The sequence below is a fragment of the Sorex araneus genome, chromosome 5, assembly GCF_027595985.1.
Source record: "Sorex araneus isolate mSorAra2 chromosome 5, mSorAra2.pri, whole genome shotgun sequence".
In the NCBI taxonomy this organism is placed as follows: Eukaryota; Metazoa; Chordata; class Mammalia; order Eulipotyphla; family Soricidae; genus Sorex; species Sorex araneus.
The window spans coordinates 118,994,423-119,251,852 of record NC_073306.1 but is presented as its reverse complement, the minus strand read 5'-3'; the positions used below and the strand labels follow the sequence as shown (position 1 = coordinate 119,251,852).

Genomic DNA, 257,430 nt, shown 5'->3' with positions numbered 1-257,430 from the left:
AGCATCCCATATGGTCCCCTGGTCCCCACCGCACTGATCTCTGAGCCAGGAGTAAGTCCTGAGCACTGCTAAGTGTGCACCCACCTCCCAAAAAAAAGGTTTGTTTTGTGGGGCTGGAGAGATAGTACAATAGGTAGGCTGCTTTCCTTGCATGTGGCTGACCCAGATCTGATCCCCAGCATTCAATATGATCCCCCTGAACCTGCCAGTAGTAATTCCTAAATGCAGAGCCAGTAACCCCCAAGCATTAATGGGTGTGGGTCTCTTTGAACACCTATTCTGTACTGGTACTGTTATAATAATATATTAACAGCAGTTAGGAAATCACATTAGAGCACAATAAAATGATTTAACTGGGCCAGAGCAGAAAGAGGAGTTAACTAATGTGTGAAAATGGGTAACATTGCCCCCTAGAGATTTTCTACATCTGCTTTCAAATACCCTACAAAGTGCCAGGAACATTTGGGACAAACAAATAGGTGTTCTTACACATAACTTGGATTGAGGCCTAAAAGCCCTATGGGAAAAGACTTGGACTAGCCACAGTAGACTGTGGTCATGTTCAAACCTGTCTGATGATCCAGATTAGGGGGATGGCCTTGAAAGAGGATTGGAGGGAGAATGGATCAGTCAAAAGACAATGCTTGGGGGCTGGAGTGACCGTATAGTGGGGAGGGCTTTTGTCTTGAGTCAGGAGTAAGCCCCTGAACACTGTTGGGTATGGCCCCCAAACCAACAAAACAACCCAGGAACAGAGAGAGAGCTCAATGGGCTAAGTGCATGCTTTATATCTAGGGGGTCCTGGTTAGATTCTCAGCTCTGCATGGTCCCCCATGCACCTCCAAGAGTGACCCTTGAGTACTGAGCACCACCAGGTATTGTTCAAAAACCACCCTCTCCCCTCCAGCGCGCACACACACACACACACACACACATATACACACACACATACATACACAACATACACACACAGAGGGAAAAAAATAAAGAAAAGCAAATCAAAGGCCAGGAAGATGGGTCAAATGGAATACAAGCTTTACACACAGGAGCCCTGGTTCCCTAGACCACAGAAAATGGCAGAGAACTTGAAGGAACAGCCCCCAGTACCTCTGTGAGGGACCAAAATCCCCACTCAACAGAAAGAAAACCAGCCTTGATCTCCTCCAAGAAAATTCGGCTCCTTCCTTTCTCCCTTTAATGCTCTTGCTCTCTTGCTCTTTCTCTTTCTTCTTTTTTGAAGTAGAATAATTTTATTTGGGGAGAGAGGAGAGAGAGAGAGACAGAGACAGAGAGAGACAGAGACAGAGACAGAGAATATGTGGATTTCTTCAGAAGGGAGATAAAGGGTACCTAATAAAATAAACAAATTACACATCTCAAGTAGAGATGTGTACAAATCCCTTTGTGTGTCTCTCTATATGCAGAATTCCATCTCTAGGAGCAGGCTTCCTTGCATGCCAAGAAGCTGCCTGCCTGGATGGTCTCCCTCTCCCTCTCCCCCTCTCCCGCCCCCTTTCGCTCCCCTTCTTCCTGTCCCTCTCTCTCCCCCTCTCCCTCTCCCTCCTCCCTTCTTCCCATCTTTTTCTTTCTTTCTCCCTCCCTTCCTTCCTCCCTCCCTCCCTCCCTTCCTCCCTTCCTTCCTTCCTTCCTTCCTTCCTTCCTTCCTTCCTTCCTTTCTTTCTTTCTTTCTTTCTTTCTTTCTTTCTTTCTTTCTTTCTTTCTTTCTTTCTTTCTTTCTTTCTTTCTTTCTTTCTTTCTTTCTTTCTTTCTTTCTTTCTTTCTTTCTTTCTTCCTTTCTTTCTTCCTTTATTTCCCCCTTGGGGATTTTTGGTCACACCTGGTGATGCTCAAGTGTTACTCCTGGCTCTGCACTCAGGAATCTTTCTTGGCTGGCTCAGGGACCATATGGGATGTGGGGATTGAACTCAGGTCAGTCACATGCAAGGCAAGTGTCCTCCCACTGTACTATCTTTCTGGGTCCTGGTCTTTCTTTTTAAACCAATGCATGTGCAGTTCAGAGTAAGATTTTCTGTCACCAAATATGCTTTTTTCTAATAGCATAAAGTCTGTTTAAACTGAAAATAGCATTTGGGTGCTTTGAACCAAAGTGCTTAGTTGATGGACAGAAATAAACACTTGTCTGACCAAGAAACTTGTAAAGGATGTGAGGCTGTGAGTTTGATCCCCAGGATTGCTAGGTGTGTCACCTATGATAACAATAACACACAAAATACTGCTTCAAAGAAGACTTTCCTGGTCCTTTCCCCTCCATCCCCTCTCCCTGTCAATACTTGAAGGGTGAAGTGAGCAGAGGATGACAGATAAAAACTGGGACAAAACCCAGTGATTCCTTCTTCAGTGACAGCTCATCCCCAAAAGACAGTCTCTGCAGTATGTTGTGAACTGCTGTTCTCCCTTGGGGTTCATTTATTCCTCACTGAGCATTGTTTGAGCACTGACTGTGTGTCAGGGCCTCTACTGGTCCCTGGCAGAGCGCCATAACTCATGAATCCTGTTAGAGTCTCTGTCCACAAACTCTGTGGAAGGCAGACAAGTAAACAGAGTGTGCTAAGTTCTATTACAAGGGTGTGGCCGGCTTCATGGAGGAGGTGGCATGAAAAGTTAATGGTGAAGGGCAGAGTTGCTGAGCAGACAGGGGCAGATGAGCATTTCAAGCAGTTTGCCTGGCACAGCAGTGTGCAAGAGCGTGGGATGCCCAGGAAATGCGTGCCAGGAATGTCCTCCAGGCTCTCCCACTGCTGATTCTGGGTTGGCTAATTAGTCTATATAATTCTTTTCATCAATTGAACAATTTATCCCTGTTCTGTCCACGTGTCAATACACAGGTCTTATTCCAATCCTAGCCTTGATCAATTCAGCCCTAAGTGACCAGCTCAGCCAGGTCTGGCAATTTTCTATTTGCTTGTTTGTTCTGTGTAGGGTGTGTGTGTGCAGAAATGGTGTCACACGTGACTGATCTCAGAGCTTACTCCTGGATATGTGCTCAGAAATAACTACTGGCATTGCTCAAGGGATTTTATGTGGTGCTGTGGAATGACCTGGATCAGCTGCATGCAAAGCAAGGACCCAATGCACTGTGCCATCTCTCCTGTCACAGGCCTGACATTTCGTGTGGGCGAGGGGGGCATTTCTCCTGACCATGAAGGACTTGAACAATGATGGATGTTGAGTCACAGGGCCCACAGCTTCAGGTCTTTTCCTTCCTCGAAAATAGGTCCCTAAGGGGCTGGAGTGATAGCACAGCGGGTAGGGCATTTGCCTTGCATGCAACCAACCTGGGTTCGAATCCCAGCATCCCATATGGTCCCCCCCCCCCCAGCACCGCCAGGGGTAATTCCTGAGTACAGAGCCAGGAAAAAGCCCTGTGCATCACTGGGTGTGACCCAAAAAACAAACAAACAAAACAAACAAACAAAAAGGCCCCTAAGGTATAAGAGATGGGCCTGGTTCTTCTCTTCCCCCTGTTCCCATGGGACCCTGGAGGTCACACCCACATAATGCCTTTGGCTGCTACTTAAGTTCCTTGGTGGCCATGATCCAGAGACACACAAAAGAATCTCCGAACCGGGCAGCTTGCTACAGAGATTTCTCCAGACCCTAATTATCTGGAATTTTGGAGTTCCAGGAGCACATGGCCACTCTTGCAGCAGTGTGACATCTTATACTATTCATAATAAGCAATGCAAAAGAGAGTATGGGGGAGATTGTCTGCCATAGATGCAGAGGGAGGGGCGGAATGGGGGGATACTGGGGTTCCTGATGGTGGGAGATGTGAGCTAGTGGAGAGTTGGGTGATCGATCATTGTATGACTGAAACTCAGGAAAGCTTTGTAACTGTATCTCACAGTGATTAAAATAATAATAGTAGTAGTAAAATAATAAAATAAAATTAATATTGAATTAAAAAAATAATGTGGAGTTCATGCCCAATTCAAGCAGCTTAATCAATGACTGAATAAATAGCAGTACTTCAACATTAAAAAAAATAATAGGTCCCTAATTATATTCTAAATTTTCTGTTGCTTCCTGTGACTCAGCAACTAAACTCTCAGGTTCTAGACAGGAGCCAGTTAGAGAAACGTGATGGGAGGTCATTGGGCCTGAAGACGCTACCTGGTTGGTTGGTTTCGGTGCTGGGGTTGAGGCCTCTCACATATGCAGACAATGCACTCCACCATGGAGCCCCAGCACCAGCTCCCTCGCCTGACCATGAGCAAGCCACCTTCTCTATCAATTGCTTCAGTCGCAGAGTGGAGGTGAGCTCACTGATCTACGAGGGTTTTCCTCTGCACAATGGGGGGGGAGTTAGATAGAGGGAGAGACGGTGGAAGGAATCCATAGAGAAGATCTTTTTTTTTTAATTAATTAATTTTATTTTTGGGTCACACCCAGCAGTTCTCAGGGGCTACTCCTGGTTTTGCACTCAGGAATTAGTCCTGGTGGTACTCGGGGATCATATGGGATGCCGGGAATCGAACCAGGGTCTGCTGTGTGCAAAGCAAACGCCCTACCCGCTGTGCTATCGCTCCAGCCTGAGAAGATCTTTCTGAGTTCAAGATTACATTAAGTTGGCTGGATCCCTAAAATTTAGCAATGATTTCCTTAGACTAGACTAGGGAGACATATTGGGCTGGAGAGATCGTAGAGCAGGTACTTGCAGCACTTGCCTCGCACATGGCTGACCTGGGTTTGATCCCCAGAACCACATATGGTTCCCTGATCCCTAAGCACATGATTCCTGAGCACAGATCCAGGAATAATCACTGAACACCACCCGGCGTGGGCCAAAAGCAGCGTACAAGCAAAATGAGTGGGAAGTGGAGAGAAGAGACTTTTCTTTTTGTTTTATAAACTTGGCATGGTTTACAATAGTTTTCAATGAGAATTATTTAGTTTTGTCATTAAAATAAGTTTAGTACAGGGGCCAGAGCAATGGTACAGTGGGTATGGTGTTTGCCTTCCACGAGGCTGACCTGGGTTCAATTCCTGATATCCCACATGGTCCCCTGAACCTGCCAGGAGTGATCCCTGAATGCAAAGCCAGGAATAATCCCTGAGCACCACCAAGTATGCCCCCCAAAAAGAATAATAATAATAAATAATAATAAGTTCAGTACAAATGATATACTTCTATTAAAACTTTTTTTTTTTGCTTTTTGGGTCACACCCAGCGATGCATAGGGGTCACTCCTGGCTCAGGAATTACCCCTGGCGGTGCTCAGGGGACCATATGGGATGCTAGGATTCGAACCTAGGTCTGCCGCGTGCAAGGCAAACGCCCCACCCGCTGTGCTATCACTCCAGCCCCTCTATTAAAACTTTTTATCTTATGTTTATCTTGCATGAAAAGTCATCCAGGAATCTTGGAAGAGTAGTTGGTTCCAAGAAGTTCTGGAGGACCTGTGATCTGGGGTGGGAAACAGACTTCCTATGTATTCTTTTGGCTTTGGGGTTGTTTTGTTTTGTTTTGTTTTTGTCTTTTTGGGTCACACCCAGTGATGCTCAGGGGTTATTCCCGGCTCTGCACTCAGGAATTACTCCTGGTGGTGCTTAGGAGACAATATGGGGTGCTGGGGATCGAACCGAGGTCGGCCATGGGCAAAGCAAATGTCCTATTTGCTGTATTATTGCTCCGGCCCTGCTTTTGGATTTTTTGTGGGTTCATTACCCTCCAGTATTCAGGGACCACTCCTAGTAGTGCTTGGGAGACTATGAGATGCCAAAAAATGAAATCTCCGTGACCCTTACACAAAGCATACTCCAGTCCTTTGAGCTACTTCCCTGGTCCTTCTTGCGCATTGTTTTATTTTGTGGTTGGTTTTGGGGTCATACCCAGTGGTGTTCAGGGATTACTCTTGGCTCTGCACTGAGGAATTACTCCTGGTCAGGTCAGCTGCGTGTATTATCTGCTGTAGTCTCTCTCTCTCTCTCTCTCTCTCTCTCTCTCTCTCTCTCTCTCTCTCTCTCTCTCTCTCTCTCTCAAAAATTGATTGTAGTTCTATAATACAATACTGTAATAAAACTTCCATATGGAGATAATTCCAAAACAACCCGCATCACCAGTATAACCCCGCTTCCTCAGGACCCCAACCTCCTCCCTTTCAGACCCCACCTCCCCTTCCTGTGTATTTTTTCATACTTTTGGAATAGTTTTTGATTTTTGTGTTTGGGCCATACCTAGTTATGGGTAGAATACATAAAAAATTAATATATATATATATATATATTTATACATTGGCTTTTTCGGTCACACCTGGTGATGCTCAGGGGTTACTCCTAGCTCTGCACTCAGGAATTACACCTGACTTTGCTTGGGGGACCATATGGGATGTGGGGAATTGAACCCATGTTGGCTGCTTACACGGCAAACATCCTACCTGCTGTACTATCTCTGACCCCTAGGGGATGGGATTTTTTTTTCATCACAAATTTGTATTATTCATTCCCCAAGCACGATCAGGAGTGACCCTTAAGCACAGAGTCAAAAGTAAGCCCTAAACATAGTTGGTGTGGCCCAACCCCCCCCATTACAATTTTCTAATATTTCTTTTGGTTTTGTTTTTTTTGACATATCTGGTAGTGCTTGGGGGCTACTCCTGGCTTGCCATTCTCAGAAGAGCTCAAGGATTACGTGGTGCCAGTGATCAAACCTGGAACTTCCACAAGCAAAGCCTGTGATCCAAGCCTTTGAATCATTTCCCCAGCCCCAAATATGAAAGAATTTTATAACTGGGAAGGAGAGATAGCACAGAGGACTGCAGGCAGGACCCTGGAGTCCAATCCCTAGCACCATATGGTCCCGAAGCAGTAAGCCAGAGATCATCTCTAAGCACCTCTAGGTGTAGCTCAAAACTCAAACAGAAAAAAAGTGTTTTTCTAAGGACTGCTCCCTGTTCAGTGCTCAGGGGTAAGTGCAGTGCAAGGGATCAAACACAGGACTCCAGCATGCAGAGCATGTGCTCTAATCCTTAAACTTTCTTGGGGCTGGAGCAATAGCACAGTGGGTAGGGTGTTTGCCTTGCATGTGGTCGACCCAGGTTCGATTCCCAGCATCCCATATGGTCCCCTGAGCACTGCCAGGAGTGATTCCTGAGTGCAGAGGGAGGAGTAACCCCTGAGCATCGCCGGATGTGACCCAAAAGTCGAAAAAAACCCAAACAAACCTTTCTCCCCAGCGCCTCTGACCCAGGCCCCAGATACACTAAAAGAGCTTGGCTATTATTTTCAAAATAAAAGATTTGGAGGCCAAATAGCCCAGGGGTAGAGTATTTGCCTTGCACACGGCTGACCTGGGTTTGATCTCCAGTACCCCCTGGTGCCCAATCCCTGCCAGGAGTAATTCCTGAGTGCAAAGCCAGTAGAAAGCCCTGAGCACTGTTGGTGTGGTTCCCCCACCTCCCAAACGAAAAGGTACTGGGAGAAGTAGTACGGTGGGAGACAGTACGGTGGTTAGGACACGTTTCCCCTAGCACTGCTGGGTGTGGCCCTCCGTCCCCAGCACTGCAGCACCTGAGCACCACATCCTTCAGTCCTTGCTTTGAACCTCTGGCTCAGCTGACTCAGAATCCCTGGGCCTCCTGAGTACTGCTAGGAAGCATGCAAAATAATCAAATCAATAAAATAAATAATAAAATAAAAGATACTTAGGGCCTGAGAGATGAGTCAATGGCTGTAGGCAGGAGGCCCAGACTCAACCCCTGGAACCACATCGCTTCCCAGCATGGTTGGGTGCAGCCTGGTGCCAGGTCAAAGCACCTGACCATCAAGCCCACGGGCACCCCAGACAGAGCAGCACCAGGAGTCCCCATCAGCCCTGTGGGCACTGCCAGGTGTAGCACTCTATTTAAGTGAAAAATGTTTTGTTTTTTAATTCATGCCCCACACCTGGACACACACACACACACACACACACACACTCCCCTCTTCTCTAGTTTCCAGAGAGTATGGGCTGACTCAGGACTCACATGTTCTGACAGAGAGCAATTCGGGGGTGGGGGGAGCTAAGCTGGGGGAGCCATTGAGAACCCCCTGGAGGAAAACCCAGAGCAGAGACAGCTCTCGGGGGGACTTCAACCCTAAAACCAGGGGGCCCCTGAGGAAGATCCAGCAACTCTTTTCTGCATGTGTTCTGGGCTCCTCGGATGGGAATCGGCCCAGCCTCACAGACAAGAAGAGAGAATCTGGCTCTGGACCCTTCTCGGCTAATCTGGAGACTCATCCGTAGATTGAGACTGAGAAAGAGGGAAAGTAAACAGGCTCAGAGAAGTAATTTGGGTTTTCACATTTGCATTTTGTATTGTGGGGTCCTCCCCATAAGTCCACATGGGGCTGGAGAAATAGCTCAGTTGGGGCAAAGTGTGTGCTCTGTATGCAGAAGTCCTGGGTGTGATCGCCAACACTGCCCAGAGTCCCCTGAGCACCACTGGAACTCATCCTCAAGCACTGATCCAGGAGAATCTCTGAGCACTGCTGGGTGTGACCCTAAAACAAAAATAAACAAAAAGCGTTTAGGTGCCCAGGGACTCACTGGAGAAACTTAGCCCAGCAACGTAGTGCTGCTCAGGACCAGGGGTGCTGGGGACCATCAGGGCTATGCCCAGTGGGGTTTGGAGGCCCTGAGTGCCAGGGATCATGACGGCCACCACTGTAAGCTATTGCCCAGTTTCAAGAAGGATCTTATTTAACTACAAATAATAGGTAACATTTATGGAATGCTGATGATGCACGGAACAGTTCTAAGAATTTACAACCACAACTTATAGTGTCTCTATGAAGCAGGTGTGTTGTTATGATCCTCATTTTTCTACAGGAGGAAATTGAGCCAATGATTAAATAATTAGCCACATATTACATACAGTAGGTGAATCTGAAAGGCAGACTCTGAAGCTGAAAGCCCTGCTCCTACTCAGACAATTCTCCTGCTTGAAGCCCTCTATGCAATTTCCCAAAGCAATAAAAATAATAGGCAAGGGGCTGGGATAACATCAGGTAGGGCATTTGCCTTGCACACGGCCGATCCGGGTTTGAATCCCAGCATCCCATATGGCCCCCTGAGCACCGCCAGAGTAATTCCTGAGTGTAGAACCAGGAGTAACCCCTGTGCATCGCTGGGTGTGACCCCAAAAGAAAAAAAAATAATAGGCAAGATGCCAGAGAGATAGCACAGAGGTTCAGGTACTTGCCTTCCACACAGCCAACCCAGGTTCGATCCCTGGCACTGTACATAATCCTCTGAGCACTACTGGGAGTGATCCCTAATGGAGCACAGAGCCAGGAGTCAGCCCTGAGCACCGTAGGGTGTGATCCCTCTCAAACAAACAAACAAACAAACAAACAAACAAAATGTCGATTTCTTTTTCCTGGATTTTGAGCAAGGCCATACTCGGCGTGGCCCTGCTGTGATCCTACTTTCTCTCCTCCATCTGCCCCTCACTCCAGTGATTTCAGCTGCGCCACCTTCTTGCTGCTCCCTGGACCAAGCACTTCCCTGCATCAGGGCCTTTGCATTTGCTGCTCCTGCCATCAGGAATGGTCATTCTTCACAGCTGTGTTTGGCTCTTTTTCTAAGGACAGTCACCTCTCTGCTCTGCTGGCCCCCCTCAAAGAGATGCTCCTATGGAGAACATCTGTCCCTTTGACCCTGCTCCACATTTCTGCCCAGGACTTGGAATTCTTGAAATGCTGTTTTTGTTCACTTGTGTGCGTGTCGCCTCATGAGCACAGACCTGTTTGCCTCAGGCACCTTTTCTCCAGTGCTTAGGCCTGTGATGTGGCACACAGTGGGCAGCCGGGAGCTTGTGGCGTGCACCTGTGAATGAATATCCAAGGTTGCCACGAGTGGCTCGTGGATCAGCCAGGACACTTAATCGAGTCATCAGCTCCTGGCCTCTGGCTTCGTTGAGCCGACTCCAAGGGTTCTCAGGAGGTTCAGAAAGCTTGATGAATGGGAACCACTTTGCAAATGGCTACGTGCCTGTAAAAAGCTGAGGGCAACCTGATCCCCTTCACCATTTGCTGGCCTGTGAAGTGGGGTCTGATCCGGTTCGGGAGGATGGCGTGGCCAGGAGATAGTGGCTGAGGACTCGCGTCGAAATGTTGCAGCTCTATGTGGTCGCGGGGACTGTAAAGATGATTTCCACGCCAGCGGGGTCCCCAGGCTCCCATCCTCTACTTCGAGTTTGACGTTAATATTGCTGACAGGAGAGGGGGAGGCAGGGGGAGGTGGGGGACCGGGGAACTCTGCATCCCAGTAATTAAACATGTTGGGACTGAAGCGCTGCCAGCAACGGCATCTGGTTGCAATTACCAGAGGGGACCGAAGTGATTAGTCACCTTTATAGTGAGCGCCAGCCTGGTCCCCTGGGCTCCTCCCTGGAGAGAACCTTCGAAGCCAGTGCTGAGCCCCCTTGCCTTGCTCCCATCCCACTGCTGGAGTACCCAGATTTGTAAACAATAGCCTCTGCTCTGAAACACCTCTGTGTTCCCCACGTACCAGATGACTGGATGAGGCTGAACTGAAATCCGCCCCCCCCCTGCACCAGCCGTCCTGACTACCCCACCTCTTCTTTCTTATTTTGCTTTTCTAGAATTCTGGTGAGGATTCTGTAATATAAAATGTGGCCAAGCAGAAATTAGACTTCAAAAGACCTTTTAGCCATTTTTCTTTTCTGAACTTGCATCTATTTGTCTGTAAAATGGGAGTTGCCAGGAGCCTATACTGTAAGGCTGCAGAGTGGAGGAATAAGACAAAAAAGCAACGAGAGTGAGGCTGGAGTCTAGCTTCCCAGAGCAAGTACTCAATACATAGTAGCTATTGTTAATATTTTCCAGCTGCTAGGCTAATCACTTTTTGTGGTTCATTTCATTCCACCGCCCCCCCCTCCCCACCAATCTTCTGTAAGGTAGATACTGTCACAATCCCCACTCAGGGTTTCAGAGAGGTTTAGGGCCTTCCAAAGATTATACAAAGCTCTAAATCACGTAGCAGAAGCAGGATTCAAAACCAGGTCTGTTGGACTTCAGCGTCTTTGTTCTTGATTAAACCTCATTGCAAGGACATCTTGCTTGGCTGATCCCTTCCTGATTCATGTGGGCTCACCCACTGGCAGGGGAGAATCTCTCCCTTTACTCAGCTCCGAGAGCAGCAAGAAGGCACAATATGTCCACAATTAGAGGTGAAAGTCGAAACTGATGGCTTCTGTATTGAAAGACCAGCTTGAGATGTATTCATTCATACCGCACATGCTGAGAATATGCTGGGTGCTGGGCCCGGTGCCAGCCCTGAGAATAATTGAAAGATAAATATGTACAGTCTAGTCAGATCTAACAGGGGAGACAGATACATAAATAAATTATTGCAGTTATAAAGACTTAAGTTAGAATTTTTTTTAATATGGAAGAAGTGCATGGAGCAGAAGAAATGAATGGGGATGGAGGTGCAATTCTGCAGAGACTGAACAGTCATCTTGAAGTTGTTGACATGGGAAGAGACCCAGAACCTGGGAGACGAGAGGCAGCATCTTCTGGGTGCTGAGGGAAGGCTGCATGGCAGAGAGGAGCCTGGAATTTAGTTTCAGGGGGTTGGTTTTAGAGAGGAGGGTTGGAGCAGCCTCAATAATGATAATCAGTGCCAGAGAGATAATACAGGGGATAAGGTGTTTGCCTTACATGCGGTTTGATGTAGCACTGTAGCACTGTCATCCCATTGTTCATCAGTTTGCTCGAGCGGGCACTAGTAACGTGTCCACTGTGAGACTTGTTGTTACTGTTTTTGGCATGTTGAATACACCACGGGTAACTTGTCAGGCTTTGCCGTGCAGGTGGGATACTCTCTGTAGCTTGCCGGGCTCTCTGAGAGGGATGGGGGAATCGAACCCAAGTCGGCCGTGTGCAAGGCAAACGACCAACCCGCTGCGCTATCGCTCCAGTCTATGCGGTTTGATACCTGACACTATATGTAGTCCCCAGAGTGCAGGAGCAGTTACTTCTGAGAACAGAACCAGGAGTAAGGCCTGAGCACCTCAGATTTGATTTAACACCCACCAGCATCCCCCCCCAAAACAAACAAACAAAAAAGAATGATAGCAGGTCAGAAGATGAGGAAGAATGAGATAGTGAGGTGGTAGGAGGGAGAGGAGGGACACGTCAAAATGGAAGCCAAGTGGTGTGACCCTGGCAGCTGGAGGGATAATAAAGAACTTGCTTTCATGGTGCTCGCTTTGCACATGCTTCTCTGACACGGACAGGTGGAATCTTACTCAGTCTTCGGAACTGAGACAACCTCATGAAGCAAGGGAGACTGCTGTCACCTGAAGCCCAGCCCAGGTGACAGTGTCACCATGGGAAGGTTGGCCGGGCTCCTGGGCACCCTAGCTGTGACCCTCACCTTTCATTGTTCTCTTCCATGCCCAAGCTGTGCTGGGCAACCAACCTGCCCCCCTGGAGTGTGACCAAACCTCTCCAAGACGGGCTCCACTACCTGGCGACTGCGTCCCCTGCTCCGAGTCCTCTTGTTTGGTTTATTGGTTGGTTTTGGGTCACACCCGGAAATGTGGTGCTCAGCATCTACTCTAAACTCTGTGCTCAGGGGTTGCCCCCAGCCGTGCTCAGGGAACCATGTGGTTCCAAGGGTTGGGCTTCAGTCTCCTGCATGAAAAACACGGACTCAGTCCATTGAGCTATCTCTGCCCTGAGGTGTGCTTTCATGTTTGTTTGATTTTGATTTTGTAGCGCTAGGGATCAAACCTAGTGCCACACGCATGTAAGGTATGTGAAGCAGCTTTGAACTAATACGTTAAAACACACCTAAGTCCCTAGTCACACTGCAATACCTCTTAGAGTGTGACAATGGCAGCAGTGAACTGTTAAAAAAAAAGGGGGTTCTGATCATCATGGAAGGCTTCTCAGAAGAGGTGGCTTTTCCACTGACATCAGGAAGAGTCGGATTTCCTCCCAGCGTGAGTGAGGGAAGGATATTCCAGGTGAAGGAAGTGTGTGATATTCCTGTGATCCTATGTTGAGTTGCCTGGGAGATCAATGTGGCAGCTCATAGGAACTCAGAAACCCAAAGAAGGGGGGCGGGGTGGGGGCTTCAGTACTTCAAAGAGGCCTTTGGAGGGGTGGGGGGAGAGTGTCTGAATCCTGGAGGAACTAAGACTAGCAAAGTGGCCTGCAAAGCATCCCATTGGACGTCATTTTACTAGCCTCCTGCAGGGGGCGCTGCTGCCCCAGGCTGGTGTTTCCTCTTCTGGATCCAGGCGATCTTTTCCAAGCACGCTTTTAAATCTGCCTTTGCTGAGGTGGTTGTGAGGTACACCCTGGAACTGTCTCCATCCGAGGGGTGAGCTCAAGGCTAGCAGTGCCCCCCACCCCTCAAATCCTGAAGAAACAAACTATCTGAGCGTGGGCAATGGCACAGGATGGGTGGGGAGGAGGTGTAGGGGGTACTGATATTTTTCTGTCTCTGGGTCACCATAAGTTTATTAAAATAAAAGAAACTGTGGGTAAATGCTGCCATCTGTGCCCCCCCTCAACAAATCAGACCCCAGACTAGACACAGGCATTGAAACTGCTTTAAAAACACCCCAAGGACTTCACTGGAAACCCACACTCCACTGGCTTCTGGGGCTTAAGATCCTTGAGCTCATTCCTCAGCGTCTGTGCTCGGGAAGGTGGGGAGGGCTGCCCCAGAAGGTGGAGGTGAAGACCCCTGAGTCTGTTCCATGGGCCAAGAGGCCCCCTAAGCTGGATCCCCACTGCGAGGCTCTGTGCCAAGAGCCCCCATGAGCCGTGGCCTCGAAAGGGCAGCGGTGATTTTTTCACATAAATATATTGCACTTAAATGAGTTTAGACAGCATGACATCAGAGAGTAATTAAATTGGTTTGGGTTGGAATTCCGTTTCCAATTCCTGAGTTCAGGTTTGTAAAAGATTTTTCTGAGCACCTGCAGGCGTGTGTGTGTGTGTGTGTGTGTGTGTGTGTGTGTGTATGCGCGCACGCGCTCGCGTGTGTGTATGTGTGTGTGTGAAGTATTTTCACTGGAAAGGATTCAAAACTTAAAAAAAAAAAAACTGGAGCACGCAGGCAGCATTACGCCATTCTTCCTTCTTGGAAAAATCCCTCAGCCTTATACAAGCCTCCTTCAAGCCCTCAGTCAGTTGTGCAGGAGAAAGGGGGCGGTCGGCTTTCTCCTTTCAAGAACGAGTTATTTTCAGCTGCTGACTGGAGACGGTGCACGTCTGGATCCGCGAGCATTTCCACTATGGGACTGGATACAAACACACACCCGGCAGACTTCGGCAGCCCCAGACCGAGGAGAAGGCCTTCCCCGCTGCTGCTGCCGCTGCTTGTGAGGGTCCCCGCCGTTCATGGTTCTTCCTGCCAACCCCGAGGCACCTTCGCTGCGGCCGCCTTTCTCTTTGGTGTCATTCAACGGCTGGCCAGAGGATGAGACTCCCCAAACTCCTCTTTTTCTTGCTTTGGCACCTGGCTTGGCTGGACCTGGAATTCATCTGCCCTGTGTGGGGTGCCCCTGACCTGGGCCAGAGACCCCAGGGGGCCAGGCCAGTACTGACCAAAGCAGAAGGCAAGGAGAGGACCCCTTTGGGCCGGAACATCTTCAGGCCGGGGGGTCACAGCTATGGTGGGGCGTCCACGCATGCCAGGGCCAAAGGGGGCACTGGGCAGGCAGGAGGCCTGACACAGCCCAAGAAGGATGAGCCCAAAAAGCTGCCCGCCAGATCGGGTGGCCCGGAGCCCAAGCCAGGGCACCCTCCTCAGACCAGGCAGGCGGCCACGCGGACGGTGACTGCCAAAGGACAGCTTTCTGGGGGGAAGGCTCCCCTCAAGGCAGGATCTGTCCCCAGCCCCTTCCTGCTGAAGAAGGCCAGGGAGCCTGGGCCCCCTCGAGAACCCAAGGAGCCATCCCGCCCGCCCCCCATCACGCCCCACGAGTACATGCTCTCGCTGTACAGGACGCTGTCTGATGCTGACAGGAAGGGCGGCAACAGCAGTGTGAAGTCGGAGGCCGGCCTGGCCAACACCATCACCAGCTTTATTGACAAAGGGCAAGGTGAGGGGGGGCGAGGCATGCTTGGGGGGGCTCTCCGATCCCTGGCATGGCGCTGGTGGGAGCTGGTGTGTGCGGCTGGCAGAGGGCTGGGGGTCATCTGGGACGCTCCTCTCACTGACCAGGTCTCCAGCTGTGCGGGGGCAACTGGGGTCACCACCTCCCAGACTCCGAGGGGCTCCGAAAGCCCAGACAGGAGGCGGGACTGCTCGGCTGTGGCAGAGGGGGGCCCCAGTGCTGAGAGCAGGGACTGCCAGAGCCTGCTCTGCACCCCTGGCAGACGGGAACAGGGTGAGACGGTCCCTGCAGAGTTGCAGGGGTCCCTGCAAGAGGGGGCTGTCTAGATGCCCATACCTTGCCTTGCTGGGGGGTGCTCGAGAAGGTGGGGGGTTGAGGGCAGTACTGAGGCACCTTGAAGTTCAGGAATGAGGCTCAGTCTTTTGGGGGGAGATGATGGGGCAGCAGATCCCTGGTCTAACTCACAGTGCGACCTTGGGAAGGCTCCTCTCCCCTTAGGCCCTCCCTCCGCGCCCCGGGGGGACTGTGGGGACTCCTTCACACAGGGAGACTCTGACCTGTCCTGCACACCTGGCTACTTCTGTTTCCACTGCGGCGGGGCCTCAGTTTCCCCAGAAACTTGGTGCTTAGGCTGGCAGGCTGGGGGAGGGGTCAGAGTGGGAGAGTCCCCTCATTAGAGCTGGCCTGGGGAGTGAGGGAGGACAGCACAGAGGCAGCAGGCCTGGCTGGGGTGGGGGAGGTGGCCTGGCTGGCTGCCCAGCCAGGGAAAGCTGTGACCCCTTGGGGGCTCGTAAAAGAAGTCCTGTGCCCCCCAGCACTAAGGGGACTTGGAAGAGGGGGAGATAGGGAATTTAAGGGCATAATTAGTCACCTTCTAGAGCAATATATGAAGGTTTCCTGATGGCAACTCGGTATTTAAGGGGGAGGGTTTGCTGGCTGGCACATATGACGGAGCTTCTTGTATACACACATATCATTACACATACACAAGGCTGTGTATTTATACACACATGCTAAATCACACACATACACATATGTCCATGTGCCTTCTGGCGCACACAAATATTCTTATCCAGATACACATGCTAATACGTACCCTCAGTCACATAAACCCAACCAAAAAGCAAGGAAGTAGTCACCTGCTTACACACTTTCTTACCTCGCAAAACTTACCCGTTAGTACCAGTCATACACACAGATTCACACACACTCACAGACCCCGCAAGGTCAGATCTATCCGTAAGATTCTGTGACAGGGAAACCAAGGAAGCAGGGACTGTAGACCAGTGTGGTCATGAGCTCTCTGTAGGAGCTTAGGCAAGTCACGCCTCCTCTCTGTGACAGGCTGAACGGGAGCATGAAAATCTCCTTTCAGAGGCCAGAGCCATAGCATAGTGGTTAGGACACTTGTCTTACACTCAGCTGACCCAGATTTGGTCTCTGACATCCCATACAGTTCCCAAGCATCACCAGGAGTAATTTCTGAGTGCAGAGTCAGGAGTAGTTGCTGAACATCTCTGGGTGTAGCCCCCAGACAAATTATAAAGGGGAGAAAGAAAGAAAGAAAGAATGAAAAAAAGAAAGAAAGAAAGAAAGAAAGAAAGAAAGAAAGAAAGAAAGAAAGAAAGAAGGAAAGAAGAAAAGAAAGAAGGAAAAGAGAGAGAGAGAGAGAGAGAGAGAGAGAGAGAGGAGTCTCTTCAGGTACAGTGGAGCAACTTAGGGTCAGGTCCAAAAAATTCTAGGCTAGAGTTACAGCTGCATTTTACCCTACTTGGGTGACCCCAAACAAGTCTTCTCTCAGTATGTTTCCTCCTCTATAAAAACTTCACCTACCTCACCATTGAGTCACCTGTCAGCATCTCTGATATGACACAACACCCGGAACCACTCTCTGTTAGAGGCTCTCGGTGGTTTGGGGTATTGGCCTCTATTGGCATAGGAAGCACTTAGAGAAAGTTCTTCAGAGAGAAAGCTGGGCCCTTCCACGGCTCTGTGGTGAGTGTGCAGGGAATGACTTCTGGATGTTCTCTTTAGATGACCGAGGTCCTGTGGTCAGGAAGCAGAGGTACATGTTTGACATCAGTGCCCTGGAGAAGGATGGGCTGCTAGGGGCTGAGCTGCGGATCCTGCGGAAGAAGCCCTCAGACACAGCCAAGCCGGTGGCCCCTGGCAGTGGGCGGACTGCCCAGCTAAAGCTGTCCAGCTGCCCCAGTGGCCGGCAGCCGGCAGCTCTGCTGGATGTGCGCTCTGTGCCAGGCCTGGACAGCTCTGGCTGGGAGGTGTTTGACATCTGGAAGCTCTTCCGAAACTTTAAGAACTCGGCCCAGCTGTGCCTTGAGCTGGAGGCCTGGGAACGGGGCCGGGCCGTGGACCTTCGTGGCCTGGGCTTCGACCGAGCCACCCGACAGGTCCACGAGAAGGCCCTGTTCCTGGTGTTTGGCCGCACCAAGAAACGGGACCTGTTCTTTAACGAGATCAAGGCCCGCTCGGGCCAGGATGATAAGACCGTGTATGAGTACCTGTTCAGCCAGCGGCGGAAACGGCGGGCACCCTTGGCGACGCGGCACGGCAAGCGGCCCAGCAAGAACCCCAAGGCCCGCTGTAGTCGCAAGGCACTGCACGTCAACTTCAAGGACATGGGCTGGGATGACTGGATCATCGCCCCCCTTGAGTATGAGGCCTTCCACTGCGAGGGGCTGTGCGAGTTCCCCTTGCGCTCCCATCTGGAGCCCACAAACCATGCTGTCATCCAGACCCTGATGAACTCCATGGACCCTGAGTCTACACCGCCCACCTGCTGTGTGCCCACCAGGCTGAGTCCCATCAGCATCCTCTTCATTGACTCAGCCAACAATGTGGTTTATAAGCAGTATGAGGACATGGTCGTGGAGTCTTGTGGCTGCAGGTAGCACACTGGCCCTCTGCCTCCAGAGTCGGGTTGCAAGGGCCCCTCCTGGCTCTTCTAGAATCATCGTGGGGTGGGGGTGGGGGTTGGGAAGCTGCAACCCCAGGGCATCTACACGACCTGCATGAAAGGAGTGTCCCAACGGCTCAGCAAACTCTCTGAATGGGACTTGGGTTGATAGCCCCTTCGTGGCCACGAGTCTTCCTGTCCTTTCTGCTGTGTCAGGCCCAGGGAGATTAACTCGGAACGGACCGAGCTCCAGGAGACCTTTGAGTCCAACGACACTCAGCCACAACCTCGCCTTCCCTGGACCTCTTGGGCTTCAGGACTCTTGGGGAGAACTGGCCTTGGGAAAGCCAAAGGTGCCACCTCCGCCCTGAATCACCGCTGTGCCTGGTGCCCCTGTACCCATGGGGCAGACGACATGCCCATTGGACAGGGGTGGGGAGAGGGGTTGGGCAAGGGTGACGAGTATGAGGCTGTTTAGACTGGTAGATGGAAATATACATGGATGAGATAAAAGGAAAAAAAAAAGCAAAACTGCTGCAAATCGTGGCAAATTTCTTATTTGCTCCAGGGGGTTCAGTGGTCCCCTCAAGGAATGATACACTCAGGGCGGGGAGGATGGTTGTGTCGAAGCTGGCTTCCGGGGCCCAGTGCCCACTCCCTGTTCTGGAATAGGAAGGAGCACGGAATGGAAGGGAGGAGATGGGCTGGGTCGGGGCTGACCTCTCACTCCATTCCCACCCTTTCCAAAGGCCAGCTCCACTGCCCTGGACCTTGAGCCGCTCCTCTGGGGCCTGGCAGCAGAATTTGATTTTGTCTTTTGACATTCCTTGGTCACGTTTGTTGTGTCTGAAATGGGTCCCTAGGTGGGAGGCGGGTGGGGTATCTTATTTTCTTTAAAATCATTCCCGCTTCGGGGATGGAGCGATAGCACAGCGGGTAGGGCGTTTGCCTTGTGCGAGGCGAACCCGGGTTCGATTCCCAGCATCCCATATGGTCCCCCGAGCACTGCCAGGAGTCATTCCTGAGTGCAGAGCCAGGAGTAACCCCTGTGCATCGCCAGGTGTGACCCAAAAAGCAAAATAATAATAATAATAATAATAAAATCATTCCCGCTTCTTGGGGCTAGAGATAGTATAGAGATAGTACTATCTCTACTACTAGAGATAGTACAGGAGTTAGGATGTTTGCTTTTCATGTGGCTGACCCTGGTTCAATCCCTAGCACTGATATGGTCCTTTAAGTGCCACTGGAGTGACCCCTCCCCCCATCTCCACCTCCGCAAGAGCTGAGAGTAGCTCCTGAGCAATGTTGGGTGTGCCCCAAACTACCAGAGAAAAGATTACCACCAGTATCTGCCTTCTCCTCACAGGACAAACTGAACTGATCTGCCTCTTAAGCCCACTCCTCCTACCCCTAACTTGGGCAGTTGGGTCATGGGGATCTTTTCTGCCCCCTTTGGGGGCAGCTGCTTTTGGCTACTGTCCCCATCCCTGTGTAATCTTGTATGTGGCTCTGCCACCTTCCTGCTCAGCACCAGTGCGGGTTCCCGCTGCTTACTCCCCGACATCCCAGCTTCAGAAATCACGTGGGAGAACCTCCCCTTTACAGTACTGCACTGTAGCACTGTGGTCCTGTTGTTCATCAATTTGCACGAGTGGGCACCAGTAACGTCTCCATTGTGAGACTTGTTGTTACTGTTTTTGGTATATCGAATACGCCATGGGTAGCTTGCCAGGCTCTGCTGTGCGGGCAGGATACTCTCGGTAGTTTGCCAGGCTCCCTTTGTAGTACACATTATATAAACAAATGAATCTACGTCAGATTGACAAGCCTCCCATCAACCTAGACAGAATCCTGCCAGGCACATGCTGCAGTGTCCCTGCACGCCGCCTGGCCTAGGGGAAAGGCACACTTCCCTGGCCCCCTACAATCTTTGAAGCACTCAAGGATGAACAAATGGATTCTCGGGAGGGAGGATAGGCCCTCTGGTGGGGAAAGCCAGTCACCTTTTAGTTTAGTATAGTTTTGGGACCACAATGACAGTGCTCAAGGCTGATTCCCAGCTCAGAGCAGGGATCCCTCCTGGCGGAACTGTATGTGATGCCGGGGATCCAACCCAGGTTAGTCGCATACAAGGCAAGTGTTCTACCTGCTGTACTATCTCTCTGGCTCCTGCTGGCCACTGTCTGAAGCCTTGTGTTATAGACCCAGGGCCAGCATCTGCCTGACTAGGAGGAGAACCTGAGGAAAGGAGTTTAGGCCTCTGGTTCCACCCTTGCCTCCCTCCAGCTGGGTCGTTGCTTCCTAGAGATCCTAGCCAGAGCTGTTTCAGCAATAGGGACTCCTGCTCTACGCCAGGCGGGCCTTCCGTCCCCTCTGGGTTGTCATGACCTGAAGCTGGAGCCTTGGAGCTGAGGACAGACTATCTTCAAGCCGACTCCCTGGCTCAGAGGCCGCTACCTGTCCCTGAGGGCCAGCCCGATCCTGGAACCCGGCCCTCCTGGCTGCGCTCCCGTTGTGTTTGGCTCAAGGCAGACCTGGAGAGCTCGGGAAATAAACAAAAGACCCACAGTGGCCGACAGAATTCTGAGAGGTGTGTGTGTGTGTGTGTGTGTGTGTGTGTGTGTGTGTGTGTGTGTGTGTAGAAAGCCTGGGCAGGCAGTACCTGAAATCCAAGCAGCGGGCTGTGGAGACAGGAGGGCATTGCAGGAGCTGGTGGAAACCAAAAGGGTTGCAGGTGGGGCTGGTTCCTGCCGACACTGGTTTTCTGGGCCATGTGGTGCTCATTTCTTGGAAAGTCAAAGAGAACCAAAGCAGCGCTCATAGCTGTCTCCTCTGCGGGGCTCTACCCACTGACGGCCTCATCGGGGACTCCAGTTTCGACTCCACTGCAACCTGCCCTAGAACCTTCTTTCACCAAAGAGCCTCTCAGAAGATATTACCCTTCCCCCTGACTTTCCCACTCAAACTGGGGGGATCCAATCAGGTGATTATGGTTAGTAACCGCTATTCGGCCCTAGTCTGGCATGTTCACTCTCTTACTTGGAATATTCTCCCCACCAGTATGCACGGCCAGTCCTCACAGCTGCCCACAAGCACTGCACACTTGCGCACAGAAGGTTCAAGGCTTATCTCATTCTTTTTTGGGTTGGGGACCACACCCAGTGGGGCTACTCTTGGCTCCCTGCCGAGAGATTGGTTTGGCATGGCTCAGGGGACCATTTCAGAGATTATACCTAGAGCTCCTGCATGCAAAACATGTATGCTAGCCCATTGAGCTATCTTCCAGGCTCAAAAATTTTAATTATCATTGTTTGTGGTGCCAGGGATTGGACATGCAAGGTGCATGCTCTACCACGGAGCTCCTCTGCAGCCACTAATCTCATTCTTAACTATTCACAGACACTCTCCCAGGCATGGTCCCCAGCTCAGAAGTTTCAAACTTCAGACCTGTCACTAAGTGTTATAAATTGGGCTATAACTTAATTCCATAACTTAATAATTATAACTTAATAATTCCATAACATAATGCCTATAATTCAATTCCATAAGTACTATAAGATAGTTTGCTGGAGAGATAGTACAGTGGGTATAGTGCATGCCTTGTGGATGACCTGGGTTCAATCCCCAGCACCCCATATGGTTCTCCAGCAATGCCAGGAATCATCCTGAGCACAGAGCCAGAAGTGAGCCCTGGGCACCACCAGGTGTGGCCCAAGGAGTGATCAACACACCTATTTTGCCCTGGAGTTGGTTTAGTGGCAAAAAGCAGTCCTGAGTTTGGTTCCCAGTGCAGCCCACACACACCCAGCACAGAGTCTCAGCAGCTTGATTGTCTGGGACCATTGCACTGCAATAGAACATGTCATTTCTGCCCCAGAGCCAGATATGTTTGAGCACCATGACTAAAAGTGTGTGATTCTTGAAAAGTGCCAGATCTAAAGATGTGTCTGCACTGTGCCCAGGGTGTACACATGAGTGGGAGCACCATGGCCAGTCCTGGCAAACACTACAACCAGAATGTGCTTGAGTTTAATCCTCAGCATCACATGGTCCTCTTAATACTACTAGGAGTGATCCCTGAGCAGACAGTCTGGCATAGTGGAGGAGAAGGAAGAATAGGAGGAAGAAGAAGGGGAAGGAGAAGGGGAGGAGGAAGAAGAGGAAGAGGAGGAAGAAGAGGAAGAAGAAGAGGAAGAAGAGGAAGAAGATAAGAAGGAGGAGGAGAAGGAGGGGGAGAAGAAGGAGGAAGAGGAAGAAGAAGAGGAAGAAGATTAGAAGGAGGAGGAGAAGGAGGGGGAGAAGAAGGAGGAAGAGAAGAAGGAGGAGGAGGAGGAGAAGAAGGAGGAGGAGAAGAAGAAGAAGAAGAAGAAGAAGAAGAAGAAGAAGAAGAAGAAGAAGAAGAAGAAGAAGAAGAAGAAGAAGAAGAAGAAGAAGAAGAAGAAGAAGAAGAAGAAGAAGAAGAAGAAGAAGAAGAAGAAGAAGAAGAAGAAGAAGAAGAAGAAGAAAGGAAGAAGAAAGAAGAAGAAGAAGAAGAAGAAGAAGAAGAAAGGAAGAAGAAAGAAGAAGAGGAAGAAGAAGAAAGAAGAAGAGAGAGAAGAAGAAAGAAGAAATAGAAGCTCCTTGCATGTGACCAATCCTGGATTTATCCTTGGTGTCACCAATGGTCCTGAGCATTGCTACCAGTGAACCCTGAGAACATAACCAGGAGTAGCTTCTGAGCATTGCCAATTTTACTCAATCCTCCTACTTCCAAAACAACAAAGAAACTACAGGTGCAAGTACAATAACCAAGTATAAAAGACTAGTCATCACAAAAACAACAAAGGAGAAATTTCAAAAAATAAAGTGTGTAAGGTAATGTCTTAAGAAACAGGGGCTGGACTGATAGCACAGCAGGTAGGGCGTTTGCCTTGCATGCGGCTGACCTAGGTTCAATTCCCAGCATCCTATATTGTTCCTTGAGCACCGCCAGGAGTAATTCCTGAGTGCAGAGCCAGGAGTAACCCTGTGCATCACCGGGTGTGACCCAAAACGCAAAAAAGCAAAAAAAAAAAAAAAAGAAACAGTTTAACTGTTGCATAGGACTAACTGGGAGGACATGACAGACACTTCAGAGCAGCTGGTACCCAGGGGGCAGTCAGTGACTGCCAGGGTCTAGATCAATACCGTGGACAAGAATATCTGATTTGCACGTGGCCAACTTGGGTTTGATCCCCAGCACCCTATGTTGTCTCCTGAGTGTGCCAGGAGTGATCCCTAAGTGCAGAGCCAAAGAAAGGCCTGAGCACTGCTGTGTTTGGCCCTCAAGCAAAACAAACAAAATCACAACCATGTTCTTTGGGCCAGAGTAATAGTACAGTTAGTACAGCTCTTGCCTTACATGTAGTCAACCTAGGTTTGATTCCTTGCATCGCATATGGTTCCCCGAGCCCTCCAGGAGTGATCCCTGAGTGTAAATTCAAGAGTAAGCCCTCAACACAGCCAGGTATACCCCCTCATATAAATGAAAAAAAAAACACTATTATCTTTATTGTGACTCTAGAGGTCCTAAGACACAGGCATGACAAACAGGGGTAGCCCTTATTTTTGCAAATAAAGGAGCTGACACCCAGAGAGGTAACTACAGACCTTCCCTGGACTGTTTGTGCTAAGACGCTTGACGTGGGCCCCAGTCCTGGCCAAATCACTTTCCTGGTCTGGACAGTATCTCTGTTGGGGACATACAGTGCTGTTAGCTCCTGAGGAGGAATTGCCAAGCATGCAGCTCTGGGAAGGGAAAAGCGAAGGCCCACTTGGGAGGAAAGAGGTGAGGTTCTCAGTGCTCCTATGCAGATCTTCACCCTGTTTTCCAGTGTCTCGGGGTCATAGACCAGACAATTAGCTTTTCCAGTGCATGAGACACACAATCCTGAAAAGCTTTGGTGTCCGGAACTCATTCATCTGTTCTGTAGTCAGAAAGAAAGTGCCGAGCAGGGAAGGCTGAGTCTGACATGCTTGGGAGCAGGCAGACTTGCAAGACTAAGAGTTGTCAGGTGGGGTGCCATGCCTGATGCCAGGCATGTGAAGGATGCTTCCATTTTTATCTCATTTATTCCTTGTAACCACTTATTCTTTGTAACCATTTGGGAGGTAGCTACAATAACCCCTATTTCATGGATGAGCTGCTATAAAGCTCCTCAAGCCAATTGCGGATGAATTTCTGGTTTGCTTTTGGACCACACCCTACAATGCTTTCTCCTGTCTCTATGCTCAAGGATCATTCTTGGTGAAGCTTAAGAAGAGAAGGAGGAAGAGGGTAGAGAGGAAGAAGAAAAAGAGGAATAAGAGGAATAGGAGGAAGAGGAGAAGAAGAGAAGTGGAAGAGGAAGAGGATCAATTGATTTAATTGATTACAATCAATTAAAATTTAAGGGAAACAGCATATAGGTTGCCAGGAATTGAACCTTGCTTGGCTGTATGCAAGATATCAGAAAGGCTTCTTCAACTGAAGGTCATATGAATGACTGGTTTTCATGCAAATGCCATATTAAGAAAAAAACTATTTTTCATTTTTTGGATTCACCTAGTAAGTGAAGCTACTCTCAGTTCAGTGCTCAGGGTTTGCTCCTAGTGGTGTTTGGGAGAGCAAACATTGCTGGGGATTGAACCCAGGTCTTCTGTGTGCAAAAATATGTGCTCCACCCCATTAAACTATACCCTGGTCCAAAATGTTTATCCCTTTTTTGTTGTTATTTGTTTTTGAGTCATACCCAGTGGTGTTCAGGGTTTACTCCTGGATCTGTGCTCAGAAATTTCTCCTAGGATTAACATTATCAAAATGGCAATACTCCCCAAAGCACTATACAGATTTAATGTGGTCCAAATCAGGAAACCCATGACATCTTTCAAAGAAATAGACAAAACACTCCTGAAATTCATATGGAACAATAAGCCCCCACGCATAGTTAAAGCAATCCTTGGGGAAAAGAAGATGGATGGCATCACCTTCCCCAATTCAAACTGTACTACAAAGCAGTAGTAATTAAAACAGCATAGCATTGGGCTAGAAACAGACCCACAGACTAGTGGAACAGAGTTAAATATTCCGTTAGAGACTCTCAAATATATGACCACTTAATCTTTGACAAAGGAGCAAGAAATGTGAAGTGTCACAAGGAAAGCCTCTTCAACAAGTGGTGTGGGAAAACTGGATAGCTACCTGCAAAAAAAATGAACTCTGACCTCTGTCTAATGCCAGGTGGAAAAATCAGATCAAAGTGGATTAAAGACCTCAATATCAGACATGAATCCATAAGGTACATGGAGGAAAATGTAGGAAGAACCCTTTATGACTTTGAAGCTAAAAGCGTCTTTAAGGATGAAATACCACTGACCAAGCAAGTGGAAACAAACAAACAAATGGGACTACATCAAACTAGGAAGCTTCTGCACTTCAAAAGAAACAGTGACCAAAATACAGAGAGAACCCACATAGTGGGAAAGAATACTTACTCAATACCTGTCTGATAAGGGATTAATATCCAGGATATAAAATACACTAGTAGAATTGTACAAGAAAAAAACCTTCAACCCCATAAAAAAATGGGGAGAAGAAATGAGCAGAAGCAGAAGCTTCTTTAAATAAAATAAATACAAATGGTCAAAAGGCACATGAAAAAATGCTCCACATCGCTAATCATCAGGGAGATGTAAATCAAAACAACAATGTGATATCATCTCACACCACAGAGACTGGCACACATTCAAAAGAACAAAAGCAACCAGTGCTGGCGTGGATGTGGGGACAGAGGGGCACTTTTTCACTGTTGGTAGGAATGCCGACTGGTCCAGCCTTTCTGGATAAACAATATGGACATTCCTTCAAAAACTAGAAATTGAGCTTCCATATGACCCTGCAATGGAAGGGTCAATTGGAAATATATCCTATGTAATTGGGAATATATCCTAAGGATTCAAAAAAGCACAGTATAAATGACATCTGCACCTGTATGTTCATTGCAGCACTGTTCACAATAGCCAGAATCTGGAAACAACCCAAGTGCCTGAGAATAGACGACTGGTTAAAGAAACTTTGGTACATCTACACAATGGAATACTATGAAGCTGTTAGGAGAGATGAAGTAATAAAATTTGCTTATAAGTGAATGGACATGAAGAGTATCATGCTAAGTGAAATGAGTCAGAAAGAGAGGGACAGACATAGAAGGACTGCACTCATTTGTGTAACATAAAATAATATAATATGAGATGGTCACCCAAGGACAGTAGACACAAGGACCAGGAATATTGCCCCATAGTTGGAAGTCTGTCTCATGAGCTGGGGGAGAAGGCAGCTGGAATAAAGAAGGGATCATTAAGTCAATGATGGTTGGAGGAGTCATTTAGATGGGAGATGTGTGCTGAAGGTAGATAAAGGACCAAGCATGGGGGCCTGGAGTGATAGTACAGTGGGTAGGGAGTCTGCCTTGCACGTGGCCGATTTGGGTTTGATCCCCGGCATCCCATATGGTCCCCTGAGCACCGCCAGGAGTAATTCCTGAGTGCAAAGTCACACCCTATGCATCGCTGGGTGTGATCCAAAAAGAAAAAAAAAGGACCAAGCATGATAGCCTCTCAGTATCTGTATTGCAAACCATAGTGCCCAAAAGTAGAGAGAGTATGGGGGAAATTGTCTACCATGAAGGCAGGGGGAGGGTTGGAAAGGTGGGGTATACTGGGGACATTGGTAGTGGAGATTGTGCACTGGTAGAAGGATGGGTGTCTGATCATTGTATGATTGAAACTCAAACATGAAAGCTTGTAACTGTATCTTATGGTGATTCGATAATAAAAAATTAAAAAAAGAGAAATATCTCCTAGTGGGCTTGGGGGATATATGGGTTGCTGGGAATTGGAACCAGGTTGGCTGTGTGGATGGCAAGAGTCCTGCCTGCTGTACTATTGTTCTAACCCAAAAATATTTGTCCTTAAAAAAGAGAATCCCACCACTCTGGTGAAATATATGTACTAAAAGAAGGAGAAGGGCTAGAGATATTGCTCAGTAGGTTTAATGCATGGTTTTCATGTTGAGAACTGGGGTTTCCAACCATATTACCTGGTCCCCCAAGAACTACCAGAAAACCCAGGAACATTGACCCAGTTCTAGCCACTGAACACTACTGGCTGTGGCTCCAATCACTCCCTCAAAAAAAAAAAAAAAGAAGAGAGAGAGCTTCAGTTGTATACTGAAAGATAGAATTGGATTTTTATTGAACGCAATGTAGTAGACATACATATTGTTTTGGGGATAGAGGTTGGACCATACCCAATGTTGTTCAGGGGCAATTCCTGATGGGGCAATTTGTCATGAGAACAAAAAGTTGGCGACAACTCGAAGAACTGACTATATACTTTACATGTTGTAAACTGGGGCTTTAGCACAGATACCACGTGGTTTCCCAATTACCACCAGGAGTAACCCTTGAGCACAAAGCTAGGAACAGCCTTTGAGCACTTCCATAAATGGCCCAACCTTTTATATCCCCTGCAGAAAAGAACAAAAACACGAAAGAAACTGTCTTTCAACTATTTCCTATGATATAAAAACTATTAAAAGAAAAATCCACTGAAGTTACATATACATATAATTTGGATTGGGGCTTGGGTCATGCCCAGCAGTGCTTCAGGGATTATTTTTGATGGCTGTGTTCAGAAGTTCCTCCTGGAAATGCCAAGACCATACATAGTACCAAGATTAAATCCAAGTCAGCTGCATGCATGCAAGTGCCTTAACCCTTGATATATATATATATATATATATATATAAAGACCTCAGTTCTCCAACCACAGATGACTATACCATAAGTCTATTGCATTCAAGGTAAGTGCCTTACCCACTGTACTCTCTCCAGCCCACTCCTGTACTATCTTTCCTGTCCCCGAACATAGAATTTTTAAAAGACTATAGGTTCTCAGATATGGCTCAGGGTAGAACACCTGCTTTATAGGTAGGTGGTCAAGAGTTTAATCCCTGCAGACCTGGGAGATGGCTCAATGGACTAAACACATAATTTGAATGTATGGGGCCCTGGTTTGATCCTTGGCACCCCACAGTTCCCTGAGCACTGCCAAGAGTGACCCTGACCCAGCTGAGAGTGGCCCCTAAGCACCACTAAGTGTGGCCAAAAAATGAAAACTGAAAGTAAAACCACAAAACCCTAATGATTAGAAATGTGTGATCCTGGTCAGTGTCCCCATGCCTAGTGTAAGCCTAACAACCTGGCAGCTTGACACACAGCGTGCACTCCGGTAAGTAGCACTGTAGCACTGTAGTCCCATTGTTCATCAATTTGCTCGAGTGGGAACCAGTAACGTCTCCATTGTGAGACTTGTTGTTAGTTTTTGGCATATCGAATATGCCACGGGTAGCTTGCCAGGCTTTGCCGTGCAGGCGGGATACCCTCTGTAGCTTGCTGGGCTCTCTGAGAGGGATGGAGAATTCAAACCCGGGTCTGCCACGTGCAAGGCAAACGCACTACCCACTGTGCTATTGTGTCAGTCCATTCTGATAAGTACCACATCCAAATGTACACCTTCTGTGAGCATTGCAGCTAAAAAGTGAAAAACCTTCACTTGGATGCAACCAACTATCCAAGGATCACAACCAAGCATCTGGGTTTAGAACACCCCTTCCCAGCAACACCAAGAGAAGGGAAGCTGGAAGGGACTGTTGAGTGAAAACAAGGAAGCAACAAAATACAATCAGCTTGTCAATGAATTGAAAAGAAAAGAAAACCCACACTAACCAAAATGTCACATTTTCTTTTTTATTGAGGTAAAAATCTTAAAAAATTATCTGGAAGGATATTCAATTTCAGAGAGAAGGGTCTGGGATTCAAGGTGCTAATTTTTAGAAAAGAAAATGTACAGCTATATCACTGTTAATTTAAAATTTATTAATCAATTAAAATTTAATAAGCAAGGGACTCAAGTTCAACTACATTGTTTAATTTTGTCTTTCATTCTGTTCAACTTGAAACTTTGCCTTTTCTGATAATTTCATAGTGTCTGCAGTCTTCTGCAGAGATGCTCTTCTTCTAGTTCACAGAGAAAAAAAATCAGAAAAAATATCTGTCTTCTCTATAGATGCCAAGTTCTTATCATCTTTTTTTTTTTTTTTTTGCTTTTTGGGTCATACTCGGCGATGCACAGGGGTTACTCCTGGCTTTGCACTCAGGAATTACTCCTGGCGGTGCTCAGGGGACCATATGGGATGCTGGGATTGGAACCCGGGTCGGCCGCGTGCAAGGCAAATGCCCTACCCGCTATGCTATCGCTCCACCCCCTCTTATCATCTCTTGTGTGAATTATTTATTTGGTCTCATATGCAGTGTCTTTGTATCACATTTGCTTTTTGAATCTGATTAAAACTGATCTAATTCTATTTTATTTTTTGGTGGGGGGCTTTTTTGGTCACACTAGGTGATGTTCAGGGGTTACTCCTGGTTCTGCACTTAGGAATTACTCCTGACTGGCAGTACTTAGGGGAACATATAGGATATCCACTGGGGATTGAGCCCAGGTCAACCGCATGTGAGGCAGATGCCCTGACTGCTGTACTATTACTCTGGCCCCTGATTTAAGATGCATATCTGAATCTGATTAAGAATGATTCCCATTCCTCTTTAATCTGTGATACCACCTACTTTTGTGTAGGTAAACTACCCACCTGTGTGCAGAAAGCACCTTCATTTTAGCTTGTAAAATCCTTTATCTGGGTGACTGAGGAAGGAAATCTTAATTTTTTTTTAAACCAAAACTAGATTTATTTATTTATTTATTATTAGGGGGTTACACCCTGTGGTTCTTGGACTATTCCAGGCTCTGTACTCAGGGGTTAACACTGATAATACTTGGGGGACCATATATCATACTGGGGATGGAATCAGGATCAGCACATGCCTTATGTCCTGTTTTATTCCTCCAGCTCCCCTCCCCCAAACCAAATTTATCTACAATTATTACTTGTAGCAAAACTTTAGCACTAATTGGCCTGCCATTTTTATTTAACTTTCTGATTAATTCTACATGTAGCAATCAAAATAAACTTTTATTTTTGTTTTCTGGCCATACCCAGTTGTACTCAGGGACTGCTCCTGGCTGTGCTTTGGGGACTATGTGGTTCTAGGGACTGAACGCCAGGCTCCTGCATGCAAAGCATGCACTTCAGATCTTTAAGCCAACTTTCCCATTTCCAAAGTCAACTTCTTACAACTAGAATCAGCTAGTTCTTCCAGCATAATATTCTCTAATGGCTTCCTACTATATTTAGAATAAAATTCAGACTTCACCTATAACTTCTTGAATAATTTAACCTCTGCTTAGCTCTCCAAATTATCTCTTTAAATAATTAAGATTTAATTTCAAGACTACTGGAAATTGGTCTCTGGATTTTTGAAATAAACCTCCTTTCTTTTCCAGTTCAGGATTCTTGTCCTGGAATTCACCCACCTCATATGTGTTGATGGATTAGCAAGTGTGATGTCACTTTTCAAGTCTTGTTCCTCTTCTTTGCAGTTCAACTAACAAGCCACTTTATTTTTACCTGACAGCAGTCTACAGTCTTCATGCCTGATCTTTAGTAGGAAGCTTACCACAGAGAGGAAAATGGGGGAAGACAGGGTCAGCAGGTGCTGGGACAACGGTGAAGGGAAGTAGACATTCTGGTAGAGGGTGTGGTGCTGAAATGTGTTATGCATGAAAGCTCATCATTAATGGTATTATAAACCACAGTGCCTACCCTATTTTTTTTTTTTTTTTTTGCTTTTTGGGTCACACCCAGAGGTGCTCAGGGGTTACTCCTAGCTCTGCACTCAGGAATTACCCCTGGTGGTGCTTGGGGGACCATATGGGATGCCAGGGATTGAACCCAGCTAGGCAAAGTGCAAGGCAACCGCCCCACCCAGCCTATCCTTTTTTAAGTTTTTTTTTTTTTTGTCACTGTCATTCTGCTTCCTTCGCAGCACTCACCACTGTTTCACATACTTCGCCCATGCCATCCATGTTCTAGACTTTTCCATGCCTCCCCTACCAGCCTATGAATGAACTTAAGAAAGCCAATATCCACAGCTCTTTTTTTTGGGTCACACCCGGCGATGCACAGGGCGTACTCCTGGTTCTGCACGCAGGAATTACTCCTGGTGGTGCTTAGGGGACCGTAAGGGATGCTGGGAATCGAACCCGGGTTGGTTTGGTGCAAAGCAAATGCCCTACCCGCTGTGCTATCGCTCCAGCCACCCCACAGCTGTCTTGTGTGGAGTCCACAGAGAACATTCTAGAAGGTATTTATCGGCCGAATGACAAGTGCAGAGCCCTGTCTCCAGTTCATCCCAGGAACGTCAGCTCCGTCACTCTACTGGAACAGAGTTCTCTGGTGGGGGCCATTCTCTCCACCACCTCAGGAAAACAGCTCGTGTCCTCCATCCTTCCTCTTCAGAGTTATTTTCTACCAATACAGAGAAGTTCCAGTTGAGCATCCTTCAGCCAGGCACCCTAACCGTCGCTCTCCTCAGGCCTCCCGTGGGCGTGTGACTCCACTCCCTTCTTCCCCTGGGTTGTCTCTCCTGTTCCTCTTCTCTCAGGATTTTCTGAGGGAGCCTTTCAATGGTTGCCCCAAGGTCTGGCGCTTTTCAGTGGGGATCCTCTTGGGGCAGGGTTGGGGATGGAGGGGTTCTGACGGGAGGCCCGTCAGGGGTCGGGCGAGGTTAAGGAAGGCGCAGGGTCTGCTGTGGCCGGGCAACTCAGTGCCCTGTGACGTGGTGGAGGAGAGCGGGAGCGGCGAGGCGCGCGCCCGCGGCCGGCAGGCTCGTGCACGTAAGGGAAGGCTTGCTGCGCGCCCGCGCGCTGTGGCCTCAGTGCGCCTGCGTTGCCGTTGCCGGGCACCCGCCGGGCGAAGAGACACGCCGGGGAAAGGTCGGGGCCGCGGAGAATCCGGAAATCCACCTTTCACCCGGAAATGGTTCTTGGGAAACATGGCGTTGCTGGTGCGAGTCCTTGTGAGTGAAGGAGTTACTTCCTAACGGCCGCCCCCGGCGCCCGGGCTTGGAGTCACGGAGCGGGGGGAACTGCAGGGAGGTCGCGGAGGGGGGGATCTGTGCCTTCGCGTGGCTGTCAGCTGCCTGCCTGCTGGGAGGAGTGTGTGAGAGGGCTGGAGGGGGGAAACTGAGGTAAAGTCCTCAGACTTTCATTCCCCTCCAGCCCCCCCCCCCCGCTTTTCCCTTCCCCCCGCACCCCGGTTTAGCTGTTCTTCCCTCCGCTTCCGGGGACAGTGAGAGTGATGAGTGATGCTGGACACAGTAGAGGCCAGTTTGCTTGTCCTCGGCCATCACCTGCTACCCGACCACCTGGTGGGGCACTGATTTAATTTTCTGAGATCTGGATTCTAGTTCTTGTTCTGTCGCGGGTCCCTGTGTGGGACGCTAGGATGTTCATTGTCAGTCCCTTTGGATCCGGAGATTCTCTGGGCTGATTCTTGACTCTACGGTTTAGTAGATTACTCTGCTAGATCATCATAGTGAATAGGGGAATGGCCATCGTTTCCACGTTGCCTGCCACGTCACAGGGGTTCCACGCAGTTTGAATGAGGGAAGGAAGGAAAGAAGCCACCCACAGCAAGCATTCAGCAGAGTCTTGATCCTTTTAGCAGATGCTGACCTCTAGGAATTAAAGGGGAAAGCGAATGGCAGCAGAATAAAGGTTAGGAGGACATAGAATTTAGCTTCTAATCTTAGAATGATGCGAGAGTCTATAATTTTAGCAAGCCTTCAGAAAACTGGGTCAAGGACTTTGCTTTACAGAGCTGACGGATCTATTCCTGCCTCTGGCGACCTTTTGAGTTGTAATTTTGCACTTGTGTTTCTCACTTTTATTTTTGTTTGTGATCACTCCCGTGGTGCTCGGGATTGAACCAGAACCCGGGACTCCTGTATGCAAAGCTTGTCCACTAGCCCTTTTAGCCATCTTACTGGCCATTTCATTTCTAGGTTCTTAATATATGGGGTACCAGGACTGCAGTTTTACTTTTTGTAATTTTTATTGGGGGTGTGGTGTTTGGGACACACCCCGCTGTATTCCTGGCTCTGTATTCCCTGGTGGTGTGCAAGGAGCCATACGTGGTTCCCAGGATTGGAATCATGGTCAGCCTTATCCAAGGCAAGCAAGCATTGTAATTCCTGTCCGTCCCCACTTTTTGATTTTTTGCCATCCTGGCAAAGTTCAGTGATCTCTGTTGCTCTAAATAAATATTTGTTTGAAGAATAGCACCATTTGCCTACAGAAAGATTTGTTTGGTGAAGTAATTGTTGATGTCAGGGCCAAAATTGATTCAGATTTGATGACTGCTGGAAAAATGGCAAGTGAAATTTCCCCAATCCCATCCCCCCTTTTTAATTTTATTTTTAAGGCGGTTTATTTGAGAATAGACCTGAAATGAACACTTTGATTTCTTTTTTGCTCCTTACCATGTGGACTGTTGTAAAGTAATTTCTTGTTACTCTTCTATAGTAGTTGAATATTTCTCTGCCTATTCCTTCCTATTCCTCTTTTTAGGTAAACATCAAGATTAGAGGAGGATCACTTTATATTGTGATTCTTTAGTGACTTCTTTTTTTGTTATATTTTGTTTCAGTTATCGTGATTTACAATTTTGTAATACCATCAGTGGTAGGGTTTCATCCATACAACATTCCAACACTACACCCACCACCAGAGTACCCTTTCCCCTCCACATTGGTTTCAGGTTCCCTCCCTCCTTCCCATCTCACCATCCCACTCCAACCCCCACATTTCACTGCTCAAGTAAGCTCAGTTCCTTAGCTTCTGTTGCTTTTGGCAACTTGTCGTTCTTTTACTCTGTGTGTATGTGCGCGTGTGTGTGGTGTGTGTGTGTGTGTGTGTGTGTGTGTGTGTGTGTGTGTGTGTGTGTGTGTGTGTTGGGTCACATGCAGCAGTACTTGGGGGCTACCTAGGCTTGGTGCTAGGGATCTCTGGGAGACAATGCATGGTACTAGGGATTGAACTCTGGGTTTATGCATGCAAAGTAAGTATTCCTGTCCTTTGTGCATTCTCTAGTCCTTAAAGGCTGAATAAAACTTCACTGCTACTTTATATATAAAACACTGTATATTGCTTTAGTTTATCCATATGTCTGCTGATGGGTCACTTGCAGCTTTTAGCCGTTCTGTAATAAGGCTGGAAATATTAGGTGTTAGAAATATTTGAGTCTCTTTGAGTATATATACCCATAACTGGAATTACTGGATCATAGGCCAACACAACAATTGTATTATTTTATATTCTCATCAACGAAACATAGCAGTTCTGATTTTTCTATATCTTTGCCAATTTTGCTTTTCATAATTTGTGTGTATTGGCCATCGAATCCAGGGCCAAACACATGTGAGATAGGCACTCTACTTGGCCACATCCTTGCCCCAGAGTGGTCAGTTTATTGGTAGTTTTGACTTGCATTATTATCATTGGTTGTTGGTGTTGAACATCTCATGTGCTTTTTGACCATTTTTATGTCTTTGGAAAAGCATCTGAGTACTATGCTCGTTTTTTAATCAAATTGGGTTTTCGTGAGTTTTTTTTTTTTGTAGAAACTTCTATATATTCTAGATATGATTTTTAAATTATTTTATCCATTCTATCAGTTTCCTTTTCACTTGTTGATAATATTCTTTTTTCTTTTTCTTTTTGGTTTGTGGGCCACACCAGTGCTGCTTGAGCATTCTTGGGGGACCATAGGTTCAGGGATTGAACCTGGTGCCTCCCACATGCACAGCATCTGCTCCAGTCCTTTGAGATATCTCCCTGGCAAAACTATCATTCAAAAGTGGAAGGAAAATGAAAACTTTCTAGATAAACAAAAACTCAATGTCAAAGTAAATCAACTTTACAGCAAATACTAAGAGAAGATTTTCAGGAAGAAATGAGACCTGTGACAGTACAGTAACTTAGAAATTAAGCACACTGATAGACACCTATGTAAATAAACTAACACCTATGTAAATTTACTAACAAGATAAATTAATAAAACAGTCTAAATGTGTCTTTGTAACTTTGTATTCTTTATAACTATAGTATTCTTTGATGTATTGATGTTTTCATGGTCCAACTTGTGTTATATGTGCTTTTGGTTGTTACAGCCAAGAAGTCATTGTCAAATTTGGATGAAACTTTTCCTTATAATTTTGTCTAAGAAGATTCATGGCTTTAGGTCTTATAAAGTCTTTGCTCCATTTTGAATTAATTTTTGTGTATTATTTAAGATTTAATTTTAATTTTAGCATTTTCCTTGGAAGATTATAATATTAACATTTTCTCTTTTTTTTTTTTTCCTTTTGGGTCACACCTGGCGATGCTCAGGGGTTACTCCTGGCTCTGCACTCAGGAATCACTCCTGGCGGTGTTCGGGGGACCATATGGGATGCTCAGAATCGAACCCGGGTTTGCCCGGTGCAAGGCAAAGGCCCTACCCGCTGTGCTATTGCTCCAACCCCAATATTAACATTTTCATAATCTAGATTGGATTAACACCACCTTGATTTCAATATTATGGAAAAATATTTATTTTTTATAGCTTTATTTCTTCTTTATGCTTTTATTGTTATTCACATTGCATATTGATATTGTGTGTCCATCAACAGACATATGATTGCTTTATGTAGTTGTCATTTAAAAATAAAAATAAAGCTACAAAGACACATTTAGACTGTTTTATTAATTTATCTTGTTAGTAAGTTTATTTACATAGGTGTCTATCAATGTGCTTAATTTCTAAGTTATTGTACTGTCACAGGTCTCATTTCTTCCTGAAAATCTTCTCTTAGTATTTGCTGTAAAGTTGATTTACTTTGACATTGAGTTTTTGTTTATCTAGAAAGTTTTCATTTTCCTTCCACTTTTGAATGATAGTTTTGCTTTTTGACAGATTTCTTTTCCCACAGCATTTTGAATATTTTGTCAGCTAGCTCCTTTGAATGAATATTGCTATTTAGAAACCAAGTCTGGGAACTATCTGGAGTCATTGCTACAGGGATTTCATTGCTTTAGGTCCTATCAGGACATTAGGAAATATATGTATGTGTACAGATAAACATAAACACATGCTGTCAGCCTGCCATCTCCATATTTAGGCATTCATTTAACTGTGGCAAATGGGAAATAGTGGAAAATGTGTAGTGTAGTTAGACTTAATGGTGATTATGTCTGTGCTGAATATTTTATAGACTTGTCATTATTCTCCAAGCAGTATGGCAAGTTATTTATATGCCATTTACATTTTACTGAGCATCATAAGTTATCTAGAGAGGTATTGAAATAGTATGTGTAGGTTATCTACAAATAATACACCAGTGGGACTGGAGCGATAGCACAGCAGGGAGGGCATTTGCCTTGGACGCGGCCGACCTGGTTCGATTACAGGAGTAATCCCTGTGCATTGCCAGGTGTGATCCAAAAAGCAAAATAATAATAATAATAATAATAATACGCCAGTAAAGGAGTTGAGTATCTATAGATTTTGCTCTTTGTTGCTCTAAAAGGAATCTCTTTTATATGCTGAGGGGGGACTTTATATCTATTTATTTACTTCAATATTATTCAAAACCTGTATGAGAAGACAGGGAGATAGCTCAGTGGGCTGAGTGCACATGCATGCAGGAAATCTGGGTTTGATCTCCAGCACTACATGGTCTCCTGAGCCAGGTGTGGCCCCCCAAACCAAGACAACAACTCCCCCCAATCTGTCACTTTAAATTCCATCTGCTGCCACAGGGAATATGAATATTTCTGCTTTTTTATATTAACTAATTGCTTGGATAAGAACCTGACTTCTCATCAGTTTGAGCGCTGATGTGCATGTTCCCAGCCTAGGTGAAACAAGTGCTACTGAGAACAAATATCTTTTCACCATCTATTGAGTGCCTCTCCTCCCCAAATATTTGCGTTTTGTTTTGGGTGATTTCTGTGTTTTTTTTTTTTTTTTTTTGGTCACACCCAGCGATGCTCAGGGGTTACTCCTGGCTTTGCACTCAGGAATTACTCCTGGCGGTGCTTGGGGGACCATATGGGATGCTGGGAATCGAACCCAGGTCGGCCGAGTGCAAGGCAAACGCCTTACCCGCTGTGCTATTGCTCCGGCCCGTTTTCTTTTAAAATGACTTTTTTTGTGGGGAAGAGTTGTTTTGTTTTTGGGCCACAACCAGCAGTGCCCAAGGCTTACTTCTGGCTCAGTGCTCAGGAATCACTACTGGCAGTGGTGCTTGGGGACCATATGGGTACTATGGATGAAACCCTGGTATGCTGCATGCAAAACAAGCACCTTACCCACTGTACTCTCTTTCCTGCTCCTAAAATGGCTTTTCATTGTGGTGCTAAAAGCTCTGTCATGTTCCTTAGTAAGAGAATTTGTTACAAGTTTCATTCATGAGTGACTTGTGGTGCCTGTTAGTTCAATATGAATGGATCAACAGCATATGTTAAATAAGGTGTTACTATGACCAGAGTCTAGCAGGAACCTAACCTTATATTTTCTGTAAGAGCAAATATTAGTATCTACAAGAGGGAGATCAACACTTTCACAGATATTTAATAATAAACATATATAATGGATAGATAGGTACATAAATATATGAAGTTCTGGGAGAAGCAGAAAGGAAAAAGAACCAAATAGAATAAAATATATATATATATTACATATATACATATATATCACTTGTATCAGTTTTATCACTTGTCATCCGTTGCTCATCGATTTTCTCAAGTGGGCGTTAGTAACGTCTCCACCCTGTCGCGTGCTCGTGTAGCCCAATGGCGTCTGCTCGCTCCAGGAACACGAAGAGCATCAAACCACTTGTTCAGGGTCTTTATGAAGAAGTCTGACCATCTCATAGGTGGGCGGCTGGGCGTCCTACAGAATCCAGTCGGTAACAGCTCTAGTCCAGCGGTTGTCTCCAAATGCAGATGGGCCGGGCACATTTGGAGCGGTTGTCTCCAAATGTGTCCAGCCCATCTGATTTTTGATGCCTTGGCAAACGATGTATTATATATAATACATATTATATATAATGGATAGGTAGGTATATAAATATATGAAGTTTTGGGAGAAGCAGGAAGGAAAAAGGGCCAAGTAGAGTCATTAGAGTCAGAACCTAAAGTTGAGTCTTTCCTTTCCTTTGCCCGTTCCCCTTCCTTCTCCCCATTTTCCCCTCCCCTCTCCTTTCTTCCCCTATCCCTTTTCCCATTCTCCTTTCCCCTCACCTGTGAGGCAAGTGCTCCACTGCAGAGTTACATCATACGCCTGAGAGATTTCTTAAAGCAGATGAGCTCTGATATGGATAGGAATGAAGGGGATTAGCTCTTGCGGAAAGGAATGGTGACTCCCAGACCAGCAGCACTGACTCAGCTTGTGAGTTTTCTGAATGAAGACTGCAGAGAGGATATAAAAGTGTACTGTGGAGTCTAGAGGAAATTTCCGTTAGTAAAGACCAGTTGTTGAAGTTTGACTAACTGGGTACTTGGTGCCATTATAAGCTTTTGAGAAAGAGAATTGCAGGTTCCAAACAATATTTTAAGAAAATGTTTTGTGCTGCTGTGACTATTTGTCAGGAAATGAGAATATGAAGATCTTACATAGATTTTAAAAAATACCTATTAATTTTTTGGGTGGTATACCCAATGGTGCTTAGGGACCATTCTGTAGTACATAGGGTACCACTGGTCCCCTGAAGGATTGAATCTAGGATTTCTATACGCAAAGCATATGCTCCCAGGCCCTTTGAAACATTTCCCGGAACCTAGGCTCTCCCTGATCATTTAGTAACAATGATGTCTTCATATGTTGTTTTCTTTTGTTGGCTTTTGGGCCATACCTGGTGGTTTCAGGACTTAATCTCCCTACTCTGCTCTCAGGGGTGACTCCTGGTGGGGCTCAGGGGACCATGTAGGATGTCTGGGATTGGACCTAGGTCAGCTACATGCAAGACAAGTGCCCTTCCTGCCATACTTTGCTCCAGCCGTGGAAGACATAATCTTCCTGCTAAAGCAGGAAGGTACATCAAGATGCCTTTACGTTTTTTGCTCTGGTGAGAAGTCACAAAGGAATTGACATTCATTTTGGCTGTTACCACTTACCACTTCAGCGATGGCCACAGAAGAAAAGAGAGCCACATGCTACTTCATTTCTGTAAATTTACATATATTTGGCACATCTGCTTCCTGAGCCCATGTGCTGCTTGTACCCACGTGGCTGAGCACATGTGTGACCCTTTCTGCCATAAATCAGCATGGATCCTGTAGTTGGGTGTAAATTCAAATAGTAGCCCTATTGTTTATTAACTTTGCGACCTTGGGTAATTGTTACTTAATTTAACCATACTTCAGCTGCTGCTTCTTCTTCTTCTTTTTTCTTTTTGGTGGTGGTGGTTGTCTTAGGTCACACATGGAGATGCTCAGGGGCTACCCCCAGATCAGTTGAACCCAAGGCTCCTGCCTGCAACAAATACTCTCTAGCCCTTGGAGCTCTCTTCATGGCTCCCTCAGTTTCTTCCTTTCTTTCTTTGTTCTTTGGGTGGGCCACACGTGGTAGTGCTCAGGGACTCTTCCTAATATGTGGCGCTAGGGATGAAGCTGGCTTGGCTGCATGCAAGGCAAGCTCCTACCCGCGATCCTGCTGCTCGGGTCCCTCTTTTTCCATGTCAGTGGAATAGTGGAACAATGGTAATATACCTTGATCATTCACAGATTCTCTTTTTGTTTATTTGTTTGTTTGGGAGGTGGCAATCTCCCAGGCAGTGCTCAGAGAGCTGGGGGGCCCTCATGGTGATACTTTTCTAAATGGGTTAGTGGTGGTTCTGTGTCAGGGCCCCAGGCTGCGCTGCTGCTCGTCCTTGTCAGGGACCACCAGAGCCACCTTGGCAGTGCTTGAGGGCCTTTAGGGCTAAGGCAGTGGTGAGAAGGATAGGTTAGGGGAATAGACCAGGGTTTGAACTTGGTTCTCCTGATAGGTCCCTAGCCCTGATTGTAAAGTTCCATTGAGTCACACAGTTTCTGGAAAAGTGCAGGCACGTAATAAGTGCTCATAACTATTACTGGTGTTTGCCTTGAGGACTTTTGCCCGGAGTCCTTTTTTCCTTTTCTGGGGAGGCTGGGGATGGGGGTGGGGGGAGGCCGGAGGCATGGGTAGCCTCTTACTCAGTTCAGGGGCCCCAGGGTCTGTGGACAGGGCCACATTGTGTTGCTGCTTGAACCACGTAGTGCTGGGGGCCACCAGGGCTACTCCCAGTGGTGACCATGGGGCCGAGCAGTGCTGGGATCAGACTAGGACTCTGTGCGAGGCACGGTCCAGTCCATTGAGCTCTCTCCTGCCCCTAGTCCTGGCCGAGTTCAGTCCCGTCAAAGGGAAGCACCAGCTATAAATTCAGCAGCTATTCCATCCTTTTTTGGGGGGTGGGCTAGAGGGGAGTCTCCTGCTGATGGTCATCCTGGCTCTGGGCTGGTGATGAGATACTGCTGGGTGCCACCTGGGAGTGTTCATATTTTAGTTCTATTTTATTTTTATAAAGTTGTTCACAATAATTTATTAAACTCAGTATTCCAACACCAATCCCACCACCGTTACACCTTCCCACCACCAATATTTTGAATTTTCCCAGCCACCACTGGCTGTTTTCTGGGGGTCACAAGCACCAGGGATCAAACTTAGGACTTCCTGTAGGTGAGGCATTTACTCTAGTCCTTTGCGCGATCTCCGCAGTTCCTATTTAATCTCTTCCCATCTCAAAAATCTCGTTACCCAAGTGTTTCCCTGACCTAAAATTTTTTTCTAGAGTGCCCGAATTCTTTTCTTTCCTTTCTTGCTTTCTGTTACTGCTGTTGAGTTCTCTGATGGTCACTTGACCGTGGTGCTGGCCAAAGGCTGCACATTTTGGTCGCAGTGCTTGCACCTATGTTTATGGGGTTGCCTTTCATTTTAGTGGTCACACAGGTACTTAGAGCTTCTTGCACACATGGCTGTACCTCAGAGCCACTGCGAAGGACAGTGGGGATTAAATTTATGACCTCCCACTGGTAAGGCAGGTGCCTTTTAGCCACTGAGCCATTGTCTGGGCCCTTGGCCCTAGTCACTCCAAGGCCTGGACTGTAATTCCAGCCCCAGTAACTATAAAGAAAGTCAGTGTAGCACAGATAAGTCTGCGTTTATGGAAAAAGCATAATTGGCTCTAATGATAAAATGCTTCAAGTGTGCCTAGTCGGCCCTCTCTGGGCCCCGGGCACCTTTGTGCATGTCACGGTTACTGTAGTTTTATCTGGGTCAGGAGTCACCCATGCTTGCATCGTAGTGAGAGAGCTGATGCAAGGAAGCTGGATCCGGGACCTTATTTTGGAAGTTATGTGTCTAGTTCTGGGGGTATTTCTAAAGTTAAGTGTGCTCATTGATGCCTACATGTGGGGGCTGATATGGATTCTTCACAGATTATTAATTTTCTTTCTTTAGAGGAATGGAACAAGCATCTCCCAGTGGTTTCCAGTATGCAGCCGATTGGTCCCCGCGTCTCCCACACAAGGGCAGTGGGGCCGGGCTCTGTCTGCCACTCCTCAGGTAAGGTTTGTTGTTCCTTTGCTTGGTATGAAAATCTCAGTGTTTATGTGCAAATGTCAGGTATTTATAGATTAGCCACCCAAACTGTGTGATGGAAAAACCTCCTGAGACTACTTCTGGGTCTTGTGGTGCCAGCTCAGAGCTGATTCCTGCATTATGGTGTCTAGGGCGTTGCTTCTAAATACCCTCCTGTGGCGCTTAGCCGAGGTGACCAGGCTACAGTCTGATGGTTTTTACTGTTGGGAGTGTTTCCACTTACTCATCTCGGAGGTAACTTCTTTTTTTTTTTCATAACCACTTCATGCCGCTAACTTTGGATTTTGGGCCACACCCGCTGGTGCTCAGGGTCTACTCCTGACTCTGTACTCATGAATGACCCTTGGCAGAACCTAGGGGATCATATGTAGTGCTGGGGATTGAACTGGGGTTGACTGAGTGCAGTCTAGTGTTGGGATCCCAGTGATGTTACCTCCCAGTATTGACCTTGAATGTAGGGTATTGGTGGGCTTCCAACTTTTGCCCCTCCCTCTCCTCTTTCCCTGCCTCCCTTCCTCCCTCCCTCCCTTCTTCCTCCTCTTCCTCCCTCCCTTCCTCCCTTCCTCCCTTCCTCCCTCCCTTCCTCCCTTCCTTCTTCCCTTTCTTCCTCCTTCCTTCCCTCCCTCTACCCCTTCCTCCCTCCCTTCCTTCCCATGCATAACAGTCATTATTTTTTTTTTAATGCTCCTTCTGTCCTAGCACCCATAAGTTATATCACGTTTGTACTATATTTTCTTTGTTCTGGTCCTACCTTAAACGGTTACTCTTAGGAGCCCTGGTCCCCTTTATCGAAGAATGACTGGGGATATAACTCAGTGGTAGTGTGCATGCTCTGTGTATAAAATCCAGGGTGTTATTCCCAGCACTTAAATTTTTTTTTTGTTTTTGTTTTTTTTTTTTGCTTTTTGGGTCACACCTGGCGATGCACAGGGGTTACTCCTGGCTCTGCACTCAGGAATTACCCCTGGCGGTGCTCAGGGGACCATATGGGATGCTGGGATTCGAACCCGGGTTGGCCGCATGCAAGGCAAACGCCCTACCCGCTGTGCTATCACTCCAGCCCCTCTGCTCAGGTTTTTGAAAGCACCTTGAAAGAGTTAAAATTTTTTTTTTAATTAAGTTTTTGCTTTTTGAGCCATGCCTGGTTGTGCTCATGGCTTACTCCTGGGTGTTTAGGATTCATTCTTGGCAGTGCTCACTGTATGCAGTGCTGGGGGTTGAATTTGGGTTGGCCACCTGCTAGCCTAGTGCTCTAACATGCTGTATACTGTCTCTCCAGCCTTGTAGTATAGGTAACATGGTTACAATAGTGTTAATATTTATTATTTCTTTTAGTCCTTGTTTATAAAAAATGACCCTATGTAAAAACAAGAGAAAGTGAGATCATGATTTTATTTAATTTTGGTTTTTGGACCACACCTGAGTGTGTTCAGGGCTTTATTGCTGGTTCTGTGCTCAGGGATCACTCCTGCTGGGGCTCAGGGGACAATATGCCATGTCGGGAATTGAACACACATCAAGTTCATGCGAAGCAAACCTGCTGTACTCTCTCTTCAACCCTGATCATGTCATTTTTAAAATTTTCTTTCTTCCAATTTGATCACTTTCAAGAGTTATGTATAAGAAATAAAAACTGATTTTTAATCAGAAAAAAAGCAATAAATCCTTTGTTTAACTAAAAAAAATATTTATTATTTCTTTAAAATTTTAATTCTTTGGAGGTTTTTGGGTCATATCTAGAGGTAGGGTACCAGGGACCAGACCAGGGTCAGCCTTATGCAGCTATATGCAAGATAAATGCATTACTCCTGTATTGTCTGTCCAGTACATATATACGATTTTGATGTACAAAGTTACTGCACCTTCACTAGCACCAAAGTGCTCAAGACCCTCCACCACTGTCCTTACGTTACCTCTACTCTGCTTCTTCTTTGTCCCCTAGATAATCTGTTACTAATAACAGTTCAAGCATTTGTCACCATTTGAATACCATCTCCACCCCGAGCCCCCCCCACCCCCACCTTTTTGGTTTTTGCTCTGTATACCACTGATGAGAGAAAGCATCTGGAATTTATCCTTCTTAAGGGGATAGAATATTACTCTGAATTTCATTTTGATTGTATAATGAATTTGAATCTTAGCGTCCTCATTTCTAAGATGGGACAAAATAGTATCAAACTTTGTAAGGTTGTTGGGAGATAAAACGACTAGATTAAATACTGAGCATATAGGAGATTTTAATATGTTGTAATTGCTTTTTGTCTTGTTTTGTTTTGGGGGGATATTATTCTTGGGAGGGTCTACATTTGGGATCATCTCTGGCAGTGCTTGGGGTCCGGGCTCAACCTCAAGTTTGCTGTGTGCAAGGCAAGCACCCTACCTGCTGTACTGTTGCTTCAGCCCTTGTAATTGCTATTTTGTTGTTGTTGTTGCTATTTGTGTTCATTCTGCTTGGGTAAAATTTTTTCTTATGATATAAAGTTAGACTTCAAAAAGAAAATTTTTGTCCTAAAACTACCTTAAGCAAGTTGCAACCTCTCCCTGAATCTTAGTTTCCTCATCTGTGGAATGAAACATTTGGACTTAGAAGGTCTCTGAGATTTCTTCCAGCTCAAGTGTTGTTATTCTAAGTTACTCCTTAGTTTTTCAGTTGCCTTTGCTCCAAGCTAAACAGTCTCGATTAAGTTTAACCTTTTCACTAGGACCTTTTATTCATCTCTTTGATCATTCTTGTGGTTCTTTTTTGGACCTTCTCCAAATTGTCCTATTGAAAAAAAAAAGAGAGAGAGAGAAACATAAAAAGGAAATCCACCTAGTTTTTATTGAGTGCTGACTCCATGCCCAGAATAGTGTTGAACATTGGGACAGAAAATGAAAGAAATTATAATACAAATTGTGCCCTGGTAGAGCTTATAGTTTTGCTAAAATAACCAGGACTAGATACTTGCATCCATGGTATTTAAAAAATTATTTGTGTCCTTCCCTCCTTTTTTAATTAAAATTTTTTTTTTCCTGTTGTGGTTCCTCTTCTTTCTTCCCCTTTCCCCTTCTCACTTTTCCTTCTTTCAAACTAAGGACATCTCCTCACTCTCAGAACCTATTTGTAAATAATAGATAAGTAAATAAATAAGAAATCATATCTTTCTTTTAAGGTGATGCTGACTGTTAAAGAATTTATTCTTAATGTTGTCTAGATGGATCGTTACATTTGTATTATGCATTGTATTTTACACATCTCTCCACTTACATTATTCTATTTGGTTCTTAAAAAACAAATTTATAAGATAGAACTGCAGCGTTAATTCATTTCTGGCTGATACTCTTCTTCTCTTTCCACTGCCAATGTTTCTTAACCTTTTTCCAACTGTGGCCCCCTTCTGACCTCATTTCCTTCCTATAGTCCCACCTGTCCTACCTGGCCTTAGTCTGTTGAGGCTCCTTAGTCCCCTCATTTATGTCATTTTCATCTGTGACTCCCTTGGAGTATCCTGGGGATATACCTCGAGGCCTGTATGCCTCATTGGGTGTAACACACTTCTATATCATCATTCCCTACCTCTGTCTTCTTACTTTTTCTATCCTGCCTACTGTTGTTTTTTTTTTCTTGGTGGTGGTGGTCAAATTCAGAGACTCATTATACACAAGGCACACGCTTTACCACTGAACCCTGAGACATATCCCCAGTCCCAAAGTTTATTTTCTTTTTCTTGGTTTTTTTTTTTTATTTTTTAAAAATTTTTATGATGCTCAGTGGTGCTTGGGGGTCACTTCTGTCAGTGGTTGGGGAATCGTGTAGTACTAGGGAGTGAACCTGGGCACCCTGGATGCAAAGCTTGTGTTTAGCCTATTGCATGATCTCGCTGGTGCTCTTTTTTTAAGCCCTACAGATAGAACCCAGAATCTCACACGTGCAGGGGAAGTACTCTACAACTGAGCCACATCCCCTACAGACTTCTTAAGGATTCTCTATGAAGTATTTTTTCCCCCTTCTCAGTGAAGCAAAACGTTTTTCTTGAAAGAAATTTACCTAGAAAAAATGTAAGGGGCAAGGAGAAAGAGATATGCACTTAAGAGAGAACATGGGCTTCTCCAGAGTGGAAAAAACTTCTGTGGAATTTTTTTCTGATGACTTATTTTTAATTTCCAGGTTTTTTTTTCTTAATTTTTTGGGTCACACTGTGATACTCAGGGATTACTCTTGACTCTGTCCTCAGAAATTACACCATATGGGATGCCAGGGATCAAACCCCGGTCAGCTGCATGCAAGGCAAGTGCCCTTCCTGCTGGACTATCTCTCCAGCCCAAATTTCCACATTTTTGATGCTTTTACATTTTAAAGCATTTTATACTTTTTATTGAAGTATAGTAAAAATAATACAAAAGCCGTTAGCCATAGCATGTAGCCCAAGAATGGTTACATAGTGAAGGTAACCGAGATCAAGAAATAGACCCGCAGAAACCAGCTCAATCTCCTCTTAGTCTTGCCTCTCACTATGATTAAGCACTTCACTTTGAATACTCTCGCATATTTGGTCTTCTAGGAATTTTTTTCATTATTGGGTTTATAATTCAGGTTTCTTTAAGAAATTTGCTCATGTTCCATGTTTTAATAGTTAATTCATTCTCATTATTACATGAAGATAACATGATTCATTCATTTATCCATTTTCTGTTAATAAGTATTTGAACTGCTTATAGTTTAGGTTTTTATTAATAGTGGTTCTGGAAACATTCTTGTACTTTCATTATTATTATTATTATTATTTTTGGTGGGCCACACCTGGCAGTGCTCAGCGGCTGCTCCTGGTGGTGCTCAGGGGAATCTTATGCAGTGCTAGGGATCAGTCTAAGGTTGGGTACATGCAAAACATGTGCCTTAACCTCTATCCTGTCTCTCTGTCTCTGTATCTTAAAAAAAAAATTAATGCAAAAGATAAGTTTGCAGGCAACACCAAGAGTGCTCAGGGGACCATGTATCAAACCTTACTCTGCCACTTGAGCCATATTCCCAACCCTCTGGTACATGATTTTTGGTGAACATAAATGCATATTTCTTTGCTGAGTCTTCTAGAATGGGCATACTTTTATCTCTAGGAGATACTGACAATTTTTCAAAGTGTACAGTTTTACACTTTACCAGCAACGTATGAGAATTCTAGTTGTTCCACATTCTTGCTAACAATTTTTGGGTCTCTGGTAGTAAATGGTCTTTAAGCATTTACTTATTTAATTTGTTTTGGGGCCATACCAACAATGCTCAGGGCTACCCATGGGTCTGTATTTAGGGATCACTCCTGGTAGTGCTCAGGGGATCATATGAAGTGATGGAAATTGAACCCTGATTGGCCTCATGTCTCACCTGCTGTACTATCTTTCCAATTCCCTTTATTTTATTTATTTATTTTTTTGCTTTTCGGGTCACAGCCAGTGATGCACAGGGGTTACTCCTGGCTCTACACTCAGGAATTACTCCTGGTGGTGCTGGGGGGCCATATGGGATGCTGGGAATCGAACCCGGGTCGGCTGCGTCCAAGGCAAGCACCCTACCCGCTGTGCTATCACTCCAGCCCCCACTCTCCAACTCCCTTTAGACATTTTATTTTGTTTTCATTTGGTTTTGGGGCCACACCTGGCAGTGTTTAAGACTTACTTAAGTAATTTTTGGGGGGTTGTTTTGGGTCATACTCAGAGATGCCCAGAGGTTACTTCGGGTTCTGCGCTCAGGAATTGCTCTTAGCAATACTCAGGGTACCATATGGACTGCCAGGAATCAAACCCGGGTCGGCTGTGTACAAGGCAAGTACCTTATTTGCTGTATTATCTCTCTGCCCTCCCCCCTTAAGCATTTAATTAATTGTTTTTTTGGATCACACCTAGCTGTGCTCAGGGCTTCCTCTTGGCTCTGGACTCAGGGATCACTCCTGGCAGTCTCGGGACCACAGGCAGCGCTGGGGCTCAAACCCAGGTGGCTATGAGCAAGGCAAGCACCTTAACCACTATACTATCTCTCCAGCCACCTCCCCCCCTTTTAAGCATTTTAGCCTGTTATATTTGGTCCTGTTCCTTGTTCAGTGAGTTTTCTTACTCCTCCATAAATTATGAACTACTGAATCTTAAAATGCTGACATCATAGCAGGTATATTGTGGCCATTTATTATAGGTTGGATGAAGTATGTGAATATGGTATTTGTGTGAATGAGGACAGAAAGGAAATAATAAGAAATAACCACACAGGTGCCTGAGTTTGTTCACTCAACAAATATTTGAATTTCTTTTTTTGGGGGGGTAGGTTGTTGTCCCACAGCCTGCTGTGCTCAGGGGCTGTTTCTAGCTCTGCTCAGGAGTGATCCTCAGGAGACATTATTAATACCCAGGATTTGAACCAGGGTTGGCTAATCCTCCTTTACTATATCTCTGGATCAGATATTTGTTTTTCCCTGTGTATAAATCACTACATTAGATTCTTTTTTTTTTTTTTTTGCTTTTTGGGTCACACCCAGCGATGCTCAGGGGTTACTCCTGGCTTTGCACTCAGGAATTACTCCTGGCGGTGCTTGAGGGAACCATATGGGATGCCAGGGATCAAACCCGAGTCGACCGCGTGCAAGGCGAACGCCCTACCCGCTGTGATATCGCTCCGGCCCCTACATTAGATTCTTACAATACACACAGTTCCATACCTCATGGGTGTTTTTGTTAATGGTGATAGAAAATAATCAAGTATGTAAATTTACATTTAATGAATAGTATAATGACTGAAGTTGTCAGGCCACTGCTATATTAAAGAATAATGGGATAAAGCTCTGAAGCACTGTCGTCCCGTTGTTCATCGATTTGCTTGAGTGGGCACCAGTAACGTCTCCATTGTGAGACTTTTAACTGTTTTTGGCATATCCAATATGCCACGGGTAGCTTGCCAGGCTCTGTCGTGTGGGCGGGATACTCTCGGTAGCTTGCTGGACTCTCCAAGAGGGACGGAGGAGTCAACCCGGTTCGGCTGTGTGCAAGGCAAACACCCTACCTGCTGTGCTATCGCTCTAGTCCAATGCGACAATAAATTTTTTAATTTGTTTGTGTTGGGGGCCACACCTGGCTGTACTCAGGGTGTACGTGTCACTCAGGAATCACTCCTGACAGGACTTGGAAAACCATATGGGGTGCTGGGGATCGAACTTGGGCCAACTATATGTAAGGCAAGGGTCTTACTTGCTATACTATTTTTAGACAAAATGGCTAGAGAAGGCATTTTTGAAATCAGATTTCAATTACAAAGGTATTTATTGATACATATTTAAAGAAAGGAAACACTGCTCTTTTTGAAAAACCATATGAAGCAGTGCTGAGGATCCCTAGGAATTGCTCGTGGTGTTACTGAAGGGAATATACAGCACTGAGGAGACCTGAGCCTCCTGCCTCGAAGCAGGTACTCAGCCCATCTCTTTGGCCTCAAGAGAAAAAAAAAAGATGTCTTTTGGGATGAAGGGAATCTTTTCTAGGGCATCAAGGGCAAAAGTGGATAATCCAGAAAGGCAAATGTTGTGTTTATAGACAAATATAAGAATGAGGAAACTAGGGGGCTGGAGCAATAGCACAGCCGGTAGGGCATTTGCCTTGCACGAGACCGACACGGGTTCGATTCCCAGCATCCCATATGGTCCCCTGAGCACCGCCAGGGGTAATTCCTGAGTGCATGAGCCAGGAGTAACCCCTTTGCATTGCTGGGTGTGACCCAAAAAGAAAAAAAAAAGAATGAGGAAACTAGTTTCATGTCCTTGGTCCCTAGGTGTTTCATTTCAATATAGTGTTAAATGTTAGCTCATAAATAATGGTCAGACACAAATTTGCAAGTAATAAGACAGTCGCAGAAGAGATCCATTGCTTACATCTGCAGCTATGGGCAAGTGAAAGATCACGTAACCTAGTGGAAGAACTTTACCCAAACTTAACCAAAGCACAAGTCTTTGATAGTGCTTCCTGGCTAGAGACATAGCTCAGAGGGTGGAGTGTGTGCTGTACTTGCAGAGGCCCACATTTAATCCGTTGGATCTCATCGTCACTTAAGCACTGTTAGGCATATCCCCTGAGCACAGACCTGGGAGTAGCCCCTGAACATCACCAGGTGTGACCCTCAAACCATAAACCAAAAAAAAAAAGAGTTCTTGGTTATGTTCTGGATGGGCCATTACACTGATATATGTGATGTAATGGGAAGGTGTTCTGTGTTTAGTCTGTGTTTTACAAAGCCTGCTTGATACCTATGAATTGAAGTATTCGTGTCCTTGGGACTGACCACAATTCTGACTAATGTTTAAGTATCCTTGTGTGGGAAGAAGAGTAAACAGTAACTTAGCACAATTAGAAATTCTATTTTTCCTTCCTTAGGATTAAAGGAAAACATGATTATTTTGTTTCATGTTTTGCCTCTTTTAGAAAAAAAGCAGCATTGCTCTCCACCTCCCTTTTATTGGAATGGTACTGTGAGATTACTGAGTTTGGAATCTAATCCTTTTGTTTTTATATGTGCAAAACATGTACTCAGCCCTTTGAGCTATCTTTCTGGCCTGGGCATTAGATTCTTAAAACTCATCCATAAATCTACTAATCTAGCCAAATAACTTTGATTTTATTTCTGGGTTGCACCTGCTGGTACTTGAAGGTGACTCTGGCAGTATGGTAGGGGGCTGCTTGTGGCAGTACCTGAGAGACCATGCCAAGTGCCAGGGATTTAATCCTGGCTTCCTGAGTGCAAAATGTGCTCTAGCCCTTTAAGCTTACTCTCCTGTCTGAGAATATTTTTATATAATACTTTCATATAATATGATAAAAATAATTTAAAAAATTTCTTTCTGGAGTGGCTGTATGCATTTATGTTTTTATAAGGAATCATACATATTTAAGTATTTATTCATGTCGGTAAAAGAATAATCTCTAATGTAAATAAGGATTTTGGGTGCTGATGATGTGTCCAGATAGACTCCTTGGCGGTTGCACTTGTGCCATCCTGGTTGGGAGTGTTTATCATCGGGATGGTTGTGTCTGTTGGGTGGGGCTAAATGGACTTCCTGCACACTTTCTGGGATCTAAAACTATTCTTTTTGGAGGGAATGGGATGGAAGGTGGGTCACACTGCTGTGCTCAGGGATTATTCCTGGCTGTGTTCTCAGGGATCACTTCTGGTGGTGCTTGGGGGACCATATGGGTGCCAGTGGTTAACTGTGTGCAGAATAAGCACCTTCCATGCTATACTATAGCTTAGACCCTGTGGACACTATTCTTGGTGCCCATCTTGGATCTTCTTGGTGAGTACATAACTAGTAACAGTTAAATAAGGTCAGCAAGATTTTATAGTTTTATTTTGAAGAAATTCTCAGCAGCTATTCAATATTGCTCACACACACACACACACACACACACACACACACACACACACATATATACACTTTTTTTTTTTTAATTTCCTAGTGGCCCCAGATGAGCCTGTCCTTAGCATGTGTTGGACCAGAACAGATTCCTGGACTAGACATGAAGACTAGTAGGAAGTATCATACCACGAAGAAGGTGAGGATTACTAGTGATTTCTATGTGTTTATAGCATGCTTTCTAAAGGCATTCTTTTTTTTCTTTTTTGCCTTGGTGTAGGGGGTGAGGATGGGGGTGTTTGGGCCACACCTGGCAGTGCTCAGGAGTTATTCCTTGCTTTTTGCTCAGGGGTCACTCCTGGTGGGGCTTGGGGGACCATACGAGGTGCAAGGGATTGACCTCTGGTTGGTTGCATGCAAGGCAAGTGCCCTGCCCACTGTTCTATCTCCCTGGCCCTTAAAACTTGTTTTAAGTTTTGTGAGTTCTTTATAACTCTTGGATATTAGCCCTCTGTCAGATGTGTAGTGAGCAAATAGTTCTCCTAGTCAGTAGGGTGTCTTTTAATTTTAGCCATTATTTCTTTTGCAATATAAAAGCTTTTAAATTCAGTGTGGTTCCTGGCTGGAGAGCTAGTTCTGCGGTTAATGCATAGGGCTGCTCCTGGCATCCTGGGAACTAGGGAGCTATAGACCTTTGGGCTCTCCCCAAGCCTCCAGTGTTAGTTGTTATTGCTGTTGCTGGGGCCGGAACCCATGGCCTCCTAGACAGGAGTGTGTATTCTACTGCTGAGCCGCATCCCTAGTCCCACACATTTGCTTTGGAGTTTTATTATACTGTTATTTGATTTAACTTACTGGGGTAACATTGGTTTATAAGATTGTAAATGTTTATTTTGTTCTAGGGGTACAGTGTTACCACACATATCACCAAAGTGCCAATATTTCTCTACCACTGTCTCTAGGACCTTTCTCGTCCACTTCCCCCTACCTTAGGTAACCTCAGTTCTGTTGTTAGAGTCTGAGGGTTTGTTTTCATGGCTCTTTGTTCCCGCTCTTTGTTTCTTTCTGTACCACATCTGGTGAGATCATCTATTATTAGTAATTTTTCTACTGACTTATTTACTCAGCATGACACCTCCAGTTTCAACCATAGTTCAGTGAAAAGAATGATCGCATTTTTTCTTGTAGCTGAGTAATATTCCATTGAGTAGATATAGCAGAATTTCTTTATCCATTCATCTGTTGTTGGGTTGTTTCTCGATTTTCACCTAGCAGTGCTCAGGAGCCACTCCCTGAGTGGCTGGGAGGGTCCCTCTTGGTATGGGGGAATCAGGCAGCCATGCAGTGCAGGAACATGTGCCAGCCTGTTGAGCTGTCTGCGACCTCCGTGTCTAGATCTTGGCTTTTGTAAATAGCGCTGCACTGAACATAAGTGTGTATAATCTTTTTGGGTTTGTATTTTTGTGTTCTTTGGAGCAGAATTGCTCCGTCTCATGTAGTAGTTTTATTTTTTTAAATATTTGAGGAATCATATTGTTTTTCCATAGAGTCTAAACCATTGTTTTACATTCCCACAAGTAGTCACGATGGTTCTTCCCCCCCCCCCCCACATATCCTCACCAATCATACTGTTTTTATAGTGGAAATATTTTTTTTTATGCTTTTTTGGGTCACACCTGGCGATACACAGGGGTTACTCCTGACTCTGCACTCAGGAATTACCCCTGGCCGTGCTCAGGGGACCATATGGGATGCTGGGATTTGAACCCGGGTCAGCTGCGTGCAAGGCAAACGCCCTACCCGCTGTGCTATTTCTCCAGCCCTATAGTGGAAATATTTTAAAACAATTTGTTTTGTTTTATGGGCGCCACGCCCAGCACTGGGGATGGGAGGAAGGGAGTGTGGGTAGTGTGCTCAGACCCTGCAGGGTGGTACTCAGGCCTGGCAGCAGGTGGGCTTGGGTGGAGAGACACTGTTCTCTCTTCTCCCTGAGGGGTGGCTAAAACCGTGGGTGGGGGAGTTACCACCAGAGTCACACCCTTCACCCCTCATGTGAGGGGCTTGCATACAGTCCAGGGATCTAACTCGGGGTGTCTTACATGTTGCATATGTATTCTACCACTTGAGCCATATTCTCTGCAAGCATATCCTTAAATTTTCTTCTCTTTTGCAACTAATTTGAGTGTTCTCCTTTTTGATAAATAGCTTTCTTCCACCAAGGATTCGAGACAACCTGCTGAGGAGAAGGTTGGCACCCTCACGAGGATAATAGAAGCCATGGGATTCACAGGACCTTTGAAGTACAGCAAATGGGTAAGATCTTTAAGTTCTTCTCATCTCTTTTTTTTTTTCAATCGATGCTTTCTGATCATAGGGGATTTTTAAAAGCTTTTCTTTTGCTTTTGTGACGTGCACACATTGTTTTGAGAGCTTCAATATAGTATACTTTATTTTGAGAGGTTCGGGTGTTGTCTCTGCTTCCTCTTTCCAATCCAGATCTGTACATTATGTGAGATTGAATTGTGTTCTCTCTTCCTTTAAAGTGATTCTTTTTTTTTTTCAAATATTATGTTTTTTTTTTTTTATTTTTTAAAAAATTTTATCACCATGTGGAAAGTTACAGAGTTCTCAGGTTTATGTCTCAGTTATACCATATTCAAACACCATCCCTTCACCAGTGCCCATATTCCACCACCCAAATCCCCGGTATACCCCCCGCCCCCCACCTCAACTGTATAACTGATGAATTTCACTTCATTTTCTCTTCACCTTGATTACGTTCCATATTTCAACACAAAACTCACTATTGTTGTGGGAGTTATATCCCCAAACAAGATAACCCTAATAAGGAGGCAATTTATAATTAGTTTTCCATTCAAAGATTGTATGTTTTCAGGTTTTAGAAAAGGTCGCGTGGCCGCGTTAGCGGCCGGGCGGCTCGGATGTATCTGTGGAAACCCCTGCTCCACAGATAGTGCCGCTCCAGTCCCGAATCCTGGAGCCGTGTTAGTTGCTGCTCAGTGTCTCCAGGGTTCCATCTGGAGAAGGTGTGCTGGCGGCACCTCCTCCTTCCGGCCCCCCGGTGTTGCTGGCCCCGATTCGGGTCCGGAGCATTGTCCGGGCCACGTTGCTCACCAGAATGCCTGCCGCTTCTCTGTCTAAAGTGATTCTTTAGAAGTATCTTGGTAGCAGGCAAGCCAGTTAAGCACTTTCTAGTCTCTTGGTAGTCTTTCTAGTCTCTGTTCTGTCCTATAGATGAATTCTTTGGAATTAAGTGGGCAGATGTTCTGATGGGCAGTTTTTTTGTGGAAATACTACTTGGTTCCCCAAGTCCCCCCAGAAGTGATCCCTGAGCACAGAGCCAGGAGTGAGTCCTGAACACTACAGCAGGGTGTGGCCCCCAAACAAAAAAACAAACAAAAAATGGAAGTATTACTCTGATTAATTTATGGGTTTTTTACTAAGTCTTTTTAGTGACTCTGAAGTTTTACTCATATTTTAGAACAGCTAATCAACTCTGTGACTTGTTGTAGTTTCTATCATGGAGGAATAGCTGTTGTCATTTCTTTTTTTTTTTTTTTTTGCTTTTTGGGTCACACCCAGCGATGCTCAGGGGTTACTCCTGGCTTTGCACTCAGGAATTACTCCTGGGGGTGCTTGGGGGACCATATGGGATGCCGGGGATCGAACCCGGGTGGGCCGCGTGCAAGGCAAACGCCCTACCCCCTGTGCTATCGCTCCGGCCCCCAGCTGTTGTCATTTCTAGTCAACTAGTGGCTTGTCACATTATATGCTATTTGGTAGCTGTGCTAAGTGAATGAAGGTCTTCCTTGCATCAAGTGCATTCTGCTCCTAGGTTTTTAAAACAGTGCTGCTAGGAGCCGGAGAGATAGTACAGTGGGTAGGGTGCTTGCCTTGCACGTGACTGACCTGGGTTTGATCCCTGGCACCCAACACAGTCCCTCGAACCCCACCAGAAGTGATTCCTGAGCATGGAGCCAGGAGTTACCCTTGAGCATTGCTGGGTGTGGGCAAAAACAAAACAAAACATAGAAACCCCCGCTCCACAGACAGTGCCGCTAATCACTTGAACTAATAAAACACTAGCTGTTTCTCAGCCAAGTTATCTCCTAGTACAACCATTTCTACCATATGACAGAAATGCCTTTTAGTGTTTAGGGTTACTATAAAGTTGGATGAGACTAAATACATATTAGTCACAGCAAGCTAATAGAAAAGCAGTAGAGAAACTTTCCTAGACTTGTATCATAAAATGAGCAAAGTAATACCAGTCACACCATTTTAGCAAGTTAAATTCAGATTTCAATTTCAGTTTCTTTTGTTCTATTTACCTGGCAGCGCTCATTACTCCTGTCTTTGTATTCGGAATTACTCCCAGCAGTGCACAGGAGACGCTGTGGTGCTGGGTTTGAACTCAGGTCTCCGGCATGCAAAACATGTGCACTAAGCCTTTGAGCTATCTCTTCAAGCCCTTTCAATTTTTTTTTATAATAATAGTTCTCTTTGTAACAATTTTCGTTTTTCCATTTCAGCAAGGAGGCTTCTCAATAAACTCTGAGTTTTTTTCCTCCTTTGGTGTGTGTGATGCCAGGGATTTAATCTATAATCTCTCTTTTACATGAATTCTGAAAAGTGAATTCTGTAAACTTTTTTTTTTTGGCTTTTTGGGTCACACCTGGCTATGCACAGGGGTTACTCCTGGCTCTGCACTCAGGAATAACTCCTGGCAGTGCTCAGGGGACCATGTGGGATGCTGGGAATCAAACCGGGGTCGGCCCTGTGCAAGGCAAATGCCCTACCCTCTGTGCTATCAGTCCAGCCCCGAATTCTATAAACATTTTGCTTGCAAGACGGTACTGAAGATATACATGCTAGATAATGATGTTTTTGAGATCTTAAGGTTATGTAGTCCCTCTGAATGATCAAATAATTACTAGTTATATCGTTCAAGTTTCTTTTGCCTCTTTTTTTGGTGAGAATAATAAATATATTTCTATTTCTTGCAAAAGTCTTCTCCTTTTAATGAGTTACTTTTTCCCCTCTCAAGTAAGAATAACAACAAAAAGGGAACGGGATTTTAGGAACTGGGGTGGCGGAGTGGGGGATGGGTTTGGGGTGCGGGGATCTTGAGATAATGGTGGATGGAAACGGATACTGTGGTGGGGATTGTGGTGTTGGAACTATGAAACCCTATCACTGACAGTGTTTTAAATCATGGTAACTCCAACTTAAGGAAGAAAAGGATAATACGGAGCTGTGACTTCAGTGATGAATCTCTGTTTAAAACTTTAATTTTCCTTTTTCTCTATCAGTTCAGATTTGATGGTTTGTTGATATCAGTACTTGAAATATTAAAAAAGATGAACATATTTTAATAGGATTTATTTTAGTTTCAGGTGTGCGGTATATTGATTTGGGGTTTGTGAACATTGCAAAGTGAATATTTTACATCGTAATTCTTTATTTTGGGGACCTCCCAAGCAGTGTTTGGGAGACTGTGGAGTGTTGGGGATCAAAATTGGGTCTTCTACATGTCTGGCATAGGAGAGGGCCAGAGGGAGACAGGAGGTAAGGTGCTTGCCTTGCATGCAGCTGACTCTGGTTTGAATCTCCAGTACCTCATATAATCCAAGCACTGCCAGGTGTAGCCCTGAGAACTGCCAAGTATGGCACAAAAACCCAGGGGTAGAGGGAAAAAAAAGTGGAGGGCCCAAGAGATAGCTCTAGGATTTAGCCATTGTTTTGCTTGATGTCAATCCCAAACTCTATATCTTTACTCAGTACTGCCAGGAGAGATCCCCAAGCAGAGAGCTGGGTTGAGCCCCAGACGCAGTCACACAACAAAAAAAATTGGTAGATTTGATTTTCTAATATCTTGTTAGAGTTGTATCTATGACATGTTCATGAAAGTTGTGTGTGGTCATATAGGCTTTCCCCCCCTCCTCTTCTAAAGAGTTTGTTGTTTTGGTTTTGTTTGGGGGCCATACCCAGCAATGCTCAGAGGTTACTCCTGACTCTGAACTAAGGAATCACTCCAGGAGGTGCTTAGGGGACTCTATGGGGTACTAAGGATTGAACCCAAGTAGTTCTTGTGCAAGAAGTATGACATGGCCCTTAAAGACTTTTGTTTTAATAATAGGATAATATTGTCCTGGGAAGTGTTTTTCTTCTTTTGTTTTCTGGAAGAAGTTGTGTAGATTTAGATGTTTGGTAGAATTCTACAGTGATGCTATTGTGTCTGGAGTTTTGTTTTGTTTTTGTGGGAAATTTGATAAGCAACGAGATGACAGTGATACAGTGGTTGATCCGATTATAGTTTCTGTAAATTTTATTGATACTCCAAAGAACCGACTTTGGATTCTTAGATTTTCTGTTTTAATTTTTATTGGTTTCTGCTCTTACCTTTATCATTCTTTCTCCTTGGTTTTAGATTTAATTTGCTCTTTCCTAGTGTGTGTGTGTGTGTGTGTGTGTGTGTGTGTGTGTGTGTGTGTGTGTGTGTGTGTGTAGGGGGACTCCCAAGCAGTGCTCAGAGGACCACCAAGGCCGCACACAGGGCTATTTGCAGATCCTTCAGGATTCTTATCTGGTAGTGTTGGGTGGTGGCATAGAATGCTGAGACCCCTTCATGTGAAGCATGTGCCTGTGACCCAGCCCTTTTTCTAGTGCCTAATCATGAATTTTGTTTAAATTTGGGCTTTTAACAAATGCCCAAAGGCAATAGAAATTGAGAACTGGTTTTCAGAAGGAATCTTCCCAATAGGGTGGGGTTAAGTGGGAGGGACACTGGGAAACTGGTGGAGGGAATCGGAAACTCTGGTGGAGGTCCAACGACAGATGACTGGATAAAGGATCTTGGCGCGCAAGTGGGGAATGTTTTACGTTTGAAACCCTACTAATAACAGCTTTTGTGTACCATGGTTCCTGAAATAAAACAAATTTAAAAAAAATTTTATTTATGGACCACTGCCAGGAGAAATTTCTGTGTGCAGAGCTAGGAGTAACCTGTGATTATCTCAGGGTGTGCCCCCCGAACAAGACAAAACACAATAAAAATATGGACTTCTATTGTTAAATTATTCTCCATATAAGAATATCTGATTTCCATTTGTTAAGTATTTGATTTTGTAGACTTAAAGTCTTGAACACATATGAGGTCTCAAATTAGCAAGTTAAAAAAAAAAATATATATATACATATATAAAATCAGACATAATCCTTCCTTAATTCATTATGAGTATTTCTGCCCATCAGAGACAGTTTTATTTAAAAAAAGAATAGTTGGGGCTGGAGCGATAGATAGGGTAAGGCATTTGCCTTGCATGCAGCCAACACAGGTTCGATTCCCACATTTCATATGGCCCACTGAGCACTGCCAGGAGTAATTCCTGAGCTAGGAGTAACCCCTGAGCATTGCCAGGTATAACCCAAAATGACAAAAAAGAAAAAATAAAATATACATACAATTATTGAATCATTGTGAATTGCAAAGTTACAAAGATGTTAAAATTGTGTTTCTAGCATACAGTATTCTAGCACCAATGAGATACTTTTTTTGACACTGGAGAGAATTGAAAAATATGAACATTTTGTGGTATTGAATATCCTGGTGACCCTTAAAAACATAGCTCAACTATAGTTCTATATTGATTATCCTTCAAATGCTTTTTTTGGGGGGGGGAGGTGATGGTCACAACAGCAATGTTCAGGGGCACTCCTGGCTCTGCACTCAGGAATAACTCCTGGTGGTGCTTGAGGGACCATATGGGATGCCAGGGATCGAACCTAGGTCGGCCAAATGCAAAGCAAATGCCCTCCCCACTGTGCTATCACTCTGGCCCCTTCAGTTGCTATTTAATTCTCAGTCTCTGCCTATATTTTTAGTCTGTATTTGAATTTGTATTTTTTAGTCTGTATTCTGTTCATATTTGAACCTGCCATTAAAAAAAGTTTCTAAAAGCCTTATTTTAATGTATTACTTTATTTCATTGTGTTCTTCAGAAAATTTATAAAAAATCATTAAGATCTTAAGATCTACAATTCATGTTTTTAATTATATATATTTTTATTAACATATAGTACAGTAAAATATACAAATCTTAAATATATCTCTAGTAAGTAAATTAAACGACTACTCAGATTAAGATTCTAAGAATTCGTATAAGTTTGGGGGATAATAAAGGGCGGATCCTTCTATATTTAAATTTTTTAGAATTCTGATGGGAATGATAGTATTACTGGTAGGGTGCTTGCCTTGCACACAGCTGACCCAAGTTTGATCCCTGCACCTTAAGTACTGCTAGGAGTGATCCCTGAGCACAGGTGATTGTGACCACCAAATTAAAAAAACACCCAAAAACCACACACATAAAAATTTTTAGAAGTTTTATTTTACAACTGTTTCCTGGGGCTGGAGCGACAGATCAGCAGAGCACAGGCTTTGTGTGCAGGAGGCCTGGGGGTTGATCCTTGGCACTGCATACCCCTTAGCACTGTGAGGGTATTCCCTGAGAATTACCTGTTATGACCCCAAACCTAAATAATAGCCTTGTATTAATCAAGCTATAAAATTTAGAAAGTACAGGAAAAAATTGCCTCTCCCTTAGTGGGAGGGGTAAAATGATACAATTGAGCTGTGGAGGTAGCTGGGAGGACTTGTGTGCAGGCTTTGCATGCCAGAGACCCTGGTCTGATCGCCAGCGCTGCACAGTTCCTGCGTCCTGCCGGAGCAAACCCTGACCTGGAGTGGGAGCAGCCTCTGCGCTCCACTGGGCTTATCACAAAACAAAACAAAATACAAAAACAAGGACTGCTTTTTGATTGATTGTTTGATTTTGGTCAGAAGAATTAATGATTTTTAATACAAGGGGTTTGGGATGGCAGAGTTTAATGGAGATAATACTAAACTGTGGTACAGAGGCTCACATGTGGTGAAATGGGTTTGGATTAAAGGAGAGGTATTATTGGGAAATGTCTTTTGAAGGTTTATGTTGAAATCCTGAAATAGGAAAATTGTGTTATCTGAATTGCTAGCTTTTTAAACTTTTTATTTTATTTATTTCTTTTTGGGTCACACCCGGCAGTGCACAGGGATTACTCCTGGCTCTGCACTCAGGAATTGCCCCGGCGATGCTCAGGGGACCATATGGGATGCTGGGAACTGAACCCGGGTTGGCCACATGCAAGGCAAACGCTCGACCTGCTGTGCTATTGTTCCAGCCCCAAATTTTTAATTTTTTAAAATTTAATTAAAAAAATTTTTTGGTAACACCCAGCATTGTTCAGGGTTTACTCCTGACTCTGTGCTCAGGGATCACTCCTGGCAGGCTTGGGGGAATCATATGTGGTGTAAGGGATGGAGCCCCAGTATATACTACATACTAAGCAAGCTCCCTACCCAGTGTACTGTCACTCCAGGCCCCCAATTTTTAATTTTTTTTTCTTTTTTGGCTCACACCTGGTGATGTATAAGGGTTATTCCTGGCTCTGCACTTAGGAATTACTCCTGGCAGTGCTCAGGTGACCATATGGGAGCTGGGAATCGAACCTGGGTTGGCTATGTGCAAGGCAAATGCCCTACCCGTTGTACTATCACTGAACCCCTAAATTTTTAATTTTTAAAATTAAAAAATTTTTGGCACCATGATTTATAATATGATAAAGAGGATTTCATAACAATATTCCTATGCAACGTTCTCCACCAAAGTGTTCCCCGTCCTCCCATCCTCCCCTCCTCCATGGTAAGCTCAGGAGGAATCACTAGCGTTAGAAATCTGTGTGTTTGACAGGTAACAAATTATATTAGAAAGAGTTTGTACCCTTCCTTCTTCTAATTGAAATATGAGGTCCTACATCTACATCGAATGGCATCAGAACATTCACTTGGTCATATCCTGAGTTTTTTATTTCTTTGTCTTAGAAGATTAAAATCGCCGCCTTGCGCATGTATACTAGCTGTGTGGAGAAAACCGACTTCGAGGAATTCTTTTTAAGTAAGTTACTGATTTTTTTTTCTTTTGGTTTTGGTTTTGATTTATTTATTCACCTTCTTTCACTTTTTTTGTTGTTAATGTTGCATGGAACAGAGATTGTATACAGGGTTTGCACCCTTTAGTTGTGGTTATGGTCATACATGGTTTTTGTGTGTCTGGAAATCAGTCAGAGCATCCTGCATCACTAAAGGTGGAGCTGCCAGGCTTACATGGCAGAGCTATCAGGATCATTTTGTGGGGGGCCTTGGGGATTAAACTTTTGATTTCCTACCTGAAGAGCAGGCACTTCAGCTAATGACCTATTTCCTGACTCTGAGATTGATAGTTTTTCCTTTTGGGGCCATACTTGAAGATGCTAATGAATTACTCCTAGCTTTGTGCTCAGGAATTACTCCTTCCAGTGCTCAGGGGACCATGTGGGATGCTGGGGATTGATGCTGGTCACTCAGGATGGTGCTTAGGGAAGTCCTGTGGTGACAGAATAACCCCCCGCATCCTGCATGCACCACATGCACTCAGCATGTTAAGTTTTCTTTCTAGCCCCAACATTTGATATTTTCAATTTTTGGTTTTAGGACTTAGTCCTAAGAGTAGTTTTATAAAGTATGGAGAGTTCAGGTCTCTGACCAGCGTCATTCTTAGTTCCTCCCCCAGCAAAAAGTGCAGCCTTTTTCACGTGCTAGGGCAGATAATGTGACCACAAGTGGCTCCCCTGGGTAAGGCTTCTTCGTTACACTCCAGATGCCCTGGCCTCTGTGACTTCCCTAAATGTAGAGAATTTTACTGTGTTTTCCCCAGATGTGGAAATCAACTGTAATTTGGAGGTAGTGGGGGACTGCATTCATGCTTTCCCCCTTGAAAAATAAAAAAGACCTTATTTTGTGAAGTTTATATGAACTTTCTCACAACAGTATTTATCAGCCTCTTGAACAGTCACCATTATGAAATATCAAAGTTATAGAAATTCATTTCAGAGTCCAAAATGTTCAGAGGCCTAAGACAAACATACTGGGGATTCAAACTGGTTAGATGCCTCAGCAGTCTGCTATTATATCCAGGATGTTCTGATATCATTTGTGGCATAAATTTGTGTCATTTGTGTACCTTCCTGGAGTACTGGTTAGCTACCAGAATATTTTAGGTATTTTATATATATATGTATATATATAAATGCATATATATACACATATTGATATTTTGAGGTATATATACACAAATATATATGTAATATATCATACATATGTAATTTTAAAATATATATATTAGGTAATATGGTTTGCAAAAGTATTAATATTCCTCTTTTCACCTTATAGTGTTAACTACACTGTACTGAGTACCGGTGTGTTAATGCCCCTCCCCCACTGTCTCTAAGTCCATTCTAGTCCACACTCTCCTTCCCAACTCTCCCTTTACCTGGCTTCCCAAGCATGCTCTCCGTAAACTCAGTTCTATTAACAGAGTCTAAGAGTATATTTTCATTGATCATTTTCTATTTCCTTGCTTTGCTTCTTGATATGCCACATATGAGTAAGGTCTATCTGGTATTAGTCCTCACTTTGAATAATTTCACTCAAGATGAACATTCTTTATATATTTTTTAAAAACTTTTATTTACTAATTTTTAAATTTAATCATTGTGAGATACAGTTACAAGCTTTTGTGCTTGAGTTTCAATCATACAATGATCAAATACCCATCCCTCCACCAGTGCACATTCTCCACTACCAGTGTCCCCAGTTTCCCTCCCTCTCCAACCCTCCCCTTGCCTCTATGGTAGACAATTTCCCCCATATTCTCTCTCTACTTTTGGGCATTATGGTTTGCAATACAGATACTGAGAGGTTATCATGTTTGGTCCTTTATCTATTTTCAGCACACACCTCCCATCCCTAACGATTTCTCTAACCATCATTGTCTTAGTGATCCCTTCTCTATTCCAGCTGCCTTCTCCCCCAGCTTATGAGACAGGCTTTCAGCTATGGGGCAATATTCCTGGTCCTTGTGAACAGAACATTCTTTAGTTATATCCAAGTTGTAGCAAAAGATCTTTCATCTTTTCTTATAGCTGACTGACTAGTATTCCATTATGTAAATATATTGCATCTTTTGTTTTTTCCCTACATCTGTCTTTTGGGGAGAGGACCCACACTTGGTGGTGCCTTGGCGCTACCCTAAGTGTAATGCTCTGAGAGGAGTCTGGTGCTGGGATGGAGATTGAACACGATTTCACACATGCAAGGCCAGTGCCATTGAGCTACATCTCCAATCTTATCACAATTCTTTGGGTTTTTAAAAATTTTTTTTATCCCACTTTCTATATTCTCTTCTATTTATTCTCTTCAAAGTTTGGAAATTTAAAAACCAGTATTTTAAATAGCAATGTTATAGACATGGGTGTGCATACAACTTTTTGAATATTTTTGTGTTCTTGGGATAGATAACAAGGAGTGTTTATTATTGAATCAGAATGTAGTTCTCATTCAAGTTTTTTTGAGTGGGCAGTTTGCGCTACACCACTCTTGGCCTTGGACTCAGGGATCACACTTGGTAGTGCTATGGAGACCATATGGGGTGCCAAGGATCAAACCCGGGTTAGCTGTGTGCAAGGCAAACACCTTACCTACTGAACTATCTCTCTGGACCCTTAGCCCCTCTTATCTCTTGCCTCCTCACCCCATCTTTACAGAAAAGAAAACCAAGACACCGAGAAGCTCAGTAACTTTATCCAGAATCACATAGCGATAAGAGGTGGATTCAAAGTTCTGAATCAGGCAACCTACCCCAGAGCCTGCATTAAAATGAATAGCCTTGTGAATACTGATATTCTCTAACAGTAGTGAATTATTAAATTTTATCCAGCTTTATGTCAAGGAAGTGCTAGTCTTAGAAAATAATACAATGAGTGTATATTTGAGCACAAATAAACTTGAAAGTGTTCAAACACATTTCACTGATGTAAACAAGAAATTGCATTTGTGGGGTTTGTTTTTGTTTTGGGGCCACATCTGGCGGTGCCTTTGGCTTACTCCTGGCTCTATACTCAGACATCACTCCTGATGATGCTTGGGTAATTAGGTAATCTGTTCAGCCCCATAAGCTACTGCGTTTTTGCTTTTCTTGCCGTCAGATATTCAGTGGTCTTCTGACCCCAGGAGGTATTGGGAATCAGTCATCTGCTAGCTCTTTCCCCAACCTCAGCCCCAAACCGACCCCCGGAAGGGAAAATTGTGACCTTAGTCCAGCTGCTGGCCTGTCTGTGCTTCCCAGCCCAAGAACTGATTCCCTTTTTGAGAAAATTGGAAAGGCTCCTAGAGGCTGCTGAGAAGCTTTGATGTAGAGGTAGCAACTGAACAGATTGTCCTTTAGAAGCAGCCAATGTTCATTTTCCAGATTGAAAGACGGACTTCCAAGAAAACCTTTCTTTTTAATGTTTTGTTCTAGCATCCAAAAAAGACCCAACTTCAGATCTGGGCTTGCAGTTTCTCATGGCTATTCTTGTTTTAGGTGGAGGGTGGTTGGCCCACACTCAGATGGCATGTGATTTAATAGCTTCAGAGCTGGCCAGACCAGCCTTCACCTCCCTCCTGCTGGACTCCAAGAGGAAGTCCATTTGACAGCTGCTGGGCACCTCCCAGTAAGCTCACCGGAGTATTTTGGTGTCACTTCATGACAGACCTGGACTCGAACCCCAGCCCTGCTACTAGCTTACTAACGTTGTGACTGCCCACAAGTTACTTGGCCTTTTTTTAGCCTGTTTACTCAACTCTGGAATCAAGATTATAGTTCCTCCCTTTAGTATCAAAGTGAGATTAAGTGAGATAATGTATTAACATGACTAGCAGTAAACCTGGTATGAATTAGTGTTCTGGTCTAATATTAGTATTAGAGAGGCAGTTACACTAATGATTAAGAACAGTGTGTTCAGGACTGGGGACATAGCGGTAGAGCACTTGCCCTGACTCTGTGAGGCCCTGGGTTCAATCTTGGCACCGAACAGATTGTTAAATCGAGTTGATCTGAATTTGATTCCAGACATCTCATTTCCTTAGTCAGCTGTCTTCATCTAAAAAGTTAGTTTTTCCACCTGTCACATGGAGATAGTATCTATTCCTACTCGTAGGCCTGTTGGAAGAATTCACTGAGTTAATGTCTGTCAAGTACCTGTTACAATGCCTGCTGCATAGTAAGCTCAAAGTGAAGCACATGGATGCTGGTGTAAGCATTCCTCATCGGGGTCCTGCCTGGCCTTTTTTTCCTAGTGCCACCTGATTGCTGCCACTTAGTACATTATGCACTCCATTGATTGCACAAAGACAGAAAATACCTCGACTCTAAGGGTTCAAATTTCCCTCTGATTTTCTTTCTTTTTGGGGGCCACACCTGGCCGTGCTTAAGGATCACTCACTTTTGGTGGTGCTTAGGGGACCAGTGGGGTACCACGGACTGAACCAGGGTTGGCTATATGCAAGGCAAACACCTTAAGCCCTGCTCCCATTGCCTATCTCTTCGGCCCCTGCTTTTCTTATTTTGTTCATCATGTTGCTTCACCTTTTTCCCTTGTCCTATTAGAAGGAGGGCACATTCGATGAGGAACCCCCTCATTCAATCAGAGGTATATTTTAGTGATCTAAGAATGGAAAGATTTGGATGACTTAAACAATGAAGTCATTTTTGTTACCTTAAACCAACGAGAAGCCTGGCTGATTTTTGTCATTCCTTGGGGTGACGAATGACCTTTTACAAGCTTTGGTCTGTTTTATTTAGTCTCAGCTCCCTTGAGCCTCACTGCTTTCTCCTGAACGTTTCTTTTTTTTTTTTTTCTGAACATTTCTTTTGGATGAATCAGTCCGCACACCTCTGTTGGTTACACACTGGATCATCTTAAAGAAAGAAGATGGGAAGGTCTAGGCTTATCTCAGTTGGGATAGTGCTTGCTTTATGGACATGAGGCATAAATTAGATTCCCAACACTGTTCCCGTCTACTGAATCCAGTTCCAGTGACACTGCTATTTGGGATCCCTAGTGCCACAACCAAGTGTCCAGTCTAGCCCACCACACCAAGTACGCATTCCAGTTAATGGAAAGTGTGCAGGAGGGGCCAGAGTAATAGTACATCAGGTAGGGCACTTGCCTTGCATGTGGCTGACCTGGGTTTGATTCCTGGTATCCCATATGGTCCCCTAAGCACTGCCAGGAATGATTCCTGAGTGCAGAGCCAGGAGTAACCCCCGAGCATCGTCACATGTAGTCCCCTCCCCCAAAAAACAACCTCACTTCCCCCTCTCCCCCCCAAATAGTGTGTAGGAGCCTGAAGGAATAGCACAGGGGCTAAAGAGTCTCTGCCTTGCAAGTGTTTGATCATGAGTTCAATCCCCAGTGCCCCATATACACCAGACACGACCCTGGTGATTGCTGTTTGAGTCTGGCAGCTCTGCAGTGCTATAGGCCGTTTTTGGCTGCACCACAGCCAGGTCTGTGTGTGTACCATGTACAGGGGTGTGACCCCTAGTGATCACCAAAACTAAAAAGGTTGTGGAAGTGTGCCAGGAAGTTCGACTTCTGGCAGGCACACATGTGAGCATCGCTGCAATACACAGCAAGTGCCACAACCCAAACTTGTGTGTCTCAACTAGAGTGCAACCCCTGATGGCACCCAGCCACTCACCCCATCAGATGAAGAGGTATGCGAGCATCTCAGCCAGCCAAGTCTGTGTGCAGCCCCTGGACATCGTAACATAACAATGACGGAGTGAGGATTTGAAAAAAGGGCAGCTTCCAGTGAAGCTGGAAGCATGAGCACCCTGACTAAAGTGTGCAATCCCTGGTGAGCACTGTAAAGCGTGTGAGCATCAACACCCATGTGTATTTATTGAACAATAGAAATGGGGGAGAGGAAATACAAAATGAAAAAGGACCAATAAAAGATTAGATGGAGTTACGCTTCTCCACAGGGCTTAGGTGAAAGTAGCTTATACTTAAGCAAGTGGGCAAAGTGTTGTTTGCTCCAATTTCAGAAGAAATTGAGAACAAAAAATTGAACAAAGAATCACAAAGAAATTGGGAGGAACCAAAGAGATCATTTATGCCCGAACTTCTTCTATTCCTTTTTTCTTTTCTTTCCTTTTTTTTTCTGTTTAAAAAAATGTTGGCCACATCTGGCAATAATCAGGGGTTACTCCTGACTTTGCACTCAGGAATCACTCCTGGCGGTACTCGGGGGCCCATATAGATGCTGAAGATTGAAGTCGGGTTGGCCGTGTGCAAGGCAAGCCCCTTTTCCCCCATGGTATCTTTTTAGCAGCCTGAGCTTCTTAAACTGGATTGCAATCCCACTGTGGGCTTGTATTAACTGTGTGTGTGTGTGTGTGTGTGTGTGTGTTGGGTTTCCCAACAATTTTAAGATAAGTTTATAGTTAATTATCAGTAAACAATTAATTTTATATATCTGGGGTAATGTGAAAATTTCTCAAGCAACAAGGAGTCACAAGTAGAAAAAGTTTAAGCAGCCTCTATCTAGGCTATGCTATATGAAGCGAGAAAATTGAGGCTCAGAGAGAAGTGATTTGCCCAAGCCACAAGACAGTGTTAACAGGGCTGAGCTGGAAGGCTATTGTTGGGCTGTGCTCTTTCAGTCATGATCTTGCCCACTCACCAGTGCTCTCTCTCTCTCTCTCTCTCTCTCTCTGATGGCATCATAAAAGCATATGAATGGACATTTCTTAGTTGAATAAATTTCTACCAATTTCTTTATTGAATATTTTTGTGCTAAACCTTCACATATTTATACGTGATTATTATTTTTCTAGGGTGTCAGATGCCTGATACATTTAATTCATGGTTTCTTATAACTCTACTTCATGTCTGGTAAGTGAGCAATGTAAGTGAGGTCATCATCGTTTTTACTTTAACAGTGCCTACTTGTTAAGATACTGCCTTTAGTAAAGCTGATTATATGCAGTGGTAGCTGTTCAGACATAAAATTGTTCCTTTCATTTTAATAACCAGTGTCTTGAAGTACAGTTTTATTAAAGGTCAAAGTATAGTCCCAGAAGGAAACTAGTATTTGTAAAATGTTCTCAAAGTACACCTAACCCAGCGAACAATGCTATCAGTATCTCTAGGAGACTCTGTGAGGTTGGATGGAAAGTTCTCTCCCTTGGCTGTTTTAGGAAAGTTCACATTTACGTAAAAGTGGTTTGAATTGTGAGAATCCGTGGTCATTTTCATTGCTGGTCATCAGAAACCTATAACAAATTATAGCACTGACATTTACCTCGAAAATGTGCATACAGGTTAGATTCATGCCAGGTTTGCTTCATGTAAAAATATTTAACACCTTAAACAGTATATTTTTTCTTCAGCTGCAAAATAAGTAGCCAAAAAAAATCCATTTTTCATCTAATGTTACCCAGTATTAAAGGTCACAAGGATATAGGAGAGACGTTGAGGTGGGGGCTGGTTGAACTGCCAGATCTTGGGAAAGTAAATTCCGGAGAACTAAGTTTACTACTTTAACCATACGGAGTATCTGAGGAACCGGGGGAATGGTTGCCCTGTCAAAAGAACCCTTGTTTGAGACTGCCTTTAGCTGAGCTTTGCATCACACGACTGACTGCTCTATAAAGACTTTGGTTTTGATCGCCTCTGAAATATTTCTTCTTCTGAACTCACATGGTCACCGAGGTTGGCTAAGGGGCCGACGGTATCCATATATCTTGTTACTTGTTTCTAAGCTAGTCGATTCTTTTTTTTTTTTTTCTTTTTGGGTCACACCTGGCGATGCACAGGGGTTAAGCCTGACTTTGCACTCAGGAGTTACTCCTGGCGGTGCTCAGGGGTCCATATAGGATGTTGGGAATTGAACCCGGGTTGGCTGCGTGCAAGGCAAATGCCCTGCCCGATGTGCTATCATTCCAGCCCCTAATCAAGTCGATTTTTTTTTTTTGCTTTTTGGGTCACACCTGGTGTTGCATATGGGTTACTCCTGACTCTGCACTCAGGAATTACCCCTGGCGGTGCTCAGGGGACCATATGGGATGCTGGGAATCGAACTTGGTTAGGCTGCGTGCAAGGCAAACACCCTACCCATTGTGCTATCGTTCCAGCCCCTAAGTGAGTCGATTCTTGAATTCACACATCCTGGGAGGTTTGCTGGGAGTCAGGGAGAATGCTCAAGGTGCTCACAGTCTAGTCGGGAAGATGAGACATGGGAAATGGTTCTCTAATATGCATGACCGGTGCTTAGGGGATCACAGAGGTAGCACGACTCTCAGGACCCATGCTCACTCTTCCTGCTTGTTGAAATGTGCCGTATCCTCCATTCAGGCAGCTGGGAGGGCAGACTGCCTTCTGCCTGGATGGGAAAGGATAGGAACGGTTCAGGAAGGGGAGCTGGGGAGTTGGGTCTACAGAGAGGAAAACTACTTTTTCAAAAGGAGAGGACTGCAGATGTACTGTAGAATTACTCATTGGCAAGGTGGGAGGGTCAGAGGAGGCTAGACTGTTCCCCGAGGAGCTCAAAGATAATATTCAGAGCCTGTATGAAAGACTCCTTATTGCCCGTGGAACTCAAGGTATCAGAGTGTTAGAGGGAGTGGATGGCAAAATAAAATATATAATCCCTGTGACCACATCTCAAGGTCAGTACCTGACTAATAGCAGCTGGGCGAACCTTGAAACTACTTATAGTTCTTTTAAGTTAGCCACTGTTTCCAAACGTGCCTGCTGAGTCTTCTTTTCCAAGGTTGGTTTAATTTCTCAGAGGTGTAATGAGTACCACCATCAGTAAAGTGGTGGGGGGGGTGGCAGGGAGCCGCAGAGGTCTGCATCAGATCTGCTCTTGCTCTCCCCTCCCCCTTGCTCCCTTAGTTCTCGTGATCCGCAGGCTTTGATGGAATGAGTCAGTTGGCCTTTGAGTTTGAATTTGCAAACTTACTGAAAATGTACTGAGTGTTATAGATGGAGAGGATGACGTGGGCATTGGAGGGAACACTATAGTTTATGAAACCTTCAAGAAACTCTAGTGGGAAGCAGATATAAAATATAGTTGCATATAATGCGTGGCAGCGAAGTGCTCTGCTCAAGGCACAAAGAGATACTGTGGTTGTGAGGAGGCATGACCTCATCCAGATTTGGTGGAGGGGGAGCATGCGGGCAAGCGGTGGATAAATTGGGGCTCTGTGGGGAAGGTGTCATCGAGGTACACAGTGAAGGATGAGCAAATTTCTGTCTGCAAAAGGAGGAACATCTTAAGTTTGGGGGGGATATCAGGAGCAAAACAAAAAACCTGTAGAACATGGAGGATTTGGCAGCAGTCAGCTGTCTGAAGCACTTGGGCAGGTCTGTGGAGGACTGTGGGGGAAGCGCTCTGGGAAAGCGGGTTAGTGCCTAGTGATGCTGGGATTTCCAGAAAGTATTGGGTGGGCTGGAGTGACAGTACAGCGGGTAGGGCACTTGCCTTGCAAGTGGCCGCCGACCTGGGTTCAATCCTGGGCACTCCATATGGTCCCCTGAGCACTTTCAGGAGTGATCCCCAAGTATAGAACCGGGAGTAAGCCTTGAACACCACTGGGTGTGGCCCAAAAATGGGGGCAGGGTGGGGGAAGGGATAAGAAAGAAAGAAAAGCATTGGTGAACCTGTTTTCTAAGGGGTAGAAAGTATTGGGAGAAGAATGGATCCACTTCAAGTCAGTGAAAAACTCTACTGATTTTGGTTTTTTGGTTTGTTGTTGTGTGGCTGGTTTAAAAAAAAATTATTTTTTCTCTTGGTTTTGGGGCTCTGGTATTTAGGGCCTACTCCTGCTCCTGGCTTGGTGCTTTGGGGATCTGTCCCAATGGTGCTCAGGTTACTGGTTGGTGATCAGGCCTGGGCTGCCTCATGTAAAGCATGCTTGTCGGCTCTTTGAGCCATCTCCATAACTCCCTCCGTCTTTTTTTTTTTTTCTTTTTGGTGGCCCATGAAATTGAACCCAGAGCCTTGTAATTGAAGGATAACCAAATTCAATAATAAGGACCTTCATTGAACTTTCTAGAGATATAGAGATTGAAATACTTCCTGTTGGTGGTTGTGAGGAGAGGTGGAAGGCTTAGAAACAGTCATGAAAGTACAGCTCACCCCCGCCCCTCCCCAAACTAACCAAAATCCTAATAAACAGAATACTCTGACAGTGGGTTTTCTTGAAAGCTTGTTGGAGTTCCCCCAGGGTGATGGCTGTCTGCTAAGTCTCAGAATAGGGGCAGGATTTCTTTCATCCCTCTAGTTCCCTGGAGAGGTGTTTATATTTCTCTAATCCGCTCTGCTTTTTCTAGTTCCACAATTTTTCTGTATTGTTAGGACTTAGGACTGGGAGCCCCCACCCCCCAGTCCCTGGAGGTCCCCTCTCAGTGGTTTCCATGTGGGCCGGCAGGTGCTCTGACTGTATTCTTTGTCCGCTGAGTGAGATTAGTGTTGACTGTGGCCACTGTCTGGGCTTTCTGGCATTCCCTCAAGGACTTGATAGACATGGCCCCTCCTCTCGGCCTTGTCATGGGCGACACATAATCCATGCAGGTGCATCCACAGGAAACCAGGGGTGCTCTGACTTTGCCCTCACTCCCTCCATCACCAGGTACCAGGCACCTCCATCACTCAAACTTGATTTTTAGTAACAAGTGCATTTTTCATGTTGTGACCTGGAATACATCCACCAGTCTGATTTTTCCCAAAAATTTGTTGTTATGAGGTCACACCTGGCGATGTTCAGGAGTTACTCCTGGCTCTTCGCTCAGGTATTACTCCTGGGGACCATATGGGATGCCAGGAGACAAACCTGGGTCCACAATGTGCAAGGCAAATGCCCTACCCACTGTACTATCTCTCCAGCCCCTATCTAATGCTTTTAAAATATAATAACCTTATTACCAAAGGAATGATTTCTATTCCATTCAAATTTTATTTTAAGCAAACATTCCAACTGTCACCTGTGCAGTTAATTCCTCTGTGTTGCAAGCAGCAATGCTGAACAAACCGGTCCTGAGCTTTCAGCTTCCCCGTTCCTGTGCTTTAGACTTCTCAGTACAGGTTGGATCAGCACACACATAAACTCCTTTGCATCCTCCGCTGCTCTCAAGATCAAGTGGGTTTCAGAGCAACATATTCATATCCCATCAAATATGCTGCCTTTACTCATCTTACCTGCTGCCATTCTAGATCTGTGACACCACCATACCCTCTCTAAGACACAACATGGGGCTGGAGCGATAGGTAGGGCACTTGCCTTACATGCGACAAACCTGGATTTGATCCCTGGGACCCCATATGGTCCCTCAAGCACCACCAGAAGTAATTCCTGAGCGTAGAGCCAAGAGTTACCCCTGATCATCAGCGAGTTGGGTCTTTCTCCCAGAAAAAGACAAAACTATATGCTAGAAATACCAAGTTTTTTTTACACAGTATTTGCTGAGGTAAAGTCTCATTTCCCATTCCCTGTCCACCTTGATCTCATCTCTTCTTTAAAGCCTTCTCTTCCCCGCAGTAGAGTTAGTTCCTCTCCTGTGTTACCTGAGTATTTTGGACATCTCATGGCGGCACTCATTCCACAATGTTTTTTTCTTTTTTAACTATTTTATCATATATGTGTCAGTCTTTTTTGCGAATTGTGAGTTTACTCTAAGAATGTTGACTAGCATTTTTTCCTGGCATTGGGGGTAGGGGTGGCAGGAGGCGGGGGGAAGGGTGGGGGAGGGGCTCTCTCCCATGCCTGGAGGGCCCAGGGACCTCTCCTGGTGACACTCAGCTACCCTGGAGGGATCATTGCTATTCTCTGCAGTGCTGGGGCTTGAACTCAAGACTCTGAGAACAGTAGACAGTGCTTCTACCCTCTGAGCTGAGTTCTCTTCTCGAAGAAAATGAGCTAACTACTACTCCTTCTCAGCCACATCTTACTGTTAATACATATTTCTTTCTTTCTTTTTTTAATTTTTTTGGAGGACAGGGGCATACTCAGCAGTATTCAGGGATTACTCCTGGCTCTATGCTCAGGGATCATTCGTGGAGGAGGTGCTCAGGGGACCCTCTCAGGTGTTGGGAATTGAATCTGGGTCGGCCACGTGCAAGGCAAGCACTTTACCCATTGTACTATCTCTCTGGTCCATCAATAGATATTTCTTAAGTAAGTGTAGCCATCAGATTTGACTTGGCCACTGTGACAGTTTGGAAGGGCTCTGGCCATTACCCATTGATCAGGTGATAGGGCCGAAACTCCGCTCCTGCTTAAAAGTTTCTGTGCAAGGTGAGATGTTGGTAGTTGAGATTTATGTTGTTGTTATTAGTGCCAGTAGGTTCGTAGGACTCTCCATTTAAAATTACATGAAACATTAGTACTCTGTAGATGCAAAAATTAATTTTAGAAAATGGAATGGAACAAGTAAAATGACTGACAGTGTTGGAGTAAAGAAAGGAATAAAATGTAGTTTGTATTTAAACTTTTTTAAAAAAAATTCTTTCCTGTCCCCTAGAAAGAGCAACAAGTAAGTTTGGAAATAGTCCAGGGTGATAAGTGCCGTGTTATGCAAACAGGCAGGTCCTATGGGAACATGGAAAGGGACTGTCTGGGTTGACCAAGGAAAGTGGAGGCCGGAACCAGAGGATTTGGGGTTTTGAGCTGTTACTAGCAAGGAAAAAATACTTGCAAATGACCTTTTTTTAATGTGGGGGACCTCCCGAGAAGTGCTCAGGGGCCCTGGGGCCCACTTCCAAGTGACACTTAGCTTGGCTCATCTGTGCTGGTGGGTATCTAGTGCTCCCCATTAGGACTGAACTCAGGGCTGCATGCCTGAAGATACACACCCCAGCTTTGAAGCTATCTCCCTGGCCCTGGGAAGTACTTATTTTGTTGTTCCAAGTGGGAAAGGCGAATGCCTGATCATCAGGGGAGAAACTGCATGAAGGGAAGCATTTTGTTACTTGTTTTTATTTGTTTGTGGTTTTTTTGTTTGTTTGTTTTGCCTTACCTGGTGGTGTCCAGAGCTTATTCCTGATTCTGTGTTCAGGGGACAATGTACAGAGCCACCAAATACAACCAGTGTCGGGAATCAAACCGGTGTCAACAGCATGCAAGGCAAGCGTCTTGATGCTGTACTCGCTCTCCTCTCTTATTCTCGGGGTTGATTTGGCAGGGCCAGGAGTGGAACTCTTTATCACGGAGCCACATTGTTTTTTCAGGATGGAGAAACAAAGGAACAGGCTAGGGCAGAGGTTCCCAAATGCTTTTGATTTATCACCCTTCTGTCAGTTAAGAAAATCACTTATTGCCACCCTGGAAAATCTACTTTCTTTACATGAATAAAGAAAAAGTATCCCCCGGTCCCCAGAAGGAGGGGGCCGGTATCTCCCACTTTGGGAGATGCTGGCTTAGGGCAAGAAGTCTCTGGAAAAGAAGAGAAGGAAGTCAAGTGTGGATGTGGGAAGGGGTTGGCAAACTGGCTGCTTCCCCTTTGAGCCCAGAGAACTGGCCGACAGACACTCGCAGTCTGGGCCGGAGCCCGTGCAAACCTCACAACAGTTTGGGAATAGCCAGAGGGCTTTCGAGCTCTCACCGGATTCCAGCAACTCAGACCTCCTGTCTGTGGTGAGCTCGGCGTGTGTACATCCTTCCTCCCTCCTCCTGCCACGCACACATGGAGCTTTATTGTGTGCAGCATATCACCAACAGCATAACCCCACCATCTGCGACTCGGGAGCGGCTTCCTGATAGCACACCAGGCAGGCAACAGGGCCCATTGCAGCTCTTGGGAGACACATAGTGTCAGGTGAGACGGCTTCAGGAAGTGCCTCACTCCACTTGTCTGTTGCCCACAGACAGTTCTGTGGCCCTCATGCTCTCCACATGAAGGCCGAGCTGCATGGGGAAAGAGTTCAGGAAACCACTTACAGATAGCCATGTCCATAGCCTCAGGAAAGGGTCAGCTTGCCAGCTCCCAAGTAAATAAACTCATTCATCTGCACACTGCTGAGGCTCGGCTGTGGCCACGGAGCTGCTGCTTTCTTGGCCTCGGCTGGTGGCCGAGTACGGGAAATCAGGAGGTGCAAGTTCCCTGTGGGGTTCCTTCCTATCAGGGAGAGTGACAAACCTGTACAAGTGCCCACGAGTCTTGCCTGCATTAAAACTCAGATCCCCTCTGCATAGCTAATAAACTCCCATGAGGGAGGAAACAAAGCCAGAACACAATTGGCATTGTTGTATAGGCTCAGAACAAGCGAGACAGGATGCTGAGAGCTGCCAAGGCATGGCAGGAGGGAGGTACCAGGAATAACCAGACTTCTACAACCCCCGTGCCCCACTTTAGGCCCAGGAGAGCAAGCGCTGCCAGGAAACTCTTGTTCCTTTGAACTCTGAGGACACTGTCATTGAATCTCTTCTAGGCCAGAAGGAAGAGGCTTTTGGGTGTCTTCCTCTCCCAGAATGGTGGAGACAGCCCACAGTGACATTGCCAGGGAGACACTATAGCTTGGGGGACAAACGGGGTGGACACCTCAGGCTTCCTTTCAGCACCTCTCCACCACCGTGCAACCTCAGGTTATACGTCTCCTCAGAGTGACGGTTACTTTTCTGTGAAACAGGGACACTTAGACCAGCTTGTAGTGAATACAGTGACAAATTTCATGAAAAGTCTCAGTAAATGACAGGAATCTTTATTCTTGTTTGACTTAGGTAGAATTTGCATCCGAGCCCTTTCTTTTATGAGACTCTTAGTCAATGAATGAATCTTCCCTTTCCTCTTGAATCCGTGCTTGCCTTTTAGAGGTATCGGAGCTCTCAGACTCGGACTGAACACTCCTTTTTTCCCTTTTACTTTGCGAGCTGGATTATGTGGCTTTCCTTATATGTAAACGAGATCAGTATTATTTACGAGCCACTGGAAGTGCTATGAAATTTTAAAACCACAATAATAAATTGTGGGTTTAAGAACATCATTAAACTTGGGAGGAATGACTGAAATTGCTCCTAAACAGATGGATTATACTTAGTAAATACTAAGTATAGGTGCTTAGTAAATAACTATTCATCGATGGCTAATAAATTTAATCCAAGAAACTTTTGAAACATTTTCTTTCCCTGCTTCTCCTTCCTTTGTTGATGCTGTTGAACGCGGGCTTGGTTTTGGCGCTTGCACGTCTGGTTGTGGAGCTCATCGGGACTGTATGTCAGGTTGCGGTGCTCACATACTTGGCCAGGCTGCTCACTGGGAGTCTCCCTTTCCCTTGGGGATGCTGGTACACGTGCTCTCTGAGGGTTGCACTCTTAGTCCTGCAGCTCCTCCACATTCTGGGCTGCTCTCTTCTGGCAGTCACTCCTGGCTGCCTCTTTGTAGTTGGAATGCTGGCCAGGGATCGCACCTTTTAGTTACGGTGCTCACACATATTTGGCTATGGTTAGCCCAAAATCTCCTGTGGCACCAGGGATGACAGGCAGGAGAGTTGCCAGGTTCAGGCAGCAGAGTTGCCAGGATCTCACTCAGTTAATGTAGGTGGCACCAGAGAGTGATATCAAGGCGTCATGTTAGCAAGGCGGGTACTTTAGGCCTTCAGCTGTCTCCCGGCTCCCAAGAACCATTGTTACTACTAGATCATCTATTTTATTTCATTTTCTTCAAACACGTTTTTTTTTTTTTTATTACGATAACATTGGTTTATAAGTAAACGTTTATAAATTTTATGGGTACAATGTTACAACACCCACCACCCAAGTACCACCAGTATTCGGCCATCACTGTTGAAAATTTACTTTATCACCCATCACCATTCCCATCTGCTCCACTGCCCTCCTTGGTAACCTCAGTTCTCTCCTTAGAGTTCACACTGAACTTTTTTTTTCTTTTTGTGTCACACTCGGTGATGTGCAGGGGTTACTCCTGGCTCATGCACTCAGGAATTACTCCTGGCGATGCTTGGGGGACCATATGGGATGCTGGGGATTGAACTTGGGTCGGCCATGTACAAGGCAAATGGCCTACCCTCTGTGCTATCGCTCCAGTTCCCACACTGAACTTTGTTCCCTTGCTTTGTTTCTTTATATACCACCTATGAGTATTTGTCTTTTTTCCTTCTGACTTATTTTGCCCAGCCTGACATCCTCTACCTCCATTTATGTTTCAGCCAAAAGCAAGATCTCATCTTTTCTTGTAACTGTTCCATGTTGTGTGTGTATGTGTTTTGTATATACCAGAATTTCTTTATATAGAGAGGTGCCTCTCCAGTGCTGCTAGGAGCTATCAGGACTATACCTGACAGTTCTTGGGAGGCCATGATGTGTTGGTGATCAAATCTGGGGCCCTGTGCATGCCAAATATTTGCTCTAGCCTTCTGAGCTCTCTCCCTGGTCCTGTTCCACAGCTTCTGTTTTTGATTACTTAGATTTTGTCTAGATCTTGGCTATTAGATTTTTTTGTTTGTTTATTTTTGCCACACCTGGAGATACTCAAGGGTTATTCCTGGGTCTGTACTCAGGAATCACTCAGCGGTCTTAGGGAACCATTACGGATAGGATGCTGAGGATTGAACTTGGGTCAGCTGCGTGCAAGGCAATTGCCTTACCCACTGTACTGTCACTCCAGCTCCTAGATTTTGATTATTGTAAACTTTGCTATATGAACATAGAACATAGATTATATGTATGTATACATATATATGCGTATGTATACATATGCTTATGGTTTTTTTCTTAGTGCTTTTGTGTTTTTTGAATAGGTATGGAGTTGCTAGATTGTCTAGGTCTTTTTGTTTTTAATATTTGGATATCCCTTCACATTTTTCTATAGATACTGAATGAGTTTGGGCTGTAGTGATAGCATAGCAGGTAGGGCATTTGCCTTGCACGCAGCCAACCTGGGTTTGATTCCTTTGTCCCTCTTGGAGAGCCTGGCAAGCTACCGAGAGTATTCTGCCCACACGGCAGAGCCTGGCAAGCTACCCATGGAGTATTCAATATGCCAAAAACAGTAACAACAAGTTTCACAATGGAGATGTTACTGATGCCCACTCAGCAAATCGATGAACAATGGGATGACAGTGCTTCAGTGCTACTGAATGAGTTTACATTCCCATCCACAGTCATTGAGAGTTCTTTTTTTTCTCACATCCCATCTGTACTTGTTTCTAGTCTGTTGATATAGGCCATTCTTGAAAATGGAGGGTGATATCTTACTATCATTTGTATTTGCATTTCACTGATAATCAGTGGTGGGGAGCAGTTTTTCATGTGCCTGTAAACCATCTGTGTGTCTTCTCTGAAGAAGTATTTATTCAGCTCTTCCTATTTTTTTAAAGTCCAGTTTATTTTTAAATAAAATTTTTGTTTGGATGGTTGGGGCTTTTGTTTATTTTGGCTTTTTAGGTCATACCCAGCAACACTCAGGTCATTCAGGTTACTCCTGGCTCTCCACTCAGGAATTATTCCTGGTGGTGCTTGGGAGACCATATGGGATGCCAGGGATCAAACCCAGGTCAGCTGCATGCAAGGCAAACACCCTACTTGCTGTACTGTAGCTCTAGCGCAAAAATTTTACATGTGTTTGTGTGTTGCAGTGCTGGGGATTGAACCCAGGACCCTATACATACAAGGCAAATTCTCTGCCAGAGAGCTACACTGCTCTACTAGTGAGCTTGAGTCATACTGGCAGTGCTCAAGGGGTTACTCCTGGCTCTGCACTCAGGAGTTACTCCTGGTGGTGTTTGGGGGACCATATGGGATGCCAGGGATGAACCCAGGTTGTCCACATGCAAGGCAAGTGCCCTACGTGCTACTATTGATCCAGCTCCGCTTCGTATTTTTTGATGGGATTGTTTTGTTGTTGTTTTCCTTATATGTCTTGGATATTAACCTTATGTCAGATGTATGGTATTGTATGTGAATATTTTTTCACATTCAGGTAGGATTTTGTTTTGTTTTGTTGATAGCTTCTTTCACTGCGTAGTTTTAGTTTGATGTAATCCCAGTTGTTTATTTTGGCTTTTGTTTTCCTTGCTAATGAAGTTGTATTAATAATAACACCGCTGAAACTAGTATCATGAATGTAGCCTAAGTTTTCTTAGATACTTTTCTGGATCTGCATTTTACTTCTAAGTCTAATTTAATCCTTATTTATCAATTTTTTTTTGAGGAGGTGGTCACACTTGGTGGTGCTCAGGGTGTCCTCATGACTCTTGCTCAGGAATCATTCCTGGTGAGCTCAGAGGCTATATGGGGTGTCAGATCAGCACCATACTCACTGTACTATCATAGGCCCCATGTCTAATCCATTTTTTCTTTTTTTCTTTTTGGGTCGGAGTTACTCCTGGCTGTGCTCAGGGGACCATATGGGATACTGGGAATCGAACCCAGGTCAACCACGTGCAAGGCAAACGCCCTACCTGCTATGCTATTGCTCCAGCCCTGAATCCATTTTGAGTTAACTTTTGGCATTTTGTTATATTATTATTATTATTTTTGCTTTTTGGGTCACACCTAGTGTTGCACAGGGGCTACTCCTGGTTCATGCTGACTCGTGCTGTCAGAAATTACTCCTGGAGGTGCTCAGTGGACCATATGGGATGTTGGGAATCAAACCCAGGTTGGCCGCATGCAAGGCAAATGCCATACCAGCTGTACTATCGCTCCAGCCCCATGTTGTTTTATTCTTTTGCATGTGCCTAACCAGTTTTTTTCATGCCATTTGTTGAAGAAGCATTTCTTATATTAGTTTTATCCTTTATCCCCTTGACTCCTTGTTGTAATTAATTGTCCCTATACTTGCGGGTTTATTTCTGGGCTCTCAGTTTCATTCCATTGGTCTGGTTTGAGTTCCTACTCTTATGCCAGTACCATATTGCTTTGACATCTCCGGAAATACTTATTGACCCGGTCTGGATTGGTGTTTGGTCCTGTCAGTGCAGTGCCTGGGGACCGCCAGAGCCTCACCTAACAGTCTTCGGAGGCCACGTGGTGCCAGAGACCTAACCTTAAGCCTCCCCCATGCAAATTACTTTACTCCTTCCATGAGGAGCTATTCTGCCCACTCCTGAAGTGTATTTTGTATTCTGAAGAGCAATTTTCTTTATGTTTTAGCATGGAATTTGATTCCTCCCAGAAAAGAACCCTGAGCAAATTTTGACTGTGGGAGGTGAGCGGTTTGTCCATACCAATGGTGCTCAGGGGCAGTTCATGCTCTGTGCTCCTGACGGATGCTGGCAGTGCTCATGGGACCTTGTCTGGGCCAGGGATTCTAACTGGGTTTGACAACATGCAAGGCAGACACATTATTTTCCATACTATCTCCCCGAAATTTGAAGGTAATTTTTTTTTTTAAATTCTTTTATTGATTCACCATGTGGAAACTTACAAAGCTTTCAGGTTTAAGTCTCAGTTATACATTGCTCAAACACCCATCCCTTGAAGGTAAATTAATAGCAAAATGTAATTTGATTTTCACCTTTAGGCATTTTTCATACACATTGAAGATTTAGTCTTTTATTTAAATGTATTTGTGGGGCTGGAAACAAAGTACAGTAGATAAGGTATTTGCACACAGTGAACCCTAGTTTGATCCCTGGCACCACATACGATCCCCTGAACACTGCTAGGAATGAGCCTTGAGCACAGCCTGGTATGGCCCCAAAATGAACAAAAAATTTGATTGTTATGGAATCAATCAATTTACATACCAAATTCAGAACGTTGCTGTGTAGTCAAAACTTATGACTACTATAGGTTTGCAGTGGGTACCAAAACTCTTAAATCTATGTTTTAATTATGCTTTTGGGGGGGTTTGTTTTGATGCTAGGCCTGACGGTGCTCAGGGGTTATTCCTGGCTCTGCAGTCAGAAATCACTCCTGATCATATGAGGTGCTGAGGACTGAACCTGTGTTGGCCATGTGGGTACGGAGGGTATATGCCCTACCCTCTGTACTGTTGCTCCAGCCCCCTTGTTTGCCTTTTTGAACTTGTTTCACTCTTTTTCCTTTAACCATCTGTCATGCTAGAAACATTTCTGGATGATTCAGAAGTTCTAATCATTTTGCTTATTTTTTTGTTTTGGGGCCATGCCAGACCATGCTCAAGGACTGCTTCCAGGTCTGTGCTTGGAAAGTAAATAAAAATAAAAGAGCAGACTGAAGGTGTAGGCATCAAGATGAGAGGGCTAAGAATGTTCCTTCAGCTACAGTCTAGATATTCCAGGTGACTTAGATGTGGACAGCAGTTTCCAACTGAGTTTTTCCAGATGAGGACAAACACAACAGTTTTTCACAGCAGGGCTACTTTTCTCTCCTTAGCTACCTAGAGAATTCGATTCATACATTCAGAGTAAAACTTACTTTCGTTCAGGGGGGCCTCTAGCAGTGATGGGAGTGGAGACTGAGGGGTCACTTCGGTGATACTCCGCCAACCCAGCTGGTTGATTGAATGTGGTGTGCTGCTCAGGTCCAGGAGTGATCAGGGACCACCAGGAGTATCCCTGGTAGTGTTAGGAAAGATGTGGATTCAGGATCAAATGGAATTTCACACATGCAAGACTCAAGCTCTTTGAGCTGTCTTTGCCTCCCCTCTACTTAAGTTTTACTTTTTAACTGGGGGTGCTCCCAAGTGGTGCTCTGGGGGCCCAGTGGTCAGTCACTTTGGGGAATTCTTAGCCAGCCAGGCTGATGGTCAGTTTGAGGTTCGAGGATGTCCTGCCGAAAGAGCCCCATATTGCCGCAGGGAGCCAGCCCAGCTGTGTTCAGGGGCCTGCGGGGCTGCACCCAGTGATTCTCAGGGGACCACGTAGTGCTAGTGAGCTGCTTGTTAGTATCCCTGAACTACTTTCTGTTCCTCTTTTAGTGGAGTTTTTGGTTGGCTGAATGTGGTGCTGAAGAAATCCTGTGGAATTTTTTTTTTTTTTTAAATTTGGAGCCACACCTGCCGGTATTTAAGGCATAATCTTGACTTTGTGTTCAGGGATCACTCCTAGAAAGATTTGGGGGACCATATGACATGCTGGGGATTGAACCTAGCTTGGCTCTACCCATTGTACTAAAGCTCCGACTCCCAGACTCTTTTTCTTTTTTTTTTTTTGGTCTTGGGGGGGCGGGGGGGCGAAATTCGGACCACAACCTAGCTGTACTCCAGGGCTTACTCCTAGCTCTGTGCTCAGGGCTTATTCCTGGTGCTGCTCATGAGGTGCTGCTAGTGGAACCTGGGTAAGCTGCATGCAAGACAGTTGCCCTACCCATTTTGCTATCTCTCTAGCCTCCAAGCCACCAGAATCTTTCCCCAGAGAACTTATGGAACTCTGCAGTGTACTTCATGTAAACGGGAAAGAAGACTGAGGCTTCGTTTTGATTTTGTATCTTTTGCTATGTGTGATGAAATGAACTGTAAAGCTTTGTGTTCCAAAGTGGTTTTTATATAAATGTTCTATTAAGTTGAATAGGTACAGTGTCTTAGAGGTAATTAGAAATTACCCTGCCTTAAATTCAGAGGTTTAATTCCATATTTTCTAAAAATTGTTAATATCAGCAGAATTAGATACAGGTTATGACACACCTCTCTCAAAAGGCAGGTGCACACTTTAGTTTTTATTTCTGAATCAGACTATCTTGAGCATTGTATTTTTGCTAAAATAAATTCACCCAAATTTTCATTTCCAGCCCTGGTGATACTGAATTTTTGGCCAGCCCCGGAAGTCCCTGGGGATTACTGGAGGGGTGGGGGGTGTCATTCCTGTTGGTACTCTAGGGACCATGCAGTGCAGGGAATTGGGTCCCGGCCTTCTCCATGGAAGACATGCATTCAGCCCCTTGAGCTATCCTTTGGCCAGTGACAATATTTTGTTTTTGTTTTGAGGTGATGCACAAAGGTTACCTCAGCTCTGTGTTTGAGGGTCACTCCTAGAGCTGCTTGGGGGGTTGGGGGGGCACAATATTATGTCTGGGATCAAACCTGTACCTTCTTCTATATGTTAAGGTTCCACTCAGCCAATTTAGCTGTCTCTCTGATCTAGTGGTGTTAATTTTTGTTGTTGTCATTAATGTTTTTGTTTTTTGGCCACACCTGGCTGTGCTCAGGAGTCACCCCTGGAGGGCTTGAGGGACCATATGGAGTGCTAGGGATCAACCCCTGGTTGGCTGTACCAGCTATAATATCTCCCTAGCCCCAGTGACATTATTTTTAATTGCAGGCTTGAGAAGAAAGGGTTAACTTCTCGGGGCTCACCAGCTCTCAATACCAAGGTGCTAACCTTCCTTTAATTTTTTTTACTTTTCCTTTTGTTTCATGAATAAAGATCCAACTTTTTATATGGTATTTCAAAGCTCTTTTGGCCTTAATTTCTTCTTTGTCCAGCTTTCAGCTCATCTTTCCAATGTGCAGGTACAGTGTTTCATTTCTATGAAGCTTTCTCTGATCCCACTCAGCCATAAGTAATGAATTCCATTCATTTTGTGCTTTTCTTGGGATACCTAACCACATTTTCTCTTAGGGCTATTTCCTTTATTGTTTTGTTTTTGGGGCCATACCTGGCAGTGCTCAGGGCTTACTCCTGGCTCTGCGTCCAGGGGCCACTCATGACAATGTTTCGGAGACCATATGGGGTACTGGGGGTTGAACCTCAGTGGGTCAACCTCATATGTGGGAAGCACCCTACCTGCTGTACACTCTCCAGCCCTTCTTAGAGCTGTTTCTATATGGCATTGTTCATTTTCCCTGAGAGAGACTAACTGCTCCTTGGAAACTAGGTTCTTTTTTGCCATCTCTCTACTCTCCATAGCATTCAACTGTACATCCTTAGATAATTGGAATTCCATGTATGCTCATTAAGTGGATCAGGTGTTCTTCAGCATTTTGAAAGTCTTTCCGTTTGCTTCAGTGGTTGTCATTTCTGCTGAGGTGACCATTTGAACCAACTGTTATCTGTAAGGGCTGTAAAACAAACTGTGTTATAAAACAAAAAACACTTCACCCTACGTTCATATAGTTAGTAAGTTTATGGTCTGAGAAAAATCTGTGCCTTTTAAACCTCAGAGGGCAGGTGTATTAACAAACTACAGAATTTTCAAATAAATGGAGAATTCCATGACCTCACTTTTGCTGTTGATGAATTGGCCTTGGACAACACTTAGGCATCAAAACACACCGCTACTTTTCAGGTGAGACTGGCCTGAGTGATTTGATTAACTAAGAAAAATGGTGTGGGGGGGAAAAGGACTGCTAAACATTTTCCCCCAATTTGTTTCTGTCTTGGAATATGCCCTGTATATCTTTTTCCATGACCTGTTTTTATAACAAAGTGTTGTTTTGTTTTGGACCATGCCCAGCTGTTCTCAGGGCTTCTTCCTGGCTCTGTGCTTAGGGATCACTTTTGACAGTGCTCGGGGGACCATATGTGGAACTGGGTTTTGATCCCAGGGTTGCCATGTACAAGGCCACCATACTATCACTCTCGCTCCTAATGTGTTATTTAGGAGCTCTGAGTTCAGAGGTTACAGATTTAGAATCACAGCATCAGCAAATCCCAAGATTCAAACATTAGCGATTAGATAGTTAACTGTTAGATAGCTGAGTTTACACATTATTCATCCTTTAAAATTGGTACATTCTCTATGTTTTGACAATATCCATTCTATCACTTAAATCTTTGGGTGTCCCTGTTAGAAAGTTTTTGCTTTATATATTTAATGTTGAGCAATTTTCTTCCTTGCTGGTTCTGATTCTGGTTTGGTTTTGTTTTTTATAGGGGTGGGGGCAGTGTGGTGGGCCCAATTAGTGGTGCTCAGGGATTACTCCTAGCTCTGTGCTCAGGGATCATTCCATGGGGGTTGGAGCACCATCTGGGATGCTGGCAGATCAATCACAAACAAGTCAAAGCACCGTGCCTGCTGTGCTATCTCTCTGCAACCTCCTACCCCCAACTCTAAGTCATGAATGGTTAATCAATTTTCTATAATGTTTAAAGCAATTATTTTATTTTCTCCTGATTCAGAATTGTCTGCTCTCTTCTTTTGTCCTTTTGTCTTTTAAAAAATAATGTTGATAAACTATGGATAGTATTTCTTTTTTTTTTTTTTTTTTGCTTTTTGGGTCACACCTGGCGATGCACAGGGGTTACTCCTGGCTCTGCACTCAGGAATTACCCCTGGCGGTGCTCAGGGGACCATATGGGATGCTGGGATTCGAACCTGGGTTGGCCGCGTGCAAGGCAAACGCCCTACCCGCTGTGCTATCACTCCAGCCCCTGGATAGTATTTCAAGTACAGTCTGGTCTATGCTGATTAGAACAAAACTATGAATAGTATTTCAAGTACAGTCTGGTCTATACTGATTAGAACAAACCATTCACTTTGCACATTGAAGATACAATATTTTTGCTGCAGTATTTGGCATAACATTAACTGGTGTGGGGGCAACTTTGTCTTCCTTTACCTTTGAAGGAACATGTACAACTTAAACCTGTAAGGCTTTATCACAGATGTGTCTCACCCATTTCACCTACAGTTATTCTTTCAACGCAAGGGCCTTAGACTTAACCTTATTCAAATTCATTGTTAGATTCAGCCATTGAAACTACTTGTTGAAGTATTTTCAGTTCATTGTTAGGTCATCCAGCATATTTCTCTTCCTGCCCAGCTTCTTGTCATCTGCAAGTTTGAAAACTGTTTTCTTTTCTCTTTCCTAGTCATTAACAGAGATGTTGAGACAGGTCGTGCTGGAATCATTCCATTGTGCCATGCCATTCTTAATAGATTTTAATAGGTAGGATTACTTGTGTGTGGAGCAAGGCTTATCATTTGTTTGTTTGTTTGTTTGTTTGTTTTTAATTTTGGGGTCACACCCGGCAATACACAGGACTTCCTCCTGGCTCTGCACTCAGGAATTACTCCTGGCGGTGCTCAGGGAACCATATGGAATGCTGGGATTCGAACCTGGCTTGGCCATGTGCAAGGCAAACTCCCTACCCGCTGTGCTGTCACTCCAGCCCCTTATCAGTTTATTTTTAATGTTTTTAAATTTTAGTCACCCTGATTCATAATTTTACAACACTGTCAATGATAGCATTCGTGAATACAACTTTCCAACACCATGTCCCCCCTAGTGTCTTCTTTTCGCTCTGCCGTTGTCTCAGCATCCCCCCACACAGACTGCCTCCTCCCTCCCCACCTCCCTCATCACACCCCCACAGTTACGGTAAGCTCAGTTTTATAGACTAGTTCTTAGATTCTGTTGCTTTTGGCCTTTTGTTATCCTCTTAGTTTTCTTTATATCCCACATATGAGAGAGATCATTCTATATCTGTCTCCTTCTGGCCGACTTCACTCAGCATGATACCCTCTAATTCAGTCCACATAGCAGCAAATTGCATGATTTCATCTTTTCTTATAGCCAGGGAGTAGTATTCCACAGTGGAAATGTACCATAGTTTCTCTATCCAGTCATCTGTTTTTGACACTTGGGTGGTTTTCAGATTTTGGCTATTGTAAAGAGTGCTGCAGTGAACATAGGAATGCAAATGTCTTTTCTGATTAGAGTTTTTGGGTACTGGGGTATATGCCGAGAAACTTGTCAGCGTAGATCAGTTTTGATCAATTTTAGCAGAAATTGACTTGTAGGTGAGCAGGTCTGTGGTAACTGCTTATAGCTGATTAATTAGAGATTAGGAATAAATAAGGTCATCACTGTACCACTGTCATCCTGTTGCTCATAGATTTGCTCAAGCAGACACCAGTAACGTTTCTATTGTGAGATATGTAGTTACTGTTTTTGGCATATTGAATACACCACGGGTAGCTTGCCAGGCTCTGCCCTGCAGGCAGGATACTCTTGGTAACTTGCCAGGCTCTCCGAGAGGGACAGAGTAATCGAACGCGGGTCGTCCACGCTACCCACTGTGCTATCATTCTAGCCCAAATAAGGCCATAAGAAAGAGATTATGAACTAGCTTGGAAAGTTGGTGTTTATATTGCTATATAAAGTAAGATATCTTGTATCACTTGTCATCCCATTGCTCATCAGTTTGCTCGAACGGGCACCAGTAACATCTCCATTCATCTCTGTCGCGCATGCTGGTATGGCCCAATGGCATCTGCTCACTCCAGAAACACAAAGAGCATCAAATATAAATTAATTAAATATAATATATTACTATATTCTTATGCAAAATCTTTTGTGTTTGTTTTGGAGCTATACCCAGCTGTGCTCATGACTTACTTCTCACTGTGCTCAGGGGTCACTCCTAGTAGGGTTTGGGAGACCATATGTGATGCCAGGGATTAAATTTGTGTCAGCTAAGTGCAAGGCAAGCACTTTACCTCTGTACAGCCTCTCTGGACCCTGGGCCCCTTATGTGAGGTTGTAAGCAGAGAACCTCTGAACTGATTAGAGGCAATGTGGTATAGCTGAAAGATCCTTGAACTTGGTTTGGGGATTCTTTATTCATTTAGCAGATGTATATGAATTGCCTACCAAAACCCTGGTGAGTTAAAAAAAAAAAAAGACATGGGGCTGGAGAGATAGTATAGTAGGTAGGACTCTTGCCTTGCATGTGCCCAACATGGGTTTGGGCCCCAGAACCATATATGGTCCCTACCAGAAATGATCCCTGAATAAAAAGCCCTGAGCACAGCCTGGTGTGTCTCCAAACCTTGAGCTACCCCTTGCAAAAAAAAAAAAAAAAGTCAGTGCTTTAATCTTTATCCTAATCCAAGTCATGCTTTAAATGGTTGTGTGCACTATGTAAGAAATGTTATTAATTCGGACAATTAAGACTTGTAATCTTTACTACATCTATTGTTATTCCCCAATTTTTTTTTTAAGGCCACTTCCCCAGTTTGATTCTGTGCCTCTTACTAAAGTCATTTAGATGACTGAAATTTGAGCGAAAATGTGTCATGGGCTATGTGGAAAATGCAAACAGTATTGACTCAGTTGTGTTCTCCCCACCAGGATGTGTCTAGTCCGAATGAAGCAGGAAGGCCGGAGTGGGAAGTACATGTGTCGGATCATAGTTCATTTTATGTGGGAGGATGTTGAGCAGCGTGGCAGAGTCATGGGGGTAAGTGAATGATTTCCACTGGTCTTTGGAAATGCTGGTTACCAAAATGGGATTGGAAATGGGATTGCTTGACTTGGGTTTTTCTGTTAAGAATGGGCTTGTTTTCTTACTTTTGTGAAATGTGCATATGTCAAATATAATTTAGATTAAATCACCCTGTCCAGGAAAATTGCTCAGTAATAATAGATCACTTGCCTTTTCATGTATGAGGACCTGGGTTCTGCCCCCCCAAAAAAAGGAAAAACAGTTTCTGGGGACAAGAGAGATAATATAGGGATTAAGATACTTGCCTTGCATGCAGCTGACCTTGCTTTGAGTCCCTGTGCCATATGTGGTCCCCCGAGCCCCAGTAGGAGTTATTCCTGAGCACACAACCAGGAGTAACCGTTGCATACTGTTGGGTGTGGCCCAAATCTTTACCTTCTAATTGTTTCTATATAAATGCAAATGTATAGATGGATATTCTTTTGAGCTAACCAAAATGGTTTATACTATACATACCATTTTGCAATCTTGGCCCTTTTTTACTGGATATTTTAATTTTATATTTTAAATTATGGACTGGAGCAATAGCACAGCCAATAGGGCGTTTGCCTTGCATGAGGCAGACCCGGGTTTGATTCCTCTGTCCCTCTTGGAGAGCCTGGCAAGCTGCTGAGAGTATCCTGCCCGCATGGCAGAGGCTGGCAAGCCACCCGTGGCATATTCGATATGCCAAAAACAGTAACAACAAGTCTTACAATGGAGATGTTACTGGTGCCCGCTCGAGCAAACCAATGAACAACAGGATGACAGTGCTACAGTGCTATTTTAAATTAAAAATACCCAGTGATGCTTAGGGGTCACTCCTGGTCCTGACTTAGAAATAATTCCTGGCAGTGCTCAGGGTACCAAATGGGGTTCTAGGATTTGAACCCAGGTTGACTGCTTGCAAGGCAAATGCCCTACCCACTCTGTAACTATGGCTCCAGTCCCTCTTATGTTTTTGTTATTTTGTGACACCTGGAGTGGAACCCAGGGTCTCACCAGTGTAAGGCAAACACTCTATTGCTGAACCACATCCCCAGGCCTTACTACGTTTTTCTGTTACTACTGTTATTTTAAAAAAATTTTAAATGTTTTAATTATGATTGAAGTTAATCATCAATTTCAATCTAGGTCACTTAATTCTTTCTAAGAAGCAATCACTATTATCACTTTGGTATATCTTTTAGGACTTTTCTATAGAAAAAATGTGTGTTAATTTCTGGCTTATTGTTTATAGCATGTGTTTATGTGTAGAATTTTAGCCTTTGAAACTAAATTATTGAAAGTATGGCTTCAGATCAATGTTGATTTATTAGCTTGTGATCCAGCTGCATAACTGTGCAGTCCCGCAGAAATTAGTTAACGAACGCCTCCCCTAGCTACCGAAAGCCTCCCCACTCACCATTTTGTCTCAATATCACACTGTCCTGTAGGGAAGTGTTAGATCAGTGTTTCTCAAATATTAATGTGCCTCCAGTTCACTTGGGATTCTTGTTAAAATATACATTCTGATTTAGTATATTTGGGGCGGGGCCTGAGTGTGTGTGTGTGTGTGTGTGTGTGTGTGTGTGTGTGTGTGTGTGTGTCTGTCTGTCTGTCTGTCTGTCTGTCTGTCTTGGTTTTGAGCACACCTGGTTGTGCTCAGGCATCACTCCTGTAGGGCTCAGGTGTCACCTCTATGTGGTGCCAGGGATCTAACCCAAATCAGCTGCGTGCAAAGCAAGCACCCTACGCGCTATACACTTTCTAGCCCCAGAGTGTGCATTTCTAAAAAATTTCCAGGTAATGTCAAACAGCCCTAGTAGGGCAGAGTGGACTATGGGGTAGTTATACTTTAATAGTAGGAACTTAAATGGTTCATAATGTTCACCAAGTACAGACCCTTCAATTTGCCATTGTGAAGAGAAAGTTCAAGCTCCAGTTTGGTCATAAAGACTAAATTAAAGGTGATGACTTAATGTAATAATGTTATTATCATCATATAATCATAATAATGAGATTTGGAGGAATTGGGAAGTTGATATAACTTTTTTAAATAAGCGACATGATTATTCTCTCTTTACAAACTCATTGTACAAACTAATACTCTATTACAAGCAATAAATTAAAAACCACTTCTGGGATTCTCAGTCTTCTGTGAGTGGACAGCCTAAGGAAATAGGAAAGTTAAGGACAGGTGACTGAAGAAAAGTAGCAGGAAGCAGAGCACTGTCTGTTCTGGCAGGTTGTTACATGGTTTCTAGGTTTCTTTTCTGCTTTGAATATCTTAGGTGTGTTTTGGTAATTTGTATATCTATGTTACTTGGCATCCCCTCTGCACATCTTTAGGAAACCACATTTAAAAGAATTTAGAGCCAGACAATTCAATCAGCTTAATCAATGGCTGAATAAATAGCAGTGCTCCTACATTAGTAAAAAAAAAAATTAGGGCCAGAGAGATCACTCAAAGAGCTAAGCACATGCTTTGCATGTGGGAGATCTAGGTTCAATCCTCAGCAAAAGAAAGAGGGGGAAAGTAGTTTTTTTTTAATCAGCTTTTTAGGAGCCCAACTATTGTGAAAGACAAAAGCCTGACTGATGTATCATCAGTGAAATTGGTGTAAAAAGTGAGTATTGAATTTGAGGTTACAAAAGACACCAGTAATTGAGAGTGTTCTGAGCAAAATAAATAAAATAGCAAAACATGGAGATTTAAATAAAGTTCATTATATCACCTCATCTGGTCTTGTTTTGTTTCATTAACTAGTTTTCAAACCCTTTGTGAGTTGCAGCTAAAGAGATTGGAGACCATTTTTCCTTGGGCCCTTGCCTCACTGAGTGTGAGGGAACTAAGCCTTGACACAGCTGTGAAAACAGACAGAGGCCTCTGGCCTCAGCACTTTCTCCCGGTGCAGGCCAGTTCAGATGTAAATTTCACTCTCCGCCTACTAATGAAGTCAGTTTCTTTTGCTGGGTTTGCAACCAGGTGTGTCCAGTCTTGTGGCTGGACAGGGGGGCTTTACTTAATTTTTCCATTTGTGGCATTTCAACCAAACTTAAAAAACAAAACATAAAAATTAGCTCAAGGCAGTGACTCAAAGTGTTAATGGTAACTTTAAACTGGCCCAGCGACTTCCTCTTGGTTCTGCCCTGCCAGACATCTCCACCTTGTGGCTTGCAATGAGCAGGTTTAAGCTTTCCAAGGCCGAAGGGGAGGTCTGACAAGGTTATCTTTATCAGTGGGGCATGCCCGGCTGCCTCTACTGGCTTCCAGATCACTTTTTGATTGCAGTTCCTGAAGAGGAACGAACGCCTGCCACCTTATTTCTTGTATCAGAGCTGCCTGATGGGATGGCACAGAGGCCGGGAAAAGGAGGAAGAGCTGCGGGCTAACCTGGACTTCTTTGTAAAATTCGACTTTGCTTTCCAGAACCAACATTTTCTTTTACAAGGTCCTCTGTGATCACACCCCAGGCTACTCTTCCTAATTCATTTCCCCTACTACTTCTTGAGCCTTAAATATGTGAATGCTCTGTGCATATGTGCCTGGCAGCAACCCTCACTGAGCATCACGTTCCATCCTTGCTTCACATACCCTTCGCTCCAGCCAGACCAAATGTCTTGCTTTTCCTGTCTTGGGTCTTTCCTCCTGCTGTCCACATACTTAGGCTGCCCTGATGTCTCAGCCCCGTGGAGGGACACCTTCATTTCCCTCTATGTCTCACTAAAAAATGCAAGTTCCTCCTTGTTGGAATTACTATGATAAATTTATATGTTCTCTCCTCCTCCCGGCTTGCATTGTGTTCTCTGTCTCATCATCATTTATTTATGTTTACTGCCTTCCAGGTAAAACCCTGGTGGGGCGGGGATAGGATCACACGTATTCATTCCTCTTTATTGGTCGATTCGAGAACCCTGTCCAGTGCAGACAGGGGGACAGAGATGAATAAAGTGAAGGAAATAGGATAAGTTTACTGGGGTGCGCTCCTGAATGGAATTCTATGAACCTCAGGTGAGGCTGGGGTAGAACCATGCCCTGGGAGAGACGAAGAGGACTTTGCAATTGTCTCGGGCAGGAAAAGGGAGAAGACCAGTGGAAGACCAGTGGAACTGGTGTGCGTGGTCTGGCCTGTTATCTGTAGTGGATGGATGTGAGGGAGCATGAAATGCAGCCTGGTGGCTTCCTGTCACCAGGTGGGTCATAAGTCCTGTCTTCCTGGGGGCAGGGTGATCTCTGATCCTGGAAATGTCACTGTTTCATCTGGCTGCCACTGTTCTATCCCGAGCAGACCTTACATTTATATTCTCCAGAGTGTCACGGTGGCTGAATGGGTACCCATAAGTAATTGAACAATAAGACAGTCCTAGAAACTCAGAGTAAGTAATGGGGAAAGTGGGTGAGAAGGTAGCCTTTTCACCTGAGAATATTTGTTTTCTATTGAGGAACACTTGTAAGAAAACTTGCCAATGCTACCCTCAGTTTTCCTTTTTCTTTTTTCCATTTTCTAAGGGAATTGTTTTATTAAAAGATAATATATGTTTTTTTTTCTTTTTTTTCTTCTTTTGGTTTTTGGGTCACACCCAATGGTGCTCAAGACTTATCCTGACTCTATACTCAGGGATCCCTTCTGGTGATATTCAGGAGACCATATGGGATGCTAGGGATTGAACCTGGGTTAGCTACATGCCAGGCAAGCACCCTGTACACTGTACTTACTATTGCTCCGGCCCCAAGTATTTTATTTTTCTAAGCTAACAATCACTTTTTTTTTATTAAATTTATTTATTTTTAATTAGAGAATCACCGTGAGGGTACAGTTACAGATTTATACACTTTTGTGCTTATACTTCCCTCATACAAAGTTTGGAACCCATCCCTTCACCAGTGCCCATTCTCCACCACCCGTAAACCCAGTGTCCCTCCCACCCTCCCCAATCCCATCTCCCCCCCGCCCCACCCTGCCACTGTGGCAAGGCATTCCCTTCTGTTTTCTCTCTCTAATTAGCTGTTGTGGTTTGCAATAAAGGTGTTGAGTGGCCGCTGTGCTCAGTCTCTAGCCCTCATTCAGCCCGCAACTCCCTTCCCCCACATGGCCTTCGACTACAATGTAGTTGGTGATCGCTTCTCTGAGTTGACCTTTCCCCGGAACGTGAGGCCAGCCTCGAAGCCATGGAGTCAACCTCCTGGTACTTATTTCTACAGTTCTTGGGTGTTAGTCTCCCACTCTGTTATTCTATATACCATAGATGAGTGCAATCCTTCTATGTCTGTCTCTCTCTTTCTGACTCATTTCACTCAGCATGAAACTTTTCATGCCCATCCACTTGACTACAAAATTCTTGACCTCCTTTTTTCTAACAGCTGCATAGTATTCCATTGTATAGATGTACCAAAGTTTCCTCAACCAGTCATCCGTTCTGGGGCATTCGGGTTTTTTCCAGATTCTGGCTATTGTAAACAGTGCTGCGATGAACATACATGTGCAGATGTTGTTTCGATTGTACTTTTTTGCCTCTCTGGGATATATTCCCAGCAGTGGTATTGCTGGGTCAAATGGGAATTCAATATCTAATTTTTTGAGAGTCGTCCAAATTGTTTTCCAGAAGGGCTGAACCAGTCGGCATTCCCACCAGCAGTGAAGAAGGGTCCCTTTCTCCCCACATCCTCTCCAACAGCGGTTGCTTTTGTTCTTTTGGATGTGTGCTAGTCTCTGTGGTGTGAGGTGGTATCTCAAAGTTGTTTTGATCTGCATCTCTCTGATGATTAGTGATGCAGAACACTTTTTCATGTGCCTTTTGGCCATTCGTATTTCTTCCTTGGTAAAGTTTCTGTTCATTTCTTCGCCCCATTTTTTGATGGGGTTGGATGTTTTCTTCTTGTAGAGTTCAACCAGTGCTTTATATACCATTGATATCAACCCCTTATCTGATGGGTATTGTGTAAATATCCTTTCCCATTCTGTGGATAGTCTTTGTATTCTGGTCACTGTATCTCTTGCGGTGCAGAAGCTTTTTAGTTTAATGTAGTCCCATTTGTTGATCTCTGTTTTTACTAGATTGCTTAGTTCCGTGTCACCTTTGAAGATACCTTTATCTTCAATATCGTGGAGGGTTTCGCCGACCTTGTCTTCAATGTACCTTATGGTTTGTGGTCTAATGTTGAGGTCTTTAATCCATTTTGATCTGACTTTTGTACATGGTGTCAGGTCAAGGTCTAAACCCATTTTTTTGCATGTGGTTGTCCAGTTGTGCCAGCACCATTTGTTAAAGAGGCTTTCCTTGCTCCACTTCACATCTCTTGCTCCCTTATCAAAGATTAGATGGTCATACATTTGGGGTTGTGTGTAGGGATATTCCACCCTGTTCCATTGGTCTACGGCTCTGCCTTTGTTCCAGTACCATGCTGTTTTAATTGTTACTGCTTTGTAGTAAAGTTTGAGGTTGGGGATGGTGATGCCTCCCATCATCTTTTTCCCAAGAATTGTTTTAGCTATCCTTGGACGTTTGTTATTCCATATGAATTTTAGGATTGCTTGATCCATTTCTTTGAAGAATGTCATGGGTATACTTATAGGGATCGCATTGAATCTGTATAATGCTTTAGGGAGTATTGCCATTTTGACAACATTGATTCTCCCTATCCACGAGCAGGGTATATGTTTCCATTTCCTCATGTCCTCTTTGATTTCATGGAGTATAAGCTAACAATCACTTTTTTAAAAAAAAATTATTGTATTTTTATAAAGTTGTTCACAATATTTGATTACATTTAATATTCAGACACCAATCTCAGCACCATTACACCTTCTCACCACTGTATTTCAGATACAGAACCCCAATCCCTGCCCCAGAGCAGAACCGAAATAGTTTACTTTGTATTACTTAACAAACACTTTAGATCTGCAAAAAGTGTTAGAAAAAAATGTAAGAGTTATAGCGACTTTGATTTTTCTGACATTTCTCTTTTGGTCTCTGGAACCCATTCCCATCTCTGTCCCCTCCCCCCAACCTTCACTCCAGCTCCTCAGGGTCTTCCTCATTTAGTGGCTCACACATGCGGTTGCACTGTGCTGCTTGCACTTTTAGCAGTCATCCCTCATCTCCTGATCCCTTTTTGTTACTTTCAGTTTTCCTTGTAGGATTTCTGTAGGAGAAAGAGAGTCGGTGCCAGAGAGCTGGTTCAGTAGGCTGAGCACATGCATGCGAGACCTGGGTTCAGTCCCCAACATTGCATGGTTCCCCAGGCACTACTGGGTTTGACCCCCACGCACAGAGCCAGGAAAAGTCCCTGAGCACTGCTGAGGATAGCCCAAACACAAATAAGAAAGAAGGAAAGATAGTAGCTAATTTTTTCAAAGCCCTGACTTGCCTCAGTGCACTTTCTGCCTTCCCATGATACCTTTCTGTAAGTGCACCTGCGAGGCAGCCCAGCATTTCAGGTCTGTTTACCTCTTCGACTCACCACAGTTCTTTTTGCCTCTTATGTCTCTGAGTGCCTTGTCCCCTTTGACATCCTTTGCCTATTGGTAATAATAGTGCTCAGAGCAGTGTTTCTCCGCCTTCCTCTCACCAGGGCCCTGTGTCCTTAGTTTGCACGCCCACTCCACTTATGCCTTGGCCTACCCACTTACATGATTTTTACCTACAGCCCTCTTGGGAGTATCCTGGGGGCCCAGAAGGGGCTGTGTGGCCCCTAGCTGAGAAACAAATGCTGGCTTAGAGCATCGTGCACCTGCACATTTTCCACACCTGCCTTCTTGGGGGGTCATTAATACTCCTCCTACATAAATCTCAGGCAAAGACAGGATAAATAGCACCATGAACCTGTTCTTCCTGTGTCCTGTCTACCTTCTGATATCATCACCAACAATTCAGTTGCCCAAACTAGAATTCTCAGAGTCATCCTCAGTTCCTGCCTTATCCCTGGCAGCCCTGCCAGTTTTCTGCCCAGACTACCACTTGCTTTTTTCTCAGCTCCTCTGTGCCCGGGTCTCATGTCTATTCTCATCTTTCTTGTTTCTCTTGCTTCTTTCTTGCCCAGGGCCTCCTAACCAGATCTTAAACTTTCCCCACCACATAACTAACTGCCTGAGGTTTTCTTTTTAAATCCTGCCTGATGATTATATCCCTCCTCTCTCTAGAAACCTTTGAGAGCTCTCAAATACAGGACAAAACTCAAACAGCTTTGCAGTGGCAGAAGAGAACCCTTTGTAATTAGGAGAGTGCCTTTATCCTTAGAAGACACATGCCTGAAGTACTTAGGAGTGGAACATTTTGAGATCTGCACCTCCAGATAATTTAGTAAAAAGAAAAAGAGGGCGTGTGTCTTCATATAGAGATTAAAGCAGGTGTCACAAAATATTAACAATTGGGCTGGAGCAATAGCTCAGCTGGTAGGGCGTTTGCCTTGCATGTGGCCAACCCGGGTTCGATTCCCAGCATCCCATATGGTCCCCTGAGCACCACCAGGGTAGCCAGGAGTAACCCCCGTGCATCGCTGGGTGTGACCCAAAAAGAAAAAAAAAAACCTGAAAAAACAAAGTATTAACAGTTGTGTATTTGAAGATCGTGCATATTTTCTGTTGTATAACCACTCTTTCAGTGATTGGGCGGGGTGGGGGGAGATTGTGTTTGCGATTATTGGAAATGAAAAATTGGGAGGAAAGAATTTCCCACTCTGACTTTAGCCTGCATTTCAAATGTAATTTCTAACAAACTCCATACAAACACTTCCGGGTGTGCTCATCTGCCCAGACACAGGGCTTCTTGCAAGACTTTGTTGTCAAGCCATGCCATGCTCTTTTATGTTCCTGAGCTTTTGTGTCTGTTCCCGCCATCTGAAGCAATCTTCCCTCCATCTCCTCTGCTCCTGGCACCATCAGACACAGCTGGAAACTCCCTCCTCCAAGGAGCTGTTGCCAGCTTTCCCCTAAGTATGTGTGGATATTTGGCCACGCCCTTCTCTTTCTCTTAAGAACTTGGCATGAGTTTTTGGGTTAGGACTTGCTGTGGGTTCATGGAGATAATGCCCATTAAATGGGATAAGGGACCCAGGTGCTCCATCACCCTACCCAGACCTTCGATATTTATTGGGTGAATCTCAGTACTTGCTGCTGTTGATTATCTGGTCAACATTCCCAAATCATATTCAGTTAATGAATATCTTGCTACACCTGGATTCAATTTTTCTAAATACCACTCCCTCAAAAAAAAAAAAGGTTTTTTTTCCTCTCCGCCCTGCCTTACTTGGCTCTCTCATTTTCACTTTCAGTCAGCTTTATAGAACAGATGAACTTCATCATGTTAGATCTGAATGCTACAGGATCCCACCATTTGGTAGTTTTCCATCTGAAGGGGATCAGGTGTGTATTATTTTGAAAACTCTTCCCTCAGAATCTTTTTGATAACTGCAGAGTGGGGCTGAAAAGGAGGATATGCTGATTCCCCGTTCCATGTAGGATATGGCAGCTTCCTTTCCTAACTTAGTAACAAGACTTGCACAGTTCAAGAAAATAGCTTTTCTGGAATCTAGAGGCATTCCACTTCTTCAGGCAGTCCCATGCCTGAGGCTCCTTTTACTGAGAATTTCTAATCCAGTCCGGCAGAGGTTTCCTATTCAACTGATCTAATTGAGATTTAAGGTGTGGGAAGACAGATGAGAATGCTAACAATGTTCTGAATTTGTTTCTTTTTCCAGCATTTAGAGTCTGAATGTCTCCACAATCCCCTGAATTGGCCGCTTTACAATGATTTTTCAGGGTCCTTGGTTGTGTGTATGTGTGTGTGTTAAGAGTGTAGGAACACGGAGACTGAAGGCTCTGTGTGTGTGTGTGTGTGTGTGTGTGTGTTAAGAGTGTAGGAACACAGAGACTGAAGGCTGTGTGTGTGTGTGTGTGTGTGTGTGTTAAGAGTGTAGGAACACGGAGACTGAAGGCTGTGTGTGTGTGTGTCTGTGTGTGTGTGTTAAGAGTATAGGAACACGGAGACTGAAGGCTATGCTCAGAGGGCCTGGGTCCAGACCCCGACAAAGGCACTATTATACCATACGTGGCAAAGCCAATAAGTGAATTCAAGAGACACCTAGATGCCTTTCTAGAGGAGAGCACGAGGGGGAGAGGGCTGATGAAAAGGCAGAAAGCTGAGATTAAGTTGAATTAAAATGGGACCAGCATGTTGGCTAAAGGACAGCCTCTTCCTGTTCCCCCTCTGCTTTAGATTTTTCATTCTGCCTAGTTCAGAGTTACCAGTCTTGACCTCATAGTCGCCCTCACACACGCCCACATCCCCTGCCTTAGGAAAAGAACTTCATTTTAAGGTGATGTTAACCTAATAAAGCAGTGGGTATTACCTGAGCACTACCTATTTTTGGTTCCTGGGGAATCAGACTTTCAAAAACTGGAAAGGAACCTTGAAATAACCCAATCCAGAGATTCTCAAAATGTGGTCCTTTGCTAGCAGCCTAAACATCGCCTGGGACAGAGCCAGAGTTAGCACAGGGGTTAAGGCTCATGCCTTGCCTGTGATCAGTCCCCTGGTCCCATTACCCGGCACCACCCGCTTCCCGAAAATTGCCATCTACAGCCCTCAGAGCCCCCAAATATCCCCATAGTAGCTTGGGTATAACCCTGTGGTACAGTGGTCTCCTGAGCACTGCTGAGGAGTTCTCTCCCTTGTCCCATGCCTTTCCCCTCTCCCCCCACCTTCCCACCCCTTGCCAAATAAAAAGCACCAAGCCACTTGGAAATGTGTTAGAAATGCAGGGTTAGGACCCCACCCTGGATCTGCTGAATCAGCAATATGGAGGTGGGGCCCAGCTGTCTCTTCAACAAACCCACCCTTTGGAGAGATGCTGCCCTAGTCTGACCCTGTCATGTAACTGGCAGGGAATCCAGTTGTGGGAAAGCTGGGGGCCTTTAAATTAGAAACCAGCTGAAGAGCTCAAGTCTCCTGATGAGCTTCTCTCCGTGCTCTCAGGAGCAGGGCCAGGCATTGGCCAGTGAAAGGTAAATGGGGAGGAAACTCAGCCCGATTCCAAAATAGACCTCGCCAGTATTAGTAGTTAACATTTATTGAACGCTTTTTCTTTACCTTGTCTTATTTTAAGCACTGTTTGGATTTTACATCTTATAGCAGCCTTCCCTGTTAGCTGTTTTTTATTTTACAGATGAAAAAGTTAAGACTTAGAGGTTAGTGGATTAGTTTTTGGGCGCTGCTATAGCAGTTTACCATGAACTTGGTGGCTTAAAATAACAGACATTTTCTCTCTCGTAGTTCAGGAGGCTCTAACTCAGCCTCACTGGGAAATCAAGAGGTGAGGAAGGCCTTCTTTTGTGCTCTATCTGTTCCTTCCCCTTCTGGTTTTGATGGCCTTTGGCATTCCTTGGTTTGTGGCCATTTCCCTCCCTTTGGTCATTTTGCCATTACCCCTCCTTTCTAGGTCTAACTGACCTCTGCCTCTCTCTTCAAAGAATATATGTGAAAGCCACCAGATAATCTTCACATCTGGAGATCTGTAACTAAACACAGCTGCAAAGGCCTTCTTTGACATTTTTTGCATTCGCAAGTTATAGGAATTAGGACGTGGATACCTCTGGGAGACCATCATTCAGCCCTGATAGAACCCAAACTTATCATACGCTAAGGGCCCATGCTCTTTTAAAAAAAAGATTTTGGGGGGGCTGGAGTGATAGCACAGCGGGTAGGGCGTTTGCCTTGCACGCGGCGGACCCGGGTTCGATTCCCAGCATCCCATATGGTCCCCTGAGCACCGCCAGGGGTAATTCCTGAGTGCAGAGCCAGGAGTGACCCTTGTGCATCGCCAGGTGTGACCCAAAAAGCAAAAAAAAAAAAAAAAAAAGATTTTGGCTTTTTGGGTCACACCCAGCAATGCTCAGAGGTTACTTCTGGCTCTGCACTCAGGAATTACTACTGGACAGTGCTTGGGGAACCACACTGGATGCCAGGGATCAAACCAACAAGCAAATGCCCAAGTACTATTGCTCTGGCCCCTCAGGGCCACACTCTTGATCACTACTCTATCCTGCATGAAAAGAAGTACAGCAAGTAGGGCTTTTGCCTTGCACGTGGCTGACCCGAGTTCAATCCCCGGCATCCCATATGATCCTTCAAGTACCACCAGAGTAGTTCCAAGTGCAGAGCCAGGAGTAACCCCTGAGCATCGCTGGGGGTGACCTAAAAAGCAAAACAAAAAAGGTCATTACTAAAAGCCTAAACTAGCATTACTGCTGAGATTTTTAATTAAAATATTGTTTCATTCTAAAACAACATTGCAACTTCAGACCCTACGTTGAACATCTGGCCCTTCTTTCCTTGTCTTTTGCTTTGGGTGGCCACACTCAGCTGTGCTCAGGACTTACTCCTGTCTCTGTGCTCAGGGATCACTCCTGGCAGGGCTGTGGGACCATCTGAGTAGGATGCAAGGCAGGCATCTTACCCACTGTACTGTTTCTCTGGCCTCCCAATTAGCATGTTTCCAGGGACCATCCATGCATGTTTCAATAGTTGCACATATACTCTTTACAGATACTCTGTTGTATTTTATTATCCACTCATCAGTTGATGGACATTTTGATTATTTTCCCTTGGGGGGGGGTTATGATAATACCACTGTGAACTTCCATTTCCAAATGTTTCATTTTATATATTGAGATAGTGTTGGTTTATAAGAGTGTAAATGTTTGTTAGTTTTAGGGGTACAACGTTAATCTCACCATACCCTCCACTGAAGTGCTGCACATCCTTCCACATGTGTCCGTAGGATCCTGCCTATTCACTCCACCACATGTACAAGTTTTTGTGTGAACATAGTGGACACACGTTTGTTTATCTCTTGGGGCTGTGCCTCTGAGTAGGATGCTGGGTCATCTGGTTACTTTCAAGGTTTTTTTCTCTCTGTGCTTAGTTTCTTTTGTTGTTGATTTCTTTTCTTTTATTGTTTTTATTTTAGCAGTGTAGATATATTTATTGTTATTTAAATTCTATTTTTTTAAGTTGTTTTTACTGAATCACCATGATATAGTTTCAAGTTGCTCATGGTTGGGTTCCAGTCATTATTTGAATTCTTTGTGTGAAGTTCATTGTTTATTTATAATGAAATGATATTCTCACAATATGTCGTCTTAATCACATCTCCAACCTTGCTGCCAAATAAAAGTTTACCCCCATCATTTTTAGCGGCAAAGAGAAGGGATGGTGTGTGGTATAATGGAAGGAGTCTGGCCAGCAAGGCCATCTTTGGGTGAGCTTGAGTGAAATCACCTCACCTCTCTGGGGAGGAGAGCTAGATGATTTCTAAATTTTCTTCCAGACTTAACATTCTGTAACTCTGTGAATGTCTGAAAAGCTAGCCTTGTGTTAATTCCCAGAGCTTGTGTTCTGTTGTTTTAGCAGTTCATCATTCTCTGTCTGATTTCTATTCCCAGACACAAACAAGGTTTTACCCTTCTACCCATCCATTTTGTCGAGGCCTACTAGCGTCCGGGTTCTCTGTTAGGCACTGGAGCTACAAAGATGACAAAGGGGTTTCCCAGACTCTTCTATCTGGAAGGAGATGAGACAGGTATACATAGGTGCATAAACACACTATTTTATACACTAGGCATTAATGTATAGTTAAGGATCTGTAGGGAGAGTTCAATGAATAAGGCACTTGCCATACATGGGACCAACGTGGATTCAACCCCCAGCACCCTGAGTAGAGTGATCCCAGAGTGAAGAGCCAGAAGTAAATTCTAAGCACAGCCCAAAACAAAAACAAAAATTATTAAAGATCTTAGTATTAAAAATAATAATATAATAATAATAATTATTATTATTTTTTTATGTTTGGGCCATAGCTGGCTATGCTAAGGTGTTATGCTCTGCACTCAAGAATCAGTCCTGGAAATGCTCAAGGGACCATATGGGATGCAGGGCTGGGGCAATAGCACAGCGGATAGGGCGTTTGCCTTACACACCGCCAACCCAGGTTGGATTTCCAGCATCCGTATGGTCCCCTGAGCACTGCCAGGAGTAATTCCTGAGTGCAAAGCCAGGAGTAACCCCTGTGCATCACCAGATGTGACCCAAAAAGCAAAAAGAAAAAAAAGAACCTGGGTCAGCCGCAGGCAAGGCAAAGGTTCTACCTGCTATGCTATGGCTCTGCCCCCAGATTGTATTATTTTTAAATGACTAGAAAATCCATAGGAGAAAATGTTGGAGTAGATGGTATTTAGGCTTATTGGAAAAGGAGAACATTCTAGGCAGAGGTAGAATGTGGGTAAAGTTAGAGTGGTTTGAGAGGACAGAGCACGTTTGCCTTCATTTGGTAACTTCATTCTTTCTCTACAATTCTGAAGACAGACTGTACCAAGAGTTCCTCCATTCGGGGATCCTCTGTGATAGTTACAGGCTTCGGACTCTGCATAGTAGCCTTGTGTGGGTTATGTTTCTTCCAAGTCCAGAGCCCTGTTGGATCACTCGCCTGCCATTCCCGGTGGTGCTCCAGAGGCTCATGGAACTCGGAGCCTTGCACATCCTAGGCAAATGTTTTGCCCCCTGAGCCGTATTCCTGGCCTCTTCTCATTTTTTAAAAGGCTACTTAAGACTCTGTTTCTGCATAAGGAGGGTCACTGAATGGTTAAGAAATCTGGGTTGAGATTTGGGTTTTCCCCAGAGCACCAACTTAACCTGGGCTCTTGCAAATGCTCTGTCTTCTCCCTAAGGGTTTATTTACATACAAAATTAAGAACCTAAACTTTTACAGTATGATCAGCATGGCACCAAACTAAATTTTTAGCCTTGACTAGAAACTTACATGGAAGGCTTTGTGTTTTCAACTGCTCCTTTCCAGCCTCCTAGCCTGCCTGAGAGGTCATTGTACAGCTCTTTCCATGGTCACTGTTCTCTCCCCTTTTACTGGAGGGCAAAACTAGGGCAGAGAAATAATTTTTATTCACTTCTGAAAGGTTACAGTAATAAAGAAACTCTTGTTAACATCAGAGAACGTTGCAGCCAAGAGTTTTCACAGTCTGGCATTGTTTATTTTACATGTAATTTGGAACCTTCTGCACTCTTAAAATATTGGCACAAAAATCTTTTAACTGTTGGAGTCCTTCATTGCATGCAGCCAGAGTGTGGTGTCGGGGCAGCAGGCTTGGGAGGACTGTTTGCCCTGTTCCTGCTGGAGGGAAAGAAAAGTGGGGTGTGCATGTGTGTGTGTGTGTGTGTGTGTGTTCTCGAGTGCTCATGCTCACTTGTGTGTTTATGAGTCTCTTTCTGCATTTAGAATTAAGAAACTTCTCTTCTCTGTCTTGACGAGTTTACGCTTCCCTTATTTAACAAGGAAATGGTCTAACAATTTTGCCTCCCCTGGCGAAGGCTGCCAGATAGTACAGAGCTTTCCTTATTTAGATATTTTGATATTATTATTTATCGGCCCCTTTTCTTTTGTTTCCATAGAGGTACAGAGGACAGGCCAGACTGTGCTGGCCTCTTACAGATCCCGTCTCATGTAATCCTCGCAGTTTCTCTGCAGTAGAGATGAGGATGTCTCCACTCGCAGCCAGGGAGAACTGAGTGGCAGAAAAGTTAAGGACTTGGGCTGTAGCCACCGAAGGAAATCATAAGCCCAGAGATGACAGACTTGAAATCTTGCTTTTTTGGCCATACTACATGCCTTTTGTTGTAAGCCAACTTGAACCTTTTTGGGGGAAGTCTAGGGAAGTCGGTAGAACAAACAAACTTCTTGATAGGAACAAAGTCACTTATGTTAAACGAGTTAATAATACACAGAACTACCTGCCTCTCCAAGGGTTTTTGTTGTTTTTGTGGTTTTGGGTTGAAATGAAGAGTTGAAAACAGTTGCAGAAAGACGCCATGTGCTAAGTGGGAGAAGGGTAACCTGTGACGAGGTTTCTGTCGACCAGGCTTAGCTTTGCCCCCAGAGTTTCGAGGGCCTTCTCCTGCCCCCATTTTGCCTTAGGTGTTGTGGCTTTAAAGTAGAGATGTTTCGGGATTGGAGAGAGATAGTACGGAGAGTAAGGCATTTATTTGCCTTGCATGTGACTGACCGTGCTTCAGTTTCCGACACCCCATATGGAGCCCTGCTGGCAATGATCCCTGAGTGTGGAGCCAGGATGGAGTAAACCCTGAGCACTTCAGGGTATGACCCCCCCCAAAAAAATTGTATAAAATGGAGCCATTTATTAACCTGGCCCTTGTGAAGACCCAGGGATTCTCCAGATTGACTGTGCTTTCTTAGCCTGTCTTGTCGGGGCATGGCAGCCTGCTTCACTTTGAGCTCTCTTTCCAAGTCTGACACTTCTCTCTGTGGCCTCCACAGCTGGATCTTGGCCAGAGAGGCAGAGTTAGGCCCCATCAGGTAAGCTCTGCATGGCTGTCCCCGAGCCAGGCCCTTCCCCCTCTCACAGGAAGTGGCATCCTCTGCAGGAGATGCTCTCCAGCTCCGGGAGAGCTCTGCGGGCACATACGAGGAGCACCATGACTGTTAGAGCCAGCTGGGGCGCCCCCCCACCCGTCACCCTGCACTCTCAGCACCCACCAACAGTACCAGAGTGCTGAGAATGTGTCAGCTCTCTCCATGTTACCTCTTGAAAGGTGCTTGCCTTTGGCTTCTTCACCCATGGAGTCGCCCTCTGATGGAAACAGGCATACATGCATATTCAAATTGATGCAAATTGATACGGGGGCAACAGACCGTTCCCCTCAATGTAGTGAGGGCCCAGGCTCCGCCGTCCAACTTTAAGGTGTGGGTATTTTATGCTAAAATGTCCAATGGCCAACACCCATTTTCCCAGACCTTCTGTCACATGCGCTGGGAGTGAGGCAGCTGTGGGTTCTAATCCCTGATCTGTCATAGCATGGCCTCAAGACCCTGGGAAAACCTTGATCCTCCTCACTGTCTCCTTTTTATTCCTTCCAAAGCCAAGCCACACAGTGTGTGACTCAAACAATGAGATGCTAGTTAAGACTTGGTCTTGCCCGGCTCATTGTATTTTATTTTTATTATTTTTTGGGGGGGGCCACCCCCAGAAGGGCACAGGGCCTACTCCTGGCTCTCCTGGTGGGCTCAGGGAACTATATGGGGTACTGGGGATCGAACCCAAGTGAGTTGCATGCAAGGCAAATGCCTTACCCATGATACTGTCTCTTTGGCTCAGGCCTGGCACATCTTAGCCTCTGATGAAACAGGTGCCGTGTTTGGAACTTGTCCGTGCATCATGCCTGTCTGCATTTCAGTGGATTTATGTTCATATCTGTCATGCTCCACTGGCCTCTGACTTTCTAGAGCACGAGGATCCAGTCTTTCTTTCATCGTCATTTCTTGTGTTCCAGCGCTTTGGTCACATGTACCCCTTCAAGATGGGTTGAGCTGCTAGGAAGCCCCGGCAGAGCAGGCGTGAGTGTTCAGCTTTGCCACCTGAACCTTGGGAAATAGTAACCCCTTATTTTGGAGCCTTGGAAGACAATTTAAACACCACATCTGAAGTGTTTGGAGCTCTTTGAAAGGAGGGGCCTGAGAAATTAATGTTGTTTTTGCTGTTCTTGGGAAAGCCCTTTGTGGTTCCCAGCAAATAAATTACTTGGAGTGAGTTTTCTAACACTTCCTTCTCTGCTCTGTTCACTAAGGCTTTTCTTGTTTGTTTGTTTTAAATAACCATGTGCTGTAATGCTTCTTTACTCTCACTTACAAAGACATACGTTTGGTTTTGAACTTTTGACCCTTTCAGGCTCCCAAGAGAGAAATTTCTACCCAAATAATAGAAGGTATATAAACTCTGTGTTGCCCCTTTCCTGGGCCTTGGGCAGTTCAGCTGCTAGGTTTAAGAATTAGAAGACTGGCTAGTGCATACTTTGCAGGGAGGGAGATAATTCCCTGTAAGCATTCGTGGCTCTAAGTATCTCCCACTCTAGTTCTTTCATTCCAAGTACATGCCCTCCCCCGCCCACCGCCTTTTTAAAAAAAAAATCATTTTGGCGCCATACCTGGCAGTACTCAGGGACCATAGGGAATGCCAGGGTTAAACCCAAGTCATCTGTGTTCAAGGAAAGTGCCCTTCATGCTGTACTATCACTCCAGTCCCTCTGCTGCACGCCCTTTTGCTAACATTTTCCAGATATCAAATGAACTCCTCTGTCTTTGGCATTTTGGGTGCAGATGCTTATGGCTATGCCTCCTCTTCTCTCTCAAAACCTAATGTTTATCATCTGCTCTGCACCTCAGCCGAGTCACCTGCCAGACAAGAGAGAGATGGGAGGATACAAACTTCTCCCTGAAGAACAAGGGCTTATACTTGGTTGCCATTAACCAGAAGGAGGGGTGTGTGTGTGTGTGTGTGTGTGTGTGTGTGTGTGTGTGTGTGTGTGTGTGTGTGTGTGTGTGTGTGTGTGTGTGTGATCCTTGATGGTGCTCAGGGGTTACTCAGGAATCAGTCCTGGACATGCTTGAGGGACCATATTGGGTACTGTGATTGAACCCGGCTTGGATGCGTGCAGGGCAAACACCCTAACCGCTGTACTATCTGGCCCCTGAGATGATTTGAATCACTGTGAGATAGACCCTTACAAAGCTGTTTTATGATTAGGTTTCAGTCATACTGTGTTCCATCCCTCCAGCAGTGTTCATTTCCCAGCACCAGTGTCCCCAGTTTCCCTCCCATCACCCACCCCCCCAGCCTGCCTCTATAGCAGTCACTTTTTTTTTTTTTTTTTGCTTTTTGGGTCATGCCTGGCAATGCACAGGGATTACTCCTGGCTTTGCACTCAGGAATTTCTTCTGCTGGTGCTCAGGGGACCATATGGGATGCTGGGAATCAAACCCAGGTCGGCCGCATGCAAGGCAAACACCCTGCCCGCTGTGCTATCACTCCAGCCCCAGCAGTCACTTTTCTTCTCTCTCTCTCTCTCTCTCTCTCTCTCTCTCTCTCTCTCTCTCTCTCTCTCTCTCTCTCTCTCTCCCCCCCCCCACCCACCCACCCCTTTGGGCATTGTGATTTGCAATACAGATCCTGAAAGGTCTTTTTTTTTTTTTAACACTCAGTTCTTGTCCAGCATGATAATTTCCAGCTATTATTGTCATACTGGCCCCTTCTCTATATTACCTACCCTGAGATGATTTTCAAGGGCCATTTCTCAGTTGTCCTACTGATGCTCAGCTCCAGTTCTTACCTCTCTCCAAAATTAATTCCCAGTTGCTTCTTAGTTCTCCTACTTCTCAACCCTTCATCTCAAATTTATCCTGTAAGTTTACAACAGTCTGGCTTATCTATCTAAACTGTATATGGCAAACACTCATTATAGAAATCCACAACAGCTTCCTGGTGCCTGTGAGCATTTGATGTTTATCATTCCTTATAACCTGACCTCAGGGATACTGATTCACCATCAGTTTGTTTTGTTGATTTGGGGGCCACACCTGGTGAATTATGAGAGTCACTTCCAGTGGTACTGGGTGGTGGTGGTGTGGAGGGGGGTGGCAGTGCATGTGGTATGGGAATCAAACCCAGAGCTCCTACATGTTAAATATGTGATCTTGCCCTTTGAGCTAAGTCCCCAGCTCCTCCACTGTGTGTGTGTGTGTGAGAGAGAGAGAGAGAGACAGAGACAGAGACAGAGAGACAGAGAGACAGGGACAGAGAGACAGAGAGAGAGACAGAGAAAGACTTGTTACAGGGGCCTCACCTAATAGAGCTGGGGGAGGGCTGTTGTGCTAGAGATCGAAGCCAGGACATCATACATGCAAGGCCTGTGATTTACACTTAAACTATATCCTTGATCTTTCAATATCATTTTATTATCTTTTTTGCCTGCACAACTTTTCTTTCTATTGCTATCCATATTCTACTGACTTCCTTTCAGTTCCCCTAACCTACAGATTTGCATTTGTGTCTTATACTGCCTGTATCATTAATAATTTTTTTGGAGGGGTGTCATAGCCAGAGATATTCAGGGGGCTATACATTGCCAGGGAGTGAATCCAGGGCTCCTACAAACAAAGCAGGTGCTCCTGGCCTTTGTATCTTCTCCCTGACCTCTCCATTGTAAATTTCTAAAGTGCCATGGTCAAGGGTACCCTTGAATAAGCTTTTCAGAGCCTAAGCACAGAACAAGGAACATTACTCGTACATAGGAAATGCTTCTTGATTTGCTCTCTCAAGCAGTTTTGTTGCATTGCAAGAGGTTCCAAAAGAAGGGGAGAGTGAAGAGAACCTTTTAGAAACTTGGCATGGGGTGGCCTGCTCTTCAAAACCGGCTTCCCCCTTGACTGTGTATCTTGCTTGCTTGTCTTTATGTTTCTTTGCTTGCCTGTTTCCTCTCTGGAGAAGCCTGTGTTATCTCTTGAACACATACTTGTTCTTTCTTACCCTCACAGCTTTCTAATTAAATTTCAATAAAAATTATCTTCTTTACCAAAAATCGACATGGAGCAAAGAGATAGTCTAAGAGGTAAGACACTTGCTTTGCTTGTATCTTCCGTCAGGCCCCTGCTTTGATCTCTAGTACTGCATAGTCCCCCAAGCCAAGAGCCAGGAATAGCCCCTTGAGCACCACTGGGTGTGGCTCAACCCCACCTCACCCCGCAAAAAAAAGTTGGCCTAAGTATGGGGGCATATGTGCTGGGTATATGGGCAAGGCATATTTGCATGGTAATATTTTCTTGGTGGCTTTTCTCAGCTCTCCCATAACCCCCTCTCAGCTTGCAGTGAGTGACGCAGAACAGAGCAATGTATACGGAGGCACCAGGCCTCCGTCTGCCTTGCACACCGACCCAGACACTCCACAGGGGCATAAAGTATTTGCTTTGGTGCTTGCCGTGTGCCAGGCACTTTGTGGGGACTACAGTGTACCCAAACATGGCCCTGACTTCCAGGGATTTATGGTGACGCCTCTAGAAATGGCTCTGGCCCTGAGCACTTCTCCTACCCTCCCCTGGAGGCTGGCCAGCTTTTAGCCCCTGCAGACTCCCAACCTCTCCATCTATCTGCAGTACTGCTGGGCTCAGCTTTGGGATCTGGGATGGTGGGATTAGGGCCACAGCACTAAGTTGCCACTTAACATTCTACGGATATTATTTTGCGCCTGGCGTTCCCTTCACTCTTCCTAGAATGTAAACAGCCGTTCAGGAACTGTTGTTCAGTGCTGCGGCCTTGCTCCTGGAGCAGGGCTTGGTGCATGCTTCACACTAAATATTTGAAGGATGAAGGCATCATTGATTTTTTTCGCCCTCTGGTTCCAGCAGCACTATTCATTTGTGTGGCTCTGTCAAGGATTCATTTATATATTCACAGAACGTTTTTTCCCGCCCAGTGTGCTAATCCCTAGCTGCTGCTGTTGGAGCGTGTGCTAGAGAGGAGTGATTTGATGGGACTTAGCGTCTAGTTTTTGCCAAGCAGATACATGAAGTTAAGTCTTTTTTAGGTTAAGTTCCAAACTAAATAGATAAGCACAAAAGATAGGTGTTCACCTGGGTTTTGTTTGTGGCTACAAGCTTACTAGAGAAACTGGCTCTGGGCAGCCCTGCCCCCGTAGTGGCAGGACGGGAAGGAGCTGGAAGTGCCCATTGCTGAGGGTGGGCACAGAATCTGCCAGGCCCTGTTCTCAGTTGGAGGAGGGGGCTGGGTGGATAGCCCCCCCCCTTTTTTTTCAGTCTCACAGAGCCTTTGATTACTTGGGCACTAAAGCCAACTATTTGGGCTCTGTTATCATCCTGGCCTTGTGACACGAGCATGGTCCTTAATCTCTGTGCCTCGGTTTCCTCCCTGAAAATTAAATAGTTATAGTACTCATCTGACTTCCTTGGATCTCGAGGGTTTAAATCTAAGACTCTGAATAAACCATACCTGGAAGGTAGGTTTATCAATGGATATTTGCAGGTACTAATTTTAGTACTGATTTTAATTTTAATTTTGCAGAATAATGCATGAAGGAAAAAGGCAATTCTTCAAAGTATTTTTGGGGTTTTTGTTGTTGTTGTTGTTATTGTTGTTTTGAGATTTTTTTTTATTGTTGGGGTTTTTTGTTGTTGTTGTTGTTGTTCCTTCCTTGCAGGAGGGAAACTGGGGACATCAGTGGTGGGAAATTTACGCTGGTGAAGGGACCGGTGTTGGAATGTTGTATGACTGAAACTCAATCATGAACACCTTTCAACTGTATTTCACCATGAGTCAATTAAAAAATATTTTTTAAACTTTCGAAAAAGATATATTGGAATAGGAGTCAGATTTTGATCATCTAAGGACTGAATGACAATTGAACAAGTCACCTGACCTTTCTGAAACTTTGTTGTGAGCCGTCTCTACAGTAGGAAATATTCTCTTTCTTAGATGATCACAGGGGCCGTATCTGGGAAATTGTGTGGTTCTGAATAGTGAGCAATGAGGAAGGAGGAGTGAGAGGCAAGCATCCTCTGACCGGAGGAGGGCAGTTGAAGTGTCTGCCTTACACTGTGTTGTGTACAGACTTTGGTTTCTCCTTTGCCCACTGGAGGTCCCAGTGGACATGTGTGATTCAGGTCATTCGAGTGACTCACCTCTTTTGCTGTCTGTTATCGAAGAGGGTGAGGCAGGACTGCTGAAATTGCAAGGTGGGTCAGGTGCTAGATTTTGGATGTGCACTCCGGACAAGTGACTGCCCAGGCTCAGTTAGCACAGAATTTACTAACTCATTAATCATCCATTTCCATCAGTCTGGCATTTATCCCATGTATGCATTTGAAATGTCTGGTACTGATGGAATAAAATATCATGCAGTTTTCCACTGTTCCCAGTTTGGAGAGCCCACATTTAATGTAAAATTATTTAAAAGATAGAATTCTGCCTGTAGCTTTGCTGACTTCATTAATGTACTCCTGAGGTCCAGGGTATAATGGGGACTGGCAAGTGTCTGGGTACCCATGGTGATGTTAGCATCTCCTTGCTCTCAGGAATCACGTCTCCAGGCTGCAGGTAGAATGCAGAGTCCCAGAGGAACGCCCTCCACTGACATAGTGACTACATGACTGGAAAAGGGGCTTAAGGCCCCTGGGCCCGGTGTGCTGTCCTCTTGCTCCACGAGACGCCTGCTGGGCTCAAGCTAAATACACATCTTGCTCATATTACATCTTGTCCAAGTAAGATTTTCCATTACCACAACATAGGAGACATTGAGGGCACAGTGATTGCTGAAATCCTACAAGGCTGGCTGTCTATGCTTAGTGCTGCCAGGGTCAGAAAGTCATCAGATTACGATTACATGTCACTGTTGTGTTCCTCAGCTGGCCTCAGGGATGTCTGATCTGCGAGTCACTCTCCTCCACCTCCATTTGCCAGTCCAGCCCTCTTGAGACTGCTGTCAGCATCTCACTTGAAAGCATCCTTTCCTCTATTTTCCTTTTGTCCCATAATATGAACCCGGCCTCTCACCAGCTCTCACATCGGCAGTGTCTGGTGTTCTTGCTGCTGTCTCTCCCTGTAACAATGTGGTCTTTAATTCGCTCTGTGTGTTTGTTTTTGGGGCTCGCACACTCTGCGGTGCTCAGGGCTTACTCCTGACTCTGTGCTCAGGAATCTGGCAGAGTTCAGGGGACCATGTGTAGTGCTAGGCATAGAAGCCGGGGTCGACTTCACTCATGGCAAGCACCCGACCCACTGCACTATCGCTCTGGCTCTGGTCTTTGCTTCCAGGGTGATTTGAAAATGTATCTGTCTGTATGACTCAGGGTTAGACCCTTTCTAGACTCTCCTTCATGCCGTGTTGGGAGCCCTTTAAAGGTGAACACAGCCTTCAGCTCTGCTCTTCTCACCATGAGCTCTAGGTTATATGTTACATATTTTTTTTGGACTAGACTTGTTCATCCTCTCTAGGTTCATATTTATCATACTTTCTGTCTGAAAAGTCCTAGTCTCTGCTACCCTTTAATACCAAGCATAGTGTCATCTTATCTCTGATGCTTTGAAGGCCCCAGTCTTATCACTGCTATTCTTACAGTGTGCTCAGCATTATAATGCTTTTTTTTTTCCTTTTTGGGTCACACCCAGCGATGCTCAGGGATTACTCCTGGCTATGCACTCAGGAACTAGTCCTGGCAGTGCTTGGGGGGACCATATGGGATGCGGGGATCAAACCTAGGCCCGCTGCTTGCAAGCAGGTTACTACCTGCTGCTGCTTACTACCTGCTTTACTATCACTCCAGCCCCTGTAATGATTATTTTTAACTTTATTTAAACGTTATGGTTTACAAAGTTGTTCCTATTACAGCTGTTTCAGGCATTTAATATTCTAGCACCAGTCCCACCATCATTGTGACCTTGCATCCACCATTGTCCTCAGATCCCTCCTCACCCCCTCCCCACCCCCAACACACACAAGTCTGCCCCCTTGCAGGCACTAAATAATTTTGGCATGATTAAAGTCGTTGTCTGAGGATGTACTGAGCTGTTTGTTGCTAGGTGGAGCCTTCTGTGTTATAGTTTTCACGTACTGAACTTAGTGGGCTTCTATGCTACTTTCTATGCTACTATCTAATTTGTTGTGCTCCTGCTGAGCTGTTGGGATTATGGAATTTGAAGATGTCGTGCTCCAGGAGCCCCAGGATCTATGGAACTGGGAAGATTCTTGGTTCTTGGCCTGCAGCCCCACTCAGGAGGAGGCCCCAGAGTTTTCAGTTCCAAGACCAGTGTACTTGTGAGTTTCATCGGCTTGGCATCTCTTCTGAGATTAGTCGTGAGGCCATTTACATGGTATTTACATCAGCATAATAATTATTTGTAAGAGCTGTATCTTTTACACAAGATGATGAACTTTTATTTATAATCTTTTGGCATGTACAGCAAGGCTAGGAATACATTAGGCACTCAACATATGCTTTCTGAACATGTACAATATAGAATGTTGTACATAGATAGCTTTTGACTTAGTGAGGACATAAATTATTTTATGATGCTGCTATTCAGAATGGGATAAGTATCATATGCGAAGCTTTAAATATATGCACTTGGTTGAGTCATAGATTGAAATACCTGTTCGAGAAGAACCATTTGTAATGGCAATTATCTTTTATTTTATTGTAGAAAAATAGACATTATATGATATTAAGTACAATTAAATGGTATTAAATACATTCAAAGGGGCCAGAGAGTACTCGGTGAGTAGGACACTTGCCTTGGATGCAGCTAATCTGGGTTCAGTCCCACCCAGGCACCCAAGATGATCCTCTGAACCCTACCAAGAATGATCCCTGAGCTCTGCTAGGTGTGGCCCAGAAACAAAAACAGACGAAATAAATATAATTAGTAGTATTCAATCCACCACCACTTACCTGTACTCATCAACAGTTTCTCATCATCCTCAATAAATTACATAACAACTCCCCGACTTTCTCTCTCCCCAGCCCCCAGTCACTTGTCTTCTACTCTCATCCTCTATGAATTTGCTTTTCTTTTTTTGTTTTTCTTTTTGGGTCATACCTGGCGATGCTCAGGGGTTACTCCTGGCTTTGCACTCAGGAATTACTCCTGGCGGTGCTCAGGAGACCATATGGGATGCTGGGATCGAACCCAGATTGGCTGTGTGCAAGGCAAATGCCCTACCCGCTGTGCTATCACTCCAGCCCCTGAATTTGCTTTTCCAAGGCACTTCACAGAGGAGCCAGAAAGATTACCAAGCAGGGTAGAGCCCGTATTCTGCCTGCAGGAAGCCAGAGTCCATCCCTTGAGCACGCCCAGGAGTAACCCCTGAACGCTGAGCCGAGAATAGCTCCTGAGTACCACTAGGTTTGGCCCCAAACCAAAAAGCATCACCACCACACCCAAGATATCTCATAGGAGTAAAATATACAATATTTATCATTAGGAATAATTACTTTCCAGGTTCAGCATTATTGTAGCATAAAAATTTCATTCCTTGGGACCAGAACAATAGTACAGTGAGAAGGGCATTTGCCTTGCGTGTGGCTGACCCAGTTTCAATCCCTGGCATCCAATATGACTCCCTGAGCACCGCTAGCAGTAATTTCAGAGTGCAGAGCTAGGAGTAACCCCTGAGCATTGCCGGTGTGATCCAAAAAACCAAAATAAAAAATTCCTTTTTGTGTCTGAACTTTTCTTTGTATATCATGTATACACACTATATATTCATCACATAGATTATTACCATCTTTTGGCTAGTGTGAAGAGTATCATCATACACATTGGTATACAAACAATTGATTCCAATCCAGCTTCAATTTGGGGGGATATATACTTAGGAGTGTATTTACCAGGTCACGGGCTGTTCTATGTTTAGCCTTTTGAGAAATCTCCAAACTATTTCCATGGTGGCTGTACCATTTTACATTCCTATCAGTAATGCATAAGTGTTCTAATGTTTCTACAACCTCTCCAATGCTGGGCTGTTTTGCCCTTTTTTAAAATGTAGCCATACTAATTGATGTGAATGGAATTATTCTTTGCTTTCACTTCAGGTAGTTGTCTTACTCGTTGGTTCTACCTTGATTATTGGCTGTTAGTGAACACTAATAAACTGTTTTCAGGCTGGAGAGATAGCTCAAAGGGCTCTGCGTCCTTTGCATGCTGGAGGCTTAGGTTTGATCCCTGGAACTGCTGAGCAATGCCCAAAACCAAAAATTAAAAACAAAAATGAACTGTTTTCACCTTCCAGTTTTTGTGTCTGACAACAAATAAGACATAGTCTGGCCAAAATTTATGTGCACTGGCAGTTAGGTTAATGCTAACCTGTTTACTTAAGAGATTTTTATGGCTGTTACCATCTTAGAATGACCAGTGAGATAGAAACTCAATTGGCCACTTTGTATTTTCATTAAAGATTAGAGAGAGAATCATTTCCAGTTTACTTTTGTTTGCCAGTTTCAGAAATGAGCAGTTATAACTTTCTGCATGTATGATGATTTTTTTCTCTCTGACTTATCAGCATCAGAAAGACCTGATAAAAGATGCCCCTTGAGCACTGCAGCAGGTATATTCCCTGAGGAATGGCAGAAAAATTAATAATTCCTAGTACTGTCGCTTAGAAGCTGAGTGTGACCTTAGGGCCAGTCCCTTAATTTTGAGCTTCTATTTTCTTGTTTATAGAATTATGGCAATGGGAGCAGTTATCCTGTGAAAGCCTGTAGGGTAAGGTTATGGTTTCACACCAAAATAAAATGATACACATGAGACATCATGTGTATCTGCTTTCAAATCAGACATAATGTGTGGTCACTGTTACGGTCACCACTACCATAATAATTATTAGTAGGCATTTTAAGTATTATTGTTTTCTTTAGGATTTTGTCCCATCAGTGCTGTTGTTAAGATAGCATCTTTTTCAAACCAATATTGATCTAACTGGACTAAGCATGAGACTTTCGAAGTGCAATAAGTGAAAAACAGTTTCAGAAATGCGGAGAGAGGGGCTGGAGCAATAGCACAGCCGGTAGGGCATTTGCCTTGCACGCGGCCGACCCGGGTTCGATTCCCAGCATCCCATATGGTCCCCTGAGCACTGCCAGGGGTAATTCCTGAGTGCATAGCCAGGAGTAACCCCTGTGCATCGCCAGGTATGACCCAAAAAGAAAAAAAAAAAAGAAATGCGGAGAGATAGTACAATGGTGAATGTACTTGCCTTGCATGCGGCTGACCCCTTTTTGTTCACCAGCCCCATATGGTCCCGTGTACCACCCGAAGTTATTCCTAAGCACAGAGCCAGGAGTATCTCCTGAGTACCACAAGGTATGGCCCAACCCCTCTCCCAACCAAAAAAGAAAAGTACATGTGCTTAAATCAGAAATGAGAGTATATTATAGTTATTATGATGTTGCTCTTATCAGTATGTGCTGACGGAGAAGAAACATTAGGTTGGCATGGGAGTCGGGTCTTCTCGTGACCTTATAGCATCTTCCCGGCTTCTTTCCAAGGTGATTTTCACACAGACTGATGCATTCCCTATGCCTGATCAAATGGGTAAATGATTGTAGTTTTCCAGGATAGCTGTTTCTTGCTTTGCTGTTTTCTAAACCAGAGGAGTCAGGCTCTTGGACTTGACTGTGACAAAGCAAGTCTGGCTTCCGCTGTCCTGCCAGGAAGGGGCCTGCTTTTCTAGACACTTCAGGCCATGCACATTTGGAATATGAAGATCCCAAGCAGCAAAATGGGATTTTTCAAAATAAATAAGGTGCTAAGTTTGGGGTTTTTTATTTTTATTGTTTTTAGACATTTCAACATAGCAAACATCTCATGCGCATTGGAAGTTTGAGGTGATTTACTAACATGAGATGCAGGGATTATCTCATGCTTTCCCCAGGTCAGCCTTTCATCACAGCTGAACTTGCTCTACTCAAGTGTCCACATCATTTTCTTAAAAAGGAAAAAGAAACTTCCCAACATTTTTTGGTTTTGTTTTTAGGCCACACCCAGCAATATTCAGTAATTACTCCTGGTTCTGCACTCAGGAATTGCTCCTTGGTGCTCAGGGGACCGTAGGAGATGCTGGGGATTAAACCCTGAACAGCCTCATCTAAGACAAGCATCCTACCTATTGTGCTATATCTCTGGCCCCGAAACTGCCCAACTTTTTGTTTGTTTTATTCATTTTGCCTTTCTCTGTTCTTGTCATTACACAGTTTTCTCTGGACCTCTCTCATATATATGCATGTGTGTGACCACACACCAACATGTAGGGTTAGAAAGATTTTTGTGTTATTTTGTGACCATTGCTGAAAGATCCAGAGATCTTTACATGCATAGTCTTGAGGCTGGATCGACAGTACAATAGGTAGAGGGCTTACCATGCACACGGCCAACCCAGGGTTGATCACCAGTATCCCATACCATTCCCTGAGCACCACCAGGGGTAATTCCTGGGTGCAGAGCCAGGAGTAACCCCTGAGCATTGCTGAGTGTGGTCCCCAAAAAAACAAACAAAAAAGCAAAAGTGCATTTGCGCGCTCTCTGTCTCTCCCTTCCTCACTCTCTCCCTCCCTTTCTCTCTCTTTTTTTCTCTCTCTCTCCCTCCCTCCCTCTCTTTCCCCTCCTTCCCCTCCCCCCCATTTCAATATATCTCATAATATTCCACAGTAAGCAGTGAGCACATTTCTAACATTAAATACGCTGGCAGTGTTCAGTGCTCATGAGCCTGTTCCAGCACAGTAACTGTCACCCTTGGTGTTAATACTGCAAAAATCTGGCTAGTGACATTACTGACTACTTGAAACGCAATTAGATGTGACCTGTAATCTTTTGTACTGCATTGCAGCCTTATAATGAATTTGATATATTCCTTCATGCTTCAGTTCTCAAAATGTCCAAAAAAATTTTCCATTCTCCCTTCCCATACCAGAGTTGCCCCCCACCCCTAGTGTCCTCCCTGAGTGGGGCTTAGTTGTACCAGGGATGTCTGATATATTAGCAACTGGTCACTCTTGACTCATGTGGCAACCCGTCTCTAGCTACCCTCGGAATTGGGCAGCTCTTGGTGATATTTGCTCTGGGTCTTGTTAGCACTTCTCAGCCCCGGCTCTACAATAACCTGACGTGGAGGAATGTGAAGAGACAATCACATTATCTGTGGTCTTTGTTGCAGTATAGATAAGCACCAGCCACACTGCTCTGTATTGAATGAACAACCGTTCCTGCCCTCATCTCCCCAGACACTAGTTTCTTTTACTGAACTGGGGGGAGGACCAATACCCATCTTCATCGAGTCTTTGGGAAAGGTGAAGTGAACTCATACGGTAAAGTTCCGAGCATAGATGTTGGCATATGGTCAACTGTGAATGATGAGATCGCTCCTGGACCCGAGGCCCCACGGTGGCACCTGGAGGCAGGGGAGAGAGGAGGCTTTAAAGCCAATCTCATCTGTAAGGATAAGGAGTCCGAATCCTAGCAGATAAAGAAGGGAGGAGAATTCCCAGCGGTGTTGTGCTCGAGAACTTCAGCAGAACTTGACATATGGATGAAATTCGAACATAGTTTCCTCTGGCTGAAGAGTAGATCAAAGTAGGGCAGTGGGAAGAAGGTGAGGCAGGAAAAACTACCAAGAGTTAGTCGCAAAGAACTTCAACATGCTTGGAACGGAAACTTGGTCGCATGCTGGTCCCTCCATCCTCATAATCTGGTTTCTTTATTAGGCATTCAGATAGGAGTCTTTAAGAGCAGCCCCAGTGAGAAAGGGAAAGAAGGCTGTGAATCGGCCTCAAATAAATGGGCATCTTTCTAAAGCTAATGTTCCTCCTCCAGAATATATTAATTACACATGTGCCCTGCAAGATTCATTATCACTTGGTGTTCCCTGGTGGTTGTCTCATTCATTAATCTGCTTATTAGTACCCCTGAACTCTTGTCCCCCACACTGTTTCTTGGGTTCTCTTTTTAATATACTCTGCTGTTCCCCCAGGACATAAACTCCAAGACCCGTCCCTGGCCTGCTCGTGTTTGTTTTCTTTGCCCCTTGTGCCTGCCTCTGCTATAACATTTGTAGCATGTGTTAAGTAACCCTTAAGGTAACATTTTTATTATGTCATAAAAAGTGCATGGCAAATATATTATAACTCATGCACTTTGTTTAAAAATGAAGGGATAATTTATTGAGTGTGTTCCATGAGCCTTGCTCCCTTCCCGTTTCAGCTGAAACTTGCTGTTCATTTAGCCTCGCCTCCTTCCCAGTGCTCCCACCCTGTGGCATGCTGGGACAGCAGGTATATGGTTGGCTAGAAATGACATCATAGTTTATGTACTCAATAAAAATTTAATTAAGTCATTACAGGAATTGCAGTCATCATTTAACCCTCTGATTTCTTCTGTTTAGTTTATTATTAAACATTCAGTAATACCAGTCACCAAATCCTGATGGCTTATAAAATATCTGCATGAATTTTAATAGCTTAAATAAATGGGAAAATATGAGTAACTGATATAAAGGAACCTTTTCCGAGGTGGTGGCTGGTGTGTTTGGGTTTTTTTTTTTTTTTAAGAAGCAAAGCATTATGGAGAGGAGAAGAGTTTAATAAGGGACTAGCCCAGTGCTTCCCGGGACGGGTTTCGAATCTGGTATGTCCATTTGTGTATTCATGGGCAGGGTGCGTGGCCTAGAGAATGATTAGGCAGGAGACACGGAATCTGCAAACCAGCATACGAAAGCTCAAGTGACGCAATGACATCCCACCAGAGGCTCACCAGAGGGAATATCCAGCTCCCTCTGACTGACTAGAAGGGCCGAGTGGGCTGAGTCCTGTAGTTCGGGAAGCTGTTCTCAGTTACCCTCACCTGTTGCTTGAGGATCATGTGTCTTCGCTGATTGAGCGTCCACCCTGTTCCAGGAAGGGCCCTTTGCTTGATCTAATCCAGCCTGGGTGATGATATCTGAAAGCCATTCCTCGCTGTGGCACTTTGCCCTCTCTCCACCAGAGGTGAGGGGAGAAGCAGCATATGGGTCACTCAAGTCAGACTATAAGTAGAAGGAGCCTGGCTAAAAGGTTCTAGGGGTCGGAGAGATAGTACAGTGGGTAGAGCCCTTGCCTTGTAGGCAGCTGACCCAGGTTTGATCCCCAGTATCCCATATGGTCCCCTGAGCCCACAAGCAGTGATCCCTGAGTGCAGAGCCAGGAGTCAGTCCTGAGCACAGACCTGAGTGATGAAAGAAGGAAGGATGGAAGAAAGGAAGGAAAGAAAGATGGATGGAAAGAAGGAAGGAGGGAGGGAAGGAAGGAGGAGAAAGAGGAAATTCCAACACCTGCTCTGCATTCTTTCTGGGCAACTGCGGGCCAGAATATAGGTGTACCCTAAGAGGAGAAAGTATGTTTGTGCATATAAAGACATGCTAGAAAGCACAAACTGAGATTTGCCAGTTAATTTGTCAGTGATCTCTGGAAATGCCCAACTCATGGAGATAGCACTAACATTCCTCTTTCAGAAATCAGCTTGTTTCCAGCCTCTGGCACTAACTACATGTATGATCTTGGACAAGTCTTTTTCAGAAACTCAGTTTTCTGTTTTCTCAAAGGGACTGAGATAGGTGATCTCTGAGAACCCCTCCAGCTTTAAAGCTTACTGGTTTGCGGCAACAAATAAACTCACTCTGCTGGTTGGGGGACATGGATCAAGGGTGCTTTGCATGCTGGAGGCCTAGGTTTGATCCCCAGCATCCAAGCACTGCCTGGTCCTGTGAGCATCACCAGGAAGAAGCTCAAAGCACTGACAGATGTGGCCTGAAACAAAACAAAATGCCCTGTCTGCCCAGCAGGCTACTGCCTTTGACACCCGACTTTGAATGTTTATGGCTCTGATTTTTCTTGGTTAATTTAGAGAACAGTTAGATTGAAGGGAGAGCCCTGGAGCAGGTAAGAGCACGTCTGGCTAGTTAGACCCGTCGTGCATCAAGGCAGGAATTAGCTCTTCTCTGTTTTCTTTGTTTGCACAGCCATGACCACCTCACATCGACTCCTCTCAGCGGGGTATGGGTGATGTCCAAGTACCTGACCCATAACAGGCTCCGTCAATGGTGTCCACGACAGTGGGCACGGTCATGACTGAGCACGTCAGGCACGAATCTTACCCTCCACCAAAAGTTTCAAATGACTTTTGTTTGTACTCAAACCTGTTTATTTAAATATTAAAGCCAGGGCTGGAGCAATTATGTTGTGGGTGGGGTGTTTGCCTTGCATGCGGCAGATCCCCGTCATCCCTATGGTCACCCCGAGCACCACCAGGAGTAAGTCCTGAGTGCAGAGCCTGAAGTGCAGAGTGTTGGCGTAACCTAAAAAGCAAAATAAATAAATAAATAAATATTAAAGTCATCACTACCTAATACACATTATAAGCCTCCAGACTTTTTTTTTCTTTTTTTGGGTCACACCCGGCGATGCACAGGGGTTACTCCTGGCTCTGCACTCAGGAATTACCTCTGGCAGTGCTCAGGGGACCATATGGGATACTGGGAATTGAACCCGGGTCGGCCACGTGCAAGGCAAACGCCCTACCCACTGTGCTATCACTCCAGCTCCCAGCCTCCAGACTTTCTGTTGGAGTTCCAGAAGGAAATAAACTGTGGCCCCTGCCCTCAGCCATATTCCTGGAGGTCATATTCCTGGCGACCAAAATTTTGTCTTACTGAAGATTTATCATGTTGAAGGTCCTCCGGACCTTTCCCTGAGAGAGGTTCTAGCTGTTGTAGTGGTTTCACTGGACATTTTAAAATGCCCTTTTGGGGCTAGGTAGGTAGCTCAAGGGACTTCATGTGTGATTTATACACACGAGGCCCCAGATTTGGTCCCTTGAACATAGAGCTAGGAGTAGCCCCTGAGCACTGCCAGGTGTGGTCCCAAAACAAAAAGATAAGCCTTTTAATGTTCAGGGACTCACTGTCAACCTAGTCTGCACTCCCCTCCAGGGCTCCCACTGCCCTCCCGGGGCAGATTCTTTTCCCAGTCCAGTCCCCGCGGCTGTTCTGCCCTGCTCCCCGCCCTAGTGTGTCTTCGCAGTGTTCTGACATTTTCTCCCTTTGCCCTGCCTATCGCCCTCTCCACACTTCTCCTTCCTGTCTCACTCCTCTGAGAGTGCCTCCCCACCTTCCCAAACAGGTACCATCCATCTTCTAACTCCTTTGTTACTTAACACTTTGAAGGTGTTTTGGTTTTTTTTTTTGTTTGTTTTTGGGTCACACCCGGCGATGCACAGGGGTTACTCCTGGCTCTTCACTTAGGAATTACCCCTGGCAGTGCTCAGGGGACCATATGGGATGCTGGGATTAGAACCCGGGTTGGCCATGTGCAAGGCAAACACCCTACCCGCTGTGCTATCGCTCCAGCCCCGGTGTTTTGGTTTGGTTTTGTTCACTTGGTCTTTCTTCTGCGGTGCCTGGGGTGACCCCCCCCCCCCCCGCCTCCACATCACCAGCACTGCTCGCCAGTGTAAACCGAGGCAGCACGCTGCGGTGTAATGAGTTACCCGGCTCTTTGCCCACACGAGATTGTGCATCTTCTATTTTGTGTTCATTGGATCTAACACAAAGTCATTTCCGTAAATGCAATTAACTGCTTCATGGCATTTGAGATCAACACCTCAAAGCACCGCTCACGTTGTGGGGCGTCTTGACAGATCAGGGAAGTGTGGGGATGGCCTGGCGGTTTGATCCCCTGGCACCTTCTCTTGGGACCATTATAAGATTAATACAATGGGTCAGACCCAAAAATCAAAACTCGGGTTTTTTTTTTTTTCTTTCATACTTTTGTTTCTGCCATTTTGTTTTTCTAGGTTAATTCCTATGTCCTGAAGAAGAACATGATCCTTATGACAAATAATTTCTATGCAGCAATCTTGGGATATGATGAGGTAAGAGCACCTTTATCAAGCCTTAGGTGGAGTAGTGTTCCCCCCCCCCCAAATAATAAAGGTTTTCCATGAGAGCCTCAGGGGAAGCCGTGGGGGCTATCATGCTCCTGCCACCGGGGCTGAGTGTTTATTTCCTTGTCTTTATTGCCTTGGCAACTCCAGAGAGTGTGCCCAGCAGTTTGCCTATAGCCTGGGGAAGAGAGCAGTGTGTAAGTAATACGGCTAAATCATACAATTAACTCGCGTTTATTGAGTGCCTGTGGGGTGCTGGCAGATCAGTCACTGTCTCACCTCGGGTACCCAAGAGAGACACACAACACATGTGTCAACAGCGTGGTCTTCCCGAAAAATCACACTTTGGGAGCTTAATCGTAATATAAGACATACTCACTTTGTCGGGACAGGGGCTGCACCCAGCAATGGTGCCAGGACCTGGCCATGCTGAGGAGAAAGATGACACCCAGGCCCGTGCCCACACCCCCTGGGCACAATAGGCAGTCACTTTCAAAATTCATGGAACTGTCCCCAGGGAGCCCGTGAGGTGTGAGCTCTGACTGGCCCAGTGGGTGGTTTTGATGTACAAGGTCACTGCACCTTCCCCACCACCGAAGCACCCTTCACTGATGCTTATTCAGAGCCTACTTCTCTACGGGAAGTACATTGTTGGGTGAAACCCATGTGGTCTGCTGTTCGCCCCCCTCCGCCCCCCCCCCCCCCAGCTCTCACTCTCTCCTGGAGACAGCCTGTGTACCAGGGAGCAGACGGATCTCTCGTTAGAGCGACACTTCCAGACAGGGAGAGGTCGCAGAAGCTGAGACTGGAGAGAGGGGCCCGCTGTGCACCGAGCACGCCCGCTGTCTCCCGTGCAGCTTGTCCTGGTACATCCTGCAGTACGTGCCACTGTGTCTGTGCACTGCTTTGACTGGCCTGGCTCCTCTGAGCTCAGATTGCGTGGCCACACAGCCCTGGGTTCGGCACACAAGCACCCCATGGTGCCCGGTCTGAGTCCAACCTAGACTGGATCCCTCGAGGGCCGGCCAGACCGCAGCCCCTTTGGCTCCCTCACAGTCACTTTACACCAGATGTCATAACTTCCTACAGGAAGCTTGTTGGTGTGGCGGGAGAGGGGATGGGTGTTGGTTTTGTTTGTTTGTTTTTCGTATAATGAGCAGAAACAAACACAGCCCTTCAGAGATTGGGGAGATGTTTATGCGCCTGGGATTTAGGTCCCGGGCACCTTTGTTCCCTTTCTTGGCTTCCTTCCTTCGAAGCGTTTTGCTCTTTTGGACCAGTCTCTTGGTTTTGGTTTTTTTCTTGACTTGCGACAGTTGAGTGGAAGGCAGCTGGAATGGGGCGCACTGATTCGGTCGCCGTCCCTTCTTACAGCTGGAATGGGGTGCTCTGGTTCAGTTGCCGTCCCTCTTGCTCTCCTGCTCTCACTCTGGTCAGTGGGGCACCATCCCCTGGCCTCCCCCGTGCATTGTAGCCCCAGTCCCACTACCAATTAGTGAGATAACCTCTGAGCTCAGCGTCCTTATCTTTCAGATGGGGCGGGTGATCTCTGCTCTCTTGGCACCTGCAGTCCTTGGACACCCACTGTGGGAGGCCGCCGAGAGGCTGGGGCCGTGGCAGGTTATCTTGCTCGGCACGGCCAGCGTCGGCCTTTCTGTTTACGGAGTTGCCCTGTCCCAGCCTCTCACCCGCTGCCGGCGCTCCCTTCCCTGTGCCCCTGCCGCCCGCTCCCACTCCCTCCTCTTCCCAGGTAGCCCATGTGGGTGGCTGCCAGCAGCACTGGAGCGTGCGCCCAGGGCACTTCCCAGGCAGGCTGTTGTGTTAGCAAGGAGCTGGGAGAGTGGTGATGTGCCCGAGCTTGTCCTTGGCTTTCTGTGCCATGTGCCGGAAGAAACTGGTTTTCCTGACTCAGCCATGGTGCCAGGATGCTCTCATAGCTGTGGAGTTGTGAGGGGGTTAACGGGGAGCATTTAGAACAGGTGAAATGTTTTTCCATCACACGGTCAGCACCCTATCCTGGACATGGCCCTTCCTGGCAGGAGGCCTGAGGCCAAGGCCTCATGTACTACAGTGCCCACAGGCCAGCGCACAGCATCACGGCTGAGAAATGATCCTGGACCTTTGTGTGAGGATCTGCCGCTCACAGGGGCTTTCATGCTCTTGTCTCTTCGTTCTCACAACTCTGCAGGACAGAGAGCATTATTCTCGCTTGTCTTGTGAGAAACTGGGCCTTTCCAAAGGCTGCACAGCCACAAGATGCTTGAGCTGCCCTCCGTGAGCTTGAGTGTGTGTGGGGCGGAGAGGAGTGGGGGGGTCCAACAGGCAGCCCCGGCGGAGAAGGATCTCTGGGCAGGGCTCTCCTCTTCCCACCTTCCCACAAGCGTGCTGTTTCCAGAGGGACACACAGAACAGTGAGAGAGGGAGGGAGCCCCTTCCCCACTGAGACTCATGGACCAATGAGGAGGAACGGGACCCCCAGCCAGATCAGCCCTGTCAACCCGAGTCCTCAGTGAGATGACAGGTGTGACCGCCAAATCGCCCTCACAGCCAATCGGCCTGCCTTGGGAACTCCGGACCCGCTCTTGTTTCGCCTCTGGTCACAGGTGCCTTCCCAAGCAAGCTCCTCATCTCTAGCTGACAGTGTTTTCCCCAAAGGAGAAGGTTAAGAGGCAGGCAGAGGGGACTGACCGCCTCTGTCCCCCAGTTGGCGGTGGCATTTACTCTAAGCCCCAACTCTGGCTCCTGAACACAGCAGCTTCTCAGGGGTTCCCTTTCACTCACCCCCACCCCTTAGAGTTGCCAGCCGGAAAGCGGCCCCAGCTCCCTAGCCCAGGCACCAGTTAGCCTCTGGGGGGTCTTAGCTGCCTAGCAGAGCCCTCCTTGGTGCCGGGAGGGATGCCAGCGTGTGCACACACAGGCTTGGGACATCCTGCTGTGGCCCGACCGGCCCACCTGTGACAGTGAGGTCAAGGACCCTTGGTCCAGGAGTGATGGTCGCCCACCTGCACTTCTGTGCCTGGGAAGTGTGTTCACAACTAGGGAGCCAGCCGGGTACGGGGTGGAGCTGGGTGACCAGACTCTGCATCAGCCCCGCCCCTCTGGGCCCAGGCTCTTGCCTTAGACGAAATGAAGGGATTAAGCCAAGGGCTCTCCGAAGACCCCTTCCAGCAGCACCCTGCATTGGTGGCTCCGTTTCTCACTCACTCTCTGTAAGGTTCTTCTTTTTCTTCTCATTGTTTCTGGCTCGGGGGCCACACCTGGTGGTGCTTAGGGGCTATTTCCGGCTTGGTGCTGAGGGGTCCTTCCTGGCCATGCCGTGAGGTAGGGGGGCAGAGCCCGGGCTCCTGCATGCAGTGCATGAGCTCAGTCCTTTGCCGCCTCCCTGACCTGAGGAAGGTTCTTCTGAGCTGATTGTGTGGCTGCAGATGCGTTCGTCATACCCCAGCTCGGGTCAGGCCCTCAAAGACCGAAGGGCTCGTGCTTTGTTCCAGGGGCTCCTCTCGGATGATCACGGGCTGGCCGCTGCGCTCTGGAGAACCTTCTTCAACCAGAAATGTGAAGACCCCCGCCAGCTGGAGTTGTTGGTGGAGTATGTGAGGAAGCAGGTGAGCTGCCCGCTCCTGCCCCCAAGGCCTGACAGAAAGGGGATGCCGGGTCAGAGCGTTCAACTGGGTCAATCCCAAGCACTCCCTATATTCCCCTGAGTGCTACCAGTATGACCCCTGAGAGCAGAGCCACGAGTAAGCCTTGAGCATGGCCAGGTGTTGCCCCCCCTCCAAAAAAAAAAAAAAAGAAAAGAGAAAGGAGAAAGACAGGACATCCTTCCTGAGGTCCAGAATCCCAGAAGTGGGGTATCAGATCGGGTCAGCAGCGGGGTCGGCCTGGGACCAGAGGAGAAAAGGCACCGAGTTGCCTCGCGCTTTCAGAACCTTTCACTGCACGTGCCAGGCGCTGTGCTTGATCCTAAACACATGCAGCCCTGTAAGGTATGAGTTTGGGGGACAGTGTCACTACTCACCACAGCCCCCCTCTGCATCCACTATAAGCCGCACAGTTCCTGTTTGCTGCTCTGACTTGGAGCCATTCCGCACCCTAGGCAGCATTGCCTGACCCTTCTGCAGCCTCTCCACTCGTGCCTTCCGGTCGTTCGGGCCTTTTCCTCCCTCCAACTGGTCAGTCCTCACCCCTCAGGCTCCTTCCTGGTGTTTCCCTGATGCCAAAGATTCTAGAAGAAAATTTCAAGCCTATGGAGAATTCAGACCACTCTGCTGCCTCTGAACCCTGCCCCTGTATTAGAGGGAAATGCTAATGGGAGCCGAGTGAGCGGCGTGACAGTGACAAGGAAGAGGGTCTCGTGGGGAGCAGGACTGCATAGCTGGCCGAGAGTCCCAAGCTGGGTGATTCATGAAGTCACCAGTGGCCTCAGCTGCCCCCGCCAGCTCATCAGATCAGGCTGTCCTATGAGTCACACCTTTGCTTCATGGGCCTGGCCCCTGGTGCTGAGGGGGCCTCACTGCCCAGTCACTCTCAGTCACCTGTAACCATGACCTTCAAGCCACTACCAGCCGGGAGAGGGAAAGCCAAACCCCAGCTTTTGAGGAAAGGACGGGAGCGATAGGACGGGCGCATGTGCTGGCGGGCAGCGGGGAGAGAGCGCTGGAAGCCAGAGCCGCTGTTTGACCACTCTTCAGATGTGCCAGGGCTGCGAAGAGGGCATTGTGGCCAGGGCCCCACCCATGGAATTCTGAGACTCACTGTTGACTGGTCTTACCCTCAGACCGGAGTGGCACTTGGCACAGCGAATGCCCTGTCTTCTGGGAGACAGCCCGGTGTTTCCATTTGCCATGGTGGGCTTATGCCAGGGACCTCCACAGACTTTCCTTCTCGGGAGGGAAGGAGCTGCTACCCCCGGTGCCCCCATAGGAAGACGCAGGGAGAGGCAGGCAATAGGCACATGGCGATGGGGCGCTCTGGGAAGTCGGGAGCCTTGGTGGGGACCCAGTTTTGTCAGCAGGCCTTTGGGCAGGCGCTCTGGGTCAGGCGCTCTGTTGAGAAAGCGGAGATGAATAAGACCCAGTTCTGTCCTCAGGAAGCCAATTGGGGACAAGGCGAACTCTGGAATAGTTCGTGTGTGAGGTGATACCGGGAAGCAGAGTGCTGGGGGGTCCTGAGAAAGGAGAGACTGGCAGGTGGCAGCCTTAGGGACCAGGGCCGACATTGAAGAGGGGCGGGTTCAGGGGCGTTGGACATGCTCGGAAGGCTGTGGAAATACAGACAGGCTGAGCTCAAGGGTCTGCGGCCCCAGTGGGAACAACGGGAGAGAAAGAATTCTTGGAAGAGGCCGATGACCCTGTGGATTCTCATCCTTTCTCACTCCTCAGATGCAGTTCTCCTCCACTTACTGAAGTGCTCCTTATTCTGCTCTCCCAGTGCTACTTGCAGGCACTCGGGGTAGTGCCCGCCACCCTCCCCCCGCATGGCTGCTCCCCGGCACAGACGTCCCCTCTCTGGTCCTGGGTGCCCAGGGGAGTGGCATCCACCCTGCCATGGATGGTCGTTAGACCAGTCTTACTGGAGCCAGAGCCCGGGGGTGCAGTGCTGACAGGCTGGAGGCAGAGGGAGCAAGCCCAGGAGCCATGCTGTGTCGGTTGGGGAGGCAGAGGATTCAGCGTTTGGTGAATCTCTCCAGTTCCGGGCGGGAAGCAAGGATGGTGGGAAAGAGCAGGAGAGATCGCTTGGGAGGAGGCCACTGTAGCGGCCATCAAGAGGGCTGAGGCTGGGGAGCATGTATCAGTCAGCAACCATGAACCGTGTGCCCTGGAGGACAGGGGAGGCCCCTTCATTGCTCCCGGAGTCCCTTGGGGAACAGTCACTATCGCCCCTCTCTGCCGTCAGGGGCAGAGGGAACTGCTTCACTGTGGCAGCATCTCCCCTCAGCGGCCCTGGGCGGGGGCAGGCAGGGCTGTCTCACGCTCCCGAGCTCACGAGCTTTCTCGGGAAGATGTGAGGGGAAGGAACATTCTTGGACAGAAAGAGTGAGAGTGAGAGTGTGTATGCGTGTGTGTGTGTGTCTGTGTGTCTGTGTCTAGGCATAGTCAGAGGCGTGATGGGGAATTCCCAGCGTCTTCCTGTGTGCTTCATGACAGCTCCTCTCAACCACTGATCTGAAGTAACCTGGGAGACCAGGGACTCCTGCTGGCGGGCAGCTGGGATGGCCCAAAGCCCCTTTGTGCCCTCTCAGAGTGGATTCTTTGACCCGTGTCACCGCTGCCCTGGCGCTTTCCTTCTTGCAGATACAGTACCTGGACTCCATGGACGGGGAGGACCTGCTGCTGACTGGGGAAGTGAGATGGCGCCCTCTAGTGGAGAAGAATCCCCAGAGCATCCTGAAGCCCAGTTGCCCAACTTACAACGACGAGGGTCTCTGATGGGCCGGTCCCTCCCAGTGGCCGGCCAGCTAGCTCTGAAGGAACACCGGGGAAGCAGTGACTGTTTGGCTCAGGACCCTGCAGAAAGTGGTCTGAACTGACCTGTGAACAGCTTCTGGCAAATCCCTGGCCCCATTTGTGTTGATTTTTTTCCTCTCAGTATGTCCAAGAGTCTGATCTTACGGGGCTTAGAGCTGGGAGCCTCCTAGCTCATCTGGGGCCTCCTCCCTCAAGAATCCCCGAGCAGGAGCTCCCTGACACAGACGTGCCCTTCCCCAGCCACGCAGTCGACAGCTTTCCCCACGAGCCAAAGAAGGGGTGGGGGCGGAAGGGGCAGCCCCCCTCCCAGCCCCCCCTGCAGCTCGGGAGCAGTTTGTGGTGCTCCCGAGCAAGACAGGTGACCAGGCTCCATCTCCCGACCCTGAGCTATGGGGCTGACATGGCCATTAAAAGAAACAGAGACTGAACTCTGCATGGCTCCTTTTCATTCCAGGGGCTTCTAGAAGCTTCGAGGAGGTAGCCGTTGCCATCCGCTGAGGCGCAGAGCCAGGGAGTGGGAGTGGGTCAGGGGGTCTCTGCTGCTCCTCATGGCCTGTCTGCGGAGACAGCACTGATCTGGCCCAGACCCTGTCGTCCGAGACCAGAAGGTGGGGACGGGCCTCGGGAACAAAGGCCCCTTTGTCATCTCGCCCACTGAGCTAGGGTGGGAACACGCTGTCTTCTGTTCCTCGGCTCCCCCTTAGGCGAGATTTTGGGGGGGAAGAGAACGTTGTCCCGCACGCCCCAGGCCCACTGGCTTTCTGAGCCTGCCCAGCTTCTGCTGAGCACTGGCGCGTCGCCCCTCCTCCCGTGAGCACCAGCACGGGCCATCTCTGGGGCGGGGGTGGGGGCGACGTTAAATTGAAGAAAAGAGGTGGGGAACCACACTGCCCCCCCCAAGAAAACTTCCTTCATTTAACTTGCTATAAAATGACTCATATAAAGAAACCCTATATGGGTGAGGTATATCCCACTTCTGTGAAAACATTACAAATCAAACCGCCTTCTCTGCGTTTCTTTAAGATGCTTTTGTTGCGAGCAGAGCCCCAGAGTGAAGCCTCCTCTGTGTGTGTGAGATAATAACACCTTGTAACTCATTACAGCTGGGCACTATTTACATAAACCAGAGCTGAGCCAGGCAGGAATTTGCTGATTAATTTATTTTTAATGGAGTGAAGTATACCATGCACCAAAATAAACTTTACTGTGTGTACCTAACTGCTCCTGGAATGGATGGAAAAATTAATGGAACAGATTTTGGCTCCCAACTCTACACATTAATTCATATATAAAAGTTATTTGAGCCTTAACCCATTTACTGCCCCGGGCAGCAACCCTGCCCCAGCTCCCAGCCCAGAGCCCCAGACCAGCTACCGGGCTTGCTTGAGAATCACAGGCTCTGATGGGACCGAATCTGAGATGCCAGCCCTGGTCCAGCCCTGGTCTAGAGTTTGATGCCCCTTCTCAATGTCCCCATTGGGCTGTGTGGCACGGGCCCTAAATCAATCCCTCTGGCCACAGAGCCAAGTCCTGTGTCCAAAAGACAAGTCGTCTTTGAACCCGCGTCCCCTAATAGCTAGCTTTGCTTCCAACGCCCCATCTGTGCTGTCCTGCAACTTCTGCTTCCTCGCCATCGGTGTCCTTCCCTGTCCACTCTCCCTCACCTGCAGGCTAAACCCCAGACGCTGCAGATGCCACAACGGCTCCTGCCTCCGGGCCCAGCATGGTGTGTGAGCATGGGAGTGGGAGTGGGTCCCCTCCCAGCAAGTGAGCTGTGTGCGGGCACCTGCAGAGTGCGCTGTGTTTCTGTCCCTCCTCGGACTAGAGAGGGCCCCTGTGCACAGATCCCCACCCTTCTGCTGCCATAGGCCCTGTCCCGGTGCATGGCTTCCACATACCCGGCATGCTCCTGGCACGGGGGCTTGGATTACTCAACTTTCGTTTGTTTCTCCAGTGCCCCGCAGAGGCCTGGCTCCCGGGAGGCAGCTCTACAGGAAGGAAAGGAGGAGGGAAGGCCCACATCAGGAGGAATGGTTTAATGCTTATCTATACGCTATTATTCCAGAGAGGATCACAGCCAATTAAAGAGTCACAGTAAAATTGCAGAATGATTAAAACACTTACAGCGGGTAGGGCATTGCACGTGGCCAACCCAGACCTTCAATCCCCAGCATCCCATAGGCCCCACCAGGAGTGATTCCTGAGCTAAGAGCCAGGAGTAAACCCCTTGCACCACCAATGGCCCCAAAACAAAGATCAGCTGCAAGTTGGGGAGGGAAGGAAAGGAAAACAACCATGTTCAAAAGACTAGACTGTGGGGCTGGAGCGATAGCACAGAGGGTAGGGCGTTTGCCTTGCATGCAGCTAACCTGGGTTCAATTCCCAGCATCCCATATGGTCCCCCGAGTACTACCAGAAGTAATTCCTGAGTGTATGAGCCAGGAGTAATCCCTGTGCATTGCTGGGTGTGACCCAAAAAGAAAAAAAAAAACAAAAAACTGGACTGCTAATGACCAGTTTTCATTTGACTTACTGGGTTTTGGGTGAGGTTGAGCACACCCAACAGTGCCTGAGGCCAGATCCTACTCCCAACTGGGTGCTCAGAGGTTGCCCCCACTGCTGTGTAGGGGCCGGGATCAGACCCTGAGCACTGTGCCCACTGAGCACTCTGCGACCACTTTGTTCTATTTTTTTTTTCTTTTTGGGTCACACCCAGCGATGCTCAGGGGTTACTCCTGGCTCTGCACTCAGGAATTACTCCTGGCGGTGCTCAGGGGACCATATGGGATGCTGGGAATCGAACCCGGGCCGGCCACGTGCAAGGCAAATGCCCTCCCCGCTGTGCTATCGCTCCAGCCCCCGACCCCTTTGTTCTCAGTCATCAGCTCACAGCAGTTCTGTAGAGATTAGATATATTTGAGGGTCTCTCTAGCAGTCCTCGGAGGTCCCAGGAGCCACTCCTGTAACACTCTGCCAAACCAGCCAGTGGTTCATTGCTTAGGCCCATGGAGGCAGTGCTGGGCGCCATACCCAGTGATGCTCGGGGAACTGTGGTGCCAGGGACCAATCCCGGGTGGCATGTCAGACATGAGCCCAACTCCTGTATTATCTCCCTGCCCCCTCCTCGCACTTACCTCCGCCCTTTACAGAGAGAGCATGAGGACTCACCTGGAGAGTTATGCAGCCTCAGAAGGGGCCAAGAGCGCCCTTGCTCTCTTCCTGTCCCATGATGCCTCCTGCAGGTCAGTGACAAGGTTTGCAGTTGAATATAAAAACTTGCTCTGAGCTTTCTGGCTGCCAAAGGTAGAAGCAGAAAAGACAAGGTGATGTTCATGGTTCCTCTTGTTTGAAGAAACAAATGTTCTCCATACTGGAGAAGTATTATAGAAATTATAAATGAGAAGCACTATTTTGGTGAACAATATCCTTCAGATTTCAGTTTTGCCTAAGAAGTTTGAAATACATTGTTAAGTGCGACCTCGAGCTGGATTAAAGCCCAGGCCACAATTCAGCAATTCGGAGGTGGGCGGGGTTGTTTGGGTGACCCTGGCAGTCTGCAGCAGCTACTCCTGGCTTGGGCCTCGGCGATTACTCCCAGCGGTGCTGGGGGCCTGGACGGTGCCAGGGCTTTACAGATTCAGTGCAAGTACCCTATCTCAGGCTCCCATTGCTGGCCCTGCTTTGTGCCAGGTACTTATTGGCATTTCTACCATCTTCTCCCATCCTCAGGGCAGTCCCAGGAAGGAGGTGTTACTAAGTTCATTCAGCATCCACAGCTGCAGGAAGCTCCGTGTTAAGCTCCATACAGACACAGGTGGTTCTGCGACCCCAGCTCAGTGCCTTTAATTTGGAGGGCGTGAGGGGCATACCCAGCAGTGCTCAGGGCTATCTCCTGGCATTGAGCCCAGGGATCACGTCCAGTGGTCCTCAGGAGACCTACAGGGTGCCAGGGATGGAACCAGGGTCAGCCACAACCAGGGTCAGCCACATACAAGGCAAACACCTTCCCCGCTGTATCACTCCGGTGCAAGTCCAGTGCCTTTAATTCTAGGGGGGAAAAAAAGTTCTAGGTGGAGAATAAGATGCCTTGAAATATAAAAGAAGGGCCAGGGAAGTATCTCTGTGGTAGACGGACCATGTGTGTAGCTGGGGTTCTGTCCCTAACTCTCAACACACGTTAAGGGACACCAAAAAGTCTTCCAGTCACATGTGCCCAGATACATTTCTTGGGGTTGGGGGAGGCCATGCCCACCAGTGCTGGAGTGGGGTCAGGCATTCTCCCAGCAGTGCTCAGGGGAGCACGTGTGCTGGAGAGAGACTCACACTGGCCGCATGCAAGGCAGGCACCGGAACCTCTGCTCTAGACCCATTCTCTTTTTTATTTAAATGTTGCTGGGGATGGGGATCGGCCAGACACCTCAGACACAAGCTTATCAGGTTATAAGTTAGAAAGGAAGACAGCCTCGAAGGAAGTCGGGGCTGAATATGTGGCCAGCTGTAGGTGGTGGAAAGAAAAGTCCGAGTGTGCAGCTGCCCGGGAGATGCCCTTCCGGCCCAGCTGCCCGCTGAGGGGAGAGAGGTTGGGGAGATGCAGGGGCACAGGGGTGGGGTGCCCTAGCCCAGCTGCGTTGTCTTGACGAGCAAGCACTAGCCACCAGCAGGAAGAGACAGCCTTAGACAGCGGATGGGCCTTGGGGTGGTTGGCGCTCTCCAGGCTTGAGGTCAGCGGGCAGGAAGGGAGGGCGACTGAGACTTTCTGGGAAGTGCAAACCCAGAGATGTACATTTTTTTCTTTTATTTTCTTTTCCTTTTATTTATTTATTTATTGGTTGTCTTGGGGGCCACACCCAGCGATGCTTAGTTTACTCCTGGCTCTGCACTCAGGAATTACTCCTGGCGGGGCTCAGGGAACCCTATGGGATGCCGGGGATTGGACCCCAGTCAGCCGCGTGCTAACAAGTGCCCGACCCGCTGTACTATCCCTCTGGCCCTTGGGGTAGAAACTATTGGGATTAGGAATTACTCGGTCCTTCTGCAGATTGAAAAGCGTGGTCCTGAGATCCAGGAAAGAGAGGGGCCTTTGGGGGCTGGAGCGATAGCACAGTGGGTAGGAAGTTTGCCTTTACACGCGGCCGACCCGGGTTTGATTCCCAGCATCCCACATGGTCCCCCAAGTATAGACAGTAGTTATTCCTGAGTAGAGAGCTAGGAGTTAACTCCTGTGCATGCTGGATGTGATCCAAAAAAGAGAGAGAGAGGGGGGCTTTTTCCTGAGACTGGAGATTGGGGACAAGGGATATCCAAGGTAAGGACTGAGAGGAAGAAAACTGACCTCAGAGTGCAGGGAATCTGGGATTTGTCAGCCACTGTGACCCGCCTCCACCAGGGCTGGCCTTAGGGAGGTGTCGGGCAGGCCTCAGGCCCCCGTCCTCCGTCCTGCCCACTCTCCCTGCTCTGGCGCTCACCACCCATCACAAAGTCTCCCTTACTTCAGGGGGGACTTCCTCGAGCCCTCCTGGAGTGCTCAACCCCCAAACCCAGGTCTGACGAGAGGAGAAAAGGGCAACGGTCCCCGAGAGCCTGACTGGGCAACTGCCAAGAAAGGAATCTCCAGGCACTGACCTGTCATCTCAAAAGCCATCATGGACCGGAGGGACAGTAAAGCGGGGAGGGCATGCGCCAACCCGGGTTCAATCTGCAGTTCCTCCTGTGGTCTCCTGAGCCCGCCAGGACTGGTCCCGGAGCACAGAGCCAGGAGGAGGTACTGAGCGCTGCTGGGTGTGGCCCCAAAACAAAACCAAAAAAAGTGATTGGATTCAGGGTGAGCATGATAAACTATGTGAAGCCCTTTTAGCCCTGCCCTCCACTCACCGAAGGGCCTGTGAGGCTCGCCCGGGTTCAGACCAGGGGCCCAGAGAAAAGTGCAGGGACTTGGCACGCCTGCTTGTCACTGAATAGTCACAAGTTCAAGCCCGCCAAGGTCCCCCCAAAGCGATCCTGGAAGCTCTGTTGTCTGTGCTCCCCAGCACCCCCGTAATTTGGGGCTGCACAGCGGCCAAGTGTGTGTGAACACAGTAAAAGGGTGCGATCCCCGAAAGGGTGCGAGCGCCACAGCTAAGACAACGTGGGAGAGCCACGGGCCGGAGGGGAGGCCCAGCGAGCAGCGCCACCAGCATCTGAGCCTCAACTCCGGGTGTGAGCCCCAGCGAGCAGGAGTTTGAGCACCACAGCAGCGCGGTGCTGCCTGGGCCCAGCAGAGAAGGCGCTTGCCTTGCACACAGTGACCTGGGCTTGATCCCTGACATCCCATACGGTTCCCGGATCCCTGAGTGCAGAGGCAGGCATAAGTCCTGAGCAGAGCCAGTATGCACCCCCTGCCATCAAAAAAATAAAAGTAAAGGGCTGGAGCAATAGTACAGCAGGTACAGAGCTTGCCTGGCATGCAGCTGACCTGGACTCTATCCTCAGCATCCCATAGGGTCACCCCGGGCACTGTCAGGAGTGACTCAGTACAGAGTCAGGAGTAACACTTGAGCATATTGCTGGGTGGGTAAACCCAAAAAAACTAAAAAAATAAAAGGAGTGCAAACCTCAGTGAGCACCATAACTGGCTGTGCGAGCACTCAACCTGATGTGAGCCTTGGGGAGCACCACAGGGTGTGGGTGTGACACCCCCTCGCACATGCCACCTCAGTCACATGACTACGTTGGAGGGTGGGGGGATTGGTAGGGGATTTCTTTAAGGCTTTCCAGCAGGAACCAGACCCCGGGAACTGGACCAGAAACAGCATCTTCCCCTCCCAACATTTAGGAAAAAGCTACCAGCCACTGGACTGGACCCTGCTTGGGGACGGAGAGTGGGGACATGGTTCCTCCAGAGTTCCAGAAGAGTTCTGAACCCCAAGACTTCAGCCATGGTTTATAATTACTTTGAGTCAGCCTTTCCCACTAAACGGGTCCTCCAGGGCAAAGACTGGGTCTTACTCATGTCTGAGGCCACACTGTTGTCCCAAGTAGGCATTAAATATGAGAATGACTGCAATGATCAGGGCAGAGGGGCAGGAGAGCTGGCTGGATCCATGATGGAAGGGGCACCAGCACCACTGTATACCTCCCCCCTCCCCAAGTTTGGAGCAAATGAATAAGGGGACAGACCCATCAAACAGTGATTGTGCCAGTATTGCCGACAAAGCTGACTGGAGGATGGCGCCTTTCTACTCTGGCCAACTAAACATGCCCACCCACCCTTCCAGAGCCTTCTCTGAAAGCTTAGCATGTAGCACAGAGGTTCCCAACTTGGGGGGGCCTACCACCCCCACCCCTTTTTAGAAAAAAGAATCACTCAGTGCTCCCCTGGAAATCTACCCATCTTTTCTTGGGGCAGTGCTTAGGGGACCGTGGTCTTAGGCCTCCACACACAGTGGTCTTAGTCTGATCTTAGGGATCAGACCATGGTCTCTCGCAATGCAGAGCATTGAACTCTTCTCCAGCCCCCAAACTTGCTTCCTTTAAGAGAACTTAGTGCCCCAATTCCACACATGACTCCAGTTGGCCCCTGTGGTTCTAGCACCCCCACTATGACCATTTGGGGAAATGCTGGGATCAAGCCGCTTTCCTCTAACAGCAGAGAGAATAGAGGCACACAGCAAGCTTTCCCCACCAGCTGGCGCACCACGTAGGGGAGCATGGGGGATGGGACAGGACTATGGGGGCAGAGGAGACCCCATCACCAGGGTGTACAGAGCTGCCTTTCTGCCCAAATTCACATTCCCTGTGGACCCTTAGGCGGGTGTAAGAACACGTGTATGCATGTGTGCGCATATGGGTCTATATACGTTGTGAGTATGTGTGCATGTATACCTGGGGGGGGGGGTTCTATGCATGTATATGAGAGTTTATGTCTGCATTTGTGTCTATGTGTGCTTGTGGGTGTATGTATGCATGTAGATCTGTGGGGGGGTCTGCACGTGTGCTGATCTATGTGGGGGGGTCTATATGTACATATAGGTCTGTGGGGGGAGTCTGCATGTGTGCAGATCTGTGGGAGGGTTATGTATGCATGTGGGTCTGTGTGCACATAGGTCTGGGGGGTTGTCTATGTGCATGTGTGGGGCTGTGTACATGGGGTATATGTATGTGGGTCTGTGCATGTGTGGTTCTACGTACATGCGTGTATGTGTTATGTGTGCACATGTGGGTCTGTGCATGTGTGGGGCTATGTGCATATGTTTGTCCATATGTGTGTGATGTGTGGGTCTGTGTGTCTGGGGGCAGGGTTGGCGCATATGCTGCATGCCCCCTTGATTCTGGAGGCCGGAGCTGACCATGTGAAGCCCCCTCACTGCCCTCAAGGAAGCCCAGTGTTCTTCCTGGCCGGGGAATCTCTGCAACCAGTGAGGATGTGGCAGTGGTGCCATTTTTTCCGCCACCTAGTAAAGGTGGTGTCGCTCCCATTTATAGCCGAGCCCCTGTGACTCAGTGGTGCCGCGGCTTCCCTGGCAGTTGGCCAGAGCAGTGTGACCTCCTTGAGGCCCAAGAAGGGCCCAGAAACAAGCAATACGGCCACTGCAGCGATTCTGGGTGCTTGGGTTCCTCCTTCCTCTGGACGCCATTGCTGGGGCTTCCTCCCCACCCAGAGGGGCTTGAGAGGGGTGGGACAGTGTGGATCAGCTTGTAACCGCTCTCAGTACCTCCACACCGCCACCTGCCCAGGTGCCGCTGGCATGGTAGACGACAGGCAAAGCTAAGTAGCCCCCAGATGGCAGAATGATGCCAGCCAGGCGCCCGACATACCTGGTCAGGAAAATGTAGTTCTTGCTCTTAATAACAGTCATTAAAGGGGCGGTGCCCAGCCCTCTGTGCCCAGGGTCTGGGTGAGCAATCTCTCTGACTCCCGCCTCCTGTGCCCCCAACCCTAGTGCGCCCCAAGGCCAGCACACCCCATTTGCCTTTTGCCTGCCCAGCCCACAGAGGTACAGCCAGTTCCACGCCTTCAGGGACTGGATTTGCTCTACATGCTTTTATTCGGATGTCACGGACCCTCCCCCACTCCTGTTTCCCTTTAAATCAGGCTTACCACCCACTGATCCGCACAGCCAGACCACAATCCAGAGTTAGGGTCAAAGGCCAGATGCCCAGACTCCCAAAATGCACACAAGTACACATGCACACTCAAACATGCAGACACAAAGCAGATGGATACACGTGGATCAAGTCAAGCCGACCCACAGCAGATGTGCATGTTTACTGTAACGCTGAGTACACAGAACTGACATGCGCAGGTACTGTTATGCTAAATGCACAGAGCTGAGATGTGAAATGACTAATATTAAGCAGTTTATTTTTTTTCCTTGAAAAGTAGAGACTGGGGGCAGGAGCAGTAGGACAGCAGGTAGGGCATTTGCCTTGCATGCAGCCGATGCAATTCAATCCCTGTCATCCCATATGGTCCCCCAAGCACCACCAGGAATGATTACTAAGTGCAGAGCCTGGAATAAGCTCTGAGCATTGCTAGATGTGGCCCCCAAAATAAAAATAAGTAAAAATAGAGTCTAGGGGTGCTGAGAGCTCCCTTGACTGGAGCACACGTTTTGCCTACAGGAGCCCCAGACTCCAGCCCTGGCCCAAGTGGTCTGAGCACCACCAGGAGGATTCCCTGAGCATGGTGTTGACCCCAATCCAAAAGGTAAATGAAAGTAAACAGGATTATGATGCAAATGTGAGCATCGAAAAATATGCCACTATTTTGTATGTGAGGTATGCTATATTATATATGGAGAACCAAATTTGTACAACCGTATTTAAATGTCATGTTTAAAAGCTGGAAACAATTCACATCAGGGGGTAAGTGAATAAACCATGTAGTCTGCTATAGTGGACTCTTTCACCTTGAGAATGAAGTAAGTGTCCAAAGAGAGAGTGAAGGGCCTCACATGCGGCCAGCCCTTGCTCCACTCCCAAGCACCAGAGGGTCCCCCAAGCATAGCCAGGTGCAATAACCCTGGAGGTCTCAAGGCCACCCTGGGCCACCCTGGGCCACCCTGGTCATTCTCATACCATGGGACCTGAGCAGCACGGCATCCTTGGGTCCTCTCACTGAACCTTTGGCAGGATGGCACAGGATGGCTAAGCGCCCATTGGGAGACCCAAATATAAAGTAACATTAAAAAATGAAACTATTGTACAAAGTTTGGTCACAGGTTACCAGGACGGTCCTGAGGTAAGTGGAATCAGCTGTCACAGACCTAGATGAAGATTCTACGTGCAGGCTGGGTGATCAGACCCTCAGAAGGTGGAATGGAGGTTACCAACACTGGGGACAGTGAAGGAAGGGGAGCTGTTTAATGAAGAGAGTTCAGAGGGCCCCAAACCACCCCCTTCTCAGGGGAAACAGACTGATCAGGGCTCTCCATCGTCTCTAAGCCAACAAGTGGCCCCAGCTGCATCTGAGGTTAGTGTCAGCCCCCAAATCAGTACAGTAGCGGGGGCCGGGGGGTGTTAATATCACCACTTTGGGAAACACTGGTATTTCAGTTTTGTGTGTGTATGGTGGGTGATGGGTGGGGCAGCCAGTGGTGGGGTGGGCACCCAGTATGCTCAGAGCTACTTCTGGCTCTGTTCTTGGGGGTCACTCTGATGGTGCTTGGAGGACGGCGAGTTGCCGGGATCAAACCCAGCTGGGCCTCCTGCACACGAAGGGTGTTGTCCCACGCTTTAAGCTGCAGCTCCAGGCCTAGCTGTGGATGTTCACATCACTGAGGCCTTGCTCCAAAGGCTGGAACACGGACTTTGCATGCGGGAGGCCTGGGTTTGATCCCCAGTGCCACATGGTTCCCTGAGTGGCCTTTGAGCACTGAGCTAGGAGTAACCCCAAAGTGTTACTAGGTGTGGCCCAAACCTCCCTCCACCTCACCTCCCCACACACCACACATTGAAATGGAGGCAAGAACATGTATCTTAGGAGAAATGACACGGAGGGACAAACAGGGCCTCAGCCACGCAGGCACCGGGCTGCCTGTGTTCCGGGAGCACTTGGTCGAGCAGGAGCGCTCCTGACTCCCCATAAACCCATCTGGAGATAAGGCCCTAATGAAGGCCCGGCTCCCACTGCCCACGGAGCTCATTACCCTCCTACGCCTGGCTCTGCTTACTCACCCCTGCCCGGCATGAACCCCCCACCCAGGGGGCCTCTTCACAGCGCTCATGCCCCAGGGTCCACGGGCCTACCCTCCCCGCCCCCAGCATTTGCCCTCTGCTCTCCCTCGCCTCCCCCCCCAGCTTGGCTCAGTGAGCTGAAACATGTGCCCTGCAAACACAGGCCCCTAGCTTGCTCCCTGGCACCGCAGGGCTCCTCAAACACTGCAGAGTGCCTGTAGCTTTGGTGTCCCCCCCTCAGTGCTGTTGCATGTGGCCATGATGGCCCCCAATTTTGTTGGGCCCACTTAGCCCCACACCAACCCCTCCCAAGCACTGTCCGGGAGCCCTCGCCATCAAAAGACAATGTCCCATTCATCTTCAGTGTCAGGACCCAAGAGACTTCCTGAGTGCCACCCAAGGGTGCAAATATTCAGCAAAGGGAGCCCCTCAATACCACCCCACCGCACCACACATTCCCTGCTGTGTGGACACGGATAAGGCCTGAGTGGGAGTTGTGGCCTTAGATCTGCTGGCCAGCCAGCCTCATTGGCCTTTGTCCCTGTGTCAACAGGTGACCTTGGCTAGCACTGTGTCCGGTGACCACCCAGCTGCCCAGGGTCAGCCTGACCTCCACCGAGCCAAGGGGCCCTGGAGCCGAGACAGTGGAGGACACAACTCTGTGGAATGGCCGTCCTTGGGGGGGTGGGCCTTGGTCCACTGCGCCAGTGCACCAGGAGCCCCCGTTAGGAAGATTCTAGAAACCTACTGGAGAGTGGCTCAGCCCGCATGTGGGTGGAGCCTAGAGAGGGGCATTTGGACACTTCCTGGTGGTTCTTGGGGTTTGGGGCCCGGGCCACTGCCCTAGGCCTGTGAAGGTAGCGCTCAGGACTTGGGTGGGGCGGGAGGGGGTGCTCTGGAGGTGGAGGGGCAGATTTGAGGGGAGCAGACGGGGGCCTGGGTCCAGGTGCTGCGCTAGTCAGTTCTTACCCTGGTCGTGGACGGTGCCTGGCGTGCGGTCCCCGTCGTGGTCTGCTGGGGCTGTGTGGCCAGCGTCTGAGTGAGTGTGGGGTCAACTGTCTATTTGTTCTCCCAGTGTGGTCGGCCTCGCGTGCCCGTAATCTGTGTGCGTGCGTCTGTAACTTTCGGGACGGCCATCAGCCTTGCATGTGTGTTCCTGTCTCCATCTCCACATCTTGAGTCATGCAGCCATCCCCCGGTGCAAGCATGCGTGCATGCGAGTGCATGTGATGTGTGTGGTGTCTTCTGGAGCGGATCCCTAACTCTGGAAGGTGAGAGAAAGTTCCAGGAGGCAGGTGGAGACGGGCTGGGATGCAGGATGCAGCGGGCGAGGTGGGAGGCTGGGGGAAGGGGGTGCGGCCTGGCCCTGCCGCTTACCTGGGCGAGTCCGGACAGCCGCAGACAGGTGAGGCTGACCCGACAGGTTCCCAAGGCCAGGGGCGATGGGGCGGGGCCAGGCTCAGGATTAGGGTGGCAACGGACTGGGGGCCTTGCCACACTGCAGGGCAGGCGGGCAGGAGGCGGCTCTGTTAGCTCCTCTCCCTGTGTCGGCAGCCTGGGGGGACCTGCCATGGATCCCCTGGGAGGGTGAGGAAGCCGGGCACGGAGGCATGTTCGCAGGCCTGGGGGCGGGGGGCATGGCGGGCCCCCTGCGGGGCCGGGTGGAGGAGCTGAAGCGGCCCTGGTGGCGGGAGAGCTCACCCCTGGTGCTGCAGCACAGCGAGGCGGCCCGGCTAGCGGCCGATGCCCTCCTGGAGCGGGGCGAGGCTGCCTACCTGCGGGTCATCTCCGAGGAGCGCGAGCTGCCCTTCCTCAGTGCCCTGGACGTGGAGTACATGAGCAGCCATGGACGGGGCGGCCCGGAGGTCAGCGATGGCCAGGGGCCAGAGGCCTCGGGCCCTGACCGGCTCAGCCTGCTCTCCGAAGTCACCTCAGGCACTTACTTCCCCATGGTCTCCGACGTAGACCCCCCGGACCTGGACCTGGGCTGGCCCGAGGTCCCGCAGGCCACAGGCTTCAGCCCCACCCAGGCTGTGGTCCACTTCCAGCGGGATAAAGCCAAGAACATCAAGGACCTTCTGCGCTTCCTCTTCAGCCAGGCCCGCACGGTAAGGGCCTCGCCCGCACCCCTCCTCCCACGGACGGGGAGGAGGCCCGGGAGGGAAGGGTGCCCACCTGAGGCCACACGGCCGCTTGAGGCTGTCTTGGGAGTGAACTCTCTGGCTTCTAGCAGGACACAAACTTTGAGTGGGTGGACATGTGCTTTGGTCATTCCTTGGATTTCCAGAACCTTCTGGAGAAGCCTAGACTCGGGGATGGGTCTCGGGGACTACGCACACACTCTGCTTGGTTCTGGTTTGGTTTTGGCTTCTGGGCCACACGTGGCTGTGCTCGGGGCTTACTCCTGGCTCTCTGCTCAGGAATCACTCCTGGTGGGCTCAGCGGACCATGTGGGATGCTGCGGATGGAATCCTGGGTCAGCTGGGTGCAAGGAAAACGCCGGCCCCACTATGCGCACACTCTGAAAAAGTGTGTTGTGTATAGTGCAGAGGGGGAAGCTGCTTCCTTCTCTGATCCGGGGCCGTGGCCTTTTCAGCGCGTCTCTCAGGTGTCTGCTGCAGAGATGGTACAGGGGTAAGGCGCTTGCCTTGCATGCAGCTGACCCCAGTCTGGTCCCCAGCACCCCAGGCTGGCCGTCCCCAAACTGTACCAGGAGTAGCCCCTGAGTACCACTGAATGTGACCCAAACTCGTTTGCCCCCAAAGAAGGCTTATGCCCCCTCTAACTCGAACATCTGGGTCATCCCCACAACAGAGGAAACAGGGCAGAGGTGGCCTGCGGCTTGCTCAGCAAAGATCAGTCTGTGGTTGAAGTAGCGCAGGGCTCCAGGCTCCAGAAAGGGGTCCCTGCCTCTGGCCTGGGGGGCGGGCCTGGGCTTCTAGCTGTGAATCCCAAGCACAAGAGCGGAGGCTGTGAGGCTCAGGAGTGGGGGCGTGGACTCACGAGAAAGCAAAGGAGGGGGGCTGGGGGGGTTGGGGATACCTATGCAGGCTCCTGTGAGGAGCCCTGACCTTGGCGTCAGGGACGGTAGGGTGAGTCAGAGGACCCCAGGGAGCATGGCAGGCCCAGGGGGTGTCCTTCCTGGTCTGGGGGAGCAGAGATCAGGAGCCAGATGCTGGCAGAGCCTCCCTGACTGGCCTGCCTGTGCCCCGGGCAGGGGAGGGCCAGGCCTGACCAGCACAGGAACGGGGTCATTAGTGAGGTGGAACCTGCGGCTGCTGTCGTCACCCCGGCCCCTTTGATCCCTCCCTACCAGACCTTGCTCCCCTCAGCCCTGAAAGCTGTGCCCTCAGGAAGACCCCAGCACCCCACGGTCTCGACTCCCCATCGGGACCCCTTCCCCCGCCGGCTGTGAGCTGGGGGCGCCCAAGTTGGCTGGCCGGGGAGGCAGCAGGAAAGGCGTGTTTATGGAGAAGCTGCTGCGTGGAGGGAGGCCCCATAATTCGGAGACGGAGCTATCATTAGCCCGTGTCACGCCTGAGGAAGCCACTCGCCCCGCCAGATAGGGAGGAAGCTGCAGGGGGTGGGGTCCCCCCCTCCTGGCTCCAGTGCTGCGTGTGGGGCCATGCAGTGGCTCAGAGGTGGAGCACAGACCTTGCATGGAGGAGACCTGGGTTCAGTCCTGGCCACACACACACACACACACACACACACACACACACACACACAGATAGCTCAACAGGCTGAGCACACACTTTGCTCATAGGATGCCCAGGGGATTCAATCCCTGGCACCGCACCGTCTCCTGAGCAATACTGAGAGAGATTCCTGAGCACAGACCACACAATGACATAGTAGGGGCTGGAGCGATAGCACAGCGGGTAGGGCGTTTGCCTTGCACGCAGCCGACCCGGGTTCAATTCCCAGCATCTCATATGGTCCCCTGAGCACCGCCAGGAGTAATTAATTCCTGAGTGCCTGAGCCAGGAGTAACCCCTGTGACCCAAAAAGGAAAACAAAACAAAAACATAGTAGAGCGGGTAGGGCATTTTCCTTGCATGCAGCCAAATGGAGTTTGATCGCTGACACCCCATATGATCCTGTAATCCCCGCCAGGAGTGACCCCTGAGCACAGAGTCAGGAGTCATCCCTGAGCACTGCTGGCCTGCCCCCAAAAACAGGCCAAACAAAGCTGAGGGCTCCACTCTGCCCCACAGCCTAGACTGGCAGAGCTGCCGGCAGCTGGGGCCGCCGTGGGGTGTCACAGCACAGGATTCAGGGTCTCTCTGAGGAAGCCCATCGCGTGACAGGGAGACACAAGCCCTCAGATTAGCAGAAAACTGGGCTCCCCTGGCATGGCTTGGGGGGATGCATGGTGGAGGGCACTGCCGCGGAGCCCTGCAGCCTCTCTGGGCTACAGAAGCCACTGTGGCCCCTCCAGCCCCAGGAACTGGCTGGCAGCCCCGAGCCTTGAGGAGGCAGAGTGTGAGCCCTCAGGCAGGGGCTTGGGGTCTGCCTCCTCCCACTGGCCTTAGTTTCCCCACATGCCGAAGTCTCAGGCCGGCACAGGGACGGTCTTGAGAATCTGATGATAAACGCTGCCCTCGTGGGGGCTGGAGCATAGCACAGCAGGTAGGCACTGGCCTTGGCTGAGCCAGGTGCAATCCCTTGAGCGCCACCAGGAGTGATCTCTGAGCCCCCAGATGGTCCCCTGAGCCCCACCAGGAGTAAGTCCTGACACAGCCAAGAACAAGACAAAGAAACGCTGTCCTCAGGAAGAGGTACATGATTTTCGGGTGTTCTGGGGCTGGAGCAATAGTACAGTGGGTAGGGCGTTTGCCTTGCACGCAGCCAGCCCCGGTTCGATTCCCAGCATCCCATATGGTCCCCTGAGCACCACCAGGGGTGATTCCTGAGTGCAGAGCCAGGAGTAACCTCTGTGCATTGCCGGCTGTGACCCAAAAAGAAAAAAAAAAGATTTTCGGGTGTTCAGGCTTCGAAGCCTCTCTGCGGCTCCATCCAGAGCTCAGGGCGAGGTCACCACTAACGGCCTTTCTGGCTCGGATATTCTCATGGGCTCTGAAGTGCAGGCCAGTGCCTCCCCCTGCTTTCTTTATAACCTCTCACAAACTGGCCAATGTTCGGGGTTACCATGCAGGGCTGGGGATCCAACTAATGACCTCGTGCACATGATACTCTCGGGGAGGGGGGGGGCGGCCACTGCCCTTTCCTTCCACATCAGCCCCTGTCCCTGGGCCCTGGGTAGGACTGAACACACCTCCCCCCCATGCCCCCAGGTGGTGGCCGTGGTGATGGATGTGTTCACCGACATGGACCTGCTGTGTGACCTCATGGAGGCCTCGGGCCGGCGCGGGGTCCCTGTCTACCTGCTCCTGGCGCAGGAGCACCTGAGACACTTCCTGGAGATGTGCTACAAGATGGACCTCAATGGGGGCCACCTGCCGGTCAGCACGGGCCGGGGGGCAGGGAGTGGAGAAATCTGCGGTGGCCGGGGCGGGGGGCGGGCTGAGGCTCTGTGGGGCGAGGGCACCCCTTTCCTTTGACTGTTTTGGGGTGCGCACGGGGCCAGAGCCCCCCTCTCCTCTGTCTCCCCTCACCTGGCTTCTGTCTCGGTCTAGAACATGAGGGTGCGGAGCACGTGCGGCGACACCTACTGCAGCAAGGCCGGCCGCCGCTTCACAGGGCAGGCCCTGGAGAAGTTCATCCTCATCGACTGCGAGCAGGTGGTGGCCGGCAGCTACAGGTGAGGCCCCGGGGCAGGTCAGGAGGCTGGCTGCCTGCTGTGAACTCGCCTCTTTCCTCCTTCCCTTCAGCAGGGACAGGGCGCCGGGTTTGGGGACAAGGTGGGGAGCAAGAGAACCCGAGCTGGGGCTGCAGCCATAGTATGGCGAGGAAGGGCATTTGCCTGGCTCATGGCCCACCCAGGTTTGATGCCTGGCATCCCCTATGGTTCCCCTGGGCACTGCCAGGATTAATTCCTGAGTGCAGAGCCAGGAGGAAGCCCTGAGCATCTTCGGATGTGACCCAAAATAAATAAATAAAAAAAAAGAAACCGGAAAACAACAACAACAAACCACTCTAGGCTGGGTGCTGAGGAGACAGTACAGCGGGTAGGGTGTTTGCCTTGCATGTGGCTGATCTGGGTTTGATCCCTCGCATCCCATATGGTCCCCTGAGCCCACCAGGAGTGATTCCTGAGTGCAGGGCCAGGAGTAACCCCTGTGCAGCACTGGCCCAAAAGGAGAGAGAGAGGGTTGGGGGAGAGAGAGAGAGAGAGAGAGAGAGAGAGAGAGAGGAGAGAGAGGAGAGAGGAGAGAGAAGAGAGAGAGAAGAGAGAGAGGAGAGAGGAGAGAGAAGAGAGGAAAGAGAGAAGAGAGAGAAGAGAGGAGAGAGAAGAGAGAGAGGAGAGAAGAGAGAGAGGAGAGAGAGAGGAGAGAAAAGAGCGGAGAGAGAAGAGAAAGAGAGAGAGAGGAGAGAAAAGAGAGGAGAGAGGAGAGAGAAGACAGGGGAGAGGAGAGAGAAGAGAGAAGAGAGGAGAGAGAGTGAGAGAGAGAGAGAGAGAGAGAGAGAGAGAGAGAGAGAGAGAGAGAGAGAGAACACAGGAGGACAGGCTGGGATGACAGGCACTTGCTCTGTGGAAGGATTAATGTCCTTAACACCGGAAGGAACAGTTGCACCTCAGAATTGGTGGGACTGGAGGGAGCCTTGGCCCTGCCCATTCTGCAGATGGGCAAATGGAGGCGCTGAGAGAGCAACCCCCAGACCCAACTCCCCAAACCGAGCTGGGCCTGACCAAAGGGATTCCAGCCCTGCCCGCTCCCTAGCGCCCCCGTGTGGCCGAGCGGAGCCAGCGTCGCGGCAGGTTCCAGGCGCTGACCCCGCCCAACCCTCTGCCCAGCTTCACGTGGCTCTGCAGCCAGGCGCACACCAGCATGATGCTGCAGCTGCGGGGCCGCATCGTGGAGGACTTCGACCGCGAGTTCCGCTGTCTGTACGCCGAGTCACGTCCCGTGGAAGGCTTCTGCGGCGGGGAGGACCCGCTGACTCCCCCTGCGCCCTGCCCGCCCCCCGTGGCGCTGCCCTTCGGACCGGGCATCCCCAGCCCTACATCCTCACCGCCCTCCAGCACCAGCCTCAGCAGCGTCAAGCGCTCCCCGTTCATGGGCCGCTCCTCCTACCTGGCTCTCCCGGGAGGCGGCGGCTGCAGTGACGGGGCCCCCGGGTCTTCAGCCCGGGGTCCTGCCCGCCGAGAGGCCAACGGCCAGCCCTCCTTGCAGCGACAGCTGTCAGACCCCCCAGGGCCCTACCGGGCCAACCTGGGTAAGCTGGGGGCATCCCCCTGGTCTCAGTCCTCCCCGGCCCTCAACCAGAGCAGTGCCAGCCCCCTGACCCTGGCCCTGGGGACACCTCTGCTCCCTCGCTCCCGCCCCCTCCTCCCCTTCTCCCGGGGCATGCCGGTCCTGTCCCGGCTCCCGGAAAACGGGCTCCCTGGAAGCCAGGGCCCCAGCCCGCCCCGGAGTCGCTGGGTACCTGGCCCAGCCCTGGAGACAGTGGACGAGAAGGTGTGTCTGAGCCAGAGCCATGGCCAGCTCGATCTCCTTGTGCCCTTCCCCAGAGCCCAAGAGGCAGGAGGCCCCGATTCTGGGGTTTCCCCTAACCTGGGCTCCTTCCGGCCTGGTGAGCAGGCCTCAGAGGAGAAGAGGGGATGCCCCGGGCAGAGGTACAGCCAGCTGGACCTACTGCCCCTGGCCCAGGGTGCTGGAGAAAGCCCCGAGTCAGGTTCCTCCCAAGCTGGAGACCAGACCCCCGAGGACAAGAGGCTGTCCCCAAAGCTCAGCCACGGCCACCTGGATCTTCTGGCACCATACCCCAAGGTGGCGGGCTCCAGAGTGCCCCCTGAAGCCAACAACTCCTCCTCTGCCAGGGCCGGCAAGCAGGGCCCAGATGAGCGCCGGCAGACCCTGGGCCACAGCCAGCTGGACCTGATCACCAAGTTTGGCCCTTTCCGGGGTGAGGGTCCGGGGCCCAACGCTCTCCCCAGGCAAAGCCCCGCGCGCCAGGCCAGAGCAGGCTCCGCGGATGAGAAGCGGATGACTCTGGGTCACAGCAAGCTGGACCTCATCACTAAATATCACCAGCTGCAGGGGGCCAGGGTGGGGCCTGAGCCCGGCCTCCCTGCGGGGGCCCCAGGGGGCCATCGCAATGGCAGTAGCAATGGCCTGTATGGGGATGAGAAGCGGCTGACGCTGGGCCACAGCAAGCTGGACCTCATCACTAAGTACAACAAATCCAAGTTCAAGCTGCTCCGGAGCCGTTTTGAGTCCTGAGCCTGGCCCAGGGCGGCCAGTCCCGCTCTGTCCAAAGTGACGCTACCCTCGGACTCTGCCTCGGCTCTGGGCACACGTGTGTGAGCACATGAGACTCCCGTGCTGGGCTCTTGTCACGTCACTGGTTCTGCCTGCTCTTTCATCCTCACAGCATCCTGGGGGAGAGGTCTTCTGTCTCTTCCTTGTAGGGGTGGTGCTGGGCATCGAACCTAGGGCCTCATCCATGCCAGGCAAGGGCTCTACTGCGGAGTAACACCCCATGCCTTCATTTTACTCGATCATAAAGCCCCAAGGTCCTGGGGCCAAAGAGACAGTACAGCAGGCAGGAGAGGACGGTTGCCTTGCTTGTGGTTTATGTGGGTTCGATTCCTGGCATCCCGTATGGTTCCCGGAACCCCACCAGGAATGATCCCTGAGCACAGAGCCAGGAGTAAGCCCTGAGCATCGCTGGGTGTGGCCCCCAAACAAACAAACAACAGTGACAACAAAAGGACAAGGCCCAGGAAAGTCAGAGGACTATTGTGGAGTATGTACAAGTACAGGCAGTGTAGTGGCTCACTGTGTTTGTCTCATGAGAGGGTTTTCTGCAGTGACACAATGCACAATATTCAACATTATGTGTCTGTGTTCACGTACCCCTGTGCACATGTTGCAGATATGCCCTGATACCTGCACAGTATCCCTTACACCCCCAAAATGCCTCTCCCCCCACAAAAAAAAAATTTGCACAGATAAACCCAGGCTGAGAATCCCAGGGATGGTGCTCACTGGCATTTGGCTCCACCACACACCAGAAGCCCTCGGGATCCGGGACCACACAGATCCCAAAGCATACACGCCCTGATGTGAGTCTCAACCACGAAGGCATCAGGCTGAGGCTGAGTCAGGACCTGGAGATCTGGGGTCAATGCGGCAAGGACTGGAGGGCAGGCAAGGCAGGACACGGGTGGGAAGAAACGCAGGGTTAGGAGTGGAAAGGAAAGTTTCTTAAAGCAGGAGGCCTTCGAATCAGACCTACAAGGACAGGGAGGATTTGGAGAGAGGGACTCCAGGAAGAGAAGGGCAGGAAGCGGAGGGAAGATGAGGACCCCAGTGAAAGGAGTAGAGGCAGTGGACACGCGTGCACGCGCACACACAGAGAGTGTGTCCCTAGAATCACAGGCTCTGAGATGTTGGGGTCCTTTCTGAGCTCACGTGGCACAGATAACTGTACAAATCAATAAAGGCGGTGGTGCTATGACCCAGTAGCAGCCTGGTTTCTCCTGGAGGTAGGCCAGGAAGGGTGCTTTGGGGGCAGAGGGATACCCTCCTTTATTAAGAAGGAGAGTTGGACGTGGAGCTAAGGGTGGGGGAGGAAAAGGGCTCTTGATTCCCCCTGCCCTCATTCTGTGACACTCCCCCTTCCTGGGTCTTGGCAGATCTGTCAGAACACGGGGCACAGCTCACCCCATCCAAAGACCAGGTCCCTATCTGTCCCGGGAACACAAAGGCGGTTCCTATTCAGTGAGCAGGCACCTACCTGCAAAGACGCTAAGTGGGCGCTGGGCAGTGCCCACCCCCTCGCCCACTCTGGGTGCTCCCATTTCGGTTCTTTGCCCAGACCCTGCTTCGTGCCTTCTCGTAGCTCTCCAGCACCTGCGGGGACCTCATCCTCTCCAGGCTTCAGCCCAGACACTTTCTCCTTGGTTCTCGCACTCTCCTCGGGACTCCGGGGTGGAGGGGGGGTGGGGAAGGGGGGCCCTGCAGGTGTCAGCCCTGCCCACACCTCCCCAGGCTTTCCTTTCCTTCGGTAAATGTCTCCCTTAGCCACCCCTTCTCGGGCGAGACGTCCCTGGCTCCTCCTCAGCTCCCACCTCAAATCCAGCCGGTCCCAGATCCAGAAGAACAGGTGCGAGAAGGCAGGACGAAAGGTGTTACCGGGGTGGGGCGGTGGGGGGGTGGGGGGGGCGAGGCCTCCGGAGCATAGAGTCGGCCCCCGGCCTGAAGCTAGAGCGGCGGGGCGCGTGCGGGCGTGGCCCGCCCTCCCGGAAATCCCCCTGGGCGGAGGCGGAAACGGAAACGGAGCCCGACTCGGGTCGGAGCCGCGGCCCGTGCCGCGTGTGGAGGGTGCGCTTCCGTGGCGAAACTGTGTGACGAGAGACTAGAAGGGTGAGTAGCGGAGGCCCCGTGTGTGTGTGTGTGTGGGGGGGGAGTTCCGGGGGACAGCGGGTTGGGGGCGCAGGGGCACGCCGGCGGGGGCGGGGGCGGGGCCCGGAGGGGCGGGGTCCGTGGGGGGCCGAGCGCGGTTCCGGCTCCCAGACCCTCCGCCGCGCAGCCCCCCAGGTGCCATGGCGGTGCGGGCGTCGTTCGAGAACAACTGTGAGATCGGCTGCTTCGCCAAGCTCACCAACACCTACTGCCTGGTGGCCATCGGAGGCTCCGAGAACTTCTACAGGTGCGGCGGGAGTCGCGGGGTGCCGCGGCAGTTGGGGCGGGGGGCGGGGCCGGGTGGGGAGCCGCGCCGTGACCCCGACCCCTGCCCCCGCAGCGTGTTCGAGGGCGAGCTCTCCGACACCATCCCCGTGGTGCACGCGTCCATCGCCGGCTGCCGGATCATCGGGCGCATGTGTGTGGGTAAGCGCGGCCCAGGGGAGAGTGGGGGTGCGCGCGCGAGTGGGGCGGGGGTCTCCCGGCGGCCTCGCGGAGTGGACCCCGGCATTTCCCGGCCTTGGACCCTGAGGCCCCGGGGCCGGCAGGTGAAGTGGTGGCGGTGGAGATCTCCGGCCGAGTCTGGGGCGGGGGTCGCAGTGTGTAGGTCCGGTCCGGGACGTCCCGACCCACCGGGACCCCCACGTCCCGTCGGGGAGACTCTGGGAGGGGAGCCAGCTCCTCCCGGCTGTTGCTCGGTGACTCACCGGGCTCCACACCCAGAGCCCGCCGTCCACGGGCCGGACTGCTTGTCCCCGACATTCGTTTCCGCACGCCCCCAAAGCCACGGGGCTCTGGGTCTCCCTGGCCGTGGCCTGTCAGCTTTCGGGCCCCGACTCCTCGGTCAGTGCTTCCTGACCGTCGCGCCCGATCCTTCCCTCCTTCATGTTCTGCTGGCCTTTCTGGATTTCTTTGGGTCACATCAGAGCATGTTTCATTTTTTCTATCTGAAGCCTGGGTGACCTTGGCTTAAGTGCTTTTATATAAAAAAAAAATCTTTTATTTTTGATAACGTTCAAAAATACTGTGTGAGAGTGAGAGACAGTGAGAGAGAGATACAGTGAGAAACAGTGAGAGACAAAGAGAGACAGAGACAGTGAGAGGCTATGTGAGAGACTGAGAGAGACAGTGAGAGGCGGACAATAAGAGTGAGAAAGGTAGTCTGAGGTAGAAAGAGAAAGAGAAAGAGGAAGAGAAAGAGAAAGAACACAGAGACAAGAGACTTGGTCCTGGGGAAGGGGGTGACTCCCTGGTAGTGCTCCGAGAGGTCCAACTTGAGCCATTTCCTCAGCCCCCAGGAAACATCTTTATTAAGACTTTTTAAAATCTTTTCACTAGAGTGTTCTGCCCTGGAGTTGCCTGTATCCCACCTAGGGCTGTACGATTCTTTTACCTTATGAGGCTCTCTCCTCTCTCCCCTTTCTCATTTTCTAAACAAAACTAGTTAAAAAAATTTTTTTTAAAGCACCCTGCTTTTCTCCCTGAATTACAGAATGGGAACTCACTACATTCAAACACTTTTGTTGAACATTTTCTTATTTGGGTAAATAATCTGACAGATCATAACTTCAGGACTTAAAGTAAAATTCTGGTGTAACAAGAGAGTAGCTTGCCCTTCTCTTTTCTTTTTTTTTTTTTTTACTCTTTACTTTTTTTGGTTTTGGGGCCGCACTGGTGGTGCTCAGAACTTAGTTGTAGCTCTGCTCAGGGGTCACTTCTGGTGGACATTGGGGGGATGATCTGGGGTGCTAGGGATTGAACTGGGTCTGCTGTGTGAAAGGCAAATGCTCTACCTGCTGTTTTATTGCTCTGGCTTTCCCTCTGCCTCCACCCCCCACATTTATAAAAACAAACCAAAAAAACTGATGAAAGTTACTTTGAATTTGGGAGTCCAGAGGTAGGCCTTGCTGAGATGGCCAGGTTAGCTTTTAAGATATAGGTAGGGGCTGGAGACAGTATAGCATGTAAGGCTTGTATGTCACCAACCCAGGTTCGATCCTTAGAACTGCATATGGTCCCCTGAGTACTGCCAGGTGTGGCCCAAAAACCAGAACTAATCAGTTGATTTTTCTTTTTGAGTCACACCCAAAGCCAGGACTGAACTTTGCTCAGGGCTTACTCTTGGCTCTGTGCTTAGGAAAAGCTCCGGGCAGGCCTCCGGGAGACTGTATGGGGCACCTGGGATCAAATCCGGGTAGGCCACGTGCAATGCAAGTGCCCTGCCCACTGTACTATCTCTAAGGCTCACTCTGATAATATTTCTTATTGTATACTGTGTTGTATAGTTGTATAAGTTGTATAAGGGGGGTGTTCATCCAACTCTTGATAGTAGGCAGTTTTCAGTTTTTTTCTATTGCAGACAGTACTGTGTTTTCCGGTGACCACATAGTTTTTTTTTTTTTTTTTTTTTTTGCTTTTTTTTTTTGGGTCACACCCGGCGATGCACAAGGGTTATTCCTGGCTCTGCACTCAGGAATTACCCCTAGCAGTCCTCAGGGGACCATATGGGATGCTGGGAATCGAACCCGGGTCGGCCGCGTGCAAGGCAAACGCCCTACCCGCTGTACTATCGCTCCAGCCCCGACCACATAGTTTTTTGATAGGGTATGTGAATATTTAATGTAGCAAACCATACCACGTAATTATCTGATGTGCTTATTAACCAGTTTACTATTAAAGAATATATCAGAGGGGCACTGGAGAGTTAGTACAGTAGGTAGACCATTTATTTGCCTTACATGCAGCTAACCCGGGTTCGATGCCTAGTACCACATATGGTCCTTTGAGCACCACCAGGAGTGAATCTTTAGCCCAGAGCCAGTAGCAAGCCCTGATCATCACTGGGTGTGATTCCCCTCTGCCGCCCCCCAAAATGCATGAGTCAGTGAGCTAGTTATACAGGCTGAGCACATGCTTTGCATGCAAGAAACCAGGATCTTATCCCTGTCACTAAATGTCCCCTGAGCACTGCTAGGTGTGGCTCAGAAGAATACGTGAGAATTTCTGTTGCTTCATCTGTCTTTCCCAACACTTGGCGTGGATTTTTGTTTAATAATTGTTGCCATTCTGGCAGGTTTTTGGGGTAGCACACTTCTCTGTGCAGAAGGGGGTGGTTCATTCCACGTGGTGCTTGGGGTCCATGTGGTATTGAAATTGAACCCAGGGCTCCTGCATGTAAAGCAAGTACTTCAGCCCTGAGACTCCGCTCCCTCCTCCTGTTAGCTTAAATTTCTAAGTATAATTTGTGACTAATGCCAGAGTGCTTCTGCTAGCGCCACTCTGTTCTGTTGATAACAGCAAGGTGAGTGGGATGTTGGGACTTCTTGTGGGTGTTGCTGGTTGGTGGGTTAGAAAACTGGGATCTGGGCTTGAAGTTTTCCTGGGAGTGCCAAGCCCCTAGGGCTCACGTGTATTCATGGTGCGTCTTTGTCGTCCCTAATTTGTGTGTGTCCAGGGAACAGACATGGTCTGCTTGTACCCAACAACACAACTGACCAGGAGCTGCAGCACATTCGAAACTCCCTCCCAGACTCAGTGCAGATCCGGCGGGTAGAGGAGCGTCTTTCAGCCCTGGGCAATGTCACCACCTGCAATGACTATGTGGCACTAGTCCATCCAGACCTGGACAGGGTGAGCTAGCCCAGTTTGACCCAGAGTCACGGGCACAACCTCGTCAGTGGTTAATCATTGTTCCTGCCTCTCGAGTGGCTCATGTCTCCTGTAGTTCTCTTTATACACCTGAGTTCTCACATTTCAGGGACGCATTGGAATAGTGACAGGAAAGACCTTCCATGGTGGTCAATGTCTGAAGCTATTAATCTTGTCCTATAACCTGGGCCAGGAGAGAGGAGTAACAGGATTAACAGTTTAACCCCTTCCCCCCCCTATTTTTTTGCTTTTGGGTCACACCTGGCGAAGCTCAGGCTTAGGTGATGTCCCAGTTACTCCTGGCTCTGCACTCAGTAATTGTTCCTGGTGGTGCATGGGGGTACTGTATGGGATGCTGGGGATTGAACCTGGGTCAGACATATGCAAGGCAAATGCCCTACCTGCAGGTCATAGCTGACCTTTCTTTACTTTATAGCTTTATAGCTCCAGGCTATATCCCCACCTTTTTCTGCGTTCGGCTTTCATATGCAACTGCATAACAGCAGTGAGGGGTGTAGGGAGCCTCACTTTGGGTGGTTCTGGGCATGAAGAGCTCCTGTGTTTTGGTCTGCAAGTTCTCGACCCTGTGGCTAACAGGAGACAGAAGAAATCCTGGCTGATGTGCTCAAGGTGGAAGTCTTCAGACAGACAGTGGCTGACCAGGTGCTAGTAGGAAGCTATTCTGTTTTCAGCAACCAGGGTGGCTTGGTCCATCCCAAGACTTCAATTGAGGACCAGGATGAGCTGTCTTCTCTTCTTCAGGTCCCCCTGGTGGTAAGTATTCCTGCTCTGCTGACTGACTCTGACCACGATGCCTGGAATTCAGGAATCCGAGCTGTTAGCTGCATGTGTGGACTTGGGATTTGGGGGTTAGGCAGCAGGGTCTGGGTAGAATCTTCTTTTGGGAGAGACAAGTAATGGCTGATCTGTGTTGAATTCATCCCTTGACAGGCAGGCACTGTCAACCGAGGCAGCGAGGTGATTGCTGCCGGGATGGTGGTGAATGACTGGTGTGCCTTTTGTGGCTTGGACACAACCAGCACAGAGCTATCAGTTGTGGAAAGTGTCTTCAAGCTGAATGAAGCCCAGCCCAGCACCATTGCTACCAGCATGCGGGATTCCCTTATTGACAGGTATCTTTCCCCTTTTCTGCCTTTGAAAGGTCTGGGACACATGCAGCATTCCAACCAGAACCACACATTGTACATGTTGGTAGGCTGTCCTCAGCTGCAAGCCTTTGCTGAGCCTCTGTTCGCTCATTTCTGTCTTTGAAAACTCATTATCCCCTCAGCAGAGCTCTCCCTCTAATCTATCTTTTGGGGAGTCAATGGAAAAATTCGGCTTTGGGGACACATAATGGTGCTCAGGGGCTATTCCCAGCTCCATGCTGTTGATTTTTCTGGCGTTGCTGGGGAACCGTGTGGTGCCAGGATTGAGCCTGGATCTCCCACAGGCAAAACAGGTGCTCAGCCTTTTGAGCTGTTTCTCCAGCTCTCTCTCATTCAGTGTTTCTTGGCTTTTTATTGACCATGGCTGTCTTTTGACCTTATTTTCTTCCTACGGCCCTGAGCACTCCTTGCTTCTCCCTGCCTCAACCCCCCCCCCCACCACCAAGTTTATGCAGTTTATGTCTTTGGCCTCTTTGGAATATCCTGGAAGCCCGCAGTGGATCATATGACCCTAGTTGAGAAGCACTGCTCTGTCTTTTCATTGGCTACGTTGATTTGTAGTTTATATCTGTCCAGGTTAGTGCCACTGTCCCAGCCAGCTTGAGATGGAAAAGAACTTTGTACTGTGGGAAGACAGAGGAGAGACTCTGATTACCCAAGGAGGGACTGGAGCCATAGTACAGCTAATATGGCACTTGCCTTGCATGTGGCTGACCCAGGTTCCATCCCCAGAATTCTGTATGTTTCCCTGAGCACTGGCAGGAGTAATCCCTGAGCACTGGTTGTTGTGGCCCCCAAATCAAGAATAAACAAAAACCAAAACCACCAGATTATCCTAGGAATTTACTGGAAGGTTGAGGATAGCGTTAAAGTTTCAGGTAAGGACTGTAGAATGGAATCAGTGAGCTGAGGACATGTATGGTAAGCAGAAGACCTGGATTTGATCCTGGGCACCATATGGTCTCCTAAACACCACTGGATATAGTTTTTTTTTTTTTTTTTTAATTGATCCCACAAAGTCACAGTTAACTGACTTTGTGAGCTTTTGTTTTGGGATCAACACCGACAGTGTTGAGAACAGCTTTCAGTGTTCAAGCAACCATTCCGTTCAGGGTATTGAACCCAGGCCTCCAGCGTGCAGAGCATGTGCTCAACCATTGGACTATTTTCTCAGCCCACTTTTATGGCTTTTTTTGTTTGGGGGCTATACCTGACTGAGCCCAGGGCTCACTCCTGGCTCTGCACTCAGGGATTACACTTGGAAGTGCTCTAGAATCCATAGAGGGCCGGAGATTGAACCCTGGCCCAACATTTGCAAGTTATGTGCTCTGCCTGCTGTACTGTTTTTCCAGACCTTAAGGGTTTTTTAAAAAGTGAGTTCTTAGGGGCCTGAGTGATAGTATAATGGGTAAATTGTTTGCCTTGCACACAGCTAACCCAGGTTCTAATCCTGGCACCTGATATGGTCCCCTGAGGCCACTAGGAGTGATTCCTGAGCTCAGAGCCAGGAGTAAGCCCTGAACACTGCTGGGTGTGGACCAAAACCAATAAAATAAATAAAACTGTGTTCTTAGACCCTAACTCCAGAGATTCTGGGATGTAATCTTTTGGAAGAGTAACAAGTGCTGGTCTTCCCCATTGAGGGCCCTTGTCAAAGCATACTAATTTCAGCTAGTGCAGGAGTTTTAAGAATAGGAACCCCCAAATAGAAGACATCTAAGAAATAGACCCTGACTAACATGTGCGTAATTTTTTTCCATACTCTCATCTTCATTTATTCATAAACCTGATACTTACTGACTTTGTTATAAGTCTAAGGTTTTGTTATAAGTCTAAGTGGGGTAGTCAGATAACTTAGTGCTATGTCCTGCCTCTAAATTTTATATACATAGCAGGGGAAAGAAGATGACCACACATTGTTTTTTTTTTGGGGGGGGGGCGGGGGTTCCTTTTGTTTTTTTTTTTTAGCTCACTGAGTGTTGCTTGGCTTTCTCCTGTTCTGTGCTCAGGGATCACTCATGGCATACGTGAGGGACAGTATGGGTGCTGGGAATTGAACCCAGGTCAGCTGTGTGCAGGGCAAGCATCCTACCCCTGTACTACCTATTGGATTCCCCCGCATAATTCCTTTGCAGCTTGCAAAGGTGGCTTAAGTTGTGTACAGATCTGTGGGTTCCTAATAGCTTCACCTTCTGAGTTCAACCAAGGTTTCATAAAAATCATTTAATCTGGGGGCTGGAGAGGACAGCGGGTAAGTGCTTGCCTGCATGCGGCTGATGATTTCCTGCCAGGAATAAGCCCTGAACATTGCTGGATATGGCACCAAAACAATAATAAAAAAAAAAATGTAGTGGCTTCTGGAAATGAGTGTGTATTTGCATATGCAGACATGGAGTAGGAAAGCTCTGCAGATTTGGGAAGTATGGAAGATGTAAAGAGGAAAGGGAATATTTTTAGTTTTGAGAACTTTACCTATAAATTAAATTTTAGGTCTGTGGGCTTTTGTGTTTTGTTTTGGGACCACACTTGGTGCTCAGGGCTACTTGGACTTTTTCTTGGGGTCTCTATTGCCGGGGAACAAATCCAAGCCCCCCAGGCAAAGCATCCAGTCAGCCCTTTGACTGAAAGCATGTACTGATCCCTGGCTCAGGAGTTAAATCTAAAAGCAGAGGCCTGAAAAGGACTGAATTTGTGACTCAGGACAGTGAAATCCTGGGAGGGGTGAGAAACAAAAATCCAAGGGTAGGGCTGAGGGAAGGACCTTGAGAGTGGAGGGTGGAGGAACACCTGCTGATTGCCTTTTCCTTTCTCCATGCAGCCTCACCTGAGTCACCTTTGATGCCGTTCTTGGTCTCCTGGCTTTGGACTTTGACTCGGCTTTCCATGCCCCACCCAGTCTTTACTGGGTGCTGGCTGGAAGCAGTGGAGTCACCGGAACTGGGTGGCTAGAGGCCCAGCCCTTATTCACCTGACCCCGTCACCTGATTCTGTATACCTGCTGCAAAAATCTGCCACTGTGCTGACTGTCAGACTTAGTGGCTCTTGCTGAGGGCCCTATTGTCCTGTGCCACTTCATTAAAGAGCAGCTGCTTTTGGCCATTCTGGATGTGTTATTTGGAGGGTTCAGCCTGACCCAGCACCCCCTGCTCCCCAATGTTCTAGGGAAAGGTGGTGAGAATGCACACTGACACCCGAGTTCGGTTTCACTCCTGCCCCTCTGCCCTTGTTGGGGCTCCGTCCTGGGGCAGGGTGAAGCAATAGTCACCACAGTGCTTACAGGTCTTCCCAGCGGAGCCTCAAGCTTAGGGCTTTTGGGGTAAGAACCTGTTCCAGGTCTCCCTTGGGCTGGTGTAGGGTCTTCTGGGACCAGCGATCGAACTGGGGCCCCTCCATGCAAATTAATTGCTTAGCCCTTAGAGCGGCCCTCCTGTCATAGGCTCTGTCTGACCCATCCTGTTTGCTTGGTTGCCTGGCCACATGGAAGGCCGCCTGAGAACCCTTCCCTAGGGCGCTGGGCGATGGGGGTCCGCCTGCCGTGGGGGGGGCTTGGCGGCACGGGCCGCGACTGGGATTGGGCTGCTGTGTGCCGGAGGGCGTGGTCTTCTTGGCCCCGCCCTGGGCCGGGCCGGAGTCTGCGCTGTGACGCCGCGCGTCCTGCGGAAGCGGAGCAGGGGTGGTGGGCGCCGGGGTTCCCAGATATCTGCGGTCCCGGTGCTCCAGGTGAGGGGCTGGGGCGGCCGGGGACCCGGGGGGTGGGCGCCGAGAATCCCGCTGACTGGTCTCTACCCCTGCAGACCATGGGCGCTGGGCTGAGCGGCGGCCAGGCCGCCCCGGAACCAGCGCAGCCCCCGCCCCAGCCCGTGGCTCCCGAGCGGCCGCGGCCGGATCCTGGGCCCTGGGGGCCGCTGGATGACGTGCGATTCCTCATCGCCTGCACCTCCTGGTACTGACCCACCGCGCCCCCAACTAGCGGGGCCGCGTTGCTCCCTTTCCCCGCCCGCCCCCCGGGCCGCCATCCTATCGTTCCCTGCACCAGCGGGCTCTGGCCTCGGTTTGCTTCTCAGTCTGCCGCCCTCCAGCCCGCGGCAGCCCTCCTCCTCTGGTCAGCGGCGTCCAGAACCAGACCAGCGCCCCTGGAAGGCCCGTGGCTGCAGACAAGACCTCGTCTCGTCTCTCCCTGCCGAGAACTGGGCTCCTGCCTGCGACCTTGGTCAGGGTGTCCTGGCTGCGGAGATAAGTGACCTTACTGCCACAGTGACCCCCCCATCCCCGCCCCCACCCTCCGAGGGGCGTTGGCGCCCTCTCTTGGAGCCCAATGCGATGTTACCGAACTGTGGCCCTGGCATTCCAGTAACACTGTGTCTCGGGGGTCAGCCTTTTGGGGAGAAGAGATGGCTGGTTGCTGGGATGGCTGATGAGATGCGGGGGTGTAGCCCCACACACCCCGAAACCTCTTGTCCTCCCCCGTCTGCCTCTAAGATCTAAGGCCAGTTTTAGGCCCTGATGCTTGTTCCCTTCCCCCCCGGGGAAATGACACACTCTGTATTTTTTGTTTTATTTAGAAATGATTTAAAAAACATACAAAGGCTGATCAGTTTAAAATGTGACCGACAGTGAAATGTTGTGATAATCCCCAGGCTGAGGGGATGTGAGGCTCTGGCGCCCCGGTGCTTGGCCCCTGCCTGCCCTGTTTCGGGGTGGTGGACAAGTAGACAACCACAAGGCAGGAGAACAGAGACGAAGCCCCCGGGCCGAGCCTTCTCTGGTGGGCCTTGCCCTGCATCCTTCACCTCCGCAGCCAGGGCTGCCTGCCTCATCTCCTGCTCTGTCTCAGCTGGCCTTGGTGGTCCCAGGAGCCAGGGGGGAGACTGGGGGTCTAGAGCTTTCAAGAAGTGAGAGCACCAACCTGAGGAAGTGGAGAGGGACCAGGAAGGGGGGAAGAGAGGCCAGGAAAAGACGGATAAAAGAGATACTTCTGATCTCATCCTGGATCCTAGAGGGGCCCTTGGGTGGGGACCCATGGCCCAGTGAACCCCTGGAGAGCTAAGGTCAGTAACGGCCTCTCTGTGCATTGTTTGAGGGCACAGCGAGAGTTACCCCCAGCCTCCCCGGGCCTCTGTGAGTTGATGTGAGCGGACAGGTGTGAGCTAATAAAGTGCTTTGCAAAGTATAAAACACTGTACAAACCTACGAATCACTAAGATCTCCGCAGTTGTTCTCCTCCACCTGCCCCAGGGAGCCCGCCCTTGGCCAAAATGAGAAAGAAACAAGAATGATGACAAGGAACACGGAGGGCCCACTAGGTCCCTCTGGGACGAGAGAGGGTCTGCTGGAGACAGTTCCTAGGGCAGCTGGAGTCCCTGTCTGCGATGGATTAAGCCAACCCAAAGCCTGGAGGTGACAGGGTCGGGGCAAGGCCCACGGAGGCTCAGAGGATCTGGGTGGCATCCAAGGCCCAGGATGGACCCTGAAGTTCGCCACCTCCCCTGGGCTTTGGCAGAGAGCCCGTGGGCATTGCTTAGCCCACACATCTGGCCTCGGGGTCCTCAGTGGCCGGAAGGACCCCTTATGGGGTTAGCATGAGGCAGACGGAGCCTTAGGAATTCTTTGCAGAGTGAGCGTGGGCCAGGGAAGAATCAGGAAGGGCCCACTTGGGGCTGCTGCCCGTTGTGGGGGTGCCCTTGCCCAAAGAGCAATGCAGGAACATGGGCCCAGAGAGCCTCAACATGGCTTCCAGGCCGGGAGCCGGGCTGGGCTGTGCTCAGCCTTCAGGAGGTGCCCTGGGTTCCCACAAGGCCCCACTCGTCAGGCTGCGCTCCCCGCCGCAGACACAGGTCTGCAGAGGTGGGAAGAGGGGCAGGGCTAATGGCGGCTAGTGGGGGACGCCCACAGACCCAGCTCGGCCTCTGGAAATGAGGTTCGCCTCTACTCCGGCCCTTTAGCTGCACTGAAGCAAGCCCAGCTCCTGGGCTGGGGGCACGGGAATAGCCTTAGCAGCACCGTGGTCCTTGTCGCCTGGGGGAGGGCCGGCCTTGTCACTAAGACAGTCACCTCTAATTGACCTAAAGCCTCAAGCAGCCTTTGCAGAATGGGACTTTAAAACAGTAGTGACAGGACATTTAAATATTCATACGTGACAGCTGGATCCTCATTAGACCCAGTTGGGCCACAGCCCTGCCTGCAGCATATGACCCGGAATTGGGGTCTCACGTGAGACCCGGAATTGGGGTCTCAGTGTGTGCTGTGGGTTTCCTGAGGGAGCTGCCATCAGCCAGCAGGGGAAACCCAGCTCTGTGGCCCACCGTGTTGGCAACGGGGGTCCTGTCGCCTTGGGAGACGGTGGGGGTGGGGGTAGGGGGGGGACATCTGACCAGCAGGTGTTTGCAGAAAGGGACCAGGCCTGTGGGCTCTCCCAGATGAGGCTGGGAGCGCATGTGCTGGCTTCCCACGGAGACGCTGGGCCCAGCGTCACCACAGGGCGCCTCCCAGCATGCTCGCCGCCTCCTGCGGACAGGCCTGACTGCTCCTGAGTAGGGACAGTTGGCCAGGGACAGAGGGCTGGCAGCTGGGTGCCAGCCACCCACCCTGGGATGCAGCGCCATCACTCCCGGCCCCAGGCCTGGGTCAGAGCACCCGCCACTTCCGCTGCATCACCCCTGGCCCAGGGCCCTGCCGGCCCCGGTGGGCGGTGGCCAGCGCTGCCCTCAGACCCTGAGGAGGAAGGGCCTGGCTGGCCGGACCGAGTGCACAGAGGCTCGGGCTGCTCACACCCACTCCTGGACCGGCCGCTTATAGTAGGTGACGGGCTGTGGGCCCGCCTTGTTCTTGAACTGGAAGATGGTGTAGACCAGCACCAGGATGCAGAGGGACAGGATGCAGGGGATGACCACGGCCACCGCATTCACAGAGCCCGGCACATCGTTGATGGTCACCATGATGTCCACATCGTCCTGGGGCAGCCGCCGCTCCTTGCGCCGCTCCACCTCCTTCTGGTTGCAGCCCATCCAGTCCCGCAGGATGCTGCGCGGGTAGCCCGGCTCCACGCTCAGCTTCTGGTTGTCGAACTTCCAGTAGTCCCGGCCCTTGTAGAAGTAGGTGTAATCTGCGGAGACAAGCGGGTCACCCTCAGGGCAGGGTCCAGGGTGGGATGTGGGGGGGGGGGGCGTGAGGAGCGGGGAGCAGTGTGCATGGGGGGACAGGGCCCGCACGCCAGACAGGGCTGGGGCAGGGGCTGCTGGGTCTTCACGCAGGGCTGCTAAGTGGGGGTGGCCCTATCCTGCCAACACTCTCAAATCCAGGCTCTTGTTCTGTCACTGTACACACACCCCATCACCTGGGGGTCGGCTTAGGTCCCCTGCCGAGGGCCTGGCAGCTCGGGGTCCCCAGTGCCGCTCCTGCCTGAACCGAGTGGGGAGGTATGGAGTTTGCTGATCCTTTCCCCCCCTTGTTGCTGCCGTCTGGGGTCATCCTTGTGACTTGGGACACATCAGCAGCCAGCATAGATCAGATGGCTGGGACCTGTTGGCCAGGGGTTGGGCAGCATCCCAAGGTGTCCAGCAATCGTCATTTTCTTTTTTGGGGGAAGGGATGGTCATGCCAACATTGCTCTGTCCTCTGCTATGTGGTGGAGGGACCAACCCGGGTGTCCTGTGTGGACACACTCAGCTCAGCCAGGACCCTCTCGCTGGCCCTGGCATGTCTCCTGGGCAGCGTGCTCAGACTCCCACCACCACCTCGGCACCCTCACTGCGACTTTCACTGGCCCAAGGCCTTGAAGTTGTCTCCGAGACCCCCCCCCTGGAGAACGGGGGTGCGTGTGAAGGTTCTCAGAAGAGTCACCGCGTGTTGCAGCAGGCGGCACCTCCTTGGAGAGCCCCTGCCGCTCCTCCCGTGGCGCCAGGCACTGCCTTCCGTTTCTTTCCTGCCTAGGGCCTGGGGTGCGGTGCAAGACTCAGTCCCTGCCCCCTCCCAGCTGCACAGCCAGCTGTGAGTGACGGTGATGCATTCCAACCGAGTGAAATCAAGGGGATGACACGGAGAGTGCCAGCGCGGGGGCGGGCACCGAGTGGGGTCTGTGCCCATGGGTCACTCCCCTGAGCTCCAGGACAGCGGGACCATCCCAGAGGAGGAAATTGGGAAAACTCATGGTAAGGGGCCAAGGTGGGCTTGTGTCTTTTCAAGCAGCAGTCACGGGGCCCGGCCTGCACCCAGCAGGAGGTCCTCCAGCACGCTGGGAAGCCCTAGGAGGGCAGTGAGGGTCTCTGGGAGCAGCTTAGGGAATGTCAGTAGGGTTCTCTCCCCTCTGCCCCGGCTTACCCAGTGACCCGCCTGTACCCACCTCTGCTCTCAGGATTGGCCACTGAGGGGCCGCACAGGTGAGGGAGGCCCACGGATGTCAGGGCAAATGCAGCTTGGTGGCTGATGAGAGAATTCACTTTCGGTGGGGACAGGGTTGGTAGGAGGTGTCAGTCTTGCCACCAGGTGGTGTGGCTCGCACCTGGATACCCTGAGCACAGGGAACCCCATCCCCCCACCCCCCACAGCCCAGCTCTCACGCACATCCCTCCTTGCTGATGAAGGCGCCCTGCGGGGCCTGCGGGATGCCCTTCCACACGGTGATGGGCTTGGGGTAGCCGGGGTCCGTGGCCCGCCGCTCCTCGCTGTAGCGCCAGTACCGCTCGCCCTTGAAAAAGTAGGTCTTGCCCACCGGCTCCCAGCGCAGCGCTGTGTCAATGCCTTCTCGGGGCAGACAGCTGCCCAGCTCCCCCAGGCTGTGGGGGTACCCGGGCTCCACCGTCACCTCCTTGAATACCCAGTACTTGTCACCTGTAGCCGAGAGGAGCCAGGATCAGCCTTTCCCCGTCACTGGGTGCCAGGCAGGAGTGGAGGCAGGTGCCACTCACACACCTTCTACAGGGACTGATGACATGGGGGCTGGGGGGCAGGTGACTGTTGAGCAAACAGAACTCTGGGCTGGCACTGCTGCCCCCTGTGAGACTGACACCCAGGCAGGGCTCAGGGGGCCAGACCGGAAGCCACAACAACAGCCCGGGGCCCTGTTCTCTTTCTCTTTTTCCTGTCACCCTGCTGGCCTCTTAGGACACCCCCAACTCCTCAACTGTGCGGCTGCAGCCCACCTGCCTCCCCCTGAACCCAGCTCCCGGGACCCAGGGACCCTTCAGCCTGCTCTGCAATCCAGGGGATTTCCTTCCCCATCAGCTTCTACTTTCTGAGGGGCCCCAACAAGAAGCCTTGGACCCCTCTTTCCTCCCCTCAGTAGTGTCTCTCATGAACCCTTGTTTTATGTTTTTACTGTGGGACCACACCAGGTGGTGCTCAGGGGTCACTCCTGACTCTGCTCAGGAGTCACTCCTGGTGGGGCCTAGGGGACCATATGGGTGCTGAGGATCGAACTCAGACTGGCGAGGCAAGTGTCACCAGTCTGCCTGCTGTCCCATCTCTCCCACTGGACATGCCTGTCCCTGCATAACTCTGGACCGAGCCCAGCCTGCCCGGGAGACCCCATCGTGCATCTTCCCACCTGGGCCCAAGTCCAATCACTGATAGGAAGCCCCCTTGTGGTCAGGCCCTGTGCCCTCACCACTCCGGCTTTTGTGACCGCTTCCCTCTGGGGCTCCTGCCTAGCCCTGCCGAGTGGCTTTGCACCCCGGAGAGCCCTGGACAGAGTCCTCTTTTCTCACCTTTCACATGAGGGCGGGGTGCACCCCCCACCCCCACAATCTGGGCACTGCTCTTGATCCAGATGGCAGCGCCCACCTGCAGCCCCCCACCCCGGCCCCTGCCGTCCTGCCTGATGTCAGGGTCTTGGTGAGAATTGATGGGGCCTGGGTGAGCATCTGTGCCCACCCGAAGGGACCATGGGGGTGGGTGTCTGCAGAGGGCAGGGATCCCTCCCTGCAGGCCACATTACCTTTGAAGAAGACGAATCTCCCATCAGCCCTTTCATAGGCGGCGTCTATGCGGGCAGGCAGGCCCTTCCAGAACTGCTCGATCTGCATGGGGTAGCCTTCCTGCACCCGGTTATTGCGCAAGCGCCAGAACCAGCGATCCTGAGGGTGGGTGCAGAGCAGGGAGATGAGAGAACACAGCAAGCCCCTGCCTCTGGACGCAGTGATCTCAATCCTGGGACTCAGCGCCCAACCACAGAACCTCTCCCCCCGGCCTGCCCTGCAACCCGCAACCTTCAAAAAGTCTCTCCAACCTCTGCTTCTGACTTTCACAGAAGCCACTTTCACAGAAGCTGCCGGTCCTGGCTTGCCCCAGGGACCTTAAAGCCGCACCACCAGGTTTGGGGAGGTGAGGCGGGTGTGGAGCCAAAGGGATGGTGTTAGGCCAGGAGTGGCCACATGGGGGCAGCAGAGGATTGCTGACATCTGGCTCTGGGGCAGGGTGGGAGGAGGTTCCTGAGCCCTGCAGAGGCCCGTCCTCCAGGCTTGCACCATCCAGTAGGCAGGGACCCTGGGAAGCAAACTGTGGGGGTCCCCTGGAGACTCGGGTGTGACTTCACTCCACTGACACCCGTGCAGCCTCGGGCACGGTACTTAGAGTCTCACCCACAAACACAGTTCAGGGGAGTGATGCCAGGGGAAGTGTCTTAGCAGTACCGGCTTGACTGAAGGCAGCCCTGTAGGCCGAGTCTGGCTCTGCACAGATGCCGCAGCTTGGCCAGCGCTGGGGCCAGGCCCTGCTACCCTCTGTGCAGCGCTGATGTTAGACCCACAGTTGCCGGGGAGGCCGGGAGGGCCCAGGGTGAGTGCACTTTGTGAAAGATGAGGCCTTCAGGGGCCGGAGTGATAGCACAGCGGGTAGGGTGTTTGCCTTGCACATGGCCGATCAGGTTCGATCCCCGGCATCCCATATGGTCCCCCAAGCACCGCCAGGAGTAATTCCTGAGTGCAAAGCCAGGAGTAACCCCTGAGCATCGCTGGGTGTGACCCAGAAAGAAAAAAAAGATGAGGCCTTCGTGTTTTGTTGCGATTTTGGTTTTGAGGCCACACTTGACTGTGCTCAGGGTTTACTCCTGTCAGGGCTGGGGGCACCAGATAGGGTGGCAGGGATCAAATGGGGGTCAGCTGGCATGCAAAGAAAGCACACTCTCTACTGTACTATCTCTCCGGCCCCCAGATAAAGGGGGTTTTACCAGCACTTTCACATCTGCGGCAGAAAGTCATAGAGAAGGGCCAGTCACTGTCTCAGTGGGTGGCACAGCCTTGCCACCTGCTTCTCACGCCATACTCAGTCTGTGGGGTGAGTGGGGCACTCCACAGGGTGGTGGGCGGTGACCCTGGGGCCCTCAGTGTGTCCAATCCTGTGGAGGGTGGGTGGCAGGGAGAAGGTGTGGGGTCACCGGCCTTTCCTCTTCCTTTTCAGCACACACTCATTCGCCAGCAGAGGAAGGAGGCTCCCCCGGTGCAGGCGGGCTGGGGCAGCGGTGGGGGAGTGGTGGTGGCCTGGGCCGGCTCACTGCAGGCCCCAGGGCGGCCTGAACCCCAAGCCACATTCCTCTGGGCCTGTCAGTACTGGAGGGGGCGGGAAGGGCACACAGGGGGCTGGAGGGGTGCCAGGAAGCCGGTCTTACCTTAAACACAAACATCTCGCCCCGGAACAGTGCCACCGTGTTGAAGTTGCCATCACAGATGTTGGGTTTGGCGCCTGGCATGGAGGGGCGGTCCCCGAGGGGCGGCCGAGGGGGCCGGGGCTGGCGCTCGTGCTTCCGCTCGGAAGGCGAGTGGATCCTGCGGACGGGGAGCGTGGGGAGGGGTCTGGTGGGCTCCAGGGGCTCAGCTGGGGGTCCTGGAGAGAGGGCTGGGTCTTAGGAGGGGGGCCAGCCATTTCCAGTCCACCACCTCATCATCCCCCTCCTGACCGTGCCGCCTCTCCCCATTCTTGATTCCCTCCCCTTCGAGAAAACGGCCCTTAACCTGCTGGCTAAGTAAGAACATGTCCATTCTTGGGGTGTCCCCCACATTCTTCCTCTGCTCCCCTCTGCCGTGCCAGCCCCCTTGTGCACAGCTCAGAGTCTGGGCCAGGTCTGCCCGTGTGCATTTCTTCCAGCCCATGGGGGCCACAGTTGCCGGCCCGAGGCCCATGGTTGGGGAGGTCGGGCCTAAACCCTCCTCCGAACTCTCATCTCTTCCAGCTGCTCCTTCATAACCTCTGTGTGGATAGTCCCTCCCTGTCCACCTCATTCTCAAGGCTGGGGTTCCCCTGGGTCCTCTCTTTACCTGGGGGTCCCTGTGTTAGCCCTTCCCATTCATGCTACTTTTTAGGGTGATATGGGAACCTTTTGCAACACTTGGTGCATAGACTATAGCACCGCAGGTTTGGAATTAAAACTAAATCTCGGGGTGAGCACTGGATGCGTGCTGTTTCATTACAAAGTGGTTGTGCTGGGCAGCAAGCTGAGAACCACCCTCTCAGTGGCCCCATTCAAGCTCTGACACCCTCATTCAAACCTTCTGCTTTGGGGCTGCTCCTGGGGCAGGTGTGGGACAGCAGGAAGTGTGGACCTAGAGTGTCCGTACAGAGCGGCTACACTGTCCACACAGCTGACATGAGCCATGAGTGGCCACAGAGTACTTGAAATAAAGGACTAGTTATAATATGATGCAAGAACTCAAAATCTAATTTTGTGGTTTTTGGGCCATACCCGACAGCGCTCAGGGTTTACACCTGACTCCGCTCTCCGGCATCACTCCTGGTGGTGCTTAGGGGACCACATGTGGTGCTTGAGATCAAACCTGGGTGAGCATCATGCAAGGCAAGTGCCCGACCCACTGTAGTACTACTCAGGACCTTCCCTGAAAATTTAACTTTGTTTATTTAATTTTTTTTTTGGGGGGGGGGAGTTGGGCCACACCAGGCAGTGCTCAGGGCTTACTCCTGGCTCTGAACTCAGTGATCACTCCTGGCAGTACTCAGGGCTTACTCCTGGCTCTGAACTTGGTGATCACTCGTGGTAGTACTCAGGGCTTACTCCTGGCTCTGTGCTCAGTGATCACTCCTGGCAATGCTTGGGGGATCATATGTGGATTGAACTTGGGTTAGCTGCATGCAAGGCAAGTGCCTTAACCCCTGTGTTATCTCTTGGGTCCAAACTCTAATATACATTTGAATTTGAATAGCCTCACAGCCACTGATTAATACTGGACACTGAAGACCCCAAATCCATGGCCCAGCCTGGAACTCTGAACTGCAGATAAATCCGATTGTCCCTCAGCTGCAGAGGCCAGAAGTGTGGGAGGGTCATCCCTCACCTGCCTCTGGACTTTCAGCAGATCCCATCCCCTCTCTTCTCTGTGATCTCTGAGCACAGAGCCAGGAGTAAGCCCTGAGCTCTGCCAGGAGTGATCACTGAGCACAGAGCCAGGAGTAAACCCTCAGTACTGCCAAGTATGGCTCAACTCTCCCCTGTCCCTCCCCCCAAATTAAACAAAATTAGATTTTAGGGGCCCTGAGTGATAGTTCAATGGATAAGGCACTTGCCTTGCATGGTGCTGACACAGGTTTGGTCTCTTCCAGGCCTCGTGGCCCCTGCTGGGCCTCTAGAGACCTGGGGCCAGGCTCAAGGGCAGGCCCTGTCACTCAACCAACGATCCACCTAGCCCCCCTCTGATCCCTGGAGGATGCACTGCAGGTGTCGCTCCCAGTCCCAGCTCACACCCTCTCCTGTGCCAGGGGTGGGTGGTAGGGAGGTTCCCCCTGAAACTGGTTCAGGTCAGGCAGCGGCCAGGATGGTGCTCCCCACCCCAGCACACCCCCTGGGCCAGCCCCCACCCCTGCCACGCACCGTAGATCTTCTGGATGCCCTGAAGGTCGTCCTGAGGCAGCTTGAAGTTGTGCGTCTCCATGTACTGGTAGAAGGGCGCCATGATGGCGCTGGGGTCGTTGGAATGCTCCAGCCCCAGTGCGTGGCCCAGCTCGTGCACCGCCACCAGGAAGAGGTCATTTCCTGCGGAGAGGGGGGACGGGAAGGTGCCCAGGGCACCCCCTCGAGTGTCAGCCTGTGTATGGATCTGTTCCTTCAGCTGGCACTAAACCCACATGTGGTGCCAGGTGCTGGGCCAGACTTGGGGCATACAGAGGAAGAGGCCACCCCCTGTCTTCCAGCAGTCCCCTCAAAGGCAGGGGACGAGGGGGTGACCTAGGAAGAGACACGTCCAGTGAGACTCCGCTTCCCAGAGCTTACGTTTTTTGTTTTGCTTTGGGGCCAGGCCTTCCTCTTGGCTCTGCACTCGGGGATCACGGCCAGCAGAGTTGGGGGGACCATATGTGATGCTGAGGCTTGAGAGGCAAGTGTGGTACCCGCTGTGCTCTCTCTCCAGCCCCTAACCTCCCCGAGTTTGAAGAGCTGTCAGGAAGGGTCGGACCGGGAGGGCTCGGTTACACTCGGGGAGGCTGCGTGAAGGCAAGCCTGAGTGGGGAGTTTTAAGATAAGACATTAGCCAAGGGTGCGGACTGGGGGGCAGGGGCGAAGAGGCGTGGGAGTGGCATTCCTGGCAGAGGCAGTGCCAGGAAAACCAGCCAGGGACAAGCACTTTCATTCCACTTGGCTCGGGAACAGAACACGAAGGGAGGCTCACGAGAAGTGAGGTCAGCGGGCGGCCTCGGGCCCGGGGTCTGCGCAGGAATCTGGCCAGCGGGTGCGCACGCATGTGGTAAGCCCCTGAAGCCACTGGCGGAAGGAGGATTCGTGGGTAACGAGATGCGAGGTGGGGGGATGTCAGTGGGGGCTACTCAGGAGCAGCTGGGGGTGTGTGGGAGAGATGAGGGAGTCAGGCCGGAGGGAGGAGCAGAGCGGAGTCTCGGGGACAGCACGCTGGCCATCTGTGGCCCTCAGTCCCAGTGACCACACTCCCGAGAATGCGGAGCATTGGCCAAGGTTATGGGTGGGATTCTAATGCCAGTGCGAGAGGGCATTTGTGTGCTAAGGGGCAGTAGGGCTGGAGGTCCTGGGCCAGGTCACGAGAGGCACAGTCTTCCACTTCGGTTCTGGGAATGGGACCAAGCCCCCTTTCCCGGCCACTGAGGGGGACACCACCTGTCTCAGAGTGTGGCAGGGAACGGCACAGAACTTGGCACAGAAGGGGGTTGGCAGGTGCTGGATGCATACACAGGACCTGCCTTCGGCCAAGGCCAGTGGGGTGCCAGCAGCCAGATGCTCTTTTGTTTTGGGGAGACAGTTTGGTGTCATACCCCCAGCTGTGCTAAAACTTGGGAACTGCTTCCAAGTTCAGGGCATCAGGCTCCAGCTTGTGATGGCTGCTTGCTCTCCGACCCGCTGACCACCTCTCTGCCCGCTCAGGTCCTCTACAGGCAACCTCCCCTGCGCTGCTGATGGGGGTGTGGCAGGGCGAGGCCTGACGTGGGGGGATTAGGTAACCCTAACTTTGGGAAAGAAAAGCAAGGGCCAGGGGCTGGAGCAATAGCACAGCGGGTAGGGCGTTTGCCTTGCACGTAGCTGATCCGGGTTCAATTTCCAGCATCCCATATGGTCCCCAGAGCACTGCCAGGAGTGATTACTGAGTGCATGAGCCAGGAGTAACCCCTGGGTTACTGGGTGTGACCCTAAAAGCAAAAAAAAAAAAGGGCCAGAAAGTTGTATCAAATGTCCTGGCATCTGTGTGCCCAGGGCAGTCTCCTGCTGGCTCTGACCCCTGGCACCTGTGAGGCTGTGCCCAGTCTCAAGACCCCCTGGCATTTGTGTGCCCAGCCTCAAGGCATGTCACAGGCCTGTTTCTGCACCTACCCCCGTGTCGCTAAACCAGTGCTGCCCTAGCAGGGGGAGTTGGAGCTGGGAGTGACCGTGGGGCCTTCTGACTGGGGTCTGCGGAAGGAACAGGAGCCCCAAGATGGATGGACGACACCAGTGTCGTCGGCGAGAGGGGGCTGGGCAAGGCCCCTGCAAGGTTGGCCAGAAGCCCGGTGCTGGCCTTCTGCTGGGGAAGAGCAAGCTGGACAAGGAGGCCGCCGCCCCCGGCTCCTGTCCCAGGCCCTGGGCCCTCTGGCAGCGGGCAGGCTGAGCTCATCTCTGAGTGGCTCCCAAAGAAACGCAGCCGCAAGAGCCAGCGGAAGGCCACTTGCTTCCTGGCGTCTGGCCTGGCTCTGCTCCTGGGCCCTGCTTGGTTCTGGAACAAGCTGTTTTCTTCCCTCTGTCTCCCGCCCCAGCCCTCTCTCAGGCTAGCCCCTCAGAAGGGCAGGTGAGATCCAGGCAGCAGGCCCCATCCTTGGTGAGCCCCTGAACCCTTGTTGCTTATGTGTGTGTGCAGGGGGTGGGGGTCACTACCCCTGGTGGGATAGCATCATTCAATGTGGGGCGGAAGGCATGGAAATTTGGTACCAAAGTTTCCCCAAGGCATGAGGGCCCCACGTCAAAATCAAGCTTGTCACTTATCTAATATGTCTGGCAGCATTCACGGCCCAGGGTTGTGTTTCTTGGGTGAAAAGGGGTCACGAGTGGGACCACTTGGACCTCTGCCATCAGCCTGCATCTTGTTTTTTTTTTTCTTTTTGTGTCACACCCGGCACTGCCCAGGGGTTTCTTCCTGGCTCTGCACTCAGGAATCACCCCTGGTGGTGCTCAGGGGACCATATGGGATGCTGGGATTTGAACCCGGGTCGACCGCGTGCAAGGCAAACGCCCTACCCGCTGTGCTATTGCTCCAGCCCCATCAGCCTGCATCTTACTTCACTGGCCTCTGCGCTCCATTCTCAGCAAGGGTCAGGAGTCGGCCCTTAACAAGCGAGTGGGGCCGGGGGCTGATTCCAGGGGTGAAAGCAGAGAAGAGTTGGGGGCTGGCATTCTAGGGGACTGTCGCCGGCAGAGGCTCTGAGAGCACCCCCCAGCGCCCCAGCCTCAGGAGGGCTGGCCTAACAGGGCAGGTGAGAGCACGAAAGAGGCACAGTGCCCCAAGTTTGGTATTTTTCCAGGCACAGCAGAACCCTAGGGCAGCGGGTGGAGGGACACGTATAATCCAGAGAATTCTTTGCCCTGGCTCTGCCCCATTTAACAGGCTATCTGAATTTCTTTCTTTCTTTGCTTTTTAGGTCATACTTGGTGATGCTCAGGGGTTCCTCCTGGCTCTGCACTCAGGAATCACTCTTGGTGGGTTCAGGGGACCCTAAGGGATGCCGGGGATCGAACCCTGGTCAGCTGCATACAAGGCAACCATTACCTGCCCGCCGTCCTATGGCTCCGGCCCCCCTATCTGAATTTCTGAACGGCTCAGGACTTGACTGTGAATGGGGGTGTGTGAGGGAGGAGTCCTGAGGTGAATGCGGAAGGGTTGAGCTTCTGGAGGGTCCTGCATGGAGGCAGCCCCAGAAACCAGCTGAAAGTGAGCGGCTAGCCTCCCCAACCACACCCCAGGCCAGGGGCTCCCGGGGGCCAGGGGTTGGGGGAGGGCCTCTGAGTCTGCTGTTTTCCCAGTCAGACAGCAGGTGAATTTTATTACTCCTGGTTTAGGCTGACACCTGAACCGACCCCTCTGAGCTTCATGAAAAATGGAGCAGTCTGGGTCTGGGTCTCCTGCACCTATCCAGCTCGCTCAGCAGTGGGGAGTGGGGGTGTCTAGGTTTCTTCTGATTTGGGAGGGAGGGACATAGGAGCGGGGCTCCGGGGCTAGTCCCAGCTCAGGGTTCTGTGGACTGGAAGGGCAAGAATCAAACTCAGGACTTCACACATGCAAGGCAAGTGCTCCACCCCTGAGCCGCCTTGCCCAGCCCCGCGGGGAGGATTCTCACCAAATAGTGAGACTCCCCACCAGGCTAGCATGGAGGAGCGAGGAGGCAAGAGACAGGCTGAAGGGAACCTGAATCCGGTCAAGCCCAAGGACCCCTCAGGAGTGATGCTGGTTCTGTCCACAAATATGAGGTACGGGGGTGATCTGAGTGGTGCTAAGCGCCCTAAGAGGGGCTGTCTGCGTCCCTACACAGGCAACCCACTGCCTGTGATCACGTGGCAGGTAGTTTATGAATGCAAGCCCATTTTCAAAATCTCTGTGGATTTTGTTGGGTTTGGTAGTGACTTTGTAGTTGGGTTAAAAATCATACTGACGGGCCAGAGAGATGGCGCAGCGGGTAGGCGTGTGCCTTGCACCCAGCCGGCCCAGGTTTGATCCCTGGCATTCCATATGGTCCTCTGAGCCTGCCAGTTGAACCCTGAGTTCAGAGCTAGGAATAGCCCTTGAGCACTGCTGGGTGGGTTCCTCCCTGCCCCCAAATCATACTGATACAGACTGGAGAGATAATCCAGGGCTTAAGGTGCTTGCTTTTCACAAGGACAGCTCCAGTACCACGTGGTCCCCTGAGCACTGCCAGGAGCAGTCCCCAAGCACAGAGCAAGGAGCAGCCCCTGAGTACCACAGATTGTGGCTTTCCTAAAAACCTCCTCTCAGAGAGAGCAAAAGGGAATGCCCTTCCATAGAGGTGGGGTGGGTTTGGGTGAGATGGGGTGGGGGTGGTGGGAGGGATGCTGGGACCATTGGTGGTGGAGAATGGGCACTGGTGGAGGAATGGGTACTCGACCATTGTATGACTGAAACACAAGCATGAAAGTTTGTAAGTCTGTTACTGTACCTCTTAGTGATTCATTAATAAAAAATTTTAAAAAATAAAAATAAAAATAAATGTCCTCCCTCCAAACCACCTTCTATAGGTGGATTCTAAGGTATTTCCAGGTATTTAACTAAAATAATCCTTTTTGTTTTGGGGAATACCTAGTGGTGCTTAAGGGCAACTCCTAGTATAGTGCTCAAGACTCATTCCCGGCAATATTTGGGGGACCCGCAGTGCTGGGCAACGGGACTCAGGCCTCTTGCACACAAAGCCGATGCTCCAGCCCTCTGAACTATTCCCCCACCCTTAGGATGACTTTTCAAAAACATACCAGCCCAAAACTAAGAGTGGGGGAGAGTGGCCGAGCTGGGAGCGGCGCCTGGCTGCAGCCGGCCGAGCAGGCCGCCAGGTGCCTGCGCTTCACAGCTTCACGCTCCCTGCTTGGGGGACATGGAAATTTTCCATAAGGGAAACTTGGGAGCGAGAAGAGAATCAATAAACAGGAAGTTCCCAGGCCGCTCTGTCCCCGCCTCGTGCCGAGCCCCTGTGCGAATCCGATGGTCAGACCCAGAGCCAGCCTGGGCCCTTTCCTCCTTCCGGAAACGCTCTCGCCTGTGTGCGGCACCCCTGCTTGCCGCCCCGGTGGCAGCAGCTCAGACTCGGGGTCCAGACCCTAGAGAAGCCAGGACTCTAGTCCAGAGATGTTCGTCATCTCGGAATCTCTCCCAGCCTGGTGGCTACAGGACAGGGTAGCACAGGCGGGAGGGGGCTGCCAGGGTGCCCAGCCCCGCTCCTTCCCACATCCCCCCACCAGGACCTTGGGAATTTGGAGGGGCCCGAGGCCTCCAATAGCCAGGATACCAGTGGGCAGTGCTGAGCCCACGAGCTAGGAAGGGAAGGCAGAGTAGGAGACCGGACAGCACTGCCCACAAATCCATTCCTCTCCCCAAGGCCCTTAGGAAAAAATCTAATCAGTTAATGGTGCCTGGCACTCACTGGGGGCTCAAACGTGTTACATTCATCTCCTTCCGTGCTCTCAGTGAGCACTGCCCAGGAATAAGAATGGGAGGAGGAGGACTCGGGATTCTGTTTTGTTTTTCTTTTTGGATCACACCCGGCGATGCACAGGTGTTACTCCTGGCTCTGCACTCAGGAATTACTCCTAGCGGTGCTCAGGGGACCATGTGGGATGCTGGGAATCGAACCCGGGTTGGCTGCGTGCAAGGCAAACGCCCTACCTGCTGTGCTATTGCTCCAGCCCCATGGACTCGGGATTCTGAAACCCGGGAAGCCATCCAGGGCACCAGGCACGGGGGCCAGGTCAGAGGAACTGGCGCTTGATGGGAAAGAACAGGGAGGAAGTTCACTGTCTCATAACTTGGTCTCGGCTGAGCCTCGGAAAAAACATCTCTGGAGGCCTCTCTGACAGGCAGAGCCCGTGCTGTGGACACTGGACCCTGGGATGGGGAAAAATGTTCTCAGGGAGAGGGTCCTCACCTCGAGGCTGAGAGGAAAGAGGCCTGGAGGTACTCTTGGAGAAGCGTGAAGGTCCCAGCACCCCCCTGGGCTGAGATTCAGAGACAGCCAGGGAATCCATGTGTCTACAGCAGAAACCCCTGCTGACTCCTGTCAGAGTCAGGGAAATGGTGGCGACAAAGCTGGTATTTCTCAAGGTGAGGTACGTCAGAAGAACCCGGGCAACTGATTAGACCGAGTGCTGAGATTTCCAAACCCAGACTGGAACCCGTGAATCGGAACTGCAAGAGCTTAATCTTTTGTTCGCTTTTGGTTTGGGGTTAAACCTGGTGGTGCTCAGGTCTTACTCTGGCTCTGCACTCAGGGATCACTTCTGGTGGGCTCAGGGGACCATATGGGGTGTCAGGGATTGAACCCAGGACCTGCAGTCTCACAAAGGCTTGTAGGTGCTTCGGATCTGGGTGCCCTGTGATGTGACGCTAAGCAGGGCCACGAGCATGGGTTCCAGAGAGTAACACCCACTCCCAAACTCTTATTTTAACTATGCAGTCTTAAGACGTAATCTTTCTCTATATCTCAGTTTGCCTGCTTGTAAAAAAGGGGATAAAATACTAATCTATGGATAATGGCACAGGAAATGGAAAACAGTTGCCATGGCCTTTAGGATACTTACATCTCAGTCATGATTTATTATAATCTATTATTTTTATTTTGGGGCCACACCCAGCAGTTTCTGGAGCGAGCAGATATCATCACGTGACAGGGACAAATGGAGACGTTACTGGCGCCCACTCGAGCAAATCGAAGATCAAGGGAAAACAAGTGATACACATGAAGTGATACCCAGCAGTGCTCCTGGTTTAACCCTGGCTCTGTGCTCAAGAATCAATCCTGGTAGTGCTCAGGGGATCATATGGGGTGCCAGGGGATGGAACCTGGGTTGGCTGCATGCCATGCCAGGCAAATGCCCTGCCCGCTGTAATCTCTCCGATTCAGATTAATTATACTGAGAACTGAATAGAACCCCATCCTCTGTTCCACCTCCCTCCCACTGAATTCTCTCAGTCCTCCTGGGACCACCTTCAGTGCAGCCTGCCTCAGGCAGGGTTACTGGTGTTCGCATCTCAGCTCATTGAAGGGGTAGGGACTGTGTCCCCTTAAAAACGCTTGTGTCCACTAGGCTATGCCACTGAGAGCTGGAAGGGACTCTGGAGGGCCTAATTCAGCCCTTTCTTTTATGGAGAGGGAGACCAAGAGAGCATTACGTGTCCCCAGTCACACAGCCAGGAGGCTGGATGATGATCGAGTGTTGGTGCTGCCACCTGCTAGTCATGCCACTCAAGTCCCAGACTTGCCATCCTAAAATTGGGTGTAATGAAGCACACCTGCCTGTTTCCTTAGCACATGCCTCGTGAGGGGATCCTGAGGGGGAAACCCTGGCATAAGCCACCGTCATTGTTCCCATGACTGCGTGGAGCCGACGCGGGTGCCAGATGCTACTCACTGGATCACAGTGGGGACGTGCAGGTTGCCCAGAGAGCTGGAGTTGCCCATCCCTGCCTTGAGGCTGGCCTCCGGGAGGGGGCCAGCCTCGCCATTCGATGGGCTTGCAGCTCTCTGATGATAGTCCACGGGTTCAGCCCTTCTTTCAGCTTTCATGCTCTTTTTACCGTTTTCTCCAGCTTCTGACTCATTCCTTCATCATCTTATTCATGCCGTGACCTCTCCCCCTGACTCAGCCCAGTTAGCCCCTTTGCCAATCCCTCTGACTCATCTCCCCGATCCTGGTGGATCAGGTTGAATATTATCCAAAACTGCCATTCCCACCCATTATGTTCTGAGTTTCTGGGCAAGACCTAAAGTCCAGGGAATTCAGGGCCAACTGAATGCCTTTTCTGGGGGTGTTTCCCTGACCCCTGAGCATGTTGGGACTGTCCCCGGGTCCCGCTGTGTCCTTACCATCATGGTTGGCATTTCCTAGCGTCCATGGCTCATCGGAGTCAAAGTGTGTGTCTCCTCCAATCCCCGGGCCAGGAAAGTAGGCATGGGCCAGGAAGCCCCCTTCCCCATCAAATGGAGAACTGTCACCATGGAAACCAGAAGCAAAGAAGATCATGATGTCTGCCTCCTTCCGGTCACTTTTGATTTCATGGTATGGTACCTCTTCAAAGGTCAGCGGGGTCACCTTCTGCCACACATCGAATGCCTGGCGAATAGCTTTCCTCGTGTCCAGCTCCCCCACCTTTGGGGTGTAGTTGTGAATGCTGGCGAGAGAGGAGAGGGTCATTAGGAGCTAACTGGATAGCAGAGTTAGAAGGGACACCAGAGACTGGACCGCCCAGTGGTCTTCAAAGGGGGAACTCTAACAGTCTGTTGAGGTGTCAACACTTCTCCAAGTGTTGAGGACTTGGAGAAGCAGCTTAGTTTTTTGCTTTGTTTTGGGTGGCCACACCCAGTGGTACTCAGGGCTTACTCCTGGCTCTGTGCTCAGAGATCACTCTTGGCGGGGTTTGGAGGCCCAAACACTCTTGGAGGGTTTGGAGTGCTGGGGGAGTGAATGTGGGTTGGCAGCATGCAAGGCAAGTGCCCTCTCCGCCGTACTATCGCTCTGGCCCCTGGAGACAGGCAGCGTAGGAGACAGCGTAGGAGCTTAGGAGACAGGCTTGGGGTTCCCACCAGGACTCATCAGTGGGAACAAGTCAGGATTTGTTTGTGACCACAACCAGCTCAGGAGCTACTCCCGGCTCTACTCTTGCAGGCTGTTCCCTGTGGTTTTAGGGGAGCACAGGAGGGGCGAGGATTGAACTGGGGCTCCTGCGTGCATAGCATGTGCTGTGGCCCTTGGGGCCATTTCCCTCCTCCCTCCCCCAGTGGTTCTGCTTTAATCAGTTTTTTAATATTTGGTCTCTGACAGCATTTATGTTAAATGCAGAATGCTGCTCCAAGTTTAGAAAAACAGCAAATTGGTGAATAGCATTTTCTATTTTTTTCTCATAACAGAAAGCATATATTTATAAAAGTTATGAAAATCTTCAAACAGTGAAGCGCTGAAGTGAAATGTTTCTTTGCCAAGCCCTGTGGGCCAGAGAGACGCTGCAGGGGTTTCAGCGCCTGCCTTGTATGCAGCCGATCCTGGCATGCTCCCTGGCACCACATACCGTCTCCCAGTCACCACCAGGAGCAATCCCTGAGTGCAGAGCAGGAGGAGCCCCTGAGCACTGTTCTGCATGGCCAAACCCCCCACACCACCCTGTAATTAAAAATCTTTGGTATCAACATAAGTTGACATCAGTGGTAGAGGGCGGGATCTGACTTGGATAGAGATTAGGGCCACTATAGCCATGTGTTATGGCGATAGTATTTTTCCACAATGTGGCTCTGGGTGCCCTAACCCATGCACACCGAGGCCAGGGCTGTGAGCTCAGTCTACAGATAAGGAACAGAGGCCCAGAGAGACTCAGTGACAGGAGTTAAGGTTAGAGTTGCATTAGAAAACAGTTTTCCTTTTTCATTTTTCTTCTGGGTATTGGGGGAGGGGAATGATCACACTCAGTGATGCTCAGGGGTTACTTCTGGCTCAGCATTCAGGAATCACTCCTGGAGGTGCTCAGGAACCATATGGAATGCCGGGGATAGAACTCAGATGGGCTGTGTGCAAGGCAAGCACCCTACCCACTGTACTATCTCTTTGGCCCCTAAGTGCCACTTTCTGAAACTAGAGGCAGCCAAACAGAAAACAACCCAGGAGCTCCCCAAAGACTAAACAGACAAAATTCGAGACAGCGTCCTTTGGTGGTCAACAAAGGAATCAGAGTCACAGGCACTGGGGCCCTGGCCCTGAGCAATCCCCCCACCCCAGACCCCTGCCCGTCCCCGTCCCCCACCAGGGTGGCCTCTGCAGTGAGGAGGGAGGGAGGGATGCGCACCTGTATGTGATGTGCTTCTGCCTCCACTTCTGTCCAGTCAGAGCATAGCGCTTGTTTCTCCGCCTTCGGCTCAGGTGGGGATGGTCTGGGACGCCGCATCGGGGCTTCTTCATCCACCTGGGCACAGAGACGTGGAGACTGTGGGCCTGCTCCCGGCGGGAACTGCATTGTCATCAGCCGGGGCTGAAGGGTTGGCGCGCCGGGCTCTGGGCCGGCAGGATCCCTCACGGGAACACCACCCTGTCCTGATTCACTCACACATTCTTCTGTCCAGGCTTGTGAGAGCCAGAGAACCCAGGTTCGGCAGTTACGGCTCGACCACTTGTCACAGGCTGAGCCTCAGTTTCCCCAGCTGCAGCCTGAGAAGGTGGGCTCTCTGTTCTGCGGCTGGAGCCGGCATATGTGAAGAGGTGGTCAGTGCAGTTAAGAGGCCTCCCTGGCTGAGGGGGACCCTCCCCAAACACCAGAATAAAATCCACAATCTGAGCCTTGCCTCAGGGTCCTGCCCACCACCTCCCCCTCCTTCCCCTGAGTCCCTCCTCCAGCCTCGGGGACCCTTCTGTCCTCTGGTACCTAAGGTGACGCCAAGCTGTGCCTTTGCCCTCGCTGTTTCCCTGTGGGCCAGGCTTCCTCCTTCTCACACGCCTTGTTCCCAGGCTTCATAAAGGTCTCACTCCAAATGTCACCCCCACAGAGAGGCTCCCCGGGCCTCCCTGTCTAAAGGAGACCCCCTGTCCTCCCCCACCCCCCCTAGCCTAGCCCCCCACTCTCTGGGTTTCCCACTTCATTTTCCTCCTATTTCTCACTCTCTCATCGTGCCCATCTGCTTTCTTGCTTAGTCTTTTGTTTGTTTTTTTGTGCCACACCTGTGGCACTCAGGGATTACTCCTAGCTTTGTACTCACAAATCACGAATGGAGGGCTCGGGGGACCCTATGGGGTGCTGGGAATTGAACCCGGGTCAACCACATTCAGGGCAAGCGCTGTACCCACTGTACTATGGCTCTGACCCCTCTTGCTTAGTGTTGGTCTCCTTCGCCAGCTTCTGAGGTCCGGCCTGGACCCCCAGTATGGGCAGGGGACCGTACACAGAAGGGGATCAATTATGATTTATTGTGGGGCGAGGGGGCATACCTGGTGATGCTCAGAGGTTACTCCTGGCTCTGTGCTCAGGAATCACTCCTGGCAGTGCTTGGGAGACCGTATGGGAAGCTGGGGATCAAACTTGGGTTGGCCATGTGTGAGGCAAGCACCCTACACGCTGTACTATCTCTCTGGCCCCTCAATAAGGAGCTGTTGAATGAATGAATGAATGAATGAATGAATGTCCTAGCCTGAGAGGCAGCTTTTTATCACTGGAGGTGGAAAAAATGGCTCCACAACTAACCTGGGGGCTTGGAATGGAATTCTCCATGGTACTCACTGCAGTGCACGAGGATTTTAAACCCACAGTCTGTTGCCTCTAATCTGTGATCACTTCCGTGAGGACAGGAACTCTGTCATATTTATCACCGTGTCCCAACATGAGCCTGGAGTCCGGGACTAAGAAAACTCTGACAACAGCTTACAGCCAGGATGCTGCCCGTGAGAGATCAGTAAGCCGGGGATGTCTCTGGGATTAGAACAAGAGGACTCAGGACAGGCTACTTCAAAGCCTAGGGCTGACGGGAGGCTCAGCTATCCTGGTGGCTTATGTCCTTGACTGGCCGAGTGACTCCCACACTACACTAGAGCTTGGCTCTCTGGATGGAAAATCAGCCGGCTGCATGTTGTGAAAGCAGCTGACACTGATAAGGCAGAAAGGAGTCAGACATGGTTTTCTTTTCTTTTTTTTTTTTTTTTGCTTTTTGGGTCACACCCAGCAATGCTCAGGGGTTACTCCTGGCTTTGCACTCAGGAATTACTCCTGGCGGTGCTTGGGGGACCATATGGGATGCCGGGGATCGAACCCGGGTCGGCTGCGTGCAAGGCAAATGCCCTACCCGCTGTGCTATCGCTCCGGCCCCAGACATGGTTTTCTTCACATACTAAAAGCCCTTTGAGGGACCTCGCCAGGCCTCCTGCATCTTTATTTTATTTTATTATTTTTTTTTAAATTAGTGAAACACCATGAGGGTACAGTAAGAGATTTACACATTTTCGTACTTGTGTTTCCCTCATACAATGTTTGAGAACCCCTCCCTCCACTAGTGTCCATTCTCCACCATTCTCCAGTATCCCTCCCACCTCTCAATCCCATCCCCCCTCCCCCCCTCCTGCATATTTGTACGTCCCCATGGCCTCACGTGCCCAGGAATTTTAGTAAGATATGAAACTAACAGTACCATGCATTAATCTATCTATCTATCTATCTATCTATCTATCTATCTATCTATCTAATCTATCTATGTATCTGATTCTCGAAACAACTCTCTGACGAAACCAGAAATGGTTTATGCCTCTTTACAGATAATGGGAAATACACAAATCAAAGAATTTGCAAAACACATGCAATGGTGAGGTGGGGCTGGGAGTGAACTGGACGAATAAACAGCCGAATGCAACGAAACACACTGAGAAAGGTTTGTTTTTTAAACTTTTTCCATCTGTGCGGAGCACAAAGTTGGTTGAAGAGCTATGTTTGTTGAATGAATGCATGCATGAATGAATGAGTGAGCGGCTGAGGGAGACACCCAAGCGAGTATGTTAGCTCAGAGGGGGCTGGGGGAGAGAACCAGGACCAGCTCAGCACCACAAGGCTGATGAACTGAAAGGGCTCCAAAGGCCACGGGCCTCTCAGTTCTACCCCTGACACCTCCCCACTCGGGCAGGAGTGAGTGTGAGCACCTGAGCATCTCCGCCTTTCCACCATCCTCACAACATCGCATCTGTGGGTTACCTCAGAAAAGTGTTTCTTCCCCCAAAACAGCGGCCCACCTTCTCACAGAGGAGCCTGTGGGCAGTGCCATCCCACAGAGGTGGAGGCAGAGCAGCCTGTGGGCAGCGCCATCCTCCTCCTCCCTCCGATGCTTCCCTCCGCGGCCTCCCCTCGTGTCCACCTGCCACTCCCTGAGCCCTGTCCAACAGGCCTGCGGGGCCAGGTGGTGCCTCAGCAGACACCAGCACTCCTGCCTACTGCTGCCAAGCCCTCCGAGTGGCCCCCTGCCTGGGACATCGGCCGGCCGGGCACCCCGTAACCAGCTCGCTCGTGGGCCCAGCACCAAGGAGCCTCCACAGGCACCAGCTTGGAGTCACACCAACTCACAAGTGAAGAACCGCAGCAAGAGGAAATATTTGGATAGAACTTTAGGATCATCCAAGCCCAGACTCCCCATGATTTATTTATTTATTTATTTATTTATTTATTATTTTTTTGCTTTTTGGGTCATACCTGGCGATGCACAGGGGTTACTCCTGGCTCTGCACTCAGGAATTACCCCTGGCAGTGCTCAGGGGTAATTCCAGTGTTTTGCAAATTCTTTGATCTGTATATTTCCCATTATCTGTAAAGTGACCATATGGGATGCTGGGAATTGAACCCGGGTCAGCCGCGTGCAAGGCAAACGCCCTACCCGCTGTGCTATCGCTCCAGCCCCGACTCCCCACAATTTAAATCTGAGGATAAAGGGAGCTAAGACACGAAAGCTCCCATCTAACCACTGTGCCGAGAGTGACGAGCGAGGCTGGGGGAGTTTCACGGCGTGGCGGGGGTGAGCCTGGACCTGCAGTGGGCTGCATCTTCCCGTCCTTCCCATGCTTACTCACTACCCCCCTTCAGCTGGGGGCCCTAACCCCAGCCCTCCTGAAGGCACTCACCCCAGTTCTTTCCCTTAGAGTAGCAATAGTATTTCTTAAACAGCTGCCATACTTTCGTGGCTCTTTCTTAAATGGAAGCACTCTCAACTTTTTTTTTTTATTTGTTTGTTTTGGGCCCCATCCGACAATACTCAGGGGTTACTCCTGACTTTGCACTCAAGGGATCACTTTTGGAGGTGCTCAAGGGACCATATAGGATGCCGGGAATTGAACCCAGGTTCTCTCAAGTGCCCTACCCACTTTACTATCACTCGAGCCCTTCAACTCTCTCTGTCTCTGTCTCTCTGTCTCTGTCTCTTTCTTTTTTGCTTTTTGGGTCAAACCTGTTGATGCACAGATGTACAGGGGTTACTTCTGGCTCATGCACTCAGGAATCACTCCTGTCAGTGCTCGGGGGACCATATGGGATCCCAGAGACCGAACCAGGTTGGCCATATGCAAGGCAAACACCCTACCCGCTGTACTATCGCTCCAACCCCAAGTCTCCCTTCTTTTTTTTTTCTTTTTTGGGTCACACCCGGTAATGCACAGGGGTCACTCCTGGCTCATGCACTCAGGAATTACCCCTGGCGGTGCTCGGGGAACCATATGGGATGCTGAGAATTGAACCCGGGTCAGCTGCATGCAAGGCAAACGCCCTACCCACTGTGCTATCACTCCAGTCCCCCCAACTCTCCCTTCTTAAACAAAACTTCCTCCTCTCCAGTTACTACTGCTTCCCTCTTCCCATCAAAGTCAATCTTCTAGAAGTTTCTCCCAACACATCTCTGCTCCTCATCTCTCCCTCTCCCTCAGCTAGCTGAGTGGCTGTGTCTCCACCAAACCACCCAGGTTCCAACAGCCTCCTTGTTAACAAAATGCCGATACTCTCCAGTCTGAGCCCTCTGACCCCCTCCACGCCCTTACTGTAAGGACACCCCCCTTTCCTTGCCCTCGTTGGGTTCCTTCTTGTTTTGTTTTGGGGGTTCTCTCCACACACTCTTCTCCTGTCAGCTCTCTGAGTGAGCTTTGGCTTCCTGGCTATCACCTCCTAAGCGGCTCCCTGAAACTGTTCGCTCTGTGCTCGGGAGACTGTGACAAGGTCTGTGTGCTAAATGCCTCTGCAGGCAGGTTCACAGTGCTCCACACAGCGCCTAAAACACAGAGGCACTCAGCAAACATTGGAGGAAGGAGGAAAGAGGGAGCTGAGTTGCCAAGGGCTTACCACTCGAGAGTCTCTGCATCAAGACAGACCCCCAGACATACCAGGGGTGACTGGTAAAACCTCCAGCTATTAGAGTCAGAGGAGATTAGGACCATGTTTAACCAAGCCCCTCACCATGCTGATAAGGAAACTAAGGCCCATAGGGTGACACTTACACGTGGTGAGACCCCAGCTCCCATCCCAAAGGGCATGTGTGTATTGGTGCATGCGTGCGTGCATATATACATGCATGTGTGTGTGTGTGTGGGGGGGGTGGTCCTGGCCAGGAGGAGCCTGTAGGAGTAAAAGATCAGCAGACAGCTGGGCTTGGTGCATCCTTGAGGCCGTGATGGACACGAACCCTGATGTAAGTCTGGAGAGTTGAAAGGCACAATGTCCTCTGCAAATCTTACTCGATTGTTGTCTGATCCAACACACCGGTGACTGGGATCCCGTAGAACTGCTGCATAGTGGAGACTGCGGATTGCAAGGCTGTCCCTGAGTGCAGCGCGGAGGCCCGGGAGTCGTAGGGAAGCAGATAGCCATACGACTTCAGCCAGTTCTGAAAGACCGAGAGAAAAGGATGCAACACGCTGCGGAGCGCACTGCCCGACCTGGAAACGAGGGGCTGTTACAACCAAGGAACTCAGGGACTCACGCTTTGGTTTCTTCCCCGTCACTTCCTCCTACACACTGTCAAGTTCATCTCCAGAAAGCCCTGCTCACTTTGGCAGTTTCCTCTGCTAGAAACCCCACAGAATCACTACTGGCTACAGATTGAAGATTAAACTCATGTTCAAGGCTCCCCCTGCCCTTCCCCTTTACTCATCCCTGCCGTGGTTCCCACAGTCCTCTGAAGGGATGTGCAAGGGCACAAGGATGGCTCCTCCTCTGAAGAGTCCCACAGGTGCTGCCACCAACACACCCTGTGGAGCTGAAGTCAGAGTCCCATGCACAATCAGGAGGTAGGATATTTGCTGGCATGAGGGTGAAAACAGTCTTTATTGCTAAGCACCCCAAATATATGCATTGTTATCAATACATATCAACCAATAAACAAAAAGAAAAAAGAAAATGTATTACTTAAACACACAAATCCTCATAGAAGGATACACCACAAAAAATAATGGGGTGATGATACAAAAGAATTCCTTGATTTTAAGGTAACACCCATATAAATATTTAAGCCTCTATAAGGATGCATGATACAGGTTTTCTTTTTCTTTTTTTCTTTTTTTAAATGAAGCAGGAGAGTTTTTATTGAATGAAACTTATTAGAAAGATGTGAAGGGCTGTCGTGATAGTACAGCAGGTAGGGTGCTTGCCTTGCATGCAGCAGACCTGGGTTTGATCCCCAGCATCCTTTATGGTTCCCTGAGGCCGCCAGAAGAGACCCCCAAGTGCAGAATCAGGAGGAAGCCCTGAGAGCCACTGGGTGTGACCCCCAAACAAACAACCAAGCAGAAACAAGCAAACAAACAAAAAAAAAAGGAAGAAAGGAAGGAAGATGTGAGAGGAGAGAAAGAGAGAAAAATGTGTTCAGGAGAGAACCAGGGCTTCTCCAGAGTGAAAAAGCAAGATAGGTATTCAAGGGAGAACCCGGGCTTGAAGAGCAAGTTCATGATAGAAGTTTAGAGAAATGGTTCAGGAAAAAGGTGTGTGTGTGTAACATATGCATGCTCACACACACACACAAACACACACACATATATAGAAGGGGGGACATAGAAGACAAATAGAGCAAAATATTAACAGATGAGGAATCTGGGTGAAGAGTATTGTTATTACTGAAAATTTTTCTAAGTCTGAAATAACATAAAAAAGTTTTCTTTTTTTCTTTTTCTTTTTCTCTTTTTTTTGGGTCACACCCGGTGATGCACAGGGGTTACTCCTGGCTCTGCACTCAGGAATTACCCCTGGTGGTGCTCAGGGGGCCATATGGGATGTTAGGAATCGAACTCAGGTCAGCCGCGTGCAAGGTAAATGCCTTACCTGCTGTGCTATTGCTCCAGCCCCATAAAAAAGTTTTCTAAACAAACTTTGTGACTATAACCAATTTTGTGAATATATGCCACAATGCACATTCTTCATCTTGGGGATCACCCCTATTTCAGTCTGAGAAGTGTGATCTCAGTTTTATCCCTCTAGAAAATTCTGTGTTCTCTCTCTCTCCCCCCCATATCATATTTCTCTAAATAAAAATATTTTACTTCACACACACACAAACCACAATAAATAGAAAACAAAACTGTTTTCTAGGTTCTAGAGCAGGGACGTGTCTCAGCAGGAGAGAACCTGCCTTGCATGAGTGAAGCCCTGGGGTCATCAGGACACTAGGGAAAGTAATTTAAGTAAAAAAAAACCCATGACATCCTTTGTTATAGTATCACTGGGGTCTTCTTGGGGGGAGAGGCGTTTCTATTTTCCAAGTCTTATGCAATGGAAAGAGAAAAGGAAAGACTTTATTCTTATTTGGGACACAGGCAGCTGTGCTCCTGGCACTGCTCAGGGGACTATTGAGCAAGCCAGGGATTGAACCTGGGTTGACTGCATGCAAGACAAATACCCTATCCACTGTACTACCACTCTAGCCCCTCAAAGGGAAAAAACGTTAGAAGGGGAAGAGTCAAAGCAGAATGCATGAAGAAGATCCAACTAGTAAAGCATCTCGACAGCAGAATGGGGTGGGGGACTGTCCCCACAGGCATGCAGGAGGCGATGAAGAGCTGACGAAACCAGGACCCCAAAATCCTGGGGCATCAGTTGGAAAAGGAAGGAAAGTCCATAGATTGATTGACTCAGCAAGTATTCATAGGAGAATTCCCACAGGCTGGCCTCTTTTTGTTTTGCTTTGTTTTATTGGCCCACATCTGGTGATGCTCAGGGGTTCCTCCTGGCTCTGCACTCAGGAATTACTCCTGGTGATGCTCAGGGAACCATATGGGGTGCCAGGAATTGAACCCAGGTTGGCCGCATGCAAAGCAAGTGCCCGACCTGCTGAACTGTCTCTTCAGCCCCTGGACAGGTCTTTAAGCTACTCAGAACCTCCTTGGGCTCAGAGGCCAGTGACCACTGAGTGAGCTCCCGAGCAAGGCACTCAGGAAGCACGATCCTTCCCTTCTCATCTCGTGCTTTCTGTCTACACAGTCTCATGGGGCATGTGCCTGTTTTTACAAATCAAATCATACTACTTTTAGAAGAAGGTAGACCCAGATCAGGAACTATCATTAAATTATTTAGTTCACCATAGGTGTAGATAATATGAAATGTCGTGAAATCCACTGGATTAAAAGCAAAGTAGGATAATAAAGTCTTAAAGCATCCACAATAGACTGACCACCTCACCTCTCTTTAGATCTCGGATCTAAAACAGATTTCTCATTCCAAACCAGAGCACAGAACACTGATACTTCTTTCAAATTTTGAAAGACGAATTTTCTTTCATGCGTTCCTACAGTTTCCCTCCTCTGCCTGACATATTCCTTTGTTTGGCCAAACTCATCATTTTAAGGTTAAGCCCATCACTTACCACCTCTGTAAGCCTTTCTTCACTCCCAAAGTTATTTTCTGCCTTTTCTATGCTCCCCAAGCCCCCCCGTGAGAGATATTATGGTTGTTGTAACACTGAATTCTGAGCATTAGATATCGTTCTTCTCCAACGTCCAACTCGAGGGTACCCGCGACTCGGCTGTAGATATCGAGTTCTCTGAACATGATTCCCACATGGTGGCTGTTCATTGTGTCCCTTCAGCAGACACCGGGTCATTACTATAGGCTTTGGAGATACAAAGATGAGGGAGGAGGTCACACGCTAACAATGAACATATAGTATTCAAAGTCGGGGGGTTTGTAAGGTGCTGTGAGAGAAAAGAGGGGCATCTCTTCTACACAGAGTGGGTGGGGAGAAAGAGGAACTGAGATATTTCCAGATGGAGGTGGGATCTGCATCTTAAAGGATGAAGCACAAATGGCCTTGAACTATGGAGGACCCTGGCACGTTCTTTTTGTTGTTGTTGTTGTTTGGGGTCATACCCAGCGATGCTCAGGGGTTACTCCTGGCTCTGCCCTCAGCAATTACTCCTGGCGATGCTCAGGGACCATATGAGATGCTGAGGATCAAACTTGGATCAGCCGTGTGCAAGGCAAATGCCCTATCCTGCTGTACTATCATTCCAGCTGTGCCTCCCCCTCCCCACCCTGGCATGTTCTGGGAAGTGTTTAAGATACTGATTCGGGGAAGAAGAACAGGCACTGGTCTTACACATAGTCAATCCCGGTTTGATCCACGCCATTGCATATGGTCCCCTGAGCACAAGGCTGGGAGTTAAACTCTGAGCACCGAAGGGTGTGACCCAAACTTCCAATACTGTTTGATCACTAAGCTTTCTCAAGCCCTGCCAAATGAGGTGTGAAACAAGTCAAAAATCAAATACAGTGCTGGGAACGGGACTCAGTACAGGGCTTGGAAGTGAGGACCTGGATTCTCCTAGCACTGCCCTCGAATCCCACCAAATCCAGTAAGTCCAATGCCTCCTCTCTGTGAGCTCTACTCTCACTGTCACTGTCACTGTCACTGTCCTCCTATTGTTCATCGATTTGCTCGAGCGGGCACCAGTAATGTCTCCATTGTGAGACTTATTGTTAATAGTTTTGGCATATTGAATACGCCACGGGTAGCTTGCCAGGCTCTGCCGTGTAGGCATATACTCTCAGTAGTTTGCAGACTCTCCAAGAGGGATGGAGGAATCGAACCTGGTCAGCCACATGCAAGGCAAACGCCCTACCTGTCGTGCTATCAAAATACCCAATGTCGAGAGGGTTGGAAACAGAGCTCAAGTGTTGAGCCCACGCTCTATGTGCAGGAGGCCAGTTCAGTCTTCTGAGCACTGCTAGGCATAACCCCTGAGTCCCTCTAGGTGCAGGCCCCCAAATTAACAACAGCAAATCACCCAACTTGGATGTATTCTAGCATTTCGGAAGTTGCTGGGGATCTCCCAATGGATCCCAGAGACAGGCTAGTGTTCCCGATGCCTCTTTTGAACAGGAAACTCTAAACTAGCATGAAGTTGAAGAGTTTACTCCCTCCTGACCTCGTTGCTGCATATCACAGGAGAGAAGGAAGTGGCATTTGGGGGAGAAGCCCACACCAGGCGTCACAGGAGCCTGCCCTGCCCTTCTCTCCTCATCAAGCCAGGAGCATCTCAGAGCCTGTGACGATCCCTGCAGCATCGGGGCAGGATCTCAGAACTCAGGGGCTCGGCACTGCTTCCTTCCACACTTCCCTGGGGCCTGTCCCGGAGCTCAGGGGCAAACCCCTTATCGGGCACGCGGGAGGGGAGGGGGCAGGTCAAACACTGGCTCGAAGTTACAAAACAGGGCACGGAGGCGGATGTGTGTGTGTGCTGGAGGCTAGGACGGAAGAACTCTAGACTCAGGACTCAGGACCAGGCACTTTGGAGTTTCACTTCTTGACCTTGTCCCCGCAACCATGGTTTTGCTGAGACCTTGATTCCTCTCAGGAGAAGTACCTGACTGGTGTCAAGGCAAGCCCTAAACTCCAGCTATAACAATTCCCAAAGGTTTCCTCCTGCCCTTTCTCCCGCCTCGAGGACCTGCTGCCTCTGAAGGCCTTCTCTTTCGCCTGGAAGTGGGGTGTTGAAATTGGGGCTCCACACGCAGAACACATGCTCAGCCCTTTGCACCATCCCCACTGGCCCAAAGCCAATTCTCTTTATGCATGTTTGCAAACTAAAGTTTAGCACAAATGTCCCCCCCTCTCCTTGGGGACGTCTCTTGGCAGAGTGATAGCTGCCCTCTTTGCTTCCAAAGGGTTGTATTTCTTTCTCTTTTGGTGTTTAAGTCACTTCTGGCAGTGCTCGGGGATTACTTCCAGCTCAGTACTCAGGAGTCACTTGCAGTGCTACTTAAAGGACCACGTGATGCCAGGGATGAAATCCTGACCTTCCCACATTGAAAGCATGCACTTAGCCCACTGAGAATCTCTCCGGCCCCGCCCTGTTACTCTTTTTTAAAAACACAACCACTAGCTGGGATCCTGCCTACAAATTGATATGCTCATTTCCCCCACTAGGTTCCGTTCCTGAAGACCCAAGACCATCATATTTATTTTCGTATCAGCTACAGTGCTTAGCACTGGGTTGAGGATCTAAGTAATCACGGAATGAACGCATGAATGAACTGTTGATCTAAGAGATGTTGTCTGAGTCTCGGGAAAGGATTCTGCCTTGGGAAGTTTTAATGAGTAATACACTTGAGAGTACCAAGCCTGCTTCTTGATACTTATAAGAGATTGAAAAAAAGTTTGCTGAAATGCAATCTACTGTGACCCGACTTCTTGTTTTATGGGACAAAAGGCTCCACTGTGCAACATGAAATTCACTGAGGGGGAAAATTCCATTCAGATTTGAACAGAATGACCCACCTTTCGTCTTTTTACACCTGGACTCTTTCATCAATCACCAGCCACATCAGAAGGCTAACCTTTACAGCTCAGTTAACCAACTCTAAGACGTCTGTCACCCTTTAAGTGCTGAACGAGGTGTAAACCCTGGGGAAAGTGAGAAAAATCTCAAGAGTGAGAGCAGGGACCAAAATAGCTGGGAAGAACCAAGGATGGAAGATCAGAGCTGACATTGCCTGATTGGTTGGCGGGACAGAGGGCGGGATTTTGGATTGAGAGAAGCCAAACCAAGAGGTTCAGTAGTGGCAGGCAAAGGAGAGAGCAGAGAATAACAAGGAGGGGGGTGGGGATGGGGAAACATGGTCCACAGAGGGACAGGAGCGACAGACAGCAGAGGCGGTGGTGAGATTCCAAGTGGAATGGAGGCGGTGGGAAGCAGAGCGGGCGGGGCTGCTGAGTGCTCTGGGAACACCGAGGGCCTTGGGGGAGGAGAGAAAGAGGGACCCGTGAAAGCAGCGAGGGGTTCGGGTGCATTCTGGGTGAGCGAGGGCCCAGCCTGCACTGCAGCTGCCTGGAGAGAGAGCAGGTGAAGGATTAAGAGCAGGAGTTAGTTATGGCAGTGAGGCTGGGCTGGAAGGTCTTGTAAAAAGAAAAAAAAAAGGTGGGGGGTAGGGAGTGGGGGGCCCCAGAGCAGTAGGACAGCAGGCAGGGCACTCGCCCTTGTCTTGCATGCAGTGAACTGTCATTTGATCGCCAGCACCCACAGGGTTCCCCCAGCACTACTATGAATGACCCCTGAGCACAGCTGGACCTGCCTCCCATAAAAGGCTGGTGGGTTAGGGGTGGGGGTGTGAGTGTGGGGGAGGGAGCGTTAGGGGAAGGGATGAGGTGGGAGGTTTGGTGCAGGGTTAGGGTGGGCGTGGGAGATCTACCTAAGGAACCAGGCAGGACAGAATCTGAGTTGGAAGCCCGGGCTGAAAGGAGGAGAGAAGAGAACAAAGCCTGATGGGAGAAGGCCTGATGGGAGAGTGGGTGGCCTGACGGTGAGTGGGTGGCCTGACGGTGAGTGGGTGGCCTGTCGGGAGAGCGGGTGGCTGAGGCCCCGGCACGGCCATGATGAGCCTGGGGAGTGCCGCCCAGGCGGCAGCGCAGAAGGTCCCAATCAGCTGGAGCATAAAGGAGCCGGTGGGAACCTGGGAGGGAAGATGAAGATGAGCTGAAGGCGGGAAAAGGGAGGGTGACTGGCCACAGGCAGAGCTCAAAAGGCCAACTGACAACAGCTGAATACGTACCTTCAGGGCTGTGAGGGGCGGTGGGGGGAGGTGCACAGAACTAAGAGGACCACACTGGTCTTAGGACACAGGGCCTCAGTCTCGACTCATTACGAAGCACCATTTTTGTTGTTTTAGTTTTAGGGGTTAGGGTCCAAACTCAGCAGTGCTCAGGCTTATTTCTGTCTCTGTGCTGATGATCACTCCTGGTGGTGCTTGGGGGGACCTGACATCTGGTGTTTCAGGAACAGAGTCCAGGTCATTCAAGTCCAAGGCGAGAGCCTGAACTCCCAAACTCTCCAGCCCAAGGAGCGTTTTTTTTTTTTTCTTTTTGGGTCACACTTGGCGATGCACAGGGGTTACTCCTGGCTCTGCACTCAGGAATTACTCCTGGTGGTGCTCAGGGAACCATATGGGATGCTGGGAATCGAACCCGGGTCGGCTGCGGCAAACGCCCTACCCGCTCTGTTACTGCTCCAGCCCCAAGGAGCGGGTTTTTAATAGAGACATCCTACTTGGAACCCGTGTCATAGCTACTGCTATCAGAACGCCGACGGCGGGCTAGGCTGTGGCTCTGTGGCAGGGCCCTTGCCACGCAGGGGTAAGGACCTAATCTCTAGCTGGCACAATCCTAGGCACTCTAGAATGCAGCTACCCCCGCTCCCCAGAATGCAGAGGAAACAGGCTCAGAAAGGCTAAGCAGCCGCCCAGAGCCACTCAGTTACTAAGTGTCAGGATTCAAGACCAGGCGCTGCTAAGCTCAGCATTTCTTTCTGGGACAAGCCTCCCTTCAGCCCGAGACCCTTTGCCCTGCACTGCCCTAAACGGCAATGACACATGCCAGACTCCAGGACACTCAGAGCTGCCCCTGGGGAACACCAAGTAGCTAGCACTATCAACTTCCCCAGATCCAAACCAGAGCCTCCTGAGGCCCGCTGAGCCCCTCATTCCCACCCCTCCCCCAAGCACTGGGCTCCTCCCTCCCGCACATCACATCTGTTTGTCTCTGGCATTTGGGGGGGGGGGTGGCGCTGCTTCTGGTCCTGGCACAGTCAGTCCACGTGCTGGGCTCCAGGAAGAAACAACGAAAACGGTTCTGCAGAAGGACCTTCCAGAGAATGCTCCTTGGGAAGGTCAGAGTGGGGAGGGACCTCTGGGCAGGATAGCTTCGGGAAGCTGGGGATGGGTTTCCAGGCAGAAACCTTGTCACCGCCCCCTCCCCCCACCACACACACTTCTGGATGTTTCCATCAGAAGCTCTGGATGGAGGGGAGCTGGAGGCAGGAGTCAAAGGATTCAAAGTTTCAGCTCCACAATAAGAAGGAGTCCTCAGAACCCTCAGTCCAACCCAAAGCCAGCGCTAGCTCGCTGTACAGAACACCTACCTTTGCCCTTGCTGTGGCTGGGTGCTTGGGCATGCGTTTAGCATCTATTCCTGGGGTTTGATCCTTGGCACCCCTCAAAACATGTGCTAGGAGGGCAGATCTTAAGTATTTTGGGCATAAAATAACCAACTAATAAGTAACAAAGGCCAAAGGGGATTTGGGGGGCTGGATTTGTTGACAGGATGGTCCCGGGTTCTGCTTTTAAGGGGTGTAGAGGGTTCCAAACACACACATTAAATCTGGACAAGGTTTTGGCACATACATCTACCTCTATAGCACTGTAGCACTGTCATTTTGTTGTTCATCGATTTGCTCGAGCGGGCACCAGTAACGTCTCCATTGTGAGACTTGTTACTGTTTTTGGCATATCAAATATGCCATGGGGAGCTTGTTAGATTTTGCCATGCGGGCAGGATACTCTTGGTAGCTTGCCAGACTCTCTGAGAGGGGCGGAGGAGTCGAATCCGGGTCGGCCGTGTGCAAGGCAAATGCCCTACCCGCTGTGCTATCGCTCCTGTCCTTGCCTAAGCCTCTATAAAGTGTGTTTTTTTTATAACATTTGAATCTGGGGAGACAGTATAGGGGTTCGGGCAACTGTCTGACACTCGCCCAACCCTGGCTCCATCCCTGGCGCTGCCTGATCCTTCAGCACCACTCTGCTTAGCTCTGGAGGCCTCTGAGCACTGTTGAGGTGACCTGATGGTCCTTGGGACCTAGGGCCTGAGCTGAATGCCCGAGTCTCACCAAGAGTGACCCCTGCACCTCCTGAACACTGTTGGGGAGGGTCCTCAAAACCAAGTTAAAACAGGGCTGTGATCTGCTCCCTGGCTGCTCTGTAGCTTCTCTAACTCTTTCTTCCGAGCTCTGTGTTGTTCAGAATGTTCTAGGAGACCCACACCTTTACAAACATGCTCCCCTCTCTATTTATTTTTTGGGGGGTGAGGGTGAGGGTGGGGCATATCCAGCTATGTCAGGGCTTACTCCTTGCTCTGTGCTCAGGGATCAACCCTGGTGGGCTTGGGGGACCATATGTGATGCTGGGGATTGAACCCCGGGCTGGCTGCATGCAAGGCTAGTGCTCTACCCACTGCACTACCACTCAGGCCCTACTTTGATCAGCGTGGTGGCCACACTCCTCTCTCTGGGGAAGCCTTCCTCAACTCCACCCCAGTTCCTCCCTCTTCGCTGGTCGCTGTCCCTGGCTCTAGTCAGTTCTTAGCACAGTGCTCTGTATCTGGGAAAACTGATTTATCTCTTCTGGATTATGTCATGCTCTAGAGGTGGGGTCAGTCTCCAAAATCCCGACACCTCACCTGAGACCCATCAGAGAAACAAACATGAACACATATGAGCGGCCTGGGCTGATCATGATCAGTATTTGCTGGAGAATGAGGTGATTCAGCGTTAGACTCTGATGTCTGGGGCCGGATTGCTTCTTCTTCATTTTTTTTTTTGGGTCACACCTGGTGATGCACAGGGGTCACTCCTGGCTCTGCACTCAGATTTTACCCCTGGCAGTGCTCAGGGGACCATATGGGATGCTGGGCATCGAACCCGGGTCGGCCACGTGCAAGGCAAATGCCCTACCCGCTATGCTTTCACTCCAGCCCCGGATTCCTTCTTTGTTGTTGGGGGACTAGCCAGTGTACTGAAGGGTGCTTGAGCATCTTCTTCCATGAGATTCTAGTAAAACCACCCTCATCGACTTTCTGCTTTATTGTTGTTATTGTTGTTTATTGGAGGGCCACCCCAGCAATGCTCAGTGCTAACTCCTGGCTCTGTACTCAGAGATCGCTCCCATAGAGAGCAGGGGACCATGTGGTGCCAGGGATTGAGCCTGGGTCAGCTGCGTGCAGAGGCAAGCCCTTCACCTGCAATACTGTCTCTCTGGCCCACCACCCCATCTGCTTTGACAGACCTGCCGAATGTTCTCAAGCATGGGTAAGACTGACTCTGAGAACCACTTGGACCAGGAAGACCTTCCTGGAAACCTGCTAGGGACCAGAGTGATCGTACAGCAGGTAGGGCACTTGCTGACCAGGTTCCATCCCTGCTGCCCCATGTGGTCCCAGAGTACCACAAGAAGTGATTCTTGAGCACAGACCAGGAAGAAGTCCTGAGCATTGCCAGTGTGTCCCCCCCGCCCCCAGCCCCAACTAAAACATAAAGATAAGCACAGAAGGTGACCTGGTTGCCATGAAAGCTTGAGACATACTGCAGTCAGGCCATTGGCAGTAGGGATCCTGTGTCAAGAAATTAGCATCTTGATGTTCAGTGTCGCCTCTAACTTATTACAGCAGGAAGTACTGTCCCTTCCTTAGGAAAGCTGTCCCATCACAATGGGCTTGGTAAGGCTGGAGAGACACAGGCAGAAGATACTTGCCTTGTATGTGACCAGGTCCAGTTTGATGCCCACCACTGAGTATGGTTCTTCAAACACTGCCAGGGTGATCCCTGAGCACAGACTCAGGAGTAGGTACTGAGCACCACCAGGTATAGCCCAACTTCTTCTACCAATAAAATAAAATGGGCTTAGTTGGACCGGGCATGCACAAAGCCCAGGTAGGTCCCAGTACTGCATGATCCTTGAGTCAGTGGTGGGCCTGGGCACTGAACTGTCAGACCCACTCATCCGGGCAGAGAAGCAGCATAAGTGGCCCCCAGAGCACTGCTTGAGAGTCACCCCTCATTGACCCCCCCCTCCAATTGGCTCCATGACCAGTCCTTGCCCTCTGTGCCTCAAATCTGGACCTTCCACCTGCCCATCTTATTGGTCACTCCTAACTTCAGTAAATGATCTCTCAGCACTCCGACATGTCAAAGTACACTGACATTAAGAGTGTAATAGGGAGCACTCAATGGGCTGAGCATATGCTTTGCATGCAGGAGGTCCAGGTTCAAGCCCTGGCACTGCATGGTCCCATGAGCACTTCTGGGAGTGGCCCCAGAGCACAGAGCCTAGAGTAGTCCTTGCACACCAGCAGGGGTGGCTCCCAAACAATGAGGGGCCTACAATTCATTGTCCACCTCCATTCTTGCCAGTTCAGTCCTTCCAAGTGGGTTTTGGCCTCTTTCCCTGCCTACTTAGGCCCTAAACTGAGATTCTTAAGGCCCTGATCTTTTTCTTAAGGTCTCAGATCCCTGGCTGACGTCTCAGTCTTAAGCCCAAGAGTGACATTCTATTTTTTTTTTTTTTGCTTTTTGGGTCACACCCAGCAATGCACAGGGGTCACTCCTGGGTCATTCACTCAGGATTACTCCTGGTGGTGCTCAGGGGACCATATAGGATGCTGGGATTTGAACCTGGGTTGGCCGTGTGCAAGGCAAACGCCCTACCCACTGTGCTATCACTCCAGTCCCCCAAGAGTGACATTCTAGTCCTTGGTCTCTATTTCTATTTCTGGAGGAGTGGAGGGTGAGGGTGGGGGGTTCCTATCTGCAAGCTCAAGGCTGGAGATCGAGATTACCAATAGCACTAACGTTGCTTTTTCCAGGTGAGTGTCCTTGAGCAAATGACTCATTTTCTTGCGGATAGAGAGTAGAGGGGTTAAGGCACTGTCTTATATGCAGCTGCTCTGGGTTCAATCCCGGATGCTACACAGTGCCCTGAGCACTCTCAGGAATCACTCCCGAATGCAGAACCAGTAATGATCCCTGAGCATTACTAAGCGTGGCCCCAAACTCCACCGCTCTCCTAAAGCATCATTTTCTTTGTCTGTTAAATGAAAAATAATAAAAGAAGGGCTGCTAGGAGGACTCAGTGAGATGAGGCCTGTAGAAGCTGAAATAAGGAGCCTTTAATGATGGCCACATCCTCATCCCAAAAAGCCATGGCTGTGATTTGGATGCAATTGGTCTCCCTCTGAACTTCAACACATTTCATTACATAACATGCACATGCTGTGTTAGATGGTCTCTAAACACCAGCAAAGAAATGACACAGCTATGATGAATTTAAGATCTTCCTGGACCATTCAGATGGCTCAATGGGATCACCTGGGTCCTCAGAAAAGGGAGGCAGCAGCTCAGAGAGCTCTGATGTCTCACGGTGAGGTTCCTCCTGGAAGGGGCCAGGAGCCAGGAATGTGGCAACCTCTGGCGTCTGCAGGAAACAAAAGATGAGTTCCCCAGGAGAGCGGCCCTACCATACTCAACTCGAATCCTGCCCGTCCCATGCTGGACCTCTGACCTCCAGAACTGTGAGGTAGTATACTAGGGTTGCTGGAAGTCACCAAGTTTGTGATCATTTTTTTCCTGCAGTCATAGGAACCAACACAGGAAAGGAAAGTTTTCAGCAGACTGGGGCACACGATAAGCCTTCTCTCAGCGTTATTCAATCATTTCCAGCAATAAGTCGGGCACGGTTGCCAGGTCAAATTCCTGTCTCTGGCGACGCCTCAGAAATCAACCCCATGGCCATGTCACTTCCCTCTAGCTCCTGTCCTCATGAAAACCCCACTTCTCATCTTCCCACTCAAGTGAAGTCTCAGTCTTGCCACAGAGCCCACCTGACTTTTAACCACTTAAAAATATTTTGAGCTTGAAAGCTTAAAAATTCAGGTGCCTAGAAAATGAGCCAGAGGCATCACCAAGGTGCTGGGCACCCGCTCTGCATGCAAGGGGCCCGGGTTTGATCCCCAGCAGCGCACGTGGTCCCCAAGCACCAGCAGGAGCGATCCCTGCACTGGGATCACTGGGAGTAGCCCCTGAGCACTGCCAGGTGTGGCCCAAAATCCAAAATGAATATGCTTCATCTAAAGCAGCACATGCGTTTTACAAAGCAATAAAGCTCAAAGAGGGACAATGGCACCTAAATCACAGGGCAACTTGGTCATGGAGCTGAACTATGTCTGGAAAGGGCTCTGGCTCTCTCTCTCTCTCTCTCTCTCTCTCTCTCTCTCTCTCTCTTTCTCTCTTTCTCGCTCTCACTCTCTCTCTGTCTCTCTTTCCCTCTCCCACACTCTCTCTCTCTCTCTCCAACCCCCTCCATCCTCATTCTGGCTTGCCTCCAAACACTGCCTTCTCTGCTTTTTCACTTACAGCCATCTAAAAAGGCCCTCTGGGCCCCACAAAGCTCAGCTCAGCTTCCTGACAACCCCTCACCATGCGAGGCGTCACTCCCGGCCGCCACTGGCCTGCAGTGGGTGGTAAGTGCACTTAACGGGAATTCCCTGGTCCTTGGTCCACTCCCAGGAGGCCACCTCAAGCCAATCACCAGGCTCTTGGAGATGGCACATTTGTGGTCCAGGATCAGCACTGGGATTTCCAAGTTTTTCCAGTCCTGGGAAGGTGTCCAGCCAAGGTAAGGAGCGTGGCTATGCTTCCATTCACGCGGAGTGACCCTGCCCTTTCCAGAGCCTTTCTGCAAGTCTGTGGGGCCTTATGCCCCTGGCCCTGGACATACTGATGAATTACTGAGAGAAAAGAAGGGAGACAATGGCCGATCTGGCTTTGGTTTCACAACTGTAATGAGCAGAGGGCTGAACTGGATAACCCGGAAGTTGTCAGATGAAGTTCTATTGTCAGCCTTCAAGTCCAAGTTCCTTAGTCTGGTATTTGGCATGCTTCATGCCATGAGGTCACCTAGTATTGACCGTCATGCCACTCAAGTGCCCTCTACTCTAGCTACGGGCCTGCTTGTGCTGCCCGAACCTGCCCTGCCTTTTTCCCTTCCTCCCTGAAGGCCATTCCCACCTGAATTCTGGCCTCTCCCTCACGAACTACTGAGCATCCTTCAAACCGAGACTTGTGGGATTAAAGAGATAGCCTAGGGGTTAAGGTCTTCCCCAATTCCAACCCCAGCACCACATGGTCCTCGAGCACTGCTGGGTGCCACCAGGTGGTTTGGGCAATCCCTAGCACTCAGGGCCCAGGCAGCATCGCATCCCTGGGCCCTTGCATTGAACCTCTGGCCCAGTTGGTTGAGAATTTCCGGAAGGGGCCCCAGGTTTTCTGAGCCTCCCAGTCTAAAATGGAACTCAAGGGCCAGGTAGCTGGCTCACAGGGCTTGGAGTGCTTTGCATACAGAGGCTCCAGGTTCAATCCCAGAACCAGCTGGTCTCCAAGTATCACTGGAAGCACTGCATTGGGAGTAGTCCCTGGGCATGGCCAAGGGTGGCCCCCAAAGCAAAAAATAAACCAAAAATACCTCAACAGAACAAGAACGCTACTCCACTTTGGAGAGCCTTCCAGGGTGTCAACGGCTTCCTCTGTACTCCCCACAGCACTGTCTACATCCTCCCTGAGAGCATCTTTCATGGTCTCTTATAAACCTTGAATCACATGCCCATCACCCCCACTAAACCCCCTCTTGTGCTGCTTACAGCCTTGGGGGAGACATATACAGAGAGACAGAATGTTCCCTTAAAACTGTTACACATAGGATGAAGAGATGGGAGAAGGCAGGAGGTATAGGCTGTGAGGTCAGGGCTGGTTTCCTGAAGGAAGCCAGTTCTTGGCTGAGGCTCTGTGAGAGAAGAGGGTTCAGTCAAGGCTAAAGGACCAGTATCCCAGGGAAAAGAATGCCTTGGGTCAGTGATGTATCCCAGTGGTAAAACATTTGCCTTGGGAGGGAAGGAAGAAAGAAATGATGGAAGGAAGGAAGGAAGGAAGGAAGAAGGAAGGAGGGAAGGAAGGAGGAAGGAAGGAAGGGAGGAAGGGAGGAAGGAAGGAGAGAGGAAGGGAGGGAGGAATAGAAGAAGGAAGGGAAGAAGGAGGAAGGAAGGAAGGAAGGAAGGAAGGAAGGGAGGGAGGGAGAGAGGGAGGGAGGGAGGGAGGGAGGGAGGGAGGGAGGGAGGGAGGGAGGGAGGGAGGAGAAAAGGAAATGTTTCATTGAATTTTTGAGAAGAGAAGGAGCCTGCATTATAGGGAAAGGCCAGGGTGGCTGGGATGAATGATGTGGTGTAAAAGAAAGCCGGGGAGACAGGACAGATTCAATCATACAGGGTGTAATGGGCAGTACTAGGCAACTTGGTGGGTGTTGGGTCAAAGACTCACAATATAATTTGTTCTAATTTCATGTGTGCTTGTGGTGTTTCCAGATGAAGAATGAATGCTTTAGCTTTTATGCTAGAACTCATTTTAAGCAAGATGAGGGTGGGAGTAACATAATCTGCATTTTTTGTTTATCTTAACATTTTTTAATTATTTTTTTAACTTTTAGACTTTTTGGGTCACACCCAGCGATTCTCAGGAATTACTCCTGGCTCTCCACTCAAGAATTACTCATGGCAGTGCTCGGGGAACCATATGGGATTCCGGGAATCAAACTTGTATCAGCCATGTGCAAGGCAAACGCCCTACCCTCTGTACTATCATTCTGGCTCAGGCCCAGCTTTTGGGGGCACAGAGAACACTGCATATAAGGGTTAGTGGTCTAGAATTGAGATTTAAATTTGTATTGCTAAGCAAGACTTTTAATGAGAGTGTTAGGTTTTTCTCTCCCTACTTGCTTATAACATTACATAGTAATAACTTTAGTAATAACACAGTAATGTAACTAACATTACCTAGTAATCAAAGCTCCTTTATCTAGGTGGCTTTGCTGTTCTCCTCTATATTGCTAAAGCATGATTCAAAGGTGCTTCTAAGGGCCAAGGACATGGCTCAGTGTTAGAGCACTTGCCTTGCACATATATAAGGCTCTGCATTGGATTTTTGATTCTACAAAAGGGAAAAGAGGGGTTGGAGTGATAGTACAGTGGGTAAGATGCTAGCCTTGCATGTGAATGACCCAGATTCTATCCCTGGCAACCATATGGCTCCCCAGGAGTGATCCTTGAGCTCAAAAGCCAGTAGTAAGCTCTGAGCACTGCTGGGCATGGCCCAAAAACAAGAGAGAGGGAGGGGGAGGAAAACAAATTTGTCTTTAAAAACAAAGACACAGGGGTGGGCATGGAGAGAGCTCGAAGGGTTAGTTAACTGAGTTCGATCCCCTGCATTACATATGCTGAGCACAGCTGGGAGCCACCCTCAAGCCGAGCCAAGAGTTGTCTCTGAGCAACATGAGTGTGGCCCCAAAGCAAAACAAAACAAAATGAACACATACACACCCAACCAATGCATGGAGTACTAATGAAGAAAAACCAGTGAAAGACTTGGAGAAAATTAAGCCCAAGGCCCAGAGAAGCCAATGGCTCCATTTCAAAATCTCTCACAAGGGGAGGACCAGAGTTTGGGTTTCCGACTTTTGTGGCTATCTGAGACTCTCCTTCAGGTATGAAGACCTAAACTGCACTAAGAAGACTAAAAGCCCTCAAGGCAGGAGCCAGTGAACGCCTCCTTCCTCCTCTTCCACACCACCGAGCAGGTCACAGCTCTGCGCAGAAACCTTTAATGGCTCCCCTCTGCCTCTGGACGAAAGCCAGTTTCACAATCTGCTCTCGGCTTCTCTTTCCAGTTTCTTCTCATGCACACTTACTGGAAACAGCAAGTAACTTGATGCTCCAGGCACAGCTAATAGGGTTCGGGGCTCCTACACTTCCAGTGCTCTGCATCTTGTAGGCACCCTAAGGGCGTGGCTGTCCGCTGGACTGCTCCTCACAGCACTCTGTCCTCCGGCCTCAAAGCCCCCGTATGTAAAATTAGCTTGGGACCGGAGTGATAAAACAGCAGGTAGGGCATTTTCCTTGCACACTGCCAACCTGGGTTCAATCCCTGGTACCCTGCATGGTCCCCTGAGCCCACCAGGGGTAAGTCTTAAGTACAGAGTCAAGAGGAAGCCATGATCACCGTACAAACAAAAATATTTTAAAAATTGACTTTATATATTTATCAAAAAAGATTTATCCAGGGGCTGGAGTGATAGCACAGCAGGTAGGGCGTTTTCCTTGCATGCGGCCAACCCGGGTTCTATTCCCAGCATCCCATGTGGTCCCCTGAGCACTGCCAGGAGTAATTCCTGAGTGCAGAGCCAAGAGCCAGGGGTAACCCCTATGCATCGCTGGGTGTATTTATTTATTTATTTATTTATTTATTTATTTATTTGTTTATTTATTTATTTATTTATCCAGAGTCTAGAATTAGCTATGTAAATAAGGAGACACAGGTTAAAGTATAAAAAATTGGTTTATCTTTATTTTTTTTTCATTTTGGGTCACACCTGGCAATGCACAGGGGTTACTCCTGGCTCTGCACTCAGAAATTACTCCTGGCAGTGCTCAGGGGACCATATAGGATGCTGGGAATCGAACCTGGGTCGTCCGTGTGCAAGGCAAAAGCCCTACCCGCTGTGCTATTGCTCCAGCCCTGGAATTGGTTCGTCTTTTGAAAAATTTGTTTTTACTCTTTTTTGGGGGTCATACCCAGCTCAGTGCTTGAGGGCTACTCCTGGCTCAGTGCTTGGGAGGGAGTGGTGGTGTCATACCTTGTGATGCCTGGGAGATCATGAGATGCCCGAATGAAATCCAGGGCTGCTGCATGCAAAGCAGACTCTCTCCAGACTTCTGAACCATCTCCTTAACCCTAGCTCATGAGTCCAAACGATATCATAACACAAGGATAGGCATTTCCTAAAGGGAATCTCTTTGGTATAATTATAATTTGCTTTTATTTGCTCAGAAATTACCTCTTTCAAAAGTTGGAGTGGATATGCCTAAAAGTAGAAAAGATTGGCTTAAAAGGCTATTACTATAATTCCAGAATAGGGCGGTTCAGTGCAGAAGGGAAAGCACTCAGATCAAGGACAGAAAATCCAGCTTCTGATCCTGGCTTGACTGTTTATTAGTGACATGTGGGCCCTGGACAAGTGCTGGGCGAGTCACATAATCGCTCTGAGTCTCCATTTGCTCATCTACAAAATGAGGGCAGTCTCTTTCCTATCTACTCATGCCAGCATCGCCGGGATCAAGTGGGGCCATGCACATGCAGACATTTGGGAAGACAAGAGGCTGTTGAAGTCACAGGGAAAAACACGATACTAATAAGAAAAACGAATGGAAAAAATCCAGCAGGCTAGTGCCAGGTTAAGAAAAAGGGAGAATTTCTTAACAGTAAGACTTTTTATTCTTCTCTTATTCTCCCAATAGGAACGAGGTTATACTGGAGGCCAGGATCTCATCGAAAGAAATTTCTCACTGGGGAACCTGTTAGTGCTTCCAAATGGGCTGACCCCACCCCTATTTTCTCAGGAGTCTGAGTTCCCTGACTACAGCTGCAAACTGAAGCAGATTCTCCATCTGCTCAGAGAGGTGCCCTGGCACCGTGAGGCGGCAGAACTCCATCAGGCAGAGCTGCTCCAGCCTCCTGGGACAGGCCGAGGGGCCTGTCTCCTTCTGCCTCTGCCGACCTTCTTGTTTAAATAGGAAACTAGGAGGGCTCAAAAAAATCAAACCAAATATACCCCAAACCCAACTATTAGTGGGGCATGCTACTGAGCTAATTAAGAGAAAGAGGCTTTAAATAAACTAAAAAGCAGGAAGCCAATTAGAGAATCGGTAGGACCCCTGATGTGCAAAATACAAAAGGCAGACTAAGAAAAGCAAAGGGGAAAACAGGCCGAAGTTTTGGGCCTTTTTTATTTTTATTTTTATTTTTTTTATGGTTTTTTTTTATTTTCTATATTTTTTAATAATATAAAGTGAGGGGCCGGAGCGATAGCACAGCGGGTAGGGCGTTTGCCTTGCATGCGGCCGACCCGGGTTCGATCCCCGGCATCCCATATGGTCCCCCAAGCACTGCCAGGAGTAATTTCTGAGTGCAAAGCCAGGAGTAACCCCTGAGCATCGCTGGGTGTGACCCAAAAAGCAAAAAAATATATATATATAAAGTGAACACATTTCCAACTTTTTAGTCACCATAATTTATAAAACTGTTAATGATAAACTTTCATTCACATAATATTCTGACAGTAGAGACATCATCAGTATCAGTATCCCTTCACTAATGCCTTAAAGTCCTATCTGTTGGATTCTCCTCCTTAAGCCCCTTGGAATAATTGCTTTTATAGACCAAGGCTCAGGTTCCATTTCATTGGCTGTTTGTTGCCCCCTTCCTCTTTTTCTTTGTGTACCATATGGGAGAAACACTTTTTAACTTGTTCTTTTTTTTTTTTTCATTGCAGCATTATTTAAATTATTTTTTTTTATAATTTATTTATTTTTAATTAGAGAATCACCGTGAGGGTATAGTTACAGATTTATACACTTTTGTGCTTATACTTCCCTCATACAAAGTTCGGGAACCCATCCCTTCACCAGTGCCCATTCTCCACCACCCGTAAACCCAGCGTCCCTCCCACCCTCCCCACTCCCATCTCCCCCCCACCCCACCCTGCCACTGTGGCAGGGCATTCCCTTCTGTTCTCTCTCTCTAATTAGCTGTCGGATGACTGGTTGAGGAAACTTTGGTACATCTATACAATGGAATACTATGCAGCTGTTAGAAAAAAGGAAGTCAAGAATTTTGTAGTTAAGTGGATGGGCATGAAAAGTTTCATGCTGAGTGAAATGAGTCAGAAAGAGAGAGACAGACATAGAAAGACTGCACTCATCTATGGTATATAGAATATCAGAGTGGGAGACTAATACCCAAGAACCGTAGAAATAAGTACCAGGAGGTTGACCCCATGGCTTCGCGGCTGGCCTCACGTTCCGGGGAAAGGGCAACTCAGAGAAGCGATCACCAACTACATTGTAGTTGAAGGCCATGTGGGGGAAGGGAGTTGCGGGCTGAATGAGGGCTAGAGACTGAGCACAGCGGCCACTCAACACCTTTAGTTTTGGGCCTTTTTTTAAAAAAAAAAAGATCAGAGGAGCTGGAGCAATAGTACAACAGGTAGGGCATTTGGGCATATGCTGTGCATGCAGCTGCCCGGGGTTGGGTCCCTGGCACCCTGTACAGTCCCCTGAGCCTGTCAGCAGTGTGATCTCTGAGTGCAGAATCAGGAGTAAGCCCAGAGCACAGCCAGGTGTGACCCCCAAACAAACTAAAAATGAAACCAAAAAGATCAGAGATCTATGAAATCAAAAGCCAAATATAGCACAAATACTTGAGACAAAGAAGGCCAGAGGAAACTTCCAGTCCTGAATCATTTGGTAGGTTGAGTTTTGGTCAAATCACACATATCCATGCAGGAAGCAGCTTCTGAGCTCTGCAGTGCATGTGCCGGGTGGCCTCTAGGTCATGGCATCTCTCAGTTCCTTTCTCCTCTATGCTACCATCATAGATGGCATCCATAAATGGCATAGGTCACATTATGGAAGACCTCAAGGGGGGAGATTGATAACCAACATCAAATGGCATAACCTCTATACCCAGTGAAGGATGTGTATGTGGGGGTGGGGGTGGGGGGGCAGGAAACAAACATTCTTCCAAGAAGAGCATCAGAAGAGATTTTTGGGGGGTTGGGTCACATCTGAGGTGCTTGGGGATCACTTCTTGTTAAGTGGTTGGGGTTACTCCTGGTGGTGCTGGGGAGACCATGTGGTACCAGGGATTGAAGCAGAATGCAAGGCAAGAGCCTTAACTCCTAGACAATTTCTCCAGCAGCAACCCCTGCATCTAGTTCAGATCCACGTAGCTTTGCCACCAAGGGCAGAGAGCAGAATTATTGAATGCTTACTGAGTATTTACCAAAGGGCAGTGTTAGCTCTGAGAGCATACAACTTTGGTTGGTGTGGTTGCTCAAGAACTGCACCTATTTTGCCATCAAACGTGTTCCAAAGCACATGGGTTGAGGTTGCCTCCAAGTTTTACCCTGAGTAGAAATAACTAGAGAAGTCAGAGGATGCTTCCTACAGAAGCAGGGCTTTGGCTAAAACTTTGTTTGGGAAGCTGCTCCCCGTTCATTGCTTGGGAGAGACCAGAGGGTGCCCAGGATCAAACTTGGGTTTCCCATATACAAAGCATGAACCTTATGGAAAGGCTACAGAGGGGAAGGTGGAGGTATGGTCCTAAACACCATGTGCAAATGCCCAGAGAAACCTGGATAGTTTGTTCTATAATAAAGGAGGGAGGGGCTGGAGCGATAGCACAGCGGGTAGGGCATTTGCCTTGCATGCAGCCAACCCGGGTTCGATTCCCAGCATCCCATATGGTCCCCTGAGCACCACCAGGGGTAATTCCTGAGTCCAGAGCCAGGAGTAACCCCTGTGCATTGCTGGGTGTGACCCAAAAAGAAAAAAAAATAAAGGAGGGAAAGACTGGTTTGAAATAAGAACATGGACCCAATAAGGCAGCTTTCTAGTGAGGTTCTTGGGGGCCACTTCTTGTTAAGTGGTTGAGGTTACTCCTGGTGGTGCCGGGAAGACCATGTGGTACCAGGGTCCAGCTCCAAAGGTCTTAAAAGACAGAAAGAGGAGTAAACATCCTCATTGGTCAGGCTGAAAAGCAATGGTGTTTCTCTAAGGTTTCAGCCATGTGATCTACTAGTGTTCAAGAAAGGGATAATTAAGTGCAAACTGTTGAGAGAAACAGTGAATATAATCTGCCTATCTTTGGGAAAGTTTTGGACAACCTGTTATACACCAAAAACTGAGTCACTGCAGAACTCAGGATAGAGTTTTTATTAAGGCCTGGGGGCCGCTTAGGCGTCAGTAGACCAGAGTGGCAATCAACTATCGTTGCTCTGAAGGAAAAGAGGTTAAGAGTGCAGGGGCCCAAGACACCATGCTGGGACATGCCTTTACATGTCTGATGTTACCCTGAAGGGGCAGAGGCAAATGAAACATACAGGAATACTGACGATCCTACCAAGCCTTTCCAGTCAGGAAAATGCTCTAGTGAGGGGGCTGGGGTGTTGGGCAGGGAACTGAACAGGATATAACAGGCAAACAAGTAGGAGAGGTCAGGGGGATGCACTCAGATAAAAAGAATCCACAGGGTTGGAGCAACAGTACAAAGGGTAGGGCACTTGCCTTGCATGTGACCAACCTGGGTTGGATCTCATAGGATCCTCCCAGTCCTCCAGAAGTGATCCCTGAGTGAACAGCCAGGAGTAAGCCCTGAGCACTGCAAAGTATGATGAATAAAAGAGAAGATAGTGGAAGAGTGCTGTGTTCTGGGGGGGGGGGGTAAGTTTTTTGACCCGGAAGGAATTGAAGGGGTCCTGGAACTATTTTCTATAGGCCTGTGTGTCACAGTCAGGAAGCAAGGAGAGGGGCTGGAGCAATAGCACAGCGGGTAGGGCGTTTGCCTTGCACGCGGCCGACCCGGGTTCGATTTCCAGCATCCTATATGGTCCCCTGAGCACCACCAGGGGTGATTCCTGAGTGCAGAGCCAGGAGTAACCCCTGTGCATCGCCGGGTGTGACCCAAAAAGCAAATAATAATAATAATAATAAACAGGAAGCAAGGAGAGGACTGAAAACCCACAAAGAAATCCTCCTCCATTTGTGGAAGATTACAGTATTCCCACCCCTGGGGACAGTGATGAGGCTTACAACTATTGAAAGGACCATTAAAGAGAGTTGGAGGAGTTGAATCACTAGCAAGTGATTCTGGGGGTGGCCTGTCACAGGGGTACACAGCTGAGAAAGAAAAACATCATTTAAGACTCCAGGACTGAGGAGGACAAGGAGAAGCCTCCCCCCGAGTCCTGACATCATCAAGTGAGTAGCCTCTGCTGGATCCTGAAATTTTGTTAAGAATTAAGGGGTGTCAGAGTTGACATCACCTGGCCCTATCTTTATCTTAGAGATGTTAAAAAGCAAGGCTAGAAAAGGCAAGGAAATGGTCCAAGGTCGTAGGAGCCAGCAGGGGCCTAGGTCAGAGTAGAAAACCTGGAGCAGGGGCTTTCTATACTACCATATGCAGGATGATATGCAGAGGATCCAAATTTGGGGGTTTGTTTTGGGTCACACTTGGCGATGCTCAGGGTTTACTCCTGGCTCTGCACTCAGGAATTACTTCTGGTGGTGCTCGGGGGACCATGTGCGATTGAACCCAGGTGAGCTGCATGCAAGGCAAACACCTTGCCCGCTGTACCATCTCTCCAGCCCACATCCTAATTTTTTTGATGCTGGATATGGAACCCACACCTTCCCATGTGCCTGGAAAGCACTCTACCATGGCACTGCCTCTCCAGCCCCTGGGATCGCACTTCTTATAGGACAGTCACTACGAAACACTACTTTCACATGAGAGCTGGGAACACTGACTAGAGAGTTTCCATGAGAAGTCATGCAGCAATTCTAAGAACTTTGGGAAATAACCACCAACTGGGCCTACACAGATTTTCAGCACACACTGAGTGGGGAGATCACCTGTGCCTTTTAGAGGCTGAAGAAGATCTCTAAGTTTCTCTTCTTGAAAAACGCACAACGGCCGGTACAGACACATCTTTGCAGTGAATTTCAGAGAATTTAGGGGCTTCCTGAGTCTCATGCTCTCCTGACGCCCTGTTCCAGCAGGTCCTTCTGCTCCAACATGCACACCCCTCTCAGGATTCCCAAGGCAATCTGTCTGATTTCCCTCCACAAAGCAAACATTGTTTCAACATGACTCAGAATCTCAGGGCCTGGGGTGGGAATCCAGGAAATGAGCCGTCCACTTGCCCTTTGGTGCAACTGAGGATAATATCCTGGTGAAAGAGCCGGGGCCTTGAGTCCACCTGCCTGGTGTGGACTCCCGAGTCTGTCATTCACTAGCCGTGTGACCTTGGCTTAAGTTTCTGGGTCTGTATCCTCATCTGTCACAGGACCATAATAATGACAATGATGCCATGAGGCTCAACCACGGAACTCACAGAAAACAGCACAGTGAGCACTCGGGAGTTGGTGCATGTTTCCATGCAGCTATTATGCATGCCTGCACCCAGTCCCCTCCTGGGGTTCCGGCTTGCACATGTCACGGACAGCATAGCAGCCCAGCCCAGTCAGGGGAGCAGCTCTAATTGCTGCAAACTTCTCCCCGTTTCCAGCTGAAATGTACCTTCTTGCAACCCCTGCCCCCCAACCCCCACCCCGTGCTGGCCCTAGTTCTGCCCAGCGGGGCCACGGGGCCGGCCAAGCAAGTCTATCCTCCCTCCACGTGACGAGCTCCCCAGACAGCGGTCCAGACCTTCTCCTGTCCCCCGGGGCCTGCTCCCCCTCTCCCGAAGCCCCCCGATCCTCTCTCTTCTCCAGCTTGCACATCCTCGGAGGCTGCTCCCAACCCACAACAGACTGTCAGCGCTTACTATTTACTCCCAGGCGTTGTACGGCTTCCCTCACACATAGTCATCCAGGCCACACACCCGCCGCCGGAGTCCCGACCCTCGGCTCCGCGCCCGCCCCTGCCCCTGTCCGCGGTGCTGAAGCGGAGCCGGGCCCGGCGGTCCTCGGCGCGGCCCAGCTCGGCGCCCCCCCACCTCCAGTCCCGGGGGTGGGGGACGAATCCCCCGCCCTCGCCCCCCACCCCGGGCGCAAATCCCCCCACCTCCGCGCGCCCCCCACCCCGGGCGCTGTCCAGGCCCGGCGCCGCCCCCCGCCCTGCCCCCAGGTCCCGCGCCCCGGCCCCGCGCGCAGCCCCACCTGCCCGGCGAAGGGCGCCTCCGCCTCGGCCGCCGCCGCCGCCCCCTGCGCGGCGCCCGGGAGGCAGCAGAGCGCGGGCAGCAGCAGCAGCGGCAGCAGCCGCCGCCCGGGGGCCCGCCGGCGGCTCCGGCGCGGGGCCCGGCCCGGCGGCGGCCCCGGCTCGGCGCGGCCGCCCCGGCTCCTCGGCATCCCCGCGGCGGGGCCCGGCCGCCCGGCTGCGATGGCGGCGGCGGCGGCGGCGGCGGCTCCGGCCGGGTCCTCCCGCTGCAGCCGCTGCGGAGCCGCCGAGTCACCGCGCCGCGGACGCGCGCCCAGCCCGCCCGCCCGCCGCCGCCGCCGCCGCCGCCTCGGCCGCCCGCGCGCCCCCGCCTCTGCGCGCCCCGCCCCGGTAAGGGGCGGCCGGGGCCGCGGGGGCAGCGCCCGGGCGGGACCTGCGCGCGCGGGCCGGCTGCGCGGGCCCGGGGGTCGCCGAGGCCGAAAGCGCAACTCGGGAGGTCGGAGGGGTGGGACTGAAGGAGGGGGGCTGGGAGCGCCGCGGGAGCATCAATTATCCTCCACCCGGAGCCTCGGGGCGCTCCAGGGCGGGGGGTGGGAGGACATCCCGGGTGCCAAAGCCGAAGGATGCGTCCTCCGGGGACCGGTGGGAAGGAGTGGCCCCCGGAGGAGGGGTGTCTGAGAGTCAGCCCCGAGGGAGGGGATTGAGGAGCCGTCCTGAGGACACGGCCTTGGACGGTCTGGGAATGGTGTGGTGGGGAGAAGGGGGTCTGCAGAGCCGCCCCTGGCGGGCAGGGCGAGAGAGTAATGAACGGAACCGAACCGAGGAGTGTGTAGGGAGGGGGCGCGGGGTGGGGGGACAGGTCTGGGAGACACGCAGTGAAATTAAGGTGAAACTCACTTTCCTGCGGGAAGGGGGTCCCCGCTGGGAGGGGGTCCCCATCCCCACCAGAAGGAGCGAGACCACCCAGTGGGGAAGATGGACTCGCGTGTAAGCCAGGCCCTGCTGGTGAGCACTGCCTGTATGTGTAGGCGCCTGCGCTCCGTGGTCTAAAAAATAAAAAAGGAAGAAAGGAAGGAAGGAAAAAAGGAAGGAGGAGGGAAGGGAGGGAGGAAGGAAGGAAGGAAGGAAAGAAAATAGGAAGGAGAGAGGGAAGGGAGGGAGAAGGGAAAGAAGGAAGGGAAAGAAGGAAGGGAAAAAAGGATGAAAGGGGAAAAAAAGGAGGAAGGAAATTCCTGAAATGCAGAAATGTTCAGTTTGATGGTAAAAACAAGTACAAGAAAGCACAGGGCAGCAAATCCCAAAGGTCAAAAATGCCATGTAGTGTGTGGTAGGGCCAGGAAAGCCTTGGTGAAGTCAGCACAGATGTTGGCCTGGCCTGTTCTCCGCTCTCCCGGCCTTGCTGCAGAGGCTGGATTTCAATGAGGGTTGGGGATGAAGAGGGCGGGCAGGCGGGAAGTGGGGGGAGTTGGGGAGGTGGTTGGGTCTGTAGCTCTCTTGTGTCTTTAGGGAAGTTCTGGGAAGAGGGTGACATGCACAAGATTGAGATTCCTAGCAGCAGGAAACTTGGACATAATTTTCTGAAGGGAAATGGAAGTGGTGACGATTGAAGGTGTGTCTGAACAGGTTGGTGAGTGGAAAGTGGACTTTTGGGGTGGCCTGGTAATTTGGAGTGGTATAAAGAAAAATAGGCTTTAAAGTCAGACTTATTTTGAATCTTGGCTCTGTCTTTTTTTTTGGAGATGCAAGTGGGGGAACAGGCAACTGGGCTTGAAGATGTGGTGCTGCCGGGGGTTCTGCAAGTGCCAGGGATACCTGGACCACCCCAGGGTTCTGGGGATCTCTAGTGTTATACACACATGGTTGTGGGAACTATGTGGTACCAGGAAGTGAACCTAAGTTGGATGTATGCCAAGCATGTACCATAAATGCTGTTCTATCAGCTGATTATGCTGCTATTATTCACAAGGTTGTAAGGAGGATAACGTGCTGACACTTAGTACATATCCCATTTAGTCCCCCTCCCAGCATTCAAAAATATGACCAGAGGAGAAAGAGACATTACTTGGGGAACTACTGGAGGAATGTAGGTACCAGGAAATTATAAAAAATAATAACAAGTGTTTATTGAATATTTGTTATGTATCAGTCCTTTGGGGCTGGAGTGATAGCACAGCAGTAGGGCGTTCGCCTTTCACGTGGACGACCCATGTTCGATTCCTCCGCCCCTCTCGGAGAGCCCAGCAAGCTACCAAGAGTATCTCGCCTGCACGGCAGAGCCTGGCAAGCTACCCGTGGTGTATTGGATGTGCCAAAAACAGTAACAAATAAGTCTCACAATTGAGAGACATTACTGGTGCCTGCTCAAACAAATGGATGAGCAACGGGATGACAGTGATACAGTGATACAGTGATCAGTCCTTTGTTATATCTGATTTTTTTGTGGGGAGAGAACACATCTGGTGGTGCTCAGGGTTTACTCCTGGCTCTGCACTCAAGGATCACTTGTGGTGGGCTTGGGGATCCTCTGGGTGACAGGGATCAAATCCGGGTCAGCTGCGTGCAAGGTATCCGATCTTTCCAGCCCCTCTTATAGCCTATTTAATATGCATAAATAAACCCTATAAAGCAAAAACATGAACACTAGGAAACAAACAAGCTATGTGAGATGCTGTTATTACTCTACATTTAGAATAAGAAAATGGACTCTCTGGATAAGTTTGCTAAATTCCCATGATTTGTGGGGCTAGAGCAGCAGTGCAGCAGGGGGGCACTTGCCTTGCATGCAGCTGACCCAGGTCCTAATATCCAGCATCCCATAAGGTCCCCTGAGCACTGCCAGGGGTAATTCCCAAGTCCAGAGCCAGGAATAACCCCTGAGCATCGCCAGGTATAGCCCCAAACCACAAAATAAAACAAATTCCATAATACCAACAGCCCAGTAGGAGAACAACAAATTAGCTGGGAAAGTAGCACAGAAGCCCACTAAGCTCAATAAGTGAAAACAGTAAGACAGAAGATTCCACTAACAACAAACAGCTTAACCCTCAGACAAATCATTCTAATAACACCAGTATGAGATAGAACAATTGTCACAAATTTTCTTTTGCTTAAATGATTTTTGATAATTCTACTTACCATTTTGTTGTAACCAGCAATATATAATAAATTATTTTGTGCCTTCTAGTGAGTTAGACCTCTGGGTCGGAAGCTGGGGACAATGGTGGAGGGTAGGTTACACTGGTGGTGAGATTGGTGCCATGCCACTAAACACTTCCCAATCTATATAGCTCGTGAACCATTCACCCACTTGCCTGGTTATGTGACACCTTAAAATTTCATAGCGCTGTTGGCATAGTAGGAAAACAGCAAATCTGATGGGAAAGTTGTATGGAAAGCATACTGCTTTTTTTTTTCTTTTTGGGTCACACCCGGCAATGCACAGGGGTTGCTCCTGGCTCATGAACTCAGGAATTACCCCTGGTGGTGCTCAAGGGACCATATGGGATGCTGGGAATCGAACCCGGGTCAGCCACATGCAAGGCAAACGCCCTACCCGCTGTACTATCGCTCCAGCCCCAAGCATATTGTTTTGTGAGCATAAACAATAACCCAGAAGGCTCAGCTAGCACCAACCAGCACAGCAGATCTTTAGATAATGACTTCAGTAATATCATTGCAAGATGTAACAATTATCATAAATTGACTGGTATCAATCTAAGGTTTGATAATTCCATTTGCCTTTGTGTTGCATCAAACAATATGAAGTAAATCTGCTTGTGCATGCTAAGGGGGCAGGCTGGGGTGGGTGGGTGGGTGGGTGGGGAAAACTGGTGACATTAGCAGAGTGAAGGTCACACTTGCGGTGGGATTAGTACTGGAACATTTAAGGATTGAAATAATTAAACAACTTGGTAAATCATGGTAATACAATAAATTTTTTTTAAAGAAAGAAAGACAGTAGAGTATTCTTCCTTCCTTCCTTCCTTTCTTTCTTTCTTCCTTTCTTTCTTTCTTTCTTTCTTTCTTTCTTTCTTTCTTTCTTTCTTTCTTTCTTTCTTTCTTTCTTTCTTTCTTTCTTTCTTTCTTTCTTTCTTTCTTTTTTGCTTTTTGGGTCACACCCAGCGATGCACAGGGGTTACTCCTGGCTCTGCACTCAGAAACTACTCCTGGTGGTGCTTGGGGGACCATATGGGATGCTAGAAATTGAACCCAGGTTGGCTGCATGTAAGGCAAACGCCCTACCTGTTATGCTATTGCTCCAGCCCTGACAGTAGTGTTTTTGTAGAAAGAGTTGCCAAAAGGAGGAAGGAAGGTGATGAGTTCAGTATAGACTTCATAAGCTTGATGAAACCTAGAATCCATGGGAGGCTGTAGAATAAGTTCCAAAGAGGAAAGATAAGAGATTGAGTGGTGGGGCATATCCAGTAGTGCTCAGGGCCTACTTGGGTTTTTTGTTTGTTTGTTTGTTTTGTTTTGCTCAGAGAACACTCCTGGAGGAAAGAGGTTGGTATAAACAGGTGTTACATAAAGTATATCCCTAAGACAGTTCCATAGCTAGAAGACCAGAAGCCATGGTGGCGCTCACCCCAGGCTAGGTGAGATCAGGACCTCACCAGCTTGCAGTCACCAGGCAGTGGCTTCATGGGCTCTGAGACAGAGCCCTGAGTCTGAGGATTGACTGTCACTGATTTATAGTGTGCCTCTGCGTGAGGCTTTCACCTCTTTCCGCCCTAACTTCCTCATTACAAAACTAATCGGTCCCTGCTCTCTGCACTCCATGAGGAAGACTGTATTAATGGCTGGGATTTGCTTTCTGAGCCATCTAGTTCACTGTGCAGGCGTCAGGGGAAACTTTAATACCAACAACCATTTTAGGAGTCATGTCAGAGCATGGCAGAGTTTAGTGGGCTGGGTACCAACTTTGCACTGGGGAGCCCTGGGGTGTGGGGTTCATTGTAGGCACTGCCTTTGGTCCTCCCTACCCAGTAGGGAGCAATATCCTGCAAGAGCTGGGGAAGCCTCTGGGAATCCCAGGGCATGACCTCCAAACTCAAACCTAAACAAACAAAACATGAAAGTATTGCATTGGCGCCTGTGCTCTTTGCTGTGAGGAAACTGAGTCCTCATAACCTCACTCACCCTTCTTCAGTTGATAAATATTAAGTATGTTTTGGGTGCTAGCTTTCAGCTAGGGACATCAGGAAGATAAAGTTATAGTTTTTGCCTTTTTTCTTTTTTTCTTTTTCAGTTTAGGCGCCCTGATTTACAATGCGGTTGAGGACAGCTTCAGGCAGTCAATGTTCCAACTCCAAGCCTTCCAGCAGTGTTTGTGTGCCTCTGCCAATGACCCACGGTCCCCCACCCCCACCCCCTGCCCCGCTTGCCCACACCACCTCCTTAGCAAAGTGCTGCTGTTCTGAAGCCAGTGAGCAAGAAGGACACAGGTAGCCAGATGACATAAGTGCCTTCAGAGAGAAAAAAAAAAACAACATCCTGGAAGTAGAGAAGAGGGAATGACTAGTGGTCTGGAGTTGGCAGGAGGTAAGATGGCTCTGCATGGCCAGGAATAGGTTCTGTAGAGAGGAGTAAGAAACACTTACGCACTCAGGAACTACTCCTGGTGGTGCTTAGGGGACCATATGGGATGCTAGGAATCGAACCCGGGTCTGCTGCATGCAAGGCAAATGCCCTACCCATTATGCTATTGTTCTAGCCCCGACAGTAGTGTTTTTGTAGAAAGAGTTGCCAAAATGAGGAAGGGGAGGTGATGAGTTCAGTATAGACTTCATAAGCTTGATGAAACCTAGAATCCGTGGAAGATTGTAGATTAAGTTCCAAAGAGGAAAGATAAGAGATTTGAGTGGAGATACAGAGATGAATAGGGGGCCAGGCAGCTCGAATTATATGTCTAGTCAGCTGTTCTTAAAATATGGCGCCAACCCTTTCAGGGGGATTGGGAGATAAGAACTATTTTCCTAGTAACACTTTGGCATTATTTTTCTTCTTAGCTTTCATCATGCAGCCATGTATGGTGTGGGATTCCAGAGGTTTCATCACATGTCACAACACAAGGGCTGTGGAAGTAGAAATGAGAACATGGCAATCTTCTGTGGAGCAGCATGTTAAATGGTTTCCAAATTGTGAAACAAAAGCCACTCTTCACACCTCATTTTTGTTTTTTAAAATGTAATTATTTTTCATGGCAATGTTATTTTCAATGTTAACAGGTAGATCATCTTTTTCAATGGGATGGCGGATAGAATGTTTTTTGGAGGGTCTGGAGCCATACTACAGTGGGTTGGGCACTTGCCTTGCATGTGAGCGACCTGAGTTCACACCATATATGGTCCTCTGCTGAGCCCTGCCAGGAGTGATCCCTGAGCACAGAGCCAAGAGTAAGTCCTGAGCACAGCTGGGTGTGGTCCTCCCCCAGAGAAAATCATGTACTTTTAAATTTCTCAGCTTTGCTTTCTAATAGACCATAACCCAGGAAAACAGCCTGGTCTACTAGGTAATTATCGATAAATATCATCCATATAAATAAAAAGCTCTTTGGCATCTTTTTTTTTGCCTGTTTTGGGTCACACCCAGCAATGCTTAGGCTACACCCAGGAGTTACTCCTGGCGGTGATCAGGGGACTATCTGGGATGCTGGGGATTGAACCCAGGTAGGCCGCATGCAAGGCAAACGCCCTACCCACTGTACTATCACTCTGGCCCCTGGCATCTTTAATAATTTATTGAAATTTATTTTTTATTGAGGTAGCATTGGCTTACAAGAATGTAAGTATTTATGTTTTAGGGGTCCCGTGTTACCATACCGCACCTACTATCCCTCCACCACACTCCACTGAGTCCTTCCAGCCAGCTTGCTCTCCCTTGCCTTTATCACTGAAATTCTGTGGTCAGAGTCTAAGGGGCTGTTTTCCTGGGTTATGGTCTATTTCAGGGGTATAGAACCTTTTATCTGCCAAGGGCCATTTGGATATATAGAATGTCATTCACAGGCCATGAAATATGGGCAGCCAACAAAAGTACCTGTGTCTGTCCCAGGATCTGTGCCTTCTGTCAATGCACCAGACATTGGATTTTGCAGGCCACATAGGCCCCTGGGCTGGATGTTCTCGCACCCCGCGGCCTATTGCCCAGCTCTGCTTATATATGACGCATAAGTGAGATCACTGTGTAAGATGTCTTTCTCCGTATGACTTATTTCATGACACCCTCCTGTTATATCTGAATTGTAGAAAAGCACAAAATTTCATCTTTTCTTATCGCTGAGTAGTATTCTGTTGTATGTCTATGTGCCACAGTTTCTACAACTACTTACCTGGCCTTGGGCACTTTGTTTCTTTCTTAATCTTGGCCATTGAAAATAGCACTGCAGTGAACGTAGATATGAGCATATTTTTTTTTTGGTTGTGAGGGGCATACCCAGTGATACTCAGGGGTTACTCCTGACTCTTCACTCAGGAATTCTGGTGGACTCTGCACTTCTGGTGGTGCTGGGGGTCCATGTGGGATGCCAAGGATCAAGCCCATGTTGGCCGAGTGCAAAGTAAGTGCCCTACCCACTGCACTATCGCTCCAGGCCCTAAACATATCTTTCAGAAGTTTTTATATATTCTTTGGTTGGATATCTAGCAGTATATTTGCTACATCTTATGGCAGCTCTTTTTAAAAAATTTTTTTTGACAAATTGCCATGCTGTTTTCCATGGAAGGTGAACCACCTTACATTCCCACTAACAGTGAGTTTCTTTTTCTCCACAGTTCCCCCAAAGGTTTTGATAATTCCATTAGCCACTTAGTGGTAACAAGCAATATAAAATTAATAATTAGGAGCCTGCTACGGGGGCAGCCTTGAGGGGTGATTGGTAAGATGGAGACAGTGGAGGGAAGGCCACATTGGTGGTGAGATTGGTGTTGGAATATTGAATGTCATAACAAATCATCATGAACAACTCTGTAAACCAGGGTGTTTAAAGTGGGGGAAAAAACAAGGCTGCAGAAGATATAGGTTTGAAAAGAAATATCAAGGGTTTGGTTTGAGGGGGGCGGGCTATAGAGATAGCTCAATGAGCTATCCCATTCTTTGCTTGTGGATCCCCTGATAGCTGATGCTACATGGTCCCTCAAGCACCTCCAGGTTCCCCCTAAAAACTACTGGGTGTGGACCAAATCACATTCCTTGTACCCCTAAGAGCTTGGTTTTGAGAATATTAAGTGGGAAAATATTCACTGAACACCCAAGGAAATGTGACTAGTTGGCTATTTTGACATGTGGGTCTGACTTCAGAGAGAGGTCTAGACTAAATTTGGAGGATCTCAGACTTTCTATTTTATATTATAGAAGACATAATGCGTCTTGTTTTATTTTATGGCTTTCCCTGCCCTTCCCTTTGTTGCTGTAATGAATGGGGGTTGCACACGCCTGGTAAATTTTGCAGTTCTGGGAGGAGTTTGCATCAACTGCAACGTTTGCTGTGGGTTCTCAAGCTTTGTAGTGTTGCCAGGATTGCATTTGGCATGCGGGGTGATGATAAGGATAGAACTCATAGCTTCATGCCTGCAAAACAGGCGCTCGACTTCTGAGCTCTTCCTGGGGCCCTAACAAGAATATGTATTGATTGATTGATTGATTGATTATTTGTTGGTGTCAGGGGGGCACAGCAGTTGGTGTTCAGGAGCTAATCCTGGATCTGTGCTTGGGGTCACTCCTAGTGCTAAGGGGACCATGCAGTGTCAGTATTCAAACCCAGGCCTCCTGCATGCAACACGTGTGCTCAGCCCTTTGAGCTATCTTTCTAGCCATAAAAATTATGGCTAGAGAGGCAGCCATAATAATAATATTTATCATTATGATATTTATTCATTTTTAACTTGTGTACAGGGGGTTGGATAACATCTAGTAATGCTCTGGGGTTATTCCCAGCTCTGTGCTTGGGGGGTCACTCGTGGGGTTTCTTGGGGGACCATGCAGTGCTGAGGGTCAAATTGAGGTTGGCTGCATGCAAGGCTAGAAACTTCATCCCTCTACCTCTCCAGCCCCCTAAAGATAATATTTAAAAGCCAGAGTTCAAGATAGATTATTTAGAAAATTATAGTATATAAAAGAGTTCTGATGACTCAATCCTGAAACATCTCCAAAGCTTATTTTATTTTTCACTTACTAATATTTTAAGACGTTAGCATCTATGTTAATGGGTAACATGTGTCTATAATTTCTTTGCCTGACTAGTTTTGCTATCATACATACATCAAGTTTGATTTAAACATTGGATTACTGTCCTTTTTGTGTTCTCTAGGATAGTTTATAAGAGACAGGAAAAATAGAAATAGACTCATAGACAGATACTATGGTGAGTCTGTCTGTTGAATATCCCAGTGTTTGGAGGTTGGGTAAATGAAGAGGAATCAGTAAAAGAAACTGAGAAAGAAGAACAAGAATATAACTAGGAGGACAGGAGTCACGGATGCCATGTGAAGAAAGTCTTTTAAGGGAGAGAGAGTAATTCACTGTGTTAAGTATTGCTTCCAGATCAATAACTGGAAGATTAAGAAATGACCACTAGTTTAGCCAATGGAGATTCTTGGTGAATTTGAGAAGAGCTATCTTGGCGGAGCTTAGGGGACAAAAATTGGGTTGGCGTAGATTCAAGAGAGAAGAGGGAAATAATGGAAATGTTGAGAAAACCTGCCTTTTCTAAAGAGAGTTTTGCTACAAAGCGGAGATGGTGTAGTAGCTGGAGGAGGAAGTGGGGTCAAGAGAGACTTGTTTTCATTTGTTATCAAGATAGGAGAAATAGTGTTGATCTGCTGACTGTAAATGTTCTAGTAGGGAGGGGGGGAAATTGGTGCTGCCAAGAGGGGAGGAGAATTGCCCATGGATGTTCTTAAGGAAAAAGATATAGAATTGGAGAGGTTGCCACTGAGCTCAGATAAGGGCCCCCAGTAAGAGGACATTGAAGAATGTGAACCTGGTGTAAGTGTGGAGAAGTGGTTCCAGGGGGAACTTGCACTTCTTTATCACTGTCCGTCCCTGTGTTCAGTGCTCTCATCACAATAGCCTGAATTTAAGAGGGAGATGGGTTATAAGGCAATGAAGCAGAAGTTGAAAACTGAATAAGATCCTATGTGCTTTATGCACTTGAAACTCTCTCCCTCTCCCTCTCCTTCTCCCCCCATGTCTCTCTCTCTCTCTCTCTCTCTCTCTCTCTCTCTCTCTCTCTCTCTCTCTTCCTCTCTAACATTGATTTCTCACTGAAGATAACAGAATGCTTCCCATCTGAGGGAAAATACTCTTAGCTTGATAAATTTTAGGCTCCTGAACCTTCTCCTAGGCCCATCACCACACATTCTTGTATTTTTTTCCTAAAAGTAAACTTTCTTTCTAAAACGAAATAACTTTCTGAAGTACTTTCAACTTTAGTTTCAGAAAGAAAGTTTACTTTTAGAAAGAAAAAAAAAAGCCAGAAATCCACTCTCAATATCTGACCAGTATCTGGTCAAGCCTTTATTCCCCGCCCTTCCCGTAGTTTGACTGGCTACCCTCGCTTAGCTTCAGAAAGAATCCTGTGATGGGCCGGGGGGTTGGCGGAGGTTAGCCAGATTACCTTGACTCTTAATATTATTTCCAAGTTTCCAGCTCTGGACCTTGACTCAAAATTCTCACTTGCCCAGATGGAATTCAGAGCTGAACACATTTTTCAATGGGCACGCTTGGGAAACAGCAAAACCAAGACTAAATCCCTGACTCTAAAGCTTAGGTCGTTAACTTTTTGTACCTTTGTTCATTTGTTTGTTTAACCTAAAAATGCCATAGGCTAAGCAATAGGTCTAAGCAGCCACTTTAAAGGGTACTATGGGGAGCAAAAACGTGAGCACTGCTCTGATGTTACAAGACTAACATACTCTAGCTTCCTCCAGGATTTCAGAGCAGAGTTGAGAAATCTGTGGCTGGGGGAAAAACAGGGAGGTCAAGGAAGTTCTCTGCAAAGGAAATAGTACTTGAGCTGAGCCTAGATAAACAGGCAATTAAAAAATTAAAAACAAAACTTTTTAAAGAGTTGTCTGAGGGACCCAGGCAATAGTACAGCAGATATGGTACTTGTCTGGATGTCGCTGACTCAGGTTTGATCCCCAGTACCCCGTATGGTTGCCTGAACCCACCAGGAGTGACCCCTGACAGCAGAGCTGGGAGTTAGTCCTGAGCACTGCCAGGTGAGGTCTCAAAACAATAATAAAAACAAAACAAAAAAGAGTTGTTTGGTATGCAATGGAGACATAATTACCACACGCATCTCGAACTTATTATAAGCAGTGGGAGACAGTGTGATGTTTTATTTGGTAGACAAGTCATATAGAAAGGAATGGATTTTATTCTGAAGGATGTAGAAATGCCCCCCTTTTAGCCCCCTTACCCAGTCTAGGACTGGAGCGATAGCACAGCAGGTAGGGCGTTTGCCTTGCACCTCAGCCGACCCGGGTTCAATTCCTCCATCCCTCTCAGAGAGTTCAGCAAGCTACCGAGAGTATCCCAGCTGCATGGCAGAGCCTGGTAAGCTACCCATGGCATATTTGATATGCCTAAAATAGTAACAAGTCTCACAATGGAGACTCGGTGCCCGCTCAAGCAAATCGATGAACAATAGGACAACAGTGCTACAGTGCAGTGCTACCCAGTCTAGTGATTTGAGGGCATTTTCCCATGGAGATTCCCCCCTTTGATTTAATATTGAAAGAGCCAGGGAGAGTGCTCAAAGGCTGAAGCATGTGCTTTGAATGCGGAAACCCTGGGTCTAATCCCTGACATGGCAGCATCTCCTAGGTACCACCAGGTGTGGAACCAACTCTGCCTACTCCCCAAAGAAAAGAAGACAGCATTCAAACTGAAGACCCTACAATGAGCAACTGCATTTAAAAAATCATTTTTCTAAAAGTGACACACCTTGCATCTGGTTGAGTTTCCCTCTCCACCCCAAGCAGAGCCCCTGCAGCCGAAGACCTCCGAAACCCAGCCACAGCCATGCTCAATGCCCCTCTCCCACGTTAGGATGAGCCTCACGTATAAAGGAACCGGCAGAGGAACCCAGGAGTGTGGGACTCATGGATAAGATCTCTAAGCCTGCTCGGATCGGGACTGGGCCTCCTCCACCCAGACCCCCCATTTTCCAGTAGCTTGGCAGCCACACCCACAAACTGCCCCCGGCACCATGTATTCCCATCAACGGCCAAGATTCAGAGACTATAAAACAAAAACAACGCTCCTAGAAGAGAGCAATGCAGAGTCTCTTGCCCCTGTGCCTGGCTGTCTTCATTGGGCCCCTCGGAGCAAGGCGGGTTGAGTTTCCTTCCCTGCCCCGAGCAGAGTCCCGGCCTCTTATAGCCTAATTCTCCCTCTCAGGGAACCTGGCAAGGTGCTGAGAGCATCCTGCTCGCATGGCAGAGCCTGGCAAGCTCTCTGTGGCGTATTCGATATGCCAAATACAGTAACAATGATGGGTCTCATTCCCCTGACCCTGAAAGATCCTCCAATGTGGCACCGCTGGGAAGAATGAGTAAAGAGAGGCTACTAAAATTTCAGGGCTAGTATGAATGGAGACATTCCTGATGCTTGCTCGAGCAAATTAATGATCAACGGGATGACAGTGACAGTAATGATGACCCATTCAGAAAATGAAGGGATATTTTATGAGCTGTTCAAAACAAAAAAGGCAAGGCTTGGAATTCTGGGTGCAGCTAGCATGGGGCCATTCACGAAATGATGGGGCCAGGGATGTGCATGTGCTGGGATGGACTTGCTGGTCTGCACGTACCCTGGTGAATGGTACCTCCAGCACGGAGCACAGTGATTACTCACCTAGGGAGAAGCTATGTGCCAGAGGGCAAGGAAAGGGAGATTTCACCAGGTATCCTTTGTGACCCTTGATTTTTATATCTTGTAAACATATAATTTATTCAAAATATGAATAAACATATTACACCTCAAAGGAAATAGCTTTTTTTTCTTATTATTTTTTTTATTTCTTTTATTAATTCACCATGTGGAAAGTTACAAAGCTTTCAGGTTTAAGTCTCAGTTATACAATGCTCAAACACCTGTCCCTTCACCAGTGCACATATTCCACCACCAAGAATCATAATATACCTCCCCCTTCCCCCCACAAAGAAAATAGCTTTAAAGGTTGATACAGAGGGGTTGGTAGGTAGCTCAGTGTTCACCTGGGTTCAATCCCCTGCACCACGTGGTCCCCCAGCATCACTGGCTGCAGTTCTGACACTCCAGAAGCCCTGGAGGGCCCAGGTATTTCCAGTACCAGTTCTGCAGGGTCAGAGCAGCACAGCGTCCTCCAACCATCACACTGACCTCCATGAGCCATATTGGCTGAGTGTTCTGGGTGGGACCCCTGGACATCCTGAACACACTTGGTAGCACCCCCTGCACCCCACCAACACCAAAAAATGCTATTCCTTGAAAAAGAGAGTATATATTGTAAAATCTTAAAAGGTATCCCCTTGGGTCTGGAGAGATAGTACGGCAGGTAGGGCACTTGCCTTGCATGTGGCTGACCCAGGTTTGATCCCCAATATCACATCTGGTCCCTTGAGCCCTGCCATGTGTGATCCTTGGGCACAGAGCCAGGAGTAAGCTCTAGGTTCAGCTGGGTATGGCCCCAAATAAAAAAATAAATAAAACAGTAAAAAAAATTTACTATTAATTTTCTTAATGTAAAACAGCTCTTAGAAACCATTCAGAGTAAGTACCCCATACAAAATGACAAAGTGAAAAATGAAATTCATGAAAATAGAAATATGAATGAATTTATGTGCATGTACTCTATATAAAGTGACAAACTCGGTTGTTAGTAAAGAAAGGCAAATTAGAACAATGTGCAACTGCTTTCTTAGGAGGTTTTAAATCTCAAAAAGTTGTACACTATAGATAAAGTGGAAAATACAAATGCTCTGTTAGAAGGTGTATAAATTGGCATAATATCCTTGGAACACAAATTAGCAATGTTTATTAACCCTGAAATTGAATAAACCTCTGGGGCCAGAGTGATAGTTCAGCAGGTAGGGTGTTTGCTTTGCACACACTGACCCAGGTTAGATTCCCGGCATCCCATATGGTCCCCCAAGCACTGCCAGAGTGATTCCTGAATGCAGAGCCAAGAGTAACCTCTGAGCGCTATTGGATGTGACCCCAAAATCAAATTAAAATGAGAGCTGTATCTAATAATCAGAATTTTAAAAAAATGAATAAATCTCTTTGCCATCAATTCTAATTTGGGGGAAAACCTTCCAAGCAGTGCTCAGGGAGACCTGGGGCCCATTCCTGGTGATACTCAGCCAACTGGACTGGGTGGTTCAGTACTTGGACCCATAATACACTTCTGCTCTCATCAGTGAAGCAGAGTCACATTCAGCAGTGCTGAGGGAGGCATTCGGATATGAATTGAACTTGGGGCCTTGAACATGACTGACCTCTGAGCTTTCTCCCTGGACCATTAACTTTATGTTGAGACTCTATCCTTAGATAAATGATCTTGGTAAACTGTTCAAAGACAAAAGTACAAAATTATCCATGGCAGCATTCTTAGTAATAACAAAACTGTCCAAGCACATCGATTTGCTTGAGCGGGCACCAGTAACGTTTCCATTATGAGACTTGTTGTTACTGCTTTTGGCAAATCGAATACACCATGGGCAGCTTGCCAGGCTCTGCCATGTGGGCGGGATACTCTCAGTAGCTTGCTGGGCTCTTTGAGAGGAATGGAGGAATCAAACCCAGGTCAGCCTTGTGCAAGACAAACACCCTACCCACTGTGCTATCACTCCAGTCCTAAAACTGTCCAAATCCAAGTAAAATAATTTCCAAATAGGAACACTGGCATATTTAAACAGAAGAATGCTAATTAGGTGAGTGTTGAAAAGAATGATGCAGGGGCTGGAGAAATAGTATAGTGGGTAGGGCATTGGTTTTTGCATGGTCAATCTGAATTCGATCCTCAGTATCCCATATGGTTCCCTGAGCACCACTAGGAGTAGTTCCTGGGTGCATACCCAGGAGAAACGCCTGAGCGCTGCTGGGTGTGGCCCCCAAACTAAAATAAACAAAACAAAGCAAACAAACACCAATAAAGATCTGTATTCCTGTTTTCATAAGACCTTAATTACACTTCCTCCTTATTTCCTTGGATTACAGAAATGCTTCATTTCACTCATAATTGTTACAGAATTTTTTATGCCACTTTTCTTGGGTGAAAAAATGTGGGGTGCAACCACTATGGAAAGCTTTTTCAATCTTTGTGCTTTTCCATGTGTTACTAGGCTGTCTTTGTTGTGAGATGAAGATAGCTAGAAGACTTGTGAATCTCTGTTAACATCCAATCATCAAATTTTGAAATTCATCATTTCTTCCCCCCATGTTCCTAAGTGGGTGGTGCTCAGGGCTTATCCCAGGTTCTGCACTCAGGGATCATTCCTGGTGGATGCCGGAAGTAGAACCTTGGTTGGCCACATGCAAGGGAAGCACCCTATTTGCTTTACTGTTGCTCTAGCCCCCGATTTACAGCATTTTTTTTTTTGCTTTTTGGGTCACACCCGGCGATTCACAGGGATTATTCCTGGCTCTGCACTCAGGAATTACCCCTGGCTATGCTCAGGGGACCATATGGGATGCTGGGAATCGAACCCGGGTCGGCCATGTGCAAAGCAAACGCCCTACCCGCTGTGCTATTGCTCCAGCCCCATCTTACAGCATTTCTTTGTGACAGTTTGGTGAACATTTTTCTAGTTTTGGGGAAAAAATACACACCAAAGTTAGCCCATTAGTTGTTATTGATTTGTGCACTAGACTTGAAATATTATACTGGAGAAAATGCAGAGGGTGAACTTACAGACTTTCTCCTGTGTGTCTGGAGACCCTGAACCTCTATTACTGGACTCTGCCAGAGTCCTTGGTTCCATGGTGGTAAGTGTTTACTTCATCCCCACCATAGCTCAGCAATGTTTTCCAATCCATCTAGTGTTTTTGAAATTCCCATCTCTTTGAAGTGTCCAGCTACTTTCCACTGTGGTATAAGGTCCCGACTCCCTTTTTCATTTTGTCCCAACTCCTAATTAACCACGTGTGCGACAGTTCCAAGGATAGGTGCTCACGATTTCCAGGGGGCACCTGTCAGTGACCATTGCTCACCATCGTGCAGTCCAGAAATGCCACAAGTGGTCTTTAAAGAATGTTTTATCCATGCTGCTGAAAATTGCATGATTTTGTTTTTTTCTTCGAGTGGCATAGTATTTCATTGTGTATATCTGCCATAGCTCCTTGTTCCATTCATCTGAAGTTAAGTGTTTATGGTTTGTTTCCATATCTTGACTGTTGTACTGACTATAGCGATGAAATAGGTGTGCAGATGTGTTGGGGAACAGTTTTTCCCCAACGTGCCCGGACACATTGTGCACTGGGTCCAGGCAGATGTGGGGCGAAGGATGATTGATGCGTGGAGAAATACCCTTCTGGAGCAGCTGGTGACTGTTTACTTTATTGCCAAATATACACATATTTTTATAGAAGGTCTCGGCTTATAAGAAGGTCCAGTCACATAAAGTTTAGCATTATTGGCCTATCAGCTCTCCTATTCTGCTTTGCCCCGGTTCAATCCCAATCAACACTAGTTGTTAAGGTTAGGATGACCTGCTAGCATATGTGCAGTTTCTATATCTTGGGCACATGTGACTAGGAGGTTGAGTGAGGCTCAAGGCCGAACACCGGTGCTGGCTGACACCCTGTTCTTGTCAACTTTGCCTGGACACTCCCTCTTGTGAGGCTTTGCTTTGGAGTCACTTTGTAGGTCGGGTCTTATCTGCTCCAGTGCCTGTCACGATGCTCCACACAGATATCGCTTTGAGTGAATGCTTTTGTGTCTTAGGGATAGTCAGAATGAAAGCGAGGGAAGCAGAAAGACTCTCTCATTTGTGGGACTTAGAGATAAACATCGAGGCAGCAACAAATCCAAAGGCAAAATAACTACGAGGGAACTGACACATGATTAAGGTGGGGAGTGGGTGGGAGTGAAGGTGGGTGAGGGGGAGAGTAGGAGATGGGTGCACTGTTGATGCTGTGGTGTTGGAATTATGTCTATGAGAAACCATTAATAATATTTTAAGATACTATCACTGTCATCCCATTGCTCATTGATTTGCACCAGTGACATCTCCATTGTGAGACTTGTTGTTACTGTTTTTGGCATATCGAATACACCACAGGTAACTTGCAAGGCTCTGCCTTGCGGGTGAGATACTCTCAGTAGCTTGCCAGGCTCTTTGAGAGGGGCGGAAGAACAGAACCTGGGTCTGCTGCGTGCAAGGCAAACGCCCTATCTGCTGTGCTATTGCTCCAGCCCATTTTAAGACAAAAAATAAATAAAAGATTTTTTTTAAAAGATTTTTTTAGCACATACATCCAGTGGTTGCAGGATAGATGTTAGGCCACTGACCACCTCTTGTCTTTATTCTGTGGAGAAGCTTCGACCTCAAAGTCATCTAAAACGAGCAGAGCCTGTGGTTTCTGTCAATCTCTGGCAGACAAAAATGTGTAGTTTTGCATGCAGGAAGACACTGGTCTTACCATATCATGTGATTTACTACAGCTTTACCTGTCTAGGCTCCCAGTGTACCTGCAGCTCTGCACTGGGCTCAGCGGAGTGCTGTTCGGACCACAGTGCTGTACATCGACCACGTGTCAGCTCTTGGCACTGTGCCGACAATGTGTGTCTGCTGAGAATTCTCAGCTTGCGGCTTGCAGTGTGAGAGAAGACAAATGCACATCCATATGTCACTAGTGAATATATTGCTCCTGCTTACCTTTTTAGTGGCACGATGAACAGAGTTATACTATGTGGCAATTATTTAATGAAAGGCTAGAAACCAGTTTGGGAATGAAAAGAGTGTTCGATGAGTATGGAGCGGCAACAATGATCTGGCAAAACACAGTAGCTTCCTGCCAGTCCTCCTCTTTTCCTATTGTCTTCCTCACAGGATCTACCTCCTAATTTGCAGGTCCTGGTGCAAAATGAAAATTCAGGAGCCCTTGGGGCCGGAACGATAACACAGCAGGTATGGAGATTGCATGCAGTCAACCAATGTTCGATCCCCAGCATCCCATATGGTCCCCCAAGCTCTGCCAGGAATGATTCTCAAGTGCAGAGCCAGTAGTAACCCCTGAGCATTGCTGGGTGTAGCTCCCAAAAAAACCCAACAAACCAAAAAACAGAAAGAGAGAAAATCCAGGAACCTGAGTATAAAAATATTCAGATTCTGGACCAGGAAAATAGCTCAAAGGGCTAGTGCATAAACTTCTCCTGCTAGGAGCCATAATCCTATCCCCGACATTGCAGAGCCTCCTGAGAATCCCCCAGGAGTGACCCCTTAGAGTACTGAGCAAGAGTAGCCCTCGAACACCACCAGGTGTGAACTCTACCTCTTCAAAAGAAACTAGAAACCGCAGATCATAACAGAAGGACATTAAGTCCATTATGGAGCCAGAATGATAGAACGATGGGTAAGGCACTTGCTTTGTATATGGCTAGCCTGGGTTCTATCCCTAGTATCCCATAAAGTCCCCCGAGCCTGCCAGGAGCGATCCCTGGGTGCAGAGCCAGGAGTAAGTTCTGAGCACTACCAGGTGTAGCCTCCTCCAAAACAAAATAATTTTAAAAAGTAAAACCAGTGTGGGGCCTCGTAAGTGTGGCCTCCATGTAAACCGCAGAGGGTACTTTTCGAGGAAGCTGACTTTGTGCCTCAAAGTGCCATCACTCCACTGGCTACCAAAGTGGCTTGCTCTCTCCTCTTTCCACTGCCATCTCTCTCTCTCTCTCTCTCTCTCTCTCTCTCTCTCTCTCTCTCTCTCTCTCTGGGGCCATGCTGAGAATTAAACCTAGTTGCCTCATAAACTCTGAGTATGTGCCTTACCCTCGAGCCCCCTCCCCACTGGAAAATCTTTTTCCTTTTCAAGGCACCGCCTGAGCGGCAAGAGTGCGTGTGGCCTGCTTTGGGAAGTCTCACCTGAACCTTCTCTCACCCATGACACTTTTTCTGTAGTGCTTCTCCAGCTTTTACCTGTTGTTTTATTAACACTTCATCACATTGTTTTATGGCTATCTGTTTAAAAGATAAACACAAAAAGCTTGCCCCATGGCTCATGCTTTTTTGGTAACCCTAGCACCTCATGCGTCGCCTAGCACATGGGCGTTGAGAGAATGAATAAGAGTGGATAAGTTTGGATGGATGTGCTAAATAATCAGTCATATTGCTTCACAGTTGGTCCTCACGTCCATGTGGCTAAACCTGATTGGACTCCATGCACCAAGGCCAGCTGGCCCTGCTGGCTCTTGGCTCTAAGAATCTCGATATAATTCAGTTGGTTCCCCCAGGGCTGGGAGATGCCTGAACCTAAAAGCCAGTGGAAGCTGCCCACACCTATCTCTGAATCTCTCTATTTCCAATCGGAGTGGTGTTTTATCGGGCCACTTAGCCCCAGGAGTCGATTGCAGATTCCAGGAAGCCGGGAACGGTTTTGAATTGCCCCAGAGTGGAGCAATGCATTAGCCCAGGACACGTGGAGACTTTCTAAAGGGTGCTCACTGTATCACTGTATCACTGTCATGTCATTGCTCGTCGATTTGCTCAAGTGGGCACCAGTAATGTCTCCATGTTGAGACTTTTTTGCTACTGTTTTTGGCATATCAAATACACCACGGGTAGCTTGCCAGGCTCTGCTGTGCAGGCGAGATACTCTCGGTAGCTTGCCAGGCTCTTTGAAAGGGGTGGGGGAGTCGAACCGGGGTTGGCCACGTGTAAGGCAAACGCCCTACTCCTGTGCTATCGCTCCAGCCCAAGGGGTGCTCATGCACTGGCATTTCTTCCCCTGTGCTCCCCTCTCATTTGTTGTTAGCGCCGTCATCATTATTGCCATGACCAGGCCTCAAACACTTGGCCCCGGGCTCACATACTCCTTGCAGAGCTCTGGAGGGTACACACTTGTGTGGCTCCAGGATCACAGGAGCAGTGTAGGGGTAGGAGGACACTGCCAGAGGCTTCACACATGCACGCACAGCAGATATTCTACCACTGAACCATGTCTCCAGCCCCCGAGCTGATATATATGTATTTGGGGGTGGGGGCAAGCAGTGCTCCAGGGGTTAGAGGGCCACTCCTGGTTATTCACCACAGATCAGGAAGCAGTCTGATGTGAGGCCCAAGAATGCTGCTTAGGCCTTGCGATGCTGGGGACCACTCCAGCTGCACCCAGCGTTACTCGGGGACCTCCAGGACCACACTCTGGCGCAGGGTGGGGGGCAGGCGGTGTCACAGATCAAGTGAGGGTTGAATATGTGCCTCTAACCCCTTACTATCTCCCCAGCTCCTGCACTGATATATAGTTTGTAAATATACTTTGGGGCCACACTTAGTACTTGGAGTCCACTCTTAGCTCTGTGCTTGGAGGTCGCTCCTAGTTGTGCTCAAGGAACTCGTCAGTGCTTGGACCAAACCCAGGCCTCCTGCATGCAAAGTAGCCATTCAGCCATCCCTCAGGCCCCTTGCACTGAGATTTAAAATGGAATTAATTTCCAGATCCTTAACTTCTATAAATATTCTACCTGAGAATACATTCTTCCATGTATTTACTACCTCTCCCTCATGCCTGAAGTTCTGATGATCTTCTGAGAAAGACATATGTGGTCCATCCTGACTCTTACTATGGGATATTGCCTGGTCAGTCACAATCCTTCAGTTAACAAAGGGAAAATTAAAAGTAAAGAGGTTCAGGGATGGCAGAGATGCTCAAAAGGCTAAAACACAATGCTTGGCATGTGAGAGTCTCGGCCTTGATGCCCTGGCACTGCCTGGTCCCCTAAGCACTGTCAGGAGCGAATCCCACCACCCCAAACATAAAAAGAATTTTGAGAATTTTAACTGTGAGGCGACATCGTTTATAAAAATTATTTAGGATGTTATGTGAGAAAAATTATGCAGATCCCGGTCCAAGTCAATACACCATTGGCAGTGTTGGAGAGTTTCTGGGAAATTTGAGGCTCAGTTTTGCAAGCTTTAGGCCTCAGTTTCCCCAGGCTATAGAACCACATCAGGAACGTACATGGGTCTCTTTATAATGCCCAATACCCTGTGGTCTCCTGCCTGAAGCACTCTCACCTTGGTGTTGGTAATTTCCCTTTTCCAGTTCTATTTATGATAGTTTTTATCTGAAAATTTCACACATCATCTATATCCCACTAACTCCACTAACTCCCACTAACTCCCAGATTTCTCTCCAATTCAGACTTGGCTCCCAAACTCTGAAACTCAATTGCTCACTGCACCTCTGTTCCCAATGTCTTATGGATGTCCAAACTGCCAAAGGTCAAAGTGATGTCGGTGGGCTCCACGGATGGCTCATATGAAGGGGGGAGGAGAAAGACGGTCACTTTCTCCTGATCCACCTCTGCCACCCAGGACCTAGGGTTACTTGGTTCTTGTCTCACTCGCAGAAAGGTGTGTAAATACACAAAAAGGGAAGGGGCACCACAGGGCAGTGGCGCTCTATCTCTCCTGCCGCCCGAGTTCAGTAGTCTCCAGCCGCTTCCCCGACTCTGGGGAGGTTGATGGCGATGACAAGGCAGGCAAAGAAAGGAACAAGTGCCAGGCTGCTCGTTATCAGTTGCAGTTTATTCCAATCTCCATTCCCATTCCTGTTCTGCTTCTCTCTCTCTCTCTCTCTCTCTCTCTCTCTCTCTCTCTCTCTCTCTCTCTCTCCCCTGTGTTCCCCTGCTTCTGTCTCTTCCCTCTACTTCTGTGTCTTCCCCGTTCTTCTCTCTCTCTCTCTCTCTTTTTTTTTTTTTGCTTTTTGGGTCACACCCGGCGATGCACAGGGTTACTCCTGGCTCTTCACTCAGGAATTACCCCTGGCGGTGCTCAGGGGACCATATGGGATGCTGGGATTAGAACCCGGGTCGGCCGCGTGCAAGGCAAACGCCCTACCCGCTGTGCTATCGCTCCAGCCCCTTCCCCGTTCTTCTCTTGTGTCCTCTCATGTATCTCCTTCTCTGTCTCTTCTGTCTTCTTCCTCTGTCTCCTCTGTCTTCTTCTTCTGTCTCTTCTGTCTTCTTCTTCTGTCTCCCCTGTCTTCTTCTGTCTCTTCTCTCTTCCTCCTCTGTCTCCCTCTGTCTTCTTCCTCTGTCTTCTTCCTCTCCCATCAGTGCCCCAGTCTTAGTTTATATAGCAAATTACATAGGGTGGTGACACAAAGGTGGGTTGAACATTAACAAACAAACAAAGAAGGGTAAGACCATTTCTTAAGGAGGTTAACAAAATCTCATGTAAGGAAATCTCATCCAAGGAGATCCGCTCAAGGGTGGGGGTTCCAAACAAGGGTGCGTCAGGGTGTGAGCTAGTAATCTGCTTAAATAGTTATAGTAAATCTATTTCTAATATTTCTAGCAATGTCATTCTGTATGAGCATAATAAGAGATATGTCAGACTTAAAGTTTGGTTCTTCCTGAGGATATTCACTATATATTCCAGACCACAGTCCTCAGGCCAGGTTAGTCTTCCTAATCCCAGCAGGGTCCAAGTCTGAGTCTCGTCGTTACTTTTGGATCATGACAGCATTTGTCTATGACCATGCTCTCAACTTATAGTTGAGTATTGTGGTGCTTTGGCCTGGCCCATTTTGATGCCAGGGTAGCTCACAGCTTGCCCTGGGTCCATTCCGTCCCTCGTCGAGACCCTGCTTTTGGGGTGCTAGGAACTAAGGGCAACTGAGTTGAGAAAGCAGATGCCCAGGAGTAAATATTATTGGAGTCAATCAACTCCCAAGTTACAAAGCATAACATTAACTGTCTTCCTGTGTCCATACAGAAAGGACATTGCTCTAAGGTAAACTATGCAAAAGACACTAACTTACAATACAAATTCAGAGTCCTTAGAAGAATCTGATCTTACAAGATAACAGAATCTGATTAGAGAAATGGTGATTAACTAGTTGGGAAGGAGGGTGCGGAGAAGAGTTTACAGATAAACAAAGGAATGGGAGCGTCTCCAGAGCACTTAAACCTAAACTCCTTGTGGCAAGGGAGGAAGGACAAACCAATGTTATCCTACAAAAGGAATTTCAGGAGTAGACAAGCAGTGAAGTAAATAGATTTTATTGAGAGAGAGGGAGAGAGAGAGGAGAGAGAAGAGAGAGAGAAAGGAAAGAGAGGAGAGAGAGAAGAGAGAAGAGAGAGGAGAGAGAAAAGAGAGAGAGAGGAGAGAGAAAAGAGAGAGAGGGGAGAGAGAAGAGACAGGAAAGAGAGAGGAGAGAGAGAGGAGAGAAAGGAGAGAGAGAAGAGAGAGGAGAGAGAGAAGAGATAGAGGAGAGAGAGAGAGGAGAGAGAGAGTAACATGCTCAAGAGAGAATGTGGACTTTTCCAAGAGCGGAGAGAAACATCCCAGCATTAGATAGGAAAGGATGAAAGTACACATCTTGTTAGGGTCTGGTATTGATAATTTCCCCCTCTGAATCCGCACAGAGTTCAGCCAGTAATGTGACACACAAGCAGAGTTTATTAAGCCAGCTAGCTGGTGTCGAGCTTCTAGGCACGCAGGCCCAAGCAAGACCCTGAGCAAGGGAAAAGCTGAAAATTTTATAGTCAGTGCTTACATCTGCTTACATTCCAACCCCCACGTACACATTTTAACAAAAGCATAAGTAAACATGTAAGTTTCATGATTCAAAAGAAAACATACTTTCAAGTAGTACAAACAAGCAGTTACAGATAGGTGATCTAGACATATTTTCAGAGCATTCTGGCAGCTGCTAATAGTACAAACGGGCAGTTACAATAGGCAGATAGGTGATCTAGACATGTTTTCAGAACATTCTAACAGCTACTCACCCTACTTGTGTCTAAATGGCTTCTATAAACAGTTAATAGCGATTATGAGACTATTTGCCAGGGCCGAGTTTTCAGCCCAAATGCCCTTCCCTCCCAGATGGCTGGGGAGAAGGAGGGCGGGGGCGGGTTAAGAAAAACAGAAAAAGGTTTAAGTAAAACAGGACGTGGAGCAGGGACCGGGCATGATGGAGTCTCTCCTGCCCCCGCTCTGTGTCCACCAATCTCAAGAGGGGAGATGCAGGCGACACATGTGCTCAGCCACGTGGGCAGCACATGAGCTCGGGCAGCATATGCGCGCCCTTCCTTTGTTCAAGGTGTCTTTTACAGGCTCTTCTCAGGTTGTCTTGATCTGGAAGTTCTGGAGTCTTCTCGGGGCTGGATCATATTTTTTTTTTTGCTTTTTGGGTTACACACAACAGTGCACAGCGGTTACTCCGGGCTCTGCACTCAACAATCACTCCTGGCAGTGCTGGGGGACCATATGGGATGCTGGGAATCGAACCTGGGTCAGCCGCATACAAGGCAAACGCCCTACCCGCTGTGCTATTGCTCCAGCCCCCTGGATCACATTTTTAATCAGATTAAGGGAGAGGTCCAAGGGTTTGAGGAATTTCATGGGGAGGGTGTCCGCAGGTCTTATCAGGTCTGTTTTCTGTATCCACAGGGTACAGAAAGACTGTATCAGTCTTAGGATTTTCCTCCCAGAAGTTCTGTTGACCTGAGTTTTATTGCTGAGGGCCTTTCCCTAGCGACCTGCCTACATCAAAATCACGTTCTTCCCACTCACAACGCATTTCCTCTCAACCTCGCCATCGTAGACACAGAACTGCATCTGCACAGGCTGTGCTGCTGGCAGCTGGATCCTCTTTATCCTTCTCAGTATTTGATTCCTGATCTATTTCTATGGGTTTGATTCCTAATCATGTCTAAGAAATCCACTTCACGCAATGCATCTCTAAGCTTTCCATAGCCCGTTCCTTCCCTTCACAAAACATTTAATTATGTGATTATTTCTGTTACCATAACCCTACCCCCCCTTTACTCCATAGACAGAGAGCTCTGTCTTTGTTTCCGTCAACAGTCAGATCTCCTTAAATATTTGTCTTTGTTCTGGTTTGGTTGGACTGGAGTGATAGCTCAGTGGGTAGGGCATTTGCCTTGCACACAGCCGACCCGGGTTTGATTCCTCCGTCCTTCTCGGAGAGCCTAGCAAGCTACCGAGAGTATCCTGCCCACATGGCAGAGCCCGGGAAGCTCCCCGTGGCTTATTCGATATGTCAAAAACAGTAACATCAAGTCTCACGATGAAGAGGTTACTGGTGCCCGCTCGAGCAAATTGATGAACAACAGGATGACAGTGCTACAGTGCTGGGTTTGGTTTGGGGGCCACACCCATCAGTACTCAGGGCTTACTCCTGGCACTCCACTCAGGGATCACTCCTGGCGGTGCTCAGGGGATCATACTATGTGGGGCTCCAATCCAGGTAACCTGCATGTAAGGCAAACACCTTACCTGCTGTACTATCACTCCAGCTCCCATAAGTATTTGCTAAATTAACAAGTGCAAACACTCAGGTGTGTTGTGTCTTTTTGTGTTAGTAGATTGCACTACCTGCCCTGTAGGGGGCAGCAGAGTCTAGCTAACAGCACAACGAGGCTTGGCCACTAGAAGGGTGCTCTTGGGTAAAATCATTTAACCTTTTCCTTCTCTGGAACCCAGGGCTGATGCTCCTTCCTTTGGATTAGAAGAGCTGAGCTGACAGAAACCATGGGAGAGCTCTACAAACAGAAGAGTGTTATTAGCGTTCGCTATGTAACTATTGTTGAATGAATGCGGACAGGAAGGTCTTGGTTATACTGAGGAGCAGATGCAAGTAGACACTTGACAATTCAGAAGCGAGAAGTGAAAGCTCAAGGAAGAGAGAGACTGGCAGCGGTCCAGCGGCGGTCAGTGGCCAAGCTGTGAAGTTAGCACAGTTTGTTCTTGGCACGTTCTTTCCTCACTCTCTGATCATTGCCCTCCCACCTCTGTGTCCCATCCCTAAGGCCTGACGCTTCCTCCTTCAATGCACCGCTCAGAGGCCTGCCCAAAGGCCCGCTGGAATGACAGCTTGTTAACCCGCAAAGGATCCTGTATGATAGCACTAATGGGTGCTGGACTTCCATGAGACAAAAAAAAGAAAAATCATCTTCTTTAAGAAGTGTCAGGGAGGGGCCAGAGTAATAGTACAGCGGGTAGGGCATTTGCCTTGCACGCAGCTGACCTGGGTTCGATCCCCGGTGTCCCGTATGGTCCCCCAAGCACTGCCAGGAGTAGTTGCTGAGTGCAGAGCCAGTAACTCCTGAGCATCACTGGGTGTGACCAAAAAAGAAAAGAAAACGAAACAAAACAAAGAGTGCCAGGGAGAGTTCTAGTAGGACAAGAGTGCAACCAGGTTTGTGAGCTCAGGGTCCCAAGTTGGATCCCTAACTAGCCCTAGTGGCCGCAAGCGCTGCTGGGCCTGAGCATTGAACTGTGTGAAGATTGCCTGAGAAGTACCCCTGGGAGCCCCGTGAGTATTGCTTGAGGAAATCCTCCCCACCCCCATAACCTATTCAAAATAAAAATTGAAATATTGCAGCTTTTTGTTGCTGTGGGATGAGAAGAAATGGAAGATCAGCACAGATTAAAACTGTTTTAATCTTGGGCTCAAGAAAAATAATTATATAGTCATGAATGTTAGGTGTTAGGGCCAGAACAATTGTACAGCGGGTAGGGTGTTTGCCTTGCCTGTGGCTAACCCAGTTTTGATCCCTAGCACCGCATAGGATTCCCCCGAACACCTCCAGGAGTGATGCCTAAGTGCAGAGCCAGGAGTAAGCCTAAGCACCCCTGGGTGTGGCTCAAAAACCAAACCAAATCAGTTTGTTATTTTTTCCCTAAGGTTGGAGAGATAGTACAGCAAATAGGGTAATTGCCCTACAAGTGATCAACCTGGGTTCAGTCTCCTGTACCCCATAGAGTCCCCTGAGCCTACCAGGAGTGATCCCTGAGCACAGAGCCAAGAGTAAGTCCTGAGTACCTCCCCAAATCCCCCACCTAACTAAATAAATATGACTTTTGCTTTAGTGTTGCATTTAAGAATTCTGTCTATTCCAAGGTGACAAATGATTTTCTCCTTTGAAAATTTCATAGTTTACATTTAGATCTATGATCCATTTCAGCTAAATTTTAAAAATATAAAGTGGGACTGGAGTGATAGCACAGCAGGTAAGGTGTTTGCCTTGCACACGGCTGACTTGGGTTCGATTTCCAGCCTCCCATATGGTGCCCCGAGCACTGCTAGGAGTAATTCCTGATTGCAGATCTAGGCGTAACCCCTGTGCATTGATGGGTGTGACCCCCCCCAAAACAGTATAAGGGATATATACTTTTCCCTTACATATGTAGGTGCAACTACTCCAATATCAGTTATTAAAAAAGATCATCTTTCTTTCTTATTGTGCTTTTGCTTGAAAAACTGATTGTGTATATGTCGACCTAGTTTTGGATTTCATTTTGTTCTGTGGGTCAGTGTGCTCTATCTGTTTGGCAGTACTACATTGTGTTTATTAGTGTGTTAGTATGAAAAATATTGAAATCAGGAATCAGAACAATATTACAGTGGGTAGGGCACTTGCCTCTGCATAGCTGACCCAGGTTCAATCCTCAGTACCCCATGTGGTCCCCAAGACCCTCCACAAGTGATCCTTGAGCACAGTACCAGGAGTAAGTCCTGAGCACTGCTGGGTATGGTCCTAAAACCAAAGGAAAAAGTTGGGGCTGGAGAGATAGTACAGTGAGTAGGGCATTTGCCTTGCACGCGGCCGACCTGGGTTCAATTCCCAGCATCCCATATGGTCCCCCGAGCACCGCCAGGAGTGATTCCTGAGTGCAGAGCCAGGAGTCAGCCCTGAGCATCACCAGGTGTGACCCAGAAAGCCAAAAAATTAATTAAATAAAAAAATTTTTTAAAAACCAAAGGAAAAAGAAAATCCTGAAATCAGATAGTGTGAGCTCTCAAACTTCTGCTTTTCTATAATTCCTTAGATTTCTGTATAAATGTAAAAATCAACTTATTGGTATTTACCAAAAAAATTCTGGGATTTTTATTGGGAACGCAGTGAATCTATGTATCAGTTTTGGGAGAATTTGCATCTGAACAGAATTGAACCTGCAAATCAGTGAACATATTATAGTGCTCACTTGATTTAGGGTTTCTTTGATTTTCTTCTTTTGTTTTTGGCTTTTTGGGTCACATCCGGCAATGCACAGGGGTTACTCCTGGCTCATGCACTTAGGAATTACTCCTGCCTGTGTTCAAGGAACCATATGGGATCCTGGGAATCGAATCCAAGTAGGCTTCGTGCAAAGCAAACGCCCTACCCACTGTGCTATTGCTCCAGCCCTCTTTGATTTTCTTAATGAATTTTCTGCAGTTTTTAGCTGTAAGATTTGGCCTCAGCGTGGAGAGAAAACAAGGGTTCAGGCACTTGTCTTATATTCACTGACCCCTGTTGGAATCCAGATATGTTACCTCAGCATCACCAAGGCTCACTCCTGAGCAAAGAGCCAGAAATAGCTCCTGAACACTGCTATGTGTACAGGGTATGACTCAAATGTGTCCCCCTTGGCCATTAAGCATATATATATATATATATATTATATATATATATATATATAGCACAGTAGCACTGTCGTCCCACTGTTCATCGATTTGCTCAAGCGGGCACCAGTAATGTCTCCATTGTGAAACTTGTTGTTACTGTTTTTGGCATATCGAATATGCCATGGATAGCTTGCCAGGCTCTGCCATGTGGGCGGGATACTCTTGGTAGCTCGTCAGGCTCTCCAAGAAGGATGGAGGAATTGAACCTGGGTGGGCCAAGTGCAAGGCAAATGCCCTACACGCTGTTCTATCGCACCAGTCCATATATATATATATATGTGTGTGTGTACGTGTGTGTGTGTGTGCTTATATCAATCAATCAATCAATCAATCAATCAATCAATCACAATATCCTGTTAATCACCGATTTCTCGGGTAGGCTCAGTAACATCTCATTTCATCCTTTCCCTGAGATCTTAGAAGTCTATTTCGACTTGGCCCTCCTAACGATGTTGCACTGGGTGCTCTTCAGGGTCAGGGGAATGAGATCCAGCTTGTTACTGGATTTTGCATATGAATACACCATGGGAAGCTTGCAAGGCTGTCCCATGGGGGTAGGAAACTCTCAGAAGATTGCCAGTTTCTCCTAGAGGGAGAAGTAGGCTAAAGATATAGCTTCTGAGAGCTTGCTTTTAAGTCTCTCTCTGGATGTTGGCTGTTGATGGGATCACACACACCTGGGTTCCTCTGCTGGTACTTTCATGCATGAGCCTGTTCGAACGTGTAGAGAGGAGCCTCCAGCATGGCTGCAGCTAGGTTCCAGTAGTCTTCGGCCGCCGGGAGCTCTGCTCGGAGCGGGGAGGGAATATATAGTGGTTAGCATAGCTGCCTTCCAGAAACATATATACATATATTTAATCATATATATATATTTCAGATCAGATCGTATAAATATATATATGATTAAATATATGTATGTATGTTGTTGGAAGGCAGCTATGCTAACCACTATACCACCAATGCTGTATATATGTTCTTGAGTCATATCTGTGTTTGGGTCAGAGGTCAGGGCTTATTTCTGGTTCTGTGATTGGGATCACTCCTCCAGGGCTTAAGATGCGAAGGATAAACCATATTGGCTGCATGCAAAGGCAAACACCCACTCACTGTACTATCACTCCAGTCCCCCAGAGATCATATTATTTCTTCCTTTCTAATCTGTATGTGAGTCCCTGATTTGTCTTGTTTCATTAGTTAGGACTTTGTGGATAATATTGGGTAGGAGTAGTTTACCTTGTTCCTGCCTCTGTGATGTACTAAGTATGATGTCCTTGCTGTAAGGCTGCTGCTCTTTTTCAGGTCAAGGAAATTTCCTCTGTGCCTGCTCTGTTGAAAGATTTTACTATGAAGAGGTGTTGAATTCTGTGCGCAGATTTTTCTCCATCAACTGAAATAGACAAGTGTGTATTTTTTCATTAGTGATATGGTAACTACCTGTATCCAGTGTTTCTTTTTTCCTCTTTTTTTGGCTTTTGAGTCATACCTGACGATGCTCAGGGGTTATTTCTGAGTAACTTAAGTAACTTAACTAATTGCTTAAGAATTACTCCTGTCAGTGTAATTCTTATTACAGGGGACTTTATGGGATGCCAGGGATCAAATCCAGGTCTGCCACGCTCAAGGCAAATGCCCTACTTGCTGTATTATCACTCTGGTCGAATGTTAAATGGTGAATGTTGCTCAGCATTGGATTACCTGGGATAGGCCCCCACTTGGTAGTGTGGTTTTTAACTTTTTATTTGTGTTTGATTTTCATTTGCTATTTGTTTGTTGAGAAGTTGCTGATAGTTACTCTAGAGTTATGGAAGTTTTGTATTTTTTTTTTAACAAAATATCAAACTGGGGGCTGGAGCACAGCAGGTAGGGCATTTGCCTTGCGCGCGGCTGACCCGGGTTCGATTCCCAGCATCCCATATGGTCCCCTGAGCACCGCCAGGGGTGATTCCTGAGTGCAGAGCCAGGAGTAACCCCTGTGCATCGCTGGGTGTGATCCAAAAAGCAAAAAAAAAAAAAAAAAAAAAATATATATATATATATATCAAACTGGAGCGATAGTACAGCGGGTAGGGTGTTTGCCTTGCATGCGGCTGACCCGGGTTCAATTCCCTCATCCCTTTTGGAGAGCCCAGCAAGCTACCGAGAGTATCCCCGCCCACACAGGCAGGGCCTGGCAAGCTACCGTGGCATATTCAATATGCCAAAAACAGTAACAAGTCTCACAATGAGACATTACTGGTGCCTGCTCGAGCAAATTGATGAACAACGGGACCACAGTGCTACAAAATGTGATGACTTTTTTCATTTTGGTATCAAATAATTCCGGCTTCATAAAATTCATTGCAAAAATTCCTCCTTTGATATTTTCTGGAAGAGTTTGTGTAGAATTCATATTATTTCTTTCTTACATGTATGGTAGAATTTTCCAGTGACTCCATCTGGGCAGTTTTTCTTTACTGGAAGATTTTAAGCTTTGAATTCAATTTTCTTTAATACTGTCCCACAGGCATTAAAACTCTTCATTTGCAAAATCTCTTTTACTCTGAGATCTTCATATTGGAGAATTTCTATTGCTCTGTCTTCAAGTTCACTCCCTCATTCCTTTGTCATCTCCATTAAAATTTAAAATTTCATATAATTTCCACATGGGTTCTTTATTATAGCTTCTATTTCTTTGCTGAGAACATCTAACTTTCCATTCATTGCAAGGGTGTTTATTTCATTATGGATGCTTATAATACTTGCTGTAATGTCTTTGTCAGATTATTTCAACCTCTGGGTCATTTTAAATTTAATTTATTTTTCCTTTCCTTAAAGATGAATGAATGTTTCTTGTTCTTGTATGTTAAATTTTGGATTGTGCCCTGACTGTTTTGGATCTTTCTTCTTTTGCTTTTTGGGTCACACCTGACGATGCACAGGGGTTACTCCTGGCTTTGCACTCAGAATCACTCCTGGCAGTGCTCAGGGGACTATATGGGATGCTGGGAATTGAACCCGGGTCGGCCGCGTGCAAGGCAAATGCCCTAGCCGCTGTGCTATCGCTCCAGACCCAGGATCTTATGTTATGGAATTGAGTCCTATTAAAATCCTCTCAGTGGTGGGCTGGAGAGATAGTAAGGGGGCTTAGGCATTTTCCAGGAGTAAACCAGGAGCATATTCGGTGTAGCCTCCAAACCGATCAACCAAGCAAACAAAAAAATCCTCTTATGTCAATTATTATTATTATTATTTTTATTTTTAGCAATTAAAGCAATGGGCTTTAATTGGGCTCAGGTACAAATTCTGTCTCACCGTTTCTGGGAGGTGGTTCCATTCCCAGTTCATTCAGAGTCCCCTCAAACTCCCCTCCCTTTCTGTGGCTGTCACTGTAGACCAGGTTGATACACACACACACACACACACACACACACACACACACACACACACACACACACAAAAACCCCTGGTGTGGTGCTCAGTGTGGCATACACATTTTTAGCTGTGGCACTTGCACATGTTGCTGTGGTGTGACACTCACTCACTTCCTTGTGACCCGGGCCTTGTGGTAGCTTCAGGGATTGAACTCGTGGCCTCATACTGGAGGAGCCGGCACTTTTTGCCACTGAGCCACCCCTAGGCACCCGTTTTTAGAGTTTTTGCTATCCTGCTTGAATTTTTCCCTCTTGTGTGCCGTCCAGGAGGCAGTCTAGGCTGAAGTTTATGTTGTTCTTTAGTCCTCAGAGCCCTTGCTGGGCTGCTGCTGGAGCTGAGTTCTGCAACTTGGGGGAGAATCCTGGAATTCTGTTAGTCATGAATGCAGGGAATGGCTCCCTCACCCCATCGCCCGCCTGCAACTTCCCCAATACCCTCTGGCTGCTGGCAGCCCCCTTGGCTCTGACTCCTCTGTCTATAGAGAGATTTCGCCACAGGTTTCGCTGCCCTTGCCCACATGCTTCCCCAGGACTCAGCAGAGAATCAGCAAGAAAAGAGAGAAAAGGGAAATTCCCTTCCCAGCTGCACTTTATTACAACATTTTCTAGTTTCTATGTGTGTTTTTTTTTTTTTTCTTTTTGGGTCACACCTGGCGATGCACAGGGGTTACTCCTGGCTCTGCACTCAGGAATTACCCCTGGCCATGCTCAGGGGACCATATGGGATGCTGGGATTTGAACCCGGGTCGGCCGCGTGCAAGGCAAACGCCCTACCCGCTGTGCTATCTCTCCAGCCCCTCTATGTGTGTTTTTAAAATTTCATTTTCACTTAGGCACCGATTCACAATACTGCTAATATTGGGGTTTCAATACCACACCCTCCACCAGGGTATCTGTCTCTCCCCCGCTATTCACCCACCCTGGTAAGCTCAGCTCCTTAGACCAATTTTATCACAAACGGTCAAAGGCAGCAAGAGCCTGAGAACTGATCTAGTTTCTGTATTTGAAGCTCTGGCATCTGGGGCCCTAATGACCTGCTGACACCTTTTTGAGTGATCTGTTATGGCGGGGAGGTGGCAGGGGGGCACTCTTTCCTGGGTACAGTCATAGATAAATCAGCCCAGGGCGGGGCTCTGACCCCCAGCCCCCAACTCTTCTGGGTCACTGTGCTTTTGCTCTTATCACTCAGGTCCCTACATCCCAGAGTCTCCACCCCCCACCTCCAAATCACATAAATTAGTGACTCCTGGACTGCTCAGTCTCTCTCACGCCTCTCCTTAAACAGCAAGTGGAGGGAAGAGGACACTCTGATGGAGGGTGTGAAGCTGGAGTGTTTGGTTCATGAAACCCTACCAGGAACAGCTTTATAAACCATGGTGCCTTTTTTTTCCTTTTTTTTTTTTTTGCTTTTTGGGTCATACCCAGCAATGCACAGGGGTTACTCCTGGCTTGTGCACTCAGGAATTATTCCTGGTGGTCCTTGGGGGACCATATGGGATGCTGGGAATCGAGCCCGGGTAGGCCACATGCAAGGCAAACGCCCATGGTGCCTTTTAAAAAATGTTGCATCTTCTGTGCCAGCCTCCCCATTGCACCCCGCCTCTCTCCAGGGACCCCTGGTGCGGTGGCACATCTTCTCCTTAGGAGAACTATATGAACTATATAAACTATTCCTTGACAACTGTCTCCTGGTCTGTTGGCCTCACCTTACCTGAATAAAATGAGAAGCTACATTTAAAACCCTCCAGATTTAGGCTGGAGCGATAATACAGCACGGAGGGCACCTGCCTTGAATGTGGTTGACCTGGGTTTAAGCCCCAGCATCCCATATGGTTCCCAAGCATCGCCAAAAGTAATTCCTGAACATGGAGAACCAGGAGTAACCCCTAGGCACTGTGGGGTATGCTACCCCCCACTCAAGAAACCCCCGCCCCCAAACATCCACACGATTGTGCAGCATGCCCTGGTTTGATCCCTAGCACCTCATATAGTCCTCAGGAGTGAGTCCTGAGCACTGCTGCATGTGGGCCCCCAAACAAACAAACAAGCAAACCCAAAGCAGTGTTTTGATAGTAGCATTTGCCTTGCACCTGTGAGGACCTGAGTGTCATCTTGAACACTAGTAAATAAACGAAGAACTGAGAAACAAGCAGCTCTCGAGAGGCCATCACAGCCAGGTACGTCCCGGTCCTTCCCCTCAGGAAGACATAGTAGAGGAAGTAGGTTCTATTTTCTATACACTGGTAATGAGAACAAAAACATCTGCCAGGAAACGAGAGTAATAACATCTGCCAGGAAATGAGACTATCTGCCCTTCTTTTCCAACGAGCTTGTTGGGCAGATCAGTAAACATTTGAATGATTTTTGAAGCTATAGGATTACAAATTAACGTGAGAGATGAGGGCCGGGGAGACGATGCAGAGGTTATAGCACATACCTTGCACGCACTAACCCAGTTTATTTCTGTTGTAGTTTTTGTGTCACACCCAGTAGTGCTCAGGTGTTACTCGGGGAATCATCCACGGTCCTGGGGATCTAACCAACCCAGTGCATGCAAAGCAAGTGCCTTAACCCTGTACTGTTTCTCTGCCTAACCTGGACTTGACTCCTGGCACCACATAACCTCCTGAGCACCTCCAGGGGGAGTCCTGGAGACCCTGAAGGCCTTCAGGATTGTCTGTGGTGAGATTCTTCATACCTCAGAACCCAGCACCCCTTCATCCTTTTTTCTTTTTCCCCTCCTTTTTTTTGGTTTTTGGGTCACACCCAGAGATACTCAGGGGTTACTGAGTATCAGGCTCTACACTCCTATTCCCAGCAGCACTTAGGGGATCATATGGGATACCAGGGATCAAACTTGGGTCAGCTGTGTGTAAGACAAAAGTTCAAACCATTGTATTATCGCTCCAGCTCCAACCATGCATCCTGGGGCCCTAGCCCTATTAATGTTGATCAGGTACTGGCCCCTGGACTTCTTGGAGTAGTTCTTGGAAGGGCCCTCCCTGCAAACAAATCAAACAACCAAAGATGTGAGAGATTATGACTAAAACCAACTAAAGAGTGAGTGAAATCACTTCCTTCATCAGAAAGTTCCATTCATTTTTCCAGCCATGGGTTGGTTATCACAGAAGTCCCTGGCATTGGGCACAAAGGATACAAAGATGGCCAGGAGTATGATTTTCCGGTAGGAGGAAATTGTTAGTGACTGCCAGCAGCATTCAACATCACTGTTCACGTGCCATGATGATTCCATCTGGCTTGTTGCTCTCTCCATGATGGTGATTCACACTGGTTGCAGTATCAGTGTGTGTGTGTGGGGGGGGGCACCCTTTGTGGTTCCACTTGATGATATGAGGCGGTGTCAAGGATTGTTATGAGCAGAAGAAACCATTTTGTGAAAGTTCATTTTGTATGGGATAAGTTAGATAGTAAATTGCTTCCGAGGCCACCAATAACCAGATACAGACCCTGGCCCTGAAACATCTGGTTATCAACACTGAACGGATGCTTCCCACCTTGAACTCTGACTGATCAATTTGATTATTGACACTCCAAACAATGGACCCTAAATGACAGGCTTCTGATAATCCCTGTTAGCCCCTGTCAGACTCAGACATAACCTCTGGGTGTCCTCCTTGTCTCCAACATACTTGGGACCCTGTGTGAACCCACATATCTTCGCTTTGTCCCCAGCGTGCCTGAGACTGGGATGGACTCTGTCCAATTTGTCTCTCACTGGCTAAGGGATGGCACTGCCAATGACCCCCGTTCCTCCGTCAACATCATGTCAGATGGACCAGATGACCCTGAGCTGAGACTGTGGAGCTCACCAGACGCCTAAGACACATCACGTTAAGAGCTCCTGGGCTGTGACTTCAGTCAGCTGGAGGTGAGGATATGATTTGGAATTTGTGTTTGTTATATGAACATGCTTAGTTGGATTAGCTTACTCGCATGTATGATTTTAGTCTTGGTATTGATTATGTGAATTGTTACTCAACAAATCAGAAGCATTTAAGCATATCCAACTCCATTGCCTCTATCACATTCTTGACAAGACCCAAACTCAGACACATTCGAGGCAAGTTCTCTACCACTGAACTGCACCCCCAAACCCTAATTGTGGGCTTTCTTCATCTGGTACCCATATGTCTCATTTCATCTCCCTCGCGTCCTCCCATGATCTATATTGAGAATGGCCGTGTAAGATTGCTTAGTATTCCCAGGGCCAGTTCCATTCTTTGGGCCCTTATAATTCCCTGTCTGTCCAGAGTCCACTTACTTGATAATTAAACAAAATATGCACTGGGCTTCTGCCCTGTGCTAGACACTATGCTGTGTGTTAGGCGATGAGTGAGATATCTTTTATATCCTCAAAGATCTTAGCCTAGGAGGAGAGACACCTTTTTTCTCTTCACCAGAGAAACTTTTTTGTCAAGGTCCTGAGGGAATCTTTGCTGTCCAGGTAGCTGTCTCTTATCTCATTTCTTCAGCATGTATCTTTTTATTATTATTATTATTTTATTTTTATTTTTATTAGTGAATCACCATGATTCACAGTTACAGATTCACACATTTTCGTGTTTGTGTTTCTGTCATACAATGTTTGAGAACCCATCCCTCCACCAGTGCCCATTCTCCACCACCGATGATCCCAGTATCCCTCCCACCTCCCCATCCCATCCACCCCCACCCCACTCCACCTCTGTGGCAGGGCATTCCCTTTAGTTCTCTCTCTCCTTTTATGTGTTGTGGTTTGCAATAGGGGTATTGAGTGGCCATCGTGTTCGATCTATAGTCTACTGTCAGCATGCATCTCCCTTCCCGAGTAGACCCTCCAACCACACTTTACTTGGTGTTCCTTCTCTATCTGATCTGCCTTTCCCCCAGCATGTGAGGCAGTTTCCAAGCCATGGAGCCAACCTCCTGGTACTTATTTCTACTGTTCTTGGGTGTTAGTCTCCTATTCTGTTATTCTATATTCCATAGATGAGCACAATCTTTCTATGTCTGTCTTTTTCTGACTTATTTCACTTAGCATGTTACTTTCCATGTTGATTCACTTATATGCAAAGTTCATGACTTCATCTTTTCTAATAGCTGCATAGTAACCCATTGTATAGATGTACCAGAGTTTCTTTAATCAGTCATCTGTTCTCGGGCACTTGGGTTTTTTCCAGATTCTGGCTATTGTAAACAGTGCTGCGATGAACATGTAAGTGCAGATGTCATTTAGACTATACTTTTTTGCTTCTCCGGGATATATTCCAGAAGTGGTATTGCTGGGTCAAATGGGAGCTCAATCTCTAATTTCTTGAGAATCGTCCATATTGTTTTCCAAAAGGGCTGAACCAGTCGGCATTCCCACCAGCCGTGTAGGAAGGTCCCTTTCTCCCCACATCCACGCCAACAGTGGTTGCTTTTGTTCTTTTGGATGTGTGCCAGTCTCTGTGGTGTGAGGTGGTATCTCATAGTTGTTTTGATCTGCATCTCCCTGATGATTAGTGATGAAGAGCATTTTTTCATGTGTCTTTTGGCCATTCGTATCTCTTCTTTGAGAAAGTTTCCGTTCATTTATTCGCCCCATTTTCTGATGGGGTTGAATGTTTTCTTCTTGCAGAGTTCAACCAGTGCCTTATATACCCTTGATATCAACCCCTTATCAGATGGGTATTGGGTGAATATCCTTTCCCATTCTGTAGATTGCCTTTGTATTCTGGTCACTGTATCTTTTGCAGTGAAAAAGTCTTCTTAATTTAATATAGTCCCATTTGTTTATCTCTGTTTCCATTTAGTTGATCAGTTGTGTGTCATCTTTGAAGATACCTTTAGCTTCAATATCGTGGAGGGTTTTACCGACAGTGTCTTCAATGTACCTTATGGCTTCTGGTCTGATGTTGAGGTCTTTAATCCATTTTGATCTGACTTTTGTGCATGATGTCAGGTTGAGGTCTAAGCCCATTCTTTTGCATGTGGTTGTCCAGTTATGCCAGCACCATTTGTTAAAGAGGCTTTCCTTGCTCCACTTCACATTTCTTGCTCCCTTATCAAAGATTAGATGATGATACATTTGGGGTTGTGTGTAGGGATATTTCACCCTGTTCCCATTGGTCTGCGGCTCTGCCTTTGTTCCAGTACCATGCTGTTTTAATTGTTACCGCTTTATAGTAAAGTTTAAGGTTGGTTCAGCGTGTATCTTATAATGACTTTGTAACCTCTTCATTTTCTCTACTTAAAATAGTTGTGTGTCGGGGCCGGAGCGATAGCACAGCGGGTAGAGCATTTGCCTTGCACGCGGCCGACACAGGTTCGATCCCCGGCATCCCATATGGTCCCCCAAGCACTGCCAGGAGCAATTCCTGAGTGCAAAGCCAGGAGTAACACCTGTGCATTGCTGGGTGTGACCCAAAAAGCAAAAAAAAAAAAAAAAGTTGTGTCGCTGGAGAGACAGCACAAGGGCTAAGGTGCTTGCTTTGCATTCGACCAGCCCATTTCTTTCTTTTTGTTTGCGTTTTTAGGCCACAGCTGGCGGTGCTCAGGGATGGGCTTGGAGGACCCTATGGGACCCTATGGTGTTCGGGGGATCGAACCCAGGTCAGCTGTGTGCAAGACAAGTTCCCTGTCTGCTGTGCTGTTTCTCTGGCCCCAAGGCCAGCTCTGTTTCTCTCCTGGGACCAAGTGGTCCCCTGAGCCAGGAATGAGCCCTGAGAGAATCAGGAGTAATCCCTGAATACTGTCAATATGGACCAAAAATCAAAATCAAAGTAAAATAGAATAAAATAGAACAAATGGTTTATAAGTTTCTATGCAGGGATCCTGTTTTACCCATTCTGCATTCCTAGAGCAATTAGCGCAATGCTTTGCATCAAATAGCTCTCTACAACAGTCAACTGAATCAGAAGAAATAGAATTCTAACCCAAATCCTCCTGACCTGAGGCACACAATCAAGACAGACATCAAACCTAAACAAGTAAGTGTGACTTTTTTAAAATTTTATTCTACTTTGAAGAGACTTATTTTCATGCTTGCATTTTTAAAAATCATAAACACCCTCAATTTTCAGTCTAGAGTAATTTTCTTTTTTTAAAAATTTTTTTAAATTTTATTGAATCACCATGAGATAGTTACAAGCTTTCATGTTTGGGTTACAATCTGACAATAATCAGACACCCATCCCTCCACCATTCCCCACCACCAATATCCCGGGTATACCCCCCTTTTCCCACCCTCCCCCTGCCTCTATGGAAGACAGTATTCCCCATATTCTCTCTCTACTTTTGGGCATTATAGCTTGCAACATAGACACTGAGAGGTCATTATGTTTGATCCATTATCTACTTTCGGCATGCATCTCCCATCCCAACTGGTTCCTCCAGCCATCATTTTCTTAGTGATCCCTTCTCTATTCCATCTGCCTTCTCCCCTCTGCTCATGAAACAGTCTTCCAGCTATGGGGCAATTCCCCTGGCCATTGTACCTACTGTCCTTGGGTATCAGCCTCATGTGATGTTATTTTATACTCCACAAATGAGTGCAGTCCCTCTATGTCTGTCCCTCTCTTTTTGACTTATTACAAGTGAATGTGAATTAAAAGATGAGGGAATACAAGAAACCAGGCCACTCCTGGGGAGGAGGCTTGTAGGGAGTTGCTTGTTTACATTTATTCTAGACTTGTTTATTTTTTGTGTAAACTACATTAAGACTCTGATAGGTCACTGAGGACAGACATATGCCAAATATCTAAAGTCATCCCCGGAAGAAGAATGAAACTTCTTGGATCATCATAGTAGCACAAACTCCAGTTGTCAAGCTTTAAGAACTAGAACTAGAGAAATAGTAGGGGTACAGTGCTTACCTTGCATGTGGCTGACCCGGGTTCAATATCTGGCACCCCATATGGCTCCCTGAATCTTGCCGGGAGTGATTCACGAACGCAGAGTCAGGAGTAAACCCTGAGCACAGTCAGGTGTGGTCCAAAGACAAAAACAAAAACAGAAAAAGACTTTAGAGCTGAGAAATCTAAGGCCAGAGAGATAGGACAGTGGATAGGGCACTTGTCTTGCATGCTGCTGACCCAGGTTCAATCCCCGGCACCCTACCCGGTACCCTGAGCCTTGCCAGGAGTGATCCCCTTATACAGAGACAGGAGTAAACCCCAAGTATGCTGGGTGTGGTCCAAATAAAACAAACAAATGAAGGAAAATAACAGAATTCTAGTTAGCAGGAGTTATCTACTTCCTTTCAGACGGGACACTGGCCTGTGAACAAACATATATAGGCATAAACAAAGACAGACAGGCCCTCTGCTCCTCACCTACAGTGAACTTTCTCCTAGAAGGTCAGTGATGCATTCCGCCGTTTTCCCGACTCTCCTGCTGCTGAGGTGGAATGAGCTTGCGGAGAATGCCCACAGGCAACCCGGGTCCCTCTGTCCCCCATGCACCCGCCTCCTCTCACAGCAGCCACAAAGCGCTGCAGTGACCGCTGGGGCAAAAGTCACAAGTCCAGGGTCTAGTGTCGGTTCTTGAACCAGCTAAGTGTTGACACCTGGGCAAGAAGCGTAATGTTTTTCAGTTTCCGTTTAACCACCTGAATAAGGCACTACCAGCTGACTTTGTAGTTCCTCATTTTTACCTTTTTCTCTGTTTGGGATGAGGCTCCCAAACTGTGCTCAGGAAACCCAAGACCACTCCAGAGATATTTGGCCTGGCTGTATGGGCCCACCATTCGGTGGTGGTAGAGCTGGTGATTCTGAACTGAAGGCCACTCAGACCACCCCCTACTTTGTGTTTTGGTGGCCGGGGGGAAGCACACAGTGATGGGGCTTAACACATGCTAGCCCTTTGAGCTATCTCACTGACCTTACTTAATTTATTTTTTTTTATTTTTCATTTTTTGCGTTTTGGGTCACACCTGGCGATGTACAGGGGTTACTCCTGGCTTTGCACTCAGGAATTACTCCTGGTGGTGCTGAGGGGACCATATGGGATACTGGGAATCGAACCCGGGTCAGCCGTGTGCAAGGTAAATGCCCTACCCACTGTGCTATCGCTCCAGCCCCACACTCACCCTTTTAAGCTGCCGCTGGGTCTCCTGTTTTTATTCATAGGATATCTGTAAACAATATTCCCCCCTTTTCCTTTCCATTGTTATCGTTTCGATGAGTGAGGGTTGCACACTTGGTCTTTGTTTGTGGGGTTCACAGGACCTGGACACACTTTATGGTGATCACATGTTGTGGAGGCCACACACTTGCGAAGCTGCATACTTTGTGGAGACCACACTCTATGGAACTTGCGCACTTATGAACAGCAGAATGATTTGATATTTATATACACTGTCAAAAGATAGCCATGATAAGTCTTGTTAGTAATCGTCACCACATATGGCGATACATATTTTTCTTATGATAAGAATGTTGGTCTGTACCTTTGTGTGGTGCTTCAAGGCTGTGGCATGTCTGGGGTCAAATCTAGGGCTTCAGACTTGCAGGAATGTGCTCTATGGCTTGACCTATCTCCCATTCCTTGATGAGAATTTTTAAGAACTTCCTTCTTTCTTAGCAAATTTTGAAAAGACAACACGGTATTACTACATATAGTCTGTGTGTTGTACAGTATCTCCCTGTTACTTATTTAGTGTTTGGGCAACACCCAGAGGTGCTCAGGACTTACTCCTAAATCTGCAATCAGGGGTCACTCCTGCTGGCAGTGCTTGGGGGTACCAGGGAGGGAATGCGGGTTAGCCATATGCAAGGAAAGGGCCTTCTCTGTTGTACTATCTCTCAGTTATTTGATAACTGAAGTTTTTTTTTTTTTCTTTTTGGGTCACACCCGGTGATGCACAGGGTTACTCCTGGCTCTGCTCTCAGGAATTACTCCTGGCGGTGCTCAGGGGACCATATGGGATGCTGGAATTTGAACCTGGGTCGGCCACTGCAAGGCAAACGCCCTACCCGCTGTGCTATCACTCTAGCCCCCTGATAACTGAAGTTCGTAGCTTGTCCAGCTTTACTCATTTCATCTACCGTCCACACCCAAACTGACTCTGTACATACACATCTAATTTTTATTATGGATTCCACTTATCAGTGAGATATATTGCGTTTGTATTTGCCTAATATCACTTAGCATAATGCCCTCAGGGCCCACCTACATCACAGAAGACAATGTTTTCTTGTTTTCAATGACTGAGCATTATTTCAGTGAATAGAAACACTTTTTATTTTATTTGGGGTGCCGGAGATTGAACCCAAGACTTCTCACCTGCAAAGCACTTGTTCTGTTACTGAGTTATATCCCTGGCCTTAAGACATCCCCCTTTCCATTTATCTGACTGTTATTCCCCTTATCCTACTTATCTACTGTTTCTTTGGCTACTGTGAATAATGCTATAGTCAGCAAGAGAGTGCAGATATCACTTTGAGTACTTCTATTTTTAATTTTTTTTTTCAGGAACCCCCGTATTATTTTACATAGGGGCATTTACCTTCTCAGGAACCGTCTGCTTTCCTCCTTGTCTTTGCCAACACTTGTCAGCTTTTGTTTATTTGGATGAAAGCCATCCGAATGAGTGTGAGCTAATATCTCATTGTGGTTTTCGTTTGCTTTTCTCAAGAATAAAGATAGTAAACACCTTTTCATGTACCTGTTGGTTATCTAGAAGCCTTATTTAGAAAAATGATTATTCAGATCCTCTGGCCATTTTTTTTTCCTCTGCCCATTTTTTTTATAAAATGTTTTGTGTGACTTATTGGTTATATATTGGATACTAACCTCTATCAGATATATAATTTGAAGGATTTTCTCTATTCAGTAGATTGCTTTTCATTTAGTTGGTGGTTTCCTTTGCTACAATGAAGCTTTTTAGTTTGATATAATCCTACTTGTTTACATTTTTTCTTTTTACTTTTTTAAATATTTCCTTAGTAGTTGATCTAGGGGTTAAAATATAAATTTTAATCTATCAGCATATACTTCAGACTGATTTAAAAAATTTTCATTGATGTATTCATTTTGGTTTTTCCAATTTATTGATTTTTTGATATTGCTATTTGATTGCTGTTTATTTTGGTTTGGGAGCCACATTTGGTGGTGCTCGGGGACTCTGAGCTTGGTACTTATGGGACCACAGCATGCCAAATATTGAACCCAGCCTTCTGCAAGCAAGTAATACATGCACTTAGCCCTTCAAGTTATCTCTTTAGCCTGCTTTTAAAATAAAAATATTGACTCTACTTGTGTATATAGCCTGTGGTTTATAAATTGCTTTCATAGCCATTGTCTTACTTCTTGCGCCAGCAGTATGAATTAAGGTAGGCCGTGTATTTCTAGTCTCATTTTACAGATGCAGAAGCAGAATCAGGGAAATAAAGTCGTTGTTCAGTCACACCACTGGAGAATGGAACTACTGTTTGGGTCATATGTATCTGTTCAATGATTAGTTCCTTTCTTCAAGTGTATTTGTTGAATCTCACAATTGAACTTAGCATGACAAGGAAAATGCCCTGGAAATTCCTAGAACATTGATTGATTGCAATTCTATTGAGCCTGTCCTTTGTAGCAGTCCTGAACCAGGTGGTTTTCACCTTTTGGAATGCTCATACTCCAGAGGGCAGAAACAATTGCAATACAAAGTGATAACGTGCAGTTGCTTTGAGAAAGCAAAGTGATGTGGAGGAACAGAAGGTCTATCTGAAGGGGGAGAAGGTACTATAGACCCCACCTTCAACTATGGGTCTAAGATTATGGGGTTGTGTAGCTGACTGTGGGGACTGATAAACATCTTAAAATTTTGTTTCAAAATAACTTTCTTGGGAGAGAGAAAAGAGAGAAATGAAAAGCTCCTGCCATAGAGGCAGGCTGATGGCAGGGAAACTGGGGACACTGGTGCTGGGAAATGTCACTGGTGAAGGGATGGGTGTTGGAACACAATATGACTGAAACTTAATCATGAACACGTTTGTAAGGGTCTGTCTCACAGTGATTCACTAACTTTTTTTTTTTTTAATATTGGGACTGGGAGGTAGTACAGTGGTTAGGGTGCATGCCTCCCATGCAGCACACGTGGGATCAGTCCCCAGCGCCACATTGCTGTCACCTCAATCTCACTTCCAAAGCTCCCAGAACTTTGAGAAATTAAAACTTGAGGAAAGAGAGGTAAGTGTGAGACGATAGAGCTTCAGTAACATTATACAAGAGTTTGGATTTTCTTTCTTTCTTTCTTTCTTTCTTTCTTTCTTTCTTTCTTTCTTTCTTTCTTTCTTTCTTTCTTTCTTTCTTTCTTTCTTTCTTTCTTTCTTTCTTTCTTTCTTTCTTTCTTTCTTTCTTTCTTTCTTTCTTTCTTTCTTTCTTTCTTTCTTTCTTCTTCTTTTTTTTTTGCGTTTTGGGTCACACCCGGCAATGCGCAGGGGTTATTCCTGGCTCATGCACTCAGGAATTACTCCTGGCGGTGCTCAGGGGACCAAACGGGATGCTGGGAATCGAACCTGGGTCGGCCGCATGCAAGGCAAATGCCCTACCCGCTGTGCTATTGCTCCAGCCTCAAGAGTTTGGATTTTCTTTCTCATTGTTTTTCAGTGGTGGGGACCACACACAGGGCCAAGCGAGTGCCCGTCTGCTAAGCTATATCCCCAGTATAAGATGATATTTTGACTATGGACATAGTGAAAGAACTAAAAATTCCTGGACAGAAGCTTTATAAAGAGAGTTCTAATGACCCTGACACTTCCTTGGTTTCCTCTTCTCACTGAGTACGTTTCTTAATCTAAAATAAAAATTTCCATTTTACACAAGAATGTATACCTTGAGAGTAGAAGGGAATGTGCCTGCCACAGAGGCAGGGTGGGAAGGGGTGGGGCCAGCGGGAGGGATACTGGGATCATTGGTGGTGGAGAATGGGCACTGCTGGAGGGATGGGTACTCGATCATTGTACGACTGAAAAGTAATCACAAAAGTTTGTAAGTCTGTAATTGTATCTCATAATGATTCATTAAAAAATAAAAAATTTAAAAATTAACAAAAAAAGAATGTACACCTCAGGGAGGATAAAGGATAAATACAGGATAAAGATGGAAAACAAAACAAAACAAAACAAAATCATTTGGCTACTGTAGGCAGCTCAACAGTAAGCCACAACAGAGCAACTTTATTTGTATATTTATTCCAGCTATTGGTATACCCTGCATTATATTATTTGTATTCTTTTGTTGGTTGGTTGGTTGGTTGATATACTGGTTTGGGAACCACACCTCAGGGACTACCTGGCTTGGTGCTCAGTGCTCACAGCCCGCAGTGCTCAGGGGATCATGTGGTGCCAGCCATTTAATCCTGAATGCATTCCATGCACTCTCAGATATCTCCCTCGCCTATTTGTATCTGCTTTATCTTTCCAAGTAAATAATAATCTCCTTCTCTTTAAGAAAGAATCCTGTTCTTAATGACTTTGTATCTTCCAAACTAGATGACATTCGGTGTTGTTTATGCAAGCCATTGACAAATGTTTGCAGAATGAGTAAATAAATGATGATGATGAGATAGAATGTTTAGGGGTTTATTTTTGGTTTTTGGTTTTCCCAGTATCTGCAAACTTTTCCTCTGAATCTCAGTGGGAGACAAGGTTTCATCATTCATAAGGGAAGCCAAAGATACCTCAAGTTTTCCTTTTTTTCTCCACTTGGAACTAACACAAAGGCAACAAGAATCTTGGCTTAATCATTTGGATGCTGCCTCCAGGATTTTAAATCTTGGGCTAATTGTATCAGGCACAGAGCAGGAATCACTGAAGATGGCATCACACAGGGGGATGGAGGTTGTGGTTCCACCTGGACTATCCTTGTAACTTTGGCTGAGATGCTTGGTTATATTTTCTGAGCCCGATTAGCTGTTTCCATCAACTCTGAGGATTACACGAGAAGCTCCCATTCTATTATTTATTTCCCCCTTCAGACAGAAAAAATTGTTTTTATGTTTTTCAAGGGCTGTTCCTGGTTTGATGCTTGAGAGTTGCTCCTAGCAGTGCTTGCTCCCCTCCCTCTCGCCTCCCTCCCCTGGGTGCTATACTCCAGACCCTCTCCTCAAGTTATATCTCTGGCTCAGAATTGTTTTCATTGTTCACCACTTTGAATCTTGACATACATCTAGGATAAAAATTTGGAGAGGAGAAAGCAGGGGTTCTATTTTATTCTTTGCAAACTTCTGTGCTGCTACTATTGTCATATTACTTCTATTGTTAGCAAAATAGACTTTTAGGGGCCAGAGATATGGTATAGTGAGTAGGGCATTAGCCCTGCAGGCAGCCAACCCAGATTCAATCCCATCATCCCAGTTGGTCCCCTAGCCTGCCAGGAGTGATTCCTGAGTGCAGAGCCAGGACTAGGCTCTGAGCACTGCCAGGGGTGACCCTCGAACAAACAAACAATGTTTTTAGGGCCAGAAAGAGAATTCCTACAAATGCTTTGCATGCAGGAGGTCTGGGTTTGATTCCTGATACATCACTACAGTGATGCATGTGGCCCCCTCTGGCATCACTGTAGTGACCCTGAACTGTAGTGAGCACCGACCTAGAAGTAGCCTCTGAGCATTGCTTGGTGTGATCCCAAAACCAAAAAAGCCCTCTGGGGTGGGGTACAACTGGCAGTGTTCAGGGCTTACTCCTGGCTCTGTGCTCAGGGACCACTCCTGGTGTGTTTGAGGGGGACCATATGTGTTGCTAGGGATCAAACCTGGGCCAGTCATTTGCAAGGCAAGTTACTTCACCCCTCTACTATCTCTCTGGCTCCAAAAATGCTTTCTTTTTTTTTTTTTTTTGCTTTTTGGGTTACTCCTGGCTTTGCACTCAGGAATTACTCCTGGCAGTGCTTGGGGGACCATATGGGATGCCGGGGATTGAACCCAGGTCAGCCGCGTGCAAGGCAAACACCCTACTCGCTGTGCTATTGCTCCGGCCCCCAAAAAATGTTTTCTAAAGCATAGCTGAATGAAGAAAATTGGCTAAAAAATGAAATTTGCGAATAAGAATGGGGCTAGATTGTACCAGGCTTTGAATACTGTTTTGAGGATTCTCAATTGAATGCAACAAGCATAGGAAATTTGAAATTCAGAACAATGCCATGAAAAGGTCTGAGTTGGGTTTTTTGTTTGTTCTTATAGTCATATAGAGGACACTAGAAATCAGAGAAATTCGAGACCAGGCAAACAATTAGTAGCTGGTGATTGCAATAGCACAGATGAGAGATTGAGAAAATGTCTTGGTTCTGGAGACAAAGAGAGTCCATCACGGTTGAGTATTCTGGAAGCAGAAATGGAGAGTTTGCAAGTCACCTCCTCCTCCTTGGGATGAGCAGAAGTGGAACCACACCCACGGTGCCCCAGCCAAGCTGGCAGGCAAGTGGGGAGAGGAAACTGAGATCAGAAGGGCTCAACTTTGGTTCCCCTGCTTTGCTGGTCCCCAGTGCCCAGATAAGGAGAGCCCCAAGATGGGTGGGACTCTGGGA

The 257,430-nt window shown here is 48.3% G+C and overlaps 6 protein-coding genes across 8 annotated transcripts; 5 read left to right on the top strand and 1 right to left on the bottom strand.

Annotated features, from left to right (window-relative positions):
* The first annotated feature begins 14,245 nt into the window (after positions 1-14,245).
* GDF5 (growth differentiation factor 5) lies at positions 14,246-18,138 on the top strand. Its single transcript, XM_004612535.2, has 2 exons — positions 14,246-15,092; positions 17,142-18,138. The coding sequence occupies exons 1-2, from the start codon at positions 14,468-14,470 to the stop codon at positions 18,014-18,016; spliced, it is 1,500 nt and encodes a 499-aa protein (XP_004612592.1). The 5' UTR covers positions 14,246-14,467; the 3' UTR covers positions 18,017-18,138.
* A 13,765-nt stretch (positions 18,139-31,903) lies between these two features.
* On the top strand, positions 31,904-130,133 carry LOC101544702 (ubiquinol-cytochrome-c reductase complex assembly factor 1). Of its 2 annotated transcripts, XM_004612536.2 has the most exons (10): positions 31,904-32,057; positions 41,561-41,665; positions 51,164-51,259; positions 53,266-53,373; positions 61,001-61,073; positions 67,881-67,938; positions 88,003-88,111; positions 122,359-122,436; positions 125,940-126,053; positions 128,742-130,133. In XM_004612536.2, exons 1-10 carry the CDS (start codon positions 32,034-32,036, stop codon positions 128,874-128,876), a joined length of 900 nt encoding a protein of 299 aa, XP_004612593.1. In that variant the 5' UTR covers positions 31,904-32,033; the 3' UTR covers positions 128,877-130,133. The 2 variants fall into 2 exon arrangements, with proteins under 2 accessions (XP_004612593.1, XP_054996239.1); XM_055140264.1 differs by lacking the exon at positions 51,164-51,259.
* Positions 130,134-141,679: 11,546 nt separating this feature from the next.
* On the top strand, positions 141,680-149,657 carry FAM83C (family with sequence similarity 83 member C). Its single transcript, XM_004612650.3, has 4 exons — positions 141,680-142,177; positions 145,367-145,534; positions 145,709-145,833; positions 146,989-149,657. Exons 1-4 carry the CDS (start codon positions 141,680-141,682, stop codon positions 148,415-148,417), a joined length of 2,220 nt encoding a protein of 739 aa, XP_004612707.3. The 3' UTR covers positions 148,418-149,657.
* Positions 149,658-150,420: 763 nt separating this feature from the next.
* On the top strand, positions 150,421-158,520 carry EIF6 (eukaryotic translation initiation factor 6). Its single transcript, XM_004612539.2, has 7 exons — positions 150,421-150,565; positions 150,732-150,851; positions 150,945-151,030; positions 154,059-154,234; positions 154,850-155,026; positions 155,204-155,385; positions 158,240-158,520. Exons 2-7 carry the CDS (start codon positions 150,745-150,747, stop codon positions 158,247-158,249), a joined length of 738 nt encoding a protein of 245 aa, XP_004612596.1. The 5' UTR covers positions 150,421-150,565; positions 150,732-150,744; the 3' UTR covers positions 158,250-158,520.
* Positions 158,521-158,996: 476 nt separating this feature from the next.
* MMP24OS (MMP24 opposite strand) lies at positions 158,997-160,028 on the top strand. Its single transcript, XM_055140735.1, has 2 exons — positions 158,997-159,141; positions 159,216-160,028. The coding sequence occupies exon 2, from the start codon at positions 159,219-159,221 to the stop codon at positions 159,369-159,371; it is 153 nt and encodes a 50-aa protein (XP_054996710.1). The 5' UTR covers positions 158,997-159,141; positions 159,216-159,218; the 3' UTR covers positions 159,372-160,028.
* Positions 159,963-210,105, bottom strand: MMP24 (matrix metallopeptidase 24). Of its 2 annotated transcripts, XM_055140733.1 has the most exons (9): positions 209,902-210,105; positions 184,790-184,938; positions 179,400-179,516; positions 177,433-177,737; positions 169,232-169,393; positions 167,021-167,235; positions 165,353-165,491; positions 163,981-164,247; positions 159,963-162,523 (listed from the first exon to the last, which is right to left on the bottom strand). In XM_055140733.1, the coding sequence occupies exons 1-9, from the start codon at positions 210,088-210,090 to the stop codon at positions 162,186-162,188; spliced, it is 1,881 nt and encodes a 626-aa protein (XP_054996708.1). In that variant the 5' UTR covers positions 210,091-210,105; the 3' UTR covers positions 159,963-162,185. The 2 variants fall into 2 exon arrangements, with proteins under 2 accessions (XP_054996708.1, XP_054996709.1); XM_055140734.1 differs by lacking the exon at positions 209,902-210,105 and having other exon boundaries at positions 184,738-184,857.
* Positions 210,106-257,430: the final 47,325 nt, after the last annotated feature.

Coding starts and splice junctions, on each gene's coding strand:
- GDF5 (XM_004612535.2), top strand. CDS start 14,468: ATGAGACTCCCCAAACTCCTCTTTTTCTTGCTTTGGCACCTGGCTTGG. Junction 15,093..17,141: donor CTTTATTGACAAAGGGCAAG/GTGAGGGGGGGC, acceptor TGTTCTCTTTAG/ATGACCGAGGTCCTGTGGTC.
- LOC101544702 (XM_004612536.2), top strand. CDS start 32,034: ATGGCGTTGCTGGTGCGAGTCCTT. Junction 51,260..53,265: donor AGTATCATACCACGAAGAAG/GTGAGGATTACT, acceptor TTTGATAAATAG/CTTTCTTCCACCAAGGATTC. Junction 122,437..125,939: donor CAATCTTGGGATATGATGAG/GTAAGAGCACCT, acceptor GCTTTGTTCCAG/GGGCTCCTCTCGGATGATCA.
- FAM83C (XM_004612650.3), top strand. CDS start 141,680: ATGTTCGCAGGCCTGGGGGCGGGGGGCATGGCGGGCCCCCTGCGGGGC. Junction 142,178..145,366: donor TCTTCAGCCAGGCCCGCACG/GTAAGGGCCTCG, acceptor CCATGCCCCCAG/GTGGTGGCCGTGGTGATGGA. Junction 145,834..146,988: donor GTGGTGGCCGGCAGCTACAG/GTGAGGCCCCGG, acceptor CCCTCTGCCCAG/CTTCACGTGGCTCTGCAGCC.
- EIF6 (XM_004612539.2), top strand. CDS start 150,745: ATGGCGGTGCGGGCGTCGTTCGAGAACAACTGTGAGATCGGCTGCTTC. Junction 151,031..154,058: donor CATCGGGCGCATGTGTGTGG/GTAAGCGCGGCC, acceptor GTGTGTGTCCAG/GGAACAGACATGGTCTGCTT. Junction 154,235..154,849: donor TCCATCCAGACCTGGACAGG/GTGAGCTAGCCC, acceptor TGTGGCTAACAG/GAGACAGAAGAAATCCTGGC.
- MMP24OS (XM_055140735.1), top strand. CDS start 159,219: ATGGGCGCTGGGCTGAGCGGCGGCCAGGCCGCCCCGGAACCAGCGCAG.
- MMP24 (XM_055140733.1), bottom strand. CDS start 210,090: ATGCCGAGGAGCCGGGGCGGCCGCGCCGAGCCGGGGCCGCCGCCGGGC. Junction 165,492..167,020: donor GCGAGATGTTTGTGTTTAAG/GTAAGACCGGCT, acceptor ACCCACCCTCAG/GATCGCTGGTTCTGGCGCTT. Junction 164,248..165,352: donor GAGATTCGTCTTCTTCAAAG/GTAATGTGGCCT, acceptor TCTCGGCTACAG/GTGACAAGTACTGGGTATTC.